The following is a 261,892-nucleotide window of genomic DNA, read 5'->3' on the forward strand; positions in this document are numbered from 1 at the left end:
AATGTTTTGTAAATAGAAGGTGATGAACTGTAAATAGAGTCTGCAGCTCCTGTCTGCAGTGTATCTAAGGGTACATTCACACAGCGGTATGCCCGCCGTGCGGGCATACCGCCGTGTGCTGGAGAGGAGGAGGAGGCGGCCCCTCCTTCCTCCATAGAGAATAGCGGCGCACGGCCGCACACACGCCGAAAGATAGAGCATCCTCTATCTTTTTGTGGTGTGCGGGCCGGATCGGTGCCACACGTGTGCGCCGCGCCGCTATTGCCGTCTATGGGGACGTACAGACGGCCATGTGAATGTGCCCTTAATGTATCTATTATCTGTTCAAGTGTCTGCAGAGCATCTAATGTCTGTATTATCTGTTCTAGTGTCTGGCTGAGCTTTGCTGCTAGAAATGAGCTGTTCTGCAAAGGGGCTCAGTGCTTTCTTCTCAGATAACGCCACCTTCGGGCTGGAGTGTTTTTGAGCCTGTTTTTGCGCCTAAATGAAAACGTTGCAAGTGATGAATATCATTAGGCGCAGCAAAACATCTGGATTGGTAAGATAGATGAGGGAAAGCTGGTTATTTGTGCTGCGCAGCTAGTTTGGCGTTTAATCGAAAAAATGGTGCAAAAGCGGTGCGCCTGAATGAAAAGGTGCAAAAACAACAGAAAAAACGAGTGATACATGTGGCCCTTGGTTTTCTTTTTCTAGATAGATAGATAGATAGATAGATAAATAGATAGATAGGAGATAGATAGATAGATAGATAGATAGATAGATAGATAGATAGATAGATAGGAGATAGATAGATAGATAGATAGATAGATAGATAGATAGATAGATAGATAGTAGATAGATAGATAGATAGATAGATAGATAGATAGATAGATAGATAGATAGATAGATCCTCTATATACGGGTTATAACCTCGGTTACTACCGATTGTACATATTATATGGGTGAATAAAAGTTATTATTCCCTGTTTCCAGTCCTTCTCCTCCTCCGTGGTGACGGATAATCAGTGTAGTGGTGGAGGTGATAAGGATACATGAAGCCCCTTCCTCCGCTGTGCTCTCACACCTCACATGAGTCCAGTCATTATTCCCGGGCCCCCAGCCACGTCCCCTCACACCCAGGGGCCGTTGTGCCTGCAGTGTAAATGAGAGTCGTCTTTGCAATTTTCACAAATTTTATTTTAATAAAAATAGGAAAAATGCTGAATATTGTAAAACACAGAAGATTCCCGGATTAAAGGATTTTTGTTCTGGTTTAAGAGGAGGGAACCTTCACAACATTTTAGCTTATTTTTTGCACTTGATTGTGTTCAGGTCTAGAATTTCTTAAATTTACAGTTAGCAGCATTTGCTTAAGGCGATCAGACCGTGGAAACTGGGCAGTATATGGTCCCCATATAGGGGGGCTGGATATTAGGTAATTTACCAACACAAATCTATTACTAGATGCATGCGGCGCAGGCACATGCTGATGACGTCATCTGTGGCGCTACCGCCGCGTCATACAGTGTGTGCGCAGGTAAGGGGCACGGATGAACCTGCATCTGCCTGCACTGCTGCCAGAGATGAGAGGAAGCCGTGGGATCCCTGGGGGAGGTGAGTACGAAGTTTATTGTTTTTCTTTGATTAAGGGGGTAATTGCAGCCATTTCTTAAGGGGGCCACTGCTGCCATTTCTTAAGGGGGCCACTGCTGCCATTTCTTAAGGGGGCCACTGCTGCCATTTCTTAAGGGGGCCACTGCTGCCATTTCTTAAGGGGGCCACTGCTGCCATTTCTTAAGGAGGCCTCTGCTGCCATTTCTTAAGGGGGCCTCTGCTGCCAATTCATTAAGAGGGTCTCTTCTGACATCTCATTAAGGGGGTTACTGTGAGCATTTCCTTAATAAGAGTTGCTGGAGACTACATATATAAGTAGTAGTATAAGTATAATTCTGTGTCGCATATACGTGTAGTGTGCTGGACAGGGGTAGCAGGGAGAGTTTAGGTATATCCAAAGTTTGCACCAGGGCCCAGTAGAGTCTTGCTAGGCCACTGCACATGACCCTCCATCTGCGGCCATGTTATGGACAGGAATCTCCGGCTGATGAAGTAACAGACAGGAGGCTTCACTTTACATATCAGGAAAGCGGAGCAGAATTCTTTATCCATGTGCACATGGTTTTTAACCTTACCGAATTAAAAGTTATTTTTAATTATTTTTTTCATACATATCCATTTTTTATACTTTTTTTCATCAATGCTGGAGTTGTCTTTCCTACTGTGAATTTCTATGCCTCGGAGCAACCCAACTCTCTACCTCCGTGCAGTTGGCCATCTTCGACCTTTGGTGAGCTGAAAAAAATGTTCACTTTTTCTTTTTTATACAGAAGGGGAGTCCTTGAATTATACTAAAATATGATGCAAGGACTACCCATCTGCTGGACAGACCTCAGTACTGGCGCTGCAGTTTGTCCAGCACATGGGAAGTCCTTGCATCATATCATAGCATATTGCAAGGACTCCCCTTCTGTACAAGGGGTGCTGTCTATGGGATTGGGTCGACATACGAGCCTGTTTCTGTGGGCAACACATGATTGTGCACCAAAGTGAACAAAGTGCACCCAAAAAAGAAGTGCTACACTTTCTGAGCAGTGTAGGGAGAGCCAGATTAATGAAGACTGTGTACCAGTTTTTAATTAATCAGATGCAATTTTTCCCCCATAAGTGGATAGAATAATCCTCTAAATCCGATTGTTGGGTGTTCAATGAGCCCCACATACACTCTCAACTGAGCTAAGTGTGCATGTGCCCTGTATGGGTACAAAGTTCATGTTAAAGCGGATCAAATAATCATTAAAATCAGATTCTTGAGGGGTCTGACCGATTCCAGTATACAGAACCCTACAACTAATATCCTATTCCATTTACAAATCCAATACGTATTACGTACCCTGCAGTAAGTATAGTAAGTACAACCCCTTTGTCCAAAAAGTATAGGCACCCGGCACCTGCGAAACCCAATACAAGCACAAATGCACATGTAATACAATTCCCCAGGTTTTACCATCACATAGATTCCTTATATTTTGCTGAAAAACATCCAAAATTACAGCCGGACGGAAAAAAAATTTGCCGACCCCTTTATGTGCACACTATTGTACCCACTTCTATGTAACCAAGAGGTTTACATTACAAAGAGACGGGTGTGAGCCGTTAGCATTTCTAAGTTCAAGGAAATTTGGGAAGGAATGATTATTGTGTTAATTTGCAAAAAAAGCTGTTTTTCTGTCACACACCCGGGCGCTCAGGTACAAGATTATTATCTCCTTTTTTTTTTTTGTCATTCTGAGATATTTGACATTAATGTTGAAAATTTACAAAAAGTATCATAGGTTCTGACTTACACCTCAGATACACTATTAACAAAGTTAAAAAGATACTGAAAAAGGGGTCGGGGGGAAGATATCATTAGAAAATAGGCAAAGGTTGCCCCCTAGAGGAAATATGTAGAATGGCAATTCAGTTTTAAAGCTCAGATTTGAAGGCTTTGGCATTGGAAAACTGCATTGGTAGCAATTCCCTAAGTCATTTCCCGAATTTGAATTAGTTTCGACTTCCATTTAGGTAACCATTGGCCTCAAGGTCATAAGTCATGTGATGCCTGAGGCCAGTGACTGGCTGCAGTGTTAATATGATGTATAGGGGCACATCTGCAATGCAGCCTTGAAAACCCAAACTCCAAGGATATACCTGTGAGGTCCAGTTGTAACCTTTTATGCTGAGCGTCACCATCCAGTGCCTTCGGCTTAGTATTGTTTGTCAATGCCATACGACCCCAAAATTGGAAAATAATGGATGCTCCGGACTTAATGGCCACACCCATGAGGCGTCTAAATGCTAATTTGCATAAAATTAAATATTAAGATTTTTCTGCATCTGAACCACAGATTTTCTCATTGCTTAATGCTGGAAGACAATTCAAATATGCATATGCTTAGATTATATATGTACTGGGAGCTGAAAGGTTTCTCTTAAAGGGCTTGTGCCAGGCTTGTTGTGTCTGATAATGAGTGAGGGTCCAACTTCTAGGACCTCATTGTTACCAATTGATGGAGTGTTAGGCCCCTTCCACACTTGCGTTGCAGATCACGTCAGAGTTTGATCAGGGTGCGATCAGGGTTTGGTCAGTGAAAAACGCACATTTTGCATCAGTGTTCAATCAGTTTTCAGTCAGAGTTTGTTCAGTGTCTCAGTTTTTCACGTGCGTTTTCAATGCAATTTCAATGCAATTTCAATGCGTTTTTCACGCGCAGAAAATGCGCGTGAAATGGACTCAGGGCTGAGCTCTATCTTTTCTATGGCAATTGATGTGTGAAAAACGCATTGCACTTGCAAGTGTCTCAGAGTGCGATGCGTTTTTGATGCATCTCCATAGACTTGTATGGTGCGTTTTTCACGCGTGTGACTTGCAAAAGTAGAGCATGCCGAGATTTAAACGCGCATGTGTGCGTGAAAAAAAATGCAAGTCTGAAAAGACCCATTGGTTACAATGGGTCAGAGTGCAATGCAAGCTCTGCGTGTCAAAAGCATGCGCAGAAAACGCGCGTGAAAAACGCAAGTGTGAAAGGGGCCTTAGGTTGAGGATGCGTCCTGTTACTTCATTCATTGTTATGGGAGTGTCAGAAATTGCTGAACACAGCGCTCAGGTTTCTCCAGCACCAAAGTAAAAGTGGTGCACTCTGTCAGAGAAGTACAGGGGGTGCCAGATTCATGAAGAACGTGTGCCAGAAATCCTGAATCTGGCGCCCCCTGCATTATACACAGAGCACTGCACGTAGCACACACTGCACTGTTCTTAGTAAATTTGCCCCATTGTCTTTAATTCTATACAATTTTATTTACAAAATAGCTTATAGAGGATAATTCATAACAAATAGCTACAAAAATAGACTTCGCCCATTTTGGCTACCATAAACTCTGACCCCCTTCAATAACTAAATTGTGGCCAGTCATATAGTCTGAAGCTTCTGACGCCAGGTACACCACAGCGGCCTGTAGATCTGTCACTTGTGCCAGCCGCCCGGCGGGTATATCGGCCAACCAGCGTGTTACCAGTGGTTTTAGGGCTTCTGAATGGATGAGCGGTGTGTCCACGATGCCCCTGCAACAAAGTAGACATCATAGATTTAGAACATTTTATTTATTACTTTTACATTTCATTTCGTTATTTCGGGAGCGCCATTCACTACCTAAGGGGGCATGTAGGACATCTTGTTGATGCTACCACCTTGCTACCATAAGACCAGGGGCCTTATGACATGTCATCAATTTTGTGACAGTTTCTGTAGGAAGAACAGCTCTGAAGGACAAACTGCAGCTCTGACAAGTTTTATTTGGGCCTTGTTGCCAAATTCTTACCGGTGAAGGATCTGGTAGATAAAGACCAACCATAATTTTTCATAAACATGACTGCTATCTTCCATAAACAGCTCCTCCCTTTTCCATAGGTTGTGTGAGGTATTGCACTTCAAAGTCATTCATAAAAATGAATCTGAGCTGCAATACCAGGCACAACGCATGTACTATGGCGGCGCTGTGTCAAGAAAAAAAAACAGTAATTTTTTTCTCCAAAAATGATTTGTATAACTTAAAACAAAAAAAACTTACAGAAATAGGCTGATAACAGACAACAAAAGATTTTAAGTAAATAAAACTTTAATGAATAATGTTTTAGAAAAATACTTTCTAATAAAGCAAAAGTGTTTTACGTATAAAACAGGAAGTTTGCTGAGAGAGGCAAAATGTCTTCCCCGGCAGTGCCATCATCATTTATAGCCCATTACTTATTCCTGATTCCATTCTCTGAGATAAATAATGTAACAAACATATTAAATAGAACATAATAAATATTCAGGCCACTATTTACCAGATTAAATCAATGAAAGTCGATTACGAGAAAAAAAACCTAATACTTAAAGGGGTTTTCCAATAATAGCAAATGATAGCTGATCTATGAAGACCCAACCAAACAACTCTCACCAATTATGAGATGGAAGGACCAAAGGTCTACGTGGAATTTCCGGACTATGGGGCACATTTATTATATTATTTATCATATAATATTGTTTGTCGATGCCCCCATTCTCTCACACCCGTTGGATTTATTAGAAGACTCCAGCTCTAATGGCTGGGCTCAGCTATTGTGCAAGGGGGCGAATAGAAAATGGGTACACAAGCAATGATAAATGTGGCGCTATGCCTTTAACTGTGTGTATCTTAGGTTATGTAGCTTAAGGTACATTCGCCGTGTGCTGGAGAGGAGGAGGAGGCGGCCCCTCCTCCCTCCATAGAGAATAGCGGCGCACGGCCGCACACACGCCAAAAGATAGAGCATGCTCTATCTTTTTGCGGTGTGCGGGCCGGATCGGTGCCAGACATGTGTGGCACCGCATCTGCCCCGCGCCGCTATTGCCGTCTATGGGGACGTACATGCGGCTGCAAATTTGCGGCCGCATGTACGTCCCCGCAGACGGCCATGTGAATAAGCCCTTAATTGAAGCAGTCTGATAGAAAAGATTATTGTATTCAATATAACACTAAAGATATGTTTCCAAGTGCTATAGAATCAAAGATCTGAAGTCTGAAGTGAGTCTTTCTCCTTCAGCCTCCAAATTGACTCTTCTCTGCTCATTGTCACATGAGATTCTTTTTATAGCTAAACAGGTGAGATTATACAAAAAATGGAATTCTAGAAAGGGCAATTCATACCTGACCAGTAGGAATTATTAGTTTAGTGAGAAAAAATCTGGTGACAGATTCATTTTAATCTCCATAAATCAGTAAAAATCCAGTGCTCCCCCACTGGATATAAGACAAGTGTCATCATTCACTGGCAGCAAACATAGATCTTACGACACATTGGAGATTTAATAATTACAAAACTTTAGCTAAAGCGCAATTTACTGTTGTCGCACTCTATACCACGCCGCCCCACCATCTCTATTCAGAACCAGTGTTGCATGGCCAGGGCCTAAATTAAAGCTCAGAGGACGTTCTAGGAGAGAATTTTTTTTTTTTTTACCGTCTTCTTCCCTTTTAATATATTTGTTCATTTCATATTTGTCACCGGTTTGTTTGCTAATTTTCATTTGCAGGCGTCACTTCTCCCTGCTAACCGGGTGCCTCAATGGGCCACTGATTTCTTTGAAATGACAGGCTGTAAATATGCATAAAAAAAGCATTGCAATTAGCGCGTGTGTGGTTCAGTGCTGCTTGATTTCATTGGCAAGTTTACCCACTGTGTTGATAAGCTACATTATCTAGAAAATTGGCCGCTGAAAAACAGCACCTTTGATTGCCAGCGAAAGTTTCAGATAACAGGGTGCTGAAGGGAATTATAATTGAGGTTGAATATGTTAACCAGGGTGTCACATGCTCCTTAGAAGCGCTAATTTATCAGCATGTTGGAATTTTTATTAACATTTGGAAAGCGTCCCTGCCACACTAATGAACTACAATTGGCAGTTCAGATTTTAGTTACTGTCATCTATAAGAAGTTAAATGTAATTTCATTGTCGGCGGAGATATGTAAATTTATTTGTTCCGGGGGCTACAGAAATTATACATTGCACGCAACACAAATATGACGCCGCGGAGAGATAGCGCCAATCAGTGTCACTTCCATCCAGGCCTGCCGCCGGTGAAATTGAAGTGTTTGAGTTTTATTGTGTCCGGTTCTTGTTAATAAAATGGGATGTTAATGCTGTTTGTACATTTTAATGGGAAATCATTGTTTTAATCGAGATTGTCAAGGCTGCGGGGGGAGGGGAGGGATGGGGGCTCAGTCAGGCGATGTGATTCCCCGCTCCTGGTTATTCAGAGGCTCAAACTTTATTACATTTCGTTGTGTTCCTCATTGCTTTAGAGGATACAGTGGAACTTGGGACTTGTTTTGGTCATTTAGGCAAATTAATTGTACACGACTTGATATAAACACCCTATGCTGGACGCTGTTGAGAAGTTGCATAATATGACAGCAAATAAGCAGCCGCCGCCGCACTCTGACTGACTGGAAAATTCATAGTTTATCTATAATAGACCAGGCCAGATCCATGTTGCTCATATAAACCAATCCCAGCACAGTTTTCTTGTTACAAGAGCACAGTTTGAAATGAGAGCTGTGCTGTGATTGGTTGCTATGGACAACAAGGCCTATTTTGCCTTCTAAGCCATTACACTAAATTAGGCCCAGAACTGAGAGATGGGATAAATGTCCTGGGTCTCGATGGACCCCACTTCTTTTCCTTGAGGGAGGGAATAACTTGCTATGTCTCTGATTTGCCTAAGTAATACTAATCCCTGAAATTCACATTTATTCAAATACTTTCACTACAAAAATCTACCCACTCCCTGGAAAGCTGGGTGTATACCAGCATACTGCCATACACTGAGAGTTCTGCTTGTACAGCATGGGGACTGCATCTAGTTAGGCAGTCTCTTTTCCGATAATACACAAATAGGAAAGCTGGGTCTTTACCAATATGCTGCCATACAAATAAAGGGGACTGCATCTAGTTAGGCATTCTCTGTTCTCATATCAGGAAATGTGGGTCATTAAGTGTTTACCCCCTCAGGGGTAATTCCTACCACCAATGTACGGTGACTAGACTTAGTTTTGCAGCCCAAGCTCCCGATCTGCACCATATCCATTTAGATGTGCGTTTCTCTAGGAAAGCTGGGTGACATGCTACAATATCAAGGGAGGCATAACTTAGATAATCACTTGCTAGCTGAACGACATATGAATCAATGTATATCAGTTTTTCAGCACCCTAGGAAAGCTGGGTGGGAACAAAGAACCAAAGATCTTACTTCAAATCATATAGAATACCAGTCTTAAAGGGGTCTTCCTGGCTTACCCAAATTTACCCTGCTACAGCTGTTGATTCCAGCGAGTGTCCATTCCCCTTGGCTGGGTCAGAGGTGTCCATGGTCATACAGTGGTCCTGGAGATGTGAAGTTGTCACCAGGACCCACAACAGCCATGGAACTGACACTCGCTGCAATGCAGGAACTTTTAGCCGAAATGACTTCAACAAATCCCCCCAATTATGTATGGGAGCAGCCATGTCACTCTGAACATTATAGTTCACAGCCACAAGTTGATGACCCCCATGGTGTAAAAGCAATTCTGTTGACTCTGCACACTTTCTCTTTTAACCATTTCCCTGCCAGATTCCCCTGCGGAGAGTTCATCTATCACACTGCAATATATAAGTCTGAATTTCCATTACTATCCAAAAGTGCTAATACCGGCGGCCGCTTCCAACACTTTGAATAATGTATCATTTTGGCCAAGTACCACTAGATAATAGCCTTGATTTGTTTCCTAGTAGTAAGATATTCTGAAGGTAGTGTTGACATTATCTAATGACTAGCGATGCTCAAACAAACTGCTTCATCAGAGCAAATCCCCGACAATGGCAAATATTTCTTTCAAAAATATAATAGGATGAAGAAATATTGTCCTCCCACTTTTACTATTCAGCGGTGAAGTATTCTTATGGAGGAGATGGAGGATCCAAAATCAAGTGCAATTAGCCTTGTGGTCGAGATTGTAATAATATAGCAATCTTGACCCCTAAGGTCAAAGATTTTAACCATCATTTTTTTAGGTATAGTGTTCTGTGCTGATTAATTTCTTTATATATCTTGGGCATAGCTGTGATCTGATCATAGAGAGCTACAAAGACAATGGGGTGGGTGTATCATGCCTTGTATGCCAGTTTTCAACAAGGGAAGGCTTTGGCCAGCAAAATTTACTAGAACGTGCAGGCTATTGTTGCAATTGACACCAGCCCTGGACTGGCATGAATGTCGGCAAGCCAATACGGCACAAGAGGTCAGAACCGCTTAATTATTCTGAGTTGACATGTGCCGGCTGCACCAATTATTAAGACTGGTGCATAAAACTTAACACTTTGGGGCACATTTACTTTCCCGTCCGGAGGAGTTCAAAGAAAGTGCATTGTCCGCCGATAATGAACTCTGACGCGATTCACTAAGATTGTGTGCCCGATACAGTACATGTGTCGCTTCCCCGCTCAGGTCCACCGGAGTTCACTTTCTTCTTCCTGGTGCATGTAAGTGCTTGATCTTGAGACACAATTTGGGAGTTAAATCCCGCTCTCAGTCCAAATCAGTCGGATCGCCCAACAGCCGGCCCCCCTGATTTCAGTCGTATGAAAACCGGCGCAGGGTTGCTTTCTTCCAAAAACTCTACACCTGACCATGGTTTGTGCTGGTATTGCAACTAAACTGCATAAGGATGAATGGAGATGAGTTGCAATACCAGCACAAACCATGATAAGGTGTGGGGCTGTTTTTGAAAGGAATCAGCCATGTTTTTCAACCTCTGGACAACCCCTTTTAAGTTAGAGCATACTAATAGGATATTGGGCTTTTCTTAACGAGACAGCTTTCTGCAAAAGTAACAATTTCTGACAATGAATCTGAATAGTCCCAAATGTCATTCCATAAAATACACATTCATTCTCATTTGCAAAACCAATTTGAAGTTTAATAGGCCAATGAGAATTTTTGGCCTCATCTGCAAATCATTTCAACGGATCAGCACAAAGCCAATCCGCCCATTCTTCCTAATGGCCACTAATCGCTTGACAGTGTCATGTCACCTTTAAAAATCCTACCCAAGCCAAAGTCAACGATACGAGCGGTAATTAGATTGCGAGCTCTGATGCAACCATTGCATGGCCTCCCTACAAGATGCCTGTAAAATCAAGCACCAAATTTTTGGCTTTCACGCCAACTGAAGACTGTGTATGAAGAAGCCCTTGGATGATGTATCAGTGCAGAAATTCCTTGGTTGTGTGTGTTTTTTTTTCACTTTGGAGTCCTGCCATTGTGCATCTTCGTAGGCAAGAATCATTTGAATTATTTCCAGATTACCGACAGCGAGTGCCAACGTACTAATGTGCTGGTGTATTGACTATGCTGCGCTAACAGCCTATTAGTGATTTATTTCCCACGCCAGAATTTCATTTAGGAAAAAATGAAAACCTTTCCTAGAAAAAAAAAAAATAATAAGCGCAAAGCACATTTAGTAATTAGAAGTCCTTCTCCTATCTTGGGATTTATCGGGCACAATTTATGTGTCCTACAAGCCAACATTTGATGAAAGGTCTAGGTCGGAATTTGAAAGTCGATGTCACTTAAATGTTTGGCTCTCGTGATCGTTTACAGCAATGATACAGAATCAGTGAAGGAGTCCGAACACCTTCAACGACTGGCAGCCGAGCACTCACTGGCCAACTCTACTCACCGAACACATTAATGCCAGTTCAGCCGATGGAGTGAATTTAACATGCCTTGTCCACCAGTTTTCTGGGGTGTGAATGCCCCAGCCTGCCATATTTATTATAGCCTCCTTCTGAACACCAGCAGAGATTATAGCTAAAATCTCTGGCCAGGTCTGACCTGGTCTTACCGGCTTTCCAGCGCTCATACTCCAGTCTCTTAGTAAATCCAGCATGCAATGCACCAAAGGAAGGGCAACATTATGACTGGTGCACTTTATGAATTAATTGGGAAGATGGGAAAACACCACTGCCAATGCGAAAGGATCAGGCATTGACAATTTTCACCGTCGATCCATCCTTTGGCTTCTCATATACAACTCAATGAACCCATTGAAATCATCAAAAATGTTGGGTATTGCAAATACATTACGCAAACAGAAGACTAAATATGGTCAAGAAATTCACCCAATATTTTCAACTTGTACTTACGGGGATATGCAGTTGACCCTCACTCCCCGGTCAATCCATTCAGTTCCTAGTGTTTGAGTTAATTTTACCACACCGGCTTTTGAGGTGTTATACGCTAATTGCTTCTGAGGATGCGGAACTGCAAGAAAAAAGTCGGAGAATAATTTACACTTATGAATTGTGTATAAATCCGAGCTGTATAATATACAATATAAGCACCTGTGTGACATCACGTGACCAGTGATATAACGAGCCGCGCACCTATGTGACATGTCCAGTGATATAACGAGCCGTGCACCTGTGTGAGATGTCCAGTGATATATAACGAGCCATGCATCTGTGTGACATGTCCAGGTATATAACGAGCCATGCACCTGTGTGACATGTCCAGGTATATAACGAGCCGTGCACCTGTGTGACATGACGTCACTTGATCAAGGATATAAGAGCCATGCACCCGTGTGACATTACATGACCAGGGATATAACGAGTCATGCACCTCTGTGACATCACATGACCAGGGACAGATTTATCTGTTTATTATCTGATATTATTTATTTTCACTGGAAGTAAACAATGAACCTTCAACTTAATGCTATAGAAAGTGTCATTGTTTACGGTGGCTGAGTGGGTTCAAGTCCAACCCAGGTCAGCATCTGCAAAGAGTTTGTATGTTCTCTCTGTGTTTGCGTGGGTTTTCTCTGGGTCCACCAGTTTCCTCCCACACTCCAAAGCATACTGGTAGGTTGTTTAGACTGTGAGCTCCATGGGGACAGGGACCAATTTTGCCGTGTCCCTTGTAGGCATTTCCCTCTGAGATTGTATTTAGTTAAGACAATGACCATATGTAAAATCAAACATGGCTGGAGATGGACTATATTCCCAGTATATTTCCAGTTTTCCCATAAACATTTGAGCAATTTCTAGCTATTTTTTTGAACGACCCGTCATAAATCACATAGAAATTGGTGGTGTGATTTTTCTCTTCAGGCTAGAGTCTATTTTAAAGCTTAATCCGACCCGATTCTTGACTCTCTCCTGGCAGCAGAAGAGTTACGACCATAATCTACTGCTTCTATAACAAGATTTGCAAAAAAAGACTTTTTTACTGAAAGATTCTGTAGCAAATTCATCCTTCTAGATTTTCCCCGTGGCGGTGAGCTGCTAAACACACATTTTATTAAACACATTTACAGAGCAGTCAGGAGCTCCCTCGTAGCTTTTCAGAAAACTCATTCAGTATTTCACCCGGCTCGTGTCTACCCTCGCAGAGGTTGTTATTTTGAGAGATGCTTTAAAGTATGAAGGATAAGTCTCCGGAGGACTACAGCATGTAAGCGGAGAAGCAGAGGACCAGTTAGTGCAAGCTTAGGCTGCGCGTGGATTTCCAAACTACAAATCCCAGCATGTCCTCTACATCTCATATACATGGAATAATGGTCACCTTGCATCTGGGCCCTAAAAGCTGATGGGGCCAATAGGGGGCAAGAAATACTAAAATCATGACTCCTAACCAAAACATATCTGCTTTCTTCTGAGAACAGTGCCACCCCTGACCACAGGTTATGAGCGGTATTGAGCATAGAGTGAATAAAGCTTAAAGGAGTTGTCCAAAATAGAAAAATATTGCTGATTGGGGGTGCTGATAAACTTGCAAAGTTGGCCACGAAGGGGGCCTCAGCCCAACATGCAGAGTGCGCCCCGGCCAGTGGAGAAGGGGACCCCGGCCAGACACGCAATGGGGACCTCGGCAAGACAAGGAAAGGGGACCCCGGCCAGAAACGGAAAGGGGACACAGGCCAAATACGGAAAGGGTATTCCGGCCAGAACGGAAAGGGGATCCCGGCCAGACATGGGAAGGGAACCACAAGCAGACATGCAAAGGGGACCTTGGCCAGACACAGGAAGGGGGCCCCGGCCATACACGGGAAGGCAGGCATAACAACGGGACTCCCAGCAATCCGGAGGGTACCCAATTGCTGAGCCCAGTGTTTGTATATAGAGGATAACTTGTTACAACTCCTTTAAGGCCAGTACTACATAGAGAATTGTTGCAGTACAAGCTAAAATTTTCCAAAAATTCAAATAGTTCCAAAAATATAAAATCTGATTTTTCCTATACTTGTAAGACCCACATAGAAAACTCTAGAAAGTGCATGAAGTACTTTGTACCTCTCCCAGAAGCAAGTATCAATGTGAAACAGTATGACAAAGAAAAGGCTAAGAAAAACATGTTGCTAGCGCCCCACTTGTGAACTGGTCACATGTGGTATTGCAGCACAGCCCTATTCACTTCCATAAAGCTGAGGTGTAATGGACAGTGTGCTGTTTTTGAGAAATCTCAAATCTCTTATAGGTCAGCAAAGGTTAGACCGAAGTCAGACACGTTTCCTTCTGCCACACAATGCAGTTTTTGGCACGTCTTTCCTCTCCTCCACCATCACCGCACCTCCCCTATGGTTGAACCTGGCTGTATCCACTAAGTCAACTCATTTCAATACTTAATTATTTATAAGGTGCGCATTTACCTTTAACAACTCTCAATACCTTGTAATAATTTCCAGCCATAAATCCCCAGCCAGACCCTCTTAAATCATTTGTTAACAACTTCTCCCAAAAAAAAAAAAAAAAATTATAATTGCAACTTTTTTTTGAGTCCTTGTCCCGAGTCTTTGAAACACCTTCCCCTCCATCCCCAAAAAAAAAAAAAAAAATTGAAATAAAACAATTTCTGTTTTTAATTATAAATAGGACAGGTGGCGCGGACACTTAACCAAGGACTCGTAACACAATTATAAATGCATTTTTGAAGCAACGTTTATGGCCGCTTTGTAATAAACTGCACAGAATGCTGTCGAATGTCATACTGGGCACTGTAAAAATAAATGGTATTCCCAAAGAAAATAAAAAAAGGGCTGCATATTTATATAACATTCAGCAGATGGATGTAATATTAACTTAGTGGTTTTGTGTTGTAGTTTTATGGCCGCTAGATTTTCTTGCCTAACTTGGCAGCTCAAAGCACCGTTTGATTTTTGGATTTGGACAATACTGAAACAGATGTCCAGACCAATAAAATAAATTCCTGAAGGGCTATGCTTAATTTGTGTAATTGATCAATTTTTGTTCCATGGGCCTCGGATCACCAGAAAGTAACTGCCTTCCAGATTAGCTCAGCAGTCGGGATTTTTCTCCATATGTTACAATGGTTTATTGGCTCTCGGACGACACTGCTGATACAGCGAGGCTGGTCGAGGCACCTGTTGGCAACTATAAAGAGGTTTAACAACTGGCGTTATAGTCTGGAATGGAGAGAAAGTTACTAGACAAATATTGCACATAATTCTCGCTTAAAGTGCCAGGTCTCTGTGACCAACGGGAAACCGCTAGCTAGGGCACAGGAGTTTTCTTTAAGGTGCAAGGGCAGGAGAAGGATTTACAGGTATGTGAGGTTATATAAACTAAAGCGGTGCAGATACATAGATATGGAACGCAAGGAAGTTAAGGAAATAGACAGATGGTTCATAGATAGAGAAAGATAGAGAGGGAGAGAGAGGAAAAAAGAAAGAGAAGGAAAGAAGAAAGAAAGAAAGAAAGAGAAAAAGAAAGAAAGAGACAGAGGAGGAGATAGAAAGGGAGGATGAAAGAAAGAGACAGAGGAGGAGAAAGGGAGGGTAAAAGAAAGAAAGAAAGGAAGAAGGAGACAGAGGAGGAGAGAGAAAGGAAGGGTAAAAGAAAGAAAGAAAGAGACAGAGGAGGAGAGAGAAAGGGAGGGTAAAAGAAAGAAAGAAAAAGACAGAGGAGGAGAGAGAAAAGGAGGGTAAAAGAAAGATAGAGTCAGAGGAGGAGAGAGAAAAGGAGGGTAAAAGAAAGAAAGAAAGAAGGAGACAGAGGAGGAGAGAGAAAGGGATGGAGAAAGAAAGAAAGAAATAAAGAAAGAAAGAACGAAAGAAAGAAAGAAAGAAAGAAAGATAGAAAGAGACAGAGGAGGAGAGAGAAAGGGAGGGTAAAAGAAAGAAAGAAAGAAAGAAGGAGACAGAGGAGGAGAGAGAAAGGAAGGGTAAAAGAAAGAAAGAAAGAAAGAAAGAAAGAAAGAAAGAGACAGAGGAGGAGAGAGAAAGGGAGGGTAAAAGAAAGAAAGAAAAAGACAGAGGAGGAGAGAGAGAAAAGGAGGGTAAAAGAAAGAAAGAAAGAAGGAGACAGAGGAGGAGAGAGAAAGGAAGGGTAAAAGAAAGAAAGAAAGAAAGAGGCAGAGGAGGAGAGAGAAAAAGAGGGTGAAAGAAAGAAAGAGACAGAGGAGGAGAGAGAAAGGGAGGGTAAAAGAAAGAAAGAAAGAAGAAGACAGAGGGGGAGAGAGAAAGGGAGGGTAAAAGAAAGAAAGAAAGAGACAGAGGAGGAGAGAGAAAGGGAGGGAGAAAGAAAGAAAGAAAGAACGAAAGAAAGAAAGAGACAGAGGAGGAGAGAGAAAGGGAGGATGAAAGAAAGAAAGAAAGAGACAGGAGGAGAGAGAAAGGGAGGGTAAAAGAAAGAAAGAAAGAGACAGAGGAGGAGAGAGAAAGGGAGGGTAAAAGAAAGAAAGAAATAAGAAAGGGAGAGAAAAAGAGAATGAGAGGGAAAGATAGATAGTTAGAAGGAAAGATGGTCAGACAGCAAACAATCCCCAATTCTGGGTTTGGAGACAGTCTGCCATCAGTTTCTTATGCACAAATGGAGTCATTTCATTGGAGCCAAATTCCCCACTCCCCCATGTACTTGCCCTTAAGTGCAGTTGATAAGAACCCCCTGTGCGGGCTTATAAGTGATGTATTCATTTGGCTCAAATAAATTATTTCCATTTTTGCATGACAGGCTGATGGAGGACTTCTTTTTTTCATAGGCAGACAGATTGATAAATAAGAGAATGATAGATAGATAGATAGATAGATAGATAGATAGATAGATACATAGATAGATAGATAGATATATAGATAGATAGATATATAGATAGATAGATATGAGATAGATAGATAGGAGATAGATATTGTATAGATAGATAGATAGATAGATAGATAGATAGATAGATAGATAGATATGAGATAGATATGAGATAGATAGATAGATAGATAGATAGATAGATAGATAGATAGATATGAGATAGATAGATATGAGATATATATGAGATAGATAGATAGATAGATAGATAGATAGATAGATAGATAGATAGATAGATATGAGATAGATATGAGATAGATAGATAGATAGATAGATAGATAGATAGATAGATAGATAGGAGATAGATAGATAGATAGATAGATATGAGATAGATAGGAGATTTAAAGGGCCGGCGTGACGATAATTTGCGCTGGCCGGCTGCCAGTTCTGTTAAATAGTCGGCCCCTTCCTGTGTCCCCCACTGGATCTTTGTGCCTTACAGCCTTAGGCTACATTCACACACATGTATGGGGGACGTATATACGGCCTATATACGTCCCACATACACTTCTATGGGCTCACGGCCCTGTACGGGAGCGGTACGGTGCAGCACACGTGCGGCACCGTACCGCTCTGTAGCCCGGGAAAATATAGGACATGTCCTATCTTTTCCCGTGATACGGCAACGTGCGCTGTATCTTCCTATGGCGAGGGGTGGGGGAGAGCAGCGCTCATCCCCTGCTCCTCTCCGCAGCGCCGATGTATGCCCACCATACTACTGTACGGCGGGCATACATCGTGTGAATGTAGCCTTAGAGAAAGCTTGTCTGATGCCCTGTGCTTGTATTCCGAATTCCTGTTGTGACCCCGGTTATGTTATTGACTGTGAACCCGTACTGCCTGTCCTGACCTTCCTCTACGTCCCTGACTCTGATCCTGTGCTGCCTGTCTCGACCCCCTGCCTGTCCCCGACCACAATCTTGTCTTACGACTTTATACTACGCCTTGACCGCCACCATGGACAGTCCCGCCTGTGGAGCGACCTGGTGGCTCCACACCACAGCAAGTCCGACCCACTTTGTGGCGGGCACTGGTGAAACCCGGGTGCTACTTAGACTCCGGTCCCAGGTGTCGCCTTACGTCATCGCCCAGTAGTGGTCCAGTGGGTCCACTACCCCTGGTGCCTGATAATATGGACCAAGTTGCTACAGTTACTTCTGGAGTTCTCAAACCTGTAACTACTGTACAGATTGAGTGCAATGAATTTGAAATATATTCAAAATGTAAAATGGTTTTTTGTTTGCTTTTTTTCAGGTCGTGTTTTAACAAAAATCCAAAGAGCAATTATCAAATCATTAATTATCAGTTCCAGTGACCAGACACCATACTAATGAGCTCTCTCCGCGCCGCGGCTTGCACAGGTGCGCCGCTCGCACACAGGTTAAGGAGGCCGTAAATGTTTGCTAATCCGTCTTTTGACCTGATACATAGTGTCAGTGATTTACCACTTTCTGATACAAGCTTAATTAAATCAGATGCATGATTACTAATTAAACTATGAATTCCAAAGCCCAACTGTCATCTCTCATCACTCACCTATTAAACTCGCCATAGATGCGGTATTAATTATCTTCCCATATCCTTGACTCAGCATTATGCGGCCCGCAGCCTATGGAAAGAATTACAGGCATGACACATGGCCCCGTTTTGGAGGATGATGTTCCCCAAAATAGATTTGAAAAAGAAGAATCAAGAAAAAATTTTAAAAAATATATAGAATAATAAATGAGATAATAGAAGTAAAAATTAGAGAATATTTCTGTAATATTGATAAGTACGTTTTGTACAAAAAAAAACCCTGAAGATTTTGGATATTTTGTGTGATTTTCTTTGCTGCGGACTGACCCTCTTTTTTTACATCTACTTCACTCTGGCTTTGGGCCCTACCCTCCCGAGCAGCAGCATGGTGCTAATGATATACACATGTCATAGCCCTCCCTTTCACCTCGTGATACGTTTATTGAATTTTAAAAGATTTTTTAAAAAATAAAAGCTTCGATTTCCATAAACCTTAATGACTGTATGATGGCGCTCATACTGACCACTACATTTTATGTATCAAATATACACACACAGCACTGAGTGATAAATACACTGTGCCGCCATTCACTAAGATCATGTGCCCGATATCCTGCATGTGTCGCTTCCCCGCTCAGGTCCACCGGAGTTCACCTTCTTCTTCCTGGTGCATGCAAGTGCATTGTCTTCAAACACAATTTGAAAGTTTAATCCCGCGCTTAGTCCGAATCAGTCAGATCGTCCGACGCCCTACCCCCCCCCCCCCATTTCTATCCCACGAAATCAGCACAGCCGCGCCACAATCCGATTGCGTGCAACACAACCCCCAGTTAAATAACAGTCACAATGGTGTAAATCCCCAAAACATCGGAAAATCAGACAAAAGTGCGGACCCTTAGTAAATAAGCCCCTGTGTGTCTTTGTTGTGCATGGCCTTTGCCTGTGACATTTGGCGCTATACCGTGTCTCTACCATAGAAGATCACTAGTAATTTCCATTAAAAGCCCAAAGCAACTGATACCCAAAACAGTAAAAAAAAAAAATGATACCTGTTCTTAAAAAAAAATTCCTTTGAATTTGGTCTCCACCAATCCCATTCTATAGATTTATCAATGAAAACGGAGAAATCTCCAAATTAATTAGCGGTCTCAGTTGTTAATCCTAATTAACGATTAGGCACCAGCGCAGAGAGGCCGCACTTCAAAGTGGATGTAAAGTATTAATTTACTTAGCATCAGAGAAGCGCTGAGTGAGCCCGCTAATACTGGAGATTCGTTGCTCCTTCAAACCCAGGGCCCCACCCGATAACACTTAAAGGGTTCAGTTATCAGTGCAACATTAATTAACTAAAAGTGCTTCGCAAATTATTCATTATTGTGCCAATTATGCTGAACGAGAGGTTGCTACAAGAAAACAAACCACTACACATCGATACCAGCCTCGCCTTTGCCTGTGGTCGGATGATACATGGTTCTGTATGGTACCAGTTTTAGTCAATATTTCAAGTCCAATTTGGTTCTAGAGGCTTAAAGTTGATGCCACTACAATATTTCGGATAGGTTTCTACTATTGTCAAACCATAAAGCCAACAGGAGCACGTGAGTGCACAAGTCACTGCTCACCACAAAATCAACACTCCCCTCTCCTGCTGCCATCGTCATTGTTACCATTTTATGGATCTCTATCCCCACCTCATGACGCTGCTCAGTATGTGAAACCCTGTTTTCGCCACCAAACTCAACTCTGACTAGATCTCTGCCTGATCACTGACTTACTCTTCTTACATTGCCCCAATATTCAGGAACTGATTGGTTATAGAGTTTGTAGCCCCACCCAAAACAACATACTGTTACAGGAGTCGCTGCAACCCCACAAAATCGGTGTAATCTTCCTCCACTGCTGTCACTAATTCCTTGGCCTTATATATAGAATGTAGTATGCAGCCCTGTACACCAGCTTAATCATATCCATGGCCCGGTCACTGTCTGCCATTGGACCAGCACACTACTCTCCTGCTGCTGTGCGCATTCTTAGGATCTGGTTGGTTATAATGGGGGTCATTTACTAAGGGCCTGATTCGCGTTTTCCCGACGTGTTACCTGAATATTTCCGATTTGCGCCGATTTCCCCTGAATTGCCCCGGGATTTTGGAGCACGCGATCTGATTGTGGCGCATCGGCGCTGGCATGCACGCGGCGGAAATCAGGGGGCGTGGTCGAATGAAAACCCGACGGATTCGGAAAAACCGCCGCATTTAAAAAAAAAATGTCTTGCGGAGCTTGCACTTACCTTCACTCAGCCTGGCTCGGTGTATTCCAGAGCGTTCTGGGGAACTTCAGTGCAGCAGCGCCACCTGGTGGACGTCGGAGGAACTACCTTAAAGAATCCCGGCCGGGCCCGAATCCACCACAGAGAAGGCGCCGCTGGATCGTGAATGGACCGGGTAAGTAAATCTGCCCCAATGTTTTTATTTTCATCATGACGTTTGTCACATGTACACCTTGTTCTTGACAACATAGTCACATGAATTGAAAGGGCATTGCTTCCCACAAAATCAGCACACTCCTCTCCTCCTGCTGTCTTTCTAATATTATAATTAGATCTGTTAACTTTTCTCATAAAATGTTCTACACCCCGATCACATGCACCCCTATCCTAACGAACATAATCACATGAATTCACAAGTCATTGCTACCTACAAGATCAACTTATTCCTATCCTGCTGCTGCTCATATTGTAATGGGATTTGGCAAGTTGTCTCATATGTCTCGGTCTCCAGTCACCTTGCAGTCAAGAAACCTACTGCATCTCTCCCCTATAGTAAGGATAGGACCATCATAATATAACAGGTCACTGTCTCCCTCAAGATCGGCACACTCTTCTCCTGCTGCTGCCTTCCTGTTCTCATTTGTATCAGTCTTCAGTCACCTTGCATTCAAAAAACCTACTGCATCTCCACTCTTACGTATATTATGATGGTCCTATCCTCACTATAACAGGTCACTGTGTCCCTCAAGATCTGCACACTCCTCCCCTGCTGCTGCCTTCTTGCTCATGTTGTAATGGAATTTCGCAAATTTTCTCATATGTCTCAGTCATCAGTCACCTTTCTGTCAAGAAACCTACTGCATCTCCACTACAGTGAGGAGAGGACCATCATAATATAACAGGTCACTGTCTCCCTCAAGATCAGCACACTCCTCTCCTCGCCTTCTTGCTCATGTTGTAATGGAATTTGGCAAATTTTCTCATATGTCTCACTCATCAGTCACCTTCCTGTAAAGAAACCTGCTGCATCTCCACTCTTATAGTGAGGATAGGACCATCATAATATAACAGGTCACTGTCTCCCTCAAGATCAGCACACTCCTCTCCTGCTGCTGCCTTCTTGCTCATGTTGTAATGGAATTTGGCAAATTTTCTCATTTGTATCAGTCTTCAGTCATATTGAAGTCAAACAACCTACTGCATCTCCGCTCTTATATTTTGATGGTCCTATCATCACTATAACAAGTCACTGTCTCCCTCAAGATAATATAACTCCTCTCCTGCTGCTGCTTTCTTGCTCATGTTGTAATGGGATTTGGCAAGTTGTCTCATATGTCTCAGTCATCAGTCACCTTGCAAGAAACCTACTGCATCTCTACTCTTATAGTGAGGATAGGTCCATCATAATAAAACAGGTTACTGTCTCCCTCAAGATCAGCACACTCCTCTCCTGCTGCTGCCTTCCTGCTCATGTTGTAATGGGGTTTGGCAAATTTTCTCATATGTCTCAGTCTTCGGCATCTCCGCTGTTATAGTGAGGATAGGACCATCATAATATAACAGGTCACTGTCTCCCTCAAGATCAGCACACTCCTCTCCTGCTGCTGTTATCTATTGTGTTCATTTCCAGCCTGCTTCTAGGCAGGGTATACACACGTCAAACAAAGGAGCTCGCACTATGAATCACGTGATTTTGGAAAATGAATAGTTTAGCGACACCACCTACCTGACAGCACATGAACAGGCCGCGCAAGTTCACGCTAAATGTTTTATCCCATTCCTCCATTGTTGTATCCTCACTGGCTGAATTCATATTAATTCCCGCATTATTACAGGCAATGTCCATTTTCCCCCAATTAGCCACAATTGTGTCCATAACTCTTTTCACGTCTTCTTCTTTGCTAATATCGGCTGCCATAGCAACAGATTGGATGCCTGTAAAAATAATTCATGGAAGGAAAATTAGGTGAGTTGAAAAGTTCTGGATAAAAAAAAAAAAAAAAGAAAAGAAATAAAGGAATAACAATAATTTATAAATATGTATGGAGTTGTCTTTCTATTCAGATTGAAAGTTTATCGCACGCGCTCAATCAAAACGTTATTTACCGGATGATCCCGATTTTCAGTTTGACTAAACAATGTATCAACGTACAAGCGGTTTATTGGGGAATATCGCCCCCTTGTGGTCAATGATAACTATGACATGTATCATACTTGTGAATACAGCTAAGTGCTGAAGAGGGTGAAGGAACTGGCTGCAGCAGGTTAAGTTCACTCCTTATAACTACCCAGTAGTGGACTATAATATAGGCGGTTTGGGTGGTCGCCCAGGGTCCATGACCACATGAACCAATCGCCAAGTCTGGTACTGACCTGGTAAAGATAATAAAGGAAAGGGCTTCCAGCTGTGAAATCTTCATGGTCTCAACACATACATATAGAAAGGTCCTTCCAGGACCTTTAAAGGTCCTCCAAAGGTCCTCAAACTGCAGAATTAAAAATAAACAGAAGGCACACCCCTCATTGGACTTGTAATAGCCCACAATTATGATACAGCCAAGGGCCCATGGCCAACTTAATTAACCCCTCCAACTACTAGAGAGGAATTTACAAAAACCTTCTTTGATATCTGGCACACAGTGTTAGACTTGGTGTTTTTTCTAATCAGATTAAAAAATTGAGACCTTTAGGCAGTATTCACATATTGCAGAAAAGCAAAAAAAATTTTTATTTTGTCTATAATTTTACATCCCAAGTTGCATTTGTTGCACTAAGCCCCACCCACTTGTCTGATTAAGTGCTGTACTCTCTAATTTTACCTTAAAATGTAAATGAAGCTATAAACGCTAGTGGTTGGGCAAGTGGGTGGGGCTTAGAAGAATGGGTGTGTCTTGCTGGGCAAGGGCAGGGCTTGTGATGGGGAGGGGGGAGGGGCTCCACATTCAATGCAGAACCAAGAAAGAATGGCATGTCCCTATCGCAGTGCTGTCCACCACTTCCAAATGTGAGGACGATGAATCGAGATGGAGAGGAGAAGCAGCAGAGGTGGGCCTGGCTCTGCCGCATCACACCAAGGGTTGGAGTCTAGTATTAGACAAGCCGCAAGGTACAACTATGCATGGGGTCTCAAAAGTTCCATGTCTTTCCCTGCTTGATAATAGGGTCCTCTGATGACAAGGTCCAGGAGAATGGAGAAGTGGTCAGACATGAAGACCTCTCCCCATTCAAATGTATAGGGTACTCAAAAAGCTGAGCTAAACTCAAACCCATCTCATAAAACACCCACCCATAATCATATATGCCCACCTTTTACCTTTAAGGTGCAATTCATTGGCCACAGCTTCAGCTTTTTCAAGTGCCATGTCTACCACGGCCACTTTAGCGCCGGCTTCTCCCAGAGCATGAGCGAAGGCTCGTCCGATGCCTTGACCTCCTCCAGTGATGTATGCCACCTTCCCATCCAAGCGTAGACGCTCCAGTATAGAGCGACCATTGAGTCCTCGGAAGACATCATCCATCACAGCCCCCTTATAGACAGGTAGAGAAAGTAATTTTTGCATTCATTTGGCCACTACTCAAAGCACGGAATCAAAATATCATAACTCCTCTTACCATTGTGTCAGCAACATGTGAAACAGGCGATCGCTTTAGAATAGTCACGCCCTCTACTGGTAGCACTACCTTTAAAAGAGAAAAAATCAGTAATCACCACTCTTGCTATCAACCACTGTGTGTGGGCGAAGTGATCAGGACTCCCTGTCAATCACTGTGTGTGGGCAGAGTAATCAGGACTCTCACTGTCAATCACTGTGTGTGGCTAGAGTAACCTGGACTCTCACTGTCAATCACTATGTGTGGGCAGAGTAATCAGGACTCTCACTGTCATTCACTATGTGAGGGTGGGGTAATCAGGACTCTCACTGTGTGTGGACGGAGTAATCAGGACTCTCACTGTCAATCACTGTGTGGGTGGGGTAATCAGGACTCACACTGTCAATCACTGTGTGTGGGCGGGGTAATCAGATCTCTCACTGTCAATCACTGTGTGTGGGTGGGGTAATCAGGACTCTCACTGTTAATCATTGTGTGTGGGTAGAGTAACCAGGACTCTCACTGTCAATCATGGTGTTTGGGTGAAGTAATCAGGACTCACTGTCAATCACTATGTGTGGGTGGAGTGATCAGGACTCTCCCCTCCCTGTTAATCACTATGTGTGGGAGAGAAGAGTAATCTGGACTCTCTTTGTCAACCACTGGGTGTGGGTGGGATAATTAGGCTTCTCCCTGTCAAAGACTGTGTGTGGGCAGAGTAATCAGGACTCTCACTGTCAATCACTGTGTGTGGGTGGAGTAATCAGAACTCTCACTGTCAATCACTGTGTGTGTGCAAAGTAATCAGGAAACTCACTGTCAATCATTGTGTGTGGGCGGGGTAATCAGGACTCTCACTGTCAATCACTGTGTGTGGGAGGAGTAATCAAGACGCTAACTGTCAATCACTGTGTTTGGGTGGAGTAATCAGGACTCCCACTGTCAATCACTGCGTGGGCAGAGTAATCAGGACTCTCACTATCAATAACCCTGTGTGGGCGAAGTAATCATGACTAACTGTCAATCACTGTGTGTGGGCAGAGTAATCAGGACTCCTGGAAGTCCTAATACCGTACTCCATATTGTTTATATCAGTAATTACCTACAGTGGTGACCCTTTCATTTTATTTAAAACTTGGCAATGTAATTTTAAAATTTTCAATATACTGAATAAGAATATCTAAATAATCCACTGGAGATAGACTCTAAGAGTTAACTCTATAGGAAATAACAGCAAGATTGTAACAATGTTAAATACTGACAATCTCTGCTTCGTGTAAGTTATCTTGTAACCACATCTTCTACTTGTGACTACTGTCCTCTGTCCGTGCAGAACAAAATGGAGGATTTTTCATGCTTTCTTTTCTACTACAGGACAACAGATAATTTAATAAAAATAAATTGCATTATATCTCATTATCGCTGGAAAAAGAGGAATCCGCAATAAAAAATTTCATCTGGAGTTCCCCTTTAACAGTGTCATATTATAAAATGCTGTGTTCCCAGTAACCAGAGCATTAAAGGCGCCTTTCTGTCCTAACTGGATTGTTAAAATTAAATATTTCCTTCTGTTTGTTCAATTACTCTCCCAACATCGGAGCGTTGCATTCTGTATTCCTGCCTGATAGCACTAACCTGCTTCACTCTGGTGTCTGCATTAATTACATCTGTCATTCCCTCGGACCTTAATCCCATCTCATCATTGATGTGCTCCCGGCTTCTCGTCTCGTTTGCAGGAACGTTTTGTACGCAAATCACACCATCCATTTTTAGCATATTGCTGTTCATAATCAGGTTGTAATAGTTTATAGGATTCTCCTCCGTAGCGTCGATAAACACCATGTCATACTGCTCGCCCGAAGCGGCGATCCTCTGCAAGACAACAAACAGACACGGAATACAGATGTATCCTGATTAAGTGTGAAAACGGAACGAGCCGCCTGATAATGAAGGGGGCTCGGATAGACGGCAAGCAGAACCAAAGCGCGCAAATGTAGTTACGTCCTCCAGGAAAACCTGACATCATTCTTCTTCTGCTAGACTAAAGTGGCGTTAAATTACAGAATAGCGGAGTCAAGTTTAGGATAAAGAAGGTCAACGGGGTGAAGAGTGTCCATGAAGTGGTTATTTATTATTGCTAATTAAAGGCAAAAATAATTACTTCGGGACCATCATCGGGTAATTAGACTGAACTGAGAAGCCTCGCTGATTGAATAAAAAAATGATGTGTGAGGTTTTTTGACCGTAGGCAAAACTAATTAAAGGGATGACATTCCACGTCGTATCCATGGAACACCTTCTAGGGATCTCCACCCAAGAATTCTGGAAGAGAGAGATGTACACATTCATATGTGTTTACATTGGCCACCTTTATGTGGAGATGAACTTTTACCTAAAGGATCTGAAGAGGAGGAAGACTATGGGACTCATTTACAAAGGGTCCGTCTGACGCACTTTCGTTGGGTTCGATTTCTGTTTTCCGCTGAATTGCCCCGGGATTTTGGTGCACGCAATAGGATTTTGGCGCATCTGCGCCGGCTTGCACGCGACAGAAATCGTGGGGCGTGGCCGGTGGACAACCCGACGGATTCGGACAAACCTCGGAATTTAAAAACGCGATTGTGTCACAAGATCAAGCACTCACATGCACCGGGAAGAAGCAGGTGAACTCCGGCGGACCTCAGCGGGGAAGTGACAGATGCAGGAACTCGGGCGCACGATCTTCATGAATCGCACCGGACCCGAATCCTCATCGGACAACGGACCGCAGGATCGCGACAGGACAGGGTAAGTAAATGTGCCCCTATGACTCAAAGGGATCCAGCTGTACCCAAAGTGGTCTTGACCATGGAAATAAGACCAAGAACAAGCTCAACCGAGAATTTTGTGGACATCTATGAATCTTTCTTAGTTTAGGACACTAAAGATCAGTTGGTGGCCTCTAGGAATGAGCAGGCCCTTTCTAGTTCAGGTACCAAATCAATATGCTCAACCTCCACTGGTAACAGTAGCAATCGGTGCTGGCAAAGCTGCTGGTGGCAGTCTCCTGAGGGTTGTGCACAGGACAGCTGAGCGCCTCAAGTACTGGTTGGGAGCTGGATCCCACCCCCGGAGTACTGTGTGGAGCAGGAGCTGGACGGGCTGCTCTAGGCACCGTGCCCCTGGTGCCTAGCAGCAAATACGGCCCTGAGTGCAGGGTCAGAAGGAAAGAGCAGGACCCATTTCCACTTAATTCCTAGAACCATGCTAGAACTTGCTCCTCCCTTCAGACCCTGCAAAAGGTATAACTTAATAAATCAGCTGGAGGTTGTTATGTTTCCTCCAGGTCCTCCAGTTTCCTCCCACACTCCAAAAACATACAGGTAGGTTGATTAGACTATGGGACTCATTTACAAAGGGTCCGTCTGACGCACTTTCGTTGGGTTCGATTTCTGTTTTCCGCTGAATTGCCCCGGGATTTTGGTGCACGCAATAGGATTTTGGCGCATCTGCGCCGGCTTGCACGCGACAGAAATCGTGGGGCGTGGCCGGTGGACAACCCGACGGATTCGGACAAACCTCGGAATTTAAAAACGCGATTGTGTCACAAGATCAAGCACTCACATGCACCGGGAAGAAGCAGGTGAACTCCGGCGGACCTCAGCGGGGAAGTGACAGATGCAGGAACTCGGGCGCACGATCTTCATGAATCGCACCGGACCCGAATCCTCATCGGACAACGGACCGCAGGATCGCGACAGGACAGGGTAAGTAAATGTGCCCCTATGACTCAAAGGGATCCAGCTGTACCCAAAGTGGTCTTGACCATGGAAATAAGACCAAGAACAAGCTCAACCGAGAATTTTGTGGACATCTATGAATCTTTCTTAGTTTAGGACACTAAAGATCAGTTGGTGGCCTCTAGGAATGAGCAGGCCCTTTCTAGTTCAGGTACCAAATCAATATGCTCAACCTCCACTGGTAACAGTAGCAATCGGTGCTGGCAAAGCTGCTGGTGGCAGTCTCCTGAGGGTTGTGCACAGGACAGCTGAGTGCCTCAAGTACTGGTTGGGAGCTGGATCCCACCCCCGGAGTACTGTGTGGAGCAGGAGCTGGACGGGCTGCTCTAGGCACCGTGCCCCTGGTGCCTAGCAGCAAATACGGCCCTGAGTGCAGGGTCTGAAGGAAAGAGCAGGACCCATTTCCACTTAATTCCTAGAACCATGCTAGAACTTGCTCCTCCCTTCAGACCCTGCAAAAGGTATAACTTAATAAATCAGCTGGAGGTTGTTATGTTTCCTCCAGGTCCTCCAGTTTCCTCCCACACTCCAAAAACATACAGGTAGGTTGATTAGATTGTGAGCCCCATTGGGGACAGGGACTGATCTGACAAGCTCTGTGCAGCGCTGCGTAATCTGTGTGCGCTATATAAATAAAGAATTATTATTATTCTGGACTAAACTTCTCCTAGTCCCACTCCCAGAACTCCCATGATGTATGAGGCAGCATAGAAGGACTCCGGGTCCCCCATTCTGCAGATCATGGGTGGGGAGGAATCATTGGAGCAATGGTGACCTCTATATGTTTTTGATTTGTGTTTCTCTCAATGAGGATGAATGGGGGATTTCTCGAGTGGGGCAGTATTTTGGATACTTCTAGAATGGAACCATTGGATGGAATGCACATAATGTTACATTTGTTTCTATAGTCTCTTTTGTAGACATGTATACTGCAATACCCTAGTCATGTACCTTCAGACTTACTGTACTGTAGTCGCATGTCACAGATCCAGGTCCTTAACTATTCACATTCCCCAGAAAGGGCATAAAAATCAATACACATTTTAGGTTTTTTTTTTTGGTAATAACATCTCTTGAAATTGAAAACCCCTTTACCTCCTTCTCAAATCTGAAGCGATTTCTAATATTTTTTTTTTTCTGAATTAACCTTTCATATCAAAAGGAGCAATTCTGCAATCTGGAGACTTCACCACAATTTCATGCATAATTTATTCCCCGAGTTTAACGCTAAATGCGGAGCTGTTGACTTTGTAAAAGCGCTGTCTGACTTTGCTAGCTGTGTGCCAGATCTGAGGCTTTCCTCTCTCTTGAGACTAAAAAAAAGCATAAACTACAGAAACGAGCGCAGGATAAAGACGGCTAAACAACAAACCGGTCCCCGTACCTTCAAAACCAGATTTTAAAGGGGAGGCTTCACTTTCAATTGGCGGACACTTACTCATAAATCCAGGCATCATGATTGTGCTATCTTCTTATATTTGTTATCCATGACCTCCCTCCTTCTAAAATCAACTTCTAAAATTATGCTAATGTGCCTGAAAGGCTACTGAGGTGGTTCCCAGAACCACTCCATGCTGCAGATTCATTGACTGTTACACTGTCTATTCCTCCCCCTCTGCCAAAAGTAATCTTACTGCAGCAGAGGGAGTTTCAGTACACAGTGGGAGGGGAAGTGTAACAACCCTTGAATATGCAGCATTGAGGGCTTTTGGAACTACCCCAGTAGCCTTTCTGGCTCTTTAGCATAATTTTAAAAGTTGATTTTAGAAGGAAGGTGCCTGGATCTATGAGTAAGTCTCCCTGCAGTAACTACTGACCAGCTGAGTACTGCAGGACAGAAGCCTCTTCTCCATCCAGAGAGGAATAATGCCACCCCTCTTCCTGCTCTCCACCATGACAGCTCCCTCCACCCCCCAATAATGGTGGCCCAGATGTAGAAGATTGAAGAGGACCTTCCAGTCAAAATCTTAACCAACACCAACTCTTTATGGCTATCGCTTTACTTATTTATACATATTTGGAATTTTCTCTCTAGCCCTCAATAATAGTCAATATTTTTTAGATCTCTACTGTCAGATGGGAGGAGCCAGGCTATCTTCCCCCAGCACAGGTCCACCAATATGATAAAAAGTCTAATTAGCATACTTTCAGGTTGGATTTGATGCCAGGTATGCTCCCTCTGTCACCTGAGTAACCCTGCACTGGAGAACACAGCCTGGTTCCACCTACTTGACAACAGGGAATCGAAATTAATCACATTTATTGCTCGGGTATGGTGACGGCTAGAAAGAAACTTCCAATTGTAAAGGAATCAGTGGAGCATCACCTATTAAACGATGCAGAAAGATGGAGGCAGTGGGAGGTTCTCTAACAGATTAGGTTTAGGACTAGGGATTTGTTGATCCCTATCTACTTGTTATATGCTAGTGGGTCTCGTGTAGACCATGGGTCAGTCATCACTTTGTACTTCATCTCCATTCTTAGCACTTTGGCAGAGCCTAAATCCCTCTTGGTCCACTCTATTAGACGACTGATGACATCACACCATGGTCTAGAGCACAGTGGACCATGATACATCGAGAAGATAGTTCTGGCTACAGGTCTTTAGCTTTACTCATTACATACAATGTGGTACATAGGGTTAGCCACTTTACATTAAAGGGTCATTAGGGTGGAAACTGTGGCTGGAAGAAGTTCGGGTTGGATTAAGAAAAGGAAGAAAAATAATGGGGGTCATTTACTAAGGGCCCAATTCGCGTTTTCCCGACGTGTTACCCGAATATTTCCGATTTGCGCCAATTTCCCCGGAATTGCCCGGACGTGATCGGATTGTGGAGCATCGGCGCTGGCATGCACGTGATGGAAATCGGGGGCGTGGCTGAACGAAAACCTGACGGATTTGGAAAAACTGCTGCATTTTAAAAAAAAAAATTGCGGGACTCGCGCTTACCTTCAGTCGGTCCGGCTTGGTGAAGATCAGTGCATTCCTGGGAACTTCAGCGCAGCAGCGCCACCTGGTGGACGTTGGAGGAACTACCTTAGTGAATCCCGGCTGGACCCGAATCCACCACAGAGAACGTGCCGCTGGATCGCGAATGGACCGGGTAAGTAAATCTGCCCCAATGTTCAAATAGAAGCTCTGAAGCATAGGTGGTTAACGTCTGATCAATGGGAGTCCAATGTTTGGAAACCCCAGTGATCAAGGGAATGGGGTCCTTAGGGTCACCTAGTGAATGACCAAAGTATCTGAACACTCACAAAGAAGACTGCTTTACTTTGTATTGTGGCTGTGGTTGGTATTACATTATGTAACTCCGATTAGCTGCAACTAGAGCGTGTGGCCAGTGGGAAGGAGACAGATTGGTTAACATTGTCATGGCTGTAAGGGCGCGGGAGATTGAATGGACATAACTGCCCAGGTTAGAAGCAGAGGAGGTGTCCAGTAGCTGAGGGCCCTAAAAGTAGAATTTTTAGGTATTTTTACAATCTATATGATGTAAATCCGATGTGTAATATTATATGTTAGGTACCTTTAAGATATCTTCTGTTTTTCCTAATTGGGTCTGTATCTTCTTTCCACTGGAAGACTCTTTCGAAGAAGGTTCTTGTTCCGAACCGGAAACGCAAGAAACTATCTCCCCATCTTCTGCCAAGTGTTCTAACAAGTCTTGTAGGTTTCCTCCCGAGTGATGGGGCAAACAAAGGATCCTTTTTGGTCTTGTTAGATGTGTCAACATTTTATAAACTTGATTAACTATGGAGAGACAGAAATCCAATTCATTGGAATGCACAATGAGATCCTGTTGGGCCTTGGGGTTTTCGATGACACTCTCCATTTTAGAAGAGCAGAATGAAAACTAAAGAACACTCAGCCATAAAAGGGTTACATGATACATCACACAAGACCTATACACCCTCTGTTCCTGATTGGTCAAGGCCAAACTACTGTGATCACTAAGGTTAGGGTCTTCAGGTGCCCAATGTAAATTCTGCATTGGTGCGAATGTGTGACCATTGCTCCATTCCATACAATACGAATGTGAAATGATCGAAAGGGTTTTAAGATCGGGGGTTAACACGACTGCTGTCCGTGTTAGGGACATGTTTCCTACATGTTCACTACATGTTTCCTCAAAATAGAGTGACTTCCACTTTCAGGCCTGTGATTACACATCTTCTTAGTCATTGGCTCGTTTTAAGCTCAATTCTCCCATAGTAGCTGCTACAAGGCCTGCAGTGTCAGGGGGCCTGGCCACCCAACCTGCCACACTAACAAAATGGAGAATTATATACAAGAGAGAGCAACTCAGACATATTGAAGGAGTGGAGGGCAGGACACCAGGACTAGGGATCTCTCATCTCTACTTCCTGACATCTATTTCCCTGATATATTCAGCAGCTACGGGACGGCATGAAGTATCTGTGGCCTTTAACGTCCCTTCGATAAGAAGACAACCTGAGAATATATACTGTGCATATGTGTGTCTGAATGTGTAAATGTATGGATGTGTATATGATCTATATGTGTGTATATGTGATGTATATATGCTGTGTGTATATGTGATGTATATATGCTGTGTGTATATGTGATGTATATATGCTGTGTGTGTATATGTGATGTATATATGCTGTGTGTATATGCTCTATATGTGTGTATATGTTATGTGTATATAGACTACGGGGCATATTTATGGCGCAGAGGCCCTGAGATAATCGCAAATGCTAGCTTAATACTAGCACTTGCGATTATTTGACCCAATCCTCCACCTTCACATCAGTGGGACGTGGCCGAGCAGAGGGCGTGGCCGGTCAGGAGTGGGCTGGCGTAGGGCACTACTGTCCCCGTTCCGGCGCTCCGGGCGACTTTTCATATGCTTCCGCCTCTTGATGTATCCCGCTGTGAATATGCAACAGCGGGGCCTTCATACGCTGGCGCTCAAGTGCCAGCGTATGATAAATATACCCCTATATGTGTGTATATGTGATGTGTATATATTCTACATGTGTGTATATGTGATGTATATATGCTGTGTGTGTATATGCTCTATATATAGGTGGATGTGATGTGTATATGTAGTATCGGGGAGATTTATCAAAAGTGTTCTAGTTGCCCATGGAAACCAATCAGAGCTCAGATTTACTTTCAAGGGAAAATGAAAGAGGAACTCTGATTGGTTGCTATTGGTAACTAGAACAGTTCACTTCTCAGACACTTCTGGTAAATTTCCCCCTACGAGTTTATATGCTGTATCTCTGTATATGGTACTGTATGTATGTGTGTATACCGCATGTTTACACTGTATGCATGGTATATATATGGTGTTATATATATATGGTATATAGTGTTTGCTTAATTTAAGAAGTTTATTTACTATATTTCTGTATATTTGATGTGTCCATACTGTATGTGTGTATAAGACGTGTATATACTGCATGAGTGTGTATATTATGGGGGTAATTTATCATACCCCGGCGCTCGTGTACCGGAATATGATAAAGGCTAGGCCCACCCCTGTCCCGCCGGATATATCATAAGGCTTATGCATCTTGATGTACCCGGCAGGCACCGCACCACCCAGAAAAACTACGCCAGGTCCAACCTTGTGTAGTTTTGTGGAAAAAAACTGCAAACTAATGTTATTTGAAAGCATGTTATTTGGAGCACCTCATGCCCACCCACAATACCAGCGGCCACACCTCTCCACACCCACATGGCATGGATTTGGTGTAGTCGCAAGAATACTGGCAAATTGTGCAAAAAATTGTGATCATATCTACGCCAAAAACGGGCATAGAAGCACTGATAAGTCTCTCCCTGAGTGTATATACTATATTTGTGTAAATGTACAAGTGAGTGCATAAATGTGTGTATGTGTATACATGTGTGTATATGAGTGTATAAATGTGTGTATGTGTATACATGTGTGTATATGAGTGTATAAATGTGTGTAAGTGTATACATGTGTGTATATGAGAGCATACATGTGTGTATGTGTATACATGTGTTTATATGAGTGTATAAATGTGTGTATGTGTATACATGTGTGTATATGAGTGTATAAATGTGTGGAAGTGTATACATGTGTGTATATGAGTGTATAAATGTGTGGAAGTGTATACATGTGTGTATATGAGAGCATACATGTGTGTATGTGTATACATGTGTTTATATGAGAGCATAAATGTGTGTATGTGTATACATGTGTTTATATGAGAGCATAAATGTGTGTATGTGTATACATGCTTGTATATGAGTGCATAAATGTGTGTATGTGTATACATGCGTGTATATGAGAGCATAAATGTGTGTATGTGTATACATGCGTGTATATGAGTGCATAAATGTGTGTATGTGTATACATGTGTCTATGAGTGTATAAATATATGTATGTGTATACATGTGTGTAGCGTATATGAGTGTACAATTGTGTGTATGTGCATACATGTGTGTATATGAGTGCATAAATGTGTGTATGTGTATACGTGTGTCTATGAGTGTATAAATATATGTATGTGTATACATGTGTGTATAAGAGAGCATACATGTGTGTATGTGTATACATGTGTGTATATGAGAGCATACATGTGTGTATGTGTATACATGTGTTTATATGAGAGCATAAATGTGTGTATGTGTATACATGCGTGTATATGAGTGCATAAATGTGTGTATGTGTATACATGCGTGTATATGAGTGCATAAATGTGTGTATGTGTATACGTGTGTCTATGAGTGTATAAATATATGTATGTGTATACATGTGTGTATATGAGTGTATAATTGTGTGTATGTGTATACGTGTGTCTATGAGTGTATAAATATATGTATGTGTATACATGTGTGTAGCGTATATGAGTGTATAATTGTGTGTATGTGTATACATGTTTGTATATGAGTGCGTAAATGTGTGTATGTGTATACGTGTGTCTATGAATGTATAAATATATGTATGTGTATACATGTGTGTATATGAGAGCATACATGTGTGTATGTGTATACATGTGTGTATATGAGTGTATAAATGTGTGTATGTGTATACATGCGTGTATATGAGAGCTTAAATGTGTGTATGTGTATACATGCGTGTATATGAGTGCATAAATGTGTGTATGTGTATACATGTGTCTATGAGTGTATAAATATATGTATGTGTATACCTGTGTGTAGCGTATATGAGTGTATAATTGTGTGTATGTGTATACATGTCTGTATATGAGTGCATAAATGTGTGTATGTGTATACATGTGTCTATGAGTGTATAAATATATGTATGTGTATACATGTGTGTATATGAGAGCATACATGTGTGTATGTGTATACATGTGTGTATATGAGTGTATAAGTGTGTGTATGTGTATACATATGTGTATATGAGTGTATAACTGTATGTGTATACATGTGTGTATATGAGTGTATAAATGTGTGTATGTGTATACATGTGTGTATATGAGTGTATAACTGTGTGTATGTGTATACATGTGTGTATATGAGTGTATAACTGTGTGTGATTGTATAAACCTTTGTGTACAACAATACATATTTTATTAAGGGCCCATGCAGAGGTCTTGTATGGGGCCCCGCTTCTCCTAGTTACGCCCCTGATCGTCACCTATTCTAAGGATCAGTAAACAAAGCAAAAAAATAAATTCTTTTCATGAAGTAGCCACTTGCCCACTGCGGCTCACGTACACAAGGAATCCCGTTCTTTTCGGTTTCTGAAATGACAAAAAAGAAGAAAATTAATTAGATAAAAACATCTGTGACAACTCTTCTACATCCAGCACCATGTATGACGGTGGTGGGATCATAGTCTAATATGTGCTACATCCTATTGAAACACCTTTGGGGCAAGAAGAAAAAACATTCCTAGAGCTTTTCTTAGAAAACCATGTAAAAATCCAAAAATTTGACCATCCATTGTCACCTAGAAGCACAGTTGATGTCTTCTCACCTGGAGGCTTGGTCTAGACGGTCTCCTCCTGGACGTTGGATCATCTCATGTACAATCTCCGAGGCTGCTCCCAGGTGTCTTTTTAGGTCCTCAGGAATCCCATCAATGTCACATAACTGTGTGATTTTAGAGAGGTGATCCATGAGGAGGTCCATCTGTGAGGCTAGGGGAGAAGAGTCAGAATCGTACATTAATATTCATGACTCGACATATTTATGTGACCTATTATAATAATATATAAGTTTTTGGAGAAATATTTTTGGTTTGAGAAATATTTTTTGGGTGATTTTGGGTTGTTTGTTTAGTTAACTCCCTCTTAAAGGGGTTGGTCACCTCTATTAAAATTAGCAATGAGCTGACCCCAACCACAATGTTCAGGTCTGTGCCGAACCGGGATTTCAGCCTGGAGTTCGGCTTTTGGGCTCACTGATCCCACTGGTGGATGATGGATGTCGCTGTTTTCCTGAAGATCATCACTCCCCACTATGTCATCGGGGAGCGACGATCCTTGGTAAAATGGCGGTGTGCGAAGAATCCTTGGAAAAATTTACTAACTCGAACCCGTCCCCTCATACATAATCTAAAATTCTGCACCACTTTCTTAAAATTTAGAGTAAAGCCCCTGGTTGGTTGAGAAATGTCGTTTATGTCATCAGCAGCCCCTCCCATGGGGAGGAGTAGATGGGAGGGGCCTGCCAAGCAGGACACGCCTCCTCTAACACCAGGTTATATAAGATAAAGTTGATTTCTAGGGATGTGAGGGAAAGAACTTTTAGCTAAAGGAATGGTATCAGTTAGTGGGATCCTATGGGGACCTGTCTCTAGCTGTATATGTGAAAATGACAGGTTCCTTTTAAGGTCCTGGAAGGTAGATCAAAGTTATCAATCACAGGACCCTGCATTTCTGGCCATTTTAAGGACAGGAATGGCAGCTAATGAGGTAAAAGACATTTTTAAAACAGAAACTTCAATTTACACTTCCAGAAAGTTGTACCTGTAGCCTGTAACCTTTAAAAGATGTATACTGGTAAATTACATAATATCCTGCACCCACAGTATACAAAAAGCTGGATGTAAAGTGGACGTCCCCTTTAAAGGAAATAAACCCAAGCATATGTGCATATTCATGTGTGCCCCCTGGTTATAAAATGTAACTTTAAAAATATGCAAATGAGCCTCAGGGGCTCCTGGGTACGTCACAACCCCTTCTGTCACCAGCTCTCTGTCAGGGGAAGGGAGGGAGGAGTTGGGCATAAACGCTGAAGGAAGGTGTGAATACCTACCACACGCTGGAGACAGAAGGGGCTTGTGTGATGTACATAGGAGCCCCTGAGGCTCAATTGCATTATTATAAAAGTTCCTTTTCACAAAACATAATCCATTAACAGCTTAATTAAGAATTTTGGGAATCCTCAGGATTCTGAACAGGATTTGAAATGTAGCACTTGGGTGAATAAAGTATGCACTTTCTTTTTGATATATTGGTGTCCTGTCTATCTTTTTGGATTTTTGTACAAAGAAGTAGAGAGTCAAACCACTTAGAAAAGCAAGTACCTACCCGATACTTGTTTTAAAATATAGATGGATAGATAATAGATAGATATGGGATAGATAGATAGATAGATAGATATGAGATAGATAGATATGAGATAGATAGATAGATAGATAGATAGATAGATAGATAGATAGATAGATAGATTATAGATATGAGATAGATAGATTATAGATAGATATGAGATAGAAGATGGATAGATAGATAGATAGATAGATAGATAGATAGATAGATAGGAGATAGATAGATAGATAGATAGATAGATAGATAGATAGATAGATAGATAGATAGATATGATATAGATAGATAGATAGGAGATAGATAGATAGATAGATATGATATAGATAGATATGAGATAGATAGATAGATAGATAGATAGATAGATAGATAGATAGATAGATAGATATGAGATAGATATGAGATAGATAGATAGATAGATAGATAGATATGATATAGATAGATAGATATGAGATAGATAGATATGAGATAGATAGATATGAGATAGATAGATAGGAGATAGATAGATAGATATGAGATAGATAGATAGATAGATATGAGATAGATAGATAGATAGATAGATAGATAGATAGATAGATATGAGATAGATAGATAGATAGATAGATAGATAGATAGATAGATAGAAAGATAGATATGAGATAGATAGATTTCAATAACTACAAGTTTCTCATAAAACAAAGGAATACATTTCCGGCACTTACCTTGGGATCTTTCCATAGTATTCTCAGGATTGCTCGTCTGATGTAGAAGATCTACGTTTTGTCTCACGTGAAGAGAAGACAAGCAGTAAATGACTGAGGGTCCTGGAGAGTCAGTTGTGTAACTAGTGCTATGTGCAGGAATGTGCCCAGACTGGTCGTCCTTACGCCCTTTTAGGCTGCTCTGTGACCTGTGACCTGTGACCTGTGATGTAGAGGAGTGTCCTGTATCTGTGTGGTCACTCATGTGCACGTGCTGAGGCAGCTTTATTCTCTCCTTACTTTATGTAATATCTGTAGAGTTACACAAGCCTGAAGAAGGCCCTGCCCATAGTAACGTTACATAGCCTCACACCTGACGCCTCACGCCTCATCAGCCTCATCCTCAGATTATTCAACGAGAGTGTAATGTGTATTGTGTAACACCCGTCACAGATATTCCCAATGTCTATTAAAGTTATTCCAAAACAAAAACTTTATACCAAAACTTATGAAATCTTCAGAAGAAATCATAAGCTTAATTAAAAGGTTCTTCAGGAAATAGGGGGCGTGCAGATGACGTGAAGGGGAAAATAATCCCCCGCTGCCAATTGCAATTTATTTAACCCCTTACCGACATGTGACGTAATAGTACGTCACATGTCGGGTCCCGGTACATGAAGAGGGCTTGCGGGCCGAGCCCTATCCATAGCCGGTAAGTCTTTGCTGCATATTGCAGCAAAGGCTTACCAGTAACACCCGCGATCGGTGCCGAAGACCCGAAGCTACTTCGATCACGAAGACCCGAAGCTACTTCGGGTTAACCCATTCATTACAATGTGCTGTCAGCACATTGTAATGTATGAGGAGTAAAATCCCCATATACTGCCATACTGTAGTATGGCAGTATATGATAGGATCGTACAGACAGCCTAGGGTTAAAGTACCCTAGGGAGTCTGAAAAATAGTAAAAATAAAAATAAAAAAAAAGTTAAAATAAAAAAATTATAATAAAAAAAACTAAAAATTCAAATCACCCCCCTTTCCCTAGAACTGATATAAATATAAATAAACAGTAAAAATCATAAACACATTAAGTATCGCCGCGTCCGAAAATACCCGAACTATCAAAATATGCTAACGGTTTTTCACTGCGTTTAACCCCGTAACGGAAAATCGCGCCCAAAGTCGAAAATGGCACTTTTTTGGCATTTAAAAAAAATTTTTAAATTCTATAAAAAGTGATCAAACGGTCATACAGTCCTAAAAATGATAATATTGTAAACGTCATCAAAATCCGCAAAAAACGACACTACCCACAGCTCCATACACCAAAGTATGAAAAAGTTATTAGCGTCAGAAGATGGCAAAATCCCCCCAAAAAATTTTGTACAGGAGGTTTTAATTTTTTTTTATAAAACCTATATAAATTTGTTATCCCCGTAATCGTACCGACCCAAAGAATAAAGTAGACATGTCATTTGGGGTGCACAGTGAAATCCGTAAAATACAAGCCCACAAGAATACGGCACAAATGCGTTTTTTTTACCAATTTCACTGCATTTGGAATTTTTTTCCCGCTTCCCAGTACACGGCATGGAATATTCAATACCATCATTTTGAACTGTAATTTGTTACGCAGAAAATAAGATAAAAAAGTTACAGATTTTTGAATGTGGGGAGTGAAAAATGAAAACGCAAAATCGAAAAAAGGGCCGCGGTGGGAAGGGGTTAAGGGCTCCTACACCAGTTTTCTGCGCAGCTAGCTCCTCTATTCATTATGGTTACAACTGACCCCCCGTTTTTGTGATCCCACCACTCGGACTACCTCTAACAGCGAGTCATCCCCCATCCTGTAAATACGGGAAAACTTTGAGCAAAACAGGTTAGGCTAGAAAACACATGTGGCGTTTTTGGTGCGTTTTTTCGTTGCATTTCCACATCTTAACTTTGCGTATTCTGCGTTGCGTTTTGTTGTGTCCGCGTTTTTTAAGTCTGTTCTTATTGCATGTTTCAAAGCGGTTGTGTTTTTTGAAAACGTGCAACTTTGTGGTCTGTGTTTTGATAGCAGGGGGAACAAGATTGCTGCGTTTTTACAAATCCAAGGAGACGCAAATGTAGTCATTAATAGCACATCAAAAACGCAAACGCAACCAAACAATAAGAAAGCGCAAGCGTTTTCAATGCATTCGGAAACGCACCAAAGACGCTACATGTGTCACCGCCCTTAAAAATGAGCCCACTAGTCCTGTATATGTGGATTTAATGTGTATGCCTTATTACCTTACAGTTTGTATCTTAGGGACTAGCAGAGATACTTTTTGGTATCCCACCTACATACACTCATTTCATATGTATCTAATACTTGCCGTACGATAATTTATATTCCCCGCTTAGCACAATTTACACCATGTGATTTTTGATTTTTAAAGATCAAATAAAGTTTATTTATTTTGGCGTAAATTTTTTTGTTGCCCTTCATGAAAGTATATAACTATTACTGGACAATCCCTTTAAAATATAGTTAGCAATGACAACTAAATGATAGCAACTCTGCAAGAACAATCACCTTCCACCAAGAAACATTTCAATCTTGTCTTCTTCAGGGGTTGGTGCTCAGCAGTAAAGTCATTGGGCCACATGTATCACTCGTTTTTTCTGTTGTTTTTGCGCCTTTTCATTCAGGTGCACCATTTTTGCGATTAAATGCCAAACTAGCCGCGCAGCAAAAATAACCAGCTTTCCCTCATCTATCTTACCAATCCAGATGTTTTGCTGCGCCTAATGATATTCATCACTTGCAACGTTTTCATTTAGGCGCAAAAACGGGCGCAAAAACACTCCAGCCCGAAGGTGGCGTTATCTGAGAAGAAAGCACTGAGCCCCTTTGCAGAAGAGCTCATTTCTAGCAGCAAAGCTCAGCCAGACACTAGAACATACAATGCAGACATGAGATGCTCTGCAGACAGGAGCTGCAGACTCTATTTACAGTTCATCACCTTCTATTTACAAAACATTCTGCAGAATCCTGAGCTCAAAGCAAGAGAGCTGAGAACATTGCAGAATGTTGCAGATACTACAGACAAGTGTCCCCCATGTAATTCTGCACAGTATCACCAGTGTGTCTGAGGGGGATACTGTGCAGAATTACAGGGGTGCAGCAGGAGACCGGCACTGGGGGATCCCCTCTAGGAGAAGCCACTGCTGAGGAGGTCACTGGGTGCTGGGTGTCACACACCTGGGTGCTGCTGTGAGTGTTATCTTCACTCTGGGCTGTGGGAGAAGCAGAGAGGAGCTTGTAGCAGGATCACATGTAAGTGCCCGAATCTAACATTGCGCCTAAATTGCGCCTAAAATGTTTTAAAGTAAAGTGATTAATAAGAGGCAGAAAATACACTTATCACAGATGGTTGAAGCTTGTGATAATTCTGGCAAAACAGTGCGCCAGAATTTAGGCAAAACTACTACACTTAGGCGCACAAAAGTGATAAATGTGGCCCTTTATAATAAAAACCAACTAATCAAACACAAGGAAGGAGCTGATGGACAGGAAGCGGCAAAAAAATATCTATACAGATCAAAAAAAAAAAAAACATAGTAATTGGGGAGCAGTGAGAGACATGTTCAGCTTTTAACACCTTATGAACATCATATAAGGATGATGTATAAAACACGGAGGTGTTTTGGAGAATGGAGGATGTGCCCCTTCTGCCTGCTATCTGTGTTTTCAGGGGGATGCCCCCTGTCTATAGTGATGGTAGAACCTCTCCTCTAGGTGTAGAGGATGTCCCCTGTCTATGGTGATGGTAAAGCCACCTCTCCTCTAGGTGTAGAGGATGCCCCCTAGCTATGGTGATGGTAGAACCACCTCTCCTCTAGGTGTAGAGCATGCCCCCTGTCTATGGTGATGGTAGAATCGCCTCTTCTCTAGGTGTAGAGGATGCCCCTGTCTATAGTGATGGTAGAACCTCCTCTCCTCTAGGTGTAGAGGATGCTCCCTGTCTATGGTGATGGTAGAACTGCCTCTCCTCTAGGTGTAGAGGATGCCCCCTGTCTATGGTGATGGTAGAACCTCCTCTCCTCTAGGTGTAGATGATGCCCCGTGTCTATGATGATGGTAGAACCTCCTCTCCTCTAGGTGTAGAGGATGCCCCTGTCTATGGTGATGGTAGAACCTCCTCTCCTCTAGGTGTAGAGGATGCCCCCTGTCTATGATGATGGTAGAACCTCCTCTCCTCTAGGTGTAGAGGATGCCCCTGTCTATGGTGATGGTAGAACCTCCTCTCCTCTAGGTGTAGAGGATGCTCCCTGTCTATGGTGATGGTAGAACTGCCTCTCCTCTAAGTGTAGAGGATGTCCCCTGTCTATGGTGATGGTAGAACCTCCTCTCCTCTAGGTGTAGAGGATGCCCCCTGTCTATGATGATGGTAGAACCTCCTCTCCTCTAGGTGTAGAGGATGCCCCTGTCTATGGTGATGGTAGAACCTCCTCTCCTCTAGGTGTAGAGGATGCCCCTGTCTATGGTGATGGTAGAGCCTCCTCTCCTCTAGGTGTAGAGGATGCCCCCTGTCTATGGTGATGGTAGAACCTCCTCTCCTCTAGGTGTAGAGGATGCCCCCTGTCTATAGTGATGGTAGAACCTCCTCTCCTCTAGGTGTAGAGGATGCCCCCTGTCTATGGTGATGGTAGAACCTCCTCTCCTCTAGGTGTAGAGGATGTCCCCTGTCTATGGTGATGGTAGAGCCACCTCTCCTCTAGGTGTAGAGGATGCCTCCTGTCTATAGTGATGGTAGAACCTCCTCTCCTCTAGGTGTAGAGGATACTCCTGTCTATGGTGATGGTAGAACCTCCTCTCCTCTAGGTGTAGAGGATACTCCTGTCTATGACGATGGTAGATCCTCCTCTCCTCTAGGTGTAGAGGATGCCCCCTGTCTATGGGGATGGTAGAACCTCCTCTCCTCTAGGTGTAGAGGATGCCCCCTGTCTATGGTGATGGTAGAATCTCCTCTCCTCTAGGTGTAGAGGATGTCCCCTGTCTATGGTGATGGTAGAACCTCCTCTTCTCTAGGTGTAGAGGATGCCCCCTGTCTATGGTGATGGTAGAACCTCCTCTCCTCTAGGTGTAGAGGATGCCCCCTGTCTATGGTGATGGTAGAATCACCTCTCCTCTAGGTGTAGAGGATGTCCCCTGTCTATGGTGATGGTAGAACCTCCTCTCCTCTAGGTGTAGAGGATGTCCCCTGTCTATGGTGATGGTAGAACCTCCTCTCCTCTAGGTGTAGAGGATGCCCCCTGTCTATGGTGATGGTAGAACCTCCTCTCCTCTAGGTGTAGAGGATGCCCCCTGTCTATAGTGATGGTAGAACCTCCTCTCCTCTAGGTGTAGAGGATGCCCCCTGTCTATGGTGATGGTAGAACCTCCTCTCCTCTAGGTGTAGAGGATGTCCCCTGTCTATGGTGATGGTAGAGCCACCTCTCCTCTAGGTGTAGAGGATGCCTCCTGTCTATAGTGATGGTAGAACCTCCTCTCCTCTAGGTGTAGAGGATGCCCCCTGTCTATGGTGATGGTAGAACCTCCTCTCCTTTAGGTGTAGAGGATGTCCCCTGTCTATGGTGATGGTAGAGCCACCTCTCCTCTAGGTGTAGAGGATGCCTCCTGTCTATGGTGATGGTAGAACCTCCTCTCCTCTAGGTGTAGAGGATGTCCCCTGTCTATGACGATGGTAGATCCTCCTCTCCTCTAGGTGTAGAGGATGCCCCCTGTCTATGGGGATGGTAGAACCTTCTCTCCTCTAGGTGTAGAGGATGCCCCCTGTCTATGGTGATGGTAGAACCTCCTCTCCTCTAGGTGTAGAGGATGTCCCCTGTCTATGGTGATGGTAGAACCTCCTCTTCTCTAGGTGTAGAGGATACTCCTGTCTATGGTGATGGTAGTGCCTCCTCTTCTCTAGGTGTAGAGGATGCCTCCTGTCTATGGTGATGATAGAACCTCCTCTCCTCTAGGTGTAGAGGATGTCACCCTGTAACCCCACACATTACCTCCATGTCACCCTGCACCCCCACATTACATCCATGTCACCTGCACCCCACATTACATCCACGTCACCCTGCACCCCCACATTACGTCCATGTCACCCTTCACCCCACATTACATCCATGTCACCCTGCACCCCCACATTACATCCATTTCACCCTGCTCCCCAACATTACATCCATGTCACCCTGTACCCCCACATTACATCCACGTCACCCTGCACCCCACATTACATCCATGTCACACTGCACCCCCACATTACATCCACGTCACCCTGCACCCCACATTACATCCATGTCACCGTGCACCCCCACATTACATCCATGTCACCCTGCACCCCCACATTACATCCATGTCCCCCTGCACCCCACATTACATCCATGTCACCCTGCACCTCCACATTACATCCATGTCCCCCTGCACCCCCACATTACATCCATGTCACCCTGCACCCCCACATTACACTCATGTCACACTGCACCCCACATTACATCCATGTCCCCTTGCACCCCCACATTACATCCATGTCACCCTGCACCCCCACATTACATCCGTGTCACCCTGTACCCCACATTACATCCATGTCACCCTGCACCCCCACATTACATCCATGTCCCCCTGTACCCCACATTACATCCATGTCACCCTGCACCTCCACATTACATCCATGTCACCCTGCACCCCCACATTACATCCATGTCACCCTGCCCCCCACATTACACCCATGTCACACTGCACCCCCAAATTACATCCATGTCACCCTGCACTCCCACATTACATCCATGTCCCCCTGCTACCCCACATTACATCCATGTCCCCCTGCACCCTACATTACATCCATGTCATCCTGCACCCCACATTACATCCATGTCACCCTGCACCCCCACATTACATCCATGTCATCCTGCACCCCACATTACATCCATGTCCCCCTGCACGCCCACATTACATCCATGTCACCCTGCACCCCCACATTACATCCGTGTCACCCTGTACCCCACATTACATCCATGTCCCCCTGCACCCCACATTACATCCATGTCACCCTGCACCCCCACGTTACATCCGTGTCACCCTGTACCCCACATTACATCCATGTCATCCTGCACCCCACATTACATCCATGTCACCCTGCACCCCCACATTACATCCATGTCACCCTGCACCCCCACATTACATCCATGTCACCCTGCACCCCACATTACATCCATGTCACCCTGCACCCCCACATTAAATCCATGTCACCCTGCACCCCACATTACATCCATGTCATCCTGCACCCCACATTACATCCATGTCACCCTGCACCCCACATTACATCCATGTCCCCCTGCACCTCCCATTACATCCATGTCATCCTGCACCCCACATTACATCCATGTCACCCTGCACCCCACATTACATCCATGTCCCCCTGCACCTCCCATTACATCCATGTCATCCTGCACCCCACATTACATCCATGTCACCCTGCACCCCCACATTACATCCATGTCACCCTGCACCCCCACATTACATCCATGTCACCCTGCACCCCACATTACATCCATGTCACCCTGCTCCCCGCATTACATCCATGTCACACTGCACCCCCACACTACATCCATATCACCCTGCACCCCCACAGTACATCCATGTCACCCTGCACCCCACATTACATCCATGTCACCCATTGCTCCCCAACACTACATCCATGTCACCCTGCACCCCCACATTACACCCATGTCACCCTGCACCCCCACATTACATCCTTGTCACCCTGCACCCCCACACTACATCCATGTCAACCTGCACCCAACATTACATCCATGTCCCCCTGCACCCCCACATTACATCCATGTCACCCTGCACCCCACATTACATCCATGTCACCCTGCAACCCACATTACATCCATGTCACCCTGCACCCCACATTACATCCATGTCACCCTGCAACCCACATTACATCCATGTCACCCTGCACCCCCACATTAAATCCTTGCCATATGTGGACATCACGGGCAGCAAATGACATGACAAGACGGATGTATAAATGAGCCCTAACATGTGGCTCTGGTTCTTGTTATTATGATGTATGAGAAGTTCTGATCCCTGAAGACCATCTTTTCCACCATCGGTGGTCACTATTTCAGCTTTGAATATTTAATAGTGTCTTTTATTTTTTTGGTTCCCCCAGATCTATTGTCCTGCGTGCAGATTGATGACCAGGACTTCTTCTTCTTTCCTCATGTTATGTAACATCTCCATGGTCAGGCTCTTCTCTCTGAGGTCTTCCCCTTCTAGGAGAACCTTTCATAACTCAGGATTCTCCATCTGTCAGAGCGGAATGCAATGTTAGATAATAATAGAAGTCACTGCGAGTGACTATCCCTTTCATAACCTGTCGCTCTAATTAGGATCACGCAGCCTTTCACACCCTCTTGACGTTACACAAGTTGGTTTTGTAAACTACTGTATGGGCAGGTGAGATGTTCCCTCAAGACCACTCCCTCCCAAATCTACTGGCTGCCTCAATGCTATATAACATCCCATCTTACCGAGCATCTAACAGGACCACATATCCTTCCACACCAAGCCTACAGAGATGCCTGCAGGAGACATGTACACGGTTAGCCCCATCCGAGGGTCCACCAAGGGAACGGAAACCAGAACCAAGCAGAAGGAGTTCCAACTCGTTCAGGTCAAGAACACTTGGTGCTGTGTAGACAGTGGCCAAGAATTTCCAAAAACTTGGAATGAAGATCAAGTGATTGTCTCCCCGGCCAAAATGTAAGTGTCTACCATTTCAATTGGCTTAAAAATAATGTAAATTTTGGTAACAAAACGAGATTTAGTAAATTTTGTAACCAAAAAGCACTTCTTAAACTATCGTGTTCCTTTAAAAAGTTGACTAAACTGGACATTTAGGGGGAGATTTTTCTTAAGTCTTTTAGAGCAGAACTATTCTAGTTGTCCAAGGCAACCAATCAGAGCTCAGCTTTCATTTATCCCACAGCTGTTTTTAAAATTAAAATTAAAATGGGCAACTAAACAGTTTTACCTCCGAAACATGATGATAAATCTCCCCCTTAGTCATTAAAAACATTTCTTTGTTTAATTTTGCATAATATATATTTTTTTTTTACTCCAATTTTTAACTGGGAATCAGAGTTAGCATCATATAGATATCAATGGATCAAAAACCAACATTTTTATGTAAAACAAAAAAAAAACTTTTAGAAAAATGTATATGACCCTAGCATTGAAATGAACATTTCATTTTGTTCACTGAACTTTTGTAAAAATTTACATTTTTAATGTTTTTTTTTAAATAAAAAATAACACATGTGCGGTAAATGGCTCAATATTTAGAGATATATTTATTATAATGTTTTTAAAAAAAAAACAAAAAAAAAAAGCATCGCTAAATATTTTTTTTTAGAAGATGTATTGAGGAATTTAACTTGTATATTTTAGTAGAAATGGCTAAAAAAAAAAAAAAAAACTTGCAGCAGCCATAGTCCTCTCTGTAGTTTGTAACTAGACACAGGAATTTCTTGCCCTAGAGCAAGGAGCAGTAATTTTTCTAAATCCCGGTCAGTAGTAGAATATTTTGCATCCCGGTCAGTAGTGGAATATTTTGCATCCCGGTCAGTAGTGGAATATTTTGCATCCCGGTCAGTAGAATTTTTCAAGACTTTTTAGTGATTTTAATTATTATTTTAAAAATATATATTTGAGAACGCTCAAAGTAGTTTTATTGGAGGAGTTTGCAGTGAGTTCATAAATATTAACTAAATTCATAATGGTGGGGGGGGGGATAATACATAGGACCAAATAGAAGATGTTTTTGGATCATGGTCATCCTCACTTATTTTTGTTTCATTCAATTTCAGTGGTGAGACTATAACTGAGTCCGGTGTCTCTTGGACCATAAAAACACCCATATACTTTGTCTACAAAGTGATCGAAACCCAAGATCTCCTAGATCCCAATAACCCCACCCTACTTTATGGCCATGTATCTGATCCACAAGAGGTTGAGGTCCACCAAAAGAAGATCCAAAAGCGCTTGGTGGTGATGGACATGACTGTAGAGAAGTTGTATGGTTCCAAAGTCAGGAAGTATTTCGAGGCCAATAATGTCACCTATAAGATCCTTGCTCTGGAGACGACAGAAGAAACCAAGTCAATGGAGCTTGTCCTTACTATACTAGATGAGGTCCACAAGTTTGGGATTGACAGGCGCACCGAACCAATCATAGCCATTGGAGGAGGGGTGTGCTTGGACATTGTCGGTCTTGCTGCCTCTCTCTACAGACGTCGGACCCCATACATCAGAGTCCCCACGACACTGTTGTCTTATGTGGATGCAAGTGTGGGTGCCAAGAATGGAGTCAACTTCTGCAACTGTAAGAACAAGATCGGAACCTACACTCCACCGGCAGCCACCTTTCTTGACCGATCTTTCATAAAGACCATTCCAAGGCGCCAGATTTCCAATGGTTTTGGAGAGATCTTAAAGGTAATTACATGTTTAACAGATGATGATCTTTCATGCCTCCTAGCTAAAGCTTGTATGTATCTACAAAATTTGTATTTGTCTTTCAGATGGCTTTAATGAAGCATAAGGGGCTATTTGAACTTCTTGAAAGTCATGGGAAGTTCCTTCTAGACACAAAGTTTCAATCCAGGAATGGCCTGGCGAGCCACGGAGATGCTGCCCTAACAACCACAAGACTGGCCATTCAGACGATGCTGGAGGAACTTGCCCCTAACCTGTGGGAGGATGACCTTGATAGGCTTGTGGATTATGGACATGTTATCAGCCCAGAACTTGAAATGGTAAATACAACTCTATCATAGCATTTGTATATTACTAAAAACTAAATTCGGTTAGTGTTTGTCTGGATCGGAAATCCCAAATCCAAATACCTTCTAATTGGGGCCTTTTCCATTGTCTGTCTACAAAAAGCTACACTTGCTCTGAAGAACTTGGACAACCAACCATAATATTAGTGAAATTTTTAAAAACTTTTTAAACACATGTAACTGACAACTAGGTGTTATCGTTAAACTTGTCAAAGGGGTGTGTCTCTATAAATGGACCCTGTAGCTTGCGACTTGTTCTCTAGTCAATCCAGGCATAGCTCAATGTGATGACTTTTTCTTGTAGAAAGTTCTACCAGCTCTAATGCATGGCGAAGCTGTGAACATAGATATGGCTTTCATGACGTACATCTCGTATGAAAGTGGGCTCATCACAGATGAAGAGAAGAAAAGGACCATACAGTGTATGAAGAACCTGGAACTTCCTGTCTGGCACAAGGACTGTACCTTTCCACTCATAAAGAAGGCATTGGGAGAGAGGTTCAAGCACAGTGGTGGGAAACTACGTCTCCCCATTCCTACCGGACTTGGAACTGCAGGTAGGTTATATTATTATTTAAAGGCTCTAAAAAGTTAATCCTGTTGGTAGTGAAAACTATTGTCCATCAAAAAGTGAGGTGAGAAAGGCTCTTCCAATATCCAATATACATCAGATCAGAGTGGTCACCACAGTACCAGAGGATCCTCTGATGCAACAAGGTAGTGACATAATGATGGTCCACAGAAGTCCAGCAAATGACAACCCAATTTTGAGACACCTAGAGCAGCGGTGGCCAACCTATGGCCCAAGTGCCAGAGGTGGCACTCAGAGCCCTTTCTGTAGGGACCCAGGCCTTCACACCAACGGAGAGTTTGCCAGACAGGACTCAAAGCTTCCTCCTGTGGTCCGAGACCATGTTCAGTGCCATTTTAAAGCAACATCCTTGGCTGCCAGGACGACAGGGGGATCGAGAAGGTGTGAATAGAGATAAATTAACGTTGGAGCTCCTGCTCTGGGTCCCCTGATTCTTCCTCTTCAGGGGACCCTGGAGGGAAGCTACAATCCAAATTTCTCCATCATCTTTCTATTGTATTGGTGAACTCAGGACGCCAATACGATTGAAACCTGTGATACCGCAGGGATCAATAAGTTACAGCTTAAATTGTCATGTTGACACTTGGAGACATATAAATGGGCATTGGTTGTAGTTTGGGCACTCTGTCTCCAAAAGGTTTGCCATCACTGGCCTAGAGTCTATTACCTAAGAGTGCAACATGGGTATAATACAAAGTGTAGGTAACGTCTAGGTTGAACATCGTAGAGAGATGGTCCTATGGAGAAGTTTCATCATGCTGAATGTTTTTGAAAATGAATGTGATGGATTTGTCTTCGACACCACAAATCAAACGCTCAACTACGAAGAAGTTCTTGGTTTCCTAATTTTCTGAATTCTTATTTCTGCAGAAATATTTAACGACTTAGAAGAAGAAACCATGAAAAGAGCTTTCGAGAAATGGACTGAAGAATGCCAATAGTCTTCCAACTAGATCAAGAACCTCAAGAGTTACAAGAAAAGCCTACAACAATATTTCTGTGGGTGGGAAACTCTTCTTGACTTGACATAACTGTATCAGCCGGTGCGGGAGAAAAAACTGTGCCAATTGTTCTTCTCTTTGGAATTTCTAGTAATTATATTGAGACCTACGATAATTTTTAGATGTTTCCAACTGAAAATGAGGTTCGTGACTATATAGGACATAAGGAGAAAATACAATCAAAAAATGTTGTATATATTCAATGATGGGCCAAAAGAATATGGAAGCTATCTACTCATGAGTGGAGGTACAAGTGTGGATCTTTGTACAGCACCAGCCATTGGGCCAAAAGCCTCCTTAGATCTCCATGAGGCCCATAAGAAGTTGGCTTTCAGAAACTCAACCTCTTAGAGTAGCGGCCATTTTGTAACTTATTGAGGTTACAAAGATTGTCTGGACATGCTGGAAGGCATGACCCTGTATTTTTGTAGTGAATTCCAGTGGAATGTGGGTTTGTAAAGATGTGGAAGGTGTAGAAGTTTTAGAAATCTAGAAGAAACAGTATTTTAAACTGTAACTTAACTTTCCTCAAATATTGAGGGCATGTAGAAAAGCTGGTGTAATTATTGACTAAAGGTGCCCCTAGACATAAGTCCTATGGTGTCCCAGATTACCGATGTGTTAACTAAACAAAATCTAAAATTTTCAACAATTTTTGTGTAGGGAGCTCTGTTCACGCTTCCATAACTGACTACAAGGGCATGGATGTGGTGAGCTTATAAAAGTTTCATCTCGCTAGATACATTGGTCTTAGTGGAGTTAAGTGATGTGTGAGTTATCCGGCTGGTTTACTCCCTTCGGCCTCTTGGAGCAGTTGGGTTTGCACATGTTTGGGTTATACATGTGTACAGGAGGGTCAGGAGGAATAGCTGCCTACAGACAGCTATAGAAGGTGTAGGGCCACCTTGATATAGGGGGAACCATGAGATCTGTAATTGCATAGTCATAGTTAATATATTATATTGTATAATTTTTAAGATAACTGGGTATTTTGAGATAATTATGGCTTCCTCTTTTTTTAGGAAGCCATTTTCCTATAATCCCCATATTATCACTTAAAGGAAATCTACCACCAGGATGAAGGATTGTAAACCAAGCACACTGATATACTGGTGTGTGCCCTTTCTGACAGGATCTGCTCTTCTTTTAGCTTGTTTTGCCTTGTTTTTTTTTTTTTTTTTTTTTTAAAAAGGCTTTTAAATTATGCAAATGAGCCTGAAAGGATCAGGTTCCATAGGAGTTAATGGAGCCTGGAGCCCCTCGGGCTCATTAGCATAATTTTTAAAGCTTTTTTTCTTAAAAACAAGGGCATAAGAAGCTATATGAAGAGCAGATCCTGCCAGAGGGGGGCACATACCAGTATGTCATGTGCTTTGTTGAAACTGACTTGATTGTCAATAGATCATGTGATATTCATAACCAATCGTGGGGGCCTTTTAAGGCAAAAACATTCTATGACAATTTAAAAAAAAAAAAAAGTTTATCCGCAGAGTTTTTATAGATGAGCGTGGGAATTTATTTGAACTTTATTTTGTTAAATATTGTCCAATCTTTTGACAATGTCTTAGGTTTGTTTACAAAATTAAAATAATAAAAATATTAAAACGCAAACGGTCAAATGGTTTTGTCTGAGTTATTAAAAGTTATTTTGCCCCACCAAAAACTGATTGCATGCCTAACCATTGCTTCCACCACAAGAACCAATTCCGGAAAAGGTATAATGATGGAGTGGGGAGCAATGGCTATTGGCCTGGGGGGGAAGGATCGGCCTGAGGGCTCTTGAGTCAAGGTTTAACATTTTGTATATGTATAATTATGGTGTCAAACAGTAGGGCCTCCTCAAGATCTGCAAAGATGGTACCACAAGTCCTCCTGACCTGTTCATTCCCTTTAAAAGACAAATAGATATAGCCGGATATAGCCCATTTGTGCTCTTTTGGTCTTGATGGATTTCCAATTTGACTTAAAGGATGGCAAAAACCTGGAAGTGCAGCTGGTATGGAGCAGGTTCAGGGACTTGGGGAGACATTGGACATGGGGAGACATCTCGACTTTTGAACACCTCGTGATAATACATTTCCCCAACCTTTACTAGGAGGTAAATGTTCATCTTCATACAACCCTGTTACATGTTATCGATAACATTCCTGTACAACGTCTGGTATAAGACTTCTGGATATAGGTACTGGTACAGGTACTGTCATGGTCTGGAGCCAGGACCTTTGGGCCAGTGATATGGTTGTTTAGGTTAGCGTCAAATTGGGGTCATATGGTTCCGACCCTTGTGTCAGGATATGTCCTTAGGACCCCTGGATAAAACTATTCTTCAGATCCACCCTTTATTATCCACTAGGAAATAGACCCTACCAACTCCCAAATTAGGTTCTGTATCTGCTCGATCCAGTATCTTATTAGAGCCTTAGCCAACTGGAGAATCTTTCGATGGGCCAGTCCAGCACTGTACTAATATATGAAAGCCAATAACCCAAGGACAAGTTGGATCTGAGAAAACTGCACTGGGCCCTGGAAGGATTTCCTGGATTAAACTCAGCATGTCAGTTCTGTCCATTGCAGGGGCGCAACTAGGTACAGCAGGCCCCGTAGCAGCTGCTATCCCTGTAATTACCCCCTTGGTCCAGTGATAGGTTTGGGCTGTGAAATGGTGGGGCTTCAAGGAAAGTAGGCGGACCTAAGTTAAAATATTTACTAAAGAATGTAATTTTCAGGGATAGACTGAACCAATCAACAAAGGCGCAAAGCCTCAATCAGCCACTAACATACTGGGGCAGATTTACTTACCCGGTCCGTTCGCGATCCAGCGGCGTGTTTTCTGCGGTGGATTCGGGTCCGGCCGGGATTCATCAAGGTAGTTCCTCCGCCGTCCACCAGGTGGCGCTGCTGCGCTGAAAAGCATCTGAACGCACTCAAGTTCACCGAGCCGGACCAAGTGAAGGTAAGTGCGTCCCAAGCAACACTTTTATTGTTTTAAATGCGGCGTTTTTTCCAAATCCGTCGGGTTTTCGCTCGGCCACGCCACAAACCGATCGCGTGCGCCAAAATCCCGGGGGAATTCAGGGAAAATCGGCGCAAAACGGAAATATTCGGGTAACACGTCGGGAAAACGGGAATCGGGCCCTTAGTAAATGACCCCCACTATGTCCCCTGATGAACCTTGCGTTATTTGACTATGGGGGTCATTTATCTTATTTGCCCCTTCCTTTTTATGCCTTTTGTAAGTCTTTTTTTTTGCACCAAATTTGTCTTTGTCAAATAAAGTTTTTCTTGCGCTTTATTAGGCACAAATTTCAAAAAGGTGCAATTTTGTTACGCAAACCATACCATTGCCTGTCCTAACCATGGTCAGGGCCTGCATGTTATTGCGCAGTTATTTGTGCCCATATAGGCACAAATCGATGTTAAATAAGGCGCAAATATCTGGAAGCGGGAGAAATACAAAGACAAACTAGGTGCAAACCAGGAAACTGCTACACGGAGCTATGAAATCTGCCGAACTGCTGGAAAAAGGTGCAAAAAATTGCGCAAATACCCCAATGTGCTCAAAAAGTCACTTAAATACAACCAAAAAAAGGCGCATCAGACTAAGATAAATGACCCCCTAGTGGGGTCTGCTCATGGCACGTCTAGCCAACTATCTAATAGTGTAGTATTAGAGTATCCATAGTGCAAGGGGCAGAGTGGAAGGGACAGGTAAACAATGGAGTATCTTTACCCACCCCCCTCCTGGTTATATACCGGAGAGGAGCCAGTTTGGCAACTTTCCCACTAGCAAATGAACTGTCAAGTTGACCTCCTGCTGCTTGAAGAGGCAGAAGTTCTAGGGAGGTCATGGACAACTCTAGGACACTTGGCTGGACAGGAGCGAAGATTCACCTTCACGGAGTTATGTAACTTGTTGAATAACTTCTTTTATAACCGACGGTGCTCAATATTTTTGGCTTACATAAGGCAGCATGTAATATACTTATTACGGTTTACTTGCTTGCCTACGTGAGTTAAGAATTAGGGATCATTTCTATGTATTGAACATACAATGTGCTGCAAGGTCCATAGTCCTGGACCACTGTTCTTCACAATGTTCTCCATCAGTCTCCATATTCAAGCCTCGAGGTAGTGTGTCCTTCACTAGAGCGGTGGTTTTATATGTTTCTCTAGTGCCATATCTACTGTACCTTAGATATGGTATCATCTACCATCTGGAGAACATCCCTCATTGCCCTCACTAGATGTATCTGTGCCTCAAAGTTTCAATATTCTATGTGGTTCAATATCCTTTTGGGCAGATTTACTTACCCGGTCCATTCGCGATCCAGCGGCGCGATCTTTGTGGAGGATTCGGTTCTTCCAGCGATTCACTAAGGTAGTTCCCCCGATGTCCACTAGGTGTCGCTGCTGCGCTGAATTCCATCGGAGTGCACTGAAGTTTACCAAGCCAGGCCGGGTGCAGGTAAGCGCGTGTCAAGCAACACTTTTTTTTTTAAATGCGGCGGTTTTTCCAAATCCGTGGGGTTTTAGTACGGCCACACCCCCCATTTCCGTCACGTGCACGACGGCGCCGATGCGCCACAATCCGATCGCGTGCGCCAAAAACCCGCGGCAATTTAGGGAAAATCGCAGCAAAACGGAAAATTTTGGGTAACCCGCCGGAAAAACACGATTCAGGCCCTTAGTAAATGACCCCCTTTGTCTTAAAGGGGTTTGTCCATGAAAGAAAGTTCTCAAATTTGAACCCCCTAGTGATGCTTCCACAATAAAGATAATTTTTAACCCATTATTTTAGAACTTTAGTCAGTTTTATTGTTGTTTCCGTTCCATCACTCCGTGATGATCAGTGTAAGATTCAGAAGAAAAAATTTGTAACAAATGGAAACTACAGGTCTTTAAGCAAAAAATAAGCCCTTCTACAGCCATAGCCCCCCCCCCCCAAAAAAAAAAATTAAAAAGAATCCAAAAGTGAAAAAACTGTTCTTTATTCATTCCATCAATAACAATAGTGTAAATGTCTTCATTGGATACATTTCCATTGACCCATATCGTACATGGAAACAAATTATTATCCACTTCACCGCAGCCCCGAGCAGCCGAAAGTGAACATCAACAAAACATTACAAGTACAAATCAAGTGTCATCTCATCCCGTTACCAAAAATTCTAGGTAAGCATGCAAAAAACAAGTCCTCTCTCCAGTGCAGTCATAACCAACATACATGTCGTCTTTGTGCTTCTTATGCATCACATTTAATTAACAGAGGCGGCCATTTTTGTCTTGGCTATGAAATTTTATTACATCATTTCAACCTGGGAGGAGTCTTCTTAAAGGCACGGTACAAAAACAAGACCCTCTGTAAATTTATTGCTCATTTAAAAATAAATAAAAGACACAAAAACACAATATTTCATTCAATAAAGATCAAAGGAATTAAAGGAAAAGTACAGGAAAATAAAAACAAAACATAAAAATTGTGTCCAGCGCAGAGAATGGCCTAAGGGGGCGGAGCATGACACAGATTTAGAAATTCCAATAAAAGAAATCCTTTCAGGGAATAGAACAGAATATTTTTTTAAGTGATCCTTTAACAGAGACAATTTTTTTAAAATTCCAAAAAATTCGACATTCCACCTTCATTTAGTAAAATTACTTGTGGCCTCGATGTGAGATTTAGAACTCTGGCATATGCTAATAAGAATTAACATACTATGTAAAGTAAATTTTATGATGAATTTGAGCCCCTCCCCATCCCAAACGCCTAAAGATTTTACAGATACAATATTTAAAGAAAATTAACAATGTAACATGAAGGCGCCCAGAGATGGAGAAACGTTTTACTACGTTAGCACAACGCCTTTATATCATGGTTTTGCAGAATAAAACAAAGCCGGTCCAGGCGGGGCCTCACAGATGAAGGTTATAATATTTTGTAATAACCCTATTCCAACCGTTCCTGTAGCCTCCCTATAGTTGTAAGCATGACCACTTACCTCTCCCTGCTCATGCTTGTTACATTCACCTCCAGCTAAATAAGGAGAGACTGAGAAGAACAGGAGAGGTAAGTTGTCCGGTTAGTACAGTCAGTGCTTAAAGAAAACTATGGGCCGAGAAAATGCAGGAAAGGGTTAGAAATCACCATAGAAGTCAGGAAGAGAGGAGGCAGGGAGAGTGGAGGCAGGGAGACCGGAGGCAGGGAAACCAGAGGCAGGGAGAGCGGAGGCAGGGAGAGCGGAGGCAGGGAGAGCGGAGGCAGGGAGAGCGGAGGCAGGGAGAGCGGAGGCAGGGAGAGCGGAGGCAGGGAGAGCGGAGGTGGGGAGACCGGAGGTGGGGAGACCGGAGGCGGGGAAACCAGAGGCAGGGAGACCAGAGGCAGAGAGACCTGAGGCAGAGAGACCTGAGGCAGAGAGACCGGAGGCAGGGAAACCAAAGACAGGGAGACCGGAGGCAGGGAAGCAGGAGGCAGGGAGAGCGGAGGCAGGGATAGCGGAGGCAGGGATAGCGGAGGCAGGGAGAGTGGAGGCAGGGAGACCAGATGCAGTGAGACCAAATGCAGGGAAATCGGAGGCAGGGAGAGCAGAGGCAGGGAGACCAGGGGGAGGGAGACCGGATGGAGGGAGACCAGAAGCAGGGAGCCCAGATGCAGGGAGACCAGAGGCAGGAAGAGGGAAGGCAGGGAGACCGGAGGCAGGGAGATTGATGGCAGGGAGACCGAAGGCAGGGGTTCAGGACAGTGTAACCCTCAGTTACACTGAATGCGACGAGATACTACACAGGTAATTTCTTAACAAACTAAGCAGATTTTTTTAAATACACAACACAATATTATCATTTATCTTTTATCCATTTTGTATAATTACTATGACTACATTTTTTTTTACATAATTCTATAACTGTATTTTCTTTCATTGTGTATGTTGTTTTTATTAGTACTATGTTATAAATCTCACTAATATATATATTTCTTTTTACAAGTCTTTGCTAGAACTCAACTGTCACTAAAAAAAATGTGCTTCTTAACCCTCGAAAAGTCTTGGCCACGTGATGAAGATTTCCATTGAGTTTGTGCTGTAGAATACCTATTTGATGAAAAGTATTTTTTTTTTGTACCTGAGATTGAAGGGTAATACTGCATCTGCCATTGTTCAAAAACTTTTTGAAAATGTAGGTCATGGTTTATTATCAACATTTTCCACCTGCCATAAAAATCACAGTTTCTGCATGAAACAGAAATGCATTTACTATTCTAAATTTTTTTACGATTTGGAGAACTAAAATAAACTGTACAAAAAAAAAAACAAATCTATAAAATTTCTGTACTGAAAAATACAAAAAGTTAAATGAAATTAAAAGATGTGAATATTATATCTGCACAGGACCACAAAATAAATGAATAAAAAACTATTCCTAATTTTAGGAATACAGAAGTTTTTTTCTAGAGTTGGAAACACAACCTGAGTCTATGTCACATTTCTAAATTATACATCAATTTTATTGAATTATTGAAGCGACTTATAATCATTCATATTGTCCAGTAATTCTCTAGTCCCCATCTAAACTAATTCACATTTCAAGGCTCCCAGGACTATAGTTTGTTACTCTATAGACGGTCTCTTAGAAATTTTTCTATAAAATGCCATAATTTTTTTTTTTTTTACCAAAACCAGAAATGCTCTAAAAAATGAATAGTGAAATATTCACTATGGCCAACTGGAGTTCCCTGGACCCACCAGATAAAAACATTTTCCCCTCATCATCTGCTCATCTCCATCAACCCCTAGGAAATAGACCCAAGTAGCTTACAAATTGGGTTGTCTTCTCGTAGACCTCTAAGGACCACTATTGGAATATGGGCCAACCAGAGGATCATCCCGTACAATACGGGCCAGTCCAACACTGAGGCATATTTACAAAGGTCCAGGATGTTCTCAAAATGGCACATCTCCCTCTCACCTCTTCTGATATCTACTAGAACATGTGGTACAAAAATGTATAAAATTGACCAATGAGCATCACCATTTCCTTTGTTGTTTGGGCGTTGGTTGGACGTTGGTTGGACGCGTCCCTCTAAGGGTCACCCTACAAACTACTGTAGGTAGCGTATAGGACATCCTTTATTTGTCCATCAGTAACCTCTCCCCCCAGCTTCTTCCCATATATAAACAATCGGCGTGGCTAAAAATTTATGCCGTTAAATGAAATCTACCACATGGAGACATTGATTTTAACCTAAGCACACTTATGTGTTAGCGTGTGGCCTCTGCAACTGGATCCGTTCTTCATTAGCCAGGAAATTATTTTTCTCTCAAAAATGTGTAAATTGGCCTCAGGGGCTCCTGTATACGTCACAGGGAACCACTTCTGGCTATGTCCGCTGCTAATTATTGATGCCTCTGCTGGGCGTTTATGTCCTCCTCCTCCCTCCCCTTCCTTTGCCAGAGAGTCCGTAACATCAGCTGGCTCTCGGCAATTCCCACAAATTGAGCAGCCGACGTCACCGGCTCTCTGGTAGAGGGAGGAGAGAGAGGAGGAAGACATAAATACACAGTAGACATATGAATAATTAACAGCAGGTAGAGCCATAAGGGGCTCTTGTGTATGTTGCTGGAGCCCCTGAGGCTAATTTATATATTTTTTAACCCCCAGATGGGCACACAGCAACATGTAAGTGTGCTTAATTTAAAATCAATAGGTTGGGATTTATCACGACTTGACCGCCTGTTTTCTGACCTTGATTTATCCGCCCTCTGTGCCGGTTGGGGGAGTGGGTGGTGTCGGGAAATGCAGTGGCCTGATTCATTGTCAGACCTGGTATAGACCCCGGAGTGAATCTGAGCTGCCCGCTGGGATTTTTTCAGGAGATACGTTCCGGGAGTTGGGGGGGTCCTATCATATGATAAATGTGTAGATTTCCTTTAATATAGAGAGGAGTCTAGCAGCCAATCATCTCTCAAAAACTGATGGATCAGGTGGTTGAATCCCCCCCCCCCCCCATATCTGCCATCAGAGGAGAATTAATAAACTCCATACACATTGGCCAAACTTGAGAAAATTATCTGATTTGCCAAATTTTAATCCAAAAAGTTGGGGAAGTACAGGCAGCACGGATTGTACGGTGATGGGACGTGCCAAACCAGTAAGATCCGGTTAAAATTGGTCAATACATTTCCGGGAGAAATACATTTTTACCATAACAGACACGTCGGGAGAGCCGAGAGGTCAAAGTTTAAGATGAAGCATACTGTTTTTTTAAGTCCCGGGACAAAATCGCCTGATAATAGGTCTGGAGTTTCACATCATTCTGGAAGCACTTATGGTTGGACAAGAACATTTGGCAACGTCCGTGTTCACAATTCGCTATACTAAACCGAGAAGGTTTCACTAAGCCACACATCAGTCAGTGCGGAAGAGTCCAAAAACTAGACCGTCCATTAAGGCACTTCATTCTGAAGGAGAATTTTCTATCGCGACTACAACTAAACAAAAACTTCTTCACACATTAAAAAAAATTAGGCTACAACACGTTCAGCCCATGAATATGCCTAATTTTCATTAAAATACAATAAAAACTACTATTATTGCATAGATCTATATGAATTATTAATACATCGAGCCTATCTGTACATCGTAGTTGCAGATTAAAATCCAAACACATCATTAAAATGGTTTTCCTTGAAAAAACAAAAACTTTAAGTTACAGTTATGTCAACATATACCTGTTTTTCCATTTTTTTTTTTTTTTTAAACAGAACACCTTCAGATAAAACTGGAATAACTTCATAAAATTTGTTTATTATTCACATTGCCCAAAAAAAAAGGAACACTGAATCAGTAAAAAAAAAAAAAAACAAAAAAAAAACTTAGATTCCAAACAAGTTTAACAAACTTCTAAAAATAAATATTTTTCTTAAATTTTTTTTTCTAAAGATCTAAAAACCGGTAAATCTGAAAACTCTATCCCACATGAATGAATAAAGATAATAATCCTTAATGTCCGTGTAATAAGTTTTGAAAAAAAAACCTTCTTTACATATAAAACAAAAAGAAAAAAACAGCTGAAATGGTTGGCAAAATTGTGCACTTTTAAGATGCATTTTTTTTTTGTAATGTGAAAGATAAAAAAAAAGTGCATTTTGACCCATCATAAATTGTCAAATTATCACACAATTAAAAAAAAAGATAAAAATTGTTGAACATTAATAAAATTAATAAAAGTTTTTCATTTATAACTTACAGCCGCCAGGTAAGTGATCACCTTCATTCCACATTCTGTTGTGTATCCCTCCACTTTCTCCACTTTCAACAATATTTTACAAAAACACATCCATCAAAATTTTTTTTTTATTGTTTTCGATTTTCCGTTTGCAGCTCTAAAACGAAATGTAGTGGTTCCGAATTTTAGCTGCTGAAAAATTTTTTTTAGTTTTATGCCAGGTTCATTCTGGTGTAGAATCATCCTAAACACTGTGCCTGGAACGGGTGCATAGGGAAGTGCGTAGGGCACGCCCCTAAACACTGACATGGCGTGGAGGCGGAGCAAGGGGGGAAATAGTCACAACTCCTGACTGTACGGCAGGAAATAGTCACAACTCCTGACTGTACGGCAGGAAATAGTCACAACTCCTGACTGTACGGCAGGAAATAGTCACAACTCCTGACTGTACGGCAGTACAAGCCTTGATAAATCCCGCCCTATGGAGTTTTTGTTGCTTTTTGGGGACATTTTTGCTATAAGTTTTTGGGTCAAAGGAATTGCTACAAAAGGCACGGAAACTATAAACGAAGGACAACTTTTTTCTGCTGAATCGTCTCCTGACTTTGGCTTACAAATCTAAGGCGAAATCTGTAGCCAAAATGTAACAAAACCTCAATTTTGTATAGTTTTTAAAACATGAAATTCAAGTAACCTGACCCGGTTTTCTGTTCCATATTGAACATGAGCTCTGAGTACCAAATAAACTTTGGAGTACTGACCCCTTTTAGCCCTTCTCAGCAGTGGGTGACCTTCTATTTAGACTTATAAGGGGCTGTAACAAAGCCAGAGAGGATAAAAGATCTCTCTCCACAATTAATCACCTTCTGACCCTTCTACATTTTGCCTTAAAATGAACCCTAAAAAGTAATTTCTTACTGCACCGAGATCTGTATTCCATGGGCCATCCACTAAAATCGGGCATCAATTCCTCCACAGTGACCTGCACAGTTTCACGTTTCCATACTAATAGAGGTCACACTTACCCGGATTGACCCTCTGCTACTTCAAAAATTAAAAAAAACCTTTTCGGGCATTTTAAATGGGACAATTTACCAACCTTAAGAAGAACTTCTCCATTTTCCAAAAATGTAACAAAAGAATAACAAAAAAGACACCTCTTTAACAGAAGTTATGCAGTAGTTATTCTCAAAGCTTGTCTAGAGTTGAGTTACTTGTCCATTCAGTAGACAATTGTGGAACCATTTTTGAAAAATTCATTAGATCAATAAAGTTGGCGTCTTCACTGCTCGGTTGGAACAAAAGTGGGGACTCAGGCCGGAGGCACATGACCATGGTCTGTTCATGAAAAACGGACCGTCCAGATTTCACAGACCAATCACTATGATGCACAGTATCTCATGCTCTGCATTGTGGTCATTCGGTTGTCCTCCTGCCAGCACACAGCCTGTTTTTAATGGACTCACCATGGCTGCGTGTCGCTGGCCTGAGTGGCAAACAAGTGCAGTTTTTTTCCCCCCAGACATGAAGGAGATGCTTTTGTCTTAACTAAAGATAAGCGAACCCAAAGTGTAGGTTGAGCGTTAAGACACGTTCCACCCATCCCAGACATATCTCCGGATTGGCTGCCGATCCGGCAAATTAAACCTCTAACAACTAGCAATGGCTATCATTGGCCAGGGGGAAACCATAGCTAGTTGCTAGAGGCATTAGTTTTCCAGATTGGCTGGTCAATTCGGGTCTGGAGTAATGTGCCCGACGTCGACCCTACACTTCGGGTCCTCTCCATCTGGCCATCTTGGCAGCAGCTAAGCTTTAGGCCCCATCCTGCATTTTAGGTGTAAAATACTGTAAGGCGATGTGACCATCGTGTTGAGCATCTTCCACTACTCCTTACTAGATGTCCAAGTGTCGATACCAGTTCATGTTTCACATTCGAGTACAACATTTTCTATGTTTCCAAGACCCAGACCATTTTAGTATTTATAAGGTTTCAAAAAGTTCCCCAATTGGGGAAACTTTAAAGGACACTTATAAGTTATGACCTGATAGAGATATACTCTATTGCTTAAATCTTTTTCACTAAAGTGTGGTCATCCGTTCTAGATATTGGCATGGGGAAGGGGGGGGTCCTATGATCCATACTATGGTTTGAGTCAACTTTTCCACGGGTGACTATATTTTAAAGGTTGCAGATGCCCCTAATATTTCACTCATCAACCAGGGACAGATGATCAAATCATCAGATGATACAAACCTTGTGAATGACTCAGTCCCCCACTGCTGAGAGTATTAGGTATTACTTTACCTTAAATAAGTGTCAGATTATCAGAATTTCTAGTCTATTGATAAAAAAAAACAACTTTACTGTACAAATTCCAATTTTTGCCATGTCAACCATCACAGATTAGCCGAAATATGCAACTGGTACAATATTTACATCTCAAACTTAACAACTCAATCTGATATCCTTGGCTACATCTAGTTCAGCTTCCGCGGGGGCGGGGACTGAAATAGAATCCTTTGTACATGCCCCACCCCTGAAGACCCTGTATATTGCATATTGCAATGTATCAGTATTGCTTAAAGGGTTTCTCTTATTTAATAATTTTTCACCTGGTTTCACAAATATCCCCTTATCTTGGAATAGAGTTTTACAGATCAGACCTGAATAAGACATTACAGTGTGCCTTCAACCAGGAGACAGATTAGGGAATTACACTTCCGATATTGAAAAACACTTAAATGTTGACTTGGATATCTCCAAATGGGAGGTACACTATGAAACTTTCTTTGAAATCCTGAGTGAAGAACGTTAAAAAAATCCAAAAAAATAAATAAAAATACTGCTTAAAATACCTTAACAAAAGTATTTTCTGATCAATGGCAATGGAAGCACTCAGCCAAGAACCTTCGACAGTGTCAAGGGTGTACATGCCAGAAAGGAGGCTCTAAGGCTTTGGAAATGGGGGACCAAACTCTATTAGGGTCTACTGGATGCCAACAATTTACAAGGTTCTTTTACCAAAAGTGCTGAACCCTCAAGGAAAATGAGGTGGAAGAATGGGAATGGGAATATCTTGGGGGCAAATATTGTACTATTTCAGAATGATTTTAGATGAAAGATCTAGAAGTTAACCTTGGACCATCAAAGCAATGGCCTCCAGTTGGGGCAAAGAAGCAAACAGTTTGGTAATTGGCCCAAGGGTCATGGAAACGGCTTGGAGGGGGTAATAACCACGATGCATTTCTTTCCTGTGCCATAAAACTGGGCCCCATAAATGAAGGCCTATATTTCTTATTGCCATGGAGCCTCCTGTCTTCTAATTACACCATTGACTTCTTCTGCTCTTACATAATCTGAGACTATGGAAATGTCTAGATATTTGGTTTCTATACATTCATTGTATTGACATATGGTTCATTCCCAGCTCATCTCAACTAGAGAGATACCTGACCACTGATACAGGGCGACTGGCGGACTTGACAATCGGTTATGTCCTCCTTAAAGTGGATAGAACTAGACCTCTCATGCACAATACTTTGGAGGACAAGAAAGTCATAAAATGCACAAGTATCTTTCGAAAAAAAAAAAATTCTAAAAAATAAAAACAATGCATAAGTGCTGGCCTATGGATGAAACACAGCGAAATTTCTATCAAATTGAACTATCTAGAAATCTACTGCTTCGAAATAGTACAAGATATGGAAGTCTGTTGGAGGGCGTTTACCACCCGATGCTAACAGTGGTGGTCGTTGTCTTCCATACTGATGCTGCTCCTCCGGCTGTTGGCTTTGGAGGTTCCGGGAGATAATGAGTGAAGGGTTTCGTGTACTCTTGGTGAAAGGGTATCGTCCATGAATATGTCTTCCAGTTTGGAGCCCTTCTTTGTGGGCATGCTGTAGGCGGTGGGAGAGTCAGTAATGTTCCTGATGTTGTTGCTAAATGTGATGGTGCCGTCGTTGAGATCCAGGGTGGAGGTGCCCGTGAGCTCGTGGTGGTTTTGTAATAATTCTTGGTTGCAGCTGTCCAACATGGGTTCCTGCTTGATGACCCGGCTGACAAGGTCAGAAGAGCAGAGGCCGGTGGCGGGCATGATGGAAAGTCCATGAGCTCTGGCTTGCATTTCAAGCTCCTAAAAATGTACAAAGAAACATGGTGACCATCAAACTATGAAGAACATGGAAGTTAAAAACATAGAACAAAGAGTTGGACCTTCCACAGACTATAGATTTCAAACTTTTTCCAGAATTTCTACAGTCTAGTTTTTTTTACGCAAACACTTCAAACACCAACCATCTTATAGGGGCAGATTTACTTACCCGGTCCATTCGCGATCCAGCGGCGCGTTCTCTGCGGCGGATTCGGGTCTTTTCCGGCGATTCACCAAGGCAGTTCCTCCGACGTCCACCAGATGTCGCTGCTGCACTGAAGTTCCCTGAGGTCCGCCGGAATGCACCATCCTATACCTGGTGAAGGTAAGCGCGTGTCCCGCAACACTTTTTTTTTTTTGAATGCGTCGGTCTTTCCAAATCCGTTGGGTTATCGTTCAGCCACGGCCCCCTGATTTCCGTCACGTGCATCCCGGCGCCAATGCGCCAAAAACCCGGGGCAATTCAGGGAAAATCGGCGCAAATCGGAAATATTCGGGTAACACGTCGGGAAAACGTGAATCGGGCCCTTAGTAAATGACCCCCATAGTGTTTTATGACAGTGTTATACCACACTCAAAGACAACAAGGCATTACATACAAGATAGGGTCCATTGGTTTGTTCTAAAGTAGAATTTGTATGTAAGTCGAAACTTTATATTTTATAATTGTAGATCCAGGCAAAAAAATTTTTTGCCCCAGTGACAAATTTTTTGCTGTAATTGGACCAAGGATTGTCAATAAAGCTTCAAAAAAACTTTTGGATCCTGGTTACCATTCTGACTACGACTACGAATTTGACATTCCAAGTGGATTAATCTTCTCCCTTACTAATGGACAATGGAAAAGGAAACTTCTTCCCTCAGAATAAGGACGGAGACTCCTCAAACATTTATACCCTTCCCTCCCAACCTAACACAAAGAAGGATCTACAATATAAGTAATATTTATACACTACTTTTCGAGATTTCTACAAAGTTTTGACCGATCCCTGGCCCAAGTAGAGATTCATTAGGAAATAGTCTTTGGCGTCTGTGTGCACAATAACATGAGGCGTATGACACGTGTCAGTACACATTATCAGGATGCGTCTTCACAAAGCTAAATTTACCATTACATAACACAAGCGCCTCCAGGCACCGGTATAAGATATATCCATTTAGTGAAGATAATCGCACCTTCCACTCATTATCAAGGTGCCGAGTGATGAATGGGGAAAAAAACTGCTAAGACGAGGAAGAAACATAAATGTAAATGAGTTTTAATTGGTCTGAAGTGGAAGGCAATGCTCCGGAGATAAGGGGGCCCACACATCCGGGAATAAGAAGTATAAGGTGTTATTACATTACTTTCTATAACATCCACCATCTATCTATCTCATATCTATCTATCTATCTCATATCTATCTATCTATCTATCTCATATCTATCTATCTCATATCTATCATCTATCTCATATCTATCTCATATCTATCTATCTCCTATCTATCTATCTATCTCATATCTATCTATCTATCTCATATCTATCTATCTATCTATCTATCTCATATCTATCTATCTATCTATCTCATATCTATCTATCTATCTATCTCATATCTATCTATCTATCTATCTCATATCTATCTATCTATCTATCTATCTCATATCTATCTATCCATCTCATATCTATCTATCCATCTATCTATATATCTATCTATCTATCATATATCTCATATCTATCTATCTATCTATCTATCTCATATCTATCTATCTATCTATCTATCTCATATCTATCTCATATCTATCTATCTATCTATCTCATATCTATCTCATATCTATCTATCTATCTATCTATCTATCTCATATCTATCTATCTATCTATCTCCTATCTATCTATCTCATATCTATCTATCTATCTATTTATCTATCTCATATCCATCTATCTCATATCTATCTATCTATCTATCTATCATATATCTCATATCTATCTATCTATATATCTATCTATCTCATATCTATCTATCTATCTATCTCATATCTATCTATCTATCATATATCTCATATCTATCTATCTATCTATCTCATATCTATCCATCTATCTATCTCATATCTATCTATCATATATCTCATATCTATCTATCTATCTCATATCTATCTCATATCTATCTATCTATCTATCTATCTATCTATCTCATATCTATCTATCTATCTCCTATCTATCTATCTCATATCTATCTATCTATTTATCTATCTCATATCTATCCATCTATCTCATATCTATCTATCTATCTATCTATCTATCTATCTCATATCTATCTAATATTATATCTTCTGTCTATCTATGATATGTATCATCCCTTTCCCCCACATAACATAGTTGCCCGGATATCGCACAGCACTGACCTGTATTCTCAGCAGTAGGTGTCGGTTCGCATGTTCCAGCTTCTTCTGCTTATTCTCCAGCTCCTTGGAGCGCTGCTGTTCTCGCTGCAGTTTGCGGATATAATCCACTGAGGCTTTCAGGATCGTTCCCTTGTTCCAGCGCATATCCCTAAAACACACAATTTCGCTGCATTCATACAATGCATACAAAAATCCACATTATGGTATGTAACCAATATTTTGACAAGATAGATAGATAGATAGATAGATAGATAGATAGATAGATAGATATGAGATAGATATGAGATAGATATGAGATAGATAGATATGAGATAGATAGATAGAAGATAGATAGATAGATATGAGATAGATAGATAGAAGATAGATAGATAGATAGATAGATAGATAGATATGAGATAGATAGATAGATAGATAGATATGAGATAGATAGATAGATAGATAGATATGAGATAGATAGATAGATAGATAGATAGATAGATAGATATGAGATAGATAGATAGATAGATAGATATGAGATAGATAGATAGATAGATAGATATGAGATAGATAGATAGATAGATAGATAGATAGATAGATAGATAGATAGATAGATAGATAGATGATAAATAAATAGAGGGACAGATATGAGATGGATATTAGATAATATAATATAAATAAAGGAATAATAGATAGTATAATATAGATAGACAGGTAACGGGGGTTTTTTGCTGAATCTCTGCTTGGTATCTCTGTGTGTAGCACTTGCCCCCTATATCACATATACTATCTATCCCCTGTGCTTGGCCTGTGTATATAAGCTCCATCTCTATCTCTCTGTATCTCTCCTATAGACGGTCACCTCCTGCCTCATCAGGTGTATCTCCCCTCTGTATGCTCTGCTGGTTCAGGCTGCTGTGTTTATGCAGAAGCTCAACATGACCAAAGATGAAAGGTCACGACAAAAAATAATCTAAATGCAAAACTACAACTCCCATCATGCCCTGACGTAGTTTCCCTACAAGACGAGATCCTGACTACTGGCCGTGAACATAACATATACAGATTTATACTCACGGGTCATTGGATTTGGGGATGAGGGTCCCTAATTCTTTTATGCGGTCGTTGATGTTAAACCTTCTCCTTCGCTCGACTGTAAGAGGAGGAAAAAAAACTTGTAAGTGGAAGCAAATGCACCGGACACGGGATATAGAAATCTAAACAATCGGATAATCCGGAATTTTATTATAAAATAGAACTCGGCCATAACATGGAATGTGAACTAAATTAAAGTATCTGTTTTGAGCATAAAGACTGCAGGCAGTGTTCTGTATTGTCCCTGGAGAGATGTGGAATCAGACCTATGTTGCTAGTAGCAGCAGGACTGTGAAAATGGATTTATATTTAAGGATTGTAGCTTCTTCAAGTGCACTCAGGTATGTCCTAACACTGCTGTGCCCTGTGCTCTCTGCAGGCTGTATTAGGTATTGTCCCTGGGGAGGCGTAGAATCCTTTCTGCATGTTGTTAGTAGCAGCAGGTCTGTGAAAAATGGATTTACATTTCAGGACTATTTCTCTGGACTGTCCTCACACTGCTGTGCCCTTTAATCTCTGCATTGTCCAATCCCCTTTGCTGCAGGCTGTAACATGCTACAGGTTACACCCTACAGGAGTCTCTAGGAGTGGGTGGGGCTGCAAAGTAGAGAGCACAGAGTGCAGCAGTGTGAGGACACGCCTCCAGTGCACTTGGAGAAGCTACAATCCTGGAATATAAATCCATATAGTACAGTCCTGCTGCTACTAACCACATACACAACAGTTTGATTAACCATTTCTCCAGGAGCAAGAAATTCGACTTTTGCACGGACAAAACCTGCTCACAAATTTCCTTTAAGTGCATCTTCTACTTATATTTGAAATCAATAATATTTAGTTTAATCTAACCAGCGATTTATTACAGATTCTTCAATATTATAAAGTTAAAAGAAAAAGCAAAACTTGAAAAAGATGTAGAACCTGCACTGCCCTAAAATAGCCACTAGATGGGGGCATTGCACTTCAAGAACAAAGCACTTCTGCAAATAGGAAAAAACTTTAGATTTTTGGGGGATTATTGTACATTACGGAGTTTTCTCCTCATGGAGAATTGCATGTGGCAAGACTAACGGACTATTATGCTGCTACTGGCTGCGTCACTATTCAAGGACACGTGCATGTCACATAATCCACTACACCAACACACAATGGGCTCTGCTACAGCAGAAGGTTCAACCTACTGAGATTGTGATTGTCTTTCTTCTGCCTCTCCTTGGCGAGTGCCCGCGCCTCCGACTCTGCAAAAAAATAGTGGTTAGAGTTACGTATCACCATACACAATCCACACCAGCGAGGGAGACAAGATCAGCAATGATATGTAGCAGAGCCGAGTTTGTTATTTGGCCAGAATCATGGAAGCAGCTCAAGCTACACCTACTACAATACTATATGGGATAGTCACATGACAAAGTCAGCTCTGCTACATCTGTATAATACATTTTACCCCCAGACTATGTCTATGGTTTATGCTTATCCAGAATAGGGAAAGAAATCAGTTCACCATTACGGCCTGGTTTAACCCATTCTTTGCTAGTGATTTAAAGCAAGCTGCCCATACACTACAACGCTGCGGAAAATGATGGCTCCATATAAATAAAGCTAGATTATTATTATTATTATTATTATTAATAATTAATTATTATATTATTTTTATATTATTAATTATTATTATTTAGAATTATTATATATAATAATTCATAGTATCATTGTTACTAGTTAATTATTATGAAATTATTTTTATTTTATTACTATTAATTATTATTATTAATTATTATTATTATATATAATAATTAATTATTAGAATAAATTCTAATTATTTATATAGATTAAGCCAAAAAGAATTTTAAGACAAAATTCACATTTGCCATAAAAAAAGGCTTTATTTTTGCCATTCCATATCTCATAAATCACAATTTTGTCAAATATTATTATTTTTTTTTTTACAAAAATAAGATCTAAAATCCCTGCAATGCCCATGCCCGCCACTAGATGTCAGTCTGCACCCATCATCATCCTCATCTGACTTCACAATCCGAGAACGTTAACCGTACGCGTTATCCTAAAGATAATGAGCGTCGCCAGATAAAGAGCCGCCGCGTCACTGTCATCACCCGCTTAGCATTGTGAAAAATATGCGCAAGTGAAAACACCTGCGATTAAAAAAATTTAAAAAAACACAGTCGAAATGTTCCGATTTCACAATTTTTCGTGAATTTGTCACATTACTTCTGCCCTCTAGTTGGGTAAGGTCACGGTAAGAAAAACTTCAAGGTCAAGTAGCGTCTGGTTTTATATGAAAAATGTAATTTTTATCTTTAAGGCCTATAATATAACGGAGCAGCAGAGTTGAGTTTGTCATTGAACCATTTTTGCTATATAGATGTGGTATTGGACAAACTAAGCTCTGCTATGCTGCATCTGTAGAAATATACAGTTTCCTATACACCAAGGCTGTCCATTACCCCAAAAAAAGAAGAGCTGAAAAACTGGGAGTCTATAGTAAAAATCATATTTTACTGCGGGGGATTGCATGGCATGCTGGGAGTTGTAGTTTCCAGAAGTGAAGAGACATATGGTATCCAGTAGGGGCAGTATATCCTATCTCTTTAGTAGCAATGACCTGCAGAGGGGCTCTAAGTGCAACCTACTGCACAAGAGAAGGAGAAGATGCTGAGAGTTCTCGCTTTACGACAGCTGCTCTACTGCATATAACCAGCAGGGGGAGTATGTAGTATGGAGAATTAAAGGGATTTTCCAATATAACCCATCCATATCAGATCACTCCCACCCATTCCAGCATACAGAATAGTGAAGATGGACAACCAGCTCCATTCTCTGTGCAGTGGCCGGGGGAAGGAACTGCAGCTGGTCTCCGATACATTTGAGTTGTAGTTCTCCGGCCCAACCACTACAACCCTTTCAACAAGACACCCGGTGGAAATCTCTGAAACAATGGCCAAGTAAACTTTTTGTTGGGCTGTAAGGAGACCTTAAGTATTTCAAGTATTTTTTTCGGAATTCCGCTTTAAATATTTGTATCTTGAATTTAATTTTCATAATATTTATCTTTAATAATGGCCATCAAGATCTGATCAGTAGGGATCTGACTGAATGATAGGTCCATAAGTACAATAGCAGTTTAGTCTGTTACTACATCTCAATCCTATTCAAATGGGATGCAGTACCGCTCATGGCCACACTACTGTGTATGGCGCTATACCCGGTAAATAAAAGCCGGAGCAAAGTGCTCCACTCTGCTGATCAATAGAGGTATTGGGAGCCAGACGCCCCACCCATCAGATCTTGACATCATACCAAATCCTAGAGCTCCCCTTTAAATTTTTCTGAACGCGACTCCGCTTTTTCTCTATTTGAGCATGAGGCGACTGCAGTAAAATCGGAACCTCTCTAATATGTAAATCATTTACCTGTAAGCTCCCGTTTGATATTGGGAAGATTAGCAGGACATGAATTACTGATGTTTAACCCTGGAGCTGGCATACCTTGATTTCCATAAATGTCAATCAAACTTGCAGACACTGGCATCTGGAAAAAAAAAGGAGAAAAAAAAAAACTTAAGAATACTTTCATTTTTCATAAAACACATAGAAAAATTCTATATAATGCAGGAGTTAAAGGGTTTCTCCATTGGGGTTTTCTAATAATACAAGGCTCAGAATGCATTCAAAGTTAAAGAAGTGATACTCGGCTCTTCGATTCCCTCCTTCCTGTATCTCTTGTGACACAAAAGATGTCACTCAGCCAATCAGTGACTGGGGTGTGTCTTTGTTGCTCCCAGTGATTGGCTGAGCAGTCACTTCCTGTTTGTCAAGAGGAAACAGGAAGTAGACAGTATGAGGAGATCAAGGCAGTATCGGAACAGGAATCTATGAGGCTCAATAGCGCTTCATAACCCATTCTAAACCATGTATACAAGTACTGCCCTGCTGGAAACCCCCTTTAAATAAGGTTGATCACATTTAAAGTCACAGCATATTTTTCAGGGTTAAGAAAATGGATGAAAACTCACATGGGGGACGAATGATCCAGCGTGTCTTATCTGCAAAAAATAAAACCTACATCTGTTCTAACAATGTCGAGCGAAGACAGAAGGGTGCAAACCCAAATATCAATGATTTAACCCTCCCCCAGCAAAATATATTTTGGCAATAATTTCACAATAAATAAAATTTAAAAATAAAACATAAAATTAATATATTTTTTTTAAAAAATCTACATTATGCAGAAAAAATTCCGATTTTATTTTTACCACTTCTTGTGGAATTTTTACACCTACAAAAATCTTTTGAAACCACTCTGGAAAAGCTTTCAAAGTAAAAGATGGACGGAAAAAAAATCAGATCTATAGAAAAAAAAAATCAGATCTATAGAAAAAAAATCACATCTATAAAAAAATAAAATAAAATCTATAGAAAAAAATTTCACATCTATAAAAAAAATCAAATCTATAGAAAAAAAAACATCTATAAAAAAAATCAAATCTATAGAAAAATATCACATGTATAAAAAACAAACAAACAAGTGATTTTAACTTGTACAGAGATTAGATTTCCTGATCCAAAGCTCCAAATCCTGTGCATAAATAAAATGATAAAATGGTGGCTGCATGCAGTCACCACTAGAGGGTGCTAGAGAGCTCACAGTATACAGTACTCCCTCTAGAGGTGGCTGGAGGATGCCAGTATTTGATCTTTTATAGTTATGGCCATGTAGAAGATTTGGAACAATGTATCAGGAAAATAGAGCTCCAAATTCCATGCAGGATAGGGAAGAAGTGTCTGATCTCTGGTGGTCTGACCAATGGGACCCCAGCGATCAGGGGATCAAAATTCTCCGGCAAAAGGATGGGGCTGGTCCTGCACAGCTGGTGCGTGACCATGTGTAAGTTACTATGTAGCCCTGGACTAAATCTGTGCAGTAAACTTAAAAATATCATCAGATATCATAAGGATGAAATAATTGCATTGCCGAAAGCTGCCGTAGCGTAATAGACATATTATAGACACTAAGAACAGCGCCGTACCGTGTTTGCCATCTGCATGGCGGGATCCATCATGAGGATTTCTTCATTATAGCTGGATTCCAGGCTTATGATGTCATCAATCACATCATCCATCTGCAAAAAAAAGCAATGAAGAAATGTTAAAATTCTATGAAATTCTGCTCGTTGCTTGTGAGTAGCAGCAGGACTGTGAAATATGGATTTACATTCCAGGATTGGTGGTTCTATAAATGCACTGGGGGCATTTCCTCACACTGCTGTGCTATTAACTCTTCTCCACTACCCCTCAGTCGAGCAGGTCAATGCAAAGCATTCAGAGCACAGCAGCGTGAGGACACTCTTCCATTGTACTTGAAGTTCCAATCCTGGAATAGAAATCCATATTTCACAGTCCTGCTTCTACTAATAACATACACAAAGGCCTGATAACACATCTCTCCAAGGCCAATACCTAACACTGATTACAGTCTGTATGATCAAAACTGTATCTTATTCAGTTACAAATATGTGACAGCCTGTGGCCGCCACTAGGGGGAGCTCAGTGGATACAGATTGATGCTGTCCTATTAAACCCAATCAGTGAATTTCCCTCTAGTGACACTTTACATGGTGCAGGGTAATGTGAGTCATGGGTCCTTTTCCCACATTCACTGAGCTGCAGTTACCCAGCTCAGCCACCACACAGAGAATGGAGCTGTTCTCCAGATTTCATAACTGAATGGTTTCACTTTAATCCCATTTCCCTTCATTCTGAAAAGGTTACACAATGTTCTGCGTACACAGGCGAAGCTTCTGCTCAGTTTGCAGGTGATACTGATGTATTTATGGTCCACACTATTTTCGGATTTTGACACCTCCAGGAGTTACGCAAAGTTTTATCAACTCCAGGTTTTCGACTTGACTTGTAAATGAGATAACATATAGGTTATAGGAAGACGTCTACAGATCTGTGACCCCGGAGGCTTCCATAGACGTCACACGGATACAGAACAAGTCTGGTTCCGCCTGTAGTGATGCAGAGTCCAGTTAGTCTTAAAGGGGTTGTGCCTTGAGTCCAGGTCACAACCTATCCACAGGTCAGCCCCACCAATCCCTGTAATGGAGCTTTAATTCATTACAGCTCTCATCACTTCCACAGAAAATTCATGGAATTGCAGAACACGTCTTGGATAAGTTATGGTCTGTCTATACTGTGGATAACTCAGAACTTGATATCAAGGCACAGCCCCTTTAAGGGGCCCCAAAATTTTAGAATTCAGTGAGATTTCCCTGAAATACTTAATAATTATTTTTAAATTTTTCTAGCAATGTTGTTTGTGGATTCCAAAGAAAGAGGATGAAGAGGAAGGTAATGACGAAAGAGGACAAACTAAAGACGGAAGAATACGAATGGATATATAACGAGAAAAGGAAATATAGAAGGAGGGAAAAAAAGAAGAGAAGGAAAAAGTAAAAAAAAAAAAGAGACAGAAGAGAGAAAGAGGAGAAAGATGAAGAAAAGAAAAAGTAAGTAGAAGAAAGTGAGAAAAGTAAAAATAGGGAGAATGAAAGAAATAAAAGGAAAGTGGCGGAAAAAGGAATAAAAATGTTGGATAAAAAAAGAAGGAACAAGAAGAAGAAAAGGAAAAAAAAAGAAGAAAAAGTGAAGGACGGAGGAAGAAAGATTAAGGATAAAAGAAAACATGGAAGAAAGATAAAAAAGGGGAAAACTACTCAATAATAGAAGGAGAAGAATCAGGGAGAAGAAAGAAGAGTGAAAAAAAGAAGAGAAAGAAAGAGGTCGGAAGGCTAAAACAATGGCCAAAAGAAGAAAGAAAAGGAGGAACGAATGAATGCAGAAAAAGAGAAGAAAAATGAGAAAAAAAGTAGCAAGATATAAGGAAATAGAAAATAATAGGAAGATGATGAAGGAGAACAAAGAAGGAAATGGGAAAAAGCAAAATAAAGAGAAATGGAGGAAAATGACGGAATAAGAGAATGAAATGTGTCCTGAGAAATCCCCGAGTATCAGCGCTGTGTATCCTGATGGTGAGTAGTAGTAGGGGCACTCACCTCCTTCTCGCAGGTAGTGGTCAGTGTCAGCATAGCCATGGGGCTGTTGGGGGCGCTGTTCCCGGGGGGCATGATGTGGTCCCCGGGCTGGTTGGGGCAGGGCAGGCTCAGGGCTTTGCTGGGATGCTTGGCTGTGGTCAGGTACTGCTGCACCTGCTGCTTCTGCGCTTGCTGGATGTGATATTTCGTAGGGTTTTCAAGGTGAGTCTGCACCTGGAACATAAAGAAGATGCAGTCACACTCTGATATCGGACGAGCTATTCCGGCACGATGGGGGCGCAGGTTTAAAATAGTTTATTTCTCTAGGAAACGTAGCACCAGGAGAACATCCACATGTAGAGGAGATGGGGAAGAAACAAGATACATAACTGCTTGGCTCCACCATGATCATTATTTTAGGCTTATTACTAAATGTTACTTTTTTTTGTTACTTTTTGAGCCGGAATATGCTGCAGAAAGTTACAATTCATAAATTTCCTATAAATCCACTCGTAAGAAAAACTGCAGATTTATAAAGACTCCAAGGGCTCCATATATTCCTGCCATTGGCTTCTCAACAATTGTCCAAATTTGTCACCAGTTACTAAAGCGATGGGAGAAAGTGACGACCCGTAAGGCGCCGCTGTCACTTCTATTGTGGACACGACCGACACAAAGGGAAGGGATAAGGAAATTAAAATTACAAACTACAGGCGGTCCCCTACTTAAGAAGACTCGACTTATATACAATCCCTAGTTACAAACGGACCTCTGGATATAGGTAATTTATTGTACTTTAGTCCTAGGCTACATTGATCAGCTATAACAGTTATCACAGGCGTCTGTAATGAAGCTTTATTGCTAATCCTGATTCTTATGACAACCCAACATTTTTAAAATCCAATTGTCACAGAGACCAAAAAAAGTTCTGGCTGGGGTTACAATGATAAAATATACAGTTCCAACTTACATACAAATTCAACTTAAGAACAAACCTACAGAACCGATCTTGTATGTAACCCGGGGACTGCATGTATACATAATACAGAGTAGATGTTCTCACGCAAAAAAAATGTAAAAAGTTTCAAATGCTCTTTACATGAAAAAAATTATGATTTCAATAATAATAATAATAACAATAATAATAATACTGATAGTAATAATAAAAATACTACTACTACTAATAATAATAATAATAAAAAATACTATTACTAATAATAATAAAAATAATACGACTACTGTATACAGGCAGTCCCCGGGTTACGTACAAGATAGGGTCCGTAGGTTTGTTCTTAAGTTGAATTTGTATGTAAGTCGAAACTGTATATTTTATAATTGTAGATCCAGACAAATTTTTTTCTTGCCCCAGTGACAATTGGAGTTTCAAAATTTTTTGCTGTAATTGGACCAAGGATTATCAATAAAGCTTCATTACAGACACCTTACAGCTAATCATTGCAGACTGGGACTATAATAAAGCATCCAGAGAGCTTCACCAGAGGTCACAGTGGGCAGAGGGGTCCGTCTGTAACTATGGGTCGTCTGTAAGTCGGGTGTCCTTAAGTAGGGGAGCGCCTGTATACAGATGTAGCAGCGCTGAGTTTGTCATGTATATAAGGTTTATCTGCACATTATTGATTGTGATGCCAAACTTAGCTCTGCCCTGTGTGGCTTAGTTGGGTTTGTCGATTCGGAAGTTGTCATTTTTTTGACACCTGTAAGTTTATCTACCACGGTAGAAAACATGGATCTACAAAAACAGTTCAGCTCTGCTACATCCTGACACTAAGAACACATAAAAACCAATACAATGTAATACAATGTAACACAACGCAAAACCATGAGCCAAATACACAGCAAAGTCTCACCTGGTAATGGTTATAGTCGAGCATTTCCAGCATGTTATTAGGAGTTTTTTTCTCCTAAATCCTGGGATTTTTGGTATATTTTGGCTCGGGAGCTGCTTTACACGACCACCACAAACAAGTATTTTTGGGAAGTGTGCTAAAGAAACTTCATCACTGGAGTGCGGGGCTTATAATAAGCTCAGCTCATTAGTTACGCGTGTAAAGAAACAAACGCTTCATACAAGAGGGGCTTTTTTTTGGAGGCGATGCAAGTGTAGCCATTTACTCCGATACAATTTTTTTTTTTAACGACTTTGACGTCATGGCTTTTTTTCATAAACATAAAAGGATCTCTTTAAGGGGCCGTGTTATCAAAGTCAAATTGACAAAATGCTCCAGGCGTTCCGTCTATTCATCTTTTGTTCCAGTGCTGCTGATACACAGGGCTGTGCCTTCAGAATCCACAAGGTTAAAAAGTTGTGTGTTCTATAGATTTATATATAGATTTATTTTATTTACTTTTTTTTATTTTTTTTTTTGTTCTGAGAAAAACTGAGGCCGTGCATTAAAATTGCTACACATGAGACTCCCCCGCACGTGTACGGCCGCTTCCATGCAGAGAAGAGGACGGCTCCGTGTGCGCTTCATGTGCATGACCTAATGCAGATTCATGAGCTAGAGGAAATATCACAATGGGGTTGAGTTGTGACCCCTTTATGGCAACTGATTGGGGGGGGGGGGGGCTCCGATATTGAATTTGTTTATACACTTTAGGTAAAGATTAGTAACCAATCAACTGATACAACCATTAACATACTAGACCGAACTAGGGGATCGATCTGTGGAATGGGCTAAAAAAATGTGACTTACCCGTCGGTAGACAATGGTGGGTGGCCAATCGCCAGAATAGCCATAGTGACTATTAACCAATCAACTGATCCAACCACTAACATACTAGACCGAACTAGGGGATCGATCTGTGGCATGGGCTAAAAAATTGTGACCTACCCGTCGGTAGACAATGGTGGGTGGTCAATCGCCAGAATAGCCACTGTGGCTTTTGGATCCCAATGCCAAATCTTAAAGGGTTTTTTTTTCAACTAAACTAAAATGCTGATCGTTTGGGGTATGACACATCATGAGAATGGGGGCTCTGATGTACCCCACGTCGGACTCCCCGTCGCTCCCAGAGATGAGGAGAGCAGTCGGTCGCTCCTGGCTGGGCTACCCAGTTCATCTCTATGGAGCTCGCAGAGATTGCTGAGTACAGCTCCATAAATATGAACGTTCTCATGATCTCTTAAGTGAGACCTCCACCGATCAGGAAGTTAGACCCTATCATGTGAATAGGGCCTAACATGTTTTATGGGAAAACCCTTTTAAAGGCATTGACCACTTTACCTCATGATTTTTGTAATGTGTGTGTGGGGGGAAGGATATTAGGTAATTTACCACTATACATCTATAAATAGTTCTGCTCCGCTTTACTGATATGTAAAGTGAAGCCTCCTGTCTTTTACCTCATCAGTCAGAGATTCCTGACCATAACATGTCCGCAGATAGAGGGTCATGTGATCTCTATCTGTCCATGAACAATCGCCCTGCCAGGACCTTGATCTTATATTCATAAGGTCCTGCCAGGGCGATTGTTCATGGGCAGATAGAGATCACATGACTCTCCATCTGCGGCCATTTTATGGACAGGAATGTCTGGCTGATGAGGTAAAAGACAGGAGGCTTCACTTTATATATCAAGAAAGCGGAGAAAGCACTAGTAATAGATGTATAGTGGTAAATTACCTAATATCCTGCCCCACACACACTTACACACACATTACAAAAAACATGAGGTAAAGTGGCCAACCTCTTTAAGCAGAGACCCCTAAATATCATGTGCCCTTCATGATACTGGTGCCTTCTAGTGTAGTACCAAGACCCATCTGCAGCTGTTACCCCAAATGCTGTAACCAGTTTTTAGTCTGATAACCTCAACCTCTTAGACCCGGTTTACATCTGCGTCAGAATATCCGATACCGTTTTCCATTTTAAAAGATTGTAATAGATTTGACATACGGTAGTTGAATGGAAGGTCTGTTCATCTTCCATACTCCATAGGATACCATCTACGAAATGCAAATGTGAACTTAGTCCTACGCAAGAACTGCTGAAATCAAGTTTGAACTTAGCCTTACGGCAGGGGACCCCAAACTGCGGCCCGCGGACCGTTTCTATGCGGCCCCCAGCAGTCGGGCAGGGGCTTCCGTCCGTCCGGACAGGAAGCTCCTGCCCGTCACAGTATAGTGCTCGATGCGGCCGGAAACGGCCGCTCGAGCACTATTATTGGAGGTGGAGCGATTTGGCCGGAAAACTACCCCGGCGCACATCGCTCTTTGAACCTGCATGCGCGGCCGCGTGATGACGTCATCACGCGGTTGCGCACCTTTTCCTGTCCGGCAGCCGCAAGAAGAAAGAAGACGGAGGGGGGAGGGGCCTAATATATGAAATAATTCATTATGGGAGCATAATATAAAATAACTAATGGTGGGGGGACATATAAAATAACTAATGGTGGGGGCAAATAAAAAAAATAACTAATGGTGGGGGGCATATAAAAAAACTAATGGTGGGGGGACATATAAAATAACTAATGGTGGGGCAAATAAAAAAAATAACTAATGGTGGGGGGCATATAAAATAACTAATGGTGCGGGGGGGGGGACATATAAAATAACTAATGGTGCGGGGGGGGGACATATAAAATAACTAATGGTGCGGGGGGGGGACATATAAAATAACTAATGGTGCGGGGGGGGGACATATAAAATAACTAATGGTGGGGGGGGGACATATAAAATAACTAATGGTGCAGGCAAATAAAAAAAATAACTAATGGTGGGGGCAAATAAAAAAAAAATAACTAATGGTGGGGGGCATATAAAATAACTAATGGTGGAGGGGCAGCATAGGAAATAATTAATGGTGGGGGGAGGGCATAGGTAATAATTAATTATGAGGGACAGTCTAGTAATTAATAGGGGGGCAGCATATTCAATAATTAATGGAGAGGGGTCCCAGTATATTAATAATTAATTGACCCAATTAATTAATTCATTGGGCCAGTATATAAAATAGTTCACAAGGGGGTGCAGTATATTAAATAATTAATTGAGGGGGCAGTGTATTACAGATGCGGTCACGTGTACTGCTATTTATCCGGCCCTCCAACGGTCTGAGAGGGACAATGAACGGCCCCCTATGTAAAAAGTTTGGGGACCCCTGCCTTAAGGGGTCATTCTTTTCTTTCAACCCCCAAGGGGCCAAGTTGTAGACTGGATGCTCGAAATGGCCAGAAAACTTCCATAAATGATATGGAGTCTAAATTGGCCTATGTCAAACTAAGTCCTGGTTCCATCTCTGAACCTTCTAGCCCAAGACAAAGACCCCCTACAAGTGATATGGATGAAGGAGAGGTGAGCAGCACCAGATCACAGAAGAGAAGTTTCAGTGGTGCACACGACCCTGGTGCCCATCTTCTCCAACAATGATAAGTTTCTATGTCATGAAATATGGAGACCATATCCTCAACGTCTGAAACCAAACCATGGTAGAAATCAGGGAAATTATTTACTGTCTTTAGAGTTGTTTCTATAATGAAGATCTTTATATAAAGACAAGAACAAAAACATAAGAACACCATAAAACATATCTCAAAAACGTGTAACTTTTACTATTACATAGAGGCAATAAATCAAAACAGCACCCTTCTCCAGCCTCTGGTTCCTGCCACCCCACATCATGCCACAGGATTATTCATGTCTCTTTTGTCAACCACAACATCTTGGAAGAAAAATGGGGTCAACTTGAGCTTGGGTCCCCCCTCTGTAGGGTCAATAGACAGCCTTTGGTTGTTTTAGTCAACCAGTCCGGAGCCATGTCTGGAGGTCACGCTTGGCTTTAGTAACTAAAATGTCCTGAACTTTTAGGTCAACAAACTTTGAAGGGACATTCGACAAGGGTCTGTCACAGACAATCGGCTTCTTTATGACCAGGCTGTGGTGGACAAAAGGGTGAACAACAGAGACACAACATGGAGACCCTGCTGAGATATGTCGAGCTGGCCTTTGAAGAAAAGGTCTGAACGCGATGTTAGAGCAGGTTTACTTATCTATTGTGCAAATCACCAGTGTGAACATATGCTGAGAAGATAAGAGAACTAGGACCTGGTCTACAGTGAAATAGTGGGCTACCCATACATAGGGGGGATATATTTGGACTTATGTGTGAACCAGACCTGAAATAGGTGCAGTCCTGGGCGTACAGGTAAAAATTGCACCACTTTCCCCCAATATGCCGAGTGGACGTGGAGGGGTGCCAAGGTGGCCCATGCGGAGCGCTCCTGCCCGGTGCCTGCACACTACCTATAGCCCATGGTGCAATTCTGCACCAGGTCAGACCTGGCCAGAGCCTCCTGATAAATGCGCCTGGTGCCGGGAAATGGGAGCACCATCATACAATGGCGCATTTAGCGCCAGCATCTGCAAAACGTGCCCCATAATGCAAGGGACCACCATTATACTCTGTGACATGATATGTAATACCAGGACAGACATAACCCAGCATCGCTGCAGAGCTGACGCCACATTGATGACCACTGCAGCCTATCACTGTCCTGATAGTCTCAGACAAATCCTATAAGGATAATTATTTTATAAATTACACCTAGTAAAGAACTGGCGCAATATGTGACGGGGATCCAGAAATAAAAAGAATAAATGACTAGAAAAGAAGAGTCCTGATTACCCCACCCACACACAGTGATTGACAGTGAGAATCCCAATTACCCCAACCCATACAGTGATTGACAGTGAGAGTCCTAATTACCCCGCCCACACACAGTGATTGACAGTGAGAGTCCTAATTACCCCGCCCACACACAGTGATTGACAGTGAGAGTCCTGATTACCCCTCTCAGACATAGTGATTGACAGTGAGAATCCCGATTACCCCGCTCACATATAGTGATTGACAGTGAGAGTCCTGCTTATTCCGCCCACACAGCGAGTGACAGTGAGAGTCCTGATTACTCCTCCAACAAACAGTGATTGACAGTGAGAGTCCTGATTACTTAGTCCACACACAGTGATTGACAGTGAGAGTCCAGATTCCCCCCCCCCCCCCTGCACACAGTGATTGACAGTGAGTCCTGATTACCCCACCCACACACAGTGATTGACAGTGAGAGTCCGGATTACCCCGCCCACATATAGTGATTGACAGTGAGAGTCCTTATTACCCCACCCACACACAGTGATTGCCAGTGAGAGTCCTAATTACCCCACCCACACAGAGGGATTGACAGTGAGAATCCCAATTACCCCGCCCACACACAGTGATTGACAGTGAGAGTCTGGATTACCCCGCCCACACACAGTGATTGACAGTGAGAATCCCAATTACCCCGCCCACACACAGTGATTGACAGTGAGAGTCCGGATTACCCCGCCCACATATAGTGATTGCAATTGACAGTTCTGATATTCTCACCCACACACAGTGATGAGTAGTGAGTCCTGATTACCCCTCCCACACACAGTGATTGACAGTGAGAGTCCTTTTATTACCCCACCTGGGGGATAAGGATTCTCACTTTTAATCAAAGCTTGTGGGTGGGGTCAGCAGGACTTTTATAGTTTCTTTTAGGAGTCCTGCTAGGATTTACTGAGAAATCCTTCTCTATAACATATAATCCTATATATCACAGAACTCGGCTCCTCTCACTCTATCACATCCTGCCCTAACAAAACCAACAAAATATCCACCCTTCCCATAGTGTAATAAAAAGATGGACTCTTATGGATCCCATCACCCCGTCTATAATGTGGAGAGCACCTTGTAGACAACTTTATTAGCTGCTTTACATGCTGAATACTAGAACTAATTCTAGGGTTTACAGTTAATCCAGCATATTTGGATCAGACAATGGCCCGGTCTGTGCTCCCCACCAGTCAGCTAATGGCGCTGCAAAATAAGATTGGTTTTACACTTTTAACTGAATCCTATGTCCAATATCCAGAACTAAGCGATAAACAAGACATTCAGAAGCAGAAACTATCCCTGATCCGTCTACGGACCCAACCATTAATGCAATGATCTGCTGAGAATAGGAACTGCACAAACTGTACTTCACTCATTGGTTACAGAAACGCAGATAAGTGAGAAACAACAAGAATTAAAAACAGAAATAATCACATAATAATAACATCAATCCTCCAAACAAAAAGGGCAGTCACCAAAAACGTATCAGACAGAATAATGTACAATAGATTTACTGGTTCTAATTCGAGCTTTGCATAAAATACGGTAAAATCGGAATTTGTGCAAAATGAATTTTAGACCGATTCTTTCTGGCCCGCTAGAATAAGGGGTGTGGCTTCAAAGAGGAAATGGGCGTGCCTTAAAGGCGACAAAATGCGGTAAAATTTTAGGCATAAATTCTCAGATTTATCGGGAGCCGTATTCTGCCGTAATAAAAATTAATTTTTGTGGTCAAATTTAGCAACTTTTTGCACATTTATGAACTTTTCAAAAAGAAGTGATGGGGTAATGAGCATAGTCTGATGGGTTCACACTGGGTTTTTGCCATCGATTATTTGGATACATCTGTCCGATTCCCAACATGTCCATACAATGAAGGGCAAAGACATATAATAATAATAATAATAATTCCCTTATTTATATAGTGCACACAAATTCCGCAGCGCTGCACAGAACTTGCCAAATCAGTCCCTGTCCCCAATGGGGCTCACAATCTAATCCCACTGTATCCTTCTGCAGGAGGAGAGGGAACATCAGTAGAAGCCAGTGATTGGCTGCTGCTGGATGTTTCCATACAATGCCATTGTCCAACTTGCAAATCCACCTATACGTTCAGCGCAGGCCGGGGGTGGATGCAATACTTTGCATCCGTCCCCCATTGGCTATTCTGGCCTTCACTGAGCATATACGTTGCCGGATGGTAAGATGAAATACAATCCATCCTGTATTTTGTACATGATCCGAAGCAGATGGAATAAAAAGTTGTCCCGACCTGCCAGTATATGTAGGTATATGCTCTGTGCTCAGCGTACAATGAAAATTCGAGCTGTTTGTATCAGGGGGCACTCTTTCTTTCCCCTCCTGACCAGACAATAATAATAATTCCTTTATTTATATAGCGCACACAGATTCTGCAGCGCTGCAAAGAACTTGCCTATTCAGTCCCCAATGGGGCTCACAATCTAATCATCCTACCAGTATGTTTTGGAGTGTGGGAGGAAACCGGAAGACCCGGAGGAAACCAACGAAAACACGGAGAGAACATAAAAACTCTTTGCAGATGTTGACCCTGGGACTTGAACCCAGGACCCCAGCACTGCAAGGCTGTAATGCTAACCACAGAGCCACAATGCTGCCTTACAATAACCTTTGCAATATTGGTTGGACACACGATGAGTCAGCAATGTGAATGTGAGCCAAATTATTGTCTTTGGCATGAACTAAGCCAAAAAATGGAAAAAAGGAATTGTAATCCGTCTAGTTTTACGTTTCCAGCAGTTACTATGTAGAGTATGATGGACACTCGCGGATCCTGTGCTCATATTCCTAGGATATGGTCTATACTCTCGCAGCCGCTGGTTCATACGTCCCCCATATACGTGTCTGATGTTGGGTAATGAAGCCGGGGCTGGGGGGATGAACATACCACAGATTTACAGAGGACGTTCATGCGGCTCGGGGACAGAATAGACGTTTGTTCTCTCGGGATCGCCGTAGGTCTTGAAGTTTATCATTTAAAAATAAGTTATTTTTCCAGATCTTTCTCCCGGCTGAATGGGACTTTTTGTTTGGTCAGAGATTGCAATATCATGGGATTTTCAAGCAAAATGTTAAATATTTTAACATTTGTTTTTTTTAGCCAAACAAATAACAGTGCGCCCAACCCCCGCGCAGGATATAAGGGGAAGCGGCATCAATGAAGACGCCCACAAATCAGAGACTTAAAAGGGTATGAGCACAACAAAAAGACATCTACATTGAAAACTTTTGTTTATACATTATATTACATGCTGCTTTGTACTGCAGAGCTGCACTCACTATTCTGCTGCTGGTGCAGTCACTGTGTACATACATGACATTACTTATCCTGTACTGATCCTGAGTTACATCCTGTATTATACCCCAGAGCTGCACTCACTATTCTGCTGCTGGTGCAGTCACTGTGCACATACATGACATTACTTATCCTGTACTGATCCTGAGTTACATCCTGTATTATACTCCGGAGCTGCACTCACTATTCTGCTGCTGGTGCAGTCACTGTGTACATACATGACATTACTTATCCTGTACTGATCCTGAGTTACATCCTGTATTATACCCCAGAGCTGCACTCACTATTCTGCTGCTGGTGCAGTCACTGTGTACATACATGACATTACTTATCCTGTACTGATCCTGAGTTACATCCTGTATTATACTCCAGAGCTGCACTCACTATTCTGCTGGTGGAGTGACTGGGGGGACTATGCTTTCTCCACGAGTTTTCTGGAGGAGAAGGCATGAAAATCTCTCTGTCCCCGCCATTTTCCTTGCTTTTGTAACCTGCATGCCACTTTGCACATGTCAGTGAGTGAGGTAGGTGGTGGGTGGCAAGGTTGTGAACAGGGCATTTACAGTAATCTCTGCCAAAAAACTGGCAGGGACTATTGTAGAAAACTCTGCTGGGTCAGATATGGTCTCAGGGCCGAACCCGGATGGAGCCTCTTAGTAGATACAGGCGTTGGTGCCCTGTAGGGCCGTCGGGGTTCTTATTTCACCCCAGCTGTGACTACCACTAGGAGGAGCTCCTCCTAGTGGTAGCTGCACACAGATGGAAGTAAAAAATTTTGTTTTTTATGAGATTTTTTGATACTTTTACACAAGAGATGAACAGTCGAAGGGAATGAAGACAAGTGGAAAGCCACAGAGCAAAAATAGGACCCTCTGATGTGACATCACGCTCCGCTCTCTGTGGGTTTTTTGTTCTTAAACGACCATTACTCACAGTTTATAGTTTGACAATTTCAAATCCTAAAAATAGGAGACTCTTTGAAGGACAAATTTCAGCCAAAGCCGCGCAGAGGAAGAGTTTGATGTAAAAGAAGCTCGGAAGCGCCCCCCCTCCTAGTGCACGGAAGGGAAATTCAGTATCACGTCCTCAGGCTGCAGCATATAGGGCAAAAATCCCATTACCCAAAGCCTATGTCATAAGTTATCCCAAATATCAAATATTTACCTAGATCTCTATTTTAGGCCAAAGATTCGGAGATGTTTAATCTCTTACTGTCTCTTTAAAGTGGGTGGAGCCGTTTTATATGTTACTCCAGATCAATTACAGATGCATAGTTTTTTGTGTAATTAATTTTTTTTTAGGTAATATATGATCCAGCACTATAGCAGTAGCTACGGGCGACCAATCAGAGCTGTGCAGCAGTGCTATAGCATCACGTGACCAAGCTGCTCAGCTGTTATTGGTCATAACTAGGGAAGGGTGGACCCAGTGGGATTCGGGTTCGACGGTTTTGGGGAAACTTTGCAAAAAGGTTCGGTTTGGGTGCCCAAACTGAAACTGGCACTGACCATGAGTGCTAACACTTTAAATGCCCTAGGCACAGCCGATCAGTACTATGAGGCTTATTTACTAAGGGTCCGTGGATTGCATTTCCGTCGGATATTCCGTCGTTTTCAGGGATTGCACGGCTGAGACAGGTATTTAGAAGGGGATTGTGTCGCACGTGATCGGATATTGGTGCTTTCATGCAACAGAAATCGGGGCTGGGCCGTCGGACGATCCAACGGATTCGGACTGAGCGCGGGATTTAACTTTCAAATTGTGTCACAAGATCAAGCACTTACATGCACCAGGAAGAAGAAGGTGAACTCCGGCGGACCTGAGCGGGGAAGCAACACATGCAGGATATCGGGCGCATGATCTTAGTGAATCGCGGCACAGTGCATTACCGTCGGACAATGCACTTTCGTGAACTCTGCAGGCGGATAAGTAAATGTGCCCCTATGTGTTACCGGTGGGAGTGAGCTCAAATACTGAACTTCTATCTAAAGTCCAGTTTCGGGGACCTAAAACAGACAAATTATAGCAGATCAATAACTAGATGGATAGATGATCTATGTAGATAGATGCTCTTATCCTCTGCTCACAAAAGTCCACATGCAGGGGGCCCCTTTAGGACAGGGGTCCCTGGGCAAATGCCCAGTTTGCCGCCCCCTAACGCCGGCCCTGTGTGGCATGGACCAGAACATTGTGGTTCAAGTCTACTGGTCCCTAGTGATCACTAGTGATTTCATTATGATAAAAGCAGATCATTTCTGCTGGGGAAAAGCAACCAAATGATGTCGCATCTAAACCAAGTGCAAGTCTCCCTCTGGAAGGCAATGGGCATTTTGGGAAATATAGGCTTCAGGGTGAAAACAGAATCAAGAGAGCATACAACTTATACAAAAGGTATAAGAGAGGTATAAAAATAATATTCTTAAAAAATACTCCATGTTGCACTGTACAACATGTACAATCTCATACATCGCCTTTAAGTTAGAGCGTATCGGCATCTACTATACGGTCCATATGGCTCAGAGTACGGATCGCTTGTATGGCCCTGAGTAAAAGGTTAGGTATATGCTAAGAATGTACAACACAATCCAGTATCTGAAATTGTGCGCAATGGGACCTGCCCTTTAAATGTAAAAGGTTAAAACTACTGAAAGCCATCTATTCAGACAGCAAAATATTTCCTTACTGACAAGACAGAATAAGCAGATTGTTTTCTTAAAGCCCCGGAGACCCCCGCGGGGCTCCACAGGGGGATGAAATGGATGTATTGTTGTGACTTCGTGCAATAAAACCCCCCTCCCTCCCCAAAAAAATATATTGTCCATTTTGATGAATTATTCTGAACTTATTTAACATTTTCAGCCTTCGCTCCTGTATTGTATATGAAAATAATGTAAGTGTCTTAGCAACATAAAGCTAAAGAAAAAAAAAATGTAAAAAATTGTACTTTTTTTTTTTTGATTAACCATCATATGGTTGGGGGCAAGTAGTTCAGTGTCATATCCCCAGGTTGTACCTTCAAACACACCTATTACCCTGCCATTGACCCCCCTGCCCCTGTTGTACCCATATAGATATACATCTTCTTGGGGGCACCTAAAATATCCCTCTAAAAGATTTTAACTCCCTTGTAACCCCCCCATCTTGTATCCCAACTTAATGTGGTTCCTACTTATAATGTCCCATTTTTATGCTTCCCCTCCCCCATCGCCCACTTCTAATGACCCACTTTGGTGTCTCTTTGTGTCCCTATTTTGTGCCTGCAACTTTTAATATCCTTGTTTTAGACCCCTTCCCTTTTATTGTCACTCTGTTTATAACCCCACTTTTACATTACTCATCCTCCGATTGCCCTCCTTTTCCCCCATTTAGTTTCCCTATTGTCCCTACACCATTTAATTTACCCAATTTAGACCCCTCTGATCTTGTTAATGTCCCCATTTCTGCCACCCCCCCCCCCCCATCCCACTGGGGCAATAATATCATCACGTTGGACCTACCAGCCTGAGTTCGTACACAAGAGCACAAAAATGGTGGAGCAGAGAGCAGCCGGCTCCCTGCCTCACCATATTATTGTAGCAGAAGGCACATATCGGGCGGCACGGTGACTGAGTGAGTAGCACTTGCAGTGCTGGGGTCCTGTGCTGGGGTCCTGTGTTCGAATCCCACCCAGGTCAACATCTGCAATCTGTATGTTCACTCCGTGTTTGCGTGGGTTTCCTCCGGGTCCTCCAGTTTCCTCCCACACTCCAAAACATACTGGTAGGGTGATTAGATTGTGAGCCCCATTGGGGACAGGGACTGATTTGTCGTGCTTTGTGCAGCGCTGTGTAATCTGTGTGCCCTATATAAATAATTATTATTACTATTATCGAGTAGAATATAACTTCCACATCCTCGGACGATGGGGAAGTCCCAAAATCCGGAGCTGTCCTGCTCACTCTAAGAGGGTCGGGAGTTCTAATAATTAGCATAATAGTTGCTTAAAGTAATAGTATTGATTGCTTAACAATAGTGTGGACTGAGGGTTAAAGTACAAGTGGGCTAGTGTTACTGGAAGGGTGCGAAGACTTGGAGAGTCCTCTTTAAAAATTTGGTCAATATATTTAGAATTTGACACATTTTATGGAATGCTGGTTGTTACCGGGTCTTGTGATACTCTCTTATCCAGTTTCCATTCATACCCAGGGTCTTCTTCCCATTTCTCAGCCAGATTTTTGTCCCTTCGTGTGTAGATATTGACCCCCAGGCCTCTCAGCCTCCTGTACAGAACACTATGTAATGAATTTACAATCTTCAATAGAGCACATCCCTATGTGTAGCTGTTTGGTGGTATTCGGCTCATCCCCCCCTCCGGTGTCCTGTCATACACGGGCCGCGCTGTGCTATGCCCAAAGCCTTGTTCTCATACGATAAATAAAGGCTTTTTTCAGATCATTTCACTAAAAGTTCCTTTAAGACTAGAGGAGCAGATTGGAAAATCATCAGAATTCTAATTTTAAAGGGGAAGTAACATATGGATGAATTGTCCTCAATAGGGTCATCAACATCATCCACTCAAAGTAGCGCCCTAGTGGGCATAGCTAGCCATTCCTAGGTCTAACATGTTATCTTATGTGCTGGAAGTGATTGCAGGCTAAGCTGCAATACCAAACACAGCCACTATAGAATGAGAGGCGCCTATTCAACTGCCACAGACACTACAAACAGCTGATCACTGGGAACGTGAGGTGCTGAATCCATACAATATTGCCCAATCTAAAGCATCAATACTTTAGTCCTGGGAAACTCCTTAAAGGGGAGCTGTAATATTAAATGGCATGTCTTGTTTTGTTGCCACTGTTCCCCGATCAATTTGGGGTTCGTCTGTTTTTTAATCCGTTCACCCATTCAAAAGATATGGCCCCTGGAAAATTATATGTGAACGAGCTCCTACTATCCAAGGGGGCGGTAACCTTTATGTCTCTGGAGGCTTCTGATGGCAAATTATCTCCTAATCCGATGGGCGGATTTTTAAAAAACAAAGAGCACAATAGCAATCGCATAATGTCATTCAGCATGTTGTCCTTGGAGACGGGTCCGTGAAGCCGGAGTTCTGCGCATGCGCAGTAGCTCTGGCTTTTGAGCCGAGTTTGCAGGACTCGGGCTTTGCGGATGAGTGTGCGCTCGGGCTACTGGGGCGTGGAGAGGCTACTGGGGCGTGGAGTAGCTGCACAGGGTAGCCTCAGCTCCGGCTACTCCACGCCCCAGTAGCCTCTTTAGAAAATTTGCATATTACCCTGATTGAAGATTAGAAAAGATAGAGGGGAGTAAAGGATTAGCTCTAAAATTGGCTATCCTTACATACGTTAGATGCACCTACCTCCGGATCTACCTTAATAGATAGAGCCGTAGTGGTAGGTTTCCTTTAAATAAGAAAATGTACTTGTCTTGTGCCAACAATTTCAGCTTGTAAACAGCAGGCGGCCACAGACTTACACGACTAACGCTCCTAATACAGGGTTTACCTAGAAGCAGCAGAGGCACTGACCTCCCAAATACATGTTAAATAATGTCATGAATTAACACAATAAATGCTTCTTAATGTCTTTGTACTATAATTCTGGGTAATGTGGCAGCATATTTTCCCTGCTATGCTTCCTGTGCAAATTAACGGATCATTACAGAACACAATCTACTTATCAAATAATCTGCCGGGAAGGTGGAGCGACACAAACTCCCGGTGTACTCCAAGGGACGGCAACTTTGAATGTGACAAACTTTATGAAATACTACGGGTGCGCTGTGATCTACAGAGGCAGCGGCATAAGGCGGCCGTCATGAGGGGGTGGCACTTGTTTGGACCAACCACATATATGATAGGAAATGTAACAATCCACTATACTAAACAAGGTAGTAGGTGTTCTTTCTCCATGCAGCATCACCACCAGGAAGATGAAACATTGCCTAGTTACTATTAACATCAAGGTATTTGCAATGTAAGGAACGTGCCGAGTCCTCCACAATAAGAGACACTCATTGTAGCTGTTCTTTATTCTGCCACAGAAATAAGTATCTGAACAGGGCACCGCGTGTCCATGAACTCAGAATTACCTAACAGTCTCCTTTACCGAATAAATGTTCTTTAAAGGGGTTGTCCATTCTTTTACAGAAGTTGCCCATGTGCTTGTACTGCCTTAATAATAATTCCTAAATTAAGTGATTCAGCATTTCTGTTAATTACTTTAGTGCTGTCAGTAGACTCTCTGTGATTTTTTGTTTGCATGTCCAAGCTCTGATGAATAGGAGGAGATGTAGCAGGAGAGTTATGACTCATCCTGCTTCCTCCCCTCTTCCTGTATCTGTTAGTGAGGACGGACAGTGAAAAGAGAGACACACTGGGTGACGCCATGAGGACGGGCTAGAGCAGTGAGAGAGGAAGTCGTGTATATATGCAAAGAGCAGTATGGGGAGAACAGGAAAAGGCTTAAAGTCTCAAAGAAGTCAAAGACACAGGTACATATAGACGCAGAGACAAGTCTAATGGAAGAGATTTATTGAAAACTGCCAACCCCTTTAACTAGTTCCCACTTTTTGAATGACCAATATGCCATTGAGTATTATAGATTATTATACATATGTCACATGTATATCCCTTTAAAGAAGACCCTTCATCAACTCTTTACATCCACTGTGATTCTCGTACAGTTGGAATTTTCTCTGAAGTCCCTACCGTTCCTGAGTAATAGCAATATGTTTGGTAAGCTACCTACTGTCAGGTAGGTAGCTCTAGGCTTTCTGGTTCAATCTAGAAACACCCACCTGACACTCAAGAAGCCAATTTGAATATTGGTTGCCAGTGATTACTCGGGAATTCTGGGGGCTAGAGAAAAAATTCCCACGGTATCGGAAACGGTGGATAGGTGCCTATTCTACTGTGTAAAGAATCATAGTTGGCAGATGGGGTAAAAAAGTCCTCAAAAACAGGAAGATTCCCGAAATGTAGAAGAGGCCAATTTGATTGTAAATTAGTCTACTTAGGGATAGTATACTATATACACTCAAGTATAAGCCGACCCGAGTATAAGCCGAGACCCCTAATTTCAACACAAAAACTGGGAAAACCTATTGACTTGAGTATAAGCCGAGACACCTAATTTCAACACAAAAAACTGGGAAAACCTATTGGCTTGAGTATAAGCCGAGGGTGGGAAATGCATTGGTCACAGCCTCCCAGTATATAGTCTGCCAGTCCCCTGTACTATATAGTCTGCCAGCCCCTGTAGCATACAGCCTGCCCAGCCCCTGTAGTATTTTTAGTTGACTCGATTATAAGCCGAGTTAGGGTTTTTTGAGCACAAATTTTGTGCTGAAAAACTAGGCCTATACTCGGGTATATATGTATTTGTTTTAACATGAAAGGCCAAAAATAATTCACAATTTCTAAGAATCTTAAAGTAACTGATGTAGAAGACTCTACAGAACCAAGCACAAGATTTTGCCTGTTCGATAACAGGACGTGCTTATACGAAAATTGGGTAAAATAATTTCCACTAAACCTCTTTCCTGTTAAGAAGCTAACTAGTCGTCAGGAAACCTTTCAAGACTTCGGAGATTTGTGTGGCTGCCATAAGGGGATTAGGTGAGCGCTCCGACAATAAAGCCATTATAGTCAACCCGTACATTTCTAGTGTGATAATCCGCGGCGATTAATATTGCTGCAGTTAAGTAACGTCTAAGTCATCGTTAATGATTCGTCAATATTTGTCGGTGCTGGACTCATTTTCTCTTCTCAACACGTTTGTTTATGGACGTGGAATAGAGAAGACCACTCACGGGGGGGTGTATGGACCATAGAGGCAGTCTATGTGGCTTCTATGGTAGAGAGAGTGAGACAGCCCTACTGAGTCCTAGTATGTGGCAATGTAGGGCTTCCCTCAGCCAAGCTTGTAGAGTCATTAAAAGTTAGGACCTCAGAACACATTATAGAAAATAGAGCCAAATTGAGACTTGTATATCCTATGTTTATGGGTTGTCTTTGCTCTTCCATTAAAGAATGTAAAAAGGAAGCCATTTTGAATTTCAATTTACGATCCTATGGATCTAATGGCAAAAAAAGCCACCACCAAAGCTTTATGGCAGTAGTTAGGGGCTGAACTACATAGGTGAACAATTGGGGGAATGAACATGAATTGGGAATCGACTGCATTTGTTGGTGTATGAGGTAAAACAAGGCAGATATCTAAAGTTCAGGTTACGGTTCTTGGTAAGACGTTACCCTGTCTACTAGTGCCAATCTGTTGTGTACAAATTGTTGCACTAAAAGATGAGATCCCTTGTCTGAGCCAATTGATGGAAACAGGCAGTTGGTAGTCTCAGATGATTGTCCCAGTCATAGGCCCATGTTTCCCTTTTTTAGAGCACATGCACAACCAACTCAAGCATGTACATGAGGAGGTATAGTTGTTGGTCGAATGAGCACTATACAACAGGTATTCTAAGTAAATGGTCTCTTTAAAGTGGATGGTCCAAGTATGGTGCAAAAACACCAAACACACCACATAGTCCCACAAAACATAGTTATGAGACCAGAGTTATTGGTCTCGGCCAACGTCCAAGAATAAAGGGTTGATGTGAGAACTCTGTATAGGCCGTGTATATAGGGGCGGGATTTAGAATTTAAAGTTCTGGTAAAACAGATAAAAGTTCCCAAAGATGTGGCCCATGGTTGAGCCATATTCTAAGTACACACTCTCTACCATTCTCCAGTGCAACATTTCCTTTGATAACCAATAACTTAAAGGGAACCCGCCATCACGAATTGGCCTTATTAACCACTATCAAGCAGATGAGCAGCTTCTGGATCAGCCCAGGGTGGTGGCATCATCCAGAAAGTTAACTTTGAAGTCAGATTTAAATTGGTTTTATGAAGTCAAGGAGGCGGAGAGTTTAACACTGAAGTCAAGCTCTCCCTGCCTCAGAAAGCTCCCTTCACTGTAATTGATAGTCCTTTGTCCAGGTACATCATTGAGCAGATCTCACAAAGTCGGTGCATGATGTCAATCACAGAGGAGGAGGAGTTCAGAGGTGGGAAGACCTTGACTTCAGTGTTAAACTCTCCGCCTCCCTGACTTCATACAACCACATAACATCTCACTTCAAAGTTGATTTTCTGGATGATGCCTCCAAGTTGGCCATGAAAGAAGCATCATCTTGAAGCTGCTCAGCTGTTTAACAACATACTGGCAATAGTTTATTAGGCCAATTTCTGATGACAGGTTCCCTCTAAAGTTAGTCTACCCAGAGCACTATGAATGTGCACTAAGAAGCTTGGTATGACTTGGTAGACCCCACATTTAAGAATTCAAATGTGTTCTTGGGTCACACCAACAGTTTAACCTAAATTCATCATAAGACAACCAAGAAGATATTATTTGTAGAAAAATAATTTATAGACTGTCGTCATATTTTACGCCACTGCCCATGTAAATTGTCATATTGTATCTGAGGGATAACTACACAAAATGTCAAACAAACAATCTACTAATGATAAGAGCGTCTAAATAGGATCTCTGTTATCGGATATCACTGACGTTCTGACACGATGGCAACTATCTTGAGTGGTTCCTCAGTGGTTGGAGATGCTTAGAAATTTTTATTTTCTTCCCTCTAAGAAATGTTCAAAGAACAAAGTAAATTGATGTCCGCAGAAATTTTATTTGGTTTTAGGCCGGTATTTTCTTATGCGCTATTCATAAAAAGACTACAAAGGCCAGTTGTCTCCAAAACACAACTGCCCAAAGCAGGATAGAGCCACACAAGGAATGCAGAGTGCCACAGGAACGGACAAACAAAGAATGAAGATTTTGTTAGGTCGGGACTGAGCTGTGCACTTAAGATAGCCCCTAGCTAAGGGTTCTAGACGTCACAGACAATAAACAACAAATCTGGAATTTTGACCCAGTTGCCTTTAGCTTGAAAACTCTTTTAAATATTTAAAAAGTTGAATAAGCTCCTTGAGACGTAAAGACTACAAACAAAGAAGGGTTTTAAGTAAATCAGATTGCATTAGAAAGCTCGATGATTGGTTATATCAAAAAGATTTGAAGACTGGTCACACACCTTCCATAGTGGTTCGGCCAAATGCTCAATAGACTTATAGCTACTATAGATCTTCCGATCTCTCCATATACTTGTATGCTCAGCTCTGGCAAGACCGGTCCCAATAGGGAGAGAGATGGAGTAGAAGACAATACAATGACCAACAACTCTAATTTAGTAGTTGGCCTCCAATTTTTTAAGTTTTTTTATTGTGGCTTATGTGTGGTTACTAGTACTGGACCCCTTCCTATATAATATTCTTAAAGGACACCTACCATCACTTTACTGATGGTAGATGTGTACTAAGAAGTTCCTGAGGAACATTGTTCCTCAGGACTTCTTTTATTATAACTCTATATGCTGCAATTGCGGAAATATAGAGTTATAGAATTTATGCATATTAGCCTGGGGCGCTCAGTATACGTCACCCAAGCACCTCAGGGAGTCTAGGCTCCCCCAGCGCCTCAGGGGGAGTGCATAAACCTCCCTGAGGTGCTCGGGCGCCCCAGTGTAAAAATCATAACTTTTATAACTATATTTCCGTTATCACGGCATATTGAGTTGTAATAAAAGAAGTCCTGAGGAACATCAGTAAACTGATGGAAGATGTCCTCCAAGGCACTAACCTGTTGATTGTAGAGGTGCGATTGTGTGGACCCTAAACCATCATGAGTAAGGGGATCCCTTGTCCTCCATTGAACTGCAAGTCCTATGGCTTACAATGGTGAGCAATGTAGATGCTTAACCTCCATTCCAATCAAAGAGGGGGCATGGGACCCAAATGGGGGTTCAACAGACACAACTGGTTAAGCACTACATATCTTAGGGAAAGAAATACTTTAGATATTCAAAGCAGAGCAAAATAGTGTTGCCTCATCTGGTCAACATGTCAAGACAGCCATGGTCTCTGGGCTTTTCGTTCTGCAATTTAAGGACCTTTGGTAGACCTCGAAGGGTTATAGAAGGGCTCCTGTATAAATGTGTTGAGAGCTGACACACTTGATTAAGGATTTCAGGTCCGGAGGTCTATGTTATCTACAGGGCAGTATCAATCTCTTAGAAATCCTTATGGTTGAAGAGGTCCCCAAAACAGTATCCTATCCAAAGATCTACACATTTAGAAGACCACACCTCATCTTGGCTAGATTCTTCTGTGGTGGACCTCCAATCCGATCCTCCAACCTCCGGAATGTTGGGTAAAGCCACTTCTCTTGAAGACCCTTATCACTAAAGATTTGAGTAGTAATTTTACCCCATTATAAAATCCATAATGTGCCCCACCCCCCAGTCAATTAAAACAATGGTGACTTTGGAAGAAGAACCATCGAGTTAGTCTTTAAGCGTTGTATAATACACACAATAGTTTAGAACTAAAACCCTCCATAGGTATTATTATTTTGAGTCACTAACAAACTTAAATAATGCATGTAGGGTGTGAACTACACATTGTAAATACCCCCATGACAACCACTGTTTCTCTTCACGTTTTTACAATCTGTGAAATTGAGAATTGGATTGTGGCTGCTAATAACATCTGCTAAGTGATATCCGAAAGTGAATCAGAAAACATCACAAATCCAGCTAAGACGATTAAATAGTTAACGTCAGCATGCAATGATATAATAAAGTTACTCAAATTTAGAAACCATGAATAATCACATGAGAGGACAGGTCACTGCTTCCAACAAAGGTCAACACACTCTTCAGCTCCTGCTCTCCTTACTGCCAAGAAGACGTCAGTCTATACATAGCCTTGAAGAGATTGTGTAACAAAACTTATCCTCTTTACAGGGAATAGGGGATACGTATCAAAAAAGTGGAGGATCTGATAAATTAGACCTCCATTAGGTCTCAGATCCTTACTTCTAAATGAACCGGTGGTCTCTCTTCATATCTCTCAAGCATTAATTAATACTGGAAAGTCTGTGTCGTCTTTAATACATAAGTGGTGGGCATTCCTCAAAATTGGTCGGGAAGACCACGTACATGGAGATCACATACATGAAAACCACATATTTTAAGCTCAGGCACATGAAAACCACATACTTGAAGACCAAGCACATGAAAGCTACATGAATGTAAACCACACACAAAGTCCAAGAGCGTAAGACCAAGTGCGCGAAGACCAAGTGCGCGAAGACCAAGTGCGCGAAGACCAAGTGCGCGAAGACCAAGTGCGCGAAGACCAAGTGCGCAAAGACCAAGTGCGCAAAGACCAAGTGCGCAAAGACCAAGTGCGCAAAGACCAAGTGCGCAAAGACCAAGTGCGCAAAGACCAAGTGCGCAAAGACCAAGTGCGCAAAGACCAAGTGCGCAAAGACCAAGTGCGCAAAGACCAAGTGCGCAAAGACCAAGTGCGCAAAGACCAAGTGCGCAAAGACCAAGTGCGCAAAGACCAAGTGCGCAAAGACCAAGTGCGCAAAGACCAAGTGCGCAAAGACCAAGTGCGCAAAGACCAAGTGCGCAAAGACCAAGTGCGCAAAGGCCAAGTGCGCAAAGGCCAAGTGCGCAAAGGCCAAGTGCGCGAAGGCCAAGTGCGCGAAGGCCAAGTGCGCGAAGGCCAAGTGCACGAAGACCAAGTGCGCGAAGACCAAGTGCGCGAAGACCAAGTGCGCGAAGACCAAGTGCGAGAAGACCAAGTGCGAGAAGACCAAGTGCGAGAAGACCAAGTGCGAGAAGACCAAGTGCGAGAAGACCAAGTGCGTAAAGACCAAGTGCGTAAAGACCAAGTGCGTAAAGACCAAGTGCGTAAAGACCAAGTGCGTAAAGACCAAGTGCGTAAAGACCAAGTGCGAGAAGACCAAGTGCGAGAAGAACAAGTGCGAGAAGAACAAGTGCGTAAAGACCACATACACATAGGTCACATACATGAATACCAGATGTATAAATATCACAATATAAAGACCACATACATGAAGACTTAACAAATGAAGATCACTTACAAAAAAACACACACAAGAAGGCCACATACACGAAGGCCACATACATGCCCTGGGCTCATGCAATGCAAGGTCCTATCCATCATTTACATTGGATGGTTTAGCTGTTCAGAAATAAAGCTGTTAAAAATACAGTAAAAAAAAAAAAAAAAAAGTGGTGATGGATCATGTCTCTACCTGTCATCAATAGCTAATACTACGTGATGGCAATGAGAGAGCAATGGCCATTGTCTCAGTCTAAGTACATGAAACCGCTTTCTCAGCTAAATATAAAATTAATGAGCGCGATAATGTGTTACTTATAAGTGAGAATGTTGTGAATCATAGTATAACACCATTGTATAAGTCAGCACATCACAAATAAGTACCAGCCCCGACCCAATTCATAGCGTTCATTGCTACAAGAAGTTACCCACAATCAATAAAGACAAATACAGACAGTCCCTGGGTTACGTACATGATAGGTTCCATAGGTCTGTTCTCAAGTTGAATTTGTGTGTAAGTCGAAACTGTATATTTTATAATTGTAGTTTCAGACAAAATATTAAACTGGAATTTGTTCAAAGCTTGTTAAGGACAAGTGTAACTGATTGTAGGGACCCCCTGGGGTGATGAAGGGTCCTCTAAATACAAAGACAAAAAGTAACCTTTAAGGGTCCACAAAAGAAAAATCGAGACATATGAACACCCAAAGGGTCTCCACTTCAACTTCCAGGTCACTGTCATAGTCCAAGCCCACACATGCGGCATGAAAGTGTTAATTTTACACTGAATCCCCGGTACAGGTTATAAAACTGGGGCCGTCAATGCCTATTACGGGGGTCACTATACCACAGCCACAATGGTCATATAAAAAGGCTCATAAAATCAGAGGGGTCTTTTCATGCATTACATGGATGACCCCAGAGACTTATGCAAAAAGACAATAAAAATACGGCCTTGAAAACGATTTAATTTCCAACATGTTACATTTTATTGTATGGTGGAGCACTATTGACAAATTTGGACCATTGGGTCTTACAGATCCCAGACAAACCAAGTCTCGTTCCGTAAATTCCAATAGTAGAATTCCTGTAAATATCTTGTCTGGTTTAGGCTACATTGACACAATGAATGGCCGCCGTACCATAGCACGGAGGGCACACATTGGCGCCGCTCAGCCCCGCCCCTCTCCACAGTAATATATGGCGCAGGGAGCCGTATCCTGGGGAAAGATAGGACATGTCCTATCTTTCTCCTGGCCATGGAACGGTACCGTACTACCGTATTTTTCGGACTATAAGTCGCACAAAAAATCCTCTGATTTTCTCAGAAATCAAAGGTGTGCCTTATAGTCCAGTGCGCCTTACATATATACCGTACTTACAGACAACAGCTGCCTTGAACTGTGCACAGGACTGCCACCTGCTGGTCATTCATCCTTATAATCAGGTGCACCTTATAATCCAGTGCGCCTTATATATGAACCTTACTTACAGACAACAGCTGCCTTGAACTGTGCACAGGTCTGCCCCCTGCTGGTCATTCATCTTTATAATCAGGGGCGCCTTATAATCCGGTGCGCCTTATATATGAAGCTAGACATTTTAGCAGGCATTTATTGATGGCGCGCCTTATACTCCGGTGCTCCTTATAGTCTGAAAAATACTGTACTCCCGTATGCGCCCCATACGTTCGCATAAACTGTACATTTTAAAATTATGATAAAACTTGGAAGTAAAACGGTACAATGTTTTATTTTTTAAGGACTGATAGCAATGGCGTTTCCAGGTTTGTTTTTTCCGGCCGGACATGACTGTTACTTAGAGACCGGCATGCACCTAGTAAACATGGCAACATGGGTTTTTGGCTCATTTTTCTCCCTGCTTAGCAAAATATTTTTTAATCGTTTCCAGATTTTCCAACCAAAATACCCCTTTAATTGATGACACAGGCATTACGGCAAATAATATATAAAGCTACGGAGGAGAGCAACTGACTGGACAATATTATATCTATATTAATATTAATACCTCCCTACGTGTAATACCTCCTTCTTCCTGCGGCAGTGCTGTAGGCAGATTGAACACTTTCAATGTGGTTTTGTTGCAGATTATACATTCTGTGATCATGAGATTATTGAGGCCAATTTAAAAACAATGGGGCAGATTTACTTACCCGGTCCATTCGCGATCCAGCGGCGCGTTCTCCGACGCCGATTCGGGTTCTGCTGGGATTCACTAAGGACGTGCGCCCGATGTCCACCATGTGTCGCTGCTGCGTCGAAGTCCGCCGGAATTCACTTCCTCCGTCTCGGTGTATGAAAGTGCTATTTTTGCGATACAATTTTTTTTTTAATTCCGCGTTTTTTCCGAATCTGTTGGGTTTTCCTACGGACACGGCACCCGATCTCTGTCGCGTGAAAGCCAGCGCTGATGCGCCACAGTCCGATCGCTTGCGCCAAAATCCCAATTCTGCGCAAGTCGGAAAAATTCGGGAAACCCGGCGGAAAAACGCGATTCGGACCCTTAATAAATGAGCCCCAATGTATTGTAAAGAGCAAATAACCTCCACAATCTCCTATAGGATTAAAAGATACCGGAGAATGGATTATTTTTGTATATTTTTTTGTATTTTTTTTTTATTATTATTTTGGAATCAAATTGTGGTTGTGGTTGTGTATAAATCATAATTTAAATATTTCATATTACACACAGATGAACATACAAGGACGCTGGGAATCAAACAAGTCTCGTGTACAAGATCAACACCTGAAGGGATAGTCCTCCCCATTGCATATTCAATAAGATCATAAGACCTCGGCTGCCGCATCTCCTGATAATATGATCAGTGTATTACAAGGAGATTCACATGACCGGGGAAAACTCTCTCCAAGAGACGCAGCTTCCTTTTAGAAAGATAAATTGAGGCGTCCACACAGAGCGGGCCTTCTGTATGACGAAGGAATGAAAGACCCTTAGGCCCTCGTCATGTGTTTTTCTCTAGGTTTCATATAAAGGAGCTACCAGCCGCTAATGGATGTCATTAACCTTTGCTGCCTGCCGGACGCCGTGTTGGGATAAAGAAGGGGACAACATTTAGATTATTTTCTGGTTACATATTTAAATTTAAAAAAAAAAAAAAATCAAAAAAAAATGTATACATTTTTTTTTTTTATTCGCAATTAGGGCAGTGTTCACATTGGGGCAGATTTACTTACCCGGTCCATTCGCGATCCAGCGGCGCGTTCTCTGCGCTGGATTCGGGTCCGGCCGGGATTTATTAAGGCAGTTCCTCCGACGTCCACCAGGTGGCGGTGAAGTTCCCTGGAACGCACTGGAATACACCGAGCCGGGCTGAGTGAAGGTAAGTGCGAGCTCCTCGACACATTTTTTTTAAAAAATGCAGCGGTTTTTCCGAATCCGTCGGGTTTTCGTTCGGTCACGCCCCCAATTTCCGTCTTGTGCATGCCGGCGCCAATGTGCCAAAATCCAATCGCGTGCGCCAAAATCCCGGGGCAATTCAGGGGAAATCGGCGCAAATCGGAAATATTCGAGTAACACGTCGGGAAAACGCGAATCGGGCCCTTAGTAAATGACCCCCATTGTGTTAAGACTAGTAAAGCTCCCATCACATACATCAAACAAACCCTCCCGCTCCCGTCTAGTCTCCAGATTAATGTGCTTTGAATGTATGAGGTTGGAGGATTTTTGGTTAATTAATTTTTTTATTAATGAGCTGGACATTACGGGGCATCATATGATCAAACAATAATTGCTTGATCCGGAGTATTGTTTGGTGAAAATAGAGCATGTTACCTATTGTACTGTATTCCTTTGCCTTTTTGGAAAAAAAAAATAAAAAATTCTAATGAAAATTTACAGTTAAGGAAATAAAAAACACATCACCCCCCCAACTCCCCCATCCCCGCAGCCAAAAGAAAATCCAGTATCGATCTTGATAAACCAGGGACATTACTCATAGATCCAGGCACCGTGACTGTGCTAATCTTCTTATATTTGTTATCTATGGCCTCTTTCCTTCTAAAATCAACTTGTACAATTATGCTTATGAGCCAGGAGTGCTCTGGGAGCATTACCAGAGCCCCTCTGTGCTGTAGCTTTAATGGTGGTTACACTGTTTCATCCTCAGCACTTCTCTGGAATGTCTGATGATGACCCTTTATTAAACATCCGTATAGATCCGTCACCTGTCATTTAGGTCAACAGGTTTTCCAGGTGAGCCTGAACACCAACCCCAAACTTCTGGTTGAAGTCCTGGTTTGGGGACCCAAAACTGCAATGTATGTCACGGACCCGAGCACTGTGGTTGGGTCCACTCAATCCTAATTATGATCATAGTAGCTGGTCTCCAAGCTGCAGCTCAGACAGTGGAGGACATTTACCTCCCCGGTCCGCAGCGTTCTCCGAAAATGGAGTGTCCGATGATAATGCCCTGTGCCGCTTTTCACTAAGATCGTGCGCCCGATATCCTGCATGTGTCGCTTCCCCGCTCAGGTCCCTGGAGTTCACCTTCTTCTTCCTGGTGCATGTAAGTGCTTGGGCTTGCGACACAATTTTAAACTTAAATCCTGCGCTCAGTAAGAATAAGTCCGATCGTTCACCGGCCGCCCCCCGATTTCCGTTGCATGGTGCACAGACTGGACTGGAGATTTATACAACATTTCATATAAAGGTTACGTACACTATAAATGATTCCTTAGAATATGTATTAACAAGCCCAATATCACAGTCCTTCCCCAGTGGATGTGCATGACTTTTCCTTTAAGAAAGCTTAGATATAAATGTATCCTTTCTCACACTGCATGATGGGAAGATTACAGTTTTAATTTTCACCTACAGTAATATAGGAGGACTAATTATTCCCCTGAGCACTGGACAAGTTCTCGCCATACGATCTGTGAATTATGTATTTTTAGGCACTTAATAAACAGTAACACAGAACGGGTAAAGTAGTTAGAAGATGAGATATCAGATCTGTTACTATTATCTTCTTATTTATGAAAACAACAAAACTCATCTTGTTACATTGTGGGAAACCAAGTCACCGATTGTGTCAACCTCCCATTTATTAGAGTGGACACATTGGGGCACATTTACTTACCCGGTCCAGACATGATCCAGCGGCGCCTTCTCCGACAAGGATTCCGGTCTGCCGGGATTCACTAAGGTCCGTGCGCCCGATATCCAGCAGGTGTCGCTGCTGCACCGAGGTCCGCTGGAGTTCACCTTCTTCTTCCCGATGCATGTGAGTGCTGATCTTGCGACACAAATTCTTTTTTAAATTCTGCGTTTTTTCCGAATCCATCGGGTTGTCTGATTTCCACGCCCCCGATTTCTGTCGCGTGAAACCCGGCTCCGATCGCGTGCAACAAAATCCCGGGGCAATTCGGAGCAAATCGGAAATCGTCAGGAAATCCAACAAAAGTGCACGATTCGGACCCTTAGTAAATGAGCCCCATTGGGGCACATTTACTAAGGCTCCGCGGACCACATTTCCGTCGGGTTTCCAGACTATTTCCGATTTGATTCGGACTGAGCGCGGGATTTAAAATTCTAATTGTGTCACAAGACAAGCACTTACATACACCGGGAAGAAGAAGGTGAACTCCGGCGGACGTGAGCGGGGAAGCGACACATGCAGGATCTCGGGCACACAATCTTGGTGAATCGCGCAGGACTTCATCCTCGTCGGACAGTTTGGATAGGGGATCGCGACAGGACCGGGTAAGTAAATGTGCCCCATCATCTCACATAATATTAAAGAAAATTGTTAAAATTTCCTAAAAGGATGTTTTTAAAGTATGATATAATGGTATAATCTAAGAAAAGTGTTTCAGAATTAGAACTCCAGATTTAAATATTAAAAATGTGGATACCTGATGCCACCACTAGATGGAGTTAAGCAAATGAAAACATACTGTTAATACATTGACCTCTATCATAATACAGTAAACTCCCTCTAGTGGAGACTTCAAGCAGCACAGAAACTATGGTTTTCTATGCAGGGGATTTAGAGAAAATCTTCCAGCTTTTATAAAATATAGTAGTAAATAATTTGGCATAAAAATTGACTGGGTTACTGCAGAGCATTTCCCATTCATATGAATAGAAGCTAAGCTGCAGTGACTCAGTGCAGCCCCTACACAAAGTGTCATTTCTCTGTTTATAAGCTGATCAGAACATCTGATCTGTTGGGGTGTTGGACTCCCCCCAATATGATATAAAGACTAATTCTATGCATAGACCAGGGCTGCATCTACCACTGTGCCTCATAATTTGAGCTCCATAGAGACATTTTAGAAGAAGGTTTTTTTAAAAAAAATGTTAAACTTTTATTTTATCATATGCTTGGCATCAATGTTACCATATAATAACTACAGGAGAGATGGTGTAGGGACGGCATAATATGTACTGGGGTGTCATAATGTATAGGAGTGGGGGCACTGGGGTGTCATAATGTATAGGAGTGTGGGCACTGGGATTTCATAATGTACAGGAGTGGGGGCACTGGGGTGTCATAATGTATAAGAGTGGGGGCACTGGGGTGTCATAATGTATAGGAGTGGGGGCACTGGGGTGTCATAATGTATAGGAGTGTGGGCACTGGGGTGTCATAATGTACAGGAGTGGGGGCACTGGGGTGTCATAATGTATAAGAGTGGGGGCACTGGGGTGTCATAATGTATAGGAGTGTGGGCACTGGGGTGTCATAATGTATAGGAGTGGGGGCACTGGGGTGTCATAATGTATAGGAGTGTGGGCACTGGGGTGTCATAATGTATAGGAGTGTGGGCACTGGGATTTCATAATGTATAGGAGTGGGGGCACTGGGGTGTCATAATGTATAGGAGTGTGGGCACTGGGGTGTCATAATGTATAGGAGTGGGGGCACTGGGGTGTCATAATGTATAGGAGTGTGGGCACTGGGGTGTCATAATGTACAGGAGTGTGGGCACTGGGATTTCATAATGTATAGGAGTGGGGGCACTGGGGTGTCATAATGTATAGGAGTGTGGGCACTGGGGTGTCATAATGTATAGGAGTGTGGGCACTGGGGTGTCATAATGTATAGGAGTGGGGGCACTAGGGTGTCATAATGTATAGAAGTGGGGGCACTGGGGTGTCATAATGTACAGGAGTGTGGGCACTGGGGTGTCATAATGTACAGGAGTGTGGGCACTGGGGTGTCATAATGTATAAGAGTGTGGGCACTGGGGTGTCATAATGTACAGGAGTGTGGGCACTGGGGTGTCATAATGTACAGGAGTGTGGGCACTGGGGTGTCATAATGTATAAGAGTGTGGGCACTGGGGTGTCATAATGTACAGGAGTGTGGGCACTGGGGTGTCATAATGTATAGGAGTGAGGGCACTGGGGTGTCATAATGTACAGGAGTGAGGGCACTGGGGTGTCATAATGTATAGGAGTGGGGGCACTGGGATTTCATAATGTATAGGAGTGGGGGCACTGGGGTGTCATAATGTACAGGAGTGGGGGCACTGGGGTGTCATATGTACAGGAGTGTGGGCACTGGGGTGTCATAATGTATAGGAGTGAGGGCACTGGGGTGTCATAATGTACAGGAGTGAGGGCACTGGGGTGTCATAATGTATAGGAGTCTGGGCACCGGGCTGTCATAATGTATAGGAGTGGGGGCACTGGGGTGTCATAATGTATAGGCGTGTGGGCACTGGGGTTTCATAATGTATAGGAGTGGGGGCACTGGGGTGTCATAATGTATAGGCGTGTGGGCACTGGGGTGTCATAATGTATAGAAGTGGGGGCACTGGGTTGTCACAATTTATAGGAAAGGGGGCACTGGGGTGTCATAATGTATAGGCGTGGGGGCACTGGGGTGTCATATGTACAGGAGTGGGGGCACTGGGGTGTCATAATGTATAGGAGTGGGGGCACTGGGGTGTCATAATGTTCCCAAAGGTCTGGCAGAAAATGGCCCTGCTTGGGACTATCTTTGGAGACAAGCACTTTCCAATTGGGTCCACTTCTCAAGCACCCAGCAAAAGTCAAGACCTATTAGGAACAATATTTTGCGAAAAGGACTTGCCTTTAAGACCTAAGGGAGATATAATGTATAGGAATGGAGGCACTGGGTGTCAATGTATAGGACAAGAAGTCTATAAAATTAGGAGCACTGAGGGTTTTAGTTTCTTAGAGTGAGGCACAAGGGGTCATAGTCTATGGGGGTTCACATAATATCCTCTCATCTATCTGATCTGCGGGATCAGAATAGAGAAATATCGCCAATATACACATTAGCATGTGGTATAGATACGGTGTTGTGGGTCTTCAATACTTTTAACCCCAAAAAAACCCTTAATTCAGAAATACTCCGACTGGGCCTTATCGGTTGTGCAGCCACAATCACCATTGAGTAAATCTCTCGGTCAGCACACGGAGCCTTTAAAGTCAACGTAACCTTCCCGTCCAGATGTTGTAGCAATCTGCACGTAAGCTTTATATAAGGCACTAACAAATTAGCATTTCACAGCCTTTCATGCCACACAGTACCTATGAAATCCGATTAAGTGGAAATGATCTGACATTTCTACACTTTTTAGTCTGGTAAACATTTTGCTTCCTGTTGCAGCTTTTTTTCTTCTATACTTCGTGTGCCGGATTGATAGAACGGAGCTTAGATTTGCATTATTCTTATTTTTTTTTCCTTTAAGCGAACTTCACATAATCCTGTTTATCACATGTCCAATTGACAAAAAAACCATGTTATCCATGCTTCATAGAGAGTCCAGCCTGTGAGCCAGACTAAAAGGAATCAGGCTGACCTGACCCCTGTCTGGACATCGATGCCCCTCACTGCAGTCTCGTCGTCCCCATCCTGCCTCACAGACAACAAAAAGAACTTTGAAGACAAGTTTTGACATCTATGGAGATTCTGGAATGGACAATACGGTATCGCTGCCTTGTTTCTTTGAAGACATGCACATTCCACTAGGGTCTACCTCTCAAGGGTCCAACGAACGTCAACCCATTTAGGTGCTGAATCTGGAGCCAATGGGGCACATTTACTTACCCGGTCCATTCGCGATCCCGCGGCATGTTGTCCGACATGGATTCGATTCTGCCGGGATTCATTAAGTTCCTGCAGGTGTCTCTGCTGCGCCGAGGTCCGCCGAAGTTCACCTTCTTCTTCCGGGTGCATGTGAGTGCTGATCTTGCGACACAAATTGTTTTTTAAATACCTCAGTTTTCTGAAACCGTCGGGTTTTCCGACGGCCATGCCCTCTGATTTCCGTTGCATGCAAGCCGGCGCCGATGTGACACAATCCAATCGCGTGCGCCAAATACCTGGAGCAATTCGGCGAAAAAACGGCACAAATCGGAAACATTCGGAATCGCGGCATTCGGACCCTTAGTAAATGAGCCCCAATGACTTGTAACTAAGGTCTATTTCTTATGAATTTCAATACTACAAGTTCCTAAAGGTCCAGGAGTGGACAACTCCTCCTGGAACGGTCTTTCAAATGAGTCACTTGGGTCAATTTCTCAAAGCTTGAGAAAAAGTCCAGCCAATTTGACATTCAGTTTGGAACCAGTGACATACAACCGAGATCAACTTTTAATGAGTTCGAACACAAGTTCCGAAAGCTCCAGCAGAAAATGTCCCTGCTTGGGACGGTCTTGCCAATTGGGTCCGTTTCTCAACGACTCAGCAAAAGTCAAGCCCCATTAAGAACAAAATTTTGTGGAAAGGACTTGCCATGAAGACCTACTTCCAATGTTTTCCAAAAGAACAAGGACCTAAAAGGCTCCACAATAGTCAGCCCTGCTTGGGACTGTCTTTTGAGTGAGTCACTTGGGTCGAATTCTAAAGGGTTCAGCAAAAGACAACCCAATTTGGAACCAGTGACTTGTCACTAAGGTCTAATTTTAATGAGTTCCAACATAAGGTCCTAAAGATCCAGCAAAAAACAACACTTCCTTGGGACTCAAACTCACCATTTTGACCCATTTTTCAAGGGTCCAGTAAAAGGCAAACCTCATTAGTAACTGAATTTATGAAATTATATATGGGGGGGTTTCCTGGTTTCCAGAGAACCCACTGTAGATGTCCTCTCTATGACGACCCAACATGTGGTGCTATTCTCGTTACCAGGATTAATGATCTACTTCTTAATGTCACGAATGCCATTTCAGTTCACAACAATTAGCTCAATATAAAAGTAAAAAATTATAGGCCCCAAATAACAAACATATATAATACACAGGGAGATATTATCAGCCTTAGATTACAGACAAGGCCGGAGGCCCTGGGGCTTCCACCATCCTCACAGTGACTCACAGCAGGGTCCAGCTACCAGTCTCTGATGCTTGTCTTTGTTGTCCCGTCCTCAGATATTGCTATTTCAGCATTGTTCAAGGCACAATATAGCATTTTAGTTGTTATATAGATCTGTTACTTTTCACTGTTCTAGTTTCTCTTCCTATAATTTTCCGTAAATTATGAGCACGCAACCTAAATATAATATTTACCATTAGTCTTCATACATTAAAAGACACAATGAAGACAACGCCAAAAAACAGGAAACTAAAAAATTATAGGGAATCCGTCACCACGATTTACTTACCTGAACTAGCTGCCATGTATACCCTCCCATGCCTAATTTGCATATTACTAATGTGAAAATTTTGGCACAGAAGCAGCAGCTGGAGAGAAACAAAGGGATTGGTGGCATATGTGGGCATAGCCCTATGTAACATAGCAGTTAGTTTGAGTAGGTAAATCATCGTGATGGATTCCCTTTAAAAATTTTAGGGATATACAAACATTTGGCCAAAGCTGAGTATGAGATAAAAAAAAATATGGGGTTGTCGGGGGGGTGGGGGGCGGTGTAGTGTTGGATTTATTGTGATGTAGTTACAATTTTAAAATTCCCAACAAAGATACACACAGTAATTGCAACTTCTCTGCCCTCTATACCGATTGGGTGGGCAGGGAGCAGTGCCGGGCAACACAGTGGGCCGGTGGAGGGCTGTTCTGCCCCAATCCTGTGCACTGCCTTTATGTTGCACCAGTTCAGGTGCAGGCAAGGGGCGTGAATTTACTCTGGGTAAGACCTGGCATACAAGTGCCAAGGTGGCGCTTGAGAAAGGATCCTGAATAGGGTCTGAAACGTTGCACTTGGGTAAATAAAGCGTCCACTTGGTTTTTTTTTACACCAAGTTTGGAGTGCAATCTCTTTGGAGTTTAATTTCCCGGTGTGTCAAGACCAGATTGGGATTAGCACCCACAATTATTTATGCTATTGCCATTGTGCTACTGGACTTTTTCATGTATGTATATATCTATCTTCTATCTATCCATCTCCTAATCTATTCATCCATCTATCTCTCCATCTCCTACCCATTCATGGATCTATCTGACCATCAATCCATCTATGGATGTATCTATCTACCTACCTTCCTACATATATATACATACATACATACATACATGTACATATATGTACATACAGTCCCCCAGGTTACGTACAACATTTCTGTAGGTTTGTCGGAACTGTATATTTTATAATTGTAAGTCCAGACAAATTTTTTTTGTGACAAGAGGAGTTTAAAAATGTTGGGTTGTCATTAGAACCAGGATTAGCAATAAATCGTAATTACGGACACAGACTGTTACAGATGATTATTGTAGCCTAGGGCCAAAGTACAGTATATTACCAATATCCAGAGGTCCGTTTGTAACTAAGGGTCATCTGTAAGTCGGGTGTTCTTAATTAGTGGACCGCCTTTATATATATATATTAATTAGCCTGGTCTCTGTGGCCATTTTTATTTTTGAAATCCAGTAAAACCCCTTTAAATAATAATAATAAAGTTTCTCCAAAAATGCACTTACCATATATACTCGAGTATAAGCCTAGTTTTTCAGCACAAAATAATGTGCTGAAAACCCAGACTAGGCTTATACCCGAGTAAAAAAAAGGTTTTACCAGGTTTTTGTGGTAAAATTAGGGACCTCGGCTTATACTTGGGTCGGCTTATACTCGAGTATATACCGTATCTAATTTTTATACTAAAAAAATAAGTAAAATATTATAATTATTGTAACAGTTGCATAATATATCATTGTAACGTAAAGCGATAGCAGTATGAGGACGCTAATAACGCGCTCCAGCTATCGTGGGCCGCTGTTCCCATCCCAGCGCCGAGATGCACGTCATTTTTTTTATTCTCTCCTCGCTTTTCTCAGGTACAAGATGTTAGACGCCAGCTCACTCTTCACAATATCGGTTTTGTTTCCGAGCCAGGCTGCAAACTCCAAACTTGTTGATAATGAAGCAGAAGGCATTACTGGCGACTCTGTGAGCCCGGAGAGAGGTAAAGCGGGGCGGCTAATTACCAACATTCCTTGATGAATTACTAAGCAGTGTGTGGTAAATCTGTGTGCGTTTTCTTCTGCTGATCCCCCAAATTCATCCTCGACTTATTTCTTAAAAGGTTAAAGTTCCCTCTAGTGATTAGAGTCGGAATCAGGCAGCAGACGTGATTGTCCAAGGTAAGTGCATGTACGTCCCCCCCCCATTCTGGAGTTCAGCCTGGTACTTTTAATCTAATTTTGCCATGTTTATAGTAGTGACGGGAGAACAAAAAAAAAAAAAAAACCTTTAATCTTGTGGCACGGTCGGGCAGGTTAAATATACCACGCAGTACTGGGTAGAATGCTACATACTTGTAGCCGGGCCAAAAAGAAATTCCTTAAGCCTCTTTTGAAAAGCAGGAATGCCTCTCGCTTGTCACTTTTAATTCACTTACAATTTCGGCTTTAATTGTTACACAAAAAAAAAAAAAAAACACACACACACACACATTAAAAAACATGAAAAAAAAATTAGTTATACAATAAAAAACGTCCGATAATTACTGACAATGAAAGTCGGATAATGACAGAGGTTTTGGGTTAGTTTTTAATTTTTTTTTTGTATATTACTTTTTTATTATACTAAAAAAAATAACATGTTATATTTACATTTTTTTTTTAATTATTGTTTGGTAATAAGCATAATTCATTCATTTACCGAAAAGAAAAATGCACATTTCCGAAAATTATTTCCATGGCTCTGGATCTAATAATCCAATAAAAAGTTGTGATAATTTTAGGGTTTAATTTTTTTTTTTTAATGTATCTTATTTATATTGAGTGTTACGAGACCCGTAGATTTCTACATGGTTTAAGCTGTAGTTTACAGCAAATTCTAAAATATATAAATTATCAGAAGGCACAAAAATACTAAAACTATAATAGTTCAGACAGAACATTTTTTTTTTTCAACTTTTTTAATTTTTAATTTTTTTTTTTTGCTACTGATAAGTTATTGACTAGTTCACTAAATCTAATTCCATATTAGGCCGGCCTCTATAGGTTTACGGTAATACGTCAATAGGTATCATACATAACAGATTCAAATATTAAAATAAATCAAAGTAAATTGAAGATATTTAATAAATGTAATCATAAAAAAATTGAAGATATTTAATAAATGTAATCATTAAAAAAAAATATTTTAAATGCTTTTGTTCAGAAAGTTTAGAGCTACTTTCAAAGAAAGCCCATATTATATTATATGCTCATAATTGCAGGCGAAAACAGTTTATATTTGGCCAATTGGCAGTGACACTAAGATGACGTAGAAAAAAAATATTGTGGATCAGGCAAAAAAATTATTTGACATAAAAAATATATCTCATTCAAACAACCTTAAAAAAATAAATGAGTTAAAAAAGACCAGAAATATATTATATTCAGTTAAAGATGCCCACTAGAAAGTGTTAAACCACTGCACAAATGTACATCTACTAAAAAACAATAAAAAATAAGTTACAAAAAAAAAAAAAATACTACAATTACGGGTTGTCTGCTTTAGAAAAAAAAAAAACCTCATTGTTACTTAATAAAAGGGGTGGTTCCATTCACAGGCAAACAGCACTAGCAGCCATTGAGCCATCCACAAAGAGCAGAACTAAACCAGATTACATGCATTATGTGGACAGGCTACTGATTTAATTAGGAATTGTGTAATGCTCACTTTAACCTGTGGGGGCACTGCAGGGAAATTGGATTCTTAGTTATTTTAGCGATTCCCAGCGGGTTCCAGTACTGGGATAGTTGCTAAATTACTTCTTTTCAAGTATCTCTTCTACCAAAAATATTGACCATTGAGAATACTTACGGCACGGGAGTCCGTTATCTCACTTGACTCTGGGTTGTTGTGCTATGGGAGCACTCTGGCTGCTATGGGGGGAACATTTATAAGGTAAAAAGTTACATTGGGCGTTTTTTAAGACAACCACAAGGCTGATGTGGCATTGGGGGGAAATGAGTTTGATGCACCTGACTTACGGCATCACTTGCTGTATACGGTTACATTTCGATAAATTATTACAAAATTTATGCGAAATTCTATAAATGGAGTTTACAAAACGGAGAATTTTTTTTTGCAAGGCTCATGTAAATGTCACATCGGTGGATACACACAGTAGGCAGACACTACAACTCTTAGTGGTATCCCCAACACAACACTGGGCCACAGATGTGCCACATCCTCTTGCATAGTCATATCAAAGAGTTATTCCGATCAAGGTTATTTATCTACCCCAAGGGTGCTCTATTTGGTGCTCCCATTGACAGACTTCGGTCACTTCCAACTATCACTTCCATCAACCATCCATGAGACCAAAGTCAGGAGACCTCTGTTCTTGCGATAGGTGTTAGTCCCAGAGGTAGGACCTGCATCTTTCAGGTATTTACCTTATATACTCGAGTATAAGCCTAGTTTTTCAGCACAAAAAAATGTGCTGAAAAACCCAAACTCGGCTTATACTCGAGTCAAAAAAATAAATAAATCAAAACTCGCCTTTCTGGCGCCACCCGTAGATCTTCTGTGCGATCCATCCGGTATTGTTGTGCTGCACAACGGGGAAGGGGGGGGGGGCTATATACACTGGGGCAGGGGCTGGCAGGCTATATACACAGGGGCAGGGGCTGGCAGGCTATATACACTGGGGCAGGGGCTGGCTGGCTATATACACTGGGGCAGGGGCTGGCTGGCTATATACACTGGGGCAGGGGCTGGCAGGCTATATACACTGGGGCAGGGGCTGGCAGGCTATATACACAGGGGCAGGGGCTGGCAGGCTATATACACTGGGGCAGGGGCTGGCAAGCTATATACACTGGGGCAGGGGCTGGCTGGCTATATACACTGGGGCAGGGGCTGGCAGGCTATATACACTGGGGCAGGGGCTGGCAGGCTATATACACAGGGGCAGGGGCTGGCAAGCTATATACACTGGGGCAGGGGCTGGCAGGCTATATACACTGGGGCAGGGGCTGGCTGGCTATATACACTGGGGCAGGGGCTGGCAAGCTATATACACAGGGGCAGGGGCTGGCAAGCTATATACACTGGGACAGGGGCTGGCTGGCTATAGACACTGGGGCAGGGGCTGGCTGGCTATAGACACTGGGGCAGGGGCTGGCAAGCTATATACACTGGGACAGGGGCTGGCAAGCTATATACACTGGGACAGGGGCTGGCAAGCTATATACACTGGGGCAGGGGCTGGCTGGCTATATACACTGGGGCAGGGGCTGGCTGGCTATATACACTGGGGCAGGGGCTGGCTGGCTACATACTGGAGAGGCTGTGACCAATGCATTTCCCACCCTCGGCTTATACTCGAGTCAATAGGTTTTTCCAGTTTGTTTGTGGTAAAATTAGGGGCCTCGGCTTATACTCGGGTCGGCTTATACTCAAGTATATACGGTATGTCATATTCCGTGGATATGTCAGAAATGCCAAAGATGGGAAAATCCCTTTACCGAAGGCCTATCCTAAATATAGGCCATCAAAGTTCTATAACTCATGACTGACCCTTTCACGGTCAATAAAGGATTGTCTTCCAGTGGAACAATCCCCAAGTACAACCAAATGGACAATGGAAGAAACCAGACAGAACAATAGAAGCACAATACTATCCCCACACCAGACCTTATCTCCTGCAGTAATGACCTCGGCCGCCCCCATATAAAAGGCTGCAGACGTTTGGTGGCGCGGCATCTCATGCACCTGTTTCCAGAACACTTTGTTTTTTCTTGCACTAAGAGACCAACCTGGAGAAAATTCTTAACAAAGCGGCACTGATTTATGAGAGAGCAAAATCTAGAGGTGTACAGGATGGAACGGCAATAAATCAAAGAACAAAAGAAAGGAGGATAAAAAAAAAACTGCAGAAAGTGGAGAAAAGTCAGAGAATCAAAGTCGTAGAACAAGTTGTAGAGTTTACTGAACTCTGAAAGTCGGACGAAAACCTAGTATTCTGCACCTTATTATAGGAACAATTTAATAAAGGATCCACTACTCATCTGCAAAGAGAGTCTCCATCTCTGGAGGACTGAACATGTCCATACTGTGCATAGACAGCCTATTGAGGTCAATGGGAGCTATGCAATACATCAATTCACCTGCGGGAGTGCTGTATAGAAAATGAAAAAGACACTTGTCACATCTCTTGGTTACAAGGGGAGAGAAGGTCCATTGTAAACCCAGTCAAGAACTAATACAATGGGGCAGATTTACTTACCCGATCCATTCGCGATCCAGCGGCACGTTCTCTGTGCTGGATTCGGGTCCGGCCGGAATTTAATAAGGTAGTTCCTCCGCCGTCCACCAGGTGGCGCAACTGTGCTGAAAAGCATCTGAACGCGCCGGAATTCACCGAGGCCGGCTGAGTGCAGGTAAGCGCGTCCCGAGCTACACATTTTCCGTTTTTAAATGCGGCGGTTTTTCCGAATACGTCGGGTTTTCATTCGGCCTCGCCCCCCGATTTCCGTCGCATGCATGCCGGTGCCGATGCGCCACAATCCGATCGCGTGCGCCAAAATCCCGGGGCAATTCAGGTACAATTGGCGCAAATCGGAAATATTCGGGTAACACGTCGGGAGAACGCGAATCGGGCCCTTAGTAAATGACCCCCAATGTCCGGTGGCCTGGCTAGATCTTCCGCAGTAAGGGGCTCACACATAAAATAATATTATGTTTCCATTGTTCCTCCTAATGTGGTCTCCATTTTGCTAGCAAGACAGACAGAGCTTCAGAATAGAATGAAGATCTATGGAGAGGGGAGGGGGAAGCGTGAGTCACAGCAGCTAAGTCTCCACCCCCCCAGCACAGAGAGGACTGCAAATTCCCAGAAACAAAGACTACAAGTAATCCTCATGTCCAAGAGGAAAGAACAGCACACTTTAAGATCCTATAACGTAGTCCATGACAGCCGTATATATATCTGAGTAGTCACAGAAATAAGACACTCAATATTCAGTGTGATCAGTAAGACGTATTTAAAGCCCGGAACAGCCAATCGCACGGAGCAATAGCCACCGGTGCTGTGAAAGTGATGAATCCACACGTAATTATGATCATGCCATGATTAGACTCTTCCTTAGTCATTATCTCGCTATATTGCATCCGCACTCAGATAGATTGGACAAGAACTGATCCGGTAATACCAATCTCTCAAGTGTCACTTCATGACGATAACTGTGTTAGTTTTGGATACAATTTATGGTTAACATTTCAATAATGTTTCATTTTGAAAAATGTTTCAAAAATCTTTTGTATCAAGTACCCCCTTCAGGATTGGAAGTTGTGGTGGCCCAGGTTCTGGCAGAGCAATGGCCCACTAAGACCAGACGTGGAACTACCAGCTTTGGGGTAGTCCCCTACAAAGCATGTGCCCCATGGAATACTGGTGTTAAAGGGTTACTCACTAGGATATGCCACCATTCATGGTCAAGGTGGGTTTGCCTCTGAGACCCCCACTGATCTTGAGAATGAGGAAGCCACATATCTGATACTCTGGCCCCCTTCATAGACGTTCCCTGTATCACAGCTCTGACCACCATGCATTGAAGAACTTGTGTTATATGGCATCTACGGCCAGTATGAAGGACTGTATGCAAATGAGACTGAGGTGCTCCAGGCTTTTAATGGAGTATGGAGCCCCTCATTCTCATTTGCGTGCAGTATTTCTTCCTGGTGGTAGAGGTCCTTTAAATTATGATATATGGAACCGCCAAAGATGCACCGCAATTATTAAGAGGCTCCAACAAGGTAAAATGATTACGATTGGTCTTTAAAGGCGTGGTCAAGAGGTACAAAACTTGGTGGCTTTCTTCCAAAAACAGCACCACACCTGACCATGGTTTGTGCTGGTATTGCAGACCATCTTTATAGGAATGAATGGAGTTCATGCACTACTCATGTTCAGATGTTAAACTTTTTAAAGAAGACAGAAGCCATGTTTTTAAAACAATACCGGACAATCCCTTTAAGGTTTAATTGTGCTAACTAGAATACTTCTTGTTGTTCATGTATGTTGTAAACTCAATCGAATAAGGAACAATTAACAATCTTGGTTGCCCATTCCACCTGTGCACCCTCTGATCCGGACCAGACAGGTAGTGTTGAGACTTCCAAAATTCATGTGGTCAATCAATGCCCCGAGGAGTCAACATTCTTTGGACATGACGATTGTCTGCAGTGGTCGTGGGATTCTCATCACTTCCTCGTTGATCAGGACCAAAATAAAAAGGGAAAGAAAACTGCACTGATGGACAGGGCACCAGAAGTGGGTGAGTATTACTTATTTTTTTAAAAATTACAACTGGAGACAGGCGAATTGTTCAAGATTTGCTTCATTAAAGCTTTGCCAGACATTTCGTAAAATTAGATTTAGATCCGACTGAGGTGTCCCCCTGACCAATCATAGTCACGGCTAGTAGCAAGGGGCATTAATTTGCCGGAATAGCTGTTCATCCGCCAATCTAATGATAAGTCCGGGTCACACGGCCATACCCGAACTGAAACTACGGGTCCACTCATCTCTACTCACAATCAACATACTGGGTTCCGCTGAGGCCACCGGCGGCTCAGCTGGAGGTTACGGAACTTGTCTCAGCCATAGACCATGAGACAGCTGCGATGTTAGAACCGTGGGCGACATCAAGGTAAGTATACCTTGTTTCTTTTAATTCACCCCGACTGAATTTAATTTTCTTTCAAATCACAGATTTACGTGGGATACTCAAAGATTTTTTGCACAAAAAATGACTGAAACGTAGACCCTAAAGCCCCACGTAAAGCAAGACTCATCAGCCGTCTCTGTGTTTGTATTTTCTTCCGCCGCTCCCAAATAATCCGTCTTTATTGTCTCCAGAGAAGGAGCCTGATCTCGTTTCTTCCCTGATAAAGATGCATTGTGTTGCCTTTTTACTTTCTTTGGTCTAAATCTTGAAGTGTGAAATTAAATCTATTCTTAAGCACGGAGAATTTTCCAGTAATTAGGAAGCTAGATGTCCCAGCGGTGCCCAGATACTAACAAGCTCCTGCCGATTCTCATCTAACGAGGAATGAAAGCTTCTGTAGCCAACATCTCTGCGTTACCAACAAAAAGGACGGATTACAGCCACCATCTGCAAAACCTACACTGAATTAAAGGGGAGGTACGCCTTAAGACACACCTACTCGAACTTTCTAGGAAGTAGCCATTAATATCAGCCATTATGTAAATGGAGGGTTTTATAGGATAGGATGGTCTTAGGATAGGTCATTGATACTATGGGGCACATTTACTTACCCGGTCCTGTCGCGATCCCTGATCCGGACGGTCCGACGAAGATTAAGTCTGGCGCAATTCAGCAACATCGTGCGTCCAAGATTCTGCATCTGTCGTTTCCCCGCTAAGGTCCGCCGGAGTTCACCATCTTCTTCCCGCTGTATGCGACACAATTTGCGATGTTAAATCCTGCACTTTGTTCGAATCCGTTGGATCGTCCAATGGATGGCCCCCGATTTGTGTTGAGTGAAAGCCAGTGCCGATACGCCAAAATCCGAGCGCGTGCGCCAAAAAGCCATATTAAATGCGACGCAACTCAGTAAATGTGCCCCTTTATGTCTGGAAAACCCCTTTAAGATCCCACTTTTGGCCTGCGACCAGTCTGAAAACAGGGAACAATACAGCGAATCCAACTATAAAAACACATTTGAACAAGATAAAGTTAAGGATTAAGTTATAAACAGGGGCCACATCAAAGTAGAAAAATAGCTCTGTTGAGACGTGTAGGATAAATTGTATGTACTTAGGCCGCTTGGTCTGAAGATGGAGACGATATAAATCATGCGTCATAATAAAACTATCCTCAGAGACGGAAGGAAGCGGCGCTCATGCAGGTAACACATTGAGATGTACGGAATAGCTGAATAACTCGGTCATTGAAAGACACGAAAAATTGCTTTTTCAGAGATTATTCTCTATATGGCTGATATTTAAAAGGTATATCCTCTTCTTCAACAAAGTACAGGCAGTCCCCGGGTTACGTACAAGATAGGGTCTGTAGGTTTGTTCTTAAGTTGAATTTGTATGCAAGTCGGAACCGTATATTTTACAATTGTAGCCCAAGCCAGATTTTTTGGGGTCTTTGTGACAATTGGATTTTAAAAATGGATTGTCATAAGAACCAGGATTAACAGTAAAGCTTCATTACAGACACCTGTGATAACTGCTACAGCTGATTATTACAGCCTAAGGATAAAGTACAGTAAATTACCAACATCCAGAGGTCCGTTTGTAACTAGGGGTCGTATGTAAGTCAGGTGTTCTTAAGTAGGGGACCGCCTGTATTGTATTTTTTTTTAAATAACCTGCATTAAAAGTTTTTTGTGTGTAAATACTCCAGAGCAGCACTCACTATTCTGCTGGAGTCACTGGGACTTATTTACTTAGGGTCCCACGGGCCGCAGGTTTTCTGTCGTTTTCGGGGATTGCGTCGCTGGGACAGGCATTTAGAAGGGGATTGTGTGGGATTTTGGCGCATCGGCACCGGCTTTCATTCGACAGAAATCAGGGGGCGGGCCGTCGGACAATCCGACTGATTCGGACTGAGCGCAGGATTTAACATTAAAATTGTGACGCAAGATCAAGCCCTTTCATGCACCAGGAAGAAGAAGGTGAACTCCGGTGGACCTGAGTGGGGAACCGACACATGCAGGATATCGGGCGCACGATCTTCTTGAATCGCGTCAGATGTGCACTCTGGTCAGACAATGCACTTTCGGGGATCGCGCAGGATAGGTAAGTAAATGTGCCCGAAAGTGTACAAACATGAAATCACTTATCCTCTACTGTTCCGGAGTTACACCTTTGATTATACTGAGCTGCACTCACTATTCAGTTTGTGGTACAGTCATTGTGTACATACACAACTTTACTTATCCTGTAATGATCCTGAGTTACATCTAGTATATGACTCCACCAGCAGAATAGTGAATGCAGCTCTGAAGTATAATACAGGATGTAACTCAGAATCAGTACAGGATAAGTAATGTCATGTATGTACACAGTGACTGCACCAGCAGCAGAATAGTGAGTGCAGCTCTGAAGTATAATACAGGATGTAACTCAGGATCAGTACAGGATAAGTAATGTCATGTATGTACACAGTGACTGCACCAGCAGCAGAATAGTGAGTGCAGCTCTGGAGAATAATACAGGATGTAACTCAGGATCAGTACAAGATAAGTAATGTCATGTATGTACACAGTGACTGCACCAGCAGCAGAATAGTGAGTGCAGCTCTGGAGTATAATACAGGATGTAACTCAGGATCAGTACAGGATAAGTAATGTCATGTATGTACACAGTGACTGAACCAGCAGCAGAATAGTGAGTGCAGCTCTGGAGTATAATACAGGATGTAACTCAGCATCAGTACAGGATAAGTAATGTCATGTATGCACACAGTGACTGTACCAGCAGCAGAATAGTGAGTGCAGCTCTGGAGTATAATACAGGATGTAACTCAGCATCAGTACAGGATAAGTAATTTCATGTATGTACACAGTGACTGCACCACCAGCAGAATAGCTCGTGCTGACTCATTCCGCTGTGAACTGCTGACGGGTGTGGTTGTCTGTGACTGAGCTCCTGCACCACCTGGTGGAAGATCAATCCACCCAGGCCTGCTCTCTCCTCCCCAGGGAGGGAGTGGGTTTCTGGGATGAGTGAGCCAGGAAAATCCCAGGCTTCTGCCTCCCGGACCAGGCCGGCGGGGGGCAGGAAAAGCCAGATACCGGCCAACATGGAGGGGGTGAGAAGATCTGCCCGAACCCAAGGACGCAGCGATGTGACCTCGGCTGCCACCCCCAAGACCCAGGGAAGCCGCAAGGTCTCCGGAACACAGAAGATCAAGGCAAGTAACATCAGCCTGAGTGCTCCTCCTGGAAAGCTGAGTGACTGTGCGGGAAAGTTGGGTGGTTCAGCTGGAAAGCTGGGTGCTCACGGAGGTGTGCAAAAAGCATGGGGACACCTAAAGGCCCGGGAGTCTGCTACCATCTATGGCTCCCGGATTGCTGAGCACCTCCGTGAGTACGAGGAAGCTGGCAAGGCGATGAATAGGCTCCAGGAGGAGATAAGGGAGACCTTGGCCCTAGCGGGGGTGGCTACACAGAAGAAAAAGTCTGATCATCTTAACACCATTGACAGACTTAAAGCCGAGGTCACCGCTCTGCAGGAAAAACGACGGTTGATCCGGGAGCACAGCGGTCCGTTCAGGGAAAAGTTGGACAATGACGCCAGATTTGAGGAGATGCGCCAGGAGAAGCTGAGAAAGCTGAAGGGGCTTCAGATCCAGGCGGATGAAGGCGATGGCGATGATGAGGAGGATGAGGAAGACCTGCCGTGTCCGTCTGGTGGCCTGCACCAACACCAGCAGGCCTCGCACGACAGGCTGCCTGCAGAGCAAGCGCCATTACCATCAGGCTGCGGCTCTGCCAACCTGGAGGAGGAAAGTGATGACAGCGGCCAGGGGGGGGCGCTAATGGCTCAGATCCGTCAGCTTGAGTCCCCAGTTCACCTCCAAAACTTCTCCTTCGGCGATGAGATCCCGGATGACGACCTAAAGAGAAAGAAGAGAGCCAAGAAGACCAAGGCGTCTCAGGAGGTGAATCTGGTGTTTCGTCCCCTCCCTGTTCCCTCCGGGCGGGCAGCAGTGCCAGCCTGTCGTGTAGGCCCCGTTGCCCAGCCCAGCACGAATCCTGCAGTGGACTCGGTGCCAGGGTGCGGGGAGAGTGCAAAGCCACGTTCCATCATGGCGCAGAGCACCAGCCTTGTTTGTAGTAGCAAGGATGGTGCAGGGAAGGCATCGGCTGAAAGGCCGGACAGTGAGGGCGATCCAGCAGGTCCTGGTACTGTGCGCTGCCCCCCAGTGGGAGGGGGGGGTGGCCCTGTGCCAGGGGCAGTGGCGGTGGCTCCTGTGGCCCCTAGCGCTGTGGCTGTTGCTTGCTCCGGTAAGCAGCGGCAGTGTGATGGGGCTGCTGGGGCTTGTAGTGCGGCGCCTCCCAAGCGTCCTGTGCAGCCTGCAGGAAAGGGTGCAGGAAAAATATTATTTTGCATTGGATCATCTGACCCAGGAGATGGTAACAAGAGACTGTCCGGACTTCATAAAGAAAAGAGACCTCATGCATCTAGCGAGCAGCGGTGCTCAAACATTAAAACAGCTGGTCAACAAGGGGTTAATGCCAATGAGGCAGAGGGCACAAGTAAGATCGGGGTTGGAGCTGCCTCTTCTCAGGCTGTATCAGCTATGGAGGTGGCTCTACCCCCAGTGTCCAGTGACGCCGAGGCAACCCCAGGTCCTCCTGGCCCAGCTGGTGTGAGTGATGCAAGGAAGCGAGGCAGTATTGTACATAGTGTGGTGAATGTTGGGGTGGTGAATGGTGCTGAGGGGGGTGATCCTGGTGTGCGTGCTGGACCATCTGCACCCCCAGTGGTGGCCGCTCCCATAAGGAGCTATGCGAGTGTCACCGCTGGGGCAAGTGGGGTTAACTCCTTGTCTCCTGGCTCTGGGAATAGCGTTTTGCAAAGGCGTCTTCTGGAGGCTCTCAGGAGAGGGGAAAAGTCAATCAATGTAGAGGGGAGAGATGTTGATCTGTCCTTCTGGACAGACAGGCATGGCCTGGCAGCCTTCCAAGAGAAAAGGGGGGGAGAGACTGTATGGTCTTTACCCACAACCGGGCCCGGAGCTGCCCGTAGGAATGTGGTTCGTCTTCGCTGGAGGGGCAGTGACGCATGCCCACCCAGGTCAAGGGTGGTGGAGCTCCTCCTGAAGATGAACTTCAGGGCTAGTGACATCTTTGCCCTGATACATCCTTATGGTACTCCGGAGTTCGATGTCAGCTTTGTTCGGCCGGAGGGCTTAGAGCTCTTCTGGTCGAATTATGAGCTGGCAAAGAACGAGCCCGCATGGCGAGACTTTGCTGTGCAAGCAGTGTCTCGCCAAAACGCAGTCAAGAGAGTGACCGTTTTGACCCGTAATGAGTCACTTTCTTGCATGGACATCATGACGTGGCTAAGTCGTTATGGCGAAGTAGTTCAGGTACCTCAGAAAAACCGCGATGAATTTGGCATTTGGTCTGGGGCCTGGACCTTCATGATGAAGTTGAAGTGTTCAGGCGGCACAGTCGCCCACATTCCTTCTTCAGCCTTTCTTGGGCGGGACAGAATCCTGATTTTCTACCAGGGGCAGCCGAAGGTCTGTCACAGGTGCGGTGACCCCACCCACTTTAGCGCCAGCTGCCAAGTGCAGAAGTGCGCTTTGTGTGGTGGGCTAGGTCATCTCGCTGCATCCTGTAAGGACATTAGGTGTAACCTGTGTGGTGAGCTCGGTCACCCTTTCAGCCGTTGTCCTCGCTCCTTTGCCAATGCGGTTGTGACCCCAGTGGAGGAGAGCCATGAGGTTGCTTCTGCTGGGGAAGGTACCAGCAGAGGTGGAGGAGCTGAGGGGCCTGTGAAGAAAAGTAAGAATAAGTCACCTTCTCAGTTGAGGCGGCTTGAAGCCAGACAAAAAGGGAGAGAACTGGGGAAACCTCAGGTTGCTGGGGTGACCCTTGGTCCTTCCTCAGAGGCTGGTCATGCTACTGAGGCCCTGAGGGATGATGAGTTGGATGAGGAGGTCAGGAGGATGGAGCGCGAGAAAGGTGCCATGTCCTCCACGTCCTCCCATTATGAAAGTATGGATGAGGATAACAGGATTTGGCTAGAAAATAAGCGCAAGCAGAAAAAGAAAAAACGCGGCGTATCTAAGGTACCTAAGGAAGGGAAAACTTCCTCCCCTCTGGTTGAGCTTTCCAACCGGTTCCTCACCCTCGATGAGATCGCCTCCTCGGAAGGAGAGGCTGAGGGTGGGGTTCTGGAGGTGGCGGCGGAGCAGCCTGCAGGGGGCGCCGAGTCTCTATCCTCTGGGGATGCTGGGTCCTCAGAGTGGGAGACTGACTCAGAGTCAGGAGACAAGGACGAAGGAGAGGGTGGTCCGGGTGGGTCCTTGGGGGCCAGTAATAACATGGACACCTCAATTTCGTTAAAAAGAAGTTGCCCCAATTCTGATGGTAAAAGGGAAAAGGCATCATCTTCAGAGGAGAGTCGGGGGAAGGGAAATGGAAAGAAAAAAGCCGTCTAACTCAATCACTCATGATGGCGGCACCCACTCCGTTGACGCTGGCGTCCATTAATGTCGCCAGCATTAAGTCTGATGCGGCTAGATTTGCGGCCTTTGATTTTCTCGGCCGTGTTGAAGCCGACATTTTATTTTTGCAGGAGACCAGGCTGCCAGATTTGGCGGCCGTGTTTAAAGCTAAGAGGGAATGGAGACACGGGCCTTCCTATTGGTCTCTTGCGGCCGAGCCGTATAGCGGAGTGGCGGTCCTCTTTACCGCACCGGTAGAATGCCGACGAGTTATTGAGTTAGAAATGGGGAGGTGCCTGATCCTGGATGTCCTCATGAAGGGACAAGAACTTCGCCTAATTAATATCTATGGTCCCCAGTCCAAGTGGGACAGGAAGTGTCTCTTTATGAGGATCAAGCCCTACCTTTTTACTAGTCGGCAGGTGGTCTTTGGAGGGGACTTCAATGCTGTAACGAGGTCCCAGGATAGGGGAGGTTCCAGAGACAAGCTGACTTATGATAGCGTCGCTCTTAATAGCATAGCCAGTGAGGCTCGCCTGGTGGATGTCCACATCCGGCACACCCCAGGCCACGCGGGGTTCACCTATTATAGGGGTAGCTGCAGGTCTAGAATAGACAGGTTTTATTTAAAGGAGGAAGCCATTTCTTCAGCAGTGTCCGTTGTTGAGGTGGAGTTCTCCGACCACTGTCTAATTTTGTTTTCTCTGAATGTTACAGAGACCCCCCGGATGGGAAGAGGCTACTGGAAGCTCAATTCGTCTCTCCTGGAAGAAGCGGAAATAAGACAATCCTTTGAGGACTTTCTTCAGAGCCAGGTACCATTGCTGGGCCTTTGTAGCAGTAAGTCAGAGTGGTGGGAGATGCTCAAGAAAAGGGTGGCGAGATTCTTCCGCCAGCTCTCGAGCCTCAGGAGCCTGGACAGGTACCGCCTGTATCAGGGCCTGAGGAGGAAACTCGAGCATCTCGTCTCGACTGGAGGTAGTCGTGAGGACATCTCCAGAGTGAAATCCTTGCTGAAGAGGTGTCAGTACGATAGACACGCATCTTTGGTTTTTGAGAGGGATTACGGGAAATACCGCTCGCCCGACCCTTACAGAAACTGCAAGATGTCAGTGAATGGTAAAGTTGTCACAGGACTGGTTGACAGTACGGGATCCCTGAAAAGGTCCAGATCAGGGATTCTGGAGGTCGTCAGATCCTTCTACTCGCACCTCTTGGGCAGGAAGGATCTAGATCGGGATGTGATGTCGGCTTTCCTGGCTGAAACTGTCCCTGAGCCAGGAGTAGACCCCTCTCTTGATGTTTTGACAGAGATGATCAGTGAAGAGGAAGTTAGCCGGGCGATTGAAGGGCTCGCCCTCAAGAAATCGCCAGGTCCGGATGGCTTAACATCTGAGTTTTATAAGACCTTTAAGGACGCCTTGGTTCCCCTCTTGACTGAGGTATTCAATGAGTGTCTTTCCTCGGGCGCTCTGCCGAAGTCAATGAGGAGGTCTGCCCTGATCATTCTGTCAAAGGGTAAGGACCGATCTCGTATTGAGAACTGGCGTCCCATAGCGCTTCTCAATACGGACAGAAAGGTTTTGGCAAAGGTGCTGTTTAATCGGCTGGTGCAGTTTGCGCCCCGGCTCCTTTCGGGGACCCAGCACTGCTCTGTTCCAGGCCGCAGTACATTTAGTGCTGTGCTCTGTGTTCGGGAGGCAGTGGAGCAGGGCAGGGCTGGTAACTGGAAGGGGTACTTGCTGTCCTTGGATCAGGCAAAAGCGTTTGATCGGGTTAACCACGAGTACCTCTGGTCTGTCCTTCTGAGGTATGGCCTGCCGGGGGAGTTTGTCAATTGGCTAAAGGTTTTGTACGCAGGGGCAGAGAGTTTCCCGCTTGTGAACGGTTGGATTGGCCGCTCTTTTGAGGTCGGGTCTGGTGTTCGCCAGGGTTGTCCTCTGAGCCCACTCTTATACGTGTTCGCGATTGACCCATTCCTTAGGAGGGTTGATCGTGGGCCGTTGGTGGGAGTCGGGATGGACCAGGCGGCACCGGAAGCCACTCTAAGGGTGGTAGCGTACGCCGATGATGTCACCGTTTTTGTGTCCTCGAGAGGGGAGGCGCAATGGGTGATGTCAGAGGTTGACCGCTACTCAGAGGCTTCTGGGTCCAAGATCAACCGGGATAAGTGTGAGAGTCTCTGGCTGGGAGAGGGGGATCCAGGCTTTGATCTCCCGGACACTCTTCCAGGGCCCCAAGACTCTGCCAAAGTTCTCGGCATCGAATTTGGCCAGGGGGATTACCCCATGCAAAACTGGGATGGCAGGCTTAAGATCGCCGCCCAGAAGGTGGACCAGTGGAAGGGTTGGTCTTTGACCCTCAGGGAAAGGGTGAACTTGATTAAAACTTACCTGCTCCCATTGCTGATATATCTGGGCAGTGTGTGCATGTTGCCAGAACCCCTCTGGACTCGGGTCTACAGTCTGTTCTTCCAGCTGTTATGGGGGAATAGGCTGAACCTAATCAAGAGGGAGGTTACTTACCGCACGAGGAGACAAGGAGGGTTGTGTATGGTCAACCCTGTGGTGTTCCTAGTGAATACTTTTCTTAAGATCAATATCGCAAACCTCTGGAAAGAGAGGGCTCCTCCGTGGGTATACTCCTGCAGGGGATGGTTTCGGCCTTTCTTCCAGGAATGGGAGACAGGAGGGCGAGTGAAGGATCTCCGTACACCACATGGGCATCTTCCGGCTTACGCTACCCCGGTTCTGAAGGTGATTCGCCGGTGGGGTCTGGGAATGTGGGAGATCAGGACCATGTCGAGGAAACTCCTTGACAAAAGGGTTCTGTTGACCCATTTCCAGAAGCCTCTGGCCCTCAGGGATTGCCCAAGTCGGGATCTGGGGGTGGGTTTAGGTCTTTTGAATTCCATCAGGATCCCCTTGAAGTTTTGGGACTTGACTTGGCGCTGCTTCCATGGAAAGCTGTGTGTGAGGGACAATCTGAAGTGTAGGAGCTCTGAGGAAAGGGGTTGTCCCCGGGAGGAGTGCGGTGGCCTGCTGGAGAGCATGGACCACTTCCTGCTTCAGTGCCCCTTTAACACAGAGGTGTACAACCGGGTGGGCGCTTCCCTCCATTGGCCCGGGTTGGCCGGTCTCTCCTATGCGGAGTGGGCCTATGGAGCATTCAGAGGCCTGGGTGGCCGGGACCGCTGCACGTTATTTCTAGTCAGTCTAGTGGTCAGGTACCACACGTGGAACGCACGGTGTTTAGTATCGACGCAGCGTAAAATCCTCCCGGTGGATGAGGTGGTTAGGAACATTCTGGGTGACCTGGTGAAGGTGCGCTCTCTGGAGTATGAGAGGCTGGGCACGGGGAGGGCCTCTCTCCTTTGGAGGGGGTTCTCCTTTAGTGTCCCTTAGTCTGTCATCTCCGCTCCTGGTGTTGGGCTGAAGCTGACACTGTAGATTTTTGTTTTGTGTTCTGGGCATGTAGTGATGTTGGGCTTGCAGGAGCCGAACCTGGGCTTTATGTGGTTGGTTTGTTATATGTTGATATGTTTAATGTGTTTGTATCTTGTGTACAGTGTGTATTTATGTAGTTATAGTTAATGTGTATATAAATTGGTTGGTTTTGGGGTGTTGGTGTTAGGGTGTTAGGTTGGGAGGGGGGTGGACGGGATTTGGACAATATGATCCTGGGCACTGGTCTGGACTATATAGCGCGGACTTTGGACGTTAGACCAGTGTCTTGGTGGGAGGGTGATGGGCGTGGGATTTAGTTAGTTTATATTTAATGTTATTATTTCCTGTTTGTCTTTTTTTTGCTGTGTATTCTTTAGTTATTTATGAAAAAAAAAAAAAAAAAAAAAAAAATTATTATAAAAAATTATATAAAAAAAAAAAAAAAAAAAAATTAGGTGGTGGGATTGGGTGAAGGTTTTGTTTTATAATGCTGATTGTGTGGTGTGTGTGTGTGGCTGGGCCAGGAGATTTTCGTAAGTCTCTTTTAGTTTGTATTATTGTTTTGTTATTATTATTATTGTTTTGTTTTGCCAGAAGTTATGGCTTGATTTATGTTTATTGTTGTAATGTTTTTCATTTTTATATATAAAATAAAAGATTTACAGGATGTAACATCCCATGTATGTAAATAGACACTTCAGAGCTGCACTCACTATTCTGCTGAGTCTCACAAGGTTCCCAGATACAAGTCAAAAGTGTGAGCACAGAAACTGAACATAAAAGGGCAGGAGATGCCACAGATGTGGGTACTGAAGTTATGGTCACCCTGTCTGGTCAGTATGCTGGCAAATAAGTTAAAATATCTGACATGCTTCATGAAAACTGTATAAGTGAACAACTATCATTGTTGTGCACATCAGTCAATCACAGCTTAGATTTAATTTTTTCAGATATTAGAAAAAGATATATGAGCCATAATATGATTGGTTGCTATGCATATCAAAAGGAGATTTAGCAAGACTGTTTCACAACCAATCACAAAGCAGCTTTCATTTCGTATGTTGAGTTGGAAAAATAAAAGCTGCACTGTGATTGGTTGCTATGGGCATCCACACTGGTGTTTACTTTAGACAGGCTTCCTAAATCTGCCCCCAATATTAGGGCCTTATTGATCCCCGAGTTTGTTAGAATAGTGTACCACAGGCCGGTATATGTCGGCATCCTCGTCGTCACCTCATGGTTCAGTGTTAAAGTCTCTGCTATTCTATACAAAGGTGTCAAATAAAAAACCTATAACATCTGGTATTTTTTCTGTAATATAAGTCCCTAGGGGTGAGATATATGGTGGGAAACCTGGTACCATATGTTCTAGTTATACCCCCATGTTTACCTCTGAAGAAGGTAACGACGAGGTGTGAACACAGCCCTACTTGAAGCTTATATATGGCTGGCAGTGTTTGCTGGGATTTGTAGTCCCTCATCAAATAGGAAAACGAAAATCTCCATAAGCATTATCTAAATCACGACTTTCTGGTCCCAGAATCTTAACAACGTCCCCGGCACAGCCCTCCATTATTAATCCTCCAGACTGCAGGGGACAGACTGCTCAGCTTTACACTTCGGATGACTCCTGTGGTACAAGTGTTATCCTCCCCGCAGGTGCACATGATATTTTTGTGCTCAGACAATGAGGCTGCAGGATACAGGACCAGATGTAGCAGAGCTGAAAGTGTCATGGGAGGCAGTCCTATATAAAAGCGGCCATGGTCAGTCCTAATGGGGCTCGATATCCGGATCAGACCACTCTGTCACTGGGTGTGTTAAATCCAACCTACCTGCAATACCTACCTGTAACCTTCATTAGTTAGTCAGAAGAAACAGTCCCACCGGTTACATGTGGGCTACATGACAAGTTACCTCTACTTCATCCTAGAAACCCAACTCTGCAACATCTGATAACATTAACGCAGCAACACCATAAGCTCAACTCTACACCATAACATCACCTCAGCAATAAACCATCCAACATCATCAACTCAGCCCTAAACCATCCAACAACGTCAACCCAACTACATCACATAAACTCAGCCATAAACCATCCAACAACGTCAACTCAGCTACATCACATAAACTCAGCACCATTCAACAACATCAACCCAACTACATCATATAAACTCAGCCCTAAACCATCCAACAACGTCAACCGAGCCCTAAACCATCCAACGATGTCAACCCAGCTACATAACATAAACTCAGCCCTAAACCATCCAACAATGTCAACCCAGCTACATCACATAAACTCAGCGCTAAACCATCCAACATCATCAACACTGCTGCATCACGTAAACTCTGCCCTAAACCATCCAACAAATTAAACTCAACTACATCACATAAACTCAGCCCTAAACCATCCAACAAAGTCAACAAAGCTACATCACATAAACTCAGCACCATTCAACAGCGTCAACTCAACTACATTATTGTAACTCACCCTTAAACCATCCAACAACGGCAAACCAGCTACATCACATACACTCAGCAATAAACCATCCAACATCATCAACTCAGCCGTAAACCATCCAACCAAGTCAACTCAACTACATCACATAAACACAGTACTTTTCAACAACGTCAACTCAACTCCATCATATAAACTCAGCCTTAAACCATCCAACAACCTCAACTCAGCTACATCACATACACTCATCCCTAAAGCTTTCAACGTCAACGTCAACTACATCACATAAACTCAGCCATAAACCATCCAACAAAGTCAACTCAGTTGCATCACATAAACTCAGCACCATTCAACAACGTCAACTCAGCTACATCATATAAACTCAGCCCTAAACCAACCAATAAACTCAACTCCACTACAGGTAAAATACTGTAAGTCCTGTTCTATCAAATCATCTCAATTCTGTGATTTCTTACAACACATGACCTGTTCCCTGCAAATTCAGCTCTGCTACATGATTTGCCGCACTTAACAAGCTCGGCGCTGCTACATACCTACTATCCCCATGACTTACAAACACAATAATTCACGCCAGACATTTAACGTAACAAGAAATTATATATTTTGCACTCTCCAAAAATCAAGATGTAGCAGTGCTGACTTGGTATTTCAGTTCTAAGGGCTAATGATCCGGGGTTATAGGTGTATTCAGACCTAGCAGGTGGAAGGAGGATTAGATAGAAGGTCGATGGATTAGTTCCGCATCTCTATGGTGGATAGTGAGAAGAAGACACGTACCTTGAGAACTTCCATTGGTACCTGGGCAGCAGATGGCAGGCTGCTGGACACGCTGACGTTGATGGCCGCTGTGTGACTGGTTGCCACTCTCTGCTGCATGAACTGAGCCGCCTGCTGCTTCTGTTGCTGTTCCCGACGTTCCTGCTCCTGCATCTGCTCACGCATGAGCTGCTGGCGTAGCAAAATCCGTGATGTCATATTGGAGGAGCTTAGTGGAGGCTTGGACGCTCCTGGATGCTCCGCTGAGCTGCTGTGAAAAGGCAAAAAAGATAAACTCCTAATTAGTTGGGAAAATTAGTGCCTGGTTAAAGGGGTCTGCGCCGACCTCTGTATACCCAGACCATTCACAGACTGAGCTGGGCAGCATCAAAGTGACTGAGCAAAGGTTAAAGGGGATGTCTAGTGTCTGAGGAAACTTAGTGTAGGAAATTATAAAAAATAACAAATGGTCCTGGATCATGTACATCATTTATACAACGCAGCAGCTATTCACTGGCCACATCAGTCCCGGGCTGTACATGATCACTTCAGGTATTAGGGTCTCACTGTGGGAATGGCCGTGGGGAGACCACCGAAGCAATTCACTAGGGGTGAGGGAGGCATGTACTAACTATTTTATTATTTTATACCATTTCCAGACAACCCCTTTAAAGGACATCTACCACCAAGATGAAGGGCTGTATGCAAATGAGCCTGAGGGGCTCCAGGCTCCATAGGTGTTAATGGAGCCTGGAGCCCATCAGGCTCATTTGCATAGAGGCTTTCATCCTGGTCGTAGATGTCCTTTAAGGCTTCACTTCCACCTAAAAACAAAATCTAATTATAAATGAGTGATGACTAGTCAACATAACTGGTGCCTTCCTTTCTGCTCTGTCTACCTGCAATGCTTTACTCAACTCCCCCCCTAGGACTCTCCTAAAATTGCCACTGACTTTTTGGAGCGAAGTAATTTTAGAAAAGACCTAAGGGGTGGGTGAGTAAAGCAACAGAGGAACCTAAATAAATGGGATTGCACCAGACAGGGTCGGCGTCAGCACTGGGCATACCTGGGCATGCGCTGGGGCCCAGAGCTGCTGGGGGGGGGGGGGGGGCAAAAGGAATCCATGTGGGTGAGCGGAGCTTATATAAAATTACCATGAGGGGCTGTTTGGTATGATAAACTAGGGAACAGGAGACTGTTTAAGTTTCTGAATTTTTTAATGCTGCCACGTGAGTTCACAGCAAAGGGGCCCACTGAGGCTCTGCCGCCCAGGGGCCTACTGAATCCTGGAGCGGACCCTGGCACCATGTATACAATATTTATGGTTTATATGTAAATTTATTTTTTGGGTGAAGGGTCACTTCAATGCAGAAATAATATATGGAAAATTTAAGAAATTCAGTACAGGTACCATTCTATTTCTATAAAGTTGGGAACTGGGATTTAAAAAAAATATATAAAAAGTTATATAAATATATAAAAACTTCTGCAGAAAAAAAGTTAATTTCACAATTGGAAAGTAGGTGTGGATAGCCTTCCGAGACATTACCCAGCCTGGAGGGTCAACAAAGGACCAGCGGGCTGTGCCCTGGAAAACCCCTTTAAGAGATTAACCAAATATTTTATGACAAATGTAAGGCAAAAGAGGATTTTAAGAGGTTTTCTGCTTTACAGAACTCATTAGCAAATATCTTATTTTCGTTAATACAGAAAGTTTGTCCAGAAAATAGCTAGTAGCTACGTCTATCACTCTGCGTCTATCAAACTTTTACATGTTCTGCTCACTGATTTTACTGGCAATGGTGTAATACTAAATTTAGCCTTATGGGGCAATGCATAGGAATTAAATACATCCTGCCAAGTTCCTGATCATATTACCTGTTAATTCTGAGTGGGGGCAAAGAGGGCCTATCTGTAAGCAGGGCACCATATAAAATCTAGTGCACCCATGCCCCATCGGTATAAGATTTGCATCCATGCCCCATTTGCTTTGGGGTATTGCTATTTTCTGTTGCTGGAAGTGAGCTCTCTAATCAGCCTTCTTCTTCCTCTCAAAAGACTCTGCTGTGTACTACAGAATCTCTGCTCCTTTCCTGCCAAGCAGGACAAGGCGAACAAAGGATACCAATGAAGAGACATGGCAGGATGGAGAGTGACTGAGCATGTGTGACCACCAGCACTCAGCTCATTAGGTGGACATGCATACTGCTATACACTCTGACCAGCAGGTGGCGCCATACAATGTAAAACCCTATGTAAATAATGATAGAATACTGATATAGGGCGGATCTGTGGTGGCCACAAGCTCCAGTTCCCAGGTTATCATCCCAGCGAGCCCTTTAATAGGACACGTCAATAACAGATGGTGATGGCAGGAAGTCAGTACATCACTCCTTTACTTCCTGCTGATGTTCTTACCATAGTATATTTAGAAAAACCTCAGAGATCCTTAACAGCTTTGCTAACACAGTGTCAGACTTCTCACTGCAGAGCAGAATCCTGATATTTCCCAAACAATTCCAACATCAATCGTCACATTTGCTTCGCTAATTAGGAGCCGAGAGCGTGGATGAAAATCTGGATATAATAGACCTCAGCAAAACACATCGAAATACATAGTCCATAATCTGTTACCCTTACGGTTCCATGCCGCACGTTAACCTCTGCGCCGCTAATTGACTTCCCATAACGCGCCCGAAGGAGTAGGGGGCGCGCTGCCGTTTGAAGGTAAGATCAAACAATGAATTGGTCGGCCTCCAAAGCCGATTTTGCGAGGTAGAGATTGCCTTGTTATTTAAGGCCTGTCAGGTCACAACATTCCCAAAGTGTCTGATCCTTTTGATAAACCGGGACAGAAACCTTTGTTCCGAGGCGAACGCAGCGGCGGAGTAATCGCACTAATTAGCTGCTCAAGACAAGTCATTGACTGTGATACTTGCAGGGGGAAAAAAAACGGAGCAATTAACAATAAAAAAGGAGAATTTAGATAATCTGCAGGTACCGAGACACTTGTTTCTTAAAGTAAGCGGATGACGGGAGGTTAATTGGTGGCATATTCCATATATTACGATATAGAAGGTGAGATTGTCTAAGATCTAAGGGTGTGTCAGCTTTTGAAAAAAATATTGTATTACTTAAAAGACATGTAAAATGTGTAAACTTTAGTAAAAAATATACAGTTACTCTATGCAGCTCCTGTTCAGAACTATGGGGGTCATTTACTAAGGGCCCGATTTGCGTTTTCCCGACGTGTTACCCGAATATTTCCGATATTTCCACGCGACGAAAATCGGGGGACGTGGCCGAACGAAAACCCGACGGATTCAGAAAATCCGCCGCATTAAAAAAAAAAAAAAAAAGTGTTGCGGGACTCACGCTTACCTTCACCAGGTATAGGCTGGTGAACTTCAGTGCATTCCGGCGGGCCTCAGCGGACTGCAGCGCAGCAGCGCCACCTGGTGGACGTCGGAGGAACAGCCTTAGTGAACCGCAGAGAACGCGCCGCTGGATCGCGAATGGACCGGGTAAGTAAATCTGCCCCTATGTGTTTCCATAGACACAGACTACCATCAATTTCAATGTAGTCAGATGCTGATTTGGAGGTTATTCCACTCCATTTCCTCCTCCTTTTGCTTTTTTACACATGACTGTAAGGTCAGACTATACAGGCGGTCCCCAACTTAAAGACACCTGACTTACAGACGACCCCTAGTTAAAGACTAACCCCTCTGTCCACTGTGACCTCTGGTGACCTCTCTGGATGTTACTATAGTCCCAGACTGCAATGATCAGCTGTAAGGTGTCTGTAATGAAACTTTATTGATAATCCTTGGTCCCAATATAGCAAAAAATGTTATATTTTCGACTTGCATACAAATTCAACTTAAGAACAAACCTATGGAACCTATCTTGTACATAACCCTGGGACTGCCTGGATTGGATTGGTTTGTAGTCGGTTACCATAGATACACATATGTCTGCATAGGAGCTGTGTACATAAAATGATAGGATGGGGCACATTTACTTACCCGGTCCAGTCGCGATCCCGCGGCGCGTTCTCCGACGAGGATTCGGGTCTGCCGGGATTCACTAAGGTCGTGCGCCCGATGTCCACCAGGTGTCGCTGCTGCGCCGAGGTCTGCCGGAGTTCACCTGCTTCTTCCTGGTGCATGTAAGTGCTGTTCTTGCGACACAATTTTTTTTAAAAATTCCGCGGTTTTTCCAAATCCGTCAGGTTTTCTGATGGCCACGCCCCCCCCATTTCTGTCGCGTGAAACCCGGTGCCTATGAGCCACAATCCAATCACGTGCGACAAAATCCCAGGGCAATATGGCGCAAATCGGAAATATGCGCGATTCGGACCCTTAGTAAATGAGCCCCGATATGTTTAATCAAGTCTATTTTCAAAGATGCTCAACTTTTGAGTTCGGATTCCATGTTGTGCTCTTAGAGTGATTACAACAGAATGTCCATTCATAAAGAGAGAAGTGATGATCCTAAATGTGTCGAATTGTAGAAAATATGTCTAATTCTGAAATGATGGAATTTGCCAAAACTTTTTTAGACTTTTGCAACTACCTGCACCTCCATGAATGAAGTTGTCTGGCCAAACAATTGTTCATACTAACCTCACCTGACAAGTACAGAACTACTAATAAACGTAAACCACTCCTGTCAATTTGGAATCCGAATTCATGAACAAGCCCCTCCACTCTAGAAGGAAATCTATCATCAAAATCCATCATAAGAAACCAGGGACACTTACTCATAGATCCAGGCACCGGGACTGTGGTCATCTTTTTCTTATCCATAGCTTCCTTCCTTCTAAAGTCAACTTTGCAAATTATGCTAATGAGCCTAAAGGGCTCTGGAGCGTTACCAGAGCCCCTCCATGCCGTCGCTTCACTGGTTGTTACAGAGAGCTCCTCTGCTACCACTTTGTAAAATTGCAGAGGGGGGAGGGGGTGCTGAGGGAGCAGAAGGAGAGACAGTGTAACAACATGTGAAGCTACAGCATGGAGAGGCTCTGGTGACACCCCCAGGAGCCCTTCAGACTCATTAGCATAATTTTAAAAGCTGATTGGAGAAGGATAACAAATATAAGAAGATTACCACAGTCATGGTGCTTGGATCTATAAGTAACCACCCTTGTTTATCAGGATAGATTTAATTTTTGTTCTTTTGCCCCATTGTGAACTATTACAGTAATTTATTTAATCCCAGGGCTCTGATATCATTGACCCAGACATAGCTGCTGCTCCTGTTCTGGAAAGCATTATGGCTGGAGAGAAGGCAAGGGGGTCCAAATAGTTATGCCTTAAAGGGGTATTCTCATCTGCTCTCACACTAACATTTAATTTATCACATACATACATTTCTTCAATTGGATGGAATGAAAAAAATATGTACCTGTGTGAAGTTAATTTCCCATAAATATAGCCACGCTGTCCCTTAAAAAAAACGAGATTGTTGTCCTTGGATATGACCACTGCTGCTGAGGAGATTGTACAAAGAAACACAATGGGGCAAATTTACTTACCCGGTCCTGTTGCGATTCCCGATTCGGACGGTCCAACGAAGATGAAGTCCGGCGCGATTCACGAAGCTCGTGCGCCCAAGTTCCTGCATCCGTCGCTTCCCCCTCTGAGGCCCGCCGGAGTTCACCTTCTTCTTCCCGGTGCTTGTAAGTGCGTGTCTCGCGACACAATCCGAAATGTTAAATTCTGCGTGCAAGCCGGCGCCAATGCGGCAAAAATCTGATTGCGTGCACCAGAATCCCCTGTTAAATGCGGCACAAAATGGAAATCGTCGGGAAACAAGATGAAAATGCGCTCCGCGGACCCTTCGTAAATGAGCCCCAATGCATTTTGCATATAAAATGTTCTGGAGTTGCTGCCTGTCCTATAGTCATCCTGTCGTAATGAACACTGAATCCAGGTGATCAGACAGAGCTCAATAGAGCAAGTGCAGGGGTTGTATCTAAAGACAGCTCTCTAGTCTCCATGGGACAACATGGCTACATGAAAAATTGGGGGTCATTTACTAAGGGCCCGATTCGCGTTTTCCCGACGTGTTACCCGAATATTTCCGATTTACGACGATTGTACCTGAATTGCCCCGGGATTTTGGCGCACGCGATCGGATTGTGGTGCTCCCTTGGGCGCCGGCATCCGCGCGACGGAAATCGGGGGGCGTGGCTGAACGAAAACCCGACGTATTCGGAAAAACCGCCGCATTTAAAAATGGAAAATGTGTCGCTCGGGACGCACTTACCTTCACTCAGCCGGCCTCGGTGAATTCCGGCGCGTTCAATTGCTTTTCAGCGCCACCTGGTGGACGGCGGAGGAACTACCTTATTAAATCCCGGCCAGACCCGAATCCAGCGCAGAGAACGCGCCGCTGGATCGCGAATGGACCGGGTAAGTTAATCCGCCCCATTATCTTCGCACAGGTAAATTTTTGAATAACATGCAATTTAGTAAATGTATATATTTGGCAGATTAATTACATAGAATGCGAATACCCCTTTAAGTTTACAGAGTTGTCTGGGGTGTAGAGGTAGGAGACTCACCAAAACTCTGTAGCCTAAAGGGCCAAAAGCTTGTAGGTCACATATTAGGAAATGAGTATTATTACAGATTTACATTGAGGATCTATACCCTATGGTCCAGGCTATTCTAACCTCATATTAAAGGGGTGGTCTTATGACAATCCCCGGCTATAAACCCTAATACTGCATAGAGCCATCACAGATCAGCTGATCGCCCATTCAAAAACATCGATACAAAACTTTCCCTGTTTGGTCTTTCCACAATGAGAGAATCTTGTCTGCGCTCACAGAAGACGACGCATTTAACACATTTCAAGGTTGTCATCTTTAACAGACACTAAATCCAGATTACTCCTCTCTGTCACACATCAGATGTACGTCACAAGTTAATATACCAATCTGTCTCGCAATGTAATGGGCTGACAACCGTGATGCTGCTACCACCACCGGGGTCTCTCTACAGACGGCCATATACATCCCCCTTATACTGTACACTATAAACCCCCCCAGGCATGAAATCACAGTGAACATGACTACAGACCTGCGAGTATGACAATTTCACAAGAACATTAGCAGGGAATATGAGATTAGTGCAGCGTTGGAGGAAACACTCCAGATATTAGACATCCTTTAATGTGGGAACGTTCTGTCATCCATGGATCCGTCACACTTCTGTAAGACAATGCTAGAATCCTTTGATTTGTCTTTGGTGTGTACCCAGTAGATATGTCAAATCAGTTACAAGATATATCTGGAAGCCGGTTGCTTTCCTATCCTGAATTACTTGTGGTAGTAGAAAAACTTGATAAGGGAAAGGAGATACTGATATTAATGTAGATTTTTAATTTTGTCATCTATACATGGTTATGGCGGCAGCCATCTTGCCAGAGCTGCAGTTAACAGCATTTAGTGTTTCACTTTACAGCAGTCACATGAATCATAAGAATTTATTGGTGGGAATTTATAATGGCTTGTACACCGGAAAACAGATGTACAAGTCATGATTTAGTTGCAATTCTGGGAGGAGAGCTGAGAATTATGATTACTCCGCCCTCTGATAGTGAAGGGGTGCAGTGCCGATCTATGCAATGGGGAGCACTGCTCTCATTTAGGCACAGGCTAGGGTGCAATTCTATGTCAGGTCAGAGCATCATACACTGGTGAAAAGTGCAGATCCTATAATCTAATTATTGGGGCGCATTTACTAAGGGTCTGCAGACCGCATTTCCGTCGGGTTACCCCGACTATTTCGGATTTGCGCCGCAATTAACAGGGGTTTTTGGCGCACGCGTCGGATCTTGGTGGACTTTCATGCGACACAAATCAGGGGCGTGGCCGTCGGACAACCCGACTGATTCGAACTGATAGCGGGATTTAAAATTCAAATTGTGCCGCAAGACATACACTCACATACACCAGGAAGAAGATGGTGAACTCCTGCGGACCTGAGTGGGGAAGCACTCAGCACATACAGGATATCGGGTGCACAATCTCGGTGAATGGCGCCGGACTTCATCCTCCGGATCGGGGATCGCGGCAGGACCAAGTAAGTAAATGTGCCCCATTATCTTGGATTGTGGTGCTAACGATACCAAGACGACTCCTGAAAAGTGATTCCAACAAAGGAAGTGTCTGCTTATTGTTCCGCTACGTGGCCAAGTAGAGTGATGACTTCTCGAGATGTAGAGATATAGATGCAGAGTTGGTCATGTGTGCTTCGAGTGGAACATTAAGGTAAATTTTGTGAAGGATCCATTTTTTAGGGACATTTCCTGCTCGACACTTAGAGAAACTTTTGCTTCCCATAGGACCCATGGAGCACCATCATGTATGATACGGTAGGCCAAAAAACTCATAACGAAAATTTAGACGTGCCTAAGTTACTCAATTTCCATGGGACGTTATCAGCTCAATGTCAATATGAAGATGACTAAGAAGTTGTCTTCAAACAATCCGGGCCCGTTCAGGTTCGGATTCGGTCAAAAGTTTTGCTTGAGATCAGGTATGAACCTGAATGCTCACCCGTTCTGGTAACACCCATGATTGGTGAAGGTACTCTTTAAATATCGCCCTTCCCGCACCGATCGCTTTTTTTCACCCAAAGTCTGGATTCCACTTCGGGGACCTAATGTTTGCAATGTTCATGTCCGTTCTTCACCTTCTTTCCTCTATCATAACCTACAAGTGAGAATCGACGCAGCCTCAACCCATTAGTTTGCCAGTTCGGTCAGAAAGGGTTAGGATCGGTCAACTTTGAGGTTGTGTGTAATGGTTCCTCAATTCCTAAGCTGGACAGATGTGTAAGATAGCTGTAGGCTCTGGGCAGAAAGAGCACCACTGCCGATAGCTCCGGTAGCCGATTTTTTAACCACGAACAGAAGTTGGAGGATGTCGAAATCCCAGTCCTGCCCCATCCTTATCACCACCAATGAGTTTGGATGGCCCATTCGTGTCAATGGGTTTAGCTCATATACATCTATTCTTTATGGCCAGTATAACCCCAACTATAGAAGCCTCCCCCTCCTCTAAGTACACGGCTGATCCACCATGACTCTCTATAGTTCTTCGCCCCCTGAACAAATGACTTGTTGACTGTTTGATGAAGGTTTTCATATACAATATGTTTTCTTATACGGATTTCAACATTGCAGACCAGACAAAAATAAGTTGGGATTTTGCTGAAAATTGCTGACTACACCTAAAAACGGAGACAATGACCTTGTTTATCTGCAGTGTTTATTAGTTACAGTTACAAGCAGTGCGCTCAGCGATGGCGAAGATATGGCGCATTATATATGGCACAAAAGCTGTTTTGTCTGAGTAGTGATGATATATCTGTGCAAGAAGGGTCTGGTGACAGTGGCCTAAGATGCTCCTAGATATGGAGAACAATCTCCGAAAGATAATGACATTCGTTTCGCAATTTCTACGACTGAACGCCAGGTTCATAAAGGAGTTCATGTTGTGACAAGGGGGCGGGGCTAAGGGGCGAACAGTTAAAAATAACGGTATAACGAGACACACGCCGGATATGCTAATTTATATTATAAATTTGTATATCATAAATTTGTATATCATCACTGACGTCCTTACATCATTGCACAATTTTGCAATTTTGCTTGGATGTTCAGAGTCAGAGTTGGCCTTCCTTTTCTTTGACCCCTTCCTACCCCCTCTAGTTACAGTAACCCAGCTTCCCACCTGGCCCTGCTGGCTTTCCTCTCCCCCCTCCACTTCTACCCCACTTATTGCTTGCTTAGTGAGCAGCATACTCCTCTCAAGATTGTCAATTGCTCGCAGCCGTGCAATATCTTCCTCCAGATCTCTAACACGAGCTTCTAGTAGAAAAATATGGGCACATCTGTCACAGCGGTATTCACCCTCGAACTCTTGCTCCAGCAGTGTATACATGCGGCAGAGTGTGCACTGGAGCATACCACCAATCTTGCTAGCCATATCCTAGTAACAAAACAGTGATAAGTATATAAATCAAGAGATATAAAATGTAGGTTACTTACAGTTCTGTGGACTTCTCTTTTTCAAACTCCGCTTTTTTCAACTCACTTAAGTTCACTAGCCACTTGAAATCACAAGCCAAAACTGAGCGAGCTCAAAAGTGAGTTGCTAGACCTTAACTTATCAGGTGTGAACACTAATCCCTCCTCCCAATTAGCAGACCAGGCAAAGAAAGGAAAAAAAAAATCTATTTAAATTGTGACACTAAGAAAAGTGCTATTACCTATATACTCAGTCCACAATCACCCAAACAACAGATTCACTCTTAACACACACAAAACTCCGCTTTTTTCAACTCACTTAAGTTCACTAGCCACTTGAAATCACAAGCCAAAACTGAGCGAGCTCAAAAGTGAGTTGCTAGACCTTAACTTATCAGGTGTGAACACTAATCCCTCCTCCCAATTAGCAGACCAGGCAAAGAAAGGAAAAAAAAAATCTATTTAAATTGTGACACTAAGAAAAGTGCTATTACCTATATACTCAGTCCACAATCACCCAAACAACAGATTCACTCTTAACACACACAAAACTCCGCTTTTTTCAACTCACTTAAGTTCACTAGCCACTTGAAATCACAAGCCAAAACTGAGCGAGCTCAAAAGTGAGTTGCTAGACCTTAACTTATCAGGTGTGAACACTAATCCCTCCTCCCAATTAGCAGACCAGGCAAAGAAAGGAAAAAAAAAATCTATTTAAATTGTGACACTCAGAAAAGTGCTATTACCTATATACTCAGTCCACAATCACCCAAACAACAGATTCACTCTTAACACACACAAAACTCCGCTTTTTTCAACTCACTTAAGTTCACTAGCCACTTGAAATCACAAGCAATGATGTAAGGACGTCAGTGTCAGAAATGGCAGCCCTAGCGGATCCTGCTCTCCCTCACAGCCGGGGGAGCAGACCAGCTAGTAGTAGGGTGGATGGGAGTGCAGGTAAGCCAAGGCAGCTAGTGGTTGTAGGGGACTCTATAATAAGGAAGACGGATAGAATAATTTGTCGCCAAGACCGCCTCAACCGAATGGTTTGCTGTCTCCCTGGTGCCAGGGTTCGGCATGTGGTGGAAAGGGTGGATAAATTACTGGGAGGGGCTGGGGATGACCCAGCTGTCGTGGTCCATGTTGGTACCAATGACAGAATAGATGGTAGGTGGAGGAGCCTGAAGATTAATTTTAAAGAATTAGGTTCAAAGCTTAAGGAAAGGACCTCCAAGGTAGTATTCTCCGGAATTCTACCTGTGCCATGCGCTACACAAAGCAAACAGCGGGAGCTCAGGGAGTTAAATGCATGGCTCAGATCCTGGTGTAGAGCAGAGGGATTTGGGTTCCTAGAGCATTGGGCTGACTTTTCACTGGGGTGCAACCTGTTTTCCGCAGATAACTTGCACCTAAGTGGAAGGGGGGCTGCTGTGCTGGGGGAGAAGATCCTAGCAGGGGTGGCGGAGTATTTAAACTAGGATCGGGGGAGGAGGGAAAGGAAGACACTGAAGGGGTAGACAGGTCAGAGAGGGGGCAGGTTATGTTGGTGGGTGGTGAGGTGGGCGGTGTATGGGGGCCTAAGGCAGTGGATAAGGAGATCCACAAGTTGCAGAACAGTGGTGAGGATATATGTGCCAGTAAAATTACTTTAAATCAGATAAATAACTGTGGAAAATTAAATTGTATGTTCACAAATGCCAGAAGTATTACAGGCAAAATGGGCGAGCTTGAGGCTCTGATATTAGAGGAACAGTTAGATGTTGTTGGTGTAGCAGAGACATGGCTTGATGCATCGCATGATTGGGTTGTTAATATTCAAGGTTTTACACTCTTTCGGAAAGACAGGGCAAATAGGAGGGGAGGTGGTGTATGTCTGTATGTCAGAAGAGACTTAAAAGCGATTGTGAATGAGTCAGTGGTCTCAGAGTGTGAGGAGGCAGAAACTTTGTGGGTTGAAATTCAAAGCCAAGAGAGCTTTGAGAAAATTATTTTTGGTGTAATTTATAGACCCCCTAACATCTCTGAGGAAATAGAGGGTCACCTATATAAACAGATGGAGCGGGCTGCACAGGAGGGGACCGTAGTGATAATGGGAGACTTTAACTTTCCAAATATAAATTGGGGTCAGGGCTCATCTTCATCTGTGAAGGGGAGACATTTTATGAACATTCTTCAGGATAATTTTATGTTGCAGCTTGTAGAAGATCCCACAAGAGGTGAAGCATTGTTGGACCTTGTGATTTCTAACAATGCGGAGATTGTCCAAAATGTCAGTATCAGGGAACCCCTTGGGAACAGCGATCATAATATGATTATTTTCCTCTTAAACTTTAAAAATCAGAAACAGGTGGGAAAATCGAAAACTTTGAATTTTAAGAGGGCTAATTTCCAAAAATTCAGGGCTGCATTACAGGATATAGACTGGGATCAGATACTGTCACATGGTGATACTAATGTTAAATGGGAGAAATTCAAATCTATCCTGGGTTTTTATACTTCTAAATTTATTCCAATAGGCAACAAGTATAGACGGGCTAGATCACATCCCGCGTGGCTTACAGCTACAGTTAAAAGGGCAATTAATGAGAAAAAGAGGGCATTTAAAAAATATAAATCTGACGGGTCACCTGAGGCTTTCAATACTTACAAAAAACTTACCAAAATCTGTAAAAAGGAAATCAAATCAGCCAAAATACAAAATGAAAGACAGGTGGCTAAAGATAGCAAAACAAATCCCAAGAAATTTTTTAAGTATATCAATGCAAAAAAAAATGGGTCACAACAGGTTGGACCCCTTTATTCTGAAAATGGGGCATCGGTGACTGGAGACCAAGAGAAGGCAGAGATACTTAATAGGTTTTTTAGCTCCGTTTATACAATAGAAGAGAGAACTTCTGACTTGGGTGGTGCCAGTGCGGGTCATGCACCCTGTAATATAGTAGACTGGCTGAATGTAGGCATTATCCAATCTAAGCTCAATAAAATCAATGTGTACAAAGCTCCTGGACCAGATGGGTTACACCCCAGAGTTCTTAAAGAACTCAGTTCTGTTATTGCTGTACCACTGTCTAAAATCTTCAGGGATTCCGTAATGTCTGGTGTGGTGCCAAGTGACTGGCGCAAGGCAAATGTGGTGCCAATATATAAAAAGGGCTCTAGAACTTCGCCAGGCAATTACAGGCCTGTAAGCTTAACTTCCATTGTGGGGAAAATACTAGAAGGGTTAGTAAAAGACTACATACTGGAGTATGTGACATCAGATAGAATAATAAGTGATAACCAGCATGGGTTTACTAAGAATAGAAGTTGTCAAACTAACCTTATCTGCTTCTATGAAGAGGTGAGCAGGTGCCTGGATGGAGGAGCAGCTGTGGATATTGTGTTCTTGGACTTTGCAAAGGCATTTGACACTGTCCCTCATAGACGCCTGATGGGTAAAATTAGGGCTATTGGTTTGGCAGAAATCATTTGCAATTGGATTGAAAACTGGCTGAAGGATCGTATCCAGAGAGTTGTGGTCAATGATTCCTACTCGGAATGGTCACCAGTTATGAGTGGTGTACCCCAGGGTTCTGTGCTTGGCCCACTACTATTTAATATATTTATTAATGATATAGAGGTAGGAATTAATAGCACTGTGTCTATTTTTGCAGATGACACCAAACTGTGTAGTGTAATACAGTCTATGGAGGATGTTCATAGGCTGCAGGGTGACTTGGACAAACTGAATGTTTGGTCATCCACTTGGCAAATGAGGTTTAATGTGGATAAATGTAATGTTATGCACCTGGGGGCTAATAATCCAAAGGCAAAATATGTCCTTGGGGGAGTAAATCTGGGAGAGTCCCTTGTTGAGAAGGACCTGGGGGTACTAGTAGATCATAAATTGAATAACAGCATGCAATGTCAATCAGCTGCCTCTAAAGCTAGTAGGATCATGTCATGTATCAAAAGTGGAATGGACTCTCGTGATAGGGATGTAATATTGCCACTATACAAGGCACTGGTTCGGCCACACCTGGAATATGCTGTCCAGTTCTGGGCACCGGTCCATAAAAAGGATGCCCTGGAGCTGGAGAGGGTTCAACGTAGAGCCACAAAACTGATAAGGGGTATGGAGGGTCTTAGTTATGAGGAAAGATTAAAACAACTAAATTTATTTAGTCTGGAAAAGAGACGACTACGAGGGGACATGATTAATTTATATAAATATATGAATGGTCCATACAAAAAATATGGTGGGAAGTTGTTCCAGATTAAATCAAATCAAAAGACGAGGGGGCACTGTCTCCGTTTGGAGAAATCAAGGTTTAATCAATGGGGACGACAGGGCTTTTTTACTATGAGAACTGTCAATCTGTGGAATAGCCTGCCTCAGGCGCTGGGCACAGCAGGGACAGCAGAGAGCTTCAAGAAGGGTCTAGATGCCTTTTTACAGCTAAATAACATTGATTGTTATGCTATATAGGATTGTTTCCCCTAAATCCCTTCCTCATCCAATCCCTACCCTTCCTTGGTTGAACTTGATGGACAAGTGTCTTTTTTCAACCGTATAAACTATGAAACTATGAAAAAGAATGAAAAATCATGACATCGAAGACAGGAAGGAGCTGGATTCTCCTCCTACTTAGGGCTCATTCAGACGGCCGTCTATGGAGATGTATATGCAGTCCCAAATTTGTGGCCGCATGTACGGCCCCCCATAGACGGCATTGGCTGCATGGCGGCCTTTGATGTAAATAAAAATAAAAAATCACTATAAATCAGAAAGGCTGGGTGACAATTATTTCCTGTATCTGCTTTCAAGGTTGATGGGGAGGATGGGAGTGGTAGTGCCCTTTAAATAAGCTGCAATAAAGGAAATGTTGAATGTTGTACCATGTTGAATGTACTTTCTGAGATTCCCCGTCCGGGCAGCAGCAGCATACCGTTTTTGCACTCATCCGGGGATGCAGCTGCTACAGAAATAAAGTTTAATCCTTAAATATGCAAATTAATTTCTAAGGCTACTGGGGGCGCGGAGTAGCCTCAGATAACTACAGGTGGGAAAGCTACTCCACACCCCCAGTAGTCACTACAGACCTGCCTCTACCTGCAGTAGTAGTACCTCGCAGTACTTCCAGTTCCATTGCCGGTGAAGTTCCGATGCTCTTCAGCGCAGCAGCGCCACCTGGTGGACGGCGGAGGAACTACCTTAATAAATCCCGGCCGGACCCGAATCCAGGGCAGGGAACGCGCCGCTGGATCGTGAATGGACCGGGTAAGTAAATCTGCCCCATTGTCTATAGGGTCCACTGACTTCACCACCATAACAAAATATGGAATTAATTTCAGGATACCACCAGGTCACTACCTCTTGCAGCCATTTCCATACAGTAGCAGTTGACCGAGACAGTTTTAAGAAACACCGACACCCAATACCAAAGTGATAAGGGTACAGGTCGAGGACAGGGCAGGCAAAGCTTGTTAAAACAGTTATCCAGGCAGAGGTCAGGGCCAGACGCACAAGTCAATATGAGCTCAGGAATGGTAGAGCAGTGTCAGAGTCAGGTAGTGAAATCAAATATGGGTATTAAAGATAGTATTATGACAGACAACCTTGCAGAAGACCAGGTAACCTACTGCTAAGGCAGCTTCCTGTAGTGGAAGGTGCCTTAGATTTATGTGCTATTGGAGCACAACACAGTGGGGCAGATTTACTTACCCGGCCCATTCGCGATCCAGCAGGGCGTTCCCTGCGGTGGATTCGCGGCCGGCCGGGATTCACTAAGGTAGTTCCTCTGACGTCCACCAGGTGGCGCTGCTGTGCTAAAGTTCCCCGAGGTCCGCCGGAATGCACTGAAATTCACCGGCCTATTCCTGGTGAAGGTAAGCGTGAGTCCCGCGACACTTTTTTTTTTTTTTTTTAAATCAGTCGGGTTTTCGCTCGGCCACGCCCCCCCGATTTCCGTTGCGTGCATGCCGGCGCCGATGCGCCACAATCTGATCGGAAAATCGGCGCAATTCGGAAATATTCGGGTAACACGTCGGCAAAACGCGAATTGGGCCCTTAGTAAATGACCCACAATGTGAACCCTGGAAACAGCACCAGCGCTAGGACCTGGCAATGCGACTTGATGTCCACGTAATATTTACTAGAAATCAGAATTCCAGGGAAAAGCAAAACAATCCGATATCTCATCTATTAGATGTCATCAACCATAAAACCATGAAAGAAAATATTTGCTTCAGGGCCAAAAGCTTCTCTTGTGACGACTGTGATTTCACTAGTGGCCTCTGTTGTGGCCAGGGGCAGGTTTCCATTATTTGAAGAGGTTCGGGTGGGGGCTGGGGGGTGATTTGTATAAACACCACACATGACGAATATTCACGTGACGCGGCCGCCGCGCTATCAGCGTCTCCACTATTGGTCACGCAGGAGACGTGATTTCTGGGTGGTTATGATTATATATTTCCCATGGTTTTGTGTACATAAATTAGGTAAATTTGGAGCTAGTGAAGGTGCTGTTTTAGGAATAATGAAAGGGTTAACTTTAAAGGGGCATTCCAGCATCTAGGATAGGTCATCAATATGAGATCTGTAGGGGATGCCGTATATAATTTAGACAGCCATGGCATCAGAATCAACACATAGAACAGAGCCAGAAGAACAGCTCCATTCTGTGCATAGTGGCTGAGCTGTGGTACTGCAGCTCAGCTCCCATTCACTTTGATGGGTGTTCAGCCAGCACAGAGCTATTCATCTTACCCAGTTTTCTAAGTTGATTTCAGAACCAGATGATTGACAGGGTCTTGAATGTTGAACCCCATCTATTTGATACCCAATCCTATGGGTGATTGCTTATATCAACACTGGAAAGCCCCTTTAAATTAGGGTCATAACCAGTCATTACTAATGGGTAAATTTTCAGTTTATGGACCCAGTCCTATATTGAAGTATCCAGCACAAGCAAACTGATTTGATAGCAGCCCCTTAGGGATCATCAGGAATAAGCAATATAATATCCAACATTGATCTCTGTTTTCTTGTTCCAAATAATCTTAAAATTGTACAAACTGTGATTAAGGATATGTTTTCTATGTGTTGTACAACAACTCAATTAGATCCCCCCTCCTTTAAAAAAAAGGGTCTATTTTAGATGTGTGACTGCACTGCCACCTACTGGTAGGAGAGAATCCTGCGGCTCCTTTCAACATTTCATAAATTATCAGCGTCCCTCCCCGGTTCACGTAACTTTACTCACAGTCACAGATTATTTTTACATTTCTTGGAAAGTGGCGACTGCGGTTTCAGTATAGGCAACTGTGACGGACACGGTGGCTAAAGAACACGCTGTCCTCTCCGCTCACTTGTAATCTATGGTGCTATATAAAGCCAAGATTGGCAGACAAGACTTGAAGGTCACATATAGAGGCACAGAATTTATCAGCAAGGGACATCCTATAGGTCTAATACAGATGCATGTATAGAGGAGCTGTATAGATTATACATAGTGTACTATCTGCAGGCAGCATGTTATAGAGCAGGAGGAGCTGAATAGATTGTGCATAGTTTGCTATCTGCAGGCAGCATGTTATAGAGCAGGAGGAGCTGAGCAGATTCTACATAGTGTCCTATATTCAGGCAGCATGTTATATCGCAGGAAGAGCCAGGCAGCATGTTATAGAGCAGGAGGAGCTGAGCATATTGTACATAGTGTCCTATCTGCAGGCAGCAGGTTATAGAGCAGGAGGAGATGAGCAGATTGTACATAGTGTCCTATCTTCAGGCAGTATGTTATAGAGCAGCAGGAGCTGAGCAGATTTCACACAGTGTCCTATCTGCAGGCAGCATGTTATAGAGCAGGAGGAGCTGAGCAGATTGTACATAGTGTCCTATGTGTAGGCAGCATGTTATAGAGCAGGAGGAGCTGAGCAGATTGATCTAACTCCTGATAATAAGCCAGAAATGTTTTCATGGCTTTGAATAAGTTGGTGAACCCCTTTAACCCATTGTTTCAGGAGCTTTGCACAATTAGAATGTATATTGCTAACTCTTTTCACAATGTTTAACTTATAGTGGATTTTGTTTACATATTTTTATTTTATTCATAATATTATGTATTGTTTCTATTTTTGTTACTTTTGTTACATTTTAGATAATTCTATGTAGTAACCCGTCATCTCTCACAGCTATACTATTATTATGATGTATGATATAATAATATCACACTTGACCTAGACAGGAGGAGGCTGTGCTTGGTTTTCGAGAGTCCTTTGTGCTACATTCCTGGACTTAATAATTGATGGTGGGATGCGAAGGCATTCCATGTAGCAATCCTACTGGCTGGCACAGCTTGAAATGGAAAAAATACTTGGCACCACGTTAAATATTCTCCTGCCAAGGACACAGCCTTAAACTCGGGCATTTTGCTCTGTCATATCAGAGACTTGTGTCGCTGGCATTATATTAAAAAATCACGTTAGCAGGAACTTGTCATCAGATATTTCCCCATTAAACAGCCCCTCAGGTAGGATATGACATATTCGTTCTAGAATTTTATGTGAAATCTCACCCAATTACACATAAAAATCTCCTAAAAAATCTCATGCAATTGAGCAGAGAAGAGTCATATTTTGCATGAGATGAGTCAAGTTTTGAGGCTCCAAAGGTAGTGTCATTTCAGACACCCCTATCTTCGCTTCCATAGCACCTAGACAGCTGAAGATAAGAATCTCATATTTTAGATCACATCATGCTTGTTATTCCGTGAGCTATATTACCAGAGATACAAGGAGTTTTAGAAATAGGCGGCAATTGGAATTTTTATCTGCAGCTCACATTCCCAACTAATCAAAATGATCTTTAATAAAACTATACAGGTTGATCTGCATGAATGCTCATTCACGGGTTTCCAGGGGTTCGTTTGTTGTGGAGGACCCTAAAGTGGAAAGACCCTCGTAATAAAATTCAAACAGCTAGAAGCAACTCTCATAATAGTAATAAGCGTTAAGCTTCTCCACAGCGCCACCACAGGTCCAATTCAGTATTACACAATTTTCTATTTAAAGAGCATCTACCACCAGGATGAAGGACTGTATGCAAATGAGCCTGAGGGGCTCCAGGCTCCATAGGTGTTAATGGAGCCTGGAGCCCCTTAGGCTCATTTGCATACAGTCCTTCATCCTGGTGGTAGATGCCCTTTAAATCAGTAGCTGGTGACTACCCCTGACCTGTAATACCTCCCTTACATAACATGTTTCACAATATGACATTCCTCCATTATTTTCATCTCTAATGTGCTGATAAGGAACGTTTTGATGTCAACATTTGCCCATATCAAAGATCTGTACGTCATCAGTTACTGTGACCTTACCACATAGGTCTTTTTCATGTCCCGCGAACTCAAGTTTAATCAATTGTGTTACCCCAGTTTGTGTAATAATCCACTGGAGTGCATCAAATGTACCACAAAACATATATAATTACAGTGACTATATAAAGTATTCAGACCCCTTTAAATTTTACACTCTGTTTCATTGCTAATTGGTAAGATCAAAAAAAGTTCTTTTTTTGCTCATTCATGTGCCCTATGCCCCCATCTAGATGTGGCAAGTATTTGGCCCCCTGGTGGCAAGTATTCAACCCCCGCTGGTAAGTATTTAGCACCCAATGATAAGTATTCGGCCCTTTTGAAGTTCCACAGGTTGGATGGTGAACATTGTTGGATTTAGGTCTGGGCTCTGGTCAGGAACGGTCACAGAGATGTTCTGAAGCCTCTGCTGTGTTATTTTAGCTTGTGCTTAGGGTCATTGTCTTGATGGAAGGTTCGGCCCAGTCTGAGGTACAGAGCATCTGTAAGAGGTTCTCACCCAGGATATCTCTGTACTTGGCTGCATTCATCTTTCCCTCCATTACACCCAGTGGTCCTGTACCTGCCCCATAGCCTGATGCTGCCACCACCATGTGTCACTGGTTTTCTCAACCGCTTAGAATTAACTAACAGTGCTCTTGAGGTTCTTCTTTACCAAGGCTCTTAGTTTGGCTGGACAACCAGGTGGAGGAAGAGTTGTGGTCATCCTAAACTTATTCCATTAAAAAATTATGGAGGCCGCTGTGCTCTTAGGAACCTTGAGTGACGTAGAAATTCTTTCACCAGATCTGTGCCTTGCCATAATTCTGTATCTCAGCTCCTTGGGCAGTTCCTTAGACCTCACGATTCTCATGTGCTCTGACACTGTGAGCCGTGAGGTCTTATATAGACAGGTGTGCACCTTTTCTCACCAAGTCCAATCAGTTTGTCACAGCAAATGGGCTAATACTTAGGACCATGTGATATTTTAGTTTTTCTTATGTATTAAATTAGAAAAAATATCTACAGCCAAAAAAAGAGCTTTTTATGATCTTACCGATTGTCTTTGTTAAAATAATAAGAGTGAAAACTTTAAATGGGTCTCAAAACTCTCTAACGCTTGTCAATCAAATAGGGACTGCTCCAGCAGAATAGTGAGTGCAGCTCTGGGGTATAATACAGGATGTAACTCAGGATCAGTACAGGATAAGTAATGTTATGTATGTACACAGTGACTGCACCAGCAGCAGAATAGTGAGTGCAGCTCTGGGGTATAATACAGGATGTAACTCAGGATCAGTACAGGATAAGTAATGTCATGTATGTACACAGTGACTGCACCAGCAGCAGAATAGTGAGTGCAGCTCTGGAGTATAATACAGGATGTAACTCAGGATCAGTACAGGATAAGTAATGTCATGTATGTACACAGTGACTGCACCAGCAGCAGAATAGTGAGTGCAGCTCTGGAGTATAATACAGGATGTAACTCAGGATCAGTACAGGATAAGTAATGTCATGTATGTACAGTGACTGCACCAGCAGCAGAATAGTGAGTGCAGCTCTGGAGTATAATACAGGATGTAACTCAGGATCAGTACAGGATAAGTAATGTCATGTATGTACACAGTGACTGCACCAGCAGCAGAATAGTGAGTGCAGCTCTGGGGTATAATACAGGATGTAAATCGGGATCAGTACAGGATAAGTAATGTCATGTATGTACACAGTGACTGCACCAGTAGCAGAATAGTGAGTGCAGCTCTGGGGTATAATACAGGATGTAACTCAGGATCAGTACAGGATAAGTAATGTCATGTATGTACACAGTGACTGCACCAGCAGCAGAATAGTGAGTGCAGCTCTGGGGTATAATACAGGATGTAACTCAGGATCAGTACAGGATAAGTAATGTCATGTATGTACACAGTGACTGCACCAGCAGCAGAATAGTGAGTAAAGCTCTGGGTGTAATACTGGATGTAACTCAGGATCAGTACAGGATAAGTAATGTCATGTATGTACACAGTGACTGCACCAGCAGCTGAATAGTGAGTGCAGCTCTAGAGTATAATACAAGATGTAACTCAGGATCAGTACAGGATAAGTAATGTCATGTATGTACACAGTGACTGCACCAGCAGCAGAATAGTGAGTGCAGCTCTGGAGTATAATACAGGGTGTAACTCAGGATCAGTACAGGATAAGTAATGTCATGTATGTACACAGTGACTGCCCCAGCAGCAGAATAGTGAGTGCAGCTCTGGAGTATAATACAGAATGTAACTCAGGATCAGTGCAGGATAAGTAATGTCATGTATGTACACAGTGACTGCACCAGCTGCAGAATAGTGAGTGCAGCTCTGGGGTATAATACAGGATGTAACTCAGGATCAGTACAGGATAAGTAATGTCATGTATGTACACAGTGACTGCACCAGCAGCAGAATAGTGAGTAAAGCTCTGGGTGTAATACTGGATGTAACTCAGGATCAGTACAGGATAAGTAATGTCATGTATGTACACAGTGACTGCACCAGCAGCTGAATAGTGAGTGCAGCTCTGGAGTATAATACAGGGTGTAACTCAGGATCAGTACAGGATAAGTAATGTCATGTATGTACACAGTGACTGCCCCAGCAGCAGAATAGTGAGTGCAGCTCTGGAGTATAATACAGAATGTAACTCAGGATCAGTGCAGGATAAGTAATGTCATGTATGTACACAGTGACTGCACCAGCTGCAGAATAGTGAGTGCAGCTCTGGGGTATAATACAGGATGTAACTCATGATCAGTACAGGATAAGTAATGTAATGTATGTACACAGTGACTGCACCAGCAGCAGAATAGCGAGTGCAGCTCTGGGGTATAATACAGGATGGAATTTAGGATAAGTAATGTCAATTATGTACACAGTGACTCCAGCAGAATAGTGAGTGCAGCTCTGGAGTTTCTCATATGGTATTTTAGAATGGATATTATAAACCCGATTTCCCCTTGTAACCAAAATAAACTGTTCTCATTCTACTATAAAGTACCTAAATAATAACAATTTTCCAATGTAACGCCATTAAGGACCATCAGTCAGAGATGAGCAGATTTGTGCTGTGTTACAACAATGTATCAGAGCTAAGTTTTCCAGACGTAGCAGACAGGAGTGCGTCCAGCACAACGTGTGACCTCTAGCATTACCCAGCAGCCAGATCTCCATGATACTTCTCCTTCAGGAGTGATACAAATTACAGCAATGTGTGTCGTATGTGCAGGGGAGTGTCAGTCACACGTCACATGAAGGTGTGCGTCACATGTGGAAGGTGTGTGTGTCACATGTGAGGGAGGCGTGTGAGGGGCGGACAGCTTCCCTCTGCCAAACACAAGCACAAGGCAAACAATAGGCTGGGATAAACTGGTCTCCAGCTGCAGCCCTCGCAGTGTGACCAGCGCCTGAGAGTGCCCCTAACCCTGCATCACTGCCAGCCGATCCCTCTACATCCATGACCATGTCTGACTACGACAACAAGGGATCACCCACAAAGTGCGAGTCACAGAGTGGTCACGACCTTGAGATCAGTGTGAAAGGGGCTCATTTACTAAGGGCTTAGCGCCAGTTTTCAGACGGACTTTGCACGTTCTTTTAGGTGTAAACGCTTGAACAGGTATTAAAGAAGTGTCTGCGCCGCTATTGTGTCACACATGAACGTTTTGTGGAGCTGCTGGGCTAGCCACCATGTGACATAAATTAGGGAAATTAGGGGACATTCCGGCGCTCAGTCGGACCGAGAGCCATATTTCACTTGCAGATTGTGTTGTCCGCCCTATGTTAAAGATGCACCATAGAAATGATGGTGAACTCTGTTGGGCCAGTGCAGGGAAGCGACAGATTTTGATTTCATTGAGGCACATTTACTAACCCATCCCTGTGCGTTCCCTGAGGTGCGTTGTCCGATGATAATGCAGTGTGCCGCGATTCACTAAGATCGTGCGCTCGATATCCTCCATGTGCCGCTTCCCCGCTCAGGTCCGACAGAGTTCACCTTCTTCTTTCTGGTGCATGTAAGTGCACGGCTTGCGACACAATCTAAATGTCAAATCCCGTGCTCAGTGCGAATCAGTCGGATCGTCCAACGGCCCGCCCCCCGATTTGTGTCACATGAAAGCAGGTGCCGATGTGCCAAAATCCGATCACATGTGCCAAAAACCCCTGATAAATGTGGCGCAAATCGGAAATCGTCGGAATATCCGCAGATAGTGCAGTCCGTGGACCCTTAGTAAATGAGCCCCATTAACTTAGGTTGTCGAAACTGCACTAAAAGTGCTCTGCCCGTGTGTAATGCTGGGGGAGACAGATTCACTAAGATCATGCACCAGAATTCATGAATCTAGCGCTTCCCCGCTCAGGTCTGACAGAATTCACTAACTTTTTTGTGGTGCACCTCTAACATAGGGCGTGCGACACAATTTGCATGTTAAATACGTCGCTTGGTACAACTGAGCGCCGGAACACCCCATAATTTTTGTTGCATGGAGGACAGCGCAGATGCACCACAAAAGGGTCACGTGCGACACTTCTTAAATACCTGTGCAATCCGTTTACACCTAAAAGAACGTGCAAAGTCCGTCAGAAAACTGGCGCAAATCCCTTAGTAAATGTGTCCCTTTTAGTGAAGTTTCTGACAATCTAAGTACATGTGCCCCATAGTGTCTATATATCCCAATATAATGACATCATCGTAACTGGGGCTTATGACATCATCATTAAAGGGGTAATCCAGGAGTTAAATTTATCACTTATCAGATTGTTTAGAGGCGATGCTTGGTATTGCAGGTCAGCGCTATTTAGTTCAATGGGACTGAGCTACAAACAGACCATGAATGTGATGAGCAACAGACAGTGGTCAGCAATCGTATCCAACCCCCAAATATTGTAGATTCTGGAGAACCCCTTTAACTACATACAATGCCCAAATATTGCTTGAGGTTATAGTAAAGTGTCACTGCAAATACCAAAGACTAACTAATGTCCTAGAGATATTGGGGGTCATTTATCTTATCCCCCCCTTCTCTGCGCTCATTTTGCTCCTTTTGTGAGTCTATTTTTTGCACCTAATTTGTCTTTGTCGTTTGACAGTGCCTGCTCTTTGTTAAATGCAGGGGTGTTTTTTGTGCAAATTTTGAAAAAGAGGCAATTTGTTGCGCAAATCGCACCATTTCCTTTCTATAGCATGAAGTAGACTGGGGAGTTATTGCGCAATTATTTGCACTTATATAGGCACAATAGTATAATAAATGACAAGGCCAAATAGGGCGCGACAACACACATTGGTTACATGGCGAACTGAGGCGGCACATTCCTAAAATGTGCAAAATGGGAACAAAACAATCATTACACAGCAAAAAGGTGCAAAAACACCAAAGGAAGGAAAAGATAAATGACCCCCAAGAGATAGATAGTTATTAGATAGATAGATAGATAGATATGAGATAGATAGATATGAGATAGATAGATAGATATGAGATAGATAGGAGATAGATAGATAGATAGATATGAGATAGATAGATAGATAGATACAGGGCCGCATCTGCCATGAGGCGAGATGAAAATCTCGCCTCGGGCGGCAGAATGCGGACCTCTTTAAAAGCGGCATTTTGCCGCTGCAATGCGGACGATTGGGGCGCCCAACGGTGCCCGAATCGCCCTCCACGTAAATCGCACCTGTCTCTTTAAGAAACAGGTGCGATTTACATGCGGAGCGACACAGCGCCTTTCCGGCTGCTGGCGTCGCTCCGTACAGTGCAGTGACACAGGCGGCTGATGATGACGTAACGCCGCCTGTGTCACTCAGCGGAGCCGCGGCTGCCAGAAGAGGCGCCTGAAGACGGGAGCCGCGCGCCGTGGGACCACCCTGCCCGGGGGTAAGTAGAAGTTTTATTATTTTTACTGTCCAATCAATTAAATGTGGCCATATATATATTAGGGGGCGATTACTCCGGTAACGGGGGGGGAGGGGGGGTTTGTAGTGGTACTAGTATATCTTCTGTATATGCTTATATGAGGCCAGTGTACATTTATAAAGGGCCAGATCCAATTTTTCCTGGGGGGGGGGGGGGGGGGGAGGCTGCTGTATATATTTATATGGGGGGCCAGATTCTGTTTATTCTGGGGGGGGGCTGTATATATTTATATGGGGGGCCAGGTTCCGTTTATTCTGGGGGGGGGGGCTGTATATATTTATGAGGGGCCAAATTCTTATTACACTGGGGGGGGGGGGGCTGTATATATTTATATTGGGGGCCAGATGCTGTTTATTCTGGGGGGGGCTGTATATATTTATATGGGGGGCCGTATTCTGTTTATTCTGGGGGGGCTGTATATATTTATATGGGGGGGGCCGTATTCTGTTTATTCTGTGGAGCTGTATATATTTATATGGGGGGGGGCCGTATTCTGTTTATTCTGGGGGAGGGCTGCATGTATTTATATGGAGGACCGTACTCTGTTTATTCTGGGGGGCTGTATATATTTATATGGGGCCAGATACTGTTTATACTGGGGGGGGGGGCTATAAAAATAAAAAATATATATATTCATTAGGGGATGCTATATATTTACATTAATCAGGGTAGCACTCTATATGAATTCACATGTAACATAATAACAGGGTGGGATATATTAGTTATAGGATACCATACTTAGGATTACTTTGCATCATGTAAACCAAATGTTGGGGGGGTCTGTAGTAATAAATTGGGGGTGTTGTATATTGATTGCTGCTGTGCATGCTATAATTCCAGTAGAATATATATAATAAGGAAGGGATGTTTTATATGTGGGGAGAGTGCGGTTAGTTGTGTTGTGAGGGGTATATATTATTTAGGAGCACAGTGTTGTTATCCAGGAGACTTTATACTGTAAGTGACTGTGGTATTTTTAGGGACGCCGGGTGGAGATGTGCTGCACGGAGCTGAAGATATCCGTCCGTGAATTCAGCAGTGATACGTCATGGATTGGAGAACCCGGAATAAAGTCGTCCTGATGGAAGAGATTGTCATCTATAAGGTACTAGATGCCACTAATGACTTCCAGAACCTGTAGTCAGTCACACAGTGTCAGGGAGCTGCCTGTAGGGATGTTACTTGGTAGTAAAGTTTTCAGCATTTACTGAACATGGAGTGGGGGGCGGGGGGGGGGGGGGGCAGCATTTTAATATTCGCCTCAGGCAGCAAATATGCTAGAATCGGCCCTGGATAGATAGATAGATAGATAGATATGAGATAGATAGATAGATAGATAGATAGGAGATAGATAGATAGATATGAGATAGATAGATAGATAGGAGATAGATAGATAGATAGATAGATAGATAGATAGATAGATAGATAGATATGAGATAGATAGATAGATAGGAGATAGATAGATAGATAGATAGATAGATAGATAGATAGATATGAGATAGATAGATAGATAGGAGATAGATAGATAGATAGATAGATAGATAGATAGATATGAGATAGATAGATAGATAGATAGATAGATAGATAGTAGATAGATAGATAGATAGATAGATAGATAGATAGATAGATATGAGATAGATAGATAGATAGATAGGAGATAGATAGATATGAGATAGATAGATAGATAGATAGATAGATAGATAGATAGATAGGAGATAGATAGATGGAAACACAATGGAAAACACTTGTCTGACGTGGAGGCCATCAGACAGGATGTCATCCCAAAATATACACATCACCACCAGCAGCCACAAGTGACAATGACCTGCTCCTTAATATGGAAAACATTTCGGAAGCCAAGAGTGAAAGTAAATCTGGCCAAAACAAAATGGGATGTAAGAACAGTCTCCACAGCGGGAAATAGCTGATAACTGAGAACAATAGACTGAAGATAGATAGGAGATAGATATCAAACAGATGATAACGTCACAGGTTGCAGCAATCACTAGAAAATAACAATTATGCAATACAGACAGTCCCCGGGTTACCTACAGGATCCGTTCTGTAGGTTTGTTCTTAAGTTGAAATTGTATGTAAGTCGGAACTGTATATTTTAGAATTTTAACTCCAGCCAAAATGTTTTTGGTCTTTGTGACAATTGGATTTTAAAAATGTTGGATTGTCATTAGAATCAGGATTAACACTAAAGCTTCATTACAGACACCTGTGATAACTGTTACAGCTGATTATTGTAGCCTAGGACTAAAGTACAATAAATTACCAATATCCAGGGGTCTGTTTGTAACTAAGGGTCGTCTGTAAGTCGGGTGTGCTTAAGTAGGAGACCATCTGTAATCCCCCCTCCCGGTCCAGCATTGAGCTCTTATATCCGGAGGGTTCCTTTAAATTCTATATAATAAACATTCCTTACATCAATTATATATAGAATAAAAAACATAAAAGCAAATAGAAGTATAAAACATTCCAAATCCAGGAATTCTATCAACGATCAACAATCACTGCCTGCGTCCTGCCTGAGGTATGCCAAGGGTTAACCCCTACAACAATGACCTCTAGGAATCACGGAACGTCATTCACATAGCTGAGCCATCCGTACGATTCCGGCTCTGCTACATCCCAATAGCAGTGATGTATACGCGGATATGGCATATAGGGTACACTATCACGATGATACATAAGTATCCTCATAGTTGCTCGTCCAACACACTGGTCAGAAAGGGGTTAATCGCACAACTGAGGCCCCCAGCTACACAGCTGCAGGCAGATGGTGCCCGCCGTGCCATGCTACTGAGGTTGCGAAAAAAAAAACACTCAACGCGGCATATTTTCAGACACTTGTTTCTGGTTAACAGAGGGTTAACCGGTACTGTGACCCATGTAGCAGAGCCGAGTTTGTGATTAGGTATCATCATTCCTGATACAATTGCCACGTTACTGCACACATTGTCACTTCATGACAAACTCAGCTCTGCTACATCCCAAGGTGAAGAAGGGGGTTAACCTACCCACAATACTATACCACGCTGCAGTGAAATAGTTAACCCCTGCCGGTGCTTGGCATACAGCGGCTGCCAGTGTCTAGATGCCGGGCTATAATAAACACATCTACAATCCATGCCAACAGAAAGGGGCATCGCCACTTACCCATAGAAGCAGGGCTGGTACATGTGGACCCCCAGCGTCTCCATGCCCCCTATTTTATTAATTTCTCCCCTTAAAGGTGTTCTCCGAGCCCTTGGAGGCCAGTGAAAGTCAAATGAAGTTGTGGCGGAGCATGTGTCACTGTGGGAGGTGCCTGCTTACACCTTGGCAACTCCAATCCAGAAAAAGCTGTGACCGGTGCCCCGCCGTCTGCCTGCCATTACAGACCTGTTCAATCCAGCACCTACCTGGGGCACAGGACCAAGGGCAGCGGGGGCATCACTGCCAGCCTGCCACTGGGAACAAAGCTACACTCACTTTACTACCGGGGAAGGAAACCCTCAGTCATCTCTGGTTACAATGTATCAGCTGACGCTCGGGAGGTGATGATGTGTGTACACATGTAGCAGAGCTGAGTGTGTCATGTGCTACAACTTTCAGTCACAGTACAATGATAGCACTGCTGAAAGCCGGCACACAAAGAAACAAAGACAATGGGGGACATTAATCATAGTCTGTTAGACTGTTTTGAGGGTTTTTTAGCGCAAAAATCTGACGCATTTTCTGGCGCACGGCAAAGTTCGGCACTTCGTGGTTTTGAGTCCCTGCGCCTTATCTGACATAGTGAGTGCCTCCTATACAGATGTTTGCACGGGATCTATCACTAATTTGCGCCTAAAAAGGCGCAAAATAGGCGCAAAAATGCACCTCCTCTGAGCAGCTGCACTTCCAAAAAAAAATCACTTTACATTACTAAAAACATACATTTTAGGTTCCCAAATGAAGAATTCCCTCTATGCAACATGGAAAATACTTCGGAGCAGTTTTAAAATGTAAAATTTCTCCAGTAACGACTTCATCATTGTCTATGGGATCATCTCTGGGATTGATTATTGTCTATGGGATCATCTCTGGGAGTGATTATTGTCTTATTGTACAGATCTGAGAATATTATCAGTCTCCATTTACTGTAAATTATAATAAAAAAGGAAAAGACTCATTTCAGCAAGAATTTTTTTTTTCCATCTCTGTCACTTTTAGTCCCTGCAGTTACATCACAATGATAGGTTTTGTGCAGAGATGAAGCCCTGAACGTTCTGTCACATTTTCTCAGTCTCCTTTCATTATTGCTCACAAATGAGATCTAACAATTAGAGACAAATTTGGCGCAAATTTAGGCGCAAATGAATGGGACAGGAGACAATTCCAAAGTGCATTTACTAAGACAGAACCAGATCCATCATAGATCAGGGGCCAAAAAGAAGAGCAAACCAGGCGCAAAAACAGGCGAACCTGAGACCCCCTATGATTAATGTCCCCTAATATATACAATATCTACCAATGGATATTCAGGAGGCAAGTCCATGATGACACCACAGATATCCGGGATCTATATCATTAACCAGTAATCATCACTACGAGGTCAGAGGTCAAGTATTGTACATAATACAGAAATTAGTAGAAAAGAATTCCTTCATTCCAGCAACAAAAAAATTGTGATTTTTGACCGCGATTGTGCAAAGATTTGCGACTTTTCCAGGCGTCCACATCAGGCGCAGCGGGTTTTTTTTACGGAAAACTTCAAGACGGGTATAAAGGTCGCTAATTTTGGCGCAGTTACGCTAAAAAGTAGAAAAAAATTAAAAAGATAAATGACCCTCATTGTGTTAACATGTGTGTTTACAAAACTATGGGGGTAATTTATCTCCCCCCCTTTCCTGAGTTCTTTTTGCATCTCTTTTGTCTTTGTAGTTCTGTCTCTTTCACAAATGCAGTATTTTTGGAGATGTTTGAGGGCGGATTCCGACGTGGCGTTTTTGTCACGTTTTTTAAACGATTCCAAAACGCAATTGGGAGGCGCATATATATACGCTTCCCATTGAACGCATGGGCTTCATTCGAAACGTTTAAAAACGCAACAAAAATGCCACGTGGGAATCCACCCTCAGGGTGCGTTCACGTTCTTGCCCCATTCTTGGTGCATTTTAAATGCACCCAAAACGCACGCTTTGTTTTGCATGTTTGCCATGCTGGTTGAATCCGTTTCTATTCATTTCTGGAAGTGACAGCAGCCGTGAACATGTTAACACATGATTACACTTCCAGAAATGAAGAAAAACAGTTCAAACTAGTCAAGCACAAAGTAAACATCGAAAAACGGTCCAAGAACGCACCGTGTGACCGCACAAATTTAAAAAAAAAGGTAACTCATACCACTGCCTTTACTACGCATGGTCAGTTTTTGCGCAATTTTTGTGCCCTTTTTTGGAACAAATCAATGTTAGATCAGGCGCAAACATCTGGAAGCAGGAGAAATACAAAGACAAATTAGTCGCAAACCAAGAAACTCCATCGCACTGCTTTAAAAAGGCGCAAAAAATGGCACCTAAAAAGCCACTTAATTACACCCAAAAAACACACATCAGACTATGGTAAACCTGCCCCTATGGGGCTCATTTACTAAGGGTCCGTCGGACACATTTTCGTCAGGTTTCCTGACGATTTCCATTTTGCACCGATTTTCCCTGGCATCTTGGCGCAGGCGATCGGATTTTGGCACATCAGCACCGGCTTGCACGCGACAGAAATCGGAGGGGCGGGCCGTCGGACAATCTAGCAGATTCGGACAACGTGCGGGATTTAACATTTAACATTGTGTCGCAAGACAAGCACTTACATGCACCGGGAAGAAGCAGGTGAACTCCGGCCGACCTCGGGGCAGGAACTCGGGCGCACGACCTTAGTGAATGGCACCGGACCCGAATCCTCGTCGGACAACGCACAGGGTGATCGCGACAGGACCGGGTAAGTAAATCTGCCCCAATGTGTTAATGCAATGCATTTAGGCAACACGCACCATTGTAGAGCTCAAACCCCGCCCCATGCGCATCGGGCGGCCGACTAGTCTGGCAGAGAGCTGCGCTACAGCCTGTGCCCCATGATAAATCCTCAGCATGGTGTTGTGCCTAAAAAGGCGCAAAAAAAAAAAAAAAAAATAATGCCGTTCCCTCCAGGTATAGGCAGTATTAGTGTATGGGGGGGGCCCAAAAATATAGAAAAAAAAAATCACAAAAACCAGAGCGTAATTTGTCTATAGGAAAAGGGTGTGAAAAAACGGAAAAAGAGGGAAAAAAAATGCTGGGGTTTATCCGTACAAGCCGTGATTTAGTCTGTGCCGGGAATTACGATTTCTTTGCTCTGGTCGCCGGTTGTGCTGGGGCACAGAATAAACGGGTGAAATTGCGCCCACGCCGGGACTGCCAGGGGGCTGGGTTTGCATCGTACGCTGGCACTGGTTTGCCAGCGTGTGATGCAACTCCCCATAATCTGTTCTGCTGATTTAACCCCTTGGGGTGGGATGTACCATACACTGGTGCACCATGCTGGCTCCAGGTACTGCTATCCGATAGCGTGGGCACCTGACCTCCGCTATAGCCTGTGTCCGAATCTGCCTCCATGTATAGTCCAGCACCGCCCCCTCCTTCCCAAACAGCATAGAGGGCGGAAAAGTCGCAATTGCGCTGTGAATTGCGACTAAATAACAGCTTGTATACCAGTATTCAGGTATCAGCCCCCTCCACCCTCCACCCTCTAGTGACCTCATGTATAAAAGTTAATGATTACGCCCTGTGACCTCCATCTGGGTGACTCCATCGGTGGATGTGTAAATGTCAGCCACAAAAATCTCATTCATGCGTCTTCTGAAAGAACATTCCTCACCAACTATCACTTACCGCAACAATGGGGGAGCTCCACAGCAACTAAACAGGGGACATAACAGTGCCACTGTTCATATAGTGGCCATTCTGTGGTACTGCACGGTGATAACTTATCCTATTGTCTCAAGCCGTTGTTCTATAGAGGTAGCAAAGCTGAGTTTGTCATCACACATCTTCATACCCCATACATGAATAAGCGTGTAGGGTAGTCTATCGCCGTGTCCCCATGACAACACCTCCTGTCCTTAGTTTTGTTTGGCAATAGGGCAATGATCAAATCTCACACAACTTACCTAGAATCCTGAATGGCAAAGTTTTGGTGACTAAGCGATATGCTTAGCATATGTAGTGTAACTGCATTGCAATACCAGTTATAGCCTGTGTACAAGAGGGGCGCTGTGACCATTGTGGACAAGCCCTTTAAAATCAAAGCTATTTTTTTTTTCTTAGAATCTCTTTCATTTTCTGATATGTTGCAACATTCGATTTTCAAATAGAATATTAAAAAAAAAAAAAAAAAGTAAGATATTTTTGCTAGAGGTGATAACTTTTTGGAGATGATGATGCAGGGGAAGAAAAGTGGAGAGATTGGTATATGCTGGTAAGGGGATCAGGCATGTTGGATATCAATCTGCCTCATCCCTCTAGTTAAGGTGCCCCTCATAATCTGCCCCTGGGGTTAACATAAACATAAAAAATCGGCCATTAGTAGTCCCAAAATACAGAGGTTCCAGGACAGTTATTCTCACATCACCCGGCGCCCCCTATTGGTAGATTCTGGTATCAGCACAGAAACACAACAGCTAAATAAAATAAAATCCCTTTAAAAACGGAGACAATTTGGTCCCGTCTGATTTTCGCTTATGTAACGGCGGTAAATATAGAGAAGTCTATCCACGGAAACAGAATCTCCCGCCAGATATTTGTGGATCCTTCTAAATTGATCTGACGGTTCTGTACAAGCAATGCGGATTCAATTCCCTGTCTACTCTACCGTCATCACCAGATCTCCCGTTTCAGGATATAATTTGTGATGCTTCATTAACATTTTAACATGAGGTCTGGCGCATGCGCAGTGCCTCTGTTCTGCTATACAAAGCTGCGCCTTGTCTAACTCCTCTAACTTCTCTAGCTGCGCCTTCTCTAACTTCACTAGTTATAGGTTCTAGCGCATGCGCAATGCAGACAGTATCGTCCAGCCGCAAAAACATTAGTATTGCGCATGAGCCGAACCATGGAACTGCGGCAGAAGAGTCAAGGAAACGTGTGAAAGATTCGGGACAGAGCCAAACAGCAACAGTTACAGAATTGTTACAGGGCAGATTAATGCTATACAGGCAGTCCCCGGGTTGCGTACAAGATAGGTTCTGTAGGTTTGTTCTTAAGTTGAATTTGTATGTAAATTGAAACTGTATATTTTTTAATTGTAACCCCAGTCAAATTTTATTTTGGTCTCTGTGACAATTGGATTTTAAAAATGTTGGGTCGTCATAAGAACCAGGATTAACAATAAAATTTAATTACAGACACCTGTGATAACTGTTATGGCTGATTATTGTAGCCTAGGACTAAAGTACAGGAAATTACCAACATCCAGAGGTCCGTTTGTAACTAGGGGCTGTCTGTAAGTCGGGTGTTCTTAAGTAGGGGACCGCCTGTATATAGTTGGGGAAGTCACACCCAATTGTCAGTTTATATATATATTTCCCAGAGGAATAACAGAGCAGTACCAAAGCAGTAGAGGGGCGCCGATTGGACACAAGCATTGCGTTCTCGTGAAGCGTTCTGGATAATAATATTACTAACACACCAGAACTACAGAAATTAATATATATGTCAACTTTTGATACATTGATTTTCTGAGTATTCTGCTCATGAGTAGTTTTGTTCGTTTTTGTCTTTTTTTCTTTCTTGGTGTCCTGGAGGTTACTGTAGTCATGTGACCTGAATTGAATTGTGTTTCCGTTTAGATCAACACATGATTAAATACTCTGCGCTACAACATTTTAGTAGGCTACGACTAAGGACCTTGAACGGTCCGAAACGCGTCAGATTAATGTTATAGGACGTCTTTACGTGATTTCAACTTTTTTGGAACGAAGTGGATTTTATGCTTACGAAAAAATTTCTTTGCCTGGACGCTGGACTCTAATTCAAAATAATTGCGGATTAGTTATTTCTTGTATTTCATGATACAGGCGGTCCCCTACTTAAAGACAACCCATAGTTACAGACGGACCCCTCTGACCTCTGGTGAAGCTCTCTGGATGTTACTATAGTCCCAGACTGCAATGATCAGCTGTGAGGTGTCTGTAATGAAGCTTTATTGATCATCCTTGGTCCCAGGACAGCAAAAAATTTTGAAAATCCAATTGTTACTGGGGCCAAAATTTATTTGGTCTGGATCTACCATTATAAAATATATAGTTCCGACTTACATACAAATTCAACTTAAGAACAAACCTCCAGACCCTATCTTGTAATGTCTTTGAATAAGACATTCAAAAAGAAATGAATAAAGATTATCCGCAATACCAATTACAGCCAGTGGACGAGAGTGGCGCTATTGCTATAAATAAAGCCAGAAATGAATGTGTTATAGGATATTTTCCAAAATTTTTTTTGTTTTTTCACGGCTTTGAAGTCCTTTGCTATTGATGAGCAGAAGAATGGACGTCGGAGAACAGACGGGACTGATAGGATACAGAAAGGGAACAATCAGAGACTATAGAGTCCCTCCAGAGGCAGATCCTTTACACACCTCTATAAATAACCAATAATCTCTGGCTATTGTTGGTCGTATCCTCTGCGGTTGGACGCGCGCACGCTCTATTCAGAGGTATTTTAGGTATTGTTGGGACGGCGCCAGCTCCCGACTCATGTAAACAGCTCCGGGCGCCAGAGAATTCTGCAGGACTGGGCAGCGTCCATGTGCCAACAGCCAACAAACTGAAAGCAAGACCCCGGCTATAAAAGCAGAAATGGCGCAGAGACGCAAGCTAATCCCCTCACAGCTGTGGTTCTGCCCGGCCCGATATGTGTAATACGGCTTGTATAGCCACTCTAACCTTTCCACCGGCCCGAGCTTTATATATACGGCAGAACAAGATGTAACATTCCCCGGACTCTGATCGGAACCTCCGACTATTTATAGCTCTCGTTAAAGAAGTGGAGCTAAGGACAGACACAACGGACCTCCCCCATAACATACCGGGTCCGGGTTCATTCAAAGTAATAATAATTCCTGGGAAGTAGAGGACAGCGATTTATTGGTAGAGGAGAGAACATGGAGCGGGTATCATATACACACAAGTCATGTCCAGATTATCACTACTGAGCAGCTACTACAGAGATAAGGTGCAGGGAGTGAAGACTAAGGAGTCACAGAGTTCTCACTGAACTAATGTGACATCACTGTGTGTATTATCCCTGTACTGTGACATCACTGTGTGTATTATCCCTGTACTGTGACATCACTGTGTGTATTATCCATGTACTGTGACATCACTGTGTGTATTATCCTGTACTGTGACATCACTGTGTGTATTATCTCTGTACTGTGACATCACTGTGTGTATTATCTCTGTACTGTGACATCACTGTGTGTATTATCCCTGTACTGTGACATCACTGTGTGTATTATCCCTGTACTGTGACATCACTGTGTGTATTATCCCCGTACTGTGACATCACTGTGTGTATTATCCCCTGTACTGTGACATTACTGTGTGTATTATCCCTGTACTGTGACATTACTGTGTGTATTATCCCTGTACTGTGACATCACTGTGTGTATTATCCATGTACTGTGACATCACTGTGTGTATTATCCCTGTACTGTGACATCACTGTGTGTATTATCCCTGTAATGTGACATTACTGTGTGTATTATCCCTGTACTGTGACATTACTGTGTGTATTATCCCTGTACTGTGACATTACTGTGTGTATTATCCCTGTACTGTGACAATACTGTGTGTACTATCCCTGTACTGTGACATCACTGTGTGTATTATTCCTGTACTGTGACATCACTGTGTGTATTATCCCTGTACTGTGACATCACTGTGTGTATTATCTCTGTACTGTGACATCACTGTGTGTATTATCTCTGTACTGTGACATCACTGTGTGTATTATCCCTGTACTGTGACATCACTGTGTGTATTATCACTGTACTGTGACATCACTGTGTGTATTATCTCTGTACTGTGACATCACTGTGTGTATTATCCCTGTACTGTGACATCACTGTGTGTATTATCTCTGTACTGTGACATCACTGTGTGTATTATCTCTGTACTGTGACATCACTGTGTGTATTATCCCTGTACTGTGACATCACTGTGTGTATTATCTCTGTACTGTGACATCACTGTGTGTATTATCCCTGTACTGTGACATCACTGTGTGTATTATCCCTGTAATGTGACATCGCTTTGTGTATTATCCTGTACTGTGACATCACTGTGTGTATTATTCCTGTACTGTGACATCACTGTGTGTATTATCCCTGTACTGTGACATCACAGTGTGTATTATCTCTGTACTGTGACATCACCGTGTGTATTATCCCTGTACTGTGACATCACCGTGTGTATTATCCCTGTACAGTGACATCACTGTGTATTATCCCGGTACTGTGACATCACTGTGTGTATTCTCCCTGTACTGTGACATCACTGTGTGTATTATCCTGTACTGTGACATCACTGTGTGTATTATCCTGTACTGTGACATCACTGTGTGTATTCTCCCTGTACTGTGACATCACTGTGTGTATTATCTCTGTACTGTGACATCACTGTGTGTATTATCCCTGTACTGTGACATCACTGTGTGTATTATCCCTGTACTGTGACATCACTGTGTGTATTATCCCTGTACTGTGACATCACTGTGTGTATTATCCATGTACTGTGACATCACTGTGTGTATTATCCTGTACTGTGACATCACTGTGTGTATTATCTCTGTACTGTGACATCACTGTGTGTATTATCTCTGTACTGTGACATCACTGTGTGTATTATCCCTGTACTGTGACATCACTGTGTGTATTATCCCTGTACTGTGACATCACTGTGTGTATTATCCCCGTACTGTGACATCACTGTGTGTATTATCCCCTGTACTGTGACATTACTGTGTGTATTATCCCTGTACTGTGACATTACTGTGTGTATTATCCCTGTACTGTGACATCACTGTGTGTATTATCCATGTACTGTGACATCACTGTGTGTATTATCCCTGTACTGTGACATCACTGTGTGTATTATCCCTGTACTGTGACATCACTGTGTGTATTATCCCTGTAATGTGACATTACTGTGTGTATTATCCCTGTACTGTGACATTACTGTGTGTATTATCCCTGTACTGTGACATTACTGTGTGTATTATCCCTGTACTGTGACAATACTGTGTGTACTATCCCTGTACTGTGACATCACTGTGTGTATTATTCCTGTACTGTGACATCACTGTGTGTATTATCCCTGTACTGTGACATCACTGTGTGTATTATCTCTGTACTGTGACATCACTGTGTGTATTATCTCTGTACTGTGACATCACTGTGTGTATTATCCCTGTACTGTGACATCACTGTGTGTATTATCACTGTACTGTGACATCACTGTGTGTATTATCTCTGTACTGTGACATCACTGTGTGTATTATCCCTGTACTGTGACATCACTGTGTGTATTATCTCTGTACTGTGACATCACTGTGTGTATTATCTCTGTACTGTGACATCACTGTGTGTATTATCCCTGTACTGTGACATCACTGTGTGTATTATCTCTGTACTGTGACATCACTGTGTGTATTATCCCTGTACTGTGACATCACTGTGTGTATTATCCCTGTAATGTGACATCGCTTTGTGTATTATCCTGTACTGTGACATCACTGTGTGTATTATTCCTGTACTGTGACATCACTGTGTGTATTATCCCTGTACTGTGACATCACAGTGTGTATTATCTCTGTACTGTGACATCACCGTGTGTATTATCCCTGTACTGTGACATCACCGTGTGTATTATCCCTGTACTGTGACATCACCGTGTGTATTATCCCTGTACAGTGACATCACTGTGTATTATCCCGGTACTGTGACATCACTGTGTGTATTCTCCCTGTACTGTGACATCACTGTGTGTATTATCCTGTACTGTGACATCACTGTGTGTATTATCCTGTACTGTGACATCACTGTGTGTATTCTCCCTGTACTGTGACATCACTGTGTGTATTATCTCTGTACTGTGACATCACTGTGTGTATTATCCCTGTACTGTGACATCACTGTGTGTATTATCCCTGTACTGTGACATCACTGTGTGTATTATCCCTGTACTGTGACATCACTGTGTGTGTTATCCCTGTACTGTGACATCACTGTGTGTATTATTCCTGTACTGTGATATCACTGTGTATTATCCCTTCACATTATGGAGACTGCAATCATTATTGGTGCTGCTGGTGGTCCAGGTGGAGTCGGTCTCGGTTCTATATTTAGTGATGGAGATTCCCTGTTGTGTAATGTCACACTTGGGCACCACATGGCGGCACACTGTGTGCAATTGCTGGGCACCAATGCAAAATCTGCACCTGCCCCTTCACTATATAATAGATTATTAGTCTTGGGTCTCCTTATATGTGGAAGAGACATAGACCCGCTAAGGCCTGGATCTAGCAGGTTCTCCATGTGTCTCCATAGAGAATCCCAACCCATGTTCAGAACTGGCCCCGGCGATCACAGGTGACATCCCCCCCTCTAGTGGAGAAACAACTGTAGTGCAGTCAGACCTGGGCACCGTCATCCAACCGCAAACATTTTTTCGGGGCAGAAAAATTTGCACATTGCAAGTTTTTTTTAACCACAATCCTTCGTAGATTAAAGCAGAATGTGGCTGGTAAGCAAAGCAGTCGATTCCATTGTAGATTTCTGCTCCGCGGTTTTCTCTGCCTGATTTACAGGATCTGCGGTGACTCATTGTTTGGGAACAGGACAATTCCCTCTATTTTTAAGGAGATATTCAGTATTTTCAGAACGATGTGTAAAAGGGAAGGTCACAGGTGGGAGGTTTGTGACCACGTTTTCCTTATAATACTCACTATGCTGGGATTTGACTGTAAAAATCATTCATATTTTTTTATATTGCAACTAGGTGTGGTGACAAGGTGACAGTTGTGTAGTTCCACTCCAAAAATTTCCCATATTCTGTGTACATATAATTCTAGAATGGTTAGAACTTATTCCAAAGATATTCTGACTTCCAGCAGGCGCCACTAGGGGGAGCTTAGGAGCTAACTGCATACTGATTTACTATAGAGTTCAATGTATAAAGTGTCTGCAGCAATCTCCTGAGCTCCCCCTTCTGGCGACACCAGGTAGACACAATTGTATCGTGCTGTAGAAAAGTACAGGGGTGTAACTGTAGGGGGCACCAAAGGGCTCTTTTTGGCCCAAAGATGAGATCTGTATTATAAATGGAACAGATTTTGCACTGGGGACCAGGAGCTTCAAGTTACTCCACTACAAATACCCCCCAGGATGCTGCTTGGTTTCTCCCCCATGCTTTACACTGCACCTCTGCATTGTTTAGATAGGAAAAACACATGTGCTTCTCTTCTTTACTGCTCATTATCATATTTTTTCTTAATTTTGTGTAAATGGAAACCCATATAGCTTTCATTACCACCTCCACTGGGGTAGTCATCCAACTTTCCCATAGTCCTGAATGGTAAATCTATGTACTGAGACAATGATACATCCCTATAGGAAATGTAAGACTACACAAGGTTCTATCCAGCTTTCCCAGGATCAGATAAAACCTAGTCTGATCCACAAGAGAATTGGGGTCTGCTTTGAATGGTTGCTTAGGGCTACATGTTATCTGTATGAGAATAGGAGGATCAGACATGCTGAAATCCAACAGCCCAATCCTTTTTTCTCAGGTTTGTCAATAGGTTTGCAGAGTTATATATGTCATGTTTTGCTGATATAAATCGAATATATATGTCCAGCGATATGGTCAGCGCAGCAGGACCACAGAGAGGTCCATGACATCAGTACAGATTACGAGCTTCTTCATAGATATGGCCGCCGGATATGACACACAGAGAAGCCTCACAATCAGTTCTCCGTCCTGGTATCTGCGAGATGCAGAATGCAAAGCTTTTACCCTCCCTCTCGATGTTATCAGCCGCTTTGTTTCTGTTACAGATAAAAAAAAGCAACTGTGACTACAACATCCAACACGACCACAAGTTTTTATTGTATCCGAAGAGTAACATTCAGACTAAGGCTCCTTTCAGTCCTACGTTTTTCGCGGTTCCGATTTTTTTTTGTACCTGTGTTTGCGGGTAAATTAGGACTCGATTTTGTGTAATGGATTGAAGTCTATGGGGCGCAGGTATCAAACTTTTTATTTGCCTTTTTCTTTCATTTTTGAGACTTTTTCATGGCACTTGTTCTCATTTGCGCCTAAAACAGTCTCCATTCAAAGTTCGCCATTGTCTAGTTTTCTGCAGTGTTCCCTGAAGTTGTCACCAGAATCCAGATGTGATAGTAACAACTTTTTAAAAAAAAAAGTTGCTAATTTTGGTGCAAATCTATGGCTGCCCCTGACCTGGCGTAGAAATTAGCTTGGAACTGATTGCAACTTTTTGAGACTTTTTGCAATTTTTCTTTTAAGAAGCCGCAAATTCACTCAAGACCAAACACCACCAATAACGAAAAAAACGCTAAGATACATCTGACCAGCAGAGAAGCCAAAAAAAGTCCCCAAAAACAGATGGACAAAGACAGACTAAGGCCCCTTCCACACTAGCGAGTGTGATGTGATGAACTCGCATCACACTCGCAACGCAAGCTGCCGGGAACGCACGGCCCGAACGCTGCACCGCGGGAGTGAACTGACATGCTGAGTTCACTCCCGCGGTGCAGCGTTCGGGCCGTGCGTTCCCAGCAGCTTGCGTTGCGAGTGTGATGCGAGTTCATCGCATCACACTCGCTAGTGTGGAAGGGGCCTTATGTTACATTTCTCCCTAAGGGGCGCACGTTTTTGCGGATTGCACTGGGTTTCATCTGCTTTTGCAGACCGTTTTTTAAATTATATTGCTTAGATACAAGGCACATATCCGAAAAATCATCATATGACCGAGTTTAAATAGAAGCAAGAATGACATAATTTAAGCCAGACTGCAAAAACGGATGACGCGCAGGTCATTTTTGTGGATGAGGAATGAAAAAATAGTAAAATACGAATGTATGTTTTGTCCGTGAAATATGGATTTTGCGTCACCCGTATTTCCAGGACGGACAATTTGTAGGGATCTAAGCATGGCATGTTATGGTCTAGTGTAGGACTAATGTCCTGTACCATAATCATGGGTTTAGTACCGGATAGATGTGCCATGGGGTGACAGTTACTCACAGCAGCACAGATGAGCCAATACTGCTGTGAGCACAGGTCCCTGTACAGCTTGGGAAATATGGCCGACACATTGGCTGAACACTATCAGATGCCAGAAACCAGCCAGATACAGAGATATCATAAGGTTTCCCTGACCCAATGACTTGGACTGTACATGGCAAAGATGCCAAAAGTCACACTAATCACAAAAATACCCAAAAGAGGAATTTCTGTTCTATATTAGGGAGTTTTCAGCAGAATCAAGCACAACCTAAATTTCCCGTAATGTGGGATTCAAATATGGGAAGTACAGGTGCAAATAAATGGAGCTGAGGTGCAATACCAAGCACTGCCAGTGGAGTACAGTGGCGCTGTTAAATAAGCATCAACTAACAAAACTAACTACCCAATATGTAAACATCTAGTATATAGAAATGCATATATATTTAGAATATAGGAAAAAGAAACATTGTAAATGTATTACTTCTCGACTGTATGTATGTTTGGGAAAAATTCTGAATAAAAATTTACATAATAAAAAAAAAATAAATAAAACTTAAAGGACACTACCTTTAAAGGACTATATGCAAATGAGCCTGAGGGGTCCAGGCCACACCTATGGAGTGTGGAGCCCCTTATGCTCAATTGCATACAGTCCATTATCCTAACGGTAGATGCCATACACCATAACAGAAAGAAATCAACTCTGTGATACACTGCTATGGCAGAAAGGGGGCGCTCTCACACAGCCAGCTAAGAAATACTACTTCACACATGACCAGTCTCAAGCTTTCTCCTTACATTTGCAAATACACCTGCCCCAGACAGTACTGTACATTGCGAATGCTTAAACAATCAGCCCTAGGGCATTGTGGGTACGGCTATGCAAATCAGCACAAACAAAAAAAAAAACAAAAAAAGTCTAGTAAGCGTTTTCTATCTGTACATTTCCCATACATTAGTCAAGGAGAGAACTTGCCTCGGGGCGGGAGCACTTTTAGTAACTCTGGGGCTATTAATAGATGTGGTTCTAACCAAAGTAATGGCAGTTCTATCACCTGCAATAATATACATAACAGGTGAGAGCGCGGCGCCCCCGGTAGGCGATTATCCATCCGGATCACAACTCCCAGCGCTCCCGAGCTTCCTAAGAAGATTTCCATATCCTCTCAGCTGCAAATTGACACTTTCACATCAAGTTTTCAGAAAGAGGTCGAAATAAAAAAGTAGCCGTTCCATGTATAAAGCAGGTTCCAAATTTAGCATCGGGGGAGGGGGGGAGGGTTACGTTTGCACAATCACAGACTTAGTGTTTCAATGAAGAGGAAAAAACCTCAGAGCTGGTTAGTCAGCAGCTTCGTTTCCACATCTGCAGCGCTGCACGGTGACAATGCCAGAAGAACGAGTCACGTAGACAATGGGGGCCCATGTACCACCAGTCAGGCAGGGACATGTACCATAAAGGGAGGGAGGTATGTGACGCGTCTATATAATGTCTCGTGTCAGCCATGTTCTAGAGAGCCCGACTATTATAGCCATCCCGGTATTAGATTACATGCCCCTATTATAATTTAATTGTAATTTCCATGATAAGACTTAGCCAATCAGAGAGGACACCGCCCACGAGGAACACCTCACTGGCCATTCCCATGGGGCACAGGACACTGCTCTGCAAAGAAAAAGGTAAACTTTCATCTAACTTTTCTTTTTATCGGAAAAGCCAGTTTTATCATAAAAAACACTTTGGGAATGTGCACACTATTCTCTATGGGGACATGGGGGAGCCATAAAAATTACTCCTAAATACAGGTTCCCTTTAATACAGAGAAGACCCCGCCCTAGAGGTGCAGAAAAATGATTGTTCTATTACAGTGAATGATTATTCCTGTGGTGATACTGCTGCGCCGTGATGCTTGCATGTTTCCACAACCTCATGCTCATGTGTGACCCCCTCATGCTCACGTGTGGCCCCCTCATGCTCACGGTGACCGCACACTCACGGTGACCTCACGCTCACAGTGACCGCACCCTCATGCTCACAGTGACTGCACGCTCACGTGTGACCCCCTCATGCTCACGTGTGACCCCCTCATGCTCACGTGTGACCCCCTCATGCTCACGTGTGACCCCCTCATGCTCACGTGTGACCCCCTCATGCTCACGTGTGGCCCCCCTCATGCTCACGTGTGGCCCCCCTCATGCTCACGTGTGGCCCCCCTCATGCTCACGTGTGGCCCCCCTCATGCTCACGTGTGGCCCCCCTCATGCTCACGTGTGGCCCCCCTCATGCTCACGTGTGGCCCCCCTCATGCTCACGTGTGGCCCCCTCATGCTCACGTGTGGCCCTCTCATGCTCACGTGTGGCCCCCTCATGCTCACGTGTGGCCCTCTCATGCTCAAGTGTGGCCCCCTCATGCTCAAGTGTGGCCCCCTCATGCTCACGTGTGGCCCCCTCATGCTCACGTGTGGCCCCCTCATGCTCACGTGTGGCCCCCTCATGCTCACGTGTGGCCCCCTCATGCTCACGTGTGGCCTCCTCATGCTCACGTGTGGCCTCCTCATGCTCACGTGTGGCCCCCTCATGCTCACGGTGAACGCACACTCACGGTGAACGCACACTCACGGTGAACGCACACTCACGCTCACAGTGACTGCACCCTCACGTGTGACCCCCTCATGCTCACGTGTGGCACCCTCATGCTCATCTAAGACCGAACCCTCGTGCTCATGTGTGGCACCCTCATGCTCACGTGTGGCACCCTCATGCTCATCTAAGACTGAACCATCGTGCTCATGTGTGGCCCCCTCATGCTCACGTGTGGCACCCTCATGCTCATCTAAGACCGAACCCTCGTGCTCATGTGTGGCACCCTCATGCTCACGTGTGGCACCCTCATGCTCATCTAAGACCGAACCCTCGTGCTCATGTGTGGCACCCTCATGCTCACGTGTGGCACCCTCATGCTCATCTAAGACTGAACCATCGTGCTCATGTGTGGCCCCCTCATGCTCACGTGTGGCACCCTCATGCTCACGTGTGGCACCCTCATGCTTTTCCCTGCAGCTTCTTTTGCTCAGATTAATAGTTGTGTACATGCAACTAAACCAAGAAGATGATTGCTTCCTATTCCCTGAATAAACTCCCTGAGCCTCACTATGTGATATTTCAGGAAAAAAATGTACATCTAGATTATCAGAATTGTAAAGCTGAACAGAGAAGCAAACAAATCTATAGAAAGCAGAAGAGAAAGTCATCCAGTAAGTGCAACTCCAGCAACACAGCACAAAGCCAATGCTGAACAATAGAAACACTGTGGTCTTCAAAAGAGTTTGTAGAGAGCAACAAACACCAACAACAGCTCCAAACAAAGCAAAGCCGTCACCTCCAGAATAACTAGAAAGTACAACATGCTGTGTGAGATACAGATGCGCCTTCCTGCCACTTTAACATTATATTAGGTAATTGGATTATCAGGAAATTCTAAAACATACAGCATCGATTATCAATGTAGGTAACACTTGGGCAGTACAGGCAGTCCCCGGGTTACATACAAGATAGGGTCTGTAGGTTTGTTCTTAAGTTGAGTTTGTATGTAAGTCAGAACTGTATATTTTATCATTGTAATCCCAGCCAGAACTTTTTTGATCTCTGTGACAATTGGATTTTAAAAATGTTGGGTTGTCATACACATCTTGCAACTGTGATGGCTAATGTACACAAAAAGGATGTCCTATGTACTAGTACGCTTATTGTTATGCTGTAACAGATGAAACTACAAAAAAATTTAATAAAAATGAAAGTTTAAAAAAAAAAATGTTGGATTGTCATAAGAACCAGGATTAACAATAAATCTTCATTACAGACACTTGTGATAACTGTTACAGCTGATTATTGTAGCCTAGGACTAAAGTACAATAAATCACCAATATCCAGTGGTCCGTTTGTAACTAGGGGTCGTATGTAAGTCGAGTGTTCTTAAGTAGGGGACTGCCTGTAGTCGATTCTAATATAGGTGTCTTGGGCGGTGGCCCGGGCCCAAGCTGCCTAGGGGGCCCATGGCCACCTAAACCACAAAATTTTATACTCGAAAGGACCTTCACCCATGAGCCATTTCAGGACCTTTGAAGGTCCTCCAATGGTCCTGAAACCACATATTGACAACAGGCAGAAGGGACATGTCCTCCATTCCCCAAGAAGGTTGATTCCAGTCCCATATGTAGGAAGTGATACCATATTCATACAGCCCAGGGCCCATGGTCTTGGGCAACAGCTATTCCCTCGGACTCCAGTATATACATGCAGTTCGGCTGAGCATGCATGTGCTCTCAACTGAGGGTATATTCACACACATATCAAAGCCAAAAGTAGGAGTGGATCATAAAGGGTGAGAACACATCATTGAGAGGTGCTATTCCTCCTCTTTTTCTCACTCCACTCCTGATTTGGACATCAAAAACTGCATCTGAAAAATTAAAGTTGTGAACGCACCCGAAAAGAGGGAAATAATCTGCTGGTAAAATCTCTTGCCAGTGGCTTCATAGTGGCCCAAAAGGGAAAATCATCAATAGTAAATCCTGACAAATCCTTAAAACAGACCCCCTGTAACTCCCCCGCTGAGAGTGCCCACTATGGATCTCCATGCCCTCGGGGCGGGCAGCATAGCCTCCTTCATATAGAAGCTGTTGCTGACATACCCTTATTACTTTTATCCCTGCATTTTGGGATGTCAGTCCTTTTTTGTTAATTTTTCCATTTTGGGTCAGTGTGAGCGACATCTTCCCCAGAAGTTTCCTATAAAGTTCTCTTATGTTTTCGTAGGGAGAATAGGACTCGTTTACCTCAAGCGCCCTCCTCATTCTGCGCCTCAAGGTTAAGACGACCTTCTTACACAAACACATACATCCTGGAGCATATATCTGCAAGGACATTTGCCTTATCACATTCTTCTAAGAGATGGGGAAATTCCAAATATCACCCCGGCCGGCCGCCTTTCATGTTTGCACAATATACTGTAGCAATGCACGGATGGAAGAGACAGTCACACTGCAGCGTCCTGCCAGCGCAGCCTGGAAACCTGCCATTTCTATCAGTGCTTTTATGGCGGAGACAAATGTTTTGTTACATATGAAAAACAACATTTTTTAGATTAGATTTAAAATGTAGTAACAGCATAAATTTTTGTTTATGGAACTTTTTCTGAAATGTTGAGAGATAGTTAGATATGAGATAGATAGATATGAGATAGATAGATATGAGATAGATAGATATGAGATAGTTAGATATGAGATAGATAGATATGAGATAGATAGATAGATAGATATGAGATAGATAGATATGAGATAGATAGATATGAGATAGATAGATAGATAGATAGATAGATAGGAGATAGATAGATAGATAGATAGATAGGAGATAGATAGGTAGATAGATATGAGATAGATAGATATGAGATAGATAGATATGAGATAGATAGATATGAGATAGATAGATAGGAGATAGATAGATAGGAGATAGATAGGTAGATAGATATGAGATAGATAGATAGGTAGATAGATATGAGATAGATAGATAGGAGATAGATAGATAGATAGATAGATATGAGATAGATAGATATGAGATAGATAGATAGATAGATAGACAGATAGATAGATATGAGATAGACAGATAGATAGATATACAGATAGATAGATATGAGATAGATAGATATGAGATAGACAGATAGATAGATATACAGATAGATAGATATGAGATAGATAGATATGAGATAGATAGATATGAGATAGATAGATAGATAGATATGAGATAGATATGAGATAGATATGAGATAGATAGATATAGATAGATAGATAGATAGATAGATAGATAGATAGATAGATAGATAGATAGGAGGTAGATACATATATAGATAAATAAATATGAGATAGTTAGATATGAGATAGATAGATAGATAGATAGAAAGAAAGATAGGAGATAGATAGATAGATAGATAGATAGATAGATAGATAGATAGATAGAAAGATAGGAGATAGATAGATAGATAGATAGATAGATAGATAGATAGATAGATAGATAGAAAGATAGATAGATAGATATGAGATGTATAGATAGATAGATATGAGATAGATAGATAAATAGATAGATCTCATATTTATCTCATATCTATCCATCCATCTATATATCTATCTATATCATCTCTCAAAATATCAGAAAAGTTCCATAAACAAAAATTAAAGCTTTTGCTACATTTTAAATCTAAACAAAAAAATTTAGTTTTTCATATGTGTGGAGAAAGGCTCAACACTAGAGCTGAAATGTTGCTACTAACATTAAATAATTCTACCTGATCACTTTACATCCTTGCTATTTTTTTTCTTTTTCTTCTATCTATCTATCTATCTATCTCATATCTATCTATCTATCTATCTATCTCATATCTATCTATCTCATATCTATCTATCTATCTATCTCATATCTATCTATCTCCTACCTATCTATCTATCTTATATCTATCTATCTCATATCTATCTATCTATCTCATATCTATCTATCTATCTCATATCTATCTATCTCATATCTATCTATCTATCTCATATCTATCTATCTATCTCATATCTATCTATCTCATATCTATCTATCTATCTCATATCTATCTATCTATCTATCTCATATCTATCTATCTATCTCATATCTATCTATCTATCTCATATCTATCTATCTATCTCATATCTATCTATCTATCTATCTATCTCATATCTATCTATCTCATATCTATCTATCTATCTATCTATCTATCTCATATCTATCTATCTCCTACCTATCTATCTATCTTATATCTATCTATCTCATATCTATCTATCTATCTCATATCTATCTATCTATCTCATATCTATCTATCTATCTATCTCATATCTATCTATCTATCTCATATCTATCTATCTATCTCATATCTATCTATCTATCTCATATCTATCTATCTATCTCATATCTATCTATCTATCTCATATCTATCTATCTATCTCATATCTATCTATCTATCTCATATCTATCTATCTATCTATCTATCTCATATCTATCTATCTATCTCATATCTATCTATCTCATATCTATCTATCTATCTCATATCTATCTATCTATCTATCTATCTCATATCTATCTATCCATCTATCTATCTATCTATCTATCTCATATCTATCTATCTATCTATCTATCTATCTATCTCATATCTATCTATCATCTCTCTCTCTCATATATATCTATTTCATATCTATCTCAAATCTCACTGATATATCTGTACTTTTCATTTTAAGCGATGGGGGGGGGAGGGGCGGGTTAGTCGCAATTCCCGGCACAGAGCCCTCTACACCAGTTTGGCGTGGAGGCGGCAGTGCCGTTCCTTGCGTTGGGCTGGCGCGGGGCGTTACCACATATAGTCTGCGCCTGTTATGGCATAATCAGGTCGGAGCTGCCATAGAAGTTCCCCAGCAGCACAGCCTATCGCTGTTCTTTGGTGCTGCCTGCCGGGGATTTGATTATTGTGCCCCCTTTGTGCTTCAAAAAACTGTTCTGTTCATATCTGTCCATCTCAATTATCGAAAACTTTCACAACACAAAGGGGCAGATGTATCCTTTTTCTGTGTTTGTTTCTTTCCTTTTTCCATTTTCTTTGGATTTATGCATTTTTTTTAATAACTGTTTCCTGGGTTCTCTGAAGCTTGCCACGCACTGGTTTTCCTGCTCTACGCCTAATTCATCTTCAAACTTGCCTGCTGGCAGGTGTTTGTAAATGATATGTCATTGATTTGCGCCAAAAACATGCGCATAAACACTCCAGTGCATCAAATGTCACCATTTAGATGAATCGCGTCCAAAATAGCATAAACACAGGAGTGTGATTCATCTTAAGGAAGTCAACCCAAACATAAATCAAAAAGCAAAGGAGCTAAATAATAAGGCGTAAAATGCAAGACTAAGGGGGTCATTTATCTTCTCCTTCCGTTAGTGTTTTTGCACCTTTTTGCTGTGTAATGGCCGTTTTGTGCCTATCTTGCACTTTTTTGGAATGTTACGCCTTAATTTGCCGTGTGTTGTTGCTCCCTATTTGTCATTGCGCCTCTTTACAATTCTTTGCGCCCGATTTATTATACTAGTGCGCAATAAGCCGCCAGTCCTGACCATACTTAGGAAAGGCAAGGGGATGATTTGTGCAACAAATTGCACCTTTTTTTAAATTTGCACCTAATAAGGCGCAAAAAAAACCCTGCATTTGACAAAGAGCCAAAACGACAAAGACAAATTAGGTGCAAAAAAACAGACTCACTACAGGTGCAAAAAGAGCTCAGAGAAGGGGGAAATAAGATAAATGACCCCCCTAAAGATACATCTGCCCCCCATGTATTCTACACGGTTTCTGTATATATTTCACTAAAAACATAGACATAGGTTAAAATGCCTAATAAAAATAATTTAGAGCTAATAATATACAGTAATGACTCCTTTTCTCTCTCTAATAATAATAAACTCATTAAAATGTATAATAATAAAAGTTGCTATAAAATCATAACAATCAATACAAGAGCTCTGAAGGCGCTGCGGAGGACGATGGCGCTAACTAAAATAAAGATTTTTTTATTCTTTGTTATAATAAATTCTACTTGTACTTTTTGCCTAATAGATTTGGCGATAAAAGAGAACCACAAACTGCTACAAAGGGTTAAGGGAGTCAGCGATGTAAAGGGCAGGCGGTGGATTGCTAGCTCTTCTCTTACCTTGTTCCCAGGTCATATTTCATCTGCTGGCTCAGTAAGCAAAGTGCATTCATGTTCCAGTCAACACTACAGGAAAAAAAAAAACTCAAGCCGAAGCCCTAGAAAAAGTGTCGGAGATCAGCCCCGGCTTCCAGAAAGTGACTCTGCACTAACTCCCACGTCCTGCAGTGTCACATCAGTATCCACAGGCTGAGATGTGAGAGATGTGACTAACCTGCCACCCTGCAGAACCTGTCCACGGTCCTGCCCATTGATCTGCATATAGTAACTGACAAAGTGAAGAAAAAAAACAAACAATGAGAAGTTAAACAGTTAACAAAAAGCAAAAAAAAAAAAATCTCCCCCAGTATTCTACATCACGTTACATATCAGCGGACTACAACTCCTAACATGTCAACTGAAGAAATGCTCCAATAGAACATGAAATAAATTGAATCTTTATCCCCAAAATAGCACCGCCCCCATCTAGAGGTATGAAATCCCAGCCCAATTTCACTAAAATAGGGCTAACCCGCAATACCGTGCATGACCTACTGACAAGAGTGGCGCTGTTTGTTCAAACTGTGATTATTTGGTAAAATATAGAAGTTCCTTCTGTTCAGGAGATTTAATATTAAGAAGCAAGGGTGAGAAGAATTAGGTTCCCCCTGTCCTGTTAAAGGGGTTGTCTCTTTTTTAAAAAACAAATAATAATTATGAAGTAACCTACATTGATCAAGGTAATAAGAAACTACAAAAAGAGTCTCTGCCTCTCGAGGACGCAAAACGTCCATATAATACACAGTGTACATTGATATTAATGGGAATTGTGTAATTCTTCTTCTCTCCTGCGGGGGCACTGCAGTATCGTGCCACACAATGGAGAAGGGCACAGGCCGAGAAGAAACATTTGTTTTCCCAATCTCTCTGCGCTCAGATCACCAGTGATCAGTCACTTATACCCAATTCCACCATTGGGACCCCTACAGATCATGAGAACAGAGGTGGCAGAGGGTGAGCATTTCACTGTGGCACTGCCCTATTCATAGTCTTGTTAAAGGGGTTGTCATATTATTATAATACACCATACTATAACTGATTGATGGTGTTAATACGGCTACGAACCACCACAATCACGTGATAAAAGAGGTCATGACCCCTAAAAATCATGACCACACCTGATTATAACTTCTGTCCATTCAGCTGATTGTGGGGTCCCAGCAGTCTGACCCCCTATCGATCCTAATGACATAATAAGGATAAAAGCTACAACAAGTACAATGATCCCTTTAAAGACGATTTGTAGGTGGGAGAATCAGGTCAAGTAAGAAATTTTCCTATAAGATATTGATAAGCTTCTAAATATAATCTTGTTTCCTATTATCGGGGATACTGAGAATCCTGCGTCTGGACTCTGCTTCGTGTTTATAACCTTTATACAGAGTAATGTGGCTTCTTTAGCGTCGTGCATTTCATCATGTGAAAAATATCTGAACTTTATAGACAGTCACTGATGAGACCGGCCCCTGCCCTCGAAAAACTTCCCCTTAAAGTATCTGTTATTATTGGGGCTCAGAGTTTTTTAGCCTTTGGTCCAATTAAAGTGTCAGTGTCACATATTTATACCAAGTTCTATCGTTCTATACAAATTCTATACAAGTTCTGTACAAGTTCTGTACATGTTCTATTCAAGTTCTATTCAAGTTCTATTCAAGTTCTATTCAAGTTCTATTCAAGTTCTATTCAAGTTCTACCATTCTATACAAGTTCTGTACAAGTTCTGTCGTTCTATACAAGTTCTATACAAGTTCTGTACAAGTTCTGTCATTCTATACAAGTTCTATACAAGTTCTGTACAAGTTCTACCGTTCTATACAAGTTCTATACAAGTTCTGTCATTCTATACAAGTTCTATACAAGTTCTGTCATTCTATACAAGTTCTATACAAGTTCTGTACAAGTTCTGGCGTTCTATACAAGTTCTATACAAGTTCTACCGTTCTATACAAGTTCTATACAAGTTCTGTACAAGTTCTATACAAGTTCTATACAAGTTCTATACAAGTTCTATACAAGTTCTATACAAGTTCTATACAAGTTCTATACAAGTTCTATACAAGTTCTATACAAGTTCTGTCATTCTATACAAGTTCTGTCATTCTATACAAGTTCTGTCATTCTATACAAGTTCTATACAAGTTCTGTACAAGTTCTGGCGTTCTATACAAGTTCTATACAAGTTCTGTACAAGTTCTGTACAAGTTCTGTACAAGTTCTGTACAAGTTCTGTACAAGTTCTGGCGTTCTATACAAGTTCTATACAAGTTCTGTCATTCTATACAAGTTCTATACAAGTTCTACCGTTCTATACAAGTTCTGCCATTCGGGCTTCCAAGGAAATTCTCATTGGCCCCTGGCGTGGAGAGGACCATAACATTTATTAAGGTGGGAATTTCACCATCTCCAATTCTTGCTTCCTTTAATAGATACTTTCCCCCTAATTCTGGTGCAGTTGGAATTTTTTCTCTAGCCCTCACCGTTCCAGAGCAATCAGCAAATTAGGCAGCAGTTATCTATTGTCAAGTGGGCAGTAATAAAACCTGGGACCGCCCACCTGACAAATGCAATGCTAAGAATAACGGCAGTGATTGTTCAGGGACGACAGGGGCTACAGAAAAAATTCCAACTGTGCCAGAATCAGTGGAGCACTACCTATTAGATAGCACGAAAAGTGGGGATTGGTAGAAGTGATGAACTGATCACTTTAAAGGGATATTCCTACAAGAGACAATAAAAGAACAAACCTAAATCTCTTAAAGTTGAGGATTCCGTCATATCTTATTGGAGAACAGGGTTCTCACATGTCATGGGGGCACTGTCTCCGTCTGGAAAAAACAAGGTTTAATCACCAAAGGCGACAGGGATTTTTTACTATGAGAACTGTCAATCTGTGGAATAGCCTGCCTCAGGCGCTGGTCACAGCAGGGACAGCAGAGAGCTTCAAGAAGGGTCTAGAAGCCTTTTTACACCTAAATAACATTAATGGTTATGTTCTATAGAATTGTTTCCCCTAAATCCCTTCTTCATGTAATCCCTTCCCTTCCTTAGTTGAACTTGATGGACATGTGTCTTTTTTCAACCGTATAAACTATGATACTATGATGTTGCCGGGTTTCAAAAGTGGAGGAGAGGTAAAGGATACCCAGCTGTGCAATGAATTTTACATGGCTCATTAAAGGGGTTGTCACTTAGAACCATAGGACAGGTAAGAAGTAGATCGCCGTGGGATGCAACTGCTGATTATTAGTTCTTAGAGCAGAGAAAGTGTGAAGTCGCCCAATGCACAGAGCACAGCAGTGTGAGGACAAGTTCTCTTGGAGAAACTACAATACTGGAATATAAATGCATTTTTTACAGTCCTGCTGCTACTAAAAACACAAACAAAGGTCTGATTACACATCTCTCCAGGGACAACATTGGTGGCTGGTAAAGGGGCGATTATTATTGATGCCTAGGGGTCCAGACCACTCCCAGTCTACCTCAGATACTTATATCCAGAAAACCTGAGATACCATAGCGGGACGATGTCTCCATACAAGTCTTATGCCTTTAGGAATTGTGATAGATACACAAAGTGCAGGAACAACAAAGAATCAGTGTCAATATGTATCCAACACATGAGGCTTGAGAAATCAATATTTGTTCTCATTGACAGAATACGTGAACATTTAAGGGATATTCCAATCAGAAGCAATTATCCTCCAGACAGGTGACGATCACGAGGGCTCAGGCTTTCCTGCACTCGGGGTAAAGGCTCAGTTCATTGCCCCAACTCCGCATCTAAATACATCATTTGGATTGTTGGTGACTAAGAGACGTGGACTTCACTATAAAGCAATTGTAAGGACCCCGGGGATCATTGGGACCCGATGCCCCATTGATTTCAAAGGCAGAGCAGGGAGCAATGGACTCCTTGCTCTTTAATTTGGGGAGGAGTAATGCCCTCGGGCCACCAGGATTGTACTTTTCCTGGAGCCATAGATTGGACCCCGACCAATCTATCAGTCATCACCCATCCAGCAATACTTGCTTCTGAATGAAATATCAATTAAAGGGGTATCCAGGATAATGATCCATAATCTATTCTTAAAGGGTTTGCCAACTTTCAGCAAAGAATTGATATTGTTTGTGTAATGAGAAGTTATACAGTTTTTCAATATGCTTTCTATATCAATTTCTCATAATTTTCCTTCCTGTGGATAAAATCCGGTTCCTATTCATGTGATGTCACACAGGTGCATGGCTCATTACACCACTGGTCATATGATGTCACACAAATGAACGGCCCGTTATTTCCCTGGTCATGTGATGTCACACAGGCGCAAGGCTCGTTATACATCCCTGGTCATGTGATGTCACACAGGTGCACGGCTCATTATATCCCTGGTCATATGATGTCACACAGGTGCATGGCTCATTACACCACTGGTCACATGATATCACACAAATGAACGGCCCGTTATTTCCCTGGTCATGTGATGTCACACAGGTGCAAGGCTCGTTATACATCCCTGGTCATGTGATGTGACACAGGTGCACAGCTCATTATACCACTGGTCATATGATGTCACACAGGTGCACAGCTCGTTATAACTCACAGCTTTATGAATTCTGAATACTTTATGTGATATAACGAGCCGCGCACCTGTGTGACATCGCATGACGAGGAATACAACAAGCTGTGCACCTGTGTGACATCGCATTACGAGGAATACAACAAGCCGTGCACCTGTGTGACATCGCATGACCAGGAATACAACAAGCTGTGCACCTGTGTGACATTGCATGACCAGGGATATAATGAGCTGTGCACCTGTGTGACATCACATTACCAGGGATATAATGAGCTGTGCACCTGTGTGACATCACATTACCAGGGATATAATTAACCGTGCACCTGTGTGACATCACATGAACAGGAATATAACAAGCTGTGCACCTGTGTGACATCACATGACCAGGGATATAATGAGCCGAACGCCTGTGTGACATCACATGACCAGGGATATAATGAGCAGTGCACCTGTGTGACATCACATGACAAGGGATATAACGAGCCGTGCACCTGTGTGACATCACATGAACAGGAATATAACAAGCTGTGCACCTGTGTGACATCACATGACCAGGGATATAATGAGCCGAACGCCTGTGTGACATCACATGACCAGGGATATAATGAGCTGTGCACCTGTGTGACATCACATGACCAGGGATATAACGAGCCGTGCACCTGTGTGACATCACATGAACAGGAATATAACAAGCTGTGCACCTGTGTGACATCACAGGGTTTATATCCACAGGAAATAAACAAAGAAGCTAGATCTAGAAAACACTAAAGAATAGATAGAGAAAGAATATTGGCAAATTGTATAACTTTTAATTGCACATAACAATATCAATTACTTGCTGAAAGTGGAAACCCTTTTAGGTAATCAACATGAGATCGGGAAGCATCTCCCTCCCAACACCCCCTTTCACGTGAACGTTTTTCAAGTGTGAGTTTGGCGTTTGTGTTCTGACCTATGGGACTTGCACTCTGACCCGTTGTATCCAATGGGTTAAGTCCGACATGATTTTCTTTTTTTCTCAGTATTTGTGTGTGAAGGTCTGATCAGACTCAGCAACGCTCGTGTGAAAGGGGCCTCATTCTACTGTATCAGACAAATCTACAATTGGTTATTTCGCAAGACCTGAAAATTAATTTAAAAAAAAAAACCTCAAGAAACTAAATTTGGCACAAATGGATTAGTCATTTTGTGAAGAAACATAAAAAGGAAGGCTACAGGTTAAATTACACAATAAATCGGCCGAAATAAAGGAACGCTGGAAGATTACAGAGAAAGGTCAACAAGTGTGGCAGCGTGACTGCTAAGTGAGCGCTAGAAATAAATTTGAGGAAATATTGTTTCCACTGAGTGCAAAGTCATCCGCGAGTAGGTGTGAGACTGGCGGCGTGGAGTGAATATGGGATGTGATTGGTTAATAATCATGGACTTAACGAGGGTAAAGTATGAATGGAAGTACATTATATTGTCCTGGATAACAATATACAAAATCTAAGTACATAAATGGATTTACAGGTTAATAAAGGCAATATTTTTTTTATAAACAGCGCCTCCTTTGTCCACAGGTTGTGTGTGGTACTGCAGCTCAGCGCTAGTTAATGTGGGATCTGTTTTAATAAGTGTTGACGTGGCTTGGGTAGAGATGTACTTCATTAGATAACCATAGATCCAGGCACATAAAGGGGTTTATAGGATTAGAAAAACATATATTTCATAAGCAGCGCCTCACTGATCCACAGGTTGCGTCGGGTACTACAGCTCAGCTCCATTTAAGTGAAGGGGGCGAGCTACAATACCGCAATAATCCACTAAACAACAGTTTTGGCGAGATTTCACAAAGTTTCACCTCAGAGAAAAAAAAAACAAGTGAAAAGTTGAAAAAAGATGACTATTTTTAAGCAATTTATGCTGATATTTTAGTGCTTTGATGTCCTGGGGTTTAGAAATCTAAACCACAAGTCAGTCACAATTCAGGTTTTTTGGTGAGATTTGGCAAAATTTCTTCCATTTTGTTGCTACTGTACTTGCAGCACTGTGCCCTTAGCAACCAATCTACTGGTAGCTAACATTCTTGAAAGGCCCACTGGAAAATGAAAGAAGCTTCCTGATTGGCTGCCATGGACAAATACTGTTGTTGATGAATCTCTCAAAATGTCTGCCATCAAAGCATTGAAAAGCGAGGTCAATGAAGTGTAAAACAGTATTTTTACCCCAAATAAAAACTAAACAACACACCTTGTATATGATGATGATGTAGAGAACATACAACTGCAAAGTTTAAATTATTGCATTTTTCTTTGAAAAAAAAAAACAGAAGCAGATGGTTTCAGGGGCGGTTTTCTAAGAAACACACTTGTTGGGGTCAGGAATTAAAAAGAGCAACAAATGGGGAAGTATAAATCATAGAGAAAAGAGAAAAATGACAGGAGCCAAAAGGTCAAAAATAAAAAATACTGACAGGGAACAAAAATAAGCAATGACCATATTATTGTGACGAATGGAACAAAATGATCTGTAGACAACTGAATATAGAATGTGCCCCCTAGTGGAGAAAACGAGAAGAAGCTTTCTGAGAATTTGATTAACATTGGCTCGAGATCAGTGATATCCTATAGGGAAGAAACCACACACCTAAAGAGGAAGATTAAAGATTTCATCAAATTTTTTTTAGATTTAATTAAAAATTGCGATTTTCTAATAGAGGTTTGATATCAGGCAGGTGGCGACCATAACCATCACACAACAATGAAGTCATTACTAGATTCTGGTTCCTATTGTTGGAAGAAAGGGTCAGGATAACCTCTGGCTGCTGAATATAAGACAACTCACCAAGGGAAAAACTCAAAAAGTGTGTGCGAAAATTGATGAAATAAAACAAGAAACAGGAGGTGTAACATGAGGAACTCACTCTACAGGGACTACAGGAACAGTGTGACATGAAAGGGACAGCGACTTTCCAAATTCCAGTCCTTTCAAAGCTTTAACTCCCAGCATGCTCCATTCAGGTCTATGGAAATCCAAAAGTGTGCATGTTGGGAGTAGTAGTACGCGTCTATCCTCTGTAATTCCTCCTGGAAATGTATGAACGAATAGTGAACTAAGTGATTAAAGTACTTAGTCATACTAAAATGTTAATAAAGATAAAGTGGAATATTAGGTGACTCAAGGATCATCGTCCTTATCGTAAATTCAAAATTTCATATCCTTCAACATCTCATTCATGTCCTGAGCGCTCACACCCAGACGTACTTATCGTTTCTCTCCTACGACGTGGATGAATCAGGCCGCCGCCTGATCCTATTACTGACACAGGGGTGTACCTTTTACTGTACGTCTGGGTTGACCCTATAAAATGGCAGCTATAAGGAAGTTACATAAATGATATCAACATCTGATGTGAAAGATCCAATCACTGGGCTCCAGACCAACCCACACCTTCTAATCAGAACAGATTTGGGTCTGTCCCGCTTTTCCAGGTGGCGGGAGGTACGTGTCATAACTGAATATTATCTGTGTTCAGATGCAGAGAGTTGACCGCAATGGGGAAGCAGGGAAACGTAGGCTCCTTGTATCACCGTTGGGCCCCTGATTATTGGGTACAATATGAGGGAAGAGGCTACAGAAAGGGGGGCATTATAAGTTGGGGTTACCCCCAGTCAAAGGGGTGGTGGGGGTAGTAACTACAGAAATGGGATGTAATAAATTGGGCTAAAAGGAAGGTATTATGTGTGAGGGGATACAGAGGTATTATATGTTGGGGGGTCACAAGAAATTGATCCCCCGGTGATTAGACACTACCCTTATCCTGAGGATTAAAGTTTTTAACTTAACTTCACTTGTCTTAGGGATATTTAGAGCATTATTCTGTTTTCTATTCACTTCACAGATTCAATGCTGATTTCCTGCTATCAGAGAGCCATACACTGTGTGGTCTTACGTGGCTGTGAAATAGTTAAGTCACATGTCTGACTACAAAATGGAGCCAATTGTTGTCTGTTTCCAAGGGAGACCATTAGAATTCTGAATATGTGTGTATTTGGGGGTCATTTATCTTTATTTTTCTCCCTGTTTTTTTCTGTCTTTTCTGAGACTTTTTGGGTGCAATTTTTGCGCCTTTTTGGGGACATTTTAAAATTTTTGGGCGCAAAAGAAAATCCAGAAGAAACCATTAGAGGGAGGCCATTAAAATTCTGAATGTGTGTGTATATGGGGTCATTTATCATTATTTTTTTTCCTTTCTTTTCTTTCTGTCTTTTTTGAGACTTTTTTGGTGCATTGCAATATTTGCTTCTTTTTGGGGACAAAACTCCAGACGAAACCATACTTAAGGAAAACTTTTGTATGGTTTATGCGACATTTTTGAGACTTTTGTAACAAATGTCTCAAAAAGAGATATGAAAAAAAAAAAACATTTAACACATGGAAATAGTGAAATTGATAAATTACCAAAGCAGCAGACGGAAAAGTGACAGACAAAAACAAACAGAGATAAGATAAATGACCCCCTATGAGTATCGGTGAAAAGTTACCCCCGCCGCTCCCCCTAGCTATGCCCCTGGATCCTGCGGTTACAATGTTATATCCTGTCTAGGTGAATTTTGGATCAGTTTATATTGGTTTATCCAACTTTCCCACCCAAGAAGAGGCTTTTACACGCCGCGCAGCCATTCTCAGACCGAATATTTGGCTTTTATTTGCCTGGATATATTTACAAGACTTTGCGAATCCCATGCTCCGACGCCCCAGGCGCAACAAACATCTCCATAGATCACCGTAAATGTTTGCTCTTCAAGCACAAATTTAACAATTACAGGTAAGAGAATAAAAGAATCACACAAGGATCGGCTGTTACCAAGAAATGTAGAGATGAGAACTGCAAACAGCGAGGCCCGAGGCATCAGCGTACCTCCCCAACCTCTGCGATTATAATGAGAATTAACAAGGAGTAATACAATATCTCCAGGGCGCAGATGGGTATGACAACAACCACCAAGCGAGCGGGGTTAATGAAAAGACACGCAGCGGATTTAACCCCTGACTCAAAGCTCAGTAATGTGCTTACATACGTCTTAGTCACAGACACTTGTGGTCACCGCTCCGCTCATCTGGCATTGTCATTCACGGTGGTAGACGCCTCCAGTCCTCACCGGCCGCTATGGATATCACATAGTAGCAAATACCCAGCTTTATCAGTCAGGACCTTTGATAAGGACTGCTAATAATAACTCTACGCCTCTATTTTCTCCGGAAATGAGGGTGCGTTAGATATGAAGTACTTGTTAACACATTACACAACACTCCATGGCTGAGGTGGCTGATTACAGAGAGCAATCGATGGAAATGTCCATTTCCAGCTTCAAAAATCACACATTTTTCAAAAACTAAAAAGGGGCGGAGCTTATGTAGATGTGTCATGTGGTTCCGAATCCCTTGTAAAATCAGTTTTATTTTTGGGCAAAAACTCCCTTTACTTCTATACAGGGAGCTGGATTTTGTTGCAGAGTGGTCACCAGGTTACTACCTCTTTAAGTAGTAAATGACACTAGTCTAGAGTACCAGGGGTCGGGCAGAGAGTCGTCAGATACAAATGAAAGTCAGGGCTGACAATTTTCTTGTAAGGTCAAGTGTCAAAGCCAAAACTCATAGTGGATATCACAGATCCATACCCAGAGGTACTGGAAATCAACAGGTCAAAGACAAGTAAGAGTCAGCAAACAAGCCGAGGTCAGGGTCACAGCACTGCACCTTTCTAAGGATGATATTTGGTATTAGTTATCTCCATTGGATGAAACTCAGTTGTAGTACCATATACAGCCTAAAGACATGTGTGGCACTGATTTATAAAGAAAGCTGCCATGTTTTTTGGTTTATTTGAACCCTGGACAACCCCTTTAACTACAGTAGGATATGTAGCTATCTTTTTCATCAGAATGTCCACATTCCATGATTTTGGCTTTGGTGGCACAGCCTCCCACTCAGCTAATGAACAATGACTATTATTATGTCTCATCTGATGGATGTCTAAAAATAGAGAATGAATCGCTTTATTACTAACCACTTATATGGAGCCAACATATTCCGTGGCGCAGCACAGAGCTTTATTAGTCCCACAGTAAAGGACTGATTTTCACCCCTAAAGATTCTCCCGTTGCCAAGTTTTTGTTTTATTAGGGTTGAGATCCCCACGTATGTCTTATAACCTATCCTAAATAAGAATCATAACTGGGAAACCTCCACTGAAGATACAAACCTAATATAAAACTAGTGTCCATTTAAAAATGAAAAATCCACCATGAAAATCATGATAAAGCAAGGGTAGTTACTGATAGATCCAGGCACTGTGACTGTGGTAATCTCCTTATATTTGTTATTCATGGCCTCCTCCTTTCTAAAATCAACTTTTTTGCAGCTTCACAGGCTGCTACACTGTGCAGGAGCACTTCACCCTCCCACTGTGTGAGATTACACCAGGCTGGTGGGAGGTGGGAAGTGCTGAGGAAACAGGGGGTGGGTGAGACAATGCAACAGCCTATTATGATGCAGCATGGAAGGGCTCTAGTAACACCCCCAGAGCCCTTCTGACTCATTAGAATAATTATAAAAGTTGATTTTAGAAGGAAGGAGGTCATGGATGACAAATATAAGAAGATTACCACAGTCACGGTGCCTGGATCTATGAGCAGGTGTCCTGGTTTACAATGATGGATTTTGATGGTAGATTTCCTTTAAAGGGAACCTGTCAGCAGAAATTGACCTACTAAAACCACTACTGGTACCTTCATCAAGCAGATGAACACCTCTGAGACCATGTTTCTTTAATGGGCATTCAACATCCAGAACATCTAATTTGAAGTTGCATGTTCAGCACTGAAGTCCAGCTCTCCCATCTCTGAACTTCCCTTCTGTTGTGATTAACATTGTTCATCAGACTATTGAAGAGCTGAGTCATGGTCCCTGTATGCTTAGGGGTGTCAGTAAATAGGGCATTCTGAGGCAGGAGAGCTTTACAGGAGAGATGTAAATCCAATTTACATCTCACTTCATAGTTCATTTTCTGGATGATGCCACTATGCTGGGCCATGAAAGAAACATATTGGGGCAGATTTACTTACCCGGCCCATTCGCGATCCAGCGGCGCGTTCTCTGCGGTGGATTCGGGTCCGGCCGGGATTCACTAAGGTAGTTCCTCCGACGTCCACCAGGTGTCACTGCTGCGCTGAAGAGCATCGGAACGCACTGGAGTTCACGATCCTATTCTTGGTGAAGGTAAGCACGAGTCCAGCGACACTTTTTTTTTTTTTTTTTAACTGCGGCGGTTTTTCGTAATCCGTCGGGTTTCCGTTCGGCCACGCCCCCCCCCCATTTCCGTTGCGTGCATGCCGGCGCTGATGCGCCACAATCCGATCGCGTGCGCCAAAACCCGGGCCAATACAGGGAAAAATCTGCGCAAATTGGAAATATTCTGATAACACGGGAAAACGCGAATCGGGTCCTTAGTAAATGACCCCCAATCTGCAATGTGTTCAGCTGCTTGACAAAATACTGGTAGTGGTTTATTAGCTCAATTTCTGATGACAGGTTCCCTTAAATTTTTTTATCTTAAATTTCACCAATGACCAATATTTTTTATATAAGTTTATTTTATTCTACTATACAGTCCAAGGAAACAAAGAAAAATAACCTATATTCCTGCAGCGACAGCGCTACGTGATTGTTAACTCCGAGCGTGAATAATGCGATTTCTCTCATATTATTTTCCCAGCAATATTTTCTCTCTTTTACGAGTCGTCTTTTATTGCACTTCACACCTGTCCCAAAATAATTCACTTTAGACATATCACAATTCACCTTCAGCCAGCGCGGCGTACATCTATATATAACCATATGCACATAGAGGCAGCGAAACAATACACAGCAGGGGGAGATATAATTAGCACCTATTGAAATCAAGCTGAAGACTGCTGTCACCACCCATCCAGGGGAGCGCACGGCCCATCTGCTCACACACTTCTCATGTCTCAATGAACTTCTTCAAAAATATTCATCAACAAATAAGGGAAAATGATAGGTGGTACAAGCGGTCCCCAACTTAAGGACACCCGACTTACAGAAGACCCCTAGAGGTCACCCCCATGTGACCTCTCTGGATGTTACTTTAGTCCCAGTCTGCATGATCAGCTGTAAGGTGTCTGTAATAAAGCTTTATTGATAATCCTTGTTCCCACAAAATTTTGAAAATCCAATAGTCACTGATACAAAAAAAATACTCAAAAGGGCCACATTTATCACTTTTGTGCTTCAGAATTATCACAAGCTACAGCCATCTGTGATAAGTACATTTTCTGCCTCTTATTAATCACTTTAAAACAGATTGGGGGACATTAATCATAGGGGGTCTCAGGTTCACCTATTTTTGCGCCTGGTTTGCTCTTCTTTTTGGCTCCTGATCTATGATGGATCTGGTTCTGCCTTAGTAAATGCACTTTGGAATTGTCGCATGTCCCATTCATTTGCACCTAAATTTGGCGCAAATTGTTAGATCTAATTTGTGAGCAATAATGAAAGGAGACTGAGAAAATGTGACAGAACGTTCAGGGCGTCATCTCTGCACAAAAACTATCATTATGATGTAACTGCAGGGACTAAAAGTTACAGAGATGTAAAAAAAAAAAAAAAAAAAAAATTCTTGCTGAAATGAGTCTTTTCCTTTTTTATTATAATTTACAGTAAATGGCGTCTGATAATATTCTCAGATCTGTACAATAAGACAATAATTACTCCCAGAGATGATCCTATGACTGTGTGTCATGGATCCCAATAAACCAATGTGAACTCTCTAAGGCCCTTTAATACTAATCCACATTATCAACGAAATAACCATAAAACACACGCAGACTCTTCCTTTGTTGGGTATAAAAATTGGTCACAGCTTTATTTTTTAAATAACAATTTTCCAAAAACTCTTAAACTCGTGAAGGCACTTGATTGTAAACTCGTTCCATTGGCCCGGCCGCTGTATGCCAGCTGGCCTCCCAGCTGCCAAGTCGGCCAACCGAGCCTACACCTCCATTGCTCATTTTCCGCCAGCTGTGACTTGAGGAAACTGAAAACAATAAATTAACAAGCAAACAAACACACAAATAGGGCGGGAGGGCGGGACTGCTTCTCTGCCAAGCTTGTGACAAAGAGGAAGAACCCACCCCCTACACCAGCTTAAATACCACACGCCAGTAGGCGTGAATAACTATGAGGTAGCAGGGTGAGGGATGAGCTATAACCCACCCCCAATTAAAGTGCCACCAGCCCTTAAACATACCTTGCGTCAAACCCAAAAGAGCAGACACCAGTCTAGGGGCACCTTCCTTAATTAGTCAGGCGTACCCCGCAGACTGTGTGTCATGGATCCCAATAAACCAATGTGAACTCTCTAAGGCCCTTTAATACTAATCCACATTATCAACGAAATAACCATAAAACACACGCAGACTCTTCCTTTGTTGGGTATAAAAATTGGTCACAGCTTTATTTTTTAAATAACAATTTTCCAAAAACTCTTAAACTCGTGAAGGCACTTGATTGTAAACTCGTTCCATTGGCCCGGCCGCTGTATGCCAGCTGGCCTCCCAGCTGCCAAGTCGGCCAACCGAGCCTACACCTCCATTGCTCATTTTCCGCCACCAGCAGAACCGTGTACTCCTACACGGAGCTGCGACCACCACCCAACAAAAAGAGAGCCTGCTCTATACCATCTTGAATCCCAGACAGAAAAATATCCGTCCCAATATCATTTAAATGAGCCCCGTCTTCACGCATCAGATTGGCATTATTGCCTTCCAATTCCCTGTGACGCACAACAACCCCACATCGTCCTTGAACATAACGTGACATTCTCGTATTGATGGTGCGTCTGGCCCTCTCCACCGCCGATCGATCCCGAGCACCTCTCCAAACCACCCGTGGAATCACCTCTGACCACACCACCACCACCTCCGAAAAGAAGGACAAAATGCGCTCCAAGTCCTGTCGCATGAGGGTAAGCAACTCCGCCACACGTACAGTGCACAGATCATTCCCCCCCGCGTGCAAAACTAAAACCACCGGGCCAGAGGTCGATCTGCTGATGGACACCGCTTCGGGGAGCACCTGAACCCATCTCAAACCCTGAATGCCCCTCCAACACACGTCAGCTTGGTGAAACCCGAGACTCCGGCCTCCCGGACGACATGCAGCCCTCTGGCCCGCCGAAAAAATATAGGAATGCCCCAATAACCAAACCGCCGGCCTGGGGCGCACCATACCCGCAACTCCTGAAAAACAAATTGAACAATATGAATAAAACATCACAGTAAATCAGGACGTATGTAACGCGCAAAACACGCCGATCTCCATCGCCCAATTTTCATGACTTCCGCGTCCGGAAGACCCGCCCTGGCAGCCTCCGTTGCCGCCCCGATACGGAAAGAATGAGTCCCGTAGCTACTGTGGTCCACCCCCAACACCCTAAGGCATTTCCGAAAAATCGACTGAAATTGATAACGCGTGAGGGGGGAACCATCCTCATGCACCAAAAAACACGAACCCGCCGTGGCGACCGAAGAAAATTCCCGCACTAACGAGACCGGGCACGATGGACCGCCCACCGACTCCAAGCGAATCCAAGCGCCCCTACCGAAAACATCAGTCTTCGAGCGTCTCACCCGAAGGCGAACGATACCCGCACCCAAAGCCACGTCCCCTTTTTGTAACCCGCCTGATCTAGCCGCAGAAGGGGGGACTAACTCGCCTATCCGAAATGCGCCGAAAAAGGCCAGGCTAAAGGCCGTTGAAAAAAGCAAAGACTCAAAAGGGGAAGAACACACCACGGAACACCCCTTAATCAGGTCGCATAACAAAGCAAAAGAGACCGGCCGCCTCGATTCGCCAGGAATGTGCTCCCTACGCCAACCCTTCAAGGCTTGTCTGATGACAAAAGTCTTGGTGGGGTCAGCCAGCCCGAAAAACTGCAAAAAGAAAGACACCCCCGCTATCCGACGCTGCGCCACTGACCCCGATATACCCGCATCCCGCATACTCAACAAATAATCCTGAGTCACCCTTGTTCTCATAGCAGGATCCCGCCATATGTCCCTATCGCCTGCCGCTTGCAACCAAGCCCCCCACGCCTTACCATACTGCTGCCATGTTGCGGGGGCCACCGAAGAACGAACCATCGCCATCAACCGTGGATCAGGCTCCACATATGGGGAGGGCACTGACACCCCTCCATATCCGCTCCCGGGAACCGCTGCCGGAAAACCTGAAAATCAAGGCGAGATAGCGGGTCAGCAATCACATTATCAACACCCGGCACATGTTGTGCCCTGAACATGATGTTCCACTCCAAACATCTCAGGACCAGGTGCCTCAGCAACGCTAAAACTGGAAGGGAAGAAGAAGTCAGTTTGTTAACAGCAAACACAACCCCCAAATTATCCGTCCAAAAACAAATCCGCTTATTCGCAAAAGAATGGCCCCAAAGCTCAACTGCAACAACAATCGGGAACAGTTCCAACAACGTCAGATTGCGAACCAACCCCATAGCCGACCATTCGGGCGGCCACGGCTCGGCACACCATGCGGATCCGAAAATCGCCCCAAAACCATGCCCGCCCGCAGCGTCCGTGAAAAGCGACAACTCTGAGTTAGGAACCTCTGGGGCCTGCCAACACGTCATGCCATTATACCCCAGCAAAAAACTTTCCCATACCCGCAAATCAGCCCGGTGCTGGGCGGATATACGAATACGATGCTCAGGGTGGCAAACCCCTTTCGTGGCCAAGGACAAGCGCCGCGAAAAAACTCTGCCCATGGGCATAACCCGACACGCAAAAACCAGCAGACCCAATAGCGATTGCATTTGCCGCAGTGTGACCTTCCTGACCGAGCAAAAACCCCTCACTAACTCCAAAAGCCTTTCGAGCTTTTCCCTAGGCAAACGGAAAACCATCGCTTCCGAATCAAGTTCTATCCCTAAAAAGGACAAAACCGTGCACGGGCCCTCCGTCTTGTCTGCCGACAAAGGGACCCCGAAACGAGACATGAAAAACTGGAAGGATTTTAACAGATGTGAGCAAACCGGGGAAGCAGCTGGTCCTACAAACAAAAAATCATCCAGGTAATGTGTGACCGACCGAAATCCAGTTTCGTATCGTACCACCCACTCCAGGAATGAACTGAAAAGCTCAAAGTATTTGCAAGAAATGGAGCAGCCCATGGGGAGGCAGGTATCATAGTAATACATCCCATCAACCATGCAACCCAAAAGATGATAGCAATCTGGGTGCACCGGCAAAAGCCGGAAAGCCGACTCGATGTCTGACTTTGCCAGCAAAGCCCCCTGTCCTGCCTGCCGCAACAAGAAAACTGCCCTGTCGAACGAGACGTAAGAAACGGAAGCCTGCTCAGGAGAAATACCGTCATTCACCGACGAACCCTTAGGGAAGGATAAGTGATGAATGAGTCGGAACTTCCCAGGTTCCTTCTTTGGAACGACTCCCAAGGGGGAAACCCTCAAATTTGGAAATGGTGGCGATGAAAATGGGCCCTCAATGCGACCCATCTCCACCTCCTTCCCAACCTTATCCCTAAGGACATCGGGGTGCTCAGCTGCCGACTTCAAATTACCTGCAAAAGAGCCAACTGGAGAAAAATTGAAGGGGATAAAAAAACCGAACGAAAAACCGAAACTGAGCTGACCCGCCGCCTCCTTATCAGGATACCGGCCGAGCCAGTGGGACATCTCGCAGACGTTCACCGGTGTCTTTTTGTTCGGCACCAGCGCCCTTCCCCCCGTGCCTAGCGGCCGGACGAGAGCACTTGACTGCCGCATGATTTCCGCCGCACGAGGAGCACTCGTGCTTGTACTTACAAAGCCCGTAGAACCTGCAATGGCCTTCATTGAAAAGCCAGCATGCCCCGGGGCGTCTAACGGCCGCTGAACCATGGCCAGAGTTCCCGGCCTGACCAGCGGCCCCCGAGTGAAAGGGAGGGCGTTGAGACACCATCAAGCGGATCCAATCATCCGCCGCCTTCACACCCCAACCCATTTCTGGCTCCAAAGACAACCGCCTTCGGAAATCATCGTCATACCGCCACCAGGCGGAACCCCCGTGCGACTTATATGATGAGTAGATCACATCCTGATATATGAACAACTCCGAACATCGTTCGGGGTGTTTTTGACCCATCACACACCCCAACACTGAAAAGGCCTGAAGCCAATTGTTAATGGTTTTAGCCACCCTCGGTTTCCGATCCTGAGACCGCGCTGTAACCACAACCCGCTCCTTGTCCACCGTATGCTGATCCACAGAAATGAGAGACCAGATATCTATATATGCGTTAGCCCAGATCTTCTCCTTGACCTCGGCATCCACACGAGATCCGAGGGGGCTAACGCTGCAAAAAACCGAATCCTTGTGAATCACGGAAACAGTTGAAGGAGCGGGTGCGACTGCAGGAGCCGAAGGAGAGGGAGAGGGATACTTATCCAACAATGCCCTCATGGATGCTACAATATCAGACCCCGCAGCACCCCCCCCACCCCCCCAAGCACCCGCGTATTGAAACTCACCAGAAGGAAGCACCACCGGAGGACTCGCCGCCACGACTGGAGGCTGGGAAACCGCAACAGGAGCAGGCTGCACCACCTGCGCTACCGGAGCTGGAATCACCGGATCTGGAGGAGGCTGCTGATGTGACACAGACCTCCTGGAAGAAACAGACTCCACAACTCTCCGCCTACGGCGTCTACGCCCAGACATCGCCGTGGCATCAGAAGACCCCTCAGAAGAGGATGGGGACCGCCACCTAGACGATCTGGATCGCCTCGACCGCTTCGAGGACCTAGAACCAGCACTCAAAGTGTAAAGATGCACCGCAGATCCGCGGCGGGAACGCCTACGGGTGTCCCGGGAGGAGGTGGAAGACTGCGATGACTGGCTGCGGGACCTACCCCGCCTACGCCTTGCCGCACTGAAACCCGATGCTGGCAATGTGGGAGTGGGGGCCGTGGGGGGTGAGAAGAACTGCCCAGGAGCCGGCTGTCCTGACTGACCCACATGGGGGGCAGCCACCGTCCCACTAAACTGCGGCTGCTGCGTGAGAGACTGAATGGCTCCTAAGGCCGGCGCCTGCACTTGGCAAGGGGCCACTGGACCCGGGGGGCCCAAAAACGGCGTGCTCGCCGGGGGAAGCATGGGGGCCGCGCAGGGCTGCTGAAGCTGCGCCCCAGTAGGAGGTGAGCCTGCCGGGGGATCTTGGCCAACAAGGGGGGGGGCCGCAGACGGACCCCCCACCGGATCCGGAGTCGGAGCCGGGACCCCGCCACCCGCCTGGGAGAGAGCGGAGGCATCAGAGGAGGAGGGACCCGAGCTGGCGTTGCTGCCCATGGCCGGGAGAGGAGCGCGTGGTGTGGTGAAAATGGCGGCCGCGCACTGAAAGGGAGGCACTTCCGGTCGAAGCTCCCGTGACCGGAAGTGGGCGGAGTCAGGGGGCGGAACGGGAGCCGCGCCACAAACCTGAGGCGCGCTCCCACCCGCGGAAAGGCCCTGCGCCGCATCCACAGAGGTACGGCGCCCGGACCTGCCAGAGCGCGGGGACACACCAGAAACGGTAAGGGGGCAACCAGAGCGAGGACGGGAGGAGCGGGGAGAGGGAGATGGAGAGGAGGAGGGGCTAAGCCGAGCCGGCGGGCGCGACACGCGGGACGACCGCCGCCCGCCGCTTACACTCACCGCAGGCGCCGCAGCAGGAGCTTGCACAGAATGAAGAAATTGTTGCAGCCAGCCATCCCCCTCCGTTTGCATGCGGGCACGGAAGGCCGCTGCAAGAGGGTCCTCCATTATTCACAGGCTTAGACCTGGACACAGCAACTGCTTCTCTGCCAAGCTTGTGACAAAGAGGAAGAACCCACCCCCTACACCAGCTTAAATACCACACGCCAGTAGGCGTGAATAACTATGAGGTAGCAGGGTGAGGGATGAGCTATAACCCACCCCCAATTAAAGTGCCACCAGCCCTTAAACATACCTTGCGTCAAACCCAAAAGAGCAGACACCAGTCTAGGGGCACCTTCCTTAATTAGTCAGGCGTACCCCGCAAGACAATGATGAAGTCGTTACTGGAGAAATTTTACATTTTAAAACTGCTCCGAAGTATTTTCCATGTTGCATAGAGGGAATTCTTCATTTGGGAACCTGAAATGTATGTTTTTAGTAATGAAAAGGGAAATTTTTTGGAAGTGCTCCTGCTCAGAGGAGGTGCATTTTCTGCGCCTATTTTGTGCCTTGTTAGGCGCAAATTAGTGATAGATTCAGTGCAAACATCTGTATAGGACGCACTCACTGGGGCAGATAAGGCGCAGGGACTCAGAACCACTAAGTGCCGGACTTTGCCGTGCGCACGAGATGCGCCAGATTTTTGCGCTAAAAGACGCTCAAAACAGTCTAACAGACTATGATTAATGTCCCCCTTTAGGCGCAATTTTGGCGCAATGTTAGATTCAGGCAGTTACATGTGATCCTGCTACAAGCTCCTCTCTGCTTCTCCCACAGCCCAGAATGAAGATAACACTCACAGCAGCACCCAGGTGTGTGACACCCAGCACCCAGTGACCTCCTCAGCAGTGGCTTCTCCTGGAGGGGATCCCCCAGTGCTGGTCTCCTGCTGCACCCCTGTAATTCTGCACAGTATCCCCCTCAGACACACTGGTGATACTGTGCAGAATTACATGGGGGACACTTGTCTGTAGTATCTGCAAACTTCTGCAAAGTTCTGTCCTGTCTTGCTTTGAGCAAGTGTATTTTGTCAGCATTTTTAGGCGCAAATTTAGGCACACAATAAACCAGGAAAAAATTGCTCAGCGAGCAAAATTACAGTCCACGTAAGATTTTGGCGCACACTTCATTACTGTCGGCATTTTTCTGGCGCACGACTGATTAGTTCCGTCTACCCAGTAATCAATGACAGCCGTGCACCACTTTAATACAACAGGCTGTGCTTTCCGGAGACTGATCTCCGATGCCGACCGCCGTCCTTGCGCCACAATTAGTAAATCCCCCCACTATGTCAGATAAGGCGCAGGGACTCAAAACCGCTAAGTACCGGACTTTGCCGTGCACCAGAAAATGGTGCATAAATGCGCCAAATTAACGAGATGCGCCAGATGTTTGCACACAAAAACTTCAAAAGCTGCCAACATACTATGATTAATGTCCCCCTTTGTCTCTGCAGTTACATCACAATGTAGTCCGGTTTTTTCAATCTCTTTCCATTATTAGTCACAAATGAGTTTTACTTTGTAGGGTAAAAATTAGAGACAAATTAGGCGCAAATGAATCGGACATGCGACAATTCCAAAACGCATTTACTAAGGCAGAACTAGATCATAAATCACAAGCCAAATAAAGAACAAACCAGGCGCAAAAATAGGCGAAGCTGAGACCCCCTGGATTAATGTCCCCCCATGCAGAAAATCAACTTTGAAGTGATATGTAAAATGGTATAAAGTCAAGGAGGCGGAGTTTAACATTGAAGTTACGCTCTCCCCACATCTTCCCATGAGATTGACTTCAGGAGATCTGCCTAGTGATGTTTCTGGAGGCAGGACCATCAATTACAGTGAAGGGGGGGTCAAGGCAAGGAGAGCTTGACTTAAGTGCTAAATTCTCCGCCTCCTTGACTTTATACAACTAATTCACATCTCACTTCAAAGCTGATTTTCTGAATGATGCCACCACCCTGGGACAAAAAGGAAACATTATCTGGAAGGTGTTCAGCTACATGACAACATACTAGTAGTGCTTTATTAGGTCAGTATCTGATGACAAATTCCCTTTAAAGGAAATCTACAACCAGGATAAAGATTTGTAAGTGACCCCTCTGGCAGGTTCCGATTTTCTTTTAGCTTCTTAGGACCTTGTTTTTACAATAAAAAGGTTTACAAATTATACAAATGAGCCTCAGGGGCTCCAGACTCTTTAGATGTCAATGGAGCTTGGAGCCCCGAAGGCTTGCCTGCATTGTGTTTAAAACCTCTTTTTCTTATAAAAAAAGGCATAAGAAGCTACAAGAAGAGCAGATCTTGCCAGAGGGGGCACAGATCATTATGTCAGTGTGCTTGGTTTACAATCCTTCATCCTGGTGTTTGATTTCCTTTAAGGTGCAGAATAGGGTGCAAACCTGTCCCGCTAATACAGCAAATCACAGATGTCCACCAAGATCTATAAGGAAAATGAAGCGGGTGGGCACCAAGATACGCTGTCACTACTCCCCGGCTTTTAACCCCTGCCCCTCAGAGAACATTCCATGGCATCGGCTTGGTGAATGTTCTGTATCCTATGGAAACATCAGAGCCACCACTACACTGGTACCAGGATACACAGAACACACAGAATACTGTGACGTCTCTGTAACATTACACCCATATGCAGGCGTCAGCAATAATTGGGATGAAGTTGCAAAAAAAAAAAAAAAAAGCCAAAATTCAGCAAAACAAATGGTAATAAAATGCAGTCAGTGTGCGCACTCAAGGAAATAAAGGGAAAAGCCGAATTGCTTCCGCAGCAAAAAGAAAAAATAGCCTGTGCCTGCAAGGTCTGTGCAGCGACAATTCACCCTGCCACTGGTGAGAATTTCATTATTCGTCCCACCAAAGGAGCCGCCGTGTGCAGCGCCGACTGACAGGTGCCTTAAAGGGACAGAAACCGGAAAAATGTCACCCTGAGAGGACGACAGACAACTCTACTGACAGCTCTCTGGGGAACTACGACGCGGTAACGTCTTAAAGGGGCAGCGCTTCCCCAGAAATGGGAATCAAAGACAATTTGTAGAACCTTTAAGAAGTAACTTTGGCAAAACTGGATGACTGCACAAATAAAATTTAGCCCCAACCACTAGGAGCGCGGCCCCTTTAACCCCAAACCAACACCCACCGATGATAAAAGATTTAAAGTTAACTTGTGGGTTCGACATGAGGGTCAAAAACAGCCTATTACTAATTCTCAATTAAATTCTTAAATATATTTTACTTTTTTTTTGCGTTTTGCGCCGCATTTAACTGGGTTTTTTGGCGCACGCGATCGGATTTTGGCAATTTGGCAATTTTGGAACTTGTCAAATCTAGTGTGAAAAATTGAACACGCTGAAATGTGGGTGGGGAAGTCGGTGTGGCTTGACTAGAATACTGATTTATGCCAAATTTTTCAAATCCAACAGCAGTAAGGGGGAGGGGGAGTAAAAAGTGGTGTAACAAACTCAAGACCGTGATGTCACAGTACAGGGATAATACACACAGTGATGTCACAGTACAGGGATAATACACACAGTGATGTCACAGTGCAGGGATAATACACACAGTGATGTCACAGTACAGGGATAATACACACAGTGATGTCACAGTACAGGGATAATACACACAGTGATGTCACAGTACAGGGATAATACACACAGTGATGTCACAGTACAGGGATAATACACAGTGATGTCACAGTACAGGGATAATACACACAGTGATGTCACAGTACAGGAATGATACACACAGTGATGTCACAGTACAGAGATAATACACACAGTGATGTCACAGTACAGAGATAATACACACAGTGATGTCACAGTACAGGGATAATACACACAGTGATGTCACAGTACAGGGATAATACACACAGTGATGTCTCAGTACAGGGATAATACACACAGTGATGTCACAGTACAGAGATAATACACACAGTGATGTCACAGTACAGGGATAATACACACAGTGATGTCACAGTACAGGGATAATACACACAGTGATGTCACAGTACAGAGATAATACACACAGTGATGTCACAGTACAGGGATAATACACACAGTGATGTCACAGTGCAGGGATAATACACACAGTGATGTCACAGTACAGGGATAATACACACAGTGATGTCACAGTACAGGGATAATACACACAGTGATGTCACAGTACAGGGTTAATACACACAGTGATGTCACAGTACAGGGTTAATACACACAGTGATGTCACAGTACAGGGTTAATACACACAGTGATGTCACAGTACAGGGATAATACACACAGTGATGTCACAGTACAGAGATAATACACACAGTGATGTCACAGTACAGGGATAATACACACAGTGATGTCACAGTACAGGGATAATACACACAGTGATGTCACAGTGCAGGGATAATACACACAGTGATGTCACAGTGCAGGGATAATACACACAGTGATGTCACAGTGCAGGGATAATACACACAGTGATGTCACAGTACAGGGATAATACACACAGTGATGTCACAGTACAGGGATAATACACACAGTGATGTCACAGTACAGGGATAATACACACAGTGATGTCACAGTACAGGGATAATACACACAGTGATGTCACAGTACAGGGATAATATACACAGTGATGTCACAGTACAGGGATAATACACACAGTGATGTCACAGTACAGGATAATATACACAGTGATGTCACAGTACAGAGATAATACACACAGTGATGTCACAGTACAGGGATAATACACACAGTGATGTCACAGTACAGGGATAATATACACAGTGATGTCACAGTACAGGGATAATACACACAGTGATGTCACAGTACAGAGATAATGCACACAGTGATGTCACAGTACAGAGTTTATACATGGAAGGAAGTCAAAGATATCTTCTCCAGATCTGACAGCCAAATATAAGTCAGATCTTTGCCTGTGTGAACATATCCTGAATGGATGAGGATGAGGGATCACATAGTGAATATCTCTGTAATGACAGATGTTGTTGGAATTCCTCCTTATTAGCAGTGGATACATTGTCCCCGTGGCCCCAGTCTTATACTTTCCACATTCCGTTACCTATTGACGTCGCCGCTCTATACGTTCACTGTATCTTTGTTCTGATCACACAAAAGATTTCTTGTTCTGAAGATACTTGTTGATTTTGTTTTCTGACAGTGACTGTAATCTTGTGTCCTGGCCGAGATTAATATCTGTATTTTACCAAAGAGGAAAAAAAAAAACTTCTCATCTAAGTTAGAAAAGTAATGGCCTTAGTGTGTAGTAATAGCCGGCTGCAGGGGGACGTGGGTTCAGGCGGGGTCATACCTCATATAACTCCCAACCGCACGGAAACACAACATCAAGTCTTACTATTATCTGAAGAGAGCCAAATAGTCATAAAAAAGTAAAAAAAAAACTTCCAACTTACCCCTAATACAACCCTTTATGGCCTCCACATGATATAATGTCCCCCTTTGTGGCCCCAACATATTATAATGCCCCCCCACTTGTTTGCACCCCCCCCTCCCCACTATAGGAGACCCCCCCCTATACTGTATATTATGTCCCACTTTCTCCCCCCCACCCTCATTTAAAAAAAATACCCTCTCCCATTGTGCCCCTACTACTTTTGTTGTAAAAAAAATGTAGACTCAGCTTTCCTGGTTCCCCCGGCAGCAGCCCCTCGCCCTTCTACGCAGATTCTCTCATCGCATCGCACCTCCTAACCTCAGAGGCCAAATGGCGGAGCAGTTGATGGCTTCCTGCTTCCCCATTACACCCGACTCTACACAGTCGACTCCTGAAAACATTTCCTACACCCAGGGAAAGAGGGGCCTATTCCAAAATCTGGGACTGGTTTGCTTAATCCTAGGCCTAGGGGGCTGATTTGCTTAATCCTAGACCTAGGGGGCTGATTTGCTTAATCCTAGACCTAGGGGGCTGATTTGCTTAATCCTAGACCTAGGGATCTGATTTGTTTAATCCTAGACCTAGGGATCTGATTTGCTTAATCCCATAGCTCCCAACCGTCCCGATTTTGACGGGACTTTCCCGTTTTTCGTACCCCTGCCCCGCGTCACGGGCAGCTATGATATTGTCACGGATTCTCCCCCCAGGTCCCGCTGTGTCCCGGCGCTGTGTCCGCATAGTAAATACTTTGAAAGTCTGAACTCACAGTACAGAATGGCTTCTACAGACATCGGGAGGGAATCCTTTTCAGAGAAGTGTCGGGCTTAGCGCAGAGCAGAGACCACGTCATCAGCTTCAGATCTGTCCATATATGGTCACTGCATCTCCTAGGGTTCCCCAGAGCAGACATCGGGCAGGGAATCCTTTTCAGAGAAGTGTCGGCTTAGTGGAGAGAGCAGGGACCACGTCATCAGCTCAGATCTCTATCTGTCCATATATGGTCTCCAGGTCTTCCCCAGACACAAGCTCTTTATATAATTAAATTAAATAAAGTTTTGGCCAGGCTGAGATTCGAACCCTGGGACCCTCTGCACCATAGACAGGAGCCTAACTAACTGAGCTATAAGCCCAGTGATACAGAGCTGAGGATTTCTGGTAAGTAAGACATGTTATCTGCCATTTACACTGTGACACAGACTAATGCACTGATATATAGAGAGGGATCTTCTCAGAGATTATTATTGTAATTATTGAGACTATTATTATTATTATAAATTTTATTATTATGGAGATGATTATTAATAATGGTAAAAATAATAATCATCTCAATAATAATAATAATAATAATAATAGTCTCAATAATTACATTAATCTGAGAAGATCCCTCCCTATATACCAAGGCAGTATATAGTTCTTAGTTACCAAAATTCTCCACTTGTTAATCACAGAGGTTATAGCTCAGTTGGTTGAGGCGCTGTGTTATTATTGTACATGGACACTGCAGGTTCTGGGTTCAAATCCCAATGAGGATAATATTTATTTTTTATTTTTTTTTTTTTAAATTATGATTTTTATTATTTTTAATATGGCTAAAATTTGGGGCGTGGCCAGGGAGTGATTGGGGGTGTGGCTTAGGGGGATCGCCGCGGCACGCGTAGCGTGCCGCCATTTTGTCCCTCTTTCCTTTTCCCAAATGTTGGGAGGTATGCTTAATCCTAGACCTAGGGGGCTGATTTGTTTGATCCTAGACCTAGGGGTCTGATTTGTTTAATCCTAGACCTAGGGGTCTGATTTGTTTAATCCTAGACCTAGGGGGCTGATTTGCTTAATCCTAGACCTAGGGGGGTGATTTGCTAAATCCTAGACCTAGGGGGCTTATTTGCTTAATTCCTGGGCCTAGGGTGAGTGTTTTGCCTAAACCTGGGCATAGGTAGACTCTGGCAGGTTATTGTTTTGTGGCCTATATTATTGAATATTATAGCCTCTACAAGTCTGGAGTCACTTCCTAAAATTTGGCGGGTGGTTTGAATGGCCATGGGCCCCCTAAAAGGCTTGCCGCCAAATTATAATCTGCTGGTGTAATGTAAACCTTAGTGGGAAAATTCAGTTTCCTTTAGTGAGATATAAATTATCATCTTGTTACAGAATTCAGCCAAAGATCAGAATCAGAGCTCAGTGTCACCACAGCCCCCGACTGAAGAGTCCTGATAAACACCAGACGCTGATTAAAGGGACGGTACGGAGCATGGCAGAAACATGATGGATTAGACAGAAATACATGGTTATAGGCAAAGACATCCAGCTAAAAAAAAAAAATTAAAACGATCAAAATTGACACTTTTGTGTATTCAATTCTTATCAGTTTCCATAACGACAGACTACAAACAATCCCTGCGTAGTCTGAGGCTGCAGCTATTTGTTACTTTCTTCCCTTCTTTTTAACCTAGAGATATTAGAAGAATATTGGGCTCATATGTTAAAATTGTCTTCCTATTTAGACACACAAGTCAGTACATAAAACGGTTAACGAGTTTTATTGCCTATTTTTGATTGCGTAAGTTTCCATTCCATATAAGTAAGAATGGAAAGGACAGATGTGGAGGAAAAATTTTTTAAAAACCAGGCAATTTTGCATTTTGCCCCCCCCCCCCCACTCCCCCTCTTTCTCATTAATCCTACAGAATACCTTCCTCAAATTATCCATGAATGTGAATGCAGAAACTTCCCAGCATGCTTTGCCCTGTTTATGGAAAAAGCCCTGAGCAGGACGGGGCTGAGGTTATTGCAGGGCAGGTTCAAAATAACTAAGACAGACTGGTCAAGGCTTCCAGCAGGCACACAGTGATGTAATGGGTTCCGAGAAATCCTGATGCAATGGGTAGCGTCATAATAATAAGGAAACTGCTTAAAGGACAATTCCCCCGAAAATCTATGACCCTGTGATTGCTCTTATTATGCCCCTGGTAGGGTGAGGATCTGCCTCTATAGCATTACCCTACATCTAAACTTGTGAATGGGGTGAGTTTTGGTGGTAATGCTTCTAATATTATGCAAATGAGCTCTCCTCCAGATGGGGCACATCTGCAAACAGTTATTTGGGGATTTTGAGAAACTCAATACTCTACAGTATTGATAGTAAGTCGGCATATATATGCGGGACTGATGACTGTCTGAGGGATTTTAGGGCTGGGTGAAGGTTTAGGAAATAAAAGTGTCCCACGGTGGGCTGGGTTTTTGGGTAGGTGGTCTCCTGGGTGGGGTTTTAGGTATTTAGGTGGGATGGTGGTGCTGATCACCCTCTTTCTGGGAATCCTTCCCACTCTCCCTCCCTCATGTTATATTTACGGATATTGAATGTGGTCTTTAAGTGGGTTCGTGACCTACATGCCCTTTAATTAGGCCGTCATACAGGTGTCCAAGTTTAACTATTTAAGTCTTACTAAGTTGTTACTCTGAGTAAAAGTTTATTGTTAATTTGAGTTTAAGGTTAATTTGGTGTCTGTTTATTACTATTATAGTTAAAGGGGAAGGTTTGAGGGGACATAAGGGGGAGGTTTACATTTTTGTAGGCAGTCTTAGGTGACTGGATGAAATCCTTTGATGGTGCTCAGGGAGGGTCCTGGTGCCCGCAAGAGGGAATTAAAGGGATATTCCCATGAAGACAAGATTCTTAAATATACTTTATTCACTGTTATTAGCAAAAATACAGAATTTCACTGATTTAATTCCAACCTGTCTCTATCAGTCCTGGTGTATACAATTTGGTTGCCCCTGGTATGGCCAGGAAGATTCTTCTCATGAATAGCTTCTCTGCTCTGCACGCTACAGTGCTCTCTGTATCCAGCTCCTCCCACCTGCATTAAAAGACCAGCTCAGAGACCGGCACTTCCTGCCGACAAGCAGCAGCGTGCAGAGGGAGGCATATAGCAGAGCTGACGGTGTTTGCTCTAGGTAAGTTAGCAGAGCTGAGAGTGTCATTGTGTTTCATATCCATCTCATGGATCTCATCCTCTCTCATCTGTCTCATCTTTCTTTTTCTTTGTGTCAGATACTAGTGAATGTTCAGAAGCTGAATGAAAGTGTAGATAAACTCTGAACGCTTATAATCTAAGCACATTGTCAGCTCACAGCATCTCATAGCACAGAGGGATCATGAAGTGTCTGCTCAGAAAGTCCCCACTCACACTCTGGAATCTTACACTGAACATCACTGAGTGATAGGAGCTAAAACTGCAATAAAACTGAGTAACATTGTGAAGTAAGGGGCTAAAAATAATCTTTATTGTGTAAACATAATACTGGGGGATTAAAATTTGAGAACTTTCTTTCATGGGCAAACCCCTTTAAGCTGGTGGACTAATATGTTTCTGGAGAAGATCTCATTTGCATATATTTCCTAGGAAACCTTGCCTGTGAGTCTTCAAATACCAATTGAATCTTAGCACTTAGGACCGATAACCCCCTCCTTGAGCTGAATTAAAGATACCAGTCAATGTGAACCCAGCTCTGTACTGACAATGGGCAAAGACCCTACAAAATCTACAGATGGGCATCTCTATCTTCTGTAGGAGACATCTGATCAGCAAGGTTTGACATTTGGTACCTCCTCCAATCAATTTTTAAAAAGACTGCAATGTATGGTCCAGAAAATTCCAAGTCCATACCAAGCACAGCGCCATATATGGTACGGTGGCTACACTTGGTATTGCAGCACACAGCAGTCACTGACTCACAGTCCACCACCACATTACTGCTGCATGCGTTTCTAAAAACTCAATATATTGACATGACAATAACTATTAAATTTGACCTTTGACCTCCCAGGGGTGCTCCTACTCGAAAAATTCCAACTGATGAAATTGTTTTGAAATTTCCTCCCAACATTGTTGTAATCGGGCCAAATTCTGCTAGAACTGAGCCCAAGTTATGAAAGCAGAAGAACGTGTGTGTGAACTGGATGGAAAATACTGACCCCAGGTTATGTGTTGTCTTTTATTGTGCTATGGGCGTGTTGTGGATTTAGCACATTCATATAAAAAGTTACATAAAAGTTCTTACAAATTGTTATATACATTATTACACTAGGTAAAAATGTAATAAAAAACCCTATCACTGCCATCATAGAAACTGAAAGGACAAGTAGTAGGTAGAGACTGATAGAGACTGATTATCTTGACTAATTGATCATCAGCAAGTGTGACCACCTCTATAAAAGCAGACGTTTGGCTTTTTTAGATTTCTACAAATTACAAATGTTCAATTAAAGGAAATATACCATCAAACTAGATCCGGGCACTTGTGACTGTGGTAATCATCTTATATTTGTTATCCATGGCCTCCTTCCTTATAAAATCAACTTTTAAAATTAAGCCAATAAACTTGTTACAATGTCCAAGGAGCACTCTGCCCCTCCCACTTCCTCTGCTGAAGTGAGATTACATCAGGCAGAGGCAGGAGGGAAGTGCTGAAGCTGAGGGGAGACAGTATAACGGTCTGTGAAGCTGCAGCATAGAGGGACTCTGGTAACACCCACACCTACTGGCTCATTAGTGTAATTTTCAAAGTTGATATTAGAAGGAAGGAGGCAATGGATAATAAATATAAGAAGTCTAGCACAGTCAAGGTGTCAAGCGTCCCTGGTTTATCATGCTTCATTTCGATGGTAGTTTTCCTTTAACACTTTCATATATATTTGATATGAGTAAATTATTGTACTATTTTCTTGTGCTGCGCATCATTTTGGCATCCCATGGCCATGACAACCCCATATACACACTTTGTGCAAATTAGTTTATACTACATTGTTTAATATGGCGTATACATTTTTAGTATGCTTGTAGTGGCTACCTAGGTATATAGGGGCAGCACGGTGGCTTTGTGGTTAGCATTATAGCCTTGCAGCGCTGGGGACCTGGGTTCAAGCCCGAGGGTCAAAATCTGCAAAGAGTCTTTATGTTCTCTGCGTGTTTGTGTGGGTTTCCTCTGGGTCCTCCAGTTTCCTCCCACACTCCAAAACATACTGGTAGGTTGATTAGATTGTGAGTCCGATTGGGGATAGGGACCGACTTGGCAAGGAATTATATATACCTATATCAAATGTTCAGTTTTCCTGCAGCACCCCCGCAGGGGAGTAGAGGTATTGCACACTTCTTCTTACACAGTGCCATTGCACCATAGGGAAGTCCTGTGTCCTTCAGAATGAGATATTCTTACTTCCTACCACATTCACTTTACAATTTGTGTTAATACACACTTCATTATCCCTCACAATAAAAAGTCCGTGCAATATGACAACATCCAGTACAACTACTGAGAGGCCATTTAGATACATCTATTAATAATTATCCATCTATTTTTGTCTATCATTAAAGATATAACATGTGCTTTGGGAGTAAAGCTATGGTGATATTAATACAAATGGTGCAGTACTAGGCATAGACACTAGGTGGCAATAGCTGGTGGTGATATTATCTATTTTTGCTGATTTGTATCATTTTGTTGATTATAATGTGTTTCTATTTGGTACTTTGTACAAGATTAATGGACTATAAGTCTGAATGGATCATCATTATCTACATAGACTCATTTGCAGGGTGTAACTTAAGATGGTCCCAAAAGGCCCAGAAGGCTTTGGGGACCCATAACTTGTCTCTTCTCCATACAAAGAGATCAGTAGTATAAAGGATACATTATAGTTGGGGTCCCGTGCATTGGGGTCCAATATCTACATGTTACGCCACTAATCCTATATCTATATAGCTTCATATATGTTTATTGTGCAGCGGGTAATTATGGGTCGGTAAGTGGGATTTGATCTCAATATTCATAAGAGCTCCAAAAATAATATAGATTATTGATTCAGATGAATAATCCACAGTGACCCTACTTTATGATAGTTTCCCAGCTACAACATATATATATATATATATATATATATATATATATATATATATATATATATTATTTAAATATTAGATACAAGTAAATCAGTAATCAATTTTACAAATTATGCTAATAAACTAGAAGGGCTCTGGGGGTGTTACCAGAGCCCCTATATGCTGCAGCCTCAAAGGCTGTTGGTGCAGAAGCACTTCCCACCAACCACTGTGTGAGATGACATCAGGAAGAAGGAAGGGGAAATGCTGAGAGAGCAAAGGGGTGGGGAGACAGTGTAACAGCCTGTGAAGCTATTCTACAATGGGACTCTGGCAACACCCGCAGGAGCCCTTCTGGATCATTTACATAATTGTAAACATTGATATTAGAAGGAATGAGGTCATGGATAACAAATTTAAGCAGAGTACCACAGTTACGGGTGTCCTTGGTTTATCATGATGGATTCTGATGGTAGATTTCGTTTAGACCACTTCAGAGTGTGAGTGGTCAGAGCACCACATTATAAGTTATGAGCCCCCTGCCCTTGGCTTTAGACCCTTTGGCATTGCCCTGGTGCCCAGGTGTGCGGCCCAGCCCTGTGTATAGCCATGATGATCCGATGGCACATTAAGCCGGTAGCAGCTCTATATGTTGTGCCGCTTAAGTGAACAAGATCTCAAATACAAAGAGCCAGCGGGCAGAGTGTGGTGCCTGGCTTACATTGTGCTGCCCACACAATAGCCAAACAGTGTTGTGCTCTGCTGGGAGAGAAGCTCTTGTCCTGGAGGAGCGGAGAGGCAGAGAGATGCTGCGATTAAATTCTCTAAAATTGCACAGATGATTCCCATTCCAGGGCATTAATACAGTCAGCGGTTTTCTTTGCATGGCATTCTCTAAATACACATAATAAAGGAAGGAACAATACACAAGGGAGACGCGCAACTGCTGAGCCCATTATACGGCTGTGCTAACACTACCACAATTCATTGTGTGCAGGGAGGCGGCTGTGACAGCGCAGTGCAGCATAGTCCTGGCAACTCCGCACGGAAAGTGACCACACAGCGTACAGCGAAATACTAAGTCCTGACAAATTCACACACTCTGATCCAAATTCCTCTACTTAAAGGGACCTACTACCAACTCCAAATCCTTGCCCCAATCATAGGCCCTCTGCACCCCTGATCCGGGAGGCAAATTGCCCTACTTATCTTATGCGGTATGAGATAATTGGTCAATGCTCCCTTCCTGTGCCAAGGTGAAAACATGGAGACAAAGATACTGTAAGAAAATACAAACAAAAAGGGATAGTCGCCAATTATGTGTCGTAACCAAGACGACAACACAGTACACAATCACTAGACAAACGGATAGTCAAAGAATTAGGCAGACAGTGAAAGATACTAGCTAGCCAAGTACAAGAATAGGGCAAAGAGAACTGGTCCACAAAACCTTATATGAGGTGCTATAAGGTGATTAGATCAGTTATCTGACATCAGGCAGGGCAGCAATGTGAGTGTGGAGGAAATCAAGGCTGTGTGGAGAGGAATATACCAGTGTTCAGACTAGCAAGATACATTATATCATAGAAGTACTGTTGGCGTATTGCAACTGCAAATCAAAATGTTTTTAATATTTTGATGGTATTTCTATTATAACATTATTTATGCTGGATACAAATCTAAAATCCAAAAATTACTAAATTTGCTGAATATGGTTTCTTAACTTTCACTAAAAAATGAAAAAAAGAATAATCAAAGAGTAGTACAAATTAAATTTATAACCAATACAGCAAAATACAAGCCCTACACAACTTCATCCATTGTAAAAATAGCAACAGTAAGCAATTTTGGTTACTTGGTTTTGGTGAAAAAATATAAAATCAACCAAAAAGTAATATGCAGCCCCATAATGGTACAAATAAAACCTACACCCCATCCCATAAAACACAAGCTTCTATTCATTTCAAAACAGAAGAGTTTTTTAGATTTTGGTCACTTAACTTCCCGACCAAAAAAATAAATTAAAGAGTGATCAAAAGTAACATTAAAGGAAACCTTCCATGAGGAATCAGAAGTAGATAAAAGTGCACATACGTCTCTGTATGTCCAAGAATCTATGAGTAAAAAACCGACAATATAGACACATTGGGACTTATTTACTAAGTGTCCGCGGACGCACTTTTGTCGGATTTTCGGACGTTTTTGGGATTTGCATGGCAGTAACAGGTATTTAACAGGGGATTGTGTCGCACGCAATCAGATTTTGGCGAAGCTGCACTGGATATCATGTGACAGAAATCGGGGGCGGGATGTCCGACGATCCGACTAATTCGGACTGAGCGCAGGATTTAAGTTTCAAATTGTGTCGCAATCCAATACACTTACATGCACCAGGAAGAAGAAGGTGAACTTCAGCGGACCTGAGCCGGGAAGTGACACATGCAGGATATCGGGAGCACGATCTTAGTGAATCGCAGCAGAGAGCATGATCGCCGGACAGTCCGGATCAGGGAGTAAGTAAGGTAAGTAAATGTGCCCCATTGTAGATATATAATCACAGACATGTGGTAGGTAGGGAAACCCTGGACATGTATATGCACTTTGAGCACTAGCACTTTGCATCACGGTGGGGGATATATCTGTATTTCTCACCAGACATGTAGCACATTGGGGTCACTTACTAAGGGTCCGCGGACAGCAATTCCGTCCGGTTTCCCGACGATTTCCGTTTTGCGCCGACTTGCTCCGGGATTTTGGCGCATGTGATCGGATTTTGGCACATCGCCGCCGGCTTGAAGAAGAAGCGACGAATGCAGGAACTCGGTCGTACGACTTTAGTGAATCGCGGCAGACCCCAATCCTCGCCAGACAACGCACCGCCTGGATCGCGACAGGACCGAGTAAGTAAATCTGCCCTATTATTTCAGGGCAAGTGGTAACATATTTGGTTGTGTCAGGGAACCCGTCATAAGTAGACATTGGGGCACATTTACTTACCCGGTCCACTCGCGATCCCGTGGCGCGTTCTCCGACGCTGATTCGGGTCTGCCGGGATTCACTAAGGTCCGTGCGCCCGATATCCAGCAGGTGTCGCTGCTGCGCCGAAGTCCGCTGGAGTTCACCTTCTTCGTCCCGGTGCATGTAAGTGCTGATCTTGCGACACAAATTCTTTCTTAAATTCTGCGTTTTTTCTGAATCCGTCAGGTTGTTCGACGGCCATGCCCCCCTACTTCTGTCGCGTGAAAGCTGGCGCCGATGCGACACAATCCGATCGCTTGCTCCAAAATCCCGGGGCAATTTGGCGCAAATCGGAAATATTTGGGAAACAGACAAAAGTGCGGCGTTCGGACCCTTAGTAAATGAGCCCCATTGTGTCCTTGACTAGAAGGATGTACTAATGCTTTTAGAGCATATGAAATAAAATCTTGTGTATTATAGACATTGTTTGGCATAGATTTTATTTGGTCCATACCTTACCCCCTTTCTGGTTGTTTAAATAGATTATTATACTCCTAATGCTGAAGCCTGTAATGACTCAATAATTACAAAGAAAAATACGTCCCCCCCATCCTCCTCTGTGCTGTGTACATCATTACCGGCAGCGCGGACACGATCAGTCTGAGAACACATTTTCTGTAACTGTGACTCAAAATGTGGGTGACGGAGCAGCCCCCAGAAACTTGACTCAAGAGTATGAGAGCCGGGGCTGGTTCCTTATCACCGGCCTCATAGGACAAGGGGCCGATATAGTGAGATATACAGAAACTAGGGGTTCGTTCCTATATGGAGATATACAGAGGTCAGGGGACAGCTCAAATAGAGAGATATACAGAGGTCAGGGGTCAGCTCATATATTAGGATATACAGAGGCCGGGGACAGACTCATATATTAGGATATATAGAGACCAGGGACCAACTCATATATTAGGATATATAGAGACCAGGGACAGACTCCTATATTAGGATATATAGAGACCAGGGACAGACTCCTATATTAGGATATATAGAGGCCAGGGACAGACTCATATATTAGGATATATAGAGACCAGCGACAGACTCATATATTAGGATATATAGAGACCAGCGACAGACTCATATATTAGGATATATAGAGACCAGCGACAGACTCATATATTAGGATATATAGAGACCAGCGACAGACTCATATATTAGGATATATAGAGACCAGCGACAGACTCATATATTAGGATATATAGAGACCAGCGACAGACTCATATATTAGGATATATAGAGACCAGCGACAGACTCATATATTAGGATATATAGAGACCAGCGACAGACTCATATATTAGGATATACAGAGACCAGGGACAGACTCATATATTAGGATATATAGAGACCAGGGACAGACTCAGATATTAGGATATATAGAGACCAGGGACAGACTCATATATTAGGATATATAGAGACCAGCGACAGACTCATATATTAGGATATATAGAGACCAGCGACAGACTCATATATTAGGATATATAGAGACCAGCGACAGACTCATATATTAGGATATATAAAGACCAGGGACAGACTCATATATTAGGATATATAGAGACCAGCGACAGACTCATATATTAGGATATATAGAGACCAGGGACAGACTCAGATATTAGGATATATAGAGACCAGGGACAGACTCATATATTAGGATATATAGAGACCAGCAACAGACTCATATATTAGGATATATAAAGACCAGGGACAGACTCATATATTAGGATATATAGAGACCAGCGACAGACTCATATATTAGGATATATAGAGACCAGGGACAGACTCATATATTAGGATATATAGAGACCAGGGACCAACTCATATATTAGGATATATAGAGACCAGCGACAGACTCATATATTAGGATATATAGAGACCAGCGACAGACTCATATATTAGGATATATAGAGACCAGGGACAGACTCATATATTAGGATATATAGAGACCAGCGACAGACTCATATATTAGGATATATAGAGACCAGCGACAGACTCATATATTAGGATATATAGAGACCAGGGACAGACTCATATATTAGGATATATAGAGACCAGGGACAGACTCATATATTAGGATATATAGAGACCAGGGACAGACTCATATATTAGGATATATAGAGACCAGCGACAGACTCATATATTAGGATATATAGAGGCCAGGGACAGACTCATATATTAGGATATATAGAGACCAGCGACAGACTCATATATTAGGATATATAGAGACCAGCGACAGACTCATATATTAGGATATATAGAGGCCAGGGACAGACTCATATATTAGGATATATAGAAGCCAGGGGTTCTGGCTCATATAGTAAAATATAAAAGGGCCTGGGTAGAGATTACATAAAATGCAGCCTCCAGCAGACACAATAGATCAGTAATCTCTGGCTGAGCACAGACACATCCATTGTTCTCTCTGACATACTTTACATATGATGAATGGCTTCTAATATCCTACACTACACTGCGCTCCTATATGCCCCACAACGTCCCACACATGAAGATGGTGAAGCCGATTACAGATGCCTTACATTATACATGTGCCGCAACTTAATTTTAGTGTATAACAATTCAGTCGGCCAACTGTCACCACTAGAGGGAGCAATGCAGACCCTGTATACACTGAACTCAATAATAAGACAGTCTGCATTGAGTTCCTTAGCTACATCTAGCTGGAGGACCTGCACCCTGAGCTGGAGGACCTCAACCCTGCACTGGAGAACCTGCACCCTGTGGTACAGGACCTGCTTCCTACATAGAAGGAGATGCATCTTAAACAAGAGGACCTGAATCTTAAACACGCTGACTTGATTCTCAAACAGGAGAACCTGCATCTTAAACGGAGAACCTGCATCTTAAACAAGAGAATCTGAATCTTAAACTCACTGGGGGTCATTTACTAAGGGCCCGATTCGCGTTTTCCCGACGCGTTACCCGAATATTTCCGATTTGCGCCGATTGTACCCGAATTGCCCCGGGATTGTGGCGCACGCGATCGGATTGTGGCGCATCGGCACGCGCGCGACGGAAATTGGGGGGCGTGGCCGAACGAAAACCCGACGTATTCGGAAAAACCGCCGCATTTAAAAACCGAAAATGTGTCGCTTGGGAAACGCTTACCTTCACTTGGTCCGAGCTGGTGTATTCCGGCACGTTCAGATGCTTTTCAGCGCAGCAGCGCCACCTGGTGGACGGCGGAGGAACTACCTTCATAAATCCCGGCCGGACCCGAATCCTGTGCAGAGAACGCGCCGCTGGATTGCGAATGAGCTGGGTAAGTAAATGTGCCCCACTGACTTGAATGTTAAATGGGAGGACCTGAATCTTAAATCGGGAGGGCCAAAAACTAGAAGACTTGCATCTTAAACAAGAGGACCTGCATCCTGCATTCCAGGACCTGCATCTTTTACTGGAGGACCTGCACCCTGTGATTAAGGACCTACTTCTTACACCAGAGGAGCTGCATCTTAAATGGCAGGACGTGTATCTTAAACAAGAGGACCTGCACCCTGTTCTAGAGGACCTGCACCCTGTTCTAGAGGACCTGCATCGTATGCTAGAGGACCTGCACCCAATGCTGGAGGACCTGCACCCAATGCTGGAGGACCTGCACCCAATGCTGGAGGACCTGCACCCAATGCTGGAGGACCTGCATCCAATGCTGGAGCACCTGCATCCAATGCTGGAGCACCTGCATCCAATGCTGGAGCACCTGCGTCCAATGCTGGAGCACCTGCGTCCAATGCTGGAGCACCTGCGTCCAATGCTGGAGCACCTGCGTCCAATGCTGGAGCACCTGCGTCCAATGCTGGAGCACCTGCGTCCAATGCTGGAGCACCTGCGTCCAATGCTGGAGCACCTGCTTCCAATGCTGGAGCACCTGCATCCAATGCTGGAGCACCTGCGTCCAATGCTGGAGCACCTGCGTCCAATGCTGGAGGACCTGCTTCCAATGCTGGAGGACCTGCATCCAATGCTGGAGCACCTGCATCCAATGCTGGAGCACCTGCGTCCAATGCTGGAGCACCTGCGTCCAATGCTGGAGGACCTGCATCCAATGCTGGAGCACCTGCATCCAATTATGGAGGACCTGCGTCCAATGCTGGAGCACTTGCATCCAATTATGGAGGTCCTGCGTCCAATGCTGGAGCACCTGCTTCCAATGCTGGAGGACCTGCATCTAATTATGGAGCACCTGCGTCCAATGCTGGAGGACAGTTGCTTCATGGAAAAGGAGGGCTCTCTATACATCTTATAGCTGTATATACAATTATAGTGGCCACCTATAAGGCTAACAACGGGGCTGCCACATGGGGCCACTTTTGCATAATTTTTAGGGCCACCGTCTCCCCCTTGGTTACTACAATAGGAATTCTTCACTGATTTGGAATCTGTCCCCGGGTCTAAAACTTTCTGGTGTTTGTCTCGAACATCTTTATTTAGAAACAACATCTAGCACCACAGAACATATTTCACAGCCCAAAAAGAAAAAAAAATCTGCCACAAACATCCCGAAATGAAATATTATTACCATGTGTGCACTTGTCTTCTCAAATAAACAAGATGGTGATGAATAAACATAGAAAGAGGTAAGAAATCAGAAGTGCGGGGGGGGGATCTTAAAGAGGCAGTACCCAGCGCTATATCTACCCTATCAGGGGGCAAAAGGGGCAACTTCAGCCGAGAAACATCTTATTCTACATTTTTATAGCTTCCCATCCAATCCGGGACGTGTCTTCTCAGCCCTCGATGAATAGCAATTAGGGAGATAATCTGCGTCTGTAAAGGACAGAGATGATAATTTATGGCTTTCTAATAGACCGCGAAAGATACTTGGCTTTACACTTCACCCCAACAGACTGTGTGCAGCTTCCCCGCGCTGCCTGGTACCCGCTCACAGCAGCCGCTTTGTAAGTCCATCATGAATTAGTTGGGGGGGGGGGGGGGGGGGTTCTCTAATTAAAGCTTGTTTTTGTTTTTTTGTTCTGTTTACGGGAAGGAAAAAAAACGTTCCAAATAGTTAAAAAAGTTTAACCCCTTAATGAATTAAAAAATCTCTAAAAACGTTCTTTTTTTAGTTTTCCACATGCACCGTGCCGTGATTTACTAAGATCGTGCGCCCGATATCCTGCATGTGACGCTTCCCCGCTCAGGTCCACTGGAGTTCACCTTCTTCTTCCCGGTGCATGTAAGTGCATTGGATTGCGACACAATTTTAAAGTACAGCTCAGTCCAAATCCCTGATTTCTGTTGCATAAAAGCCGGTGCAATTGCGCCAAAATCCGACAGCGTGCTACAAAATCCCCTTCTAAATACCTGTCCCACGAAAATGCCGGGAACTCCGACGGAAATGCGATCCGCGGACCCTTAGTAAATAAGCCCCACAGTGTTGTGCGAGGGCTTGTTTTCTGCATAACAAATTGTACTTCTTAGTGATGGGATTTATTATCCCGGGCCGTGTATTGGGAAAAGCAATCCAAAAGTTGATAAAAATGTCTATGTTTTTCGAAATGGCCAAAAAGTGACATGTTTTTATTTGATTTTATATTTTTTTTTATTTTATATGATTTTATTTGTTAATTTAATAGTAGTAATAATAATAATAATAATCTTTATTTATGTAGCTCCATAAAGTTCTGCAGCTTTAACTTTTAGGTTCTTTTAAACCCCCTAGGTTACTTTAACCCTAGGGGTTCTGATTTCTACTACCATTTACTGGAATACTAATGCTTTGCCTTATATGGAGACTTTCTATAGATCTGTAACAGTATACCACTGGCACACTGTTATCTTCAGCAAAAACAGGAAAAATATTTAAAAATGCAGTGAAATTGGTGAAAAAAAAGCGTTAGCGCCATTTTGTTGTGGGCTGAGTTTTCACTTCATGGTAAATCATTGTCGCTCACTGATGACGTCTCGCCCGCTGTGAGTGTTGTAGAGGTGGTCTCTTGCTTAGGATCCCCTATATTAGTGAAACTGGAGAGACCAATCCCGCACTGATGGATTTGGTGTAATACCACATATCCCCTGTAGTGGACACTGCAGGAACAATGGGGCTCATTTACTAAGGGTTCGAATCGCAAATTTTTTGTCGGGTTTCACGAATATTTCCGATTTGCGCCGAATTGCCCCGGGATTTTGGCGCACGCGATCAAATTGTGACGTATCGGTGCTGGCTTTCATGCGACAGAAATCGGGGAAAACCTGTCGGATTCGGAAAAACCGTGTCTCAATGGCTGAGTGTACGTCAGTCTTCACTGCACATCCGTCATTCCATTCGATAGCTGTTTGAGTACTTATACGCAGACATTGAACAGAAGACAATTGCTGAAGCAATCACCTGCTCAATTGCTCAGATCACCAGCAATCATAAAGAAAGGAACATTTAGGGAATTGCTATACTAGCGATTGCCTAATGTTACATCAAGGATTATGAAATGTGAACCAATGCTATAAATACACCGATCTATTTATAAGACAGGATGAAGTAACACAGGAAGGACCTGTAAGTGAGAGGTGGGAGTGTCCTGTTAAAGGTCACCTGTCTGCCATGATGTCATCACACCCCTGGAATGCGATACGATGCGTTATTGTTCCGTCGGAATCTTCCCAGGTGTGGAGTCAGGTGATCCGCTGTTTTATGGTGGATGTGTTTCCACCTGGTTGATAAGACTGTAGATACAGTAAGATGAGGTAATGTACAGGGAGAGGCCAAAGGTCACATCCTCCCCCGCCATTACATCCACAGGTGACTTATGTAATATTTCCTCCCACATCGCAGCGTCTCGTGAGTGTTATCTGTACGTTCCGGAAAACTTTATAGATCTGGGTGGATGACTTGTATTTGCTGTGCACATCACATTTTCTAATCCTTAAAGGGGGTTTCCATTAATTACTATTGATGGCTTATCAAAAAGACAAAATGAAAGGGGGGGGGGGACTACTGTGGGGGACAAGTTGTTGTACTAGACGGCGCCATCCACTGTGTAGTGGCTGCAAGTTGTAAGTTTGGACACTGCCATAGAAGTGAATGAGAGCTGCAGTTACATCTTCTGGCCACTACACAGAGCATGGCACCATTTTCTTCCATTTCCATGCCCTGTGTTTATGTTGGACTGACCTGCTTTTACATGTGGGGGGGGGGGGGCAGCTGTAAGTCCCCCATCTATAGGACTATACATCAATCATTGTTCCTGGATAAACACTTTGAAGTGGGTATACATTTTAAAGGGGTTTTCCAGTGTTGTAAAGGGGTCAGACTGTGGGTAAGTGATCAGTGCAAATATTGAGACAGCCCTTTACAGAACAGTAGGAGTTACAGTAGGTATTTTATATGGATAAGACAATGAACCAGCAGGGGGTGCCCTGTCCTATTTCCCATAATGACACAGTATATGATTTCTTCTTTGTCTTTCTGGGGTTTCTACCCAACACAGAATTATTTGTGTATCCAGTGTTATCTAAGATGCCAAGAGAGAGATACGGAAGATGATGTGAGGGTCTGTGAGTCATGGAGATTATACTGGAGCGCTGCCTGATCAGTTATGGCCACCGAGGAAGAGCGCGGCAGTTATAAGATGCAAGAGATCGAAGGATAAAGCTTTCTGTTATGGCTACACTTAAAGGGATGGTCCATTTGTTTGTTTAATGAAAAGTTATACAATTTACCAATGTACTTTCTGTATCAATTCCTCACGGCTTTCTAGATCTCTGCTTGCTGTCAAGCTTTATTGTTTACTTCCTGTGGTCAAGTGAAGCCACAATGGTCATGTGATGTCACACAGGTGCACAGCTCGTTATATATTCCTGGTCATGTGATGTCACACAGGTGCACAGCTCGATGTGATGTCACACAGGTGCACTGCACATTATATCCCTGGTCATGTGATGTCACACAGGCGCACGGCTCGTTATATACCTGGTCACGTGATGTCGCATAGGTACAGGGCTCATTATATCCCTGGTCATGTGATGTCACACAGGCGCACGGCTCTTTAATCCCTGGTCATGTGATGTCACGTAGGTACAGGGCTTGTTATATCCCTGGTCATGTGATGTCACACAGGTGCATGGCTCGTTATATCCCTGGTCATGTGATGTCACACAGGTGCACAGCTCGTTATATCCCTCGTCATGTGATGGCACACAGGTGCACAGCTTATTATATCCCTGGTCATGTGATGTCACACAGCTGCAGGGATCGTGATATCCCTGGTCATGTGATGTCACACAGCTGCAGGGATCGTTATATCCCTGGTCATGTGATGTCACACAGGTGCATGACTCGTTATATCCCTGGTCATGTGATGTCACACAGGTGCATGACTCGTTATATCCCTGGTCATGTGATGTCACACAGGTGCATGACTCGTTATATCCCTGGTCATGTGATGTCACACAGGTGCATGACTCGTTATATCCCTGGTCATGTGATGTCACACAGGTACAGGGCTCCATGGGAGGACCATGATTTTTTTAAGATTATTCCCCAAGTAAATCACTTGGGGAAATGACCCATTAGCGCCCCACACAGGAGAGCAGGTGTACTGCGGCGCTGTAGCATGGTCCATCCCTGAGCTGTGACGTGTCAGGAGCCGGCGCCTTTCTCCTTAGACCCATTTCCTCTTTCGTTGCGCTGCTCGTAACTGGAACCTTGTGATGAATTCTAAATAAAGGATCTTTCCATCTCTCGTCCATTGTAAACATTAACTAAAGTGCAGAGCGGAGCCGCCATGGGGTAAATCCCTTACATGGCAGCGCGCGGACAAGGCAGAGCATTCAGCAGAGCATGAAAACCAGTTAGAAGCCAAAGTAATCTGCTTCATATGAATCATGTTACAAGATGAATGGACTAATTAGATCTTGGCGGATGTGGACGCCCTCAAGGGTCCCCTGCTCCACCAAACCCTACAGTATACGGTCCCGAGAGGACATCAGGATCGGGGATAGGGTGTAGCAATTAGGAATCCTGGAAAAAAACCTGGACCCCCCCAGTGGGCAAAAAAAGGATCTCCGACTCCTGATTCCGTCTGTTCCCGTTATCTGATGGATAAGATGGAAGGACCGGGGGTCAGGGGTCAGAGGACCTGCTTTGGCCAATCAAATGTCCCCTTGGACCACAGAGCGTTGATTTCTCTTATGTCACAAGTGATGTCCATATCAGTGACAAATATCTGTCTCTCCAGTGGAGCCGGAGAAAGGTAGGTACCCTTTCTTTTTTTTTATCACCCCTGTCCCATTCCCAAAAGGTTTCCAAGGATTCCATAGGATAGGGGATAACAATCTCATTCAATAACAAGAATCCTGTCTTCACTAAATGATGGTCGGGCACGTGTCCTGTTGCACAGTACTATGGTAGTGCCGGAAATTGCCTAGCACAGCCCTCAGGTATCTCTGTCACTCTCATAGACAGGGAATGGAAGTGCTGGAGGTATCAGAGCGATGTGCTCAGGATTTCCCCGCGTGACCATAGTATCTAATGGAGCAGTAGGACACATGCTTGACTTGCAGTTCCAAAAGTTGACCCCCAGTAATCAGATTTTTAACAATAATACCTAGGATAACCCCTTTAATTCTCTTGGAGGAGACATAACGAACACAGTCGGCCGACCAGCATGTGGCCATTGGTCCATGAATAACGAATAAGGGGGCACATTTATCAGGCCTTTTTGGCATACAAGACGTAAAATCGGTGCAATTCCTGGCCAAATGGGCAGGGAGGGGCGAAAGGGGCAGGTTCTGCAGAGCAATGTGATGGCTTGGCACTTCCTGCCCAGCACCTGCACACTGCCTATAGTCTGTGCCCGGTCAGGCGAAGGCTATGGCGCACTTCTACACCAAATGTGCCCCAAGAAATATATATATAAAATGCGGTTTTTGGAGAAAAGATAGGTGCAAAGGCACTTTTTGGTATATGAGACAGAAATCAGACCCCAGACCCTTCTATTAATATCAAACCCCAGACCAAACCCATATATTCATTTCATTTATCACATATATCAAATGGACCCCTAAATTACTATCAGTCCCCAAACCAGACCCGTATTTCAATACCAGAACCCAAAACCACAACTCTAAATAAATGTCAAACTTCAGCCCAGATGTCTATATTTATATCAGACCCCAGACCCCTAACTAAGAATTAGACCCCTAGATAATAGGCTAATAGGACCAGTAGAGAAGGAAAGTCCACACTGGTAGGGGCTGCCATGACCTTGTTTTGGAGAGGTCATGAATCCTAATCTTGTATGCGGTCCCTGCCATAATAATAATTCTTTATTTATATGGCGCACACCGATTACGCAGCGCTGCACAAATCATGTCAAATTGGTGCCTGTCCCCATGGGGCTCGCAATCTAACAGTATGTTTTGGAGTGTGGGAGGAAACAGGAGGACCCGGAGGAAACCCACGCAAACACGGAGAGAACATACAAACTCTTTGCAGATGTTGACCCTGGGTGTGATTCGAACCCAGGACCCCAGTGCTACAAGACAGAAGTGCTACCCACTCAACCACTGTGCCGCCCTATGGCGCCCCCTGTGTAGCACCAGGACTAGTGCAGCTCTTTACTCTAGTTTTAGTTTCTTTCTCTTTTCTTTTTACTTATGCCAATTTTCCTGCCCCCAAAACCCTCATCCCTGATGTGATTAATCTCTCGCCCGCTGCAGGTTTTCGCTGCACTCCACCACGTCGCTCCTATAAATAGGTTTGCAGAGTGTCCACTTTTTCACCTTCCCGTGCAGCGCTCCATACGAGGGGAAGGGACTATGTGCACACAGTGCTGACTGCTGATCCAGATGTGGCCACCAGACCCGATATTGCAAAACTCATCCATTCCATCTGTTTCTGCTTTTTTTTTTTTTTTTTTTTTTTACTTCTTTGTGTCTTTGTGTAACGTTGTTCTAGGAATGACCATCCATGAGCGCAGCACAAAGACCCAAAATCACTGAACAGAACCAAATTATTACACGACCCAATACATGGGAAGAAGAAGCTCAGAGAGTAATATCATTTATTTTTTCAGATCTTAAAGAGGACCTGTCACCCATAATTTCGGCACTAGGAGATGTTACTAAAGTAAGCAGCTCCTAGTACTTGAGCAAACCTCCGGTAATGCTATCTAATACTACGGCGGGGTACAATGTAATCGTCAGACCGATCGCAAAGCTGTCCGACGTATTCATGAGGGGGCGGGGTTGGGGCGCGGTTCGGGGCAGTGACTGCCGCATGATGGGCGGCAATCACTGCCGGCCTATGGAGCGAGCGGCAAGGGGGCGGCATTGTACTCCACCGCAGTGTCAGATAGCGTTACCGGAGGTTTCCGGTAATGCTATCCTTCTAACACTGCAGCGTTTGTTTAAGCTTTAGTAATCAGCTACTAGTGCCGAAATTATGGGTGACAGGTCCTCTTTAATGTGTAACAGCAGTAAAAGACTATGGGGGGTCTCAGCTTCGCCCATTTTTGCGCCTGGTTTGTTCCTTTTTTTGGCTGTGATTTATGATGGATCTAGTTCTGCCTTAGTAAATGCGTTTTTGAATTGTCGTATGTCCGATTCATTTGCGCCTAATTTTGCGTCAAATTTGTCTCTAATTTTTACCCTACAAAGTAAATCTCATTTGTGACTTATTATGGAACGAGAATGAGAAAATGTGACAGAACATTCAGGGCTTCATCTCTGCACATAAAGTCTCAGCTTGTACAGTGTCCGGACCACATTGTGATGTAACTGCAGGGAATAAAAGTTACAGAGATGGGGAAAAAATAAAAATTCTTGCTGAAATGAGTCTTTTCCTTTTTTATTATAATTTACATGAAACGGAGACTGATAATATTCTCAGATCTGTACAATAAGACAATAATCACTCCCAGAGATGATCCCATAGACCAGTGGTGGCCAACCTATGGCACTGGTGCCAGAGATGGCACTTGGAGACCTCTCTGTGGGCACACGGCCTATCTCCCAGGCACAGAGTTTGCCAGACATGGCATCTTCCTGCAGTCTCAGGCAGTCCAAGTAGTGCCCTGCTATTTTAAAGTGACCCATCCTGTGCTGCTTGGTCCTGTCCGAGGAGTGAAAAGGTGTGGACAGGATCAGATTGGAGCTCAAAGATTCTGGTAGCAATAAGTTTGTTACTGCCTAAATTGCCATGTTGGCACTTTGGGAAAAGCTAGTGGTTTTTGGGTCTCATTTTGGGCACTCGATCTCTGAAAGGTTCGCCATCACTGCCATAGACAATGATGAAGTCGTTACTGGAGAAATATTACATTATAAAAACTGCTCTGAAGGATTTTTTATGTTGCATAGACATAATTTTTCATTTGGGAAGCGAAAACCTATGTTTTTAGTAATGAAAAGTGAAGTTTTTTTTGAAGTGCAGCTGCTCAGAGTAGGTGCATTTTGCTACTTTTTAGGCGCAAATCTATCTATCCTTGCCGTCGATGTGTTTGCAACTTTTTGCTGCGTAATGGCCATTTTGTGCCTATTTCGCGCTTTTTTTGGAATGTGACGCCTCAATTCGCTGTGTGTTTCTGCGCCTTATTGTAATTACATTGCGCCTCTTCACAGATATTTGCACCCGATTTATTATACTTTTGTGCCTATATGGGGGCAAATAATTGCACAATAACACGCCAGTCCTGACCGGGCTTAGGAAAGGCAATGGTGTGATTTGCGCAACAAATTGCTCCTTTTTTTTAAAAAAATTGCGCCTAATAAAGCGCAAAAAACTACATTGGACAAAGAGCCAAAACGACAAAGACAAATAAGGTGCAAAAATAGACTCACAACAGGCGCAAAAAGAGCTCTGGGGGAAATAGGATCATCCCCCCCCCCCCCCTTGTGTGCCTGAAAACATTTGTACAAGCCGTGATTTTGTTACACTCCACCCTCTACGGGAGGGGGCGGTGCCATGCAGTGCGCAAGAACGATCCGCACCTGTGCACTGCCTAGAGCCTGCGCATGTTCAGGTCAGACCTGGCATAGAAGTGCCCTGGCGGCGCAGCACTGCCACACACCGGGATTTGGTAGATCTGGGGCGATGGCGAGGACATCAACATACACTGGTGCACTTAGCCTCTATCTATCTATATGCCTCATATATATCAGTCTACTATCTAATATCCCAGGGACACTTACTCCTAGTCTAGACCCAGGCACCATGACAGATATAAGAAGATTATCACAGTCACGGTGGTTTATCAGGATGGACTTCGATGCAAGATTTCCTTTAATACAGGCGGTCCCCTACTTAAGAACACCCGGCTTACAGACGACCCCTAGTTACAAACGGACCACTGGATGTTGGTAATTTATTGTACTTTAGCCCTAGGCTACAATAATCAGCTGTAACAGTTATCACAGGCGTCTGTAATGAAGCTTAAGTGTTATTCCTGGTTCTTATGACAACCCAACATTTTTAAAATCCAATTGTCACAGAGACCAAAAAACATTTGTCTGGAGCTACAATTATAAAGTATACAGTTCCGACTTACATACATATTATACTTAAGAACAAACCTACAGACCCTATCTTGTGTGTAACCCGGGGACTGCCTGTATAGAGCTTTCAGGTCAAATATTACTATAATACAAGGGTCTGGTCTGTGGTCTAATATTAATATATAGATAGGGTTCTAATTTTAATATACAGGTCTGTTGGGTATAATATTAACATAAGGGTCTGGGGTCTAATATTAATATAAGGTTCTGGTCTGCAGTCTAATATTATTGTAAGCGTCTGGTGTCAATTTATTAATACAGACAGTCCCTGGGTTATGTACAAGATAGGTTCCAGCTGTTTATTGTAGTCTATGGTTAAAGTACAGTAAATTACCATTTGCCAGGGGTGCGGTTGTAACTAGGGGTTGTCTGTAAGTCGGGTGCTCTTAAGAAGGGGACCGCCTGTATAGGGATCTGGTGTGAGGTCTAATATCAATATAAGGGTCTGGGGTCTAATATCAATATAAGGGTCTGGGTCTAATATTAATATAAGGGTCTGGGGTCTAATAACAATATAAGGGTCTGGGTCTAATATTAATATAAGGGTCAGATCTGGAGTCTAATACCGCATCTAAATTTATTTAGTGCCCCTTTTATACAAGCAAGAGCTCACAAAAACGCCACCCCCATTTTACCTATCGCCCTGTGAAGGACTCTCCCAGACTTGGATCTCTCTTGTTGGACCCCCTGGGGTATACAGCGCCCATATTACCACGTTACCTCTCTGTGACTCACTCACTGATACTGAAAGTGATTTCCTGGTAATACATTGTTGCGGTATTACTGTAATATTGTATGTGGGTTATTCACCAAGCTTTTCACTGCCCCTGAAAGGACTATAAATCTATAAATCTCCATTTCTTCCCTGTGGATTATTTCTTAGTGCTGTGTGTCAGTCTACACTGCAGCCCTGGTATTATATTCATTGTATTGTAGGGTGAACAGTGTTATACTGTATTGTACATGTACAGCCCTACAGAATATGATGGCGCTATATAAATATGACTATTATAATAATAATAATAATTATTATTATTACATGTAAAAATGCTCCCTTTGAATAGCTTTATTTATAAAAAAAAAAAACAAAAACAACAAAACAACCCGCTCAGTAAGATCTAATAAGTTACATCACTATAATGGAAAATCTAATTTGGTTTTGTCATGTGGAGGGCATTAGTCCCACAATGTAGAGGCCTTTATGTATCTACATCCATCAATCTCTAGATGGTCAGTAGGGGGCACAACCTCTCGGACCTCCATACCTCACATCCCGTTATCTCACTTTCCTGAATGACAGAAAGACTTGCATACAGATAACATTCTTAAAGGGATATTCCAGAATATCAATATTGGACATTTATCCTTAGCATAGGATTCGTACTGGAGAACGCCTTTAAAGGACATCTACCACCAGGATGAAGGATTGTAAACCAAGCACACTGACATACTGGTGCGTGCCCCGTCTTGCAGGATCTGATCTTCTTGGAGCTTCTTAAGCTCTTGTTTTTACAAAAGGGCTCCAGGCTTCATCTATGGAACATCTCAGGCTCATTTGCATAATGTCCCGCTAGCCGGGTGTTGGCGCCGGGCCTGCTAAGAAGCTAAAAGAAGAGCAGCTCCTGCCAGAGGGGGCCCACACCTGTATGTCAGTGTGCTTGGTTTGCAATCCTTCATCCTGGTGGTAGCTGTCCCTTAAGTTCTGACCTAATTCTGCTCATATTTGAGAGTTTTATACAACTTGATCCAGTCCGGACGATGCTACGTGATTATCATTCAACTGCAAAAAATCACTCTGAGGGTTTGTGACAATGTGTCAGTGCAAGTTAAATGCTTTAAAGGAGTTGCAAAAGGTTTAATAGTTACAGTTCATCACTTACTTATCAATGGGGGTCCTACTGCTGATCACATGAATGAGGGTCACATCCTCCCTGAATGCCCTGTCCATCACAGATGGATGGAAAGACAGTGCCCAACCTGCCGCTCATTCATATTGGGAGCAAATAACCCAATGCGCCAAAAAGTCTAAAAACATGCATCAGACTGAGATAAATCTGTCCCATAGGTATAATATAAATATATATAGACATAGATTTGAGATGATATTAGATAGATAGATAGATAGATAGATAGATAGATAGATAGATAGATGATAGATATGAGATAGATAGATAGATAGATAGAGAGATATGAGATAGATATGAGATAGATATGAGATAGATATGAGATAGATATGAGATAGATATGAGATAGATATGGGATAGATAGATATGAGATAGATAGATAGATAGATAGATAGATAGATAGATAGATAGGAGATAGATAGATAGATATGAGATAGATAGATAGATAGATATGAGATAGATAGATAGATAGATAGATAGATAGATAGATATGAGATAGATAGATAGATATGAGATAGATAGATAGATATGAGATAGATAGATAGATAGGAGATAGCTATGAGATAGATAGATAGATAGATATGAGATAGATATGAGATAGATATGAGATAGATATGAGATAGATATGAGATAGATATGAGATAGATAGATAGATAAATGATGAAAAAGCAGCACAAAAATAGGTGAAAAAAACTGTGGTTTTAATCCATAGAAGACAACGTTTCGGCTCGTATACACGTGAGCCTTTCTCAAGTTGAGAAAGGCTCACGTGTATACGAGCCGAAACGTCGTCTTCTATGGATTAAAACCACAGTTTTTTTCACCTATTTTTGTGCTGCTTTTTCATCATTTGTTATTTGGAGGGTCCTTCTTTTTGCCCGGACCCATTACGGCTTTGCACACAACTAGATTTTGCTGTTTTCCTGGGATAACTGCTGTGCTGCTTGGACTTTCCTTTTCTCTAGATAGATAGATAGACAGACAGACAGACAGACAGACAGACAGATAGATAGATATGGGATAGATAGATAGATATGAGATAGATAGATATGAGATAGATAGATAGATAGATAGATAGATAGATAGATAGATAGATAGATAGATATGGGATAGATAGATAGATAGATAGATAGATAGATAGATAGATAGATAGATAGATAGATATGGGATAGATAGATAGATATGAGATAGATAGACAGACAGACAGATAGACTGATAGATAGATATGGGATAGATAGATAGATATGAGATAGATAGATAGATATGAGATAGATAGATAGATATGAGATAGATAGATAGATATGAGATAGATAGATAGATATGAGATAGATAGATAGATATGAGATAGATAGATAGATATGAGATAGATAGATAGATATGAGATAGATAGATAGATAGATATGGGATAGATAGATAGATAGATAGATAGATAGATAGATAGATATGGATCTTCTCCCTATTTCTTTCTGTTTCCTTTGTGTGAAAGCTCCATTGATTCCAGCAAATAATCCAGAACAATTAAAAAAAAAAATGAAAGGTGAGGTCACTGCCCCCTGTCCCCTCATCACAAAGGTCCCACAAAGGACACAATGGCACAACAAAGCTTCGGAACATGTTCTAGATATAGATCTCTATTGTCCTCCGGTGACTAGTAGATGCCACAGCTCTATGGATAGGGCAGGTTGCACGCACCTGGCATGGGCAGCGGAGACAGAACTGAGCGGAGGTTTTCCATAGGACGGCACATGACCGCAGCCTTAGAAAGTTACATGACAAACTCAGCTCAGCTACATCAGGAGATTCAGTAGCAAGTAATCAGATGCCAGTTACTTTCCCCATACCTCAGTGCTATTATTTGGTTGGCACTGCCCACAATATGGCTGCCCCCAGTAATTGCAGGTGTCCTCTTAAAGGCTTCATGGAATGTGCATGATTAAAGGGGCGGCAATACCTACAAAGCTAATAGTAATAATCAACCCCACTAGTTCTCTCTCAATGTTACCATCCTCCCCTGAAAGGATCAAGTAGTCCAAACATCCGAATTTATCCACCAACTTACTAAAGTGTCGCTACATATTCCTTTTAGTGTTTTTAGAATTTTTTTTTTTTTAGTAGTGACGGAATGAAATGGTTAATACTGGCCCCATATGTCCCTGGTGGACGGAGGTGAATATGTGCAGGTCCCCTTTAAATGCTGAAGAATAGCTGAGCCATGGAGTTACAGTGTATAATAGAGATGACTACCCCTGCTGTCCAAGAGGTTCCGCAGCAGCAGATATCCAGATATCCCAAACTTTTTTTCCTTCCCACAAAGACTGACTTTCTCCGCATTATCCCTAAATTCCCAGACGGAAGCAGTGAATGTGTCCTTCCATACACAGCAGAACATTCTGCATTTCCATTGCCCCCCATATACAATGCAGATCCCAGCACAGAACTTCTCTGCACAGGGGAACAATCCAGACTCTCTCCCACCATTCCTAATATGGAATCCATGTCACATGGAAAGATGACAAGATACAATGTTGCAAAACACAAGACAGAGAGATACAATAATGTTTCCAGGAGCCATCAGATACAATGTGGCAGGGAGGGGGCAGCACAGCTGTCCAGATGCCACTGACCTGTAATTCAGAGGTTGGCTCTTCAGCTCGTAGTAGGTCTTGGGCTCTTCTTGAAAGTCTTCTCCAACCTCAAAGTCAGGTACAATCCCTGATTCGGCCTGCATGTCTCCAGCAGCAGAGTGCAGGCTGCTCCTCTCCCGGGGTCTGAGCGCTGACAGTCCTGAGCTCTGCCCTGTCCCTGCCTGCACTGCACTCACTACACTGACAGCTCCCGGATGTGGCCTCTGCGCCTCAGTGCTGCCATCTAGTGGACACACTCCTGCAATACACTATTCAATACACTCAACTTTCCATAACTTTCCTATAACAAGCAACTTACATTTCCACCTATCTATCTATCTATCTATCTATCTATCTATCTATCTATCATCTACAGTTAGGGTCAGAAATATTTGGACAGTGACACAAGTTTTGTTATTTTAGCTGTTTACAAAAAACATGTTCAGAAATACAATTATATATATAATATGGGCTGAAAGTGCACACTCCCAGCTGCAATATGAGAGTTTCCACATCCAAATCGGAGAAAGGGTTTAGGAATCATAGCTCTGTAATGCATAGCCTCCTCTTTTTTAAGGGACCAAAAGTAATTGGACAATGGACTCTAAGGGCTGCAATTAACTCTGAAGGTGTCTCCCTTATTAACCTGTAATCAATGAAGTAGTTAAAAGGTCTGGGGTTGATTCCAGGTGTGTGGTTTTGCATTTGGAAGCTGTAGCTGTGACCAGACAACATGCGGTCAAAGGAACTCTCAATTGAAGTCCAGAACACTCTCAGTGAAGTCCAGAACACTCTCAGTGAAGTCCAGAACACTCTCAGTGAAGTAGGTGGATCTGTCTCTAAGTCAGCAGTAAAGAGAAGACTCCATGAAAGTAAATACAAAGGGTTCACATCTAGATGCAAACCATCAATTCCAAAAATAGACAGGCCAGAGTTAAATTTGCCAAAAAACACCTCAAGAAGCCGGCTCAGTTCTGGAAAAGTATTCTATGGACAGATGAGACAAAGATCAACCTGTACCAGAATGATGGGAAGAAAAAAGTTTGGAGAAGAAAGGGAACGGCACATGATCCAAGGCGCACCACATCCTCTGTAAAACATGGTGGAGGCAACGTGAAGGCATGGGCATGCATGGCTTTCAATGGCACTGGGTCACTTGTGTTTATTGATGACATAACAGCAGACAAGAGGAGCCGGATGAATTCTGAAGTGCACCGGGATATACTTTCAGCCCAGATTCAGCCAAATGCTGCAAAGTTGATCGGACGGCGCTTCATAGTACAGATGGACAATGACCCCAAGCATACAGCCAAAGCTACCCAGGAGTTCATGAGTGCAAAAAAGTGGAACATTGTGCAATGGCCAAGTCAATCACCAGATCTTAACCCAATTGAGCTGCATTTCACTTGCTCAAATCCAGACTTAAGATGGAAAGACCCACAAACAAGCAGGACCTGAAGGCTGCGGCTGTAAAGGCCTGGCAAAGCATTAAGAAGGAGGAAACCCAGCGTTTGGTGATGTCCATGGGTTCCAGACTTAAGGCAGTGATTGCCTCCAAAGGATTCGCAACAAAATATTGAAAATAAAAATATTTTGTTTGGGTTATGTTTATTTGTCCAATTACTTTTGAGCTCCTAAAATGTGGAGTGTTTGTAAAGAAATGTGTACAATTCCTACATTTTCTATCAGATATTTTTGTTCAACCCTTCAAATTAAACGTTACAATCTGCACTTGAATTCTGTTGTAGAGGTTTCATTTCAAAACTGCACAAGTTCAAGTGCATGATTTTTGGTTGTATTTTAGTGACTTTTTGGGCGCATTTGAGTATTTGCACATTTTTTTGCACCTTTTTCCAGCAGTTCACCGCCCTATAAAGTAAACCTTATTTGAGACTAATAATGGAACAAGATTCAAAAAAGGTGACAGAACGTTCAGGGCTTCATTTTTGCACAAAAAAGTAACTGCTTGTACAATGTCCGGATCACATTGTGATGTAACTGCAGGGACTAAAAGTTACAGATATGAGTCTTTTATTATAATGTACAGGAAATGGAGACTGATAATATTCTCAGATCTGTACAATAAGACAATAATCACTCCCAGAGATGATCCCATAGACAATGATGAAGTCGTTACTGGAGAGATTTTACATTTTAAAACTGCTCTGAAGTATTTTCCATGTTGCATAGAGGGAATTCTTCATTTGGGAACCTAAAATGTATGTTTTTAGTAATGAAAAGTGAATTTTTTTGGAAGTGCAGCTGCTCAGAGTTGGTGCATTTTGTGCCCTTTTTGCGGCTTCTTAGGCGCAAATTAGTGATAGATCCGGTGCAAACATCTGTATAGCAGCCGCTCACTATGTCAGATAAGGCGCAGGGACTCAAAACCACTAAGTGCCGGACTTTGCCGTGTGTCAGAAAATGACGCAAAAAAGCGTCAAATCAATGAACTGCGCCAGATTATTGTGCAAAAAATGCTAGAAACAGTCTAAAAACGTTATCAACTCATAAATTGAAAAAGTTGTGTGAACTATATAAATTCAGAAGGTAGAACACATACAACACCAGAACCATGTTAAATACAGCACCAGACCCAAGATCATAGATACATCCTCTTTCCATACATGTATAGCATGTAAGATCAGTTTATTAATACAGCACCTGAACCTAGTTCAGTAAATAAATGCAGCACCGGAACCATGCTTTTTTCCTTGTCTTTATGCTGCACTTGCACAGCACAGCATAGAGGCAGGGTCCAATACTCACCTTTCCGGACTCCCTGAAAGCAGAGCTCCTTGCTGCACAGACCGGCTCTGAAGCCGAGACATATGATGAAGTCATCACATTGCGTGTGCCGGCTTAAGAGCTGATGCATACAGCGGGAAGTACAGAAGCAAAAAGAAGGCTGCTGGCGTTGCTGCATGGGAGTGAGGAAAGGTGAGGGTTTCCCCCCCCCCCCCACATTGGAATAGGGGAGGGACAAGGGCTACTGGGGAGCAGTGCGGGGGCTCTGGCCACTGGGGGAACTGTGGCTACTTGGGGACAGTGTGGGGGCTCTGGCTACTGGGGGAACTGTGGCTACTTGGGGACAGTGTGGGGGCTCTGGCTACTGGGGGAACTGTGACTACTTGGGGACAGTGTGGGGGCTCTGGCTACTGGGGGAACTGTGGCTACTTGGGGACAGTGTGGGGGCTCTGGCTACTGGGGGAATTGTGACTACTTGGGGACAGTGTGGGGGCTCTGGCTACTGAGGGAACAGTGTGGGGGCTCTGGCTACTTGGGAACAGTGTGGGGGCTTTGGCTACTGGGGAGCAGTGTGGCAGCTCTGGCTACTGGGGGGCAGTGCGGAGGCTCTGGCTACTGGGGGAACTGTGGCTACTTGGGGACAGTGTGGGGGTCCTGGCTACTGAGGGGCAGTGTGGCAGCTCTGGCTACTGGGGAGCAGTGTGGCAGCTCTGGCTACTGGGGGGCAGTGTGGCAGCTCTGGCTACTGGGGAGCAGTGTGGCAGCTCTGGCTACTGGGGGGCAGTGCGGGGGCTCTGGCTACTGGGGGAACTGTGGCTACTTGGGGAGCAGTGCGGGGGCTCTGGCTACTGGGGGAACTGTGGCTACTGGGGGGCAGTGTGGCAGCTCTGGCTACTGAGGAGCAGTGTAGCAGCTCTGGCTACTGGGGAGCAGTGTGGCAGCTCTGGCTACTGGGGGGCAGTGTGGCAGCTCTGGTTACTGGGGGGCAGTGTGGCAGCTCTGGCTACTGGGGAGCAGTGTGGCAGCTCTGGCTACTGGGGAGCAGTGTGGCAGCTCTGGCTACTGGGGAGCAGCGTGGCAGCTCTGGCTACTGGCGGGCATTGTAAGGTCACTGGCTAGAGGGGGCACTATGGCTACTTGGGGGCAGTGTATCTACTGTGGGGGGAATGGGGGGTCTGGCTACTGGGGGCACTGTGACTATGGGGGCAGAGTGGGGGCTCTGGCTGCTGTGCAGGACAATTTAGTCACACATTCGTCCACCAGTGATAAAACTTCCCCGTGGCGGTAATACCATTATGTACGGACCTATCCAATATGGCGGCATATGAGACACCTGCATAGGCTTTGGACCTGACACCCGCTACACCTACTAAGATGAGGACCTGCAGTACTGTGTATATAGGGGGTCATTCATCTGTCCCCCCTCCCTGCCCTGGGCTCTTTTTGCACCTCAAATGAATATTTTTCTGCACCTTATTTGTCTTTGTAGTCTCGGCTCTTTGTCAAATGCTGATTTTTAGCCACAAATTTTCATGTCTTTTTATTCATACTCCTACCACTGTCTTTCCTACTTATGGTCAGGACTGGAGAGTTTTTGCTCCATTATTTGCGCCTTTTTAGAGGCAAAACAATATTATATTAGGCACAAACATCTGGAAGCAGGAAAAATATTAGGTTAGTGCACAGCGACCTCCAGCGCTCCTGAAGAAAGGCACAGAAAATTGTTCAAATACACCAATGCACCCAAAAAGTCACTTAAATACAACCAAAAAATGTGCATCACACATGTGCCCCATAGAGGTAGAGGGCTGTGCGGGGCTCACTAATCAGGAGACATGTGCCTGCTGTGCCCATGGGCAGATCTAACATTTACCTGTTGTGTTTGTGTGTGGCTCTAGCTCAGCTTCATTATAATATACATAGGCACAGAAGGTTCGTGACTTGGCAGAAAAGTCAAGACTAGGAAGAGGGAAAGAAATATCTGCAGTGTGTCCATAAAGATAAGATAGAGATATAAGATAGATAGGAGATAGATAGATTTATTCCGGAGTGCGGCCTCTTCCCTGGATGTAGATAGATAGGAGGACATTTATCATACGCTGGGGTGAACCTAAACTCTCTACTGCCTGATGTGAGCTATAGAACGGCACCTCCAACCAATCCAGTAGTAATATATTGGGTAAAATTTTAAGTAAGTTGGCTCTTCATACAGTGGGGCACATTTACTAAGGGTCCGCGGACCGCAATTTCGTCGGGTTACCCAACGATTTCCGTGTTGTGCCGCATCTAACTGGGGCAATCTCGCCGACTTCTTTCATGTGACGCAAATTGGGGGCGTGGCCGTTGGACAACCCGCCAGATTCGGACTATGCGTGGGATTTTCAATTCAAATTGTGTCACAAGACACGCACTTACATGCACCGCGAAGAAGAAGATGAAATCTGGCGTATCTCAGCGGGGAAGCGACACATGCAGGATCTCGTGCGCACGAGCTACGTGAATCACGTCGGACCGTCCGGATCAGGGATCGCAACAGGACCGGGTAAGTAAATGTGCCCCAGTGTCTCACACCCGTGCTGAAATCTGGGAGTGTTTTGTAGTAGGTGGCTGCCCCCCTAATGCTGCCCCCTAGGGCCGATTTTAGACACAGTGGGGCCCTGGGCAAAAGTAAAAGTGGGGCCCCCAAATAAAACAATTTTATGAGCAGATACAGTCAGTAAGAGGCTCCTTTATCCCTGCACAATAATACAGGGGGCCCTTTAGGACAGGGGGCCCTGAGCAAATACCCAGTTTGCTGTCCCCTAACACCGGCCCTGGCTGCCCCCATCTTGCTGCAGGTGGTGCGGCCTGTGGTAAGAGGCTCAGTTCACTTCATAGCTGGTGTACCCTGGCTGATAAATCCCGGCATGCGTTGTACCGGCAGGGGCCTTTGCTGGGGTAGAACGGGTGCAGGCTATAGGCAGTGCGCAGGCAGGAGATGGATAGATATGAGATAAATAATTAGATAGATGAAAGAGAAGATAATAGAGCATTGTGGGAACACTGGATGGATTTACGTTCCACATATTTCAGAATACACCAATGCAACCAGATTAGTCCGCAGCCCCATAAATCCTGGCGTGTAATAACATGAGGCAATGATCACATGACCCTGATGATGAGGAAGATGATGTATGTATAGGACTGGTCACGTGTTTGGAGAAATGAAAAGAGGATCTACGAAATTATAGGTAACGTGTATCATAACCCGGGTATACATCATAGATACTACCACCTCATTGCAGCGCCCCCTGGTGGGAGAGCAGGTCTTTGGGTAATACAGCCAGAAAGGTAAGGGGCCCCTTATATGATAGTGATAGGATGCGGTCACCAGCAATAATGTCTTATAACGGGCGTCAGAGGTGTAACCTGAATCTCCCTGACCCCAAAGCAGAATCTCTATCAGACCATGTTGCATTTTGATGACAGTATTTAGGGAAAAGACACCTTAAAGGGGTTGTCCACACCTGACCATGGGTAGTTTATAGTATTTCAACTAAGCTCCTTTCATTCTATACAACTGAGATGCAGTACCGCCACACACCATAGTCAGGTGTGGCGCTATTATTACAACATAGCAGCCATGTTTTACAACCTCCTGACAACCCCTTTAAGTCTCCTGAATCCATTGAATGACTACGGCAGAGAAATAAGGAGGGGACAGGAGAAGGCCAGGGGGATTAAGTATTGCTAAGATATGGATATTACACTGACTTTATGGTGCCAATATTTCAAAATCCTGGAAATTTTCTTCAAGGGGGAAAATAAAGGCAACTTCTGTAAAAATCCAAACAAAGGGGCAACAAAGGGAAGCGCTGGGGCTGCACATGACTTGCTGAAATTTTGCTCTATCCTCAGGCAACCAAAAGTCCCAAACAAAAATTTCAGGACAATTAAAGGGATATTAGAGGTGGGGCTTATGAACATTTGCATAAAAGGGATATTTTCTTACTTAAAGTGCAATTCTGGTTACTCTTTTTTTATAATTAAATATTCTGTTTTTTTTCTTATATAGTCTCTATATCAATTTCTTATGTTTTTTAAGATCTCCGTTTGCTGTCACTGGATGTAAAACTGCTCAGGACACTTATTGGTGAAGTAGATTGTAACTACAACTGAACAACTACAAAGGCAAAATTGTATCCACTGGAAATAAACTGGGATAACTTCTATTCAACTCATAGATCCAGGCACCGGGACTGTGGTAATCTTCTTATATTTGTTATCCATGGCCTCCTTCCTTCTAAAATCAACATGGAAAATTATGCTAATGAGAATGAGGACTCCTGGGGACATGATCAGAGGACCATTGTGCTGTAGCTTTACAGGCTGTTATACTGTTTCCCCCTCCCCCCTCCGCCTTATGTAATCTCAAGGGGAGAGGGGAAGTGCTTCTGCACAGTGTAACAGCCTGTGAAGCTACAGCAATGGGAGGTTCTGGAAACATTCTCATATTAGCATAATTGTAATTGTAAGTTGATTTTAGAAGAAATGGGGCCAGGGATAACAAATATAAGAAAATGGGGGCAGATTATTTCACATTTTTGTGCATTTTTCCAGCAGTACGTTGGAGCTCGCCATGTAGCAGATCCTGGTTGACTAATGAGTTTTTGTATTTTTCCTGCTTCCAGATGTTTGCACCTGATTTAACACTGATTTGCACATAAAAGGGAGCAAATAATTGCAAAAAAATACTCCAGTCCTGACAATGCGTGCAAAAGACAATGGGAAAAGTTACGCAAAAATTTGCACCTGAAAAGGCTCAAAAAGAGGTGCAAAAAAAAAACTCAGGAACAGGGCGATGCCCAAAGTAAGGCTACATTCACACAACAGTGTGCCCGCCATACCGTAGCACGGTGGGAACATGTCGGCGCCCGGGAGAGGAGGAGGGAGTGAGTGCTCTTCTCCGTAGTAATATATACGCCCCTCTCCGTAGTAATATATGGTGCAAGGCGCCGTATTACGGGGAAGGATAGGACATGTATTATCTTTCTCCCGGCTACGGGACGGTACGGTGCCGCACGTGCTGCACGCTTACCGCTCCCGTACGGTGCCGTGCGTCCATTGCCGTCTATGCGGGACGTATATACGACGTATATACTTTGTCCGTATATATGTTCCCCCATACGTCCGTGTGAATGCAGCCTTAGTGTAACTTATATGTCATGCCTGATATCCATGGAATATTTCCTTTAAGGACATTCCTGCTAAATTGGGCAACAATGGATACACTCATTCATTTAGCTAAATTATTGAACCAATATGATCCTTCAGTCCAAGTAGGGACTTGCCCACTTAGGGATAATGATTAGACAGGCCACGCCCATTTTTGCTAGGAGGGATTTAAAAATTAGCAAGCTACTTTTAGGAAATTTGTGAAATGCCCTGGTAAATTTTGCAAAGATGTCAAAGCCTCACAAATCTGCCCAACTAATTTAGTTGTGCATTGATGCAACAAAGTAACGACCCAGATGGGACTTGAACCCACAATCTTCAGCTCCGGAGGCTGACGCCTTATCCATTAGGCCACTGGGCCCTTGTGTTTTAACCCTTCCCCCGGTGTCTTGGATACAATGTACACAGTCTCCGCAGTCTCTGAATTCCTTGTTTCTATGACTTGTTGCAGCTCAGTTGTAAAGAAATAGATGGAATCTAGATGCAATACCAGGGACGGCCCATGGTCAGGTGTGGCGCTGTTTTGGGAAAAATCTGCCATATTTTTTAGCTTTTTCTGGGAAAAAAATCTGCCATATTTTTTAGCTTTTTTTGGGAAAAAAATCAGCCATAATTTTTAGCTGTTTTGGGAAAAAAATCAGCCATATTTTTTAGACGAACCCTTTAAGTCTTTTTCTTTTAATGGAAAAATATAAAGAATTGAGCCAGAAATACTCATTTATGTAAATTGTATGCAAATCCCACATCCCCCATCTGTGGTTCTCAGTGATGGTTCAATCTCTTTAACAAAAAAAAAAAATAGAATTTTTTCCAATTTGGGATTTAAAATTTTTCAAAAAAAGTATACATTTTTTTTTTAATTAAGAAAGAAAAATTGCGGAAATGTCCGGGCATTTAAAGGGGTATTTAAGGCGCGGCTTGCCTTAATTTCCAAAAAAAAAGTGATATTTTAGTTTCCAGCAGATAAAAGTAACTTTTAGAATTTTTTTTTCGTAATGAAAGTTCTGTATTGTTTTCTAATCTAGTTTTTGTATTAATTTAAGACGAATTAAGATTTTTTAATTAATTAATTAAGATTCTTTTCTCTTTTTTTTTTTTTTTTTTTTTTATGAAGGAGGACATTTCCAAAGAAAATTTACAATCCCGGATAACATAGAGAGTGAGACGCCTCGTCCTGTTTACCAGGTTTTTTTTTTTTTTTATTGTTTACATCCACTTTCTGTCACTGAAATGAAGAAAACCGGCAAACTGTATATTTTTTTCACAGATTTTTTTTTTTCCCAGTATTTGTGATTTTTGCTGAGTCACCCGCGAGCCATTTGTTCCCGCACGTCGCAGCTGTTATCTGTTTACATTACATCCCTAACACTAAACTTATTTTCCAAAAAAAAAGGCAAATGCAAACCAACCACCATTTAACTCTATAGGGGGCTGACGGACCCACAATGCATTGCCACACGTTGCCGGGTACAAGTGAAGGAGAAGGGAGATGGAAAAATTCTAAATTGTGTTAAATGGGTGTAAAATGGGGTCTGCTCTCACTCATCCGTGAAATGACCAATTCCTCGTAGACCTAATAACCTTTCCCCTTTGCACTGAATTACTCCAGGGCTTTAGAATTTTAGGAATTGTCCTCTTTGTGCTCGGAGTATCACAAGGTGTCTACCAATAGACAGCGATCTGTAGAGGAACCTGGCAGCAGGTGTTGAAATTCCCCACACTGCCCCCGCAGGGTAAATGAAGCATTACATGGTTAAAATAAATTGGATGCCTATAAAGGGCATTACAGAGAATGGGGGTCATTTACTAATCGCATTTTTACAACGATTTACCTGAATTTTTCCGTTTTGCACCAATTTTCCCTGAATTGCCCCGGGTTTTTGGCGCACACGATCGAATTGTGGCGCATCGGGGCCGGCGTGCACGCGGCGGAAATCGAGGGGCGTATGAAAACCCGATGGATTCGGAAAAAACGCCGCATTTTTTAAAAAAAAGTGTCGCTTGACACGCGCTTACCTGCACCCACGATAGGACGGTGAACTTCAGTGCATTCCGATGAACTTCAGCGCAACAGCGACACCTGGTGGACATCGGAGGAACTACCTTAGTGAATCCTCCGCAGAGAACGCACCGCTGGATCGCGAATGGACCGGGTAAGTAAATGTGCCCCAATGTGTCACTTGATTTTACCCCACTAAACTACTAGGCCCTCAGGTTGGGTATGAAAAGTCCATCTTTTATGTGAAATTTCACCCGTTTACCTATAATAATAATTCTTTATTTATATAGCGCACACAGATTACGCAGCGCTGCACAGAGCTTTGCCAATTCAGTCCCTGTCCCCAATGGGGCTCACAATCTAATCATCCTACCAGTATGTTTTTGGAGTGTGGGAGGAAACCGGAAAACCTGGAGGAAACACAGAGAGAACATATAAAATCTTTGCAGATGTTGACTCTGGGACTTGAACCCAGGTCCCCAGCGCTGCAAGGCTTTAATGCTAAGCACCAAGCCACCCTACCTATGAAAAATCTCCTCCAAAGTCAGGCAAATATGACTCTTCTTACCTCATTTTCAAATGAAATGAGTCAAGTTTTGTGGTTGCAGGGGGTTTGCCACTTCACAAGCCTCTATCTTCTGTTCTATAGCACCTAGAAACATGTTACTGGTGTCATAGTAAAGATAAGAAACTCATCATTCAGAGTTACGGAATCGGAGATACAGGCAGTTCCAACTTATGTTTTAACTGCCCTTTTGTCCAGTTCTGTAGCTCACAGAACCATAAGCCTGATGGCATCTGAAAGAAAAGATTTTAATCTTTTATATGACATAAAAAGCTTTTTTTTTTTTCTAGAAATCAGCAGCTTTTGAAGTGACAATGCAACCACTAGACTTGACTCATCTCATGTGAAAAAGAGTCATATTTTCCTGACCTTGCGGAAGATTTTTATAAATTTTCTCTGCCCTATCAATTCATTCTGGTTCTGTATAAGGGACACCCATTAGTTTACTAAACAAGATGCTGCATAATATTAAACCTATGAAAGGAATTATGTTATATGTGAACTGCAAATCTGTGCTGATCCATTTATTAAAGGGGTTGTCCCATGAAATAAACCTATATTTATCCACAGGAGGGAAGATAACTTTTAGATTAGGGTTGTTCCAGCGATTCTTGTTAGTAAAGCTGGCAGGGGTCCAGTCCCTGGGGTCCAAATTTTCTTGATAGTTGAGGGTCCAAACAATTTGTAGCTCATCCCTTATTAACAGTATGGGAGATACGATACTTTAATAAGACAACCCCTTTAAGATATCATTCCAGTTATTAAAGCTCTTCTGAAGCAAAAAAGTAAACCCCCTTCATGTATGTTGCAATAGAAGATAAAATTCAGTCTTCCAGCAGCCACCACTAGAGGGAGCTAAACTCATTAACCAGTAAGCTTGTAAGCTCCTCCCACTAGGTGTGACAGTGATCATTTTACCTTTAACAACATATTTGTAGCTCTGTATCAGAAGGAAAACACCATAGCGCTCCAATCACTATAAAATAACGGATGAAATTAATCAGAATGGAATTATGGATCTAAAACTAGGAGATGATAAATGACAGCAGCGTTTTTATGAAGTCTGCGGTATATACAGCAACAGAAGTTGCTGTTGACACTGATAACAAGTATATATGACTGATGCATGAGCATCATAAGTGTATATATATACTGTATAAATGCATGAGAAATGCATCACAAATTATTAGTTAAAGGAAATCTACCACCAGGATGAAGGATTGTAAACCAAGCACACTGACATACTGGTGTGCGCCCACTCCGGCAGAAGCTGCTCTTCTTGTAGATTCTTATATCTTTGATTTTAAGAAAAAGAGGGTTTAAAAATTATGCAGATGAGCCTTCGGGGCTTCAAGCTCCATTGACATCTATGGATTGTGGAGCCCCGGAGGCTCATTTGCATAATTTGTGAAACCTTTTAATTGTAAAAACACGGTCTTAAGAAGCTAAAAGAAAAGCTGAACCTGTCAGAGGGGACACTCACCAGTATGTCAGTGTGCTTGGTTTACAATTCTTTATCCTGGTGGCAGATTTCCTTTAAGCATTTGTAATATAGAAAGGTAGAACAGCGCCCCTAGTGGCATAACAGGTAAATTCTATATTATAAAGATACAATATAGAAACTTAATATATTTCGGTAATGAAGTATTTGGTGTGATTTCCCTTTAAATGGTTGTTCTGGCTTTCGAGGGTTTCCTCTTTCGGCATACAGCATGATTAGATGTGTGCGCTTTTCTTCTGGGCAGATGTTTGTCATGTGACACAAATCACCCGAGTTCTCGGTTCCTCTGCAGAACAATCTTATTAGGAGGAAATTGAGCTCCTCATGTTCTTATGAGTTAGATTAACGCTACAAGTTAGTGTCGGGTAAGTGCAAATTATCAGGGGAACAACAATGGCTTCAAGGGTTCCTAAACATTACTTAAAGGGAACCTGTCACCAGGATTTACCCCACTCAACTAGTAGTCCCTACAGGTATAAAATCTCACTTGTAGATTTCCCTCTTTGATGTGAAATCTCATCTGTTTACCTATAAAAATTCTTCTCCAAATTCAGACAAATATGACTCGTCTCTACTCATGAGATGAGTCAAGTTTAGTGGTTGCAGGGGGAGTGTCACTTCCGAAGCCTGTATCTTTGCTTTTATATTTTGCTTTATATGTCATGTTGAAGATAAGTATCTTTCAGATAACCTCAAGCTTATGGTTCTGTGAATTACTTAGTTAAAAAATAGTTGTGAATTGGAATCTCTATCTGTAGCTCACATTTCCAATGATGTTTTCTTCTTGTATCTCAGGTCCTGAAGCTCAAAAAGCCATAAGCCTTATGTCATCTGAAAGATGAGTTTGTTATCTTTCATATGACACAAACAGCATTTTTCTGGGTTTTTAGAGAACCAAAGATAAGGGTTTCAGAAGTGACACTACTCCTGCAACCTCTAAACTTGACTCGTTTGAATATAGGATAAAAAGAGTCATATTTAGCCGATTTTGGTGGAGATTTTTTTTATAACTGATTTTTTTTAATGAAATGATAACACATCTGAGATAACACATAAAAGAGGGGATTCTAGAAAGCACATTTCATACATTGTCTGAAGGGACTGGGAATGTAGTGGGGGTAAAACCTGGTGATAGGTTCCCTTTACATGGATGAATGTAGTACAATACTCATAGCCCATGGAGATGATACAATGTCAGGCCGCCCTCAGATGAAAGTACAGTATTTTTCGGACTATAAGGCGCACCGGAGTATAAGGCGTACCATCAATAAATGCCTGCTAAAACATCTAAATTCATATATAAGGTGCACCGGAGTATAAGGCACACCTGATTATAAGGATGAATGACCAGCAGGTGGCAGACCTGTGCACAATTCAAGGCAGCTGTTGTCTGTAAGTACGGTTCATATATATGGCGCACTGGACTATAAGGCGCACCTTTGATTTCTGAGAAAATCAAAGGATTTTTAGTGCGTCTTATAGTCCGAAAAATACGGTAATACCTAAAATAATGATGATTAGTGTGCACATCCCACTGATTGCAATTTCTGGGTAGATAAAAGGGGGCCATTGTCACCCTATGCCTCTAATAGCTCACCCTACCTCCTGGATTCCACAGGAAAGTCCTGAATTTTTCTGTCCCGTCCCAGTGACCCAGGCGCTGTAAGTAATGTCCTGAATGTATCACTATCTGTATCTTGAGAACATAATAAAATGAGGGAGCAGGGAGCTGTCAGTTCCCCGCTCCACCATTCAGCCCAGGTACTATGTGATGATGTCATTCTACATTTAAGGATAACTCTGTTTCAGGCCCTTATTACGTCTACGTTCAAGTTGTACAAAGCCATAATAATAATAATAATAATAATAATAATGCCGCCATATGGTCCATCCGTATTCCTCAGATTTCATACGGTTTTGTAGGATAAATTGTAGCAACGTTTCTAGATTAGTATATATGTTCATCACATGAGGGCCGTATACTACCATCCCAGTAGGGTCTACGTGTACATACCCCCTAGACCCCTTACATAGGTACAACCCATAACAAATCACACCAGATGGAACTTCAGAAAAGTTTGTGACTACATCCAGCGAGGTGTCGTAATAACTGACAGCCGGGTGGTGCCTCCGCGGGGACTGTGAAGATGGCGGTGCCCCGGTATTGTGCCACATTTCCGGGATGTGTAGGTGTACTGTTATGTCTGGTGTTGACATTTAATTAACAGCCGATCATATAAGGTGAGAAGTATTATATGTGAGGATCGTGTCATTACATCTGTTCCGTAATGTCGCCCGCCTCCGGGTGATAGAGGGAGTCGTAATGTGCGTAGGCTCTCTGTGTATCCTCCTCCATATACTGGTCCCGTTTTGCTGTGGACAGTCGCCTTCTCAAGCCAAATTTTGTTTGCCTAGGAGTATATGCACAGCGCCAGTCATTAACACTGGCTGTCTGTGGTATTACACCTTAGTCCCATTCAAAGGTATAAAGCCAAATAGTGACACATGGCAGAGGAGGGGGACGCTGAGCACCAGAGCAATAACTGGGAGTGTAACAATTTATACCAACCAATATAAATGAGACTCACAGTCTTACAATAAAGGAATCCGGGATTATTTACTGTGCACCGCAGGGAAAACCTGAGGAACACTTCATGGGGAATACAAAAACATCTCACATTATTAATGTTTACTCATGAAAAGCAAATCGAACACATGAGTCTATTGAAATTACATGTACAAAATATCTGAAAAAACAAAGAATAAAAAAAAACAACTAATCCTGAGCTGCACTCACTATTCTGCTGCTGGTGCAGTCACTGTGCACATACATGACATTACTTATCCTGTACTGATCCTGAGTTACATCCTGTATTATACTCCAGAGCTGCACTCAATATTCTGCTGCTGGTGCAGTCACTGTGCACATTCATGACATTACTTATCCTGTACTGATCCTGAGTTACATCCTGTATTATACCCCAGAGCTGCACTCACTATTCTGCTGCTGGTGCAGTCACTGTGCACATACATGACATTACTTATCCTGTACTGATCCTGAGTTACATCCTGTATTATACTCCAGAGCTGCACTCACTATTCTGCTGCTGGTGCAGTCACTGTGTACATACATGACATTACTTATCCTGTACTGATCCTGAGTTGCATCCTGTATTATACTCCAGAGCTGCACTCACTATTCTGCTGCTGGTGCAGTCACTGTGTACATACATGACATTACTTATCCTGTACTGATCCTGAGTTACATCCTGTATTATACCCCAGAGCTGCACTCACTATTCTGCTGCTGGTGCAGTCACTGTGTACATACATGACATTACTTATCCTGTACTGATCCTGAGTTACATCCTGTATTATACCCCATAGCTGCACTCACTATTCTGCTGCTGGTGTAGTCACTGTGTACACACATGACATTACTTATCCTGTACTGATCCTGAGTTACATCCTGTATTATACCCCATAGCTGCACTCACTATTCTGCTGCTGGTGTAGTCACTGTGTACACACATGACATTACTTATCCTGTACTGATCCTAAGTTACATCCTGTATTATACCCCAGAGCTGCACTCACTATTCAGCTGCTGGTGCAGTCACTGTGTACATACATGACATTACTTATCCTGTACTGATCCTGAGTTACATCCTGTATTATACTCCAGAGCTGCACTCACTATTCTGCTGCTGGTGCAGTCACTGTGTACATACATGACATTACTTATCCTGTACTGATCCTGAGTTACATCCTGTATTATACCCCAGAGCTGCACTCACTATTCTGCTGCTGGTGCAGTCACTGTGTACATACATGACATTACTTATCCTGTACTGATCCTGAGTTACATCCTGTATTATACTCCAGAGCTGCACTCACTATTCTGCTGCTGGTGCAGTCACTGTGTACATACATGACATTACTTATCCTGTACTGATCCTGAGTTACATCCTGTATTATACCCCAGAGCTGCACTCACTATTCTGCTGCTGGTGCAGTCACTGTGTACATACATGACATTACTTATCCTGTACTGATCCTGAGTTACATCCTGTATTATACCCCATAGCTGCACTCACTATTCTGCTGCTGGTGTAGTCACTGTGTACACACATGACATTACTTATCCTGTACTGATCCTAAGTTACATCCTGTATTATACTCCAGAGCTGCACTCACTATTCTGCTGCTGGTGCAGTCACTGTACATACATGACATTACTTATCCTGTACTGATCCTGAGTTACATCCTGTATTATACCCCAGAGCTGCACTCACTATTCTGCTGCTGGTGCAGTCACTGTACATACATGACATTACTTATCCTGTACTGATCCTGAGTTACATCCTGTATTATACCCCAGAGCTGCACTCACTATTCTGCTGCTGGTGCAGTCACTGTACATACATGACATTACTTATCCTGTACTGATCCCGAGTTACATCCTGTATTATACCCCAGAGCTGCACTCACTATTCAGCTGCTTGTGCAGTCACTGTGTACATATATGACATTACTTATCCTGTACTGATCCTGAGTTACATCCTGTATTATACTCCAGAGCTGCACTCACTATTCTGCTGCTGGTGCAGTCACTGTGTACATACATGACATTACTTATCCTGTACTGATCCTGAGTTACATCCTGTATTATACTCCAGAGCTGCACTCACTATTCTGCTGCTGGTGCAGTCACTGTGTACATACATGACATTACTTATCCTGTACTGATCCTGAGTTACATCCTGTATTATACCCCAGAGCTGCACTCACTATTCTGCTGCTGGTGCAGTCACTGTGTACATACATGACATTACTTATCCTGTACTGATCCTGAGTTACATCCTGTATTATACCCCATAGCTGCACTCACTATTCTGCTGCTGGTGTAGTCACTGTGTACACACATGACATTACTTATCCTGTACTGATCCTAAGTTACATCCTGTATTATACTCCAGAGCTGCACTCACTATTCTGCTGCTGGTGCAGTCACTGTACATACATGACATTACTTATCCTGTACTGATCCTAAGTTACATCCTGTATTATACCCCAGAGCTGCACTCACTATTCTGCTGCTGGTGCAGTCACTGTGTACATACATGACATTACTTATCCTGTACTGATCCTAAGTTACATCCTGTATTATACCCCAGAGCTGCACTCACTATTCTGCTGCTGGTGCAGTCACTGTGTACATACATGACATTACTTATCCTGTACTGATCCTGAGCTACATCCTGTATTATACTCCAGAGCTGCACTCACTATTCTGCTGCTGGTGCAGTCACTATGTACATACATGACATTACTTATCCTGTACTGATCCTGAGCTACATCCTGTATTATACCCCAGAGCTGCACTCACTATTCTGCTGCTGGTGCAGTCACTGTGTACATACATGACATTACTTATCCTGTACTGATCCTGAGTTACATCCTGTATTATACCCCATAGCTGCACTCACTATTCTGCTGCTGGTGTAGTCACTGTGTACACACATGACATTACTTATCCTGTACTGATCCTGAGTTACATCCTGTATTATACCCCATAGCTGCACTCACTATTCTGCTGCTGGTGTAGTCACTGTGTACACACATGACATTACTTATCCTGTACTGATCCTAAGTTACATCCTGTATTATACCCCAGAGCTGCACTCACTATTCAGCTGCTGGTGCAGTCACTGTGTACATACATGACATTACTTATCCTGTACTGATCCTGAGTTACATCCTGTATTATACTCCAGAGCTGCACTCACTATTCTGCTGCTGGTGCAGTCACTGTGTACATACATGACATTACTTATCCTGTACTGATCCTGAGTTACATCCTGTATTATACCCCAGAGCTGCACTCACTATTCTGCTGCTGGTGCAGTCACTGTGTACATACATGACATTACTTATCCTGTACTGATCCTGAGTTACATCCTGTATTATACTCCAGAGCTGCACTCACTATTCTGCTGCTGGTGCAGTCACTGTGTACATACATGACATTACTTATCCTGTACTGATCCTGAGTTACATCCTGTATTATACCCCATAGCTGCACTCACTATTCTGCTGCTGGTGTAGTCACTGTGTACACACATGACATTACTTATCCTGTACTGATCCTAAGTTACATCCTGTATTATACTCCAGAGCTGCACTCACTATTCTGCTGCTGGTGCAGTCACTGTACATACATGACATTACTTATCCTGTACTGATCCTGAGTTACATCCTGTATTATACCCCAGAGCTGCACTCACTATTCTGCTGCTGGTGCAGTCACTGTACATACATGACATTACTTATCCTGTACTGATCCTGAGTTACATCCTGTATTATACCCCAGAGCTGCACTCACTATTCTGCTGCTGGTGCAGTCACTGTACATACATGACATTACTTATCCTGTACTGATCCCGAGTTACATCCTGTATTATACCCCAGAGCTGCACTCACTATTCAGCTGCTTGTGCAGTCACTGTGTACATATATGACATTACTTATCCTGTACTGATCCTGAGTTACATCCTGTATTATACTCCAGAGCTGCACTCACTATTCTGCTGCTGGTGCAGTCACTGTGTACATACATGACATTACTTATCCTGTACTGATCCTGAGTTACATCCTGTATTATACTCCAGAGCTGCACTCACTATTCTGCTGCTGGTGCAGTCACTGTGTACATACATGACATTACTTATCCTGTACTGATCCTGAGTTACATCCTGTATTATACCCCAGAGCTGCACTCACTATTCTGCTGCTGGTGCAGTCACTGTGTACATACATGACATTACTTATCCTGTACTGATCCTGAGTTACATCCTGTATTATACCCCATAGCTGCACTCACTATTCTGCTGCTGGTGTAGTCACTGTGTACACACATGACATTACTTATCCTGTACTGATCCTAAGTTACATCCTGTATTATACTCCAGAGCTGCACTCACTATTCTGCTGCTGGTGCAGTCACTGTACATACATGACATTACTTATCCTGTACTGATCCTGAGTTACATCCTGTATTATACCCCAGAGCTGCACTCACTATTCTGCTGCTGGTGCAGTCACTGTGTACATACATGACATTACTTATCCTGTACTGATCCTAAGTTACATCCTGTATTATACCCCAGAGCTGCACTCACTATTCTGCTGCTGGTGCAGTCACTGTGTACATACATGACATTACTTATCCTGTACTGATCCTGAGCTACATCCTGTATTATACTCCAGAGCTGCACTCACTATTCTGCTGCTGGTGCAGTCACTATGTACATACATGACATTACTTATCCTGTACTGATCCTGAGCTACATCCTGTATTATACCCCAGAGCTGCACTCACTATTCTGCTGCTGGTGCAGTCACTGTACATACATGACATTACTTATCCTGTATTGATCCCGAGTTACATCCTGTATTATACCCCAGAGCTGCACTCACTATTCAGCTGCTTGTGCAGTCACTGTGTACATATATGACATTACTTATCCTGTACTGATCCTGAGTTACATCCTGTATTATACTCCAGAGCTGCACTCACTATTCTGCTGCTGGTGCAGTCACTGTGTACATACATGACATTACTTATCCTGTACTGATCCTGAGTTACATCCTGTATTATACCCCAGAGCTGCACTCACTATTCAGCTGCTTGTGCAGTCACTGTGTACATACATGACATTACTTATCCTGTACTGATCCTGAGTTACATCCTGTATTATACCCCATAGCTGCACTCACTATTCTGCTGCTGGTGTAGTCACTGTACATACATGACATTACTTATCCTGTACTGATCCTGAGCTACATCCTGTATTATACTCCAGAGCTGCACTCACTATTCTGCTGCTGGTGCAGTCACTGTGTACATACATGACATTACTTATCCTGTACTGATCCTGAGCTACATCCTGTATTATACCCCAGAGCTGCACTCACTATTCTGCTGCTGGTGCAGTCACTGTGTACATACATGACATTACTTATCCTGTACTGATCCTGAGTTACATCCTGTATTATACTCCAGAGCTGCACTCACTATTCTGCTGCTGGTGCAGTCACTGTGTACATACATGACATTACTTATCCTGTACTGATCCTGAGTTACATCCTGTATTATACCCCATAGCTGCACTCACTATTCTGCTGCTGGTGCAGTCACTGTGTACATACATGACATTACTTATCCTGTACTGATCCTGAGCTACATCCTGTATTATATAATCTATGCATTAATATTACATTATTTATTTGTAATTTATGGTAATTTGGGAGTAAGTATTTAATCTCCTTGCAGCACCCCCACATTAGAGATGGAGTGTTACAATTGCAATCAATAGCTCTTCATGTAATGTTGTGTCCTCCAGTGACTTTTCTATGATCTCTGCTCCAACTTTTTGATGAAGGTCCCAAACTAGACCCCCACCCCCCACCCTATTTACCTTAAATGATGGTTTTATGTCTACATAAACATCAATGTTTTTCCTTGTGAATCATCCAGAAATACTGAAGGCAAAAATAAGATAGAAATCAAAGTATCATCTTATCAGCAGACGTCGGCTTTTAGGGCAGAATATGGTGTTTTGGCAACGGACGGTTTGTAGTAGAAAAGGAACAATGACTCCCAATGTAATAATAATAAGTATAAACAACAATTACATAATGCAGGAATCATGAGTTTAACACGATGCAAAAACTTCCCCTCCTGACGTCAGGTCATGTGATAGCTGGAGACGTCTGCTCCGGGGGAGAACCAAACGCCTAAGTCACGGTGACTTACCGATCTTATTTTGTGTTATTTGGGTTGGATTCTTCTTATTTGGATCATCTCAAAACCGAGAATTCATGAGGGTTATAGGGGCGCTGATTCTTCTGAAGTTTTTGTCAGTCACCGCTTGTATACCCCTTACCTGATATTGCTTGTCTGATAGCTATTCCTCCCGTACTCTACCATACACATGCACTCTTGGCTCAGCTCAGGAATGAAGCAAGGTCCTGCCAGATACTTCCAGCAGCAGAGGTTAAGTCTAATTTGAGAACATAAGGATCCAGAGTTGGACTGGGTTCGCAGATGTTGCTTCCCTGATAGCTTTACTACTTGCACTCTCCATACACATGCACTCTTGGCTCAGCACATTAAGGGGAATTGAGCAAGGTGCTGGCAGATACTTCCAGCAGCAGAGGTTGAGTCTATTTTGAGGACATAAGGATCCACAGTTGGACTGGGTTCGCAGATGTTGCTGACTTGATAGCTTTCCCATGCACTCCCCATACACATGCACTCTTGGATCAGCTCATTAAGGGGAATGGAGTAAGGTGCTGCCAGATACTTCCAGCAGCAGAGGTTAAGCCTAATTTGAGAACATAAGGATACAGAGTTGGTCTGGGTTTGCAGATGTTGGTTCCCTGATAGCTTTCCACTTGCACTCCCCATACACATGCACTCTTGGATCAGCATATTAAGGGGAATGGAGCAAGGTGCTGCCAGATACTTCAAGCAGCAGAGGTTTTTACAATTTGAAAAAGAATGGATCCAAGGTTGGACTTAGCAGCCATTATTAGGATTGTAAAACCAGCACACTGACATGCTGGTGTGTGCCCGCTATGGCAGGATCTGCTCTTCCTTAAACTTCTTGTGCCCTGGTGTTTACAAAAAAAATCCTTTTAAAATTATGCAAATGAGCCTAAGGGGATCCAAACTTGATAGGTGTTTATGGAGCCTGAAGCCCCTCATGTTAATTTGCATAATTTCGAAAGCCTTTTTTTTCTTAAAAACAAGGGCATAGGAAGCTTAAAGAAGAGTAGATCCTGCCAGAGGGGGCACACACCAGTATGTCAGTGTGCTTGGTTTACATTCCTTCATCCTGGTGGTAGATGGAGTATACCACATGTAAATCAAATCTTGATTCAGCCAATATTTTTGTAATATTTATGCCCCCCCTCCCATACCAAGCCGGGTAACAAGCTGGACTGTAATTTGGATCTGTCAAGTCCTTCCTCTTTATTTACTTGAATGTGGAATCACTCCAGGTGTGAATAAGGTCTAAGATCTGTGCAAACCAGGAACTGATTGTTTATTCAAGATAATCCAATTCAGCCTGACATCTGTATGTGTATCTGTATATCATTTATTACTGAGCATCTATTGCTCTGGAGGACCCCGCATATCTGAGCTTTGCTAGAATTGATTTATATTGTAACTGTATAATACCTCCTTCTTCCTGTAGGGGAGCTATAATAATGGTCGACTTGAAACATAAACCGGAATATATTAAGCTGTGCACCTGTGTGAAATCACATGCCCAGGGATATAATGAGCTGTGCACCTGTGTGACATCACATGCCCAGGGATATAAGGAGCCATGCACCTGTGTGATATCACATGACCAGGGATATAAATGAGCCAAGGACCTGTGTGACATCACATGACCAGGGATATAATGAGCTGTGCACCTGTTTGACATCACATGACCAGGGATATAACAAGCCGTGCACCTGTGTGACATCACATGCCCAGGGATATAATGACCCGTGCACCTGTGTGACATCACATGACCAGGGATATAACAAGCCGTGCACCTGTGGACATCACATGACCAGGGATATAACAAGCCGTGCATCTGTGTGACATCACATGCCCAGGGATATAATGACCCGTGCACCTGTGTGACATCACATGCCCAGGGATATAATGAGCTGTGCACCTGTGTGACATCACATGCCCAGGGATATAAGGAGCCATGCACCTGTGTGATATCACATGACCAGGGATATAAATGAGCCAAGGACCTGTGTGACATCACATGACCAGGGATATAATGAGCTGTGCACCTGTTTGACATCACATGACCAGGGATATAACAAGCCGTGCACCTGTGTGACATCACATGCCCAGGGATATAATGACCCGTGCACCTGTGTGACATCACATGACCAGGGATATAACAAGCCGTGCACCTGTGGACATCACATGACCAGGGATATAACAAGCCGTGCATCTGTGGACATCACATAACCAGGGATATAATGACCCGTGCACCTGTGTGACATCACATGCCCAGGGATATAATGACCCGTGCACCTGTGTGACATCACATGACCAGGGATATAACAAGCCGTGCACCTGTGGACATCACATGACCAGGGATATAACAAGCCGTGCACCTGTGGACATCACATAACCAGGGATATAATGACCCGTGCACCTGTGTGACATCACATGAACAGAAATATAAGGAGCTATGCACTCTGTGACATCACATGACCAGGGATTGTCCTATTTTTTATGCACAGGAAGTAAACAATGAAGCCTCCTGTCGAACATCAGCAAGCAGAGATCTAGTAAACTGTGAGGAATGGATGCAGAAAGTATGTTGGAAAATTGAAGAACTTTTCATTACACAAACAATATTATTTATTTGCTGAAAGTGGACAACCCCTTTAAGACAGAGTGGCTTACAGGCAGCCTCCTGACACCAGCCTCTACCACCTCCAAGATCATTACTGTTATTCTTCAGTTTCCATAGTCGAGTGTTTGAGTAATCAGTGAGTATTTACCTACAGCTAATACTTTCCTATTTACTATTCTGTTTTATTACAGACATGAGATAAAAGCGCTGCGCAGGGCGTGTGCGACTTCATGAACTCCCGTCTCCATGCTTTCAAGGTTTATGGCCTATAAAGGTGAAGGTGTGACAGCTATGGCCATGCGACTACTACGACCCTGAGATCCATGGTGGTTACACGAGGTGCTGCAGCGCCATCTGGAGGCCATTGCTGGTGCTGCATGTTATGAAGTTATCCCATGACTTCTGCTTTCTCCTCATAGCTGTTGTATCGTATTGTATCGCAGTTTATAGTTTCATAGTTTATACGGTTGAAAAAAGACACTTGTCCATCAAGTTCAACCAAGGAAGGGAAGGGATTGGATGAGGAAGGGATTTAGGGGAAACAATTCTTTATAACATAATTTAGCTTTATTCACTTAAATAACACTGAATGTTTCAATTCCAGACACAACCTATGGACATGTGTGACTTCTCTGCTGAATAACTGAAAAATATGGGTGGTACTGGCTCAGCAGCGCCCCCTGCAGGATGATGACATATTGCGGCTAGTACTGCCACGGGCCAATTTCCCATGACCTGGCATAAAAGTGTTCTGCCGACTCAGCACATTGCAGCTGACCACCTATCCAGGGGGTGGAGGCACCATCACGATAAATGTGCCCTCAATCTTTAAATTGAGTTGTGATCAGTGATGAGTGGAGCCATTGAAAATCAAACTCATTTAAATTCCAAACCCAAATTCGGCTTTGCAGGTTTGAGTTCACACCTGCGATAGGGGCCGGTACCGATTGCGCACCAGCGGCATTTAGATGGTCCGCACGTGTGCCGCCACTAATGTCATCAGGAACGACGATCCTCCCCAAAATGGCTGCACCCTGCATTTAAAGAGTTAATTGTTGCGATTGGGGCTGGCATTGATCGTGAGTGTTAATCCAGGTACAGCTGCCCCTTCCCTTATTATATCATGAATGTACAGTGTGACGGCTTTCTGCTTATTTAGCACAATTCCCTTTCACATGGTGACTCATTGTCATCACACGTGTGACATTTTCCTGCAATGACTGGGCCGCAGGTCACCGCGTTATCTCCTCCGTCCTTTCTATGTGATATTTAGCAATAGGAAATGACGCGAAGGAACAAGTGACATAATCAGGTGCAGAAATCAGGTTCCTCCTGTTCTACAAATCAGAATAAATCAATTAAATTCCACGGATTTATGGCAGTAAAGGGTTAATATTACAACAAAATTGAACCATTATTCTGTTCTCAATGGAATATACAGTATCCACAGCATTAAGCAAGGAGAACTGCAGACAGTGAGGGCAGCACGGTGGCTCAGTGGTTGGCATTACTGCCTTGAAGCGCTCGGGTCCTGGGCTTGAGTCCCATCCAGGTCAACATCATTGTGATTGTAGATCCTTTAAAGGGTTTAGGTCTCAAGTCAGCCATTATCACAGCTCCCCCCGCAGGAAGAAGACGATATTACACAGTTTCCATAGAAATCATTTGATCATTCTAGCAAAGTTCAGATTCATGAAGAACACGTGCCAGAAATCCTGAATCTGGCGCCCCCAGTTTGCACTGTTTTTGATATATGTGCCCCAATGTATATATCAGGCCAGCCCCATGGACTGCACACCTTGCAGAAGACGGAAGTTCTTCCATTATGTCAAAATATGATGCAAGGACCTCTCATATACAGCTAGAATGTCAGCTCTGTAGTCCGGCCTGCAGATGAGATGCATCATATTTTGATATAATAGTCCAGTCCTCTGCAAGGCGCGCAGTCCCTGAGGCCGGGCTGACATATGGGCCAATATCCACGCACACGTTCATGTTCATGAGCCCTGATTTAAGTCGGTGCTTTAAACCTGCAACTTGACCTTGAACTGTTGTCCCTTTAAGGAGCAGTGACTAGTCATGCGGTGTATATGGTTTCTTATACAATAATATATAGCTCAGCCTCTGGTTATCTCATGTTTGCACTTTATTACTTTTCTTCCCGATTATTTTATCACTTATATCACAATAATTTATGGCTTTCTTGCTCATTCTCGAGGAGGATCATCCGTGTGATCTCGGGCTGCACTATTATCAGTTCTGTACTGTAATAAGAGGTATTTAATGATCTGTCTGCACTTTCTTTTCTTCCTACTTTGGATTTCGGGGTTTCTCTTGCTGTCCCGGGCGGTGGGATGTATTTCCTGGGTTTCTACTCTATTTCCATCCTCCAGATTTAGATAGAACTGGGGAAAGGCAGTTACAATGGGAAGGGGGGGGGGTATAAGTAGGGGCTGTTATATGGCTGGAGAGCCTCAGGGTTGGGATTATTATTTGGCAAAGTAGTTGATGGGGCGTTCTGCTTTATACAGTGGATTTCTTCCATATTTTAGTTTATCTGCTGTAGTAGAGGCACAGGGGTGGATTTGATCACATACTGAAATAAAGTAAAACCTCTGGGGTGAAGCATTTAGTAAAGCTGCATTTCCACTTTGCACCACTAGATGTCAGTGCAGGACAGATACATGACACTAGTCCAGTGATGGCGAACCTTTTAGCGACCGAGTGCCCAAAATGCAACCCCAAACCCCCCTCATTTATCCCGAGGTGCCAACCGAAAATTGAAGCAGTAACTTATTGCTCCCTGTTCTTCAACAACTTTCAATCATATCGGCCTCCCAGGGACAGCAAAAAAGTAGAAAGATGAAAAATTTCCATCATTTTAGCTTCTTTCCAGTTTCCCTTTGTGCAAAGAGAATCGTGGGGCCAGCAGGAGGTCCTCCAAAGATAATTCAGCCCTGTCTACTCACTCTCCCTTTTCCTACAGTTCTAAGTCGAGAAGCAAGTATCAAAATATGACTGAATGCAGCATCTTTTAAGTGGCTTGGAACTGCAAAAAGATTCTTTGAGTTCTGTCTGGTGTGCTGGGGCAATGGCCTGAGTGCCATAGGTTCGCCACCACTGCCCTAGTCCAAAGCCTCTCACTCACATGGAATAGATAGACATGGAATAGATAGACTGGTTTGGCTTTAATTCCACATCATGTCATTAGGCTTCCTGAAAGTCATGCTTGATGGTAAAGGGGCTGCTTAACAAGGTAGATAAAGAGGTATGGTTATCATTGTCCCATCTAGGAAAATGTATTAGCATATTTCCCAGATTTATCAAAAGTAGTTTACTATGTGCAGTTTGCCTCACTAATGTGCAGGGTGCGACAGATTATTGAATACTGGGACACGGTCTTCAATTATCTGCTCCAGGAGTGTGCACCGTCTTTATTTCGGTGCACCTTTAAAGAGGACCTGTCACCCATAAAAAAAGCACTAGGAGCTGCTAACTAAAGTAAGTTGCAGCACTGTTACCCTGCTAGCGTTATCGTACCACCACACAACAAGTATACGCAGGCCGCACACGTTCGTGGGTAATCAGCTGTATTGAGAACCCTCCTTGCATCTGCACCTGCAATATGAGCACCACAAAGACATGCCTTAAAGCGGGTGTCTAGGTTTTTTAAAAATGTTCCCCTTTTAATTTAGATAGGTGATGAATTTGAGATTGGCAGGGGTCTGACATCTAGTACCCCTACCCAGCTGCAGCTTCTACATGACATTTCTCATTTTATTCGTGCCCATCAGTGACTGCTCCAATACATAGGCAGTATGAGGATTTAAAGGGCTAGTCCATGATTGCAAGAAGGAACAGTGCATCCCAAAGGCTGCATCTAGTATTGGACTTGAAACCAAATGATTTGGATGAGGAGGGTCTGCAATACCCGATACATCCAATGAAGAAGATAGGGACCCCCAATGATAATATTGTTATCCCCTCTATCCCCTATCCTGTATATAGGGGATAACAATCAAACTTGGTATAGCCCCTTTAAGCCGCATTCATGTTACTCCATGCATTAGCCTGGCTTTACGCTGGGAGTGCCGATTGTGTACAGTTGCTTGTACCACAATTGATACAACAGATATTGAGAGGAGAAATTATTTTGTATCTGATTGTATCATGAGAATTTATTCTTTGTAGTGTTTGGAGAGAGTGTGCACAGCTTAGGTTTTATGGTGTAAAACACAAAAGTGTGAATAAGACCTTGGGCTGAGGTCTAACTTGGCCTTGTCATATGACTCTTCACCACAAGAGGTCAGCATCACACACTGAAAGACCTGTGCTCTGTGCTCGTGTATGGGGCATCCTGCAGTGACCCTAAATTACTTAATACCCATGCGTAAGCAAAAATCATGTCTTACCCCAGAGACTGCCCCTTCCAGAGGCATGGAAGTGATTTTCAACATCAGAATCTTCTATTTTTTATTTGCATCAAATCTGCTACATGTGAACATTCTCTGCTCTGGGACATCTTGAAATAGGACCGAATGAAATCTAGAATGTTGT

At 43.3% G+C, this 261,892-nt stretch overlaps 3 protein-coding genes and 1 non-coding gene across 24 annotated transcripts; 1 reads left to right on the top strand and 3 right to left on the bottom strand.

The window, feature by feature from the left end:
* Window positions 1–4,723: 4,723 nt before the first annotated feature.
* LOC140104008 (uncharacterized) lies at window positions 4,724–38,358 on the bottom strand. 2 transcript variants are annotated; one of them, XM_072127333.1, is made up of 11 exons: window positions 38,113–38,358; window positions 35,842–36,004; window positions 35,580–35,605; window positions 31,420–31,643; window positions 25,746–25,982; window positions 24,132–24,200; window positions 23,833–24,046; window positions 22,246–22,454; window positions 18,270–18,342; window positions 11,784–11,901; window positions 4,724–5,137 (listed from the first exon to the last, which is right to left on the bottom strand). In XM_072127333.1, exons 1-11 carry the CDS (start codon window positions 38,354–38,356, stop codon window positions 4,942–4,944), a joined length of 1,773 nt encoding a protein of 590 aa, XP_071983434.1. In that variant the 5' UTR covers window positions 38,357–38,358; the 3' UTR covers window positions 4,724–4,941. The 2 variants fall into 2 exon arrangements, 1 of the variants encoding a protein (XP_071983434.1); XR_011850224.1 differs by lacking the exon at window positions 18,270–18,342 and having other exon boundaries at window positions 5,022–5,137.
* An 8,251-nt stretch (window positions 38,359–46,609) lies between these two features.
* LOC140104383 (2-epi-5-epi-valiolone synthase-like) lies at window positions 46,610–52,151 on the top strand. The gene is made up of 5 exons (XM_072127910.1): window positions 46,610–46,891; window positions 47,998–48,625; window positions 48,712–48,945; window positions 49,277–49,529; window positions 50,435–52,151. The coding sequence occupies exons 1-5, from the start codon at window positions 46,707–46,709 to the stop codon at window positions 50,503–50,505; spliced, it is 1,371 nt and encodes a 456-aa protein (XP_071984011.1). The 5' UTR covers window positions 46,610–46,706; the 3' UTR covers window positions 50,506–52,151.
* A 3,385-nt stretch (window positions 52,152–55,536) lies between these two features.
* MITF (melanocyte inducing transcription factor) lies at window positions 55,537–234,073 on the bottom strand. 20 transcript variants are annotated; one of them, XM_072128670.1, is made up of 10 exons: window positions 233,865–234,073; window positions 130,711–130,957; window positions 75,461–75,673; window positions 73,430–73,522; window positions 72,416–72,445; window positions 71,814–71,931; window positions 69,567–69,623; window positions 68,368–68,443; window positions 67,315–67,480; window positions 55,537–64,917 (listed from the first exon to the last, which is right to left on the bottom strand). In XM_072128670.1, exons 1-10 carry the CDS (start codon window positions 233,966–233,968, stop codon window positions 64,522–64,524), a joined length of 1,500 nt encoding a protein of 499 aa, XP_071984771.1. In that variant the 5' UTR covers window positions 233,969–234,073; the 3' UTR covers window positions 55,537–64,521. The 20 variants fall into 20 exon arrangements, with proteins under 20 accessions (XP_071984771.1, XP_071984781.1, XP_071984772.1 ...); XM_072128680.1 differs by having other exon boundaries at window positions 71,889–71,931; window positions 130,711–130,960; window positions 233,865–234,072; XM_072128671.1 differs by having other exon boundaries at window positions 67,315–67,462; window positions 130,711–130,960; window positions 233,865–234,072.
* Window positions 234,074–242,111: 8,038 nt separating this feature from the next.
* On the bottom strand, window positions 242,112–242,184 carry TRNAR-CCG (transfer RNA arginine (anticodon CCG)). The gene has a single exon. It is a non-coding gene; the product is annotated as a tRNA-Arg (tRNA).
* Window positions 242,185–261,892: the final 19,708 nt, after the last annotated feature.

This window comes from Engystomops pustulosus, chromosome 10, assembly GCF_040894005.1.
Source record: "Engystomops pustulosus chromosome 10, aEngPut4.maternal, whole genome shotgun sequence".
NCBI lineage: Eukaryota > Metazoa > Chordata > Amphibia > Anura > Leptodactylidae > Engystomops > Engystomops pustulosus.

Excerpts from the sequence above, each read along its gene's own strand:
- LOC140104383 (XM_072127910.1), top strand. The coding sequence starts at position 46,707 with ATGCCTGCAGGAGACATGTACACGGTTAGCCCCATCCGAGGGTCCACC. Across the intron at positions 48,626-48,711 it reads GTTTTGGAGAGATCTTAAAG|ATGGCTTTAATGAAGCATAA; the intron begins GTAATTACATGT and ends TTTGTCTTTCAG. Across the intron at positions 48,946-49,276 it reads TCAGCCCAGAACTTGAAATG|AAAGTTCTACCAGCTCTAAT; the intron begins GTAAATACAACT and ends TTTTTCTTGTAG.
- LOC140104008 (XM_072127333.1), bottom strand. The coding sequence starts at position 38,356 with ATGAGTGACCACACAGATACAGGACACTCCTCTACATCACAGGTCACA. Across the intron at positions 25,983-31,419 it reads AAACAGAAGATATCTTAAAG|AGGATCGCCGCTTCGGGCGA; the intron begins GTACCTAACATA and ends GTTGTCTTGCAG. Across the intron at positions 22,455-23,832 it reads CAATGAATTGCACCTTAAAG|GCATCCAATCTGTTGCTATG; the intron begins GTAAAAGGTGGG and ends TTATTTTTACAG.
- MITF (XM_072128669.1), bottom strand. The coding sequence starts at position 233,968 with ATGCAGGCCGAATCAGGGATTGTACCTGACTTTGAGGTTGGAGAAGAC. Across the intron at positions 72,446-73,429 it reads CCATGCAGATGGCAAACACG|ATAAGACACGCTGGATCATT; the intron begins GTACGGCGCTGT and ends TATTTTTTGCAG. Across the intron at positions 68,444-69,566 it reads GAAAGACAATCACAATCTCA|TCGAGCGAAGGAGAAGGTTT; the intron begins GTAGGTTGAACC and ends CTCCTCTTACAG.